At 55.8% G+C, this 278,173-nt stretch overlaps 6 protein-coding genes across 22 annotated transcripts in view; 4 read left to right on the forward strand and 2 right to left on the reverse strand.

The window, feature by feature from the left end:
- The first annotated feature begins 16,691 nt into the window (after positions 1-16,691).
- COL27A1 (collagen type XXVII alpha 1 chain) lies at positions 16,692-161,234 on the forward strand. Of its 9 annotated transcripts, none has more exons than XR_006890724.1 (62): positions 18,086-18,613; positions 24,976-25,046; positions 28,311-30,025; positions 37,372-37,425; positions 41,470-41,523; positions 50,841-50,894; positions 52,378-52,431; positions 61,501-61,545; positions 62,150-62,203; positions 62,647-62,691; positions 65,480-65,533; positions 66,435-66,479; positions 75,632-75,685; positions 77,977-78,021; positions 84,563-84,616; positions 85,331-85,375; positions 88,648-88,701; positions 89,923-89,976; positions 90,615-90,668; positions 93,453-93,506; positions 93,675-93,728; positions 95,393-95,437; positions 96,672-96,725; positions 98,292-98,336; positions 103,038-103,091; positions 105,035-105,088; positions 105,315-105,368; positions 109,455-109,508; positions 114,815-114,868; positions 115,445-115,489; positions 115,571-115,615; positions 115,899-115,952; positions 117,057-117,110; positions 117,983-118,036; positions 118,829-118,882; positions 120,673-120,726; positions 124,576-124,683; positions 128,700-128,753; positions 128,860-128,967; positions 130,088-130,141; positions 131,007-131,060; positions 134,585-134,641; positions 134,779-134,832; positions 135,409-135,462; positions 135,740-135,793; positions 136,598-136,651; positions 136,734-136,841; positions 137,308-137,415; positions 138,283-138,390; positions 141,849-141,902; positions 142,381-142,443; positions 142,813-142,866; positions 143,029-143,064; positions 143,177-143,194; positions 143,402-143,437; positions 143,724-143,750; positions 146,002-146,067; positions 147,072-147,240; positions 148,338-148,447; positions 158,218-158,436; positions 159,255-159,480; positions 160,676-161,234. XR_006890724.1 is itself a non-coding variant. In XM_046676692.1 (61 exons), the coding sequence occupies exons 1-61, from the start codon at positions 16,821-16,823 to the stop codon at positions 159,399-159,401; spliced, it is 5,517 nt and encodes a 1,838-aa protein (XP_046532648.1). In that variant the 5' UTR covers positions 16,692-16,820; the 3' UTR covers positions 159,402-161,234. The 9 variants fall into 9 exon arrangements, 6 of the variants coding, with proteins under 6 accessions (XP_046532648.1, XP_046532664.1, XP_046532676.1 ...); XR_006890723.1 differs by having other exon boundaries at positions 18,087-18,613; positions 159,255-160,809; positions 160,907-161,234; XM_046676692.1 differs by lacking the exon at positions 18,086-18,613 and adding an exon at positions 16,692-16,876 and having other exon boundaries at positions 159,255-161,234.
- A 9,770-nt stretch (positions 161,235-171,004) lies between these two features.
- On the forward strand, positions 171,005-173,857 carry LOC124250071 (alpha-1-acid glycoprotein 2-like). The gene is made up of 6 exons (XM_046681815.1): positions 171,005-171,166; positions 171,541-171,683; positions 171,910-171,980; positions 172,778-172,885; positions 173,032-173,135; positions 173,676-173,857. Exons 1-6 carry the CDS (start codon positions 171,053-171,055, stop codon positions 173,739-173,741), a joined length of 606 nt encoding a protein of 201 aa, XP_046537771.1. The 5' UTR covers positions 171,005-171,052; the 3' UTR covers positions 173,742-173,857.
- Positions 173,858-187,477: 13,620 nt separating this feature from the next.
- LOC124251005 (alpha-1-acid glycoprotein 2-like) lies at positions 187,478-190,336 on the forward strand. 2 transcript variants are annotated; one of them, XM_046683404.1, is made up of 6 exons: positions 187,478-187,612; positions 188,005-188,147; positions 188,377-188,447; positions 189,257-189,364; positions 189,508-189,611; positions 190,157-190,336. In XM_046683404.1, the coding sequence occupies exons 1-6, from the start codon at positions 187,499-187,501 to the stop codon at positions 190,220-190,222; spliced, it is 606 nt and encodes a 201-aa protein (XP_046539360.1). In that variant the 5' UTR covers positions 187,478-187,498; the 3' UTR covers positions 190,223-190,336. The 2 variants fall into 2 exon arrangements, with proteins under 2 accessions (XP_046539360.1, XP_046539350.1); XM_046683394.1 differs by lacking the exon at positions 187,478-187,612 and having other exon boundaries at positions 187,624-188,147.
- A 3,292-nt stretch (positions 190,337-193,628) lies between these two features.
- On the forward strand, positions 193,629-203,615 carry LOC124226026 (alpha-1-acid glycoprotein 2-like). The gene is made up of 7 exons (XM_046638810.1): positions 193,629-193,654; positions 200,659-200,841; positions 201,236-201,378; positions 201,611-201,681; positions 202,467-202,574; positions 202,791-202,894; positions 203,447-203,615. The coding sequence occupies exons 2-7, from the start codon at positions 200,728-200,730 to the stop codon at positions 203,510-203,512; spliced, it is 606 nt and encodes a 201-aa protein (XP_046494766.1). The 5' UTR covers positions 193,629-193,654; positions 200,659-200,727; the 3' UTR covers positions 203,513-203,615.
- Positions 203,616-204,536: 921 nt separating this feature from the next.
- On the reverse strand, positions 204,537-252,475 carry AKNA (AT-hook transcription factor). 4 transcript variants are annotated; one of them, XM_046685883.1, is made up of 22 exons: positions 251,770-252,475; positions 243,826-244,212; positions 239,624-240,690; positions 237,573-237,647; positions 232,022-232,178; positions 231,138-231,292; positions 228,264-228,323; positions 226,176-226,303; positions 225,467-225,674; positions 223,766-223,920; positions 223,485-223,673; positions 222,155-222,401; positions 221,050-221,156; positions 220,094-220,305; positions 218,407-218,569; positions 212,427-212,603; positions 211,647-211,762; positions 210,895-211,041; positions 209,869-209,964; positions 209,124-209,240; positions 208,675-208,867; positions 204,537-205,676 (listed from the first exon to the last, which is right to left on the reverse strand). In XM_046685883.1, the coding sequence occupies exons 2-22, from the start codon at positions 244,097-244,099 to the stop codon at positions 205,424-205,426; spliced, it is 4,296 nt and encodes a 1,431-aa protein (XP_046541839.1). In that variant the 5' UTR covers positions 244,100-244,212; positions 251,770-252,475; the 3' UTR covers positions 204,537-205,423. The 4 variants fall into 4 exon arrangements, with proteins under 4 accessions (XP_046541839.1, XP_046541829.1, XP_046541849.1 ...); XM_046685873.1 differs by lacking the exon at positions 251,770-252,475 and adding an exon at positions 248,991-249,146; XM_046685893.1 differs by lacking the exon at positions 251,770-252,475 and adding an exon at positions 245,689-245,981.
- A 10,316-nt stretch (positions 252,476-262,791) lies between these two features.
- Positions 262,792-278,173, reverse strand: part of WHRN (whirlin) — an 85,439-nt gene continuing 70,057 nt past the window's right edge. For 3 of the 5 annotated variants that reach the window (XM_046646103.1, XM_046646084.1, XM_046646066.1), the window contains 5 exons: positions 268,379-268,450; positions 266,571-267,111; positions 264,561-264,742; positions 263,932-264,054; positions 262,792-263,651 (listed from right to left, as the gene is read on the reverse strand). In XM_046646103.1, the coding sequence (XP_046502059.1) occupies positions 263,469-263,651; positions 263,932-264,054; positions 264,561-264,742; positions 266,571-267,111; positions 268,379-268,450 (1,101 nt within the window). In that variant the 3' untranslated portion in view covers positions 262,792-263,468. The remainder of the gene's footprint in view (positions 263,652-263,931; positions 264,055-264,560; positions 264,743-266,570; positions 267,112-268,378; positions 268,451-278,173) is intronic. The other 2 variants (XM_046646094.1, XM_046646075.1) reach the window with 1 other exon arrangement.

Below are 278,173 nucleotides of genomic sequence, written 5' to 3' on the forward strand. Positions count from 1 at the left end.
TGTGACTATATGTGTGTGACTGTGTGTGAGTGTGTCTGACTGTGTGTGTTATTGTGTCTGACTGTGTGTATGATTGTGTGTGACTGTGTCTGACTGTGTGTGACTGTGTCTGACTATATGTGTACGACTGTGTGTGTGAGTGTGTATGACTGTGCGTGTGAGTGACTGTGTGTGTGTGACTGTGTGTATTTCCTCCTCCCATCTCTCTCCATCTCTCCTTCCGTCTCTGTCCCGGCATCGCCGTGTCTCAGTCCCTCTCTCGCTCTCTGCCTGGGACCCCTCTCTTCCCTGTGAAACACGTCTTTCTCTCGGAGCCATCGGGCTCGCTCTTTTTCTCTCTTCCTCTTTGGGGCCCTTCTGTGCGGCTCTGGCACCTCTTTCTATTCCCGGTTTCCTTTCTGTCTCTGTCCCTCTCGGATTCTGTCTCTCTGTCTTTTTCTCCCTCCATCTCCACTCCCTGCCTCTCTCTCTCCTTTCTCTCACTTACTGCCCACAGCTGGGCCGGGCCTGTATGGCTGGACCCCTGGGGATGCGGGCAGGGGCTCATAGTAGGGCTGCAAGGGTGTGGTAGGCAGGTCTGCTGCCTGCGGGGGAGCAGGATGCCTGGCAGCGGTCTTCAAGGCTCTGAAGCATTCTCTCCTTGGCCGACATGGGCCAGAGGGCCAAGCCATGTGCGAGTGTGTGTGGGAGTGTGTGTGTGTGCGCATGTGGTCGGGGACAGGTGTCAGCCTGGCCCCTGCAGCTGGGAAAAAAGGAGCCAGGAGATGCAGCCACTTCCCCCTCCCCCAGCTTTATTGAGATATAATAGAGGTATAACATTGTACAAGTCTAAAGGTGTAGAACATAATGATTTTGCTATACGTATATGTTGCAGAACGATGACCACAGTTGGTGTAGTTAACACAGGCATCACCTCACATAGTTACAATATTTTTTTTGTGTGTGATGAGAACTTTTAAGGTTCACTCTCTCTGCAACGTTCAAATATGGAATAAGTATCGGTAACTCTAGTCCCCCTGCTGCTCTTTACCTCCCGGCGCTTGTCTTATAACTGGAAGATTGGACCTTTCGACCACCTTCACCCATTTTCCCCACCCCCACCTCTGGCAACCACCCATCTGTTCTTTATTCCTATGAGTTTGGTTGTTAAGATCCCACATATAAGGGAGATCGTACAGCATTTGTCTTACTGTGTCTGGCTCATTGCACTTAGCATAATGCCCTCAATGTTCAACTGTATCATCTCAAATGGCAGGATTTCCCTCTTTTTCATGGCTGAATAATATTCCCTCATCTCTAGAGAGCTGCAGCCCCTGCTGATGGGCTTGTGCTCCACCCCACCCCCAGCCACCCTTGAGCTGTGAATCCAGAGCAGATTCCACTGAGGCAGCAGTCCTTGACCAACTCTGTTCAAGATGGCAGGAGGGGCTCGATGCAGACCCAGGACAAGGCTGATGCTAGACCCCAGCTGGAGATACGCAGCATCAGCACCGGGTGATCAGGACTCGGCCCTACAGGAGGGGAAGCCCAACGCTCATATTTTCAGATGGAGAACCGAGGCCTGGGGTTGGGGGCGGGGGAAGTTGGTGGGGGGTGTGGACAGACTTGTTCAAGGTGTCACAGTGAGTTGTGGTGGATCCACCGCCAGAAATCAGGGCTCTGGACTTCAAACCCAGTGCTTTTTGCGCGGCTGCCAGCTGCCTCCTCATAAGGCATGGCTGTTCTCTCTCCCCGGCAGTTCTCAGGACCCTCCCAGGGGCTGCAGGCAGGCCTCCCCAAACGCTCCCCCGCTTTCCAAACCGCTTCTCCTAGCGTTGCACACTCAGCTTCCATTTCCCAGAGGAAGCCAGTGCTCAGACCTCACTTCCTTGCACCCCCACATATCACACCCACGCCATGCTCCTTTCCTCCTGGCTTCTACTCTTGTCTTTAGCAAGGACCCAGCCAGCTGCTCCAATAAATCTTCCGAGATCATTTGCAAATAAACGTCTGTGGGAGGGTGAGCCTGTGAGGTGCTCGTTTGCACTAAGGGCTGTGTGCTTCCCGCTCCATCCTTGTTCAAGCAGGTGGTCAACCCTCGAGATGATCCGGTCACTGGAGTTTTGGAAGCGCGGAAAACCAGGGCTCTTTGATGTTAAGTCTCTGTGAGCTCAGAGAGGAGATGAGGCTCAGGGTCCCCGAGGGGAAAGGTAGGGGACGGTGCCTCCCAAGGCAAGGAGGAGGTGAAAGTTGGTGTCGGTAGGAAACAGATAAAGCCCTAAAGGGGATGCTGTGTGATGTCCCTAGGGAGGCTGGACCCAACACACTGGCATCCTAGATTCTCATGTCTAAAGCGTGCCACCAGGTCACTGGATGTAAAGGGATGTCTGACACAATGAGCACCTCAGTGGCCACGGATGGGAGCAGAAGGACAGAGAGGCCTCCCAGAATGTGTTATTTTGCATAAGACCCCAGGACATTTGCATGACCAGAACCAGCATAGAAGAATGTAAGGGAGTCTCAGGAATGACCTGCACTGAATTTCCTGCCAGCAAGGTGATCCATGGACTGAAAGTTGGATTTTAGTTTATTCAAAGAAATTAAAGACGGTCATATTTCTTGTGCTCTGAGTTGTGGACTGAGATTTTACCTTCGTGCATGTTGAGTAAATGAGTAAGACAATGAAAGAGATTGAAGGGATTTCCAATGTGTGTAAGCCATGGAAGGACATATTTTGAGGTTGATGGACTTGTGAATCATCCAGATAGGGCCATTCTGGTGCTGGGACCTACTATGGAATGGATGCTGACGGGGTCGGGGGCAGAGCGTGGGTGAGGCTGCTGTAGCATCCTTGCCCGCACCTAGTGACGTGGGCTGGGAGGGCCCGAGCAGGGTGGGACAGGGGCCCAGTGAGGATATGGCCAGGAGCAGGTCAGAAGGCAAGCTGGCCTCCGGGAGTCTCTGAGCATGAATCACTGCCCATCACAGCCGGAAGAGCGGTCAGCTGGACCCACGGGGCTCCTCCGCGTGTAATCCCTGCTGGGAGTGAATGCCCCCTTGTGCGAGGTCCTTGTCTGCCCTGAAGTAGGTCACAGAGTTGAAGGATCACAGAAATCTTAGCTTCAGAAGCGTGGAATCATAGAAGCCAGAAGTCATGCCAGGTGGGGTTCCAGGATTCCAGAGCCTCAGAGCCCTGGCATCAAAAGGCATTACAAGTCTAGCGCTTTGGGCATAAAATTTCGCGGCTTGGGTGATCTAGGAACCACAGAATCACAGACCCTTGCACCTGGAGGACCCTTAAGGTTCTCAGGTCTGATATACTCCCCGATGCAGCATTCCCTTCCAGAAAGTTCCAGGAGGTAGCAGGCTTCTTCAGATAGCGTGGAGGTTAGGACACGGGAGATTTCTGCTTGGGATGACTTTAGGAGTTCTGGGATGGGATTCCTGACCGTCAATGCCTTCGTCAGTGGCTATCACAGAGCCTGAAATTCTACCCTTAGCCATTCTTTCTTTGGATCATGAAAGCCCATGGACCTCCAAGGATCTACTTTGCTACAATGCGCTTCCCGTACCAGTGATGCTGTGAGCACCTCCTCTACTCGGGCCCTGATGAGCAAGGGAACTCCAGATGCAGGTGGCGACCTTGGGCCTCCCCCTGCCCCTCTGCCTAGGATCCTCTCCCCACCCCCAGCGCCATCTCTGGGTCCTCCCTTCCTATGCCTTCGCCACCCAGCTCCTGGCAGGAAACCAGTTGGCTGGCAGAGGCAATTCCAACAGCCCTGAGGCTGGCCACGGTGTACAGTGTGGTCCTGCCTCTAATCCCACCGCCTCCTGGGGCTGGCGGTGTGAGCAGCAGCCTGTAATTTGGGGATGGGAGATGGGACACCCAGCTCAGCTTTGACCGCGGGGTCCCCAGGGGAAGGGAGTGGTCCAAGGCAATGGAGAATCAAAGCTTTCCTCTCAGCTCCCTTGGTGACCATGAAGATAAAAATATTTATGGACAATTTTCCTCACTCTGGGGACGGCCGGGCCCACAGAACAGGGCTGTTTTTTTCCTTCGCTATGACTGACCTCTCAGGATGGAGGGAGCTGGAACAAACGCAGGTTGTTTACGAGGTCCACAGCAGCCCCAGAGAGACACGGCCGCATAGTTCCCCCTTTTCCATCAGGGACGTGAGCTTCTGGAAACTTGCCCGGAGGAACAAGGGTGGGTTTCTGTCCTCTGTTAGCTTACTTCTTGGTGGGGTCCGACGGATTTTTTTTTTCCCCTGAGAGATGGGGCGAGTGTGTTATGGTGAATAACATGTTTCCCATAATTTGCTTTTTGAAAACACGAGGAAATTTGCGTATGTGGTTGAAACAGCCTGGGCAGAGCGCCTTCTCGAGAAGCTGGGCCTTCATTTCCCCACCGTGTCAGCCTACTCGGGCTCAATAAACACTTGTGGACCGAATGAATGGGTCATAGAAACGGCAAGCCGGAGCTGGAAGGAAGGCCCCACGGAGATCCTCTGTGTCAAACCACTCAGGTTTCAGGCAGGGAAACTGAGGACCAAAGAGGGGGAAGGGATGGAAGCTGCGTACAGTCATGGATTTCACAGCTGACGACGACGATGATGATGATGATGATGATGATGATGATAAATCTTTTCTGGGCATTTCTGGGTGCTTTCCAATTTACTAAAATCTTCCCATTGGCCAGATTCCCAGCAAGCCCATGGAGGATGCCAGAAAAAAATTAGAGTTCCCTGAATCATGGACCAGGGAAGAGAAGCTCAAAGATGGCGAGCAGCTTCCCTATTTATCCAGAAAGGGGTGAGGTGGGCTTCAGCAACAAATTCGAGCTGCCTTTCCATCACTTAGTAGGTACCCTTCACGAGGAATCCGCCCCCAGCTCAGAAAGGAGGGACCCGTCTCAGGCTGGGTTTGAATCCCCGCTCCCCTATGTATGAGCCATTGAAACAGCTCACTGCACCCATCCGAGCCTCAGTTTCCCCATCTGTAATTTGCAGCTCGCCGCCCCCCCCCCCCCATTTATTGTGCTGGCCTCTCCAACTGGTACGAGGACGGCTTCAGAGAATGGATACGAACCCACTTGGAAATTGTCAAGCAAGAGGGCGCTCCTGATGCTAGAATTATGACGTGTCAGCGGAGCTCTCCATCCTTCCAAGGGAGACAGCATTCCGATTCCAGCTCTTGAGATAAAAATAGCTTTAAGGAGAGGGGGGTGGCTCCCCGGGATATCTGGGCAGGATAAAAATAACTCTCAGGAACATTCTGGCTCTTCTTCTCTACTTTGCTATTCACCCACAGTCTTCAGATCTCTTATTTGGATTCCCAAGTCGACCTACCATCCCAGGCAAACAATCCTCCTTGTTCTGGGGCCAGGCGGTGGCAAATATATTCCAGGCTCGGGGAGTAGAGGCTTTGGAAGCGAGAAGGATGGGTCTCATCCCAGTTCTGTTTACAACTCACTGTGTGGCTCCAGGCAAGTCCTTCTCAGAGTCCCCGTTCTGGCTCGCTACAGCGCTGTGCGTTAGAACTTTCTTCGAGGGTGGAAATGTTCTATAGCCACACTGTCCAACACAGTAGCCGCTAGCTGCATATGGCTCCTGAACACTTGAAATGTGGCTAGTGTGGCGGAGAAATTTAATTTTTAATCATTTTTAATTTTAAGGAATTTAAATTTAAATAGCCACATGTGGCTAGGGGCTACTGTATTGGACAACGCAGGCCTTTAAAATGGAGATGGGAAAAGCGCCTGCCCCTGGTCCTGGGGTGAGGAGGATGGATAGCGTGTATGTCGAGCCTGGCACATGAGAGATGCTCGCTGCTTGTTCCCTTCCTCTCTCTCTCCTGCCCCCTTGAGATATGGAGTTACACGTGTCTCTGAGCTGAAGATGTGGCTCCCCTTTGGAGACTGGTGGAGAGGGGGATGAGAGGCTGGCTGGTGACGGGTGGGCTGGGAGAGTGGGGAGCATGTGCCAAGCAGATTTCAGGGCCAGGTCAGAAGAAGGACAAAAATGGCTACATCTGCTCATTGCCACCCCCATTTTTGACTTTCATAGACACCAGTGCTCAAATTTCTACCTTAGAAATTCCTTTACTTTGCATAGATGGGGTTCAGATCACAGACTCTAGAATCAGACGGTTCTAGGTTCGAATTTCAGTTCCATCAGTTACCAACTGTGTGACGTTGGCCAAGTTGTCAACCTCTCTGTTTCCCTTCTGTAAAATGGTTAGAATAAGGCCTGCCTCTGGGAGCTTTGTGAGTAATCAAGAGCTAATGCGTCTGAAGCTCTTCGCCGTGGGATCAGCATATGCCAAGTGCTTAAAAAAATGGAAGCCGTGGCCAATCTTCTAGAAATAGAATCCTTTAACCCCCACCCCCACCCCGACTGGAGTCCCGTGAGATGTCTGAGATGCCAATGATGGGGCATCTCCAGAAGACCTCTTTTTTGGTGGTCCCCAGGGTGAGGAAGGGACCAGGCACAGGAACAAGTCCTGGTGCCCTCAGACGGCAGAAGACCCGTCAAATTGCAGAGCTGGAAGTCGTCCCGAAGCCTCCAATGCTTGGATCGCCTCCCATTGACCCTGCCAAATGGCAGTGCCTGGGACCCATCCAGGGACAGGAGCTCTGCGACTTCTTGAGGAAGCTGACACAAACAGAAGCTCTTCCCTGGGATCTAAGGGGTGGCTGCCTCTCTGTGACTTCCCACCCCTGGTCTTAAGACAGCCTCCAATTTCCCGATTCACTTTCCTTCCATTACTGCCCCAGGCTGGAGGTGTCTGCGGACAGGCGCTGGTGAAAATACCCAGCACAGGGCTGGCTCACCAGGGTCAAGGGCAAGGTTAATCTTGGTTGAGCTGGAAGAGCCGAAACTCAAACACTCAAAACCTGCCCCTGGTTAAGAGCAGAGGATGTCTTTCATCAGCATCTCATTTTGTGGGCAAGGAAACTGACGAGTTGGTTCATCCATCTATTCATCCACTCTCTCGCTGGATGATAATGATTGAGTGCCTACTGTATGGCAAGTCCTACACACACAGAAATGAATTCCTGTCTCAAGGTTCAGAGACTGGGAGGGGAGACAGTTACATCATAGGTAATTATAACAATGTGACATGGGCTATGACGTCAGGGCCAAGATGAGGGTGAGGGGAGGGGAGGCACTGGTCTCAGGAAGCAAATTTTAGTGCTAAAAAACTCAGCAATCAAAATAAATAATAATTTACTACACTATTTTTAAAAAATCAAAATTAATGCAAAAAGATCAAGAGTGAACAAAAGATAAAACTTTTAAATGAAAACAGGATCTGTATTACTGACTTTTCCTTTTGTCCCAGCCTCCAAAGTGGCTTGGCATGGCGCTGTCTTACTGGGGACTGCTGTGGGACAGGAAAAGGCGGCGTCTGATCTAGCCCGTGGTGTGTTGGAGCTCATTCATATCAGCTTGCACGGCCCTCCCCAGCTTCACACGCGGGGTAGCGCGTTCGTAGCTTGAAACTGGTCACGATGGGAATATTTACACCATGGAAACTGGCAGACGCTAAAAATCAGGGCTTTCCCCTCCCTTTCTGGAGAGTTGGTTGCTAAATATTTACCAGCACACCACTATACCCAGCCTGCACTGGGGTGGCGGTGGGGTCTGCTTCCCAGAGAAGGAGATACCTGCTGAATTTTGCAGGATAAGAATCTAGAAAAGGAGAGAAAGAACATCCCTCTGAACGAGGAACTCAATGTACAAAGCACCAGAGGAATGGAAAAAAGTGTAGTGTTTCTAGGGCGCTGTAAGGAGCCGAGTGTGGCCGGAATGTGTGATGCTGCAGAAGCAAGTTTCGAGAAGGCAGAGAAGGTCACAGCACCAAGTGATGCCCCGAGATCAAGCAAGATCTGGGTCTATGCAATTTCAAGCTACCTTTGTGATGTCACTGAGTGCTAAGTTGAGAAGAGGTGCCCAGTAGCACATCACAATATAGTATTTCCACGGTCCACTTACAATACATACAAACAACCTCAAGAGCGTAGATAATAGTAAAATGCAGAAAGATAACTAGAAAGAGATGAGTTTTCAGTGTTTATTACCTATGTTTGTTTCTTTTGAGGATGATCAGCCCTGAGCTAACATCTGCCGCCAATCCTCCTCTTTTTGCTCAGGAAGATTGGCTCTGGGCTAACATCCATGCCCATCTCCCCCTTCTTTATCTGTGGGACACCTACCACAGCATGGCTTGACAAGTGCTGTCCTGTCCGTACCCAGGATCTGAACCAGTGAACCCCAGGCCGCTGAAGGGGCGGGGCGCAAACTTAACCACTACGCCACTGGCTGGCCCCTATTACTTTTGTTTTTAACATAATTTATTTAATTATAAGTTTATGTAGTTTAATTCTTAATAATGACTTGGCAGGTCACAAAATTCCTGAAAATTTAGCCATCTGCTCTCATGAGCCAGGCAGAGCAGGTACGAGCTGGCTCCAGCATCACCGGGAGAAGAGATTTTGGTCCTGACTGCCAGCCTGTCCACTGGGGCCATGGGGCTCCCTGGCTCCCTGGGCGTCATTTTCCCAACTTGAGACCCTGGACCAGGTTCATCAGGAAGTGCTCTTTGCCCTGACCCTCTGTGCACAGGGACACGGATCCGTGCCCCTGGGCGGCTTCCTGGGGTGAGGCAGTATCCGGGGGCATCAGAGAGTCAAAAGCAAACAAGATGCTCAGGAAGATTTCCAGCCAGGAACAAAGAACAGCCTGAGGCCAGTTTTGCCTGAGGTCCCACACCCTCATCCCTTCAAGAATGCCGTTTGATTCTGAAGCATTGGAACCTAAACCATCTAAGGATAAATACAACCAATATTTATGGTCCTTTTGCCACGTGCCTGACACTGTTCCAAGTGCTTCGTGTCTATTAACTCATTTATTCCTCAGAGCAGAGGCACAAGGTACGTAACAGTATGATACCAACTTAAAAGATGAGGATGCTACTGTTACCATGATTCAAAAGATGGAGAAACGTGGGCACAAGGAGGTTTAATGACATGATCAAGACCACACAACTAAGAGTTGAACTGGAATTTGCTGCTAGTCGCTCCTGTTCAACAAGAACAGCAAGACAGACAGAGCGTGCTCTTGTTTCCCGACGTAACTAGAGGAGACCCCATTAGCTGGGGGGGACATCGAGCCAAGACCAGCTGGATTTGACCAGACAGCTTGCCTCCCAGGGACCAATGAAGCTGGGAGAAAGGAAGAGTCACCATGGAGGTGCGTGTTAATTACCCCAAGTTCACAGACAAGGAAACAGGCTCCAAGGGAAAAGACAGCCCACAAGGTGCCACAGTGGAGCCGTGATGTGCACCCAGGGGTGTCACCTTGGCCACACCCTGCAGCCAGCCTCAGGTGCTGGGTAAGTGTGGGGTTCATATAAATCACAACCATTCCCAGATATCTAGATAGGTGAGACCCCAATTAAGAATCTGGTTGGAAAACTGCAGAAAATAAGGAAAAAATACCCCTCAGTGAATAAATGGCCCATCCCCGGGAGAGGGGAGTGGTGACCGCCCGTCTCTGATGGCCTATCAGAGCTGCGATCGCCATGTCCCTTTACCTCTGCCAATGCCTGTGCCTGCAGGAGGGTCCTGCGCTAGTGACAGCAGTTCGAGAGGGTTCAACTGCTAATCACAGGGCTCATAATGACAATGCATCACATCCATAGTTCTTTGCAGGAAAACAGTGCAATATAGGAACCTAGCTAAAGGAAGACAATTCTTCTCAGCCAAGGGCTGCCTCAAAGCGAGCGATCTGGGGAGGCCAGGCGCAAACTCCAATTGTCCTCGCTGTGAAGGGCCATCCCAGGTGCATTCTCTCTCTCAGATCAGGGACCTCCGGCTTGTGCATGGAACACCTTAAAACCAAGGCAACCCCAAGTGGAGTGTCAACTGGGATTTCTTATCCCTGGCTGGTCACATAGACATAGTCTCACTAGGAAACCAGCCCCCATGGCAGAGCTTTCTGGAGTCTCACCAAGACCGGGTACAAAGCATTAGTCTCGCTGTTATCAATCAACGATGCTGACCAGCTGGTATTATCCATCTGAAATGCCTCAGACCCATGGGTTCAAAGCAAGACTATTTATCAGTACGGCCATCAGTGCCCCCAGTGGTCAGTGTCCTACAGTCACAGCTCCTTAAGCAAAGATGACAGAAGTGTATTTAACAAGCCACGATTCAGTGAGCTGAAAGGATGAACCATATTTAACAAGGGCTCCACTCAGGGGGACAAAACTTCCCTGCCTCAGAGGAGGCACATGAGAAAAATCTTGGGGGTTCTTGATGGTCATCAGCTTAGTGTGAATGTTGTAGTGTAGTTGCCAAGAAAAGCTAATGTGCACTCAGGTTGCACTAACAGGAGCATAGAACATATGTGGTGGGAGGTGATAGTCCTGCACATCTCTGCTAGTCAGATGCCAGCCAAACTCTTGAGCTTTGCTGTGGTCACTTGGCAGCAGTTGGGGACTGGAAAGCCACACAATGCCTTTGGAGGGGACAATGCCGGAAGATATGAAACAGGTGCCAGATGGGTAGTGGTTAGAGCAAATGAGAATGCTGAGCCTGGAGAAAGGATGCCTTGCAGAGGTGGGGTGGTTATTGGTTTCAGAATGATGTCAGCCACAGTCAGACTTGAGCTGGTTTCAGTGCTGCTGTTCTCAACAGCCATCGTAAAAGGGGCTGTGGCGGGATGACACTCTGAAGAGCCCTTTGCAGAACTGGTGTTTGATTTTTTGGACGGGGACGCAGAGGGTGTGTGTGTGGCCCCTCCTTCCTCACTTTCTGACAAGGAGAAGCATCCAAAAGCACCGACCTTGGCTGGTTTCTCCCGGAGCTACCTGCTGGCAAGAACGTATCACGGCGTCTGGTCTGGGCATGGGGTGACGAGGCGGCCAAGATCTCAGAGTGTAGATTTCAGCTGGTGGCCGAGGAATGATGACCCCCCAACCTGGCTGTCTCTCCAAGGTGCCTGCCAGCTGTCTGCCACCCAGGAGTTTGCTGAGGACGTCGTGGAACTGGGCATCGGGCTGGACGAACCTTCAACTCTGAAACGCACGTGCGGGTCCCCTCAGTAGCTGGCTCTGACCGACCGCTCCTTGGGCAGCGACGGGAACTCCCCCCGACCTCACCACACCCACGGCGCTTGGGGTAGCATAATGAGCACTTGGGCCCACAGTTCCAGCCCTGGCTCGGTCACCTTGCTGCTGGGTGAACTTGGGCAAGACCCTTCTCCCGGGGATGTGGCTCTTCGTCTCTAAACCAGAAATGCAGTTATCTGTCTTGTCGACCTCAGGAGTCTGTGGGGTGGAAACTTGAGATGCTGGACATGAAGTTGTTTTGGGCCATCTGGGAGGAGAGAGTTATTACTGTCGTTGTCATTGCAATTTCCTAGTGTGTCTGGTACAGACCAAAGTTCCTCTTCCTCTGTCACACCAGCTAGGATGCTTGCAGCTGCCAGTGAGAGAAAATTCAGCTAAAAGTGGCTTCCACAATGAGGGATACAATTGTTTTAAGAAAGGGCAGTCCAGGCATGCCGGATTCAGCATCTCGACAACGCCTCGAAGGAGCCAGTTTCTTCCTGCCTTTCCTCTCTACCATCCCCAGTCTGTTGGGCATGGACCTAGGGCTTGTCACCTCATTGTGGCAAGATGGCTACAGCCTCTCCGAACAGCACGTCCTCCCCCAACGACGTTCAAAGAAGAAAGGGGTCTGTTGCTTGTCTGTGTTCACTTATAAAAGCGAGGAAAACCTTCTCAGAAGGCCCCAGCATATGTAACTCATCTCACATCTTAATGGCTGGGCTGTGTCTTATGTCCACACCCGAACCACTCACTGGCCAGGGGAAGGAGACCACCTCGGTGGGCTTAGTCTAAGCAGGATTCAGCTCTTGAGGTTTGGGAGGGACACGATCTCTGCTGAAGGATGAGGCTGCTTAGAAGAGGATGGATGAAGATGGAATTCTGTTCGGAAGGATGAAACGACAGTGTCTGCCCCCGTCATGCGGATGTCCTAGGATGACGGTCAGCCAGCCCCCAGCTCTGCTTCGGTTGCCTCCCTCCTTCTCTCCTTCCCTTACCCCTCTCTCCATGCCTGCCTGGCCCACCCAACGCTTACTATGGGCCCATCTAGGCTACCGCTGCGCAGGCGCCAGGGAGTCTGTGAAGACAAGACACAGCCACGGCCTCGAGGAGCCCCAGCTGAGCAGGTGCCTGAGACCAATACGTACCCTGATGGAAATGGTGTCCTGAAACCCAGCAGGGTGGGGCAGCACAGGGGCAGCTGTGGGAGTCCGAGGGGGCTCCAGGGAAGAAGGACAGGCCAGGCAGAGGTGGTCCCATGAGCAAAGGCCCGAAAACTCTCTCAGCTCGTCAACTGCCCTGTCTCCACTGTCAGCTGTGGGGGTGGCCCAGAACTCACCACTGACTCCCCGTTTGGTACAGCCAATGGTTCCAGACACATCATCCGAGAGAGTCCAGACACAGCAAGTTGCACAGCTCTCAAATCTGGAAAATGGGTTGAACGCTTCCGAGGTTGACTGAAGACAGGTTGGCTCTCTATGGTTAGACATCACATGGGAGGCCGGACTTCTCGCACCCGCCCTGTCATCGACTCTGCGCCACCTTGAGAAAATCATGCCCCCTGTCTCTGAGCCTCAGTTTATACACCTGTAACATGAGGAGTTGGGCTAGCTGGCTGTAGGGGCTCCTTCATGCCTGAATCTCTCTTGGGACCCCCACCGTTGGGTCAATCTCAGCCTCTGCAAAGTGGTCTTCGGGGGTCTCACAGCCTTCTGCTACCCACCCAGCCCCGAAGAAATGAAGTCAGGCTGGGGCGGGGGGAGAAGGCCGTGGAGAGATGGTCTGGGGTGCCCAGACAATAGGATCTCCGTCCCAGAGGATGTGCCCTCCTGGAGGCTGGCCGGGGCGCATCCCTGGCCTCAGCCTTCATTCCTCTTGGTGGAAGGATTGCTTCTGGGGTCTTGGCAGCGGCCAGGCCAGAGTGACACAGCCCCACAGGCAGAACCCACACCCTAGGAGCCAGGTAGGTCATGGTGACAGCCAGCACTGGCTCCAAGCGCCTCCCCTGGGGAGAGAGACTGGACTGGCATCGCCTGGAGGGGGCAGAGGGAGGGGCCCCTATGGGAGGCTGTCTCTGTCCAGCGTGCAGCTCAGTTCAATTCACTTTACTGACACGCTTTATCCCAGGTGCTGGGGAGACAACAAGGAGCACCATTCACGTCTCTGCAGCTCCTACAATCGGGCCTGCCACATGGCGCGTGCCCACGAAACTGGTAAGGAGTGAGGGTCATCGAGAGAGAGCGGAACTTCTCTGATCTGGGGAACATCTCTCTCATTCATGTATTCTTCCCTTCGTCCCATGATTCATTCAGCATTTACGGGGTCCTTCCTATGTGCCAGGTGCTGTGCTGCACGCACATGGCAGAAAGTCAACACGGCTACTGCTCACAGCACGGACCACAATTGGGATCCGCCTGTGACCAGTGCCCAGCTCAGGGCCTCGTGCCCGGCAGCATCTCCCAATTGGCCGCGTCACCAGGGAAGGACAGACTCTGTTATTGGATGTTGTGTTGTGCGCACACATCCTATGCTGCCTGCTGTGGGGGACCCAAGTATGAAAGAAAGACCATAGCAGTGTGCCCAGCAGTGCAGGGCAGAGGACAATCGGGGGCTCGTAGACGGGACCCGAGTTTCCCTCCCAGGTCTGCAGTACCAGTTCAACAAGCGTGATTTGAGGCAGGATTTTCTGACCCGTGTGTCTGTCTGCCTGTCTCCTTGCTGGCCTCCTCCAGTGGATCGCTGGAGAGCAGGAAGCACAGCCTACACACAGTGGGTCCTCAGAAAAAGCTTGGTGGATAAATGGATGGCTAGTGATACCCAGGCAGTGTGCAACTCTCTGTTCTGCAGGCTGACTTCTAGCAGTGATTGGTTCATCGTCACTTAGGGAGCACTCTCTAAGCGCCCAGCATGAAGGACGTTGAGAGCAACAGTTTCTCTCAAGGGAGATGTGCCTCAGAGCAACGGGTCGGTGGCTGATCTGCTGGGGCAGGCACTAGACTAGTTAGCCCATGAAAGGCCCCACCAGGCCACGAATTCCCATCCTCCTGCCTCGTTCCTGAAACGTCTACACTGGCCAGGCAGTCACTGTCCACCCAGTTCCTAGTCTCGTCGCCTTCTGCCCGACAGAGATGGCCCGTTTGGGCTGGCCGGTGAGCACCCCATCCCTTTCACATGGTGGGTAATGGCTCAGTGTCTTCTGGACCCAACTTCCATCCAAAGGGTGCCCAGTCACTGGTGCTGCGCCAGGAACCCACACGGCAGAAAGATGGGGCAGGAAGAGGCAGCAGATTAAGAAGGTCCCTTCCCACGAATTTTTATCCATGTCCATCTCTCCTCTTTCCAGCTGGCCAGGAGCTCCTGCAAGGCCATGAGACCATTTTCCTCCCAACCTAGGAAAACGCAGTCAGCCCTCAATAACTACTTACTGAATCAGGTTTATTGTTCACCAATAAGCTCAAAGGGTCCACGCAGATCATCACGTTCGAGGCACCCACTTTACAGATGGAGAGAGTGAGGCTCCAGAAGAGGACACCCTCCATCCTCACGGGCTCTGAACCGTTTCCCATGGGCCTTTTGGGCTGCCCTCAGTGGAACAGGGTCCCTGGGGCTCCCCACTGCATATACAGGTTTGGGAGTGGTATGTGGACAGAGCTTGGAGCGTGGCCATGGCCTGCTGCCTGACCCTTGAGGAAATGCGTTCTCCTGCCGGGAAATGTCTCTGTGGCCAGTGAGTCGCGCAGCATCCCCCACACGGGGTGCTGGGGAGAACCGGCTGGCTGCTCTATGGGGCTCCCCTCAGCCCTCCTGCAAAACCTGCCTGAAATCTACTCCCCCCCATGGCCTTTTTGTGGCTCTTCCACTTGAGCTGCCTTCCCCCAGGGCTGCATGTTTATCCAACACAATCTTCAGGATCCAAAGGCCACCTCCTCCTGGGAGCCGGCCCTCGTTCCTCTCCCTTCCTTCGTCTGCCTGACAATTCAGTTCATCTGTATCTCTCTGATGGCATCTCTCCCATTCTCCTTGTGTTATTTCTACGTGATCGCAGGGGCTCCTCTGTGACACGGTGGTGTCCAAGGTCTCCCACCCAGCCTCTCTTCCCTGCCCCAAGTTGCTGTACATGTCTCCTGTCCACATTACAAATGTGCGTGTGACCAGAGAGCAGGACCGTGTGCAAATTGCTTTGTTGTCACTCCCATAGTGGCAGACCTCTCTCCCCCCCAGCTTTGCACAGGGGTTTGCACACTGTAGGAGTTAAAGAAATTCATTTAAATTATTAATGGTTTGAGCATCTATTGTGTCCCTGGCTCCATGCTGGGTGTGCTGGCTCTGTGGGGACACAGAGGGGACACAGAGATGGATCTGACAATGACAGCACCGTGTGGTGTGTGCTACATACAATGTGGGTGTGGGCAGACCTTTGTGCTGCACCTAGAAGGACAAAGAGTCTGTGAACAGGCAAGGGGCGGGGGTGAGGTGGCGGGAGAACCTGGAGGAGACAGCATGGACAAGGCCATCAACCCGGCTGGCTTGTCCAGAGCCTAGGTCCAGGCATCAGAGAGAGTGGAGCTCACAGACAGGACGTGAAGGATCTGCTCAGAACCTCTTAAAAGCCAGATTTGAATATCACACTCAGCTGTGGAAGACAGGAATCGGACTACTTGGGTTCTCTGGAAAGTTCCTTAACCTTGCAGAATCTCAGCCTTCCCATCTGCGGATGGAGCTAACAGGCCTCCCATAAATGGTGGCAGTTAGCATAGCGCCGGAGGAGAGCCAGGATGCAAAACTACTAGGGGACGCCAACAAAACTCAGGAAAGGAGTTTTACATCTAAGGGGGTGCCCCAAATCCCCCCAAGTAATCAAGATACATATTTTAATACAATACTTTAAAAACGTCAAAATTAATGCAAAAAAAAAATCCGTGACGAACAAAATGCCAGAAATGTAAATAAAGACGGGATCTGCCTAGCACCAAGTATGCAGCTCGTAAAGCGTCACCTGAGATTGCACAGGGAGTTCTCAACCTGCGAGAGCCGTGGCCTTCGGAAACCTGAGGAACCCCTGGCCCCTCTCCCCGAGAAGAATGCACGAACGTGCACGATTTGTACAGAGTTTGGGTGTTCCTGCCTTCCCCGGGGCTCGTCCACGCGGAGGTTAAGAACTCGGCTTCAACGTGGGCGTGCGGGGGTGGGGAGCGGTTCCACTCGCCGTCCAGCCGCCCGCGGGTTCCCCAGCGCCACGCCGGGCCTCCCTGCCGGCAGCCATGGGTGCTCTGCCCCCTGCAGGAAGCTGCGCACAGCCAGGCGGCAGCATTTTCTTTCTCGCTTGGCTGCCCGTTCCCCCCACCCCACCCCTTTGGCTTGGGACTTTTCCTCAAGTTTGCTGAAACCAGACACCTTGCTCCACCGAGCCCGCGTGCGGCCACGGTTTAAAACGCCGCCTTCAGCGCCCCCTCCCCGCCCCCAGCGGAGACTTCAAAAGGCCCGGCGGGCGCCGCGGCCCCAGCACCTATGAGCCGCCCCCCGCGCGCGGAGCCCGCGTCGGAGTCCGAGGACGCAGAGCGGCCGAAGTTCGAGCGCAGGCGGACCGGGCCGGCGTCGCAGCACCGCGCGCCCATGCCCCTCCCGGTGCCCCTGCGCTCCGAGCGCCCGCGCCCAGTTTAGGGAAGGGGACCCCGCCCCCCCGCGCCCGCGCCCGCGCCCGGGGCTGCGGGGACCCATGAATACAAATGCCGTTAGGCGCCCGAGGAAGGACCGACCGTCCAGCCTCGCACCTAGGGACCCAGTAAGTGCCCCGGGGCTCCTGGAGCGCAGGGGGTACCGGTGTGTGTGTGCGTAAAGGTGCGCGCGTGTGGGGAGGACAGTCCATGTGCTGGGAGTGAGTGCGTTTGTGCACGCGCGGGGTGGGCACTAGCGGGGAGCTGTGTGCAAGTGTGTGTGTGGGGGGGTGCGCGCGTGAGTGTGCGCACTTGGGGTGTGTACGTGGGGTTTGTGCGCGCGTGAGGGTGTGTATGAGAGGTGTGCGCGCGGGTGCGTACGTTGGGGGAGATGTGGCTAGGCCAGGCTAGGCTAGTGTGCATTTGTGCGCGTGTAAGCACTAGTGTGCATGCGTCTGCGTATGTGGAATCCGGGCGTGCGCCGGAGTCCAGACACCCCAGGGTGTGTTTGTGTGAGCCCAGAAGGAGTGCGTGGCTGTGCTTGCATGTGAATGACTGTGAGCGTGTGTCTGAGCTTGGGGTGAGTGTGGATGTGTGTGAGAGTGTGTATGCGCCAGTGAGCAAGCCGTGGAGGTGGAGGCGGAGGGGGCTCTGCTGCCCGGGCTCGGAATGGGGTTGTGGGTGTGCGAATTTGCCTGGTGTTTGCGGCGGCGTCAAGGTGTGCAGTTCTGCGCTCCAGCGTAGGATCCGAGGGAGTCTGTGGTCGACTCTGGGGGCTTGGGGGCTGGGGTGGAGGGTAGGGTGAAGCTCTCATTTCTTACCAAACCGAGAGGGAAGAGAGAGGAGGGTGACGAACGTTTAACAAGCCCACCCACTACGTGCCAGGAAAGTCTGTTTTCCAGGGAGCTCCGAATCTGGGAGGGAAATGGGGTGTGTGTGTGTGTGTGTGTGTGTGGTAGGACAGTGGCTGTCGTTGTCCTGGGAGTCTGGACACTGCGTCCCGGTCCCAGATGTCTCCTTGGAACTCCGGGTTCCTTTCAGCAGTAGTCTGTCCCTTTTCTCCCTCTGTCTCTGCCCCCCAACTCGGGGACTCGCCATCTCCCAAGCCAGGAGTCCCGAATCTCCGGACTGTGATCGTCCGGCTGTGCAGCCTTGGCCATCGCTTGTCTCTCTGTGACTCTCAGTTTCCCCGTCTTTACAGGGGGTAGGGTTGGGGGCGGGGGGGGCGGTCTCCGCGGGGCTGCAGAGGGCCGGCGGGGGCTGCGTCCCCGGCTGCGTCCGGCAGGGGGCAGCAAGGGGCAGCAGAGGGCGGCCCGGCGCAGGGAGGAGGGAAGGTGGAGAGCCGCCGCGGGCCGAGACTTTAAATCGCCTTCATTTCCCCCAAATCCTTCCTTTTCCTCTCCTCCCCCAGGCCGGCGGGGAGGCAGCTTCCACCGCCCTCCGCGCGCCCTCGCCCGGCCTTGCTCTGTCTCCGGGGACCGCCAGCTGCCCGCCTCCCAAAGTTTGCTCATCTCTCTTTTCCCCCTGCTTCTTCTTCCTTTTCGGTGGAAGCAGGAACAGAGCGAGGCAGGGGCGAGCGCGGCGGCGCCGGGACTCCTGGGACCATGGGCCTGGCGCGGGCGCCCGCGGGGCCCCGGCCGCGCTGCCTGCCTGCTCGGGCGCCCCAGGGCGCGGGGCTGCGCGGGGGGCGCGGGGGCCGCGCGCTCTGAGCCGGCCTGGCGCGGCGGGGCGGGGGGCTGGCGGCCCCATGGGGCGCGCCCACACTTGCCCCCGGGGCTCGGGAGCATGAAGTAGGGGCCCGCCATGGGAGCGGGATCGGCGCGGGGGGCCCGAGGCACAGCGGCGGCAGCGGCGGCGCGCGGGGGGTGAGTACGAGCTCGGGGATCCCCCTCCCCAGCTTCCTGCTGCTCCAGCCTCCGGGGAGGGCTGGGGTTCCCCGCCGCGCGGGACGCTTCCAGGGGAACGTCAGCTTCCTGCCCCTTGCTCTGCGCCCCTGCGTGGCGGGCCGCCAAGGGTTAACGCGGGCAGCGCCCCCCGGCCCGGCGAGGTTGGCTGCGCGCCGCCCGCCCTGCCCCGCCTGGCCCGGCGGCCCGATCGCGGTGGGGCGGGGGGCCAAGGCGGGGAGGGTCGGTGCCGAGCGAGCCCCGGGGTCGATATGCGGGGTGGGGGGTGGCGCCTGGAGCGGCCGGCGGGGGGCGGAGGAGGGCTCTTTGGATGCTGGCGGTAGGAGGGATCTCCGTTTCTGGCCGTCTCGGTGTGTTCCGGTGTCGGTGTCTCCAGGTCCCCAGCCTGGAAGTCTCAGTTTCTGTCTGTTCTTGGGAAACTGTCCACAAGTTTCTGGGACTCCGGGTCTCGGCTTCTGCTCCTGTCTCAGTGTCTGTGTGTTTTTGCACGTCCCCTGTTTCTGGAAATCTCCGCGTGTGTGTCAGTCTGTTTGGGTCTGTGTGTCTCAGTGTTTCCCCGCTTCTCTGGGGAAGAGGGGGGGTCTCCGTTCCTGTCGGTTTCCGCGTGTGAGAGAGAAAAAGAGAGAGTCAGCAAGCATGTCAGAGCAGAAAGGGCCCGGGAGATCTCCAAGTGGAGCCCCTCTTGTACAGATGCCCGGACCGAGGGCCAGAGCCGGGCGGGAATCCCCAAGGTGGGGCTGCGGCTGAGCTGGGACCCAGCGGCTCTGACTCCCAGCCCGTGGAGTAGGAGTTGTGAGACAGTGAGCATGTGCAAGAGCCGGTCGGAGTGTGGGTGTGTGTGGGAGCCAGCGAGGATGGGAGCAGCCCCTTAGGGACCGGGGACTGTGGCTCCTGCTTACTGTCCAGAGAAACCCAGACCTTGCTGCCTTTCTGTTCTGCCCCCAGGACCAGGGGACATTCCCAAGAGGCTGGTCAGGGCTGTAGCCCCACCCTACGGCCCCATGCCCTGCCCCCTCTGAGCTGGAACCAGGGGGATGACCCCCCCCCCTTCTTTTCCCCGTCTTGGAAAAAGACGGGTGGGGTAGAATTCCCCCCCCCCCCCCCCCCCACCGCAACACACACACACACACACACACACACACACACAGCACCAGTAAGCACACTGCTGACTCATTTTCTCCAGAAGACCCTGTGCCAGGGCAGAGGCCAGCGGTTGGGTAGAAAATTGGTGCCAGGCAAGCACCCCACAGTGGGGCTCAAGCTTTGGGCAGGTGGGCAGTCGAGCTGTTTTGAGGCCCGGCCTCTGCCTTCTCCTGCCTCCCTGCCTCCCTCGTTGCCACAGTGGCCCCCATCCTGTGCCCTCTGGCCCCGGCGTGCCTTCCAGCTTTGTGCCTCAGACCAGGCTCCGTGACATTGCCTACGGGGCACATCCCAGATCTGTCTTTCCTTTCCTTTCCTCTCTGGACTCATGGATGCTTCCATGGGCCCTGCTGTCTTTCAAGGCTCAGCTTAACAGCTGTCAGCTCCCCTGGTGGTGCACTGGGGGGCCCATCCGCTCTGTCCCTCTCTGAGCACATTCCTCCTGTGATGTCCTTGGCATAGTCTCTTCCCCCATTCCTGTGTCCAGGGATCCTCTTGATACCCCACAATCTGGCGTGGCACACGGAAATGTCCTATCGGTTGGCGGGGGACGGCTGAAGCCAGGTCCTTGTAGACTCGCGCCCCTGAGAGGCAGGTTGCAGGGCAGAAAGAGCCTGGCGATCAGACACTTGCAGTCCTGGCTCTGCCCTGTGAGCCAGGACCAGCCTCTCTCTGCTTCTCATTTTTCTCATCCACGAAACGGGCCTCTGAGTTCTCAGTGAGCAGGCTCTTGGGAAGATGAATGGGACCGTGCTTGCCCAGGGCTTAGAATAGTCCCTGGGATGTAGTAAGTGCTCAATAAACGGCAGCTGTTATTTGTATTATTATTCACTTCATCTTGAATGGATGTGTGAGTCAACTGGAAAATCCTGGGCTGCATCCTGTCCAGACGGATGAGCCGTCTGTGTTCCCGTGGAAGAGGTTGGAAGAGATCTAAGGTGTGATGAAAGGAGGTTGGGCGTGGCTGTCTGGGCGCACGGGGCCTGCCCGTCCCTGGAGGCAGGTGGAACAGGTCCATCCTCCTTTGTTGTCCTGTGGTCCTCCGGCCAGCATCCTTCCCAGCTTACCCGGGGGAGCCCGGCCAAGCCCGCAGTCCCCAGGGCTGGTTTCCTTGTGTGTTTCAGTCTCCTGGATCTCAGCTCCGAGCTCTCAGTGGATGTTAAAGCTGGTCTGGGTCTCCGAGATCCTGTGTGTTCCCAGGTAACAGGGATGGAGGAAGACACAAGGAAACCAGCTGCAGGCTCTGGCAACCTCGTGGTCCAGGAATGACCATATTTGGTGTCCTGGCAGGGGGCTTTTCGCAGGGGAAGGGAACACCTGCTTTTCCTCTGGGAGGGCTGTGTGGCCAGGCTGTGACTGCAAGTTCAGGCTCCCTGAGCGCGGCTCCCGTTTCGGCTGCCTCTTGCCCTCTCTGGCCCCTGTGCTCTGGTCTTCCCGGCATTCTGGAGCCCTGGGTTTGCCGAGCCAAGGCCCACAAGTCAGCGGTGAAAACAGAAGTCTGGAAGCACAGAGCTGAGCCAGCGCAGGCACTGAATGTTATTAGCAGGAGCCTAAACAGGGCTGGAACGGGAGCACAAGGATCGGCAGGGCCTCCCTCTGGGAGCCAACTTTCCATGCCTGGCGCTTGGATCTCCAGGCCACATCTCCGTTCTGGTTGGTGAAGGCTGGGACTCTGGTCTCTGGCAAGGAGGAAGCCCCTGGAAGTCTCCAATTTCTTCTCCATGGGAGACTAGTCAAGCGAAAAGGACTGTCTGCTAAGTAGTGGAGTCAGAGGATGTGTGTCACTGACGTGCTGTGTGGCTCTGGGCAAGTAGCATCCCCTCTCTGGGCCTCAGTTGCCTGTGTCCACGAGGAGGGGATGAGACTAGAATCCGGCCTTTAGATGACCTTGAAGGACCTTCTCCCATTCTATACCCCTGCGGTATCCTTTGGCAGTCTGTGGTCAAGTGCACACAGAATCTGGCTAGGAGAGGGTCAGCTGTGTTTGTCGAGGTGAATGAATGGGGGGACAAATACTTTTGTCACAGGCCTCGGGGGCTGAAATTCTCAAGTTAGAAACCACAGTGTTAGGCAGCTCAATGGAAGAGAAGATTCCGGTCCCCTCTCTCAAAGCTTCGAGTCTTCTCTCTCCTGACCTTTAGGGATTAAAATTATTTCCCCCTAAGTTCCCCTCTTACTCTCTACAGAGTGCTTTCCTTGGTGTTACCCCAGCAGGAAAAGTCGACTGAGAAGGACATGGGTGCTTCTTGCGTCTTCTCCTCTCCACTTGGCCTCTCGTTATTAGCTTGGGGAGCATCCTATGAAGGGGGGATGTGACGTAACATAGAGAGAGAGTTCAGGAGGGCTGGTGTCTGGAAAGAACTAGGGAGGGAGGGTGGAAAGAAATGGAACTGAAACTGGTGAGATTGTGGGAACCCCGGAAAGTGAGAGGCAGTGTCTTCTGAGAAGGCCTTTCAGGAAAAATGAGTCTTCCCCAGTCCTCTAAGTTCAGGGACTGCTGAGTGACAGAAAGTGCAGTCAGGTCCTTTATTGCAGGACTTGTCAGAGCCTTTGGTGCGCAGTTGTGCTTTGGGAACTGCCAAGCCTGGGATGTAGGAGATAGCTCATCCCCGATAAATCTGACCATGGTTTTCTGGAGTGTCTACCTGGTGGGTGTGAAGTTCTGAAGAATGATGACCCCAGAGCCTGCCCAGGGTGACCTTGAGGAAGTTCCTGACCTCTTGGAGCCTCAGTTTTTGTCAGTTCGAACAAAGCTACCTATTATTTCTTTTCAGGGCTGATGAGGCTGCCGTTGGCTTCAAGCGAGCAGGTCATGCTGGAAGGGTCGGCCTCTGCTCTTGTCCCCAGGCAACGCCAGGGCCGCTAGGCACCCTGACGTTTAGTCATTGCTGGTGGGGAGGTGGCAGCAAGGCTTGTAGTGGCGGGAAGAACTGGCCACGTGAAAAAGGCACGATCACAGCAGCAGCAGCAGCAGCAGCTTGGAGAGGATGAGGAGGGACCGAGGGTTAGCCAGGAGCATCCTGGGAAAAAGTCAGAGGTGGGAGGGCCTGCTGGAGTGGAGGTGATGGGAAGGCACTTTTTAAAGGGCAGTGTCCCGTGAGACCATGTAATGGTCATTCCTTCTACAGACGTACACGGAGGACTTCCCACACGCCCGCCGGGCGCTAGGAATACAGGAGTCAACTAGACAGGTGTGGTCCCTGCCCTTCAGAGACTTAGGACTGGAAGAGGAAACAGGAAGAGAGATAATGAGACTCCTGCTGTGGCGGGTACATGAAGTGGACTGGGGGAGCTCACACCCAAGCTGGAATCTAACGCATGTGGGAACCGACCAGGCCAAAGAGTGGTGTCTAGATAACAAGAGCAGCACGTGCAAAGGCCCAGAGGCTGGAGAAGGCTTTCGAGGGAACACCATCAGCATCTGAGTGCTGTTTCAGCTAGTTTGACTTATGCTGCAAGGAATTGACCCCATTCAATATGGCTTAAACAATAAGGAGAGTTATTACGTCCCCTATCAAGAGGTCCAAAGGAAAAGCAGTAGTAGGGTTGGCTAATTCAGCATCTCAAGTGTCATCAAACACCCACTATTTTTGCATTCTGCCATCCTCACGTGCTGGTGGGGCTTGTTACCTCATGTGCACAAAATGGCTGCAGCAGCAGCACATCCTCACTCAACAACGTACAAAGGCTAGAAGAAAACCTCTCTGTCCCTTTGAAATACTTCCCCAGAGGCCCTGGCAGGCATCCCTCCCATCTCATTGGCCACATTTGGGTCACATGCATGCCTAAACCAGTCATTGGCGTGGCAGATGAAATTCCCAGGATCGACTTAGACTTACCTAGATTCATCCTGGATCCTCTGAAGGTCAGGTGTCCCTCAACAAACAGGGAGGGGGGCGTGGCTGTGGGCAGGTGACCACCAGCGTCTTCCTAGTGTCTGGTCAGCGTTACCATTGATCCTCATTGCAATGAAATCGGAGTATTGCTGTTAAATCAGAGGGCGTGAGCTTGTTTTCCAAGGCCCCCAGGGAGCTGGGAAGGGCCCAGACATCACCCCCAGCTGACGGGTTTCCTGGATCGCACGATTCCCCAGAAGCACACCGTCCTCTTGGAAGTGGATCCTGGGCCTCTGTGTCTCGGCCTCAGCCCTCACTACCCGCCGGTCGAGGCTCTCTGCCCGCCTCCCTGCCGGCCGGCTCCGGCCACGTGCCGCCCTCTCCTCTGGCCGCTCGGGGATCCGATGCCCCGGGTGGCTGGCTTCGGGTGTCTCTGTGCCTGCTCCCACAGGAAGGGGAAATCGGATCGCTACCTCTGCCCATCTTGGCAGGAGCCGCTGAGTGCGGGGGCCACAGGGATGGTGTGAGGGGCACTTCTGGGCCTGGTGCCAGGCTGAGGCCTTGACATGCGTGAGCTCATTTAATCCTCATGCCTGGTCTGCAGGATAGGGGGTGTCAGCAGAGGAGGAGACAGGCTCAGAGAGGCTGTGTGATTCACCCAGGGTCGCACAGCTGGTAAGTGAGGGGGCCAGGTTTGCACCTGGGTCTGCCTGACTCCCCAGGGTCTTCTCTCTTCCTTCCTCGCATTTTCCATCAGCATAAAGCCAGGGAAGCAGCTCCTTAGCAAGCGCTGGTCCCGGTTGGGGGGTCTTCTTGCGCTGCCTGCCTTGGGTGGGGAGAGTGAGTGCTCGTCTCCCCTGCTCTTTGAGGATGTCGGTCAGCCAAGCGGCCCAGCCTGGTCTTCCTACTGACCTTTCAGCCCTGGCTCTGCTGCCCACTGGGCCTCAAGAGCATGAGGCCGGAGTACAGATGGGGAGACTGACGTCCAGTGGGAGAGAGGAGCTGGCCCCTTCCTGCCCAGTGAGTCGGCTGCCACTTCCGAGCTGACCCCTGGGTCTCCTGACGCCCAGGGCAGAGCTTCCTGCGCAGCGTTTCCTGCCCCAGATTTGGTGTGTTGATCTGTCAAAGGCTAGGCTGTGTTCGTACTGTGTAAGCAGGTCCCGACCCTGGAGACCTGGAGCGTGGGCTGCACGGATGGGGTCCTAGAGCTGGCGCCTTGCCTCCCAGCCGCCACGGGTGCAGCCAGGATGGGACCCGGGCTGGGCGATCCCCTCTCAACGCCCCCACCGGATCCGGGCCAGAGGGCGGAAGCTGATGCTGCGTCTGCTTGTGTCTCCCCGTCTCTAGGGGGTTTCTCTTCACTTGGATCTTAGTCTCGTTTGCCTGTCGCCTGGCCTCCACCCAAGGACCTCCTGAAGGTAATTCTCTTTTTTTTGTCCAGGGGGAGACAAGGGAGGACAGAGGGACCCGAGAAAGCGGCGGTGGGAGGCATCCGTGCCGCTAACTGGAACTCAGTGCCTCGGTTTTCTCATCAATAGAATGGAGCCAGTCACTGGCAAATTCTCTCTGGGCTTGAAAGAATCATGGCTGGTGTTTCATAAGGGGCAGGCAGGGCTCAGGGTAGAAATGGGGACGGCTGAGCCTTCTGCTCCCATCGGGGTGCAATTTGAAGAAGTCACTTGGGCTGTCAGCCTCTGTTGTCCCTATTTGTCCAATGGGTACTCCAGGAAAAGCTGAGAGGAGGCACCGAGGCCACCTGGCATTGCCCACGCCTGTGACCCACCCTCTCCTTCCCATGCCATCCCGCTCCTGCTCTCCCAGAGGAGCTGTCCAGGGGGCCGGAGTGGCGGCGGGCAGGCCACACGGCTGCCCGTGGAAACTGAAACCTCTCCCACATCTGTTTGTTAAGCAGCCACAATGCCTCTCAAAATAGCGGCCCTTACCCCTTCTCCATGCCCTGCCCATGCGCCAGGGCGGGCAGCCGGGCCCTCCCAGAGCCCCTGTGGCCTGACCTGGCCGCAGGGCGGGCACTGAGTACCAGGGAGGGGAGGGCCGTGCCCGGAAGAGACTCTTGCTGCCCGGCAACATTTTGTGCAAATGTCATATTTTCCGAGCTTGCTGTTTCCCCACAAAGTAGGTGAACAGCTGTCCAGAGTCCTGAGTCAGGCGGTGGGGGGGTGGGGGGTGGAGCTGCGTGGAGCCAGGTTTATGTAATAAAGGGATCTGGCCAGCTGGCTGCATCCTCCTTTCTTGGCGATGGGCTGCATTCATTCCTCTGTCCCCTCGCTCCTCGCCCCTGATGGGACTCTGGCTGTGTCTCCGCCCTTCCAGCCGGTCTGGGGGGCTCTAGTGTGGGAGAGCATAGTGGCTAAGAGCGCAGACCCTGGAGCCGGGCAGCCTGGGTTCAAACCCCAGCTGTGGGCTTTGTTACAAGCTGTGTGACCGTGGGCACGTTATTCTAGTCAACTTTTCTAACCCTCGTCTATAGGGTGGGGATGATAAACAGCACTTGCTTCATAGATGGTTCGGAGAACCAGCGAGATAATACATGTAAGGCCCTGGATACATAGTAAGTGCTCAATAAATAGGAGTTTTTATTATTGTTGTTAGTTATTTTATGTATCCGAAAAGTCTGGGCGAGAACAGCCCTGCCCTGTGTCCTGTGGAGCTCACAGTGGTCAGAAGCTTCTGGAAGCTCAGCGATGGCCGGCTCTGTGCATTTGGGGCTTTGCCCTGAGCTGTGGGGGAGGCCTGGAGACTGGCTAGGGTCAGCTTTGAAACCCCCTGGAGAGGACGATGAGGGAAAGCTCGTCGATGCCACCTGGCCTGGCCAATTGTCACTGTCCCTGGGCAGTGCAGGTGTCTGTCAGCTGCGGTGTGCAGGGAGAGGAGTGTGCAGGCCTGGGGGCCTCCAGGGGACGGAGGAGGTTGGGCGCGGGAGGGGTGGCTTTCTTTCCCCTCCCTCATCCCCAACAAATGGCGTCTCCCTTTTAAGTTGTTTATAGTGAGTTGCATTCCATGATAGTAAGTGGTTTTCCGTGATGAAAACATATAAAATACACTGCTACTGGGAGGATCCTGACACCGTGGGTTATTTTAGCTCAGGACCTGGGGACAGACAGAGGTGGGAGAAAGGAGGAATTTGAAGTGAAATGAGGGCCCGTGGGTCTGAGGGAGGAATAAGGGTCTTCAAGCCAGGCCAACCCAAAATAGCAGCCTGCAGGCAGGGAAACTGAGGCCCGGGGCTCAGGAGGAGATCTACTCAGAGGTCCCGGGAGGAGGGGGTGGGGCAGGATGGTGAGGAAGACCGCCATTTCGCCTCCCTACAGCCCTATGGTGTGGGCGTTCTTCATAGCCCCCATTACAGCGGGGGGAACTGAGGCTCAGAGTCCAGACTCACGGGTGCTCTCGTCCGGCTCTGTGGTCCGGCCTTCTGACTCCAGAGCTGCTATGGAACCATTATGCTGCCAGGTTTCCAGCACCCAGGTTCTCAGTTTCTCACAGCCCATTTTTCCGTCCATCCATCTGTCCATCCATCTCACAGTTGTCGACCGAGGGCCTACTAAGTGCTAAGGGCCGCCTTCAGCCCAGTGCATACCCCTGGCACCGGGCGGCGAGGGAGAGAGCACTCTGCACTCGGGCTGGGTTGCTGAGGGTCTCAGGGGAAGGGCCTGAGGACCTAACCCAGACCCCCATTCCGGAGGCAGCCTCTCCTTGCCTGCCGGGGAGCTCGGAGCCAGCTTCTGTAGACCCTGGCAGCTCAGCTGGTGGAGGAGGTCAGCTGACCTGCGAGGGGCGAGGTCAGGAAGCCATTCGATGAACTTCCTGGAAGCCGTCCTTTTGCTCTGTAGACCCCCACCAACGTAGTCCTGGGCGGGCGTGGCCTGGCCAGACCATGGTCGGACGTCCACATGCTGCGCCGGGGGACACAGGATGCAGGGCTGACTCGATGACTTCCTGTGCTCTCTCCGAAGCCACCCCGGGAGGAGGGGAGTCGTGGCAACGTCCTCTCCCTTCTGTGCAGCGAGCAGCTCCCCTTGCCTGCTCCGGCCAGAGAGAGACCCCTGGAGGTGGGAAGGGGCCGGGGTCGGTTCCCAAAGGTGGTGACCAGGCAGTCAGGCCCCCTGGACATCCTTCCCAAGCTCCAGTGACACGTCCGTTCCTGTCACCCTGCTCCCTCACTTATGGGACTGCTTCCTGGAGGAGGTGGCTTTTGAGTCAGAGAGAAGGGGAAACGAGCCACGTCAGGCAGCCTCAAATATGCCTCGTGTGAGCATTGGGTGATGATCATTCATTTTAGTATTAGTGGCTGTCATTTCAAAGTGCTTATTTTGTGCCAGGCACTTTTTTCCAACTGCATCAGAACCTCCTTGTGGGGTTGGTAGTACCATGATCCCACTTAATAGATGGGAAAACCGAGGCACGGAAGTCAGGGGGCTGGTGGTGGTGGTGGAGCTAGGGTTTGAACTTGGGAAGTCTGGCTCCAGAGCTGGTGTTTTCAGCCACTATATGCAAGATCGTGCAGCTGGGTGAGACTGGTCCTGACTCTGGACTCTCAGCCACAACCGTGGAGCCGTGGGTGGCAGTGGGGGGGCCCATCCTCACCGGCTGTGCACCCGGAGGGGCCCCGGGCTGGTGCGGGCCCTGACCGTGCCCCCTCCCCCTCTGCCCTCCCTCTGCAGATGTGGACGTCCTTCAGCGCCTGGGCCTCGGCTGGACGAAGGCAGCAGGCGGCCGGAGCCCCCCGCCCCCGGGGGTCATTCCGTTCCAGTCCGGCTTCATCTTCACGCAGCGGGCCCGGTTGCAGGCCCCCACGGCCACCGTCATTCCTGCCACCCTGGGCGCGGAGCTGGCGCTGGTGCTGAGTCTCTGCTCCCACCGGGTGAACCATGCCTTCCTCTTCGCCGTCCGCAGCCGCAAGCACAAGCTGCAGCTGGGCCTACAGTTCGTCCCCGGCAAGACGGTGGTCCACCTGGGACCCCGGCGCTCCGTGGCCTTTGACCTCGACATGCACGACGGGCGCTGGCACCACCTGGCCCTCGAGCTCCGTGGCCGCACGGTCACCCTGGTGACGGCCTGCGGGCAGCGCCGGGTGCCTGTCCCACTGCCTTTCCACAGGGACCCGGCGCTCGACCCCGAGGGCTCGTTCCTCTTCGGGAAGATGAACCCCCACGCGGTCCAGTTTGAAGGCGCCCTGTGCCAGTTCAGCATCCACCCTGTGGCGCGGGTCGCTCACAATTACTGTGCCCACTTGAGAAAGCAGTGTGGACAGGCTGACATGTACCGGCCCCGGCTGGGACCCCTCCTCCCGCAAGATGCTGGCTCACCCTTCGCCTTCCAGACCGACCTTGCTCTGCTGGGCCTCGAGAACCTGACCACTGCTGCTCCAGCCCTGGGGTCGCGGCCTGCAGGCAGCGGGCCCTGGGTGACTGTGGTGCCCCCCACGCCCTCCAAGCCCCAAAGAACTAGCACCATAGACCCCCAGCAGCGTATCACAGTGGGAAGCCCAGCCTGGACCCCACTACCACCTGCCAAGCTGTCAGCCAGTGAATTGCTTCCTCTCACGTCCCCAGCCTCGCCTGCCAGCAGCTCCAGATCTGTCCAGACATTGCGGAAGAGCACAGCCACCAAAATGCCCAAAAGTCCCCCGACCGAGCCTACAGCCCCTTCTTCAGTTGCCCCCGTCCAAAGCCCGGGATCCCCCCAGAAGGCAGCTCCGCCTTCCTTTACAAAGTCAGCCCGTCCCACGAAGAAGCCAGCGCTGCCCACTCCCCACCCAGCTCCAGCCAGGGTCTCCCGTCCCACCGTGAAGCCCATCCAGAGGAACCCCGGCACGCCCAGACCTCTGCCACCCAGCGGCCGGCCCCCACCTCCCGCCACTGGCTCCTCCAAAAAGCCCGTCCCCTCCGTGGTCCAGACTGAGACCAAGATGAGCAGTCGGGCCAGTGAGCCGGGCCCTGCCCACACCGGCACACACAGACCTCCCCAACCCACTGTTTTGCACCCATCACCTGCCCCCAGTCCTGGCTCTATCAGGACCACTCGGCCACCAGCCACCCTGGCTCTTGGTTCAGCCCCCACTGGAAGCAAGAAATCCACTGGATCAGAAGCCACGAGGAAAGCCAGACCCAAGAGCGGCCCCCGGAAGCCCGTCCCCCTCAGACCTGGGAAGGCAGCCAGGGATGTCCCGTCGAACCCTCCGACAGCCGGGCCGAGCCCCAGACCACCCCAGCCCAGCCCGCAGACCACCCCAGCTCCGGCGTTGGCCCCCGTGCGATTCCCGTACTCCAGCCCCCAGCCCATGAGCAGTGGCTATTCCTTCTTCCACCTGGCGGGACCCACGCCTTTCCCTCTGCTGGTGGGACCTCCGGGGCCCAAGGGAGACTGTGGTTTGCCGGTAAGACTGGGTGGGGTCTGCATGTTGCATGGAGCTCAATGGGAGATGGGGGCAGTTGGGTGAAGTGGTTGCTTCTGGTGAGGGAAGAGCTGGTTATGGGCAAAGTCCTGACTGGAACCCGTGTCCGCCGCTAGCCAGCTCTGCTGCATTCAGGGTTGCACATCCCGTTCCGGATTTGTGAGCTGCTGGGGCACACTCAGGTCTGGGGGCTGCCCCCAGGTGAAAAGCTTCCTGGGCTTTGCTGGGCCCCGGTCCCAGGTCATTCTTTGCTATCCCGACTGTCAAGGTCGAGTGGCTTAAGGAAAACCATTAACCAACTGGCCCCAGGTCCCACAGCCTCCAAACCCAGCTCTCCGATTCCTGGAGCAAAGCCTCTGGGCCCCTCAGCTTGTCTGGGAGCTTCGGACAAAGGTCGCGCATGGGTAGTCCTGGGTTTGTTTTGTTTGGCACACGTAGCATTGTTTTAAAATGTTTAAGCTGCTAATATTTAAAAAAAAATTGGGAGCTTCCATATAAAAGACCTGGTGACCAGCTTCTCTTGGAAACTGGAGAAACGCAGTGGCCCGTGGGCTGTGGCTGGGTCAGGGCTGCCCTGTTAGGACAAGCCTGCTTCTGTCTGCCGCACTCCCCATGTCTCCCAGTTGGGTCTTCCAACCCGGTCCTTTCACCCGTTTGTGTCGCCTGCCTGGCTCCTGCAGACATTTGATTGGTGGCCCCTGGTAGAGGAGTTTGGGGCGAGGAGAGCAGTCAGGGACGGGAGACGGAACATTCCACGTGCAGGAGACGGCCTCAGGGTCGGTGCCTCCAGGGTGCCTGGGACTGTCTCCAGGGGCAACGACCTTTCTGCAGCTGGAGGCCAATTCCTCCGGGTGGGGAATGGTGGGAGAGAGTTTCCAGAACGCTCGGGCCTCTGTGCTCCTGCCTCGGACCTGACCACCGTGGGGTCTTCTCCTTCCTGGGGCCCCGTTTTCCACCGGGCTCTGTGTTTGAGGGGAGACTCCTTACAGTGGGGAGACAGTGGCAGATCCTGGGAATTCCTGGGCCTTACAAACACACTTAATGAGTTTTAATAGCCATTAGAAATAATATTTATTCAGCCTGTCTCCAAGGGGACTGAGAGCTCGTTTTTATTATAACCATATTGTGGAACTTATGGAAATCGTATGCATTGCTGTGCAATTATGTCAGCGTGCTGCTCGAGTCCCCGTGTTCTGAAATTGGCAGGGGAGAGAGCTGGGAGCTGAGTGAAGGAGGAGAAACCGTGTTCACCCTCCAAGCTACCCAACCCCACTCAGGCACCAGGTGCCTTGGGCCCTAACAACCCAGGTTCCCGAGCTGCATGGGCGCCAGCTCACTGGCTGCGACGCCAAAGCGGGGTGAATTGCCCCCCTCTGACAGAGCCTCGCGAGGTTCGGGGTCTCCACCCCGCCAAGGAGAGGAGGCCAACCCTGCCCCCCCAGGGGTGTGTGGTGTGGAGACAGGACGGCCGTGTCCGGGCCAGCAGAACTGGAGCAGGAGCGTTTTTTTCCGATGTAGAATTTGCCTTTTGAGCCTGTTGGATGCCTGAGCCATATCCTTTCCTCCGAGATTTGGTGCTGTGGGTCAACTGAAGGTGAGGCCTCTGGCCACATCTCCTCCTTGAGCTTCCCCAGGATTGAAGAAGCTCCTGGAATCGTCCTGTTCAAACAACAGATGCTTAGGGCTCATTCAGCTCAACCCTCTTCACTGGCCATGTGAGGAGCCTGGAGACTGTGCCCAGAGAGGGCCAGGACTTGCCCCAAAGCCACACAGCACAGAGGAGTCAGAGTTAAAGTTTACACCCCAGCTCTAGACTCCAGCACATTCCATTCCACCCCAGAGTGTCCACTCTGAGAGCCTAGGACTCAGGACTGAGAGCTGGTGGCCTCAGAGATGTGTTAGAGCCTGTCGTTGTCCTCAGAGGAAGAGCTTACATCTAAAGAATCTTCTTTTCTATACCCGTCACATTTATGAGCTACGTCCATGTGTGCGGCGTCTCCCTGTAGGACCTCGTGACCGCTGGTTCAGGAGGGCGGGATGTGTGCTAATCCGTGCTCTGGAGGTGAGGGCACAGGGTTGGGGGGACCACAGACTTGGCCAAGGGCACCCAGCACATTCTTATAGGAGTTGGGATGCAACTCTGGGTCCCCGACTTCCGGCGAGGACTGGGGCCCTTCCTGTTTCTCCAACCCTGAACAGACAAGGACAAGAGGGAGGACGTCTGTGTGCTCGGGTGGCAGCCTGCCTCCGTGACCCACACTGTGCCCTCATCCCACCCTTCCTCAGCTTGGAACCTAGCTTCACTCCAACAGGAGCCAAGAAGCTTCTAGAAGCTTTGTCCAGTCTGCTGGGTGGCAGGTGGCAAACTGGTCATTTATGTTTCACCAGATACCAGACATTATATAATCGCAGTGGCATCTCTGAGTGGCAGTGACAAGAGCTCGTGTTCCTTCTGTCGTCTCTCATCTGCCCCCAACCCCCGTACACGTTCAGGATCTCAGGCAGCAGAGAAGAAGCTGTGCTGCCTGTGACAAGGGGCTTAATTGTCCCCAGTCTGGGGACATGCAGACCTGGGTTAAAATCCTGACTCTGTTCCTTGCTGGCTCTGTGGCCCTCACTCCCTTGAAGCCTCGGTTTCTGCAGAATATGGGATGACACTAGCTCCCACCTCCTGCCAGGAGGCAAGCTGGGCGATGGCCAGGGCTGCCTCGGAGCTCTATTTTTGCCGGGTGACTTTGGGGAATTTCCTTGCTCCCCCTTGGGGCTGTCTCCCCTCGGTGACAAGAACTCCCTCCTTAGAACTGACGGTGGGACCTTTCAGAGCCGAGAAGGGTGCCGTGGCTGTGTGGGACCCGTTCCCCACGGCTCTCGAGGGGCACGAGACGCTCTGGCAGAGGCCGAGGCAGAGGGCTGGGCCCAGGCCTGCCAGGAGTTGTAGCCACTGAGCGAGGGAGCTCCGTGGGAGCCCCCGGCGCGGGGGGAGCATGGAAAAGCTGAGCTTGGCCCCGGGCGAGCAGGGCGGGGAGGCTGTGGTTCACAGAGGCTGCACAGAAGCTGCACAGAAGCCCCACGCCTGGGAGGAGGCGAGTCAAGGCCTCATTCATTCACGTCGGGCTGCTGGCATTTGCACGAGCTTGCTCTTTCTGCGAGCGTCACCCCGGGGAGACCCAGCTGAGGGCCTGGCCCCCAGCAGATGCTCCGTGACTATCTGGGAAATGAATGAAGGCGTTTGATCCATACAAGAACCAGGTTGTCCTGACTCTCAGGCCAGGCCCCTTGAGGTTACCCAGATCTCTGCTGCTGCTGGCGCGAGGAGGCTGCCTGGAGTGCACAGAGCACACAGACTTTGGGTTTGGAATGACCTGGGTTCGAACACTTCCCTTGTCCAGCCATCCTTTCAGCAAACATTGATTGAGTGCCTTCTAGGTGCCAGGTGCTGTGTGACCTTTGGCAAATCGCTTAACCTGTCTGAGCCTCAGTTTCTTTTTTGATAAAGTGGGGATAAGGTACAACCTACCTTTCCCAGGTTGTTGTGTGGACTGAGTGAGATGAGCGCCATAAAGCAACCAGCACTAGAGCCTGGGTCCCAGTGGATTGTCGTGGCTGATGACTCATGTGCTGATGGTCGGCAGGGGGGCGGGCATTGTTGCACTAAGACAACCAGGGGGGTCTGGACATGGGAGAGCCTTTGTACTGTGGGCGGTTAGGAATTGGGGCTAGATCTTGAGAAACTCACGCCTTATACCCATGTCCTCTAGAGCCCCGGAGAATGGATGGGGTTTGCTTTGTCTGGAGACTATGGGTTTGGAGCCTGGGAGCTGGCCCAGGAGAGCGAGAGAGCCTAGGGTGCGGCCTCAGCGTCCCTGGGCACAGCAGGCATCTGGGGAGCGAATGGAGAAAAACCAGCACCCGCACGTAGTCTTGGAAGATGGGTGTTGTGTCCCCATTTTACAGCTGGACAGACTGAGGCCCAGAGGCACAGGGAGATGCAGTAACTTGCTCCAGGCCACACTGAGAAGCCCTGGCCCAGCTGGCTCTTCTCTAGGACAGAGACGGGATGTCTCGGCACCCTGTGGGCTCTGCTTGGGAACAGCCGTGAGCTCAGGTGGTCAGAGATGGGAGGGCCCCGTGAGCCAGGGCCCTGGCCGCCCCCATCAGGCTACAGCCACTGAGCAGAGGCCCAGCGACTGCAGGTCGTGGCTCAGGGTCACCCCGTAGTTAGTGGCACACACAGGACGGGACACAGATCCCAGGCCTGTGAAACCTCTGCTTCTTGCTGCCAGGGGCTTTGCCAGACGGAGTCCTTCCTGCAAGGCTTGGCAGGCGGGCCCTCGCAGCTGGACACAAGGGTGGGCTTGTTCCGAGGGATGGGGTTCCCCTGGGTCTGGCTGTCAGAGGTTGGGACCCTTGGGGGATCCCAGGGCGGGGGCTGCTTGGCTGTTTCCATGGCTCTGTTCGCCGGAACCCGGGCCTCGTCGGCCGCCCCCAGGCGGTCCTGCACCCCTGCTCCCCTCCCCCTCGGGCCCGGGCCCTCTCAGAGGCCCTGTTGTTTGCAGCGTGGAGTGGAAAATCCCACCGCGGCTCCGTGAATCATCCCCGAATCACCCGCTCAGGCTTCGGGCCCTGGAAAGAAATGGCAGCATTTTTCCACTGCATGGGGACCAGGCAGGGTCTGGGAGCAGGGGACAGGGGGCAGGGGGCGCTGACACGGAGAGCGCCCAGTGGGGGAGGGTCAGGCCCCTGGCTGCAGCCTGGTGCTCCCACGTTGGTGGACGCCCCGGGCTGACCTCACAGGCTGGGCCCTGGGTCCTGACTGGTGCTCGGAGTCTGCTCAGCAGATGTTGTGGGTGAGGTCAGTCTCCAGCCGGGATGCCCCCATTTCTGGGGCCAAAGAAATGCCAAGAGGGAGTGTCCATCCTCCCTTGAGGCAGCCCTGCCAAGCCCTTCACCCCTCTGGGCCTGGGCCTTCGTCCCTGTGAGTTGGGCATGAGCTCACCTTTCCTCGTTCGCCGATCACCCAGAGGAGGAAAGCATTCAGGAAATGCCATTGTTGGAAAGGTTCCGGGATGTTCATTTCACAGATGCCCGCACAAGGGAAGGGACTTACCCAAGCTTGCACACTTAGTCAGAACACACCTGGCCAGGATGGTCTGTGTGGGAGCTGCCCGGGATAAGCGAATGAGTCAAATGCTCCTGGGTTGAATCCACGCTCTGCCTGTTGGCTGTGTGGCCTTGGGCAAATCACTTTGCCTCTCTGAGCCTCTCTTCGGCTTCTCATCTGTTACAAGGGCTGGATGACGATAACGATGCCCACAGTGGTGATTACCCTTAGCCCCTGCATTTCCGTTTAATTCCGGGTCACCTGGACGAATAGGGCCAACGAGGGCCTTCTAGGAAGGGAGATCTTGGCTCTCCCCAAAACACAGATGCTGAAGAACGTGGCTTACAATTTTGAGTTGGGGAGCTGCCAGCAGCTTACTGATCAGAAACAGCTAACTTCTGGGCATTAACTGTGTGCCAGGCACCAGGATTAATGCCTTCTACAGGTTATCTGTCAGCTAGATGCTGTTATATCCTCATTTCACAGTCAAAGAAGGAAGCCTGGAGACCGGAAGTAGCTTGCCTGGGGGTGCGCAGGGGGAACCCAGGCCCCCAGGCTTACACTGGACTCTGTGGCTCCCGGGGAGACTAGAAACCGTCTCCTGAGCCCCCAGGCTCTGGATGGAGGCAAGACTGCTGCCAACTTGGCCAGAGGTCCCCGGAGGCTCAGAGGTGGCCGGGGCCGGCCCAAAGTCACACAGCAGCCCCCCTCCCTCCACCTGGGCTCTTTGCAGTGACCCGGGGCCTCCGGCCCCCTATCTGCCCATCTGCATCTTTCTCCGGAGTTGTCTTCACGGCTGAGCAGGCACGGGGTGTGCACAGGCCAGAACTGTGGACCGAGGCGCCCAGCGTGAGATCTGGATTAATTACCAGCCAAGCCGGACTGGGTTTTCAACACCGATTTTAACTCTGGGCAGGAAACCTGGAATCTCGTTGATGGTTATTTGAAACAAATGAATTCCCCAGGCCTCACACATCCTCGAAATCCTGGCTGCCTTCGAAGGCTCCGTGTTGGGCTCGTCCCGTCAGGCACACTCTCTTCATCCTCCTTGACTCCTTTGGGGGGGATGGGATGGGACTGAAGCCACCGCAAAGCCGGGCAGCACAGACTCGGGCTGACGGGCCCACGCAGTCTCCAGCTGTTTAGGGGCAAACCCGGGATCTGAACAAAGGTCAGCCCACGATTTAGCAGGTCTGCCCGGCTGCCTCCTTTCCTGCGTGAGGAGAAGAGCGGGAGGTCAGACGGTGCTTCTTGGAGACTGTGCTGTAGGTTTAGGCCTCTCTCTTGTGGGAAATGGGGAGCCATTGACTGTCGTTGAGCAGGAGGGTGCCCTGGGCGCACGGAGCTATGTGGAAGCGGACTGGAGATGGGAGAGGGTGGAGGTGGGGTGGAGGACAGATGAGGTGGCTGTTGCGGGTTCTTGGGGAGTGATGAAGGCTGGACCAGGCTGTGGCCGCTGGAATAGATGGAATGTTTGAGTGACGGTCGCATCCCAGGCAGTGTGTTGGGCATTTACCTTCTCTCATTGCCTCCTCACAATTTTCCTGGGAGGAGGCTGTTATTGCCCCATTTTATGGGCATGGGCTGGTTGAGGAACTCACCCAAAGCACGCTTGTAAGTGGCAGCCCTGGCATTTGAACCCAGGCCCGTCAGATGCAAAAGCCTGTGGCTATGCCCCGTCTGTCGCACTGCCTCCCCGTGGTGCAAAGATGCTCCATGCGGCCTTGGACAAGTGCCTTCCCCGCTCTGGCTCTGCCGAGAACTTGACTGAGCCCTGAGGTCTCCTGCTGTTGCATTTTATCAAATTTTTGGTGGAGCCCTGGGGAGAGATGACTCATATTCCTTTAGTTCCTTTGAGGAGAATGTGCTAGGAGAGGAGACCGGCTTCTAAGCAGACAATTCCCCAAACGATAGGGTGGCCTTTAAAGTAGAGGGAAAGACAGGACTTGGCTCAACCTGGGGGAGGGATCAGAGAAGGCTTCCTGGAGGAGGTGACACTCTGAGTAAATTCACCGGGTAATCGAAGATGAGAGCTTCAAAGACTGAGAAACAGCAGCTGCAAAGCCCTGAGAGCCCCAAAGAGCGGGGGTTCCTCAGGTACGGACCTCTGAAGACCCCTCTTCTGGGTTTCTGTGCCCAGAGCTCTAGACAGGTTTGTTGAATGACTGCTTGAAGCCATTCTTTATTGCCACTTGGCACTAACGCTGTCTTCTTATTTTCTCTTCAGGGTCCCCCTGGGCTGCCTGGGCTCCCTGGACCCCCCGGGGCACGGGGGCCACGAGTAAGTGATCACACGGAACTTTGATTGGCTCTCGGGCCTGCGTCCTGCTGCCCCTGAAGTCCCAGCTTTGCTGTGTGTCCTCAAGCTGTTCCCTGCCCCTCTCTGGCACCGATGTTCCCCTTTGTCCCTTGGAGTGGACTTAGGGCTCTTAGGGGCGCTGTGTGGACAGACACGGCACGGGATGGCGATGACCTCTTGCAGGGTCTCTGTTGTCCACTGTAGGCATCGCCCTTGGCAGCCTCCTTGGCAGTGGAGAAGGGGTTTCTGAAGACCACCTCCACTGAGCTGATGGCCTTTGGTGTTTCTCCAGGAGAGAAGCTGACCTGGGAGGACGTGACCCTTGCATCCATCTTCCCCTCCCTGCAGGGCCATCCTGGGGGCGGGGATGCTGACATAGGCGCTGGCTGGGCTGTGCCGGCTTGGGGATGAGCTCTCTGTGCTGAGAGCTTCACCCGGGCGCTGGAGGAGTGCTTGGCAGAGCTGCGGTGGCTGATAGGAGCCAGCCCGAGCCTGGGAGGGAAAAGCAGCTCGTGTGTGTCATGCCTGGCGCGTTGCTTACGCTGCTTTATTTGCTCCCCCTCTCCAGAGCGCCCACGGGCGAGGATGATCACTGTCATTTCAGAGATGAGGGAGCGGAGCATCTAGGAAATAGCAGAGCCGGGGCTGGGACCCAGGCTCTTCACCATATGCTGGGACCCTTGGGGGGTCCTCTTGGAGGGGAGTCTGACCCTTCCCAAGAGGGCTGGGACCCACGGCGCCTGGCATCTGTGCCCAGGCTGAATCAGCCTTTCCCACGCTGGGTGCCTGGCGAGGCCCTGGCAGAGAGAGCTGCCTGGGGCATATTTTTAGCTCGGAGCCCAGCGGATGGTTCTGGTTATGCAATTACTTGAGCCCTAGTTCCCTGCAGACCTGGCCCTGTGCTGCCTGGGCCCAGGGCTCTGGAATCTGCTGTCTGAAGCGGCATTTCCTCCTGGCTTCAGAGGCTCCGTGGAGCACATGCCCAGAGCTGGGGACCACCGAGGTGTCACGGACCCTGCCGGCCCCGGGAGCTTGCAGCCTGGGACCAGGATGAGGCCCTTTGACCTGGCGTTCCGGGCTCAAGCGTTCTGCCCGGGGCCCCCAGACCCCTCCCGAGGCCTCCGGCCTCCGCACTTGAGCTCCGGCGGTCCTCTCGACCCAGCGTGCCCTCCTTTGCTAACTCTCCCTCCATCCCTGGCTCAGATCAAGCGCCGCCTCCTTTTCTGAGGACCACCCCCTCCTCGGAGCTCCTGCAGCAGTTGACTGTCCCTCTGGATGGCACAGGTCACTTTCTAAAAGCTCCCTTTGACCTCTGAACTCTGTTGGCTGAGCTGCCTCTGAGGGATCTCATCTTGTCTTCCCAGCCAGCCTGAGAAATTGGTTCCAATATTATCCCCATTTCACAGGTGGGGAAACTGAGGCTCAGAAAGGTTCAGTGACTTTGGATAAGGTCAGACAGGGTCATTGCAAGAGCCAGGATTGAACCAGACAGTCTGACTCCGGAGCCTATGATCTTAAACCACCTATTATGCTGATTTTTCCATCTGCTGACCTGAGCCCCTCTGGGCAGAGACGGACTCTGTTTCTGTCTCTTTCTTACACGATGCCTAGCAGAGTGCCCCACAAATGGTTGCGGACAAGTTCTAGTCCGAGAGCCAAGAACATTTCCACCAAGAAGCTGTGTGATCTTAGGCAAGTCCCTTCCCCTCTCTGGGCCTCAGTTTCTGCATCTATAAAACGTGGGATCGTGGTAAGGCATTCGCAAGGTCCCTCCCAGCTCTGAAATTCCACGAGTGAGGGAATGACTCTCCTGACATCCTTCTCAGGCTCTCTGTGTGCCCCCACCCCCGTCATATTGTTTCTAGACTGGAAATTCCATAGATCATAAAATTCCAAAGATAATAGCATGCTAGGATTAAACTGTCCCAGCTCCCTTCTGCACAGATGGCGGCTCTGGAGCACAGAGAGGGGCAGGGCCTTACCTGAGGTCACCCACAGCTCTGTGGCATGCCCTATCCCACCACCACATACTCCCCCGGCCCAGGGAGGGACGGTGGGGAATCCCTGGGCCCTCCCCCACCCTGCTTTCTGGGCTGCAGCATTTATAGAATTGGTCTGCTTGGCTCCCAGTCAACTATGTGCTTCGTTTCTCTGCAAGGCTGTGGCTGGAGCGGGGTGGGAGGTGGGGGCAGGGCAGTGGGGAGCCCCCACCCTCACAGGCTGCAGATGGGTGGTAGAGTGCTCCAGCCCCCCATCTTTGGGGCAGCACCAATGGCGAGAGGGGCTTGCTCTTGACCTCGCCTGGCACAGCCCACGCCTGGTTCTGGGGTGCTGGAGGGGAGGGGCCCCTCCTCCAACACCCCCCCGTCCCCCCAACCTTGGCCCAATTCAGGCTGAGCTGTGAAGTTCGTCCCGGGGAGGCTGGGTTGGGGTGAAGATCTGGGGTCTTCCAGTTTCCCTGAGACCACCGAGTCCCAGCCACTCATAGGACAGATGGGGAGACTGAGGCTGGGCGGGAAGGCTCAGAACTGGGGCCACGTTCGCATCTGGGTTACTTCCATGTGCCAGGAGGTGGTGTGTGCTGGAACATCGGGAGGGGCCCAGAGGGGTGATTATTTAGAGGGAGGGTCACCTGGGACCCTGTTATGAATCCCCCAGGCTGAGTGAACTGCTGGATGCTGCTCCGTCTCCACACGGTCGGAGAAGGGGCGGGTCTGGGTTCAGGCATCGAGGAAGGGGGAGGTGCCTGGGTCGGAATGTGACAGGCTGCAGCTGGGAAGTTGGCCTTGGAGAAGGAGGAAGGAAGCGAGTTCATACACAGTTAGCCAGATGAGTCAAGAGGGGCCGGGGATGAGGGCAGTGTGTCTGGAAGCTGGGGTGGTGGGGGGCACCCGTTGAGGTGGCTCTCCCCACCCCCAATACCCCAGATGATTCTGTCTGGACAAAGACCCTTAGGATGCACCCGAGTCTGAGGGCTCCGTTTATGTTACTAGCTGCAAGATGCTGGTCCAGGCCCCTTGCTGGAGAAAGTGGACATAACAGGCCCCAGCTGTGGTAAAGGGGATTTGGATATGGCCTGGAAAAATCCAGGGCCATAAATAAGCCCTGGACTTGAAGCCAGCAGGCTGGGGTCCTGACCCCCGCTTGGCCACCACTCTGCTGCGTGACCTTGGCCAAGACTCTCTGACTCTCTGGGCCCGGTCTTCCCAGCTGCTTCGTGGTCCCTGGAGGACCCTGCAAGCTTGGAGCTTGTCAGCATCTAAGAGAGAGCTCTGACCACGTGTCGTGGCCAGAAGAGGGATGTGCCTTTGTTGAGAAGGGGCCAAGTGCCCCCTCCACTGAACTCTCAACTCCAAAGGCTCAGACAACAGCCCCGTCAGAGTCGAAAGAGTGGAGAGGCTCCGTTAAGCAGGAGGAGTCCTGGAAGGCTCCTTGGAGGAGGTAGCATTTTAGCCAGGCCTTGAAGGATGGCTTGGGTTTCTGCTGAAGGGGATGGATGGGAAAGGCACGCCAGATGATGGGAACAGCGTGGCAGAGGGGATGAGGGAAGAAAGTTCCAGGCGTGGTCCGGGGCAGCCAAGAGCTCAGAGTGCTGTGAGCCCAAGGAAGCCAGCCTGGGAAGGGCTGACGGGGGCCGGCGGAGAGAGTGCGGACGGGCTTGGGGAGCTTGTGCTCTGGAATCACACGTCTGAGCTTAAGTGTTCTCCGTGCCCCTTAGTGGCTGGGTGACCTAAGAAAATGATAAACCTCTCTGAGTACCGGCTTCCTTGTCTTCAAAATAGGAATCATGGTAGCGCCTCCCTCCTGGGTTAATAGGCTAGAATGAGGTGATTCATGAAAGGTGCTCAGCAGGGGGCCTGGCGTTCAGGGAGTCCTCCCACAAAGCAGGCCACAGTTGCCTTACTGCTAGGACTTGGCTGGGAACGCGGGGAGGCCCAGCGGACAGAAGGAACGTGCCAGACGCCGCGGTGGGAAGTGGAGTGACTCCTGTTTTCCCCTCACCTCCTTTTCTCTTTTCCCTTTCAGGGTCCTCCTGGGCCTTATGGAAACCCAGGCCTCCCTGGGCCCCCGGGAGCCAAAGTGAGTACTTGCTGTGGGGTCTGGAGATAGGGCCGTGAGTGGGTGCTGGGGTTAAGGCCACGTTTGGGGCGCTTCCTGGGGGCTCCTGGTGGGAGGGCCTCGGGGTTGTGGTGGGGGATCCACATCCTGGCCACAGGCAGTCTGTGAGCGCCTCCCAAGTCGCAGGCCCCGGGCCAGACGAGAGACCCAGTGAGGAGTTGGGAGTTTAGCTTCTGATTCGGAGGGACTCGGGGAGAAGGGCAGCTGGAACCGAGAGCCCTCGAAGGCAGTAAAGAAAGGTCATTTACTGCTAAGGGGAAGGGCCTTGAAGGTCTGATGAGGGAGGTAAGTTTTCCTGGGTCGTAAGACGCACCATGGGGAGAAATGTCAGGTTTTGAGATGGGGCGAGACTTGCAAAGATCCTGTTTGAGAAAGAGCACTGGATGCCGTGTGGAGGATGGACTTGGCGTGGGGACCCGAGCAGAGGCGGGGAGACGGGGGAGGGGTGGTGACACGGGAGAGAGGAGGCCAGCCTGGCAGCTTAGGGGTGTGGGAGGAGGGGAAGTGGGTGCGTCCACAATGTGGAGGTGACATGGAGAGGCCTCAGTGATGGACAAGAGGAGACAGACGGTGACTCTCTGGTGTTAGCCTAGGTGACCGAACCCAGGAACCTGGGAGGAGGAATAAGATGACGTTGCCTTTGGGAACCCGTAGCCCAGCCAGGTGGAGATGCTTCGTGGACAGACCTTCTGAAACTCGGGAGAGCTCTGAGCTGGGGGTGGAGCCTTAGGGGGTGGCCAGCCCAGAGATGCCACTCGCCTTGGGGAACCTGCTTGGAATGCTCCAGTTAACTTTCAGATGAGACCGGGGTGACTGGTGCTCTGATGAACGCGGGGAACACTAGCCCTGGAGCTCCTCGGTGCATTCCTGGAACAGCTCCTCTGGCGCACCAGCTTGTCTGGGAGTTTGGGACAAAAGTCATACGCAGGCAGCCTTGGATATAGGACGATCTGGCACAGATTGCTGGCGCAGGGCCCTTGCACAGAGCTGCAGGAGCACCAGCCTCAGCACCTGTAGATGTGTGACTCTCCGGCCAGGGCTGGGCTGGGCTCCTTCCCCGGAAGGCAGCACAGAGGCCTCAGGGGGCCAGCAGCTGCCTGGAGCTGCTCTGGGTTTTCTCGGGTCAAATGTCGATGATGGTGCCCACCGTGTGTTGGATCGTGACTCTGCACTAGGCGCTATGCGTGCACTTTATGTAGCTTGTCTCATTTGACCCCTGCAAAGACCTACAGAGATAGATGTGGATACTGTACCCATTTCCAGATAGGGAAACTGAGGCTCAGGCAGATTAAGAGATGCTCTAGGAGACGACAGTGAGACCTGCCCCCACAAGTCAGGCAGAGAGAGGGGAGCTCTTTCGGGGATTTCTGACTCGCAGAGGCCTTGGGTCTCCCAGGCCGTGGGGCACGTCAAAATCCCGAGGACCAGCAGCAGTTCGGAAGTGGCGGGTCTGTTCAGGAACGTGCCTCTCTTGGCCTGCTCTGGGACTGTCCGGTCTTTCCTGTTCTCTTTTGCTCCCAGACTGACCCCTGTTTCTGTGGCAGCCGGTTCCTCCCGTTCCTGCTGGCCCGCCGCTGTGGGGCCTCTGCCCCAGGCCCGTGGCAGCCCCAGCCTGACCTGCAGCCCTCTCCCATCCTGCCAACAGATACGTAGAGGCAGGAGGAGGGCCCACCAGCTGCTTCTCCTGCCATTTGGAGGAGCAGCTCTAGGTGCGACGAGTGAGGCTCGTAGCTAGCAAGTGGGTCCTCCTGGACTGGGGACTTATGGCTTCAGGGCCTCCTGGACAGGACTCCAGCTTGCTTCTGTATATAACAGATAAGGGGGTGGATTCCAGAAAATACACTGGAGTGGGGGTCTGCTTCTCCCCTTAGCGCTTGCATGAAATGTCAAGGGAGAAAGTCGTGCTCTCTGCCTGGACACTTGGCTGGGAGCCTAAGGGGTGAGCAGAGGTGGACGCAGGACGGGCCATGTGGGTGGCAGGCCGGGGTCTGCCAGGCGTGGGCCCTGGGCTGCCCTTGACCTGTGGCAGGGCCAGGACAGGGTTAAAGAAGGGCTCTCCCAGGATGGAATTCCTGACTTAGCCGAGATAGGAAGAGAATGTTGTGTGTCTGCAGGAATGGCTGAGATTCTAGGGCGAGGGTCCTCACAGTTTATCAGATCCCCTTTGGGCCTGGGAGGTGACCTGGTGGGACTGTGGGGCTGGCCTGCTCTGGGATTCTCTGGCTCCTCCTCTCTCACATGGTGTCGACTTCCAGAGCCACCTCTGGGGCCACCCATCCATTCATCTCCCGTCAGTCCACAAAGCTTTATGGAGCATCTACTATGCGCTGTTGATGGAGAAGTCAGCCAAACGGGCAGGACCTGCCGTGAGTCTGGATGGGTCACTGTGCAGTCACTCCTTCAGCTCATTTACTGAGCCCTTGGGAGCCTATGGCCTGTGGGATAAAGATCCCGCTGCCAGACTGAAGGATGGGAGAGACCAGTGGGTGGAAGAAGCTCCAGAAACAGAGACAGCAAAGACGAGGGACTTCATCCCTCTTGAGGTCGCAGAGGAGTGATACCCAAAGGGCCCAGGTGACTTGCCCGGCTCACTCGCAGTGACCAGCCATGGCAGGGCTTTATTTTGGATCCTTGGGTTTGTCTCCCGGAAGACACTTGTCAGGGCTCCATAGCTGGTACAGGCTGGAGCCAGACTTCAACCCCGCTGCCTCCTCCAGAGCCCAGGTCTTCCCATGTACTGGTGACTCATACATCCCACGCTCAGATCCATCAAGAGGGTGTCCCCCTCCCATGGGGAGTCAAGATCAAGGACTTTGAGAAGCCAGAACCCTCGGGAGGCTGGCATTAGCTGACCTTGGTGGCCCAGGATGGAGTCATCGGGTTGATTCCTGTATCCAGTGACTCATGGTTCTTGCTGCGGGAAAGCACCGCGGTTAAGAGCAGAGCCTCTGCAGCCAGAGGGCCAGAGTTCACATCCCGGCCCTGTCACCTCCTAGTTCTGTGACTGTGGGCACATTACTTGGACTTTCTGTGCCTCCGTTTTCTCATCTGGAAAATGGGGAATGAGAGTAGCTGTCCCCTTGGGTTGTCATGAGGAGTCACGGAGTCACTTAGAGCAGTGCTGGCCTGAGGCAAGTGCCAGGGATGGGTCAGCTATGAGCACGTGCAAGACGCCGGGCCAGCAACGCGGCACAGACACGATGTCCCCATACTTTTGAACACAAGCCAATTACACCCATAAACGTAGAATTACACCATGATAAGGGCTCCCTGTGAGAGGCACTGGATGCTGGGAAACCCCATGAAATGGGAATTCCCAGAGGGTGGGAAGGCTGAACTGAGAGCTGAGGTGCAGTGGACCAGGCAGAGGGGCAGGAGGAGGCTAGGGGGCGTGGGAGGCCTGGCAGGTGGTGGTAAGACTTTTGGACTTTATGCAAAGAGTGGCAGAAAGACATGAAAAGGTTCTCAGCAGACGTGACATGATCAGAAGAGGTTTGCGAAGGCCACTTAGGCTGCTGGAGAGGCAGAGCCTGTCGGTACCCAGCAGGGTGAAGGGGGCCCATCGGGGAGGCCTGGAGCTGCCCTGGTGAGGATGCTGAGGCTGGACCGTGGTGAAGTCGGGCAGGATGCAGGGCTGCGGTGCAGGTGAGGAGCTCTGGGCCAGAGGCAGGTGGGGCTCCAGCTGTGCGGAAAAGCAGCGCTGCCTTGCCAGCGAGGAGGCCCCTGGCCCTACTCCCCTTGGCAGCCGGCCGTCCCGTCCCTGATCTGGCCTGCTTGTTTGAGGTGCATTACCCGGGATTGCTATGGGCCCTTGGGCACCAGGGAGGCCACGCAGGCGAGAAGGGGCATGCTCGGTGACCCAGGGGACTGCTGGCAAAGCTGGTGGGAGCGGAGATGGAGACAGCCTCAGCCTCAGCCTACCTTTCCCCCTCCTCTGATGACTGAGGTAGGGCATGTTCCTTAGGGAAAATGGGGAAGAGTCTAGAAAGCATCAAGAAGAATGCATGCATCCTGCAGGGGCCCTGCCAGTGATAAACACTGAGCGCACTTTGAGCAGCCTGGGGACCCGGGACCAGCCAAGAGCTTTACGCACTCTGCAGGAAAGATCTTGTTACCTTCGTTTTACAGATGAGAAAAACGAGGTCCAAAGTGGCTAAGTAACTTGCCCAGGGTGACATTTCTAATAAGTGGCAAAGACAAGATTCGAACCCTCTGCCCGACTCCAATTCGTACTTTTAGCCACAAGGCTGTTCAGCTCCACAGCTCTCTGGCCGTCCGTCTTCTGTAGATTAAACAATATACGTTAATCAAGATGTGTATATATATATATGAATATACACATAAATGCATACATACAGTTATATGAATAACTTAAAATCTGCCTTGCACATAAGTGCAGTGTAAGTGTTTAGCTGTTATTTTGTGAACTGCGTCCTAGAAAGACTGAACCAATTCATGCTGCCGCTAGCATTAGAGATCTTAAAAAGATAATTCGTTATTGTTTTCACGTCATTTCACTGATGATCGATGAGAAGAATGTTTTTCTTACATCTGTTTTCCATTTGTACTTCACCATTTATGAATTTGTTAATTTTTTGGGTTGGAATGTTGTCTTTTGTTATTGATTTGTAGAAGTTATTTATGTTTAGATATTAAGGTTATTTAGGCTTCATCTGCCTTACAAATATTTTCCAGTTTGTTGTTTGCCTATTAAGAGTATTCTTGATGATTTTCACAAATGGAAGTGTTATCCTTTTTTCTTTTTTGACAAACAGTAATAGCTAATACTTATTAGGAACTCAGGATGTCACGTGGTTGGGAGAGCACGCTACCATATGTAAAATTTATGGTTCTTTAATTTTACACTTCGACATTTCATTCCCATCCTAAGACCAGATAGATATTCACTATATTCCTGGTCATTTCATAATATCATTTGTACTCTTAAAAACTTAAACCATCTGGAATTAATCTTCATGGAGGTGCATATGAGGAGGGCCTCGGACTTAATTTTCTCCCCGAAACTTAACCATTTATTAAATAACTTTTCCTCCACTGATTATTATATGATAGACCAGGATCTATTTCAGGCCATTCAAATATGTTTCATTTCTCTGTTTTTATATTTTTATGCTAGTAAAATACTATTTTTTATTATGACATTTACTGTCTTTATACTGTGTTTCTTCCTCTTCCCCCTTTTCAAAACTATTTCTGGCTATTTAATCTGTCAGATGAACTTTATAAAGCCCATCTTAATAATTTCCTTTAAAAAAACTCTCTTGGGGTTTTTACTGGAATTGTATTAAATGTGTATATTAATTTGTGAAGAATTAACATCTTTAACATATTAAGTTTTCCTATCTAAAACTCTGGCATGTCTTCCCATTTGGCTGAACTTTTAAAACATCTCTTAGTAAACTTTTATAGTTTTTATTACATAAACCCTGCACATTTCTTAGTATTTATACTCAGAAATTTTATATCTCTGTCGCTGTTATGAATGGGCTTTTTTCCCCATTATGTTTTCGAGCTGGCTCTCAGCTATTGAAGAGAACTATTGACTTTTGTGTATTTGTATGCTTTGTGTTTATTTTATCACCATGCTCTTTACTGAATTATCTTATTGGTTCTTACAGTATTTCAGTTCGTTCTGGATTTTCTAGACAGGCACTTATATGGTTTGCAAAAAGGGTGTATTTTTGTCTCCTTTTCCTCAGCAGTTAGTAGTCTATTTGTTTTTCCTGCCTTGTTGCATTGGCTAGAAATTCTAAACACGTGAAATAGCAGTGGTGATAGTGAGAGTCCCAATGAATCGTCAGAGGATGTTCCTGGAACGGGACCAGGTCTGACCTGGTCCCAGCCCTACAATTCTCTTTTGAGACTCCATTCATTCATTTGTTCATTTGTGAAATATTTTGTGATGCCTCCTCTGGGCCAGGCCCTGTGCTGGGTGCTCAGGATCAGAGACTATTTGCACAGGGGACCCTGGCCAGAATTTCCCTGTCCTTCATGGCTTGTTCCTCCTCTGTCTCAGTCCCTCTGTAGCCTTCATCCATCCTCCCAACCCAACCTGCAGGAAAGGAGCTCATAGTTCCCATTCCCACTGTATTTGTAGCATTTATGGTGGAGGCCATACCTTCCCATCCATCTTCTAGTTCTGCAAGGCTCTGTTAGCTGGTCCAGGGGGAGTCTGCTGTTCCCTACACAGAGAGGGAAACAGGCTTGTCCAAGGTCACACAGCTTCGCTGGCTGGAGAGCAGGTCTGGCGACCAGGTTCTCGTCCTCACCAAGGTGTAAACGACTAGTTAGACTTTATATACTCCTTTTGTCTTTTGCTGGGGAATTTGCAGGAGCCTGGCTGTGAAGACTACAGTCTTCTCCACCCCAGAAGTCACACCTTCACCTGCCCCCGGGTGCCTCAGGCATCCCGGGGGCCGACACTTCCTCTGGCTTCCTCCTGGTCTTCCTCCAGCCGAAGCTTAGCTGAAACCCCCTTCAGGGCTTTCCCTGCCTTCTGGGTCAAGTTCTCCCCGACTTCCTTCTGTACCCCGCTGGACCGTAGTTTTTCATCTGCAGTGTATTGAAATGTGAAGAGTTTGGGCTCTGGAACTGGACTGCCTGAATCTACATCTCGTACCATCTTGGACAACTTATCTCCTCTCTGGGCCTTGGTTTCCTCATCTGTGAAGGGAGGGGCGTGGTCGTTGCTACCTCACGGGTTTGCGCGTCCAGGGTTCGAAGGGCGCTCAGGAAATGCAGGTGTTTGTCTTCCTCGCTGGTCTCTCTGGTTCTCCCGCGAGAGTTCTCCGCAGGCACGCGCTGTCCTGCGGCCTGCTGTGGTGTTCCCTGTACGCATGGCAAGCCTTGGCTTGTAGTAGATGTTCAGTAAATGTCTGTCCTTGTGGGTGTTGCTGTCAAGCAGGGATTACCCCTCCAGCACTGTGCTGGCTGCTGCGAATGCAGAGAGAAACCCACAAACAACTGAAATGCCCCAGATGCGGACTCTGGGCAAGGAGCAAGTCCATCATCTCTTTGGATCTCAGTTTCCCCTTTTGTAAAATGACAGGACAGGATACACGAAGGCCCACCTCCGAAAGCTTTTTAAGCCCAGCTCCTCTACCGGCTGCAGACCGAGGTGGGCAGGGGCGGGTAGGGAGAAGCTGCTGTCCTTTCTTGGCCATTGGAATCCTTGGTAGCCCTGGGCCTGGCCGTGTTCCATGGACATAAAAGGCCCTGGAGCTGGGCTGGTGGTCTGCTGAGGGTGGGAGAGGGTCGGAGGGGTGGCTGCAGGGGGCGGCAGAGGGTCCCAGAGGGGGGTTCTGCAGAAGTGACCTGGAGGGGCCCAGGTGGCCAGGGAGTTGGGGTCCTAGCAAGGAGGGGCTGGCCTTCAGCTCAGGGCAGCTGGAGGGAGTGTCGGAGATGCATCTGGCCTTCCCATTGGTAAACGAGGGCTTTGAGGCCAGAGAGACCTAGTCAGACCTTGCCTCTTAGCTGTGTTTCACCCCAGGCTGTGACTCAGCCTCTCTGAACTCCGGTTTTGGTGCTGAGTGACAACAAGTGGGTGTTAAGAGGACTAATGGAGTTGCTGCATAGAGCGGACCCAGCAGAGTATCGGGCACGGTGCGAGTGGGCAGTGAAAGACCCACCTATCCTCTTTAGGGCTCTGTCCAGTTTGGGATGCAATGATTTCTTGTGGGGAGTGACTGAGTCAGGATTTGAAAGGTCTGGGTTCTGATGAAGAAAAGAACCGAGCGGGAATTTAAGTTGGGCAAACCGCTGGTCCCATGTGTCACGTCCGTTATCTCACTGGCTCCTCGCCAAGAAGCCTGGGAAGCTGGCAGGTGCGCGTGCATGTGCCTGTGTGCGTGTGTGTAGGTATGTGCGTGCCCCCGTGTGCATGTGGGTGCACGCCCGTGTGTGCCTGTGTGCATTCTGTGGCCCCCATTTTAAAGGAAACAAAAACTCAGGGAAGTGACGTGACTTGTCTGAGGTCCCAGTGTGAGTTCGTGGCTTCACCCCAGAACTTCGAATTCAGGGTCCAGCTCGGGGAGGGAGCAGGGGAGTGAGGGCGAGGAACGGGGCTCAGGGGCCCTTGCAAGGTGGCGTCAGGGTGGCCCGACTCTCCAAAGGACCGTTCCCTGAGCAATTCGTCCAGGTTGGGCCAAAGGAGCGAGCTGCGGCCAGGGCCCTCTTCAGCCCCATCAGAGACACAGCTGAGAACTCTGTGGGCCCTTTCCCGGAGCCCCGTGCTCTCAGGACCCAGGAGCCCTATGATGGGGACACTCCCATAGGCTGGGCACAAAGGATGCTTGTCTCTGAGGGACCCACCGCGTATTGGTTTCTCCTCTGTTGCCTGCCTATTCTAACTCATCGGGTGCCAGCACATCCGAGAACACAGATCTGGGAGTCACATCTTCAGGGTCCTAGTCTTAGCTCCGCCACTGCCTCGTCTTGGGGCCTCAGAGAGTCCCTTTCCTTCTCCCAGCCTCAGTTTCCCCGAATGTGCTACGGGGATCATAGCACTTCCCTTGCCCGTCTCATCGGGCTGTTCTGAGAATCTGGTGAGGTGGGGGATGTTGCAGACTGGGAAGCGCTGTACACAGATGCGAGCAGGTGTCGCTGCACCGACCCTCGGTAACTAGAGTGGTGAGGTGATCCTGCTGGAAAATAGGGAAGCATTGGGCCTTCCTCTTGCGCGGGTCTCTCGGAAGCTCTCTGAGAGCCCCAGGGAAGCAGCCCAGGGGCAGTCCCAGCACCGCTCACCTGCAGGGACCCGTCACCCATGTGCCTGGCCCAGAGATCTGCAGGTTGGTTGGGGAGGGTCCATTCCAGCTGTAGCTTGAAGAAGATTTATGGTCTGGCTTGTGATGATTAGGGTGTTGGGGGGTGACTGCCTGAGCAGACGCCTGGCAGCAGGAAAGCACAAGGCGTGGCTGAGGAACGGGCTGTGGCCTGGGCAAGGGGCAGAGGGACCCCATCTGTGGGTTTGGCTGGTGGAACGAGAGCAGTCTCGACGGGATGGCTGGGACGAGATGACGGACGACTTGGGATGCCCCAGGAGGTGTTGGGACTCTGTCGTCATGCAATCAGTAGGGAGCTATGGAAGGTGTTAGAGCAGAGGAGTAATGGGATTGGGGAAGACCGCTCGGGAGCTGTGTGAGTGAGGGATAGAGGGGCGGGCGTTTAAGCAGGGGACAGGGCTGAGAGCCGTGTTGTGGGGGGAGATGTCCTCTCTAGACGACTCCGCAGCCAAAGTGGAACTGTTTCTGTTACAGGGACAGAAAGGGGACCCCGGGCTCTCACCAGGAAAGGCCCACGATGGGGCGAAGGTAGGTTTCCAGGGACCCCAGTGCTCAGGGAAGCGGGGGAGTGGAGAGTAGGGAACCCGTTGTGCTCTGGGACGAGCCCTCCTGGCAGAGGCCACTGCATGACCGAGGCAGGGCGGAGGGAAAGTCTGGAAAGGTCGGAGTGTGGTTGGCTGTGTCCTCAAAGGCCTTCCGCTTTCCCACCAAATGCAAAGCCCGGCTGCTGCCTTCTTCCAGGGTTGCAACCGATAAAAGATTTTGCCTGTGGACACACCTTTGGTGAATGGTCTTTTGCCTGACGCTCTGCGTAGCTTTCTGCAGGGCCCGCTAGGTGACCCCCGGCATCCAGAAGCTTCTTGGTAGCACGTGCTCAGGAAGCTTCCAATAGACAGTCAAAGTCCCCTCTGAGGTTGTTGATTCGAGCAGATGGGTCTGTGGATTTCCGGGAGGTGGGGAGGGAATGAGCTGGAGCTTCAGGGCCTCCGGACTCTGAAGGGCTCTGAGACCAGAAGGTTCTCCTATGGAAGAGAGAATACTCCGGCCAAAGGACTTCATCCGTCTCTGAAGCATCCACCCCAGAAACTAAGCAAGGGGCCTGGAGGGAGTGCAGGTCATGTGGGAACAGGGGAACCCAGAACTCCAAATAAGGTCCCCCAGCGTTCCCAACATCTGTATCCTGGAAGGAATGCTCCAGTCCGTTTGGCTTCCTTCTGGACACAATGGAAGAGCCCTCCTGACAGGCCCAATGCTGCCTCTCAACCCAGCCTCCTGTGCTTGGGCACACAGAAGTGTCAGCTCCCTTGATTTCCCCTAGATACGGGTGGCTCATTCCTTCACATCCTCCCTGATAGGTTTTCTCATTCAGCAAACAATTCTGCCACCTACACTCCCATGTACTCCTTATCAGAACCTTATAAGCCAGGGCAGAGGGGCCCAGTTTGCAGATGAGAAAACAGAGGCCCCAGAGGGGCGTGGCTTGCTGGAGGCCACACAGCTGGTCAGGTGCACAGCAGGATTTGTGCTCAGGTCTAACCGAGTCCAGGGGCCCTAGCTTCTCTCTTGCTCCTGGGTTGTCTAATCATGGGTCCCATGGTGGTGGCAGAAATCCCCCCTCCTGGGTGACCGCCATGCCCAGCAAGGCTGAGGAGTGGGCAGAAGGGACGATGTCTCAGGAATGCAGAGAGGGAGCTGGTGGGAGTGGGACCAAGGAGTCGCATGTCCCCTGAGGCAGTGGTTTTCAAACCTGGTTTTAGGAAGAGAATCCATTCCCCGCATGGTACCTCCTGCGGAAGTCCCACCTATCAAATACGTCAAATAGAGTGACTAGCTTGAGAGGGGGGATGTTGGGTCCCCCACCCGCTCAGCTGCCCCCCTGGGAGACCCCTGAGCCTCCTCTGAGGTCTCTGTGAATCCTCTTTGTAAACAACTGGCCGTGCGAGGTCACACTTTCAGCTGAATGAGTCTCTGTCCCCTGCCCCCACCTCACCACCTTGTCTGTGTTTTTTAGGGCGACATGGGCTTACCTGGGCTCTCGGGGAATCCAGGACCTCTTGGACGAAAGGTACGCCTCGGTTGCAATGCTTTGCCCTGCCCAGTGGGCTTCTAGCCAACGGCGTCTTCGGGCAGGAGCTGTGTGCTGCCCACCTGCCCGCCCGCCTCTCCCCGGCCCCCCCAGCTCCCTCGGGGCGTGGGGATCATGGAGGGGAGGGGAGAGAGGTTTCTGAGTGTCTGTGCTGGCCTGGGGGCAGGAGTCACCTTGGCTTGGAGTAGGTCCCCCCCCCCCCCCCGCCCCCCCCCCCCCCCTTAATGAGGCATGACAAGAAGTGGCACTGGTTTGCTGTCCTTCCTCTGGGGCCCGGCTCCTCCCGGGCAGGCCCTCCTGGGGAATCTGTATGGTGGTGGAAGGAGCATTGTCAGAGCAAGGAGGGCCCCGAATTGGTTCGGCTCCACCTCCCACCAGCTGAGCGGCCTTGGGTCTGCGCGTTCCCTCTCTGAGCCTCAGGCTCCTCCTACCTGGGATGGAGACATAACCTCCCTCCCTCCCTGATCCTGCACAGCCTGGGGCTGTAAGCCTGGAGCAAGGCCTGGAGCAGAGAAGCTGAGACACGGGTCCTACCGTGCTCCACCACTTCTTAGCTGCGTGGCCTTGGGCAAGACAGCAACTTCTCTGAGTCTGATATTCGCCCCTTCCTGGTATGCTGCAGGGGAAGGGGCGTGCTCCATCAAGTGATGAGTTCTCTGCACATCCGGTGCTGTCGTCCTGCCACCCTGCTCCCACCCCTGCTTCACTATGCTCATGGAGTGATGTCTCTGAAGGCCTTTGGGGGAAAGTCTGCCGTTTGCCTAGATGCTGGCTCTCTGGCTCACACCGCCCTGGGATCCCTCTCCAGCTTCCCAGCCAAGGGTCTCCCATCCTTCAGACTCAACTCTAGTTGTGCCAACTCTAGGAAGCCCTCCAGAACCCCAGCCTTCAGGCCGGGAGCCTCCGCCCTGCCAAGGACCCTTAGCCCTTCTTAGCATAGTTATTTTTGGCCCCAAGACCAGCCTCACCGACCAGGGTGTGCAAACCTGTCGCTCTCCCTCCTGAGCCTAGCACAGGGCCTGGGCGTAGGAGGTGTTCAGGACACAGAGGAGGACAGCGCAGGCCAAGGGGCAACCACGTTTTGCAGGAAAATCGCCCATTGCTGATGGGTTTTCCAGTAGATCCTTCGGCCTAGGGCCATCTCTTAAGCTTCCACCCTGGCTCCCAGCTGTGACCACAGCTGCCCTCTCTCTGGGCCATCTGGTTTCCATCTGGACGGCTGTGGGGTCTCCTGGCTCCATCCTGTCCTTGCTCTGAGGGTCTCTGTGGCTCGGAAGGACTTGGAGCATCCCGTCCCCCTCTCCCCTTCTCCTCCACCCTGCACGGTCAGAACCGGCCACGCCATGAATCTGAAGCCGTCCGGCCCAGACGGGGGAGCGTGGCTGTCCGCGAGCTGGGGAAACGGTGATTTTTGGCTCCGAGAACACAGGGGGACTCCCTCTCCCCACTCACTTCCCCTCTGGGCTCCAGCACTTTCTGACGGATGAGGTGTGAGTGGAAAAGTCTCCTTCCAGGGCCCGGCTCGTAAAGCCGCTGGGGGTGGTCTCACTCTGCTTGGGGGTGGGAGTCTAGCGGGGGTGGCGGGAGACGGAAAAACAGCCTGGCCTGGCTCCCGCCTGGGGCTGCAGGGCTTGCTGCTCTCGGCAGATGTCCAGGGAGGCCGAGAGCGCCCAGCCGAGAGGAGCCAGCTCACCTGAGCGGGAGAGGCATCCTTTCTAAGTCCAAGAAGAATCTCTGTGCGGTAGGAGAGCGATTTGGCAAAGCCATTTACACCGAGTCCCTCAGGCCCCAGCCGAGGCGAACATGGAGGAGTTGGTCTGTGGCTGGCCCGTGTCACCTGCTCCCAGAGGGTGGGGGATGGCACATGGGGGAGCTCAGGTCCCAAGGCAGGGCCCCCTGACCAGTTGTGGGGGGTCAGGGAGGAGGACAAATGCGGTGGGCAGCCAGGGCTGAGATCGTCACTGCTTGTAAGCGGTCTCTCCTCCCACAAGCATCTTTGGTGACAACAGTGGCCACTTTGCGCTGGGTCCTGTTGAGTGGCTTTTTGCATCATCTCATATAGGGGGCCTGAGGGGAGAAGGAACATCAGTGGGTGAGAGGTGAGGCCAGCATCCTCTGTCCTCTGCACCAACACGTTGAATTTTGGTGTCACCTCAGAGCGACACCAATAATCCTGTCCATTCATTTATTTGACAGAATTGACTGCATGCCTGTGGCGTGCCAGCCACTGTGCAAGCCAGTGAGTCGAATAAATAGACGAAAGTCCCTACCCCTTAGAGCGTGCGTTCTTGTTGGGGGAGAGACAGTAAAGGCAGGACAGATCTAACGTGTGTGAGAAGACGAGAGGGCAGTGGGGAAAATTAGGCAGCTAAAGGGGGTTTGGTTGGAAGGCTCCCATATTGCCTAGTGTGGCAAATTAGAGGTGGCAGAAAGGGTTACTGTCGCTCGTCACGTGGTTTGCTCACAATAGCCTCCAAGAGTTAGGCAGTATTGTGCCCATTTTACAGCTGAGCAAACTGAGGTCCGGTAAGTCTCTTTCATTCACTCATTCATTCGTTCATTCTTCCAGTCATTCTGCAAGTATGTCCCTATATACCAGGCCCTGTGCCGACGCTGGTGTTAATGCAAACGAGATGGCCTGGGGCCTCGTGGAGAGTGCAGTCTATGGCACTGGTTCCCAGCCCCACCGGGCGTTAGCACCAGCTGGAGAGCTCGGGCCGCGCCACAAGGCTTCTGATTCGGTTGGTCTGAATGGGACCCAGGCACAAGATTCTCACGTGCAGCCAAGACTGGGAGCCACTGGCTTCGTGGAAATGCCTTCTGGGGTCACTAAGTGGATTTGAACCCAGTCTCTGACCCTCGGGCCTCGTCTATCTCCACAACGCTGATTAAAACAGCTTCTTAAATAAGAGCGGGCCCATAGTCAAAGGAGGCTCCGCCCACGAGAGGGTTTGTTTCTCTGCCTCCCGGGCTCTCTAAGGGGCTTTGCTGAGAAACTTCCCCAGGGCTGGGCAGGCACACACACCGGGTGGGACAGACCTGGATGGAATCCCGCTCTGTCCCTCTCCTGCTGTGTGAGCTCAGGCAAGTGGCCCCACCTCACTGAGCCTCAGTGGCTTCATGGAGCCGTGGAAGCATTAAATGAAGGATTGCATCCTCAGCACCCAGCATGAGGCTGGCACGCGGTAGGCACTGCATACATGTTTGTTGAGTGAATGAATGATTATGATGATCATGGAGAAGGCCCATCAGTCATCTTGCTTAATTACCAGTTAACTGCCCTCCACTAGCCAAAAAGGCTACCAGAACCCTATTTGCGCCTTGGAGGGCAGAGTCCAATGCTGTCCCTGGTCTGACCTTCTTGCCTTCTCTCTTCTAGAGCAGGGCTTCTCAACTGGCTGTGATTTTGCCCCCCAGGAACCATTTAGCAATGTCTGGAGACATTTTTGCTCATCAGACTGGGAGGGGCTTGCTAATAGCTTCTAACAGTAGAAGCCAGAGATGCTGGTAAATAGCTACGATGCACAGGACAACCGCGCTGCCACAGCAGAGACTTATCCGGCCCCCAGGGTCAGCGGTGCTGAGGCTGAGAAACTCTGCAGTGTGGAAACCCTCCCTCCGACCATCCCTGTCTGCCCCGGGCGTTGCTGCCTCCCTGTGCTGGCCGATCCCCCGACATGCTCGCTCCTCCCCATGCATCTTCACCTAGCTGTCTCTTGATTCTGTTCTCAAATGCCATCTCCTCTGAGAGCGCCTCCCCAGCGCCTCCGAGCAGAAGTCACACCTCTCTTCTTCTCACGCCAGCCCATCTTCTCAGTCTCTTTGGGACTCTGCGGTTTCTGGCTGGCAGGCAACTCTGCTGATGTCCTTGGCACGTTTGTCAGAATGGAGCGAGCGCACGGAGGACCTGTCCATCTTTGTTTCCTCAAGCGGGGCTTAGCACAGTCCTGGACGCGTGCATCTGCTCTGTTCCACATCCCCCTCCCCGGCCTGTGGTAGACATCTCTAAGGGATCTTTCTTGCCAAGCCTCTGAATGGCCTCTGAATCTTTCTTAACACGTTGCCCCAGGTAAACAGGACTAATGGAATGAAATTGGTACCCAAGTTGAAACTTCCTCCTGGCTCCCTCCTGCAGCCCTCACCCTACCCACCAGCCCTCCCTAAGCCGCCTGAGTTGGCTGCTGTCTGTGGGAAGTGTGGGAGGCTGTACCACAATGGGAAAGGGGAGGGGATCACCTGGGAATGTCCTGGGGGAGCATCAGTACTTCTCCTTTGTTCCGCTTCATAAGCGTTTAATGCCCACGTCCCCTTCTAGAAGATGGGGACTGAGTTCGCTTTGTTCTCTGGGGTATTCTCAGTGCCGGACACAGAGGCTGGCTCCTCTCTGAGGCTCAGGAAGCCATTGTTGAATGAATGAACAACTGGATGAATGAAGGAGCCATAGAGAAATTGTCCCTTCCTGCCCGACTCGTCTCCAGTACCCACTGAGCAGAGCTGGACATCAGATGCCCGGCTGGGGCGTGATGGACTGTACTTTTGAATAAGCCACACAAGAAATTTCAGCATCCTTTACTTTCTGAGCCAGCAGGATGCTCTGAGAGGTCAGCTGGGGAAACCGACGTCCAGAGACGAGCAGGGACTCTGCCAGTATCATGCAAGGAGCCATTCTGTTGGTGTGTGTTCCTTCCTCGTGGATCCTGTCTGTTAAATGGGGCTCTCGGTCCTGCCGACTGCCTGGTGTGGCCTGCAGGCAGCCAGGGTGGCAGGAAGTTGAGTGGGAAGCCGTCTAGAGCGCTCAGCAAGGATGGCGAGTTCCATTTTACTGCAAGAGGAGCCGGGGCCTCATACAGGCTGGGGTGGAGCCAGGGTTGAACAGCTGAGGTCCAGGCACGCGTCGGGTCCCCAGGACCCCCGGGCAGAGACAGGACCCCCCCGCCCCCACCTCGCCCCCTTTACCCAAAGCCCAAATAGCGTCCCCGCCGACGGGAGACTGTCTACAGCCCCAGTGAGGTGATGTCTGGTTTCTCCTTGAGCATTGTAAGCAATGATTAATCTGGCTCCCAAACCAAAATATAGACGGAGTTCTATTATAAACACCGTCCTGTGGAGACCCGCCTGCTGGGCAGCCAGAGGTCCCTTGCGGATTCTGTGGTCCCCGGGGCTCCCCAAAGCATCTGCTCTCCCCTCGTACTAGTCAGGCACTGCTCACACGGAGAAATTGCTGACCGCGGGTCCACCTTGCGGTCAGTGCCCGCCCCGTAATTGCTGGGGCCCTGGGGAAGATGATGGTTTAGATGCTTCTGGGTCCTGGGGCTCTGTCATTTGAAGCTATTTGGCTGGCCCTGGCTTGGTAAACACTCTTAGGGTACTTCCAGGGAGCACACAAACCTGACCCCACGCCCCCCCCCCCCCCGCCCCCGCCCCATGCTTGGCTGTCCTTAGTCTGTGCTGCTCATGGCCAGCCAGGAGAAACAAGTGCTCGTGGCAGTGTTCAAGGCCCTTCAGGGGCCGCGGATTGGGAAAGACCTAGGAATCGTGGCCTTCTGGACAGTGCACAGCCCAGCGTGTCCAGAGTCCTGGGGAACAGTCTGGGCTTGGCCAGAACTTGCTAAGTAACTCTGGGCACGTGCCTTCCTGTCTCTGAGGCTGAGTTTCTTAGTCTGTCCAGTGAGAAAGGAGGTTGTTGAACTGATGGCTTCAGCCCCTTCCAGCTCAGGTCCTGCAAAATCCTGTGACTGTCCGCTGCCCCCGTAATGCCGCAGTGATCTGGGAAGGTGGGTCCGTAAGGGGGTCATTCCCTGGCTGGCCCTGTGGCTCTTCTAGACTCGCCTTGGGCCACAGTAAGTATGTCTCATTCCATGATTTGGTGGCTAAGGATACAGGGATTGGAGTCACAACTGGGCACTGCCCCTGGGCAGCTGTGTGCCCTCAGGGAAGTCTCTTTACCTCTCAGAGCCTCAGTTTCCTCATCTGGCAAGTGTGCATGGTAATTCCTCCCTCCAAGGGGCGATGGCAAGGATTTGATGAACTGATATATTTAGGGCTGTAGTGCCAGGCTGGGCACAGGGCAGGCCACTGTCTGTGTCCCTGATGATCATTCGTTTCCTTTTGGCTGCATCCTGAGTAAAGGGTGAATTTGAAACCTCCTCCTGGGACTTCCCTGGCAACACTTCTCTGCTGAAGCTTTCATTTCCAGCAGGTTCCTTTGTGGCTGCAGAGGAAGCCACAGGCGCAGGTGATGCTCAGGGCCTCCCTGGTGCCCATTCACTGTTCTCTTGGCATCCTTGCCCCGTTATCACATTGGCTCTTTCACCAACCCCTTGAGGCAGGCAGAGGATGGCAGAGTGAGGCTCAGAGAGGGCAATCTCCTGGGCTGAGTCACACAGCCTAGAGCTCAAGGCTTGATTCAGCTCTTCATGGGAAAAACCTAGACTTGTTCTCCCTCATCTGCCTCTCCAAGCAGAGAAAGGTTAATAACAGTGATTATACACGTCATATTGTGGCCCGTCCCTGCTCGAAGCCCTCCTGTGGTTCCCATCCCTCTATCTGACCACCCCACCCCTCTACCCTCACCCCTCACTCCTTCTGCTCCAATCGCATGGGCTTTGTTCCCCCTTGAACACCCCCTCCCCCACCCAGAGCATGCTTGCCTCAGGGCCTTTGCACCTGCTGTTCTCTCTGCTCCGAATGCCTTTCCCCAGAGAGCCAGCCCTCCGTCCAGCTCCCTCACCTCATTCCTCTCCGCAGAGTGGCCTCTCTGCCTGTTCCCCTGCGGTCGCCACCCCTCCCAACACTGCCATTCCCTGTCCTCAAACGCTGCTTGCTTTTCTTCATAGCGCTGGTCACTACCACACACTCTCTCCTTCTTAAAAATTTTATCTCTAATTATGGTAAGAAAACCCACATAACATAAAATTTACCATCTTAACCACATTGAAGGGCATGGTTCTCCAGAACTTTTTCATCTTGTAAAACTGAAACTCTACAACCGTGAAAAGAGCACCTCTCCATTTCTGCGTCCCCCAGACATGATCTTTTATATTTATTTGTTTTCATAGCTCCTTAATGGGACTGGGAACTCCATTAAGGCAAAGATGTTGTCTGCTCCTTCATCTCATGCCTACACGGTGCTGGCACATACAAGTTCGGTAAATGTTTGTTGAATGAATGAGTGAAATATGAAGATCGAAATGATAAGAGCAGCTGGTCTTTACAGGGCCCTTGAAGTCAACTGTGCTAGATGCTTTACACGCATTATGACATGCTATCCACTCACCAAACCTTATATCCCCACTTTACAAAAGAGGAAACCGAGGTTCAGAGAGGTGACGTCAGAGGCCTCAGGTCACACAGCCAGCTGGCAGTGAAGCAGGCTAGGAATCCAGATCAATCTGAAATCAGAGCTCTTAACCACCCTGCATGCTGGCTGCTGGCGGTGGCCTGTGCCTCAGTTTGCCCGCTGGGGAACAGAGCACATGCCTCAGCTAGAAGGATCCCACCAGCCGTGTTCCCTCCGTCCCGTGGGTACTGGCCTGAGATGCGGCTCTATCACTGAGCAGCCTGGAGGCAGGCATGAGCTGGTGCAGGGGAAATGCTTGTAAACTCCCCGACCTCTTGGATCCAGCCGCCTCTGCTGTTTGTGACTCAGAGTCCCGCTTCCGGGCGTGTGCGGGGTGCCGAGTGTGCACACCTGTGTGTGTTCGTGTCTGTGCCTGAGCCGTGCGTGCCCGGGACGCCTGCAGGGCTCCGGATGTGGCCTCAGGTGTCGCAAGGACCGGCGGTGAGTGTCAGCCTCCTGCTCCTTAGCAAGGGGACATGGGGCACGTGGCTTCAGACTCAGTTTTCTCCTCTGTAAAATGGAAATAATAACCCCTGCTCCCGGCCTCCCCACCTCGTCTGGCTGTTGTAAGGACCAGAGGAGGTCATGTGGGGTAAGCGGCAGTGCGTACAAGGGGTCTACAGGCACTCTGTGTGTGTGTGTGTGTGTGTGTGTGTGTGTGTGTGTGTGAGATACAGAGTCTTGTTTATCACCCTCTGGGGGAGACTTTGCACTCGAGTTCTCAGACCCCACAGCTGAAGGGGACTCAGAGTTCCAACCCCTTCATCTGAGGTCCAGAGAAGGGCAGTAACCCAGCCAGAGTCGCACAGCAAGTCCGAGACTGTCTGAACCAAGCCCAGGGCTCCCTGTCTGCAGGGTCTAGTGGAAATCGGTGCGGCCGCCTTTCTGAAGTGGAAAGCCCCTGCTCGACCCGATTTCACAACAGCCCCAAGCTGGCAGAAGCTTCAAGTCTGGGCTTTCCCTTCCGAGAGCTCCTAACTCATGAAGCGGCTCAGGTGGTCGTCCCCAGCGCCACCGAAAAGCGAGTATCATTTTGGTTCTCTTGACCTGGAGACCTCGCCTTGGACCATGGGAGTCGGGCCAGGGGCCGGAGGGTCAAGGCTGGTGCTGGGATGCTGCCGGAGTGCTGCTCAGTCAGGCATTCGCATGACCTCTTCCCCCTGGCATAGTTACTGGGACCAGTGGGAGGAAGGGCGACCGCTGTTTGGCTAATATCCTTGGTCAGTATTGGGGAGATCTTTTCCGAGGGGGGCTTTATGAGAAGGGGCAGGTCCTGGCAGAAGATCCGAGCATCACATGGTGGTTGAGCGCATCCCACACCGTAAGGTCCCGATCGCTCCACCCATCCACTGAGGAATCCCTCTACCCTTGCTTCTGAGGGTGTCCCCCTTGCTCTGGGTTTGGAAGGAACGGTTGGGACACAGTGTCGCTCTGTCACAGTTGCTGTATCCTAATTCAGCTCACAAACCTGCCCGCGGAGTCAACAACCCCCTGAGGTCTTCTGCTCTCTGCTGCTGGCAGAGGAGAGCCCAGAGGAGCTTGCTAACTGTGCTGTACTCATCTCCCTTGGGCGAGCATCTGCCAAACCAGCCTTGCATCCGTGCCGCGGTACAGGCAGCGCTCAAAAGGCGGCCAGGGAGCCTGGGCCTCTGCCAGCCGCACGCCCAGATGCGTCTTCCCAGCCTGATGCGGTGTCTTCCCCCCCACAGGGACACAAGGGCTATCCTGGACCGGCGGGGCACCCCGGAGAACAGGTGAGGGCCGCCGCCTCAGCCCTGCCCTGCTCGCCTTCCCTCGCTGCAGCCCCTGCCCGGCCCCGGCCTCCTCCCCGGGCCCCACTCCATGAGCCAGCCCCAGAGCCAGGCCGTGCTGCCTCCCATCCTGCTGGCCCCCCCTCCTCCCCCAGCCACATCTGTCCGAGAGAGCTGGAGTCCACGCCGGCCTGGCGTTGGCATGAGCCGCTCCCCTCCGGTTCGAGGCATGAATAGCTGGCCTGTTCCGGGCGATGTTAGGGGATATTATACACGCCGCCACGAGGTTTGCAGGAATTTTGGCTGCCCCAGCCCAAGTCAAACAGCAGCCACTGCCAGCGTGGGAGAGCCAGCCAGCCTGCTCAGTGCGGTCTTATTCCTGGGCTGTGAGCATGGCGGGTTTTGTCCCTCCGAGCTGGTCTTACCGGTTTCACAGAGGGGCGGGCTGGGGGGCCCAGCGGGCCCGGTGGCTTCCCCTTCCTCCCGTGGCATCTCACATTCCTGCCCTGCTCTTTGTCCATTGTGAGCCCTGGTCCCCCAGCACCCCCCAGACTGGAGCTGAGCTGGCCCTCTCCCTTCCTCATGTTTTTTTCCAATTCCTTTGCAGGGGCAGCCGGGACCTGAGGGCAGCCCAGGGGCCAAAGGTTACCCTGGCAGGCAGGTGCAGTATATGGCTTCTGGAAGCTCTGTGGCCATGGTGGTGCGGAGATGGCCACGGGTGACCCCCGGGTAGAGTGAGGCAGTGGGCTGGGGCCAAGGAGCTGCGCCCGCCGATGGGGGGAGCCCTGAAGAAAGGGCTGTTCAGGGGGCGGGACCAAGGAACCCTCTCTTTGAAGCCAGTGGGGCGAGGATGCTCAGTAAGAGCAGAAGAAAGAGGACTGCCCATACTGTGGGGGTGGGGCTCCAGAGGCTCCTCCCACTGGGGGTTCCTCTCTGGGCCATCTTCTTGGGACCCTGGGGTACCTGGGGGCTCAGTTTGAAAACCCCACTCCTATTCTGCAAAGGGGGAAACTGAGGCCCAAAGGAGCCAGGACTTGCCCTGGGTTGTTGGCAGCAGGTAGAACGCCTCCATATGTCCTCGCCCCTCTGTCTTGTATGTTTCAGGGGTTACCTGGACCTGTAGGAGACCCCGGCCCCAAAGGCAGCCGGGTAAGTGGGCCTTGGCAAGTGCCACACAGGTGGGGCCCTAGATGGGCATTGCCTGTCCCTCCAGTGGGCCTGATGGGAGGTCAGGGCTGGAAGGCCTCCCCCTGTGGTCTCTCGGGGGGGCTAGAGTCGAGGCGCTCCCACCGGCATGCTCCCAGGAGAGCAGAGGGCCCGGTGATGGGGGACCCTGAGCCAGGTAAGCCATCTTGGTCCCCACGGCTGGGCAGACTGGGCCACAGAGGTTCTGTGGGGGCTTGGCCACGGTCTGGCTGCTACAGTCAGGCATTTTCTTGCTGTGCCCCCAGCACATCCCAAGGGCTGGGAACCAAAGCTGGGGCCACTTTGTCTGTCCTTGGAATCTTCGGAGGCCTCTCTCCTGCTCCCGACTGAGGGCTGAGGGACCACCCTTTGTGGAGGGCTTCGGCACCCGGTGGGTGGTGCTGCCCAGGCCTGGAGGCTGCTGGAGCGTCTGATCTCCCCTCCTTCAAGGTCCCCGGAGCAAACCCTGCATAGCCAGCAGGCTCAGTTTGCCCATCTTTGCAATGAGAGTGATGTCCCTCCCTAAGGCTAGTGTGTCACGGGGGTACCAGGAAGTCGGAAACAAGTACTGCTGAGGGGGACCACCGGGTGGGCTCCCAGGCAGGCTGTCGGCAGTGGAGAAGGTTCTGGGTGAATTGAATGGGAGCAAATGGAGTTCAGAAGACAAAGAGGTGATCTGGTGGAACCCTCTCTTCTACCTACAAGGGGACTGGGATCCTGGTGGGGACCCGAGGGCCCCAGTTCACACTGCATGCCCAAAGTGGAGCTGGGATGAGGACCCGCTTTCCTGAGGCCTGGGCTCACTGCTTCTCGAAGAATGCTCAGCAAGTGGGTCACACTGTCCTCGGTCAGGCCAGGTCCGGTGTGACATGTTCTCTGCTCCTGAGCCAAAGCTATTTATGGCCACAGTCTCAGCCCTAATCCCTGGGACTGACTGGCAGCTGTTAGGAGAGTGTCTGGGAGGTGGGTGAGGGGGTGGGTGGGCAAGCTCCCAAGGACCTGATGATGGTGATGATGATGGTGATGATGATGGTGGTGATGATGATGATGGTGATGGTGATGGTGATGATGGTGATGATGATGATAATGGTGGTGATGGTGATGATGATGGTGGTGATGATGATGATGGTGATGGTGATGATGATGATGGTAATGATGGTGATGATGTTGATGATGGTGGTGATGATGATGATGATGGTGGTGATGATGATGATGGTGGTTATGGTGATGATGATGATGGTGGTGATGGTGATGATGATGGTGATGGTGATGATGATGATGATGGTGATGGTGATGGTGGTGATATGCAGGGACTGAAGAGGCTCCTGTCCTAGGATGCTGAGCCTCCCTCCCTCTCTGTTCCCACGAGCTGTGGCCCAGAGAGGCTTTCTGAGCCCAGAGAGAAAGTCTTCTCAGTTCCCCGATCTGCCAGGAGGACTGGAGAAGCGACACAGGCTAATGACGTCTGGGGCTGCTGCATGCTTGTCATGCTAGCGGCATCTTGAGGCCACAGGTGGAGAGAGAGCTGGTCTGGCCCCAGCACAGCCCTCTCCAGGGTCACAGGGCCCTGAGCAGCATGGCTGAGCCGGGGCCGCTCACGCTGCCCTCCCAACCCTGTCCCACCACCGGCTTCATGTTTATCAAGTAGGGAGAGCGCAGGCTTTGGGGTCGTGGCAACTGGCTTTGAGACCTGCTCTGCCGTTAACCAGCTGTGGGATCTTGGGCAAGTTGCTGAACTTCTCTGAGCCCATTTTTTCACCTGTACATCTGGGATATAAGCCTTGGTTGGAAGGATCAGTAAATGTCGCTTAAGATAATGGATATCGATCACGCTGGATGCCAAGAAGGAGGCTCCATGACCTCTTGACCTTAGAGGGAAGGAGAGACGGTTGTGAGTCTGTGAGTCTGTGATGGTTGCATGTCTGTGGGAGGCAGTGTAGCAAAGTGGTTAGGAGCCCAACCCTGGGCTCAGGGGAGAAAGTGGTACATCCCTTTAAGGGATGGTGCAAGAGAGTGCTGGGGGGGCACGGAGGAGATTGCTTCTGGCTCAGTGTGTCGGGGATGCTCGCAGAGGAGAGGGCATTAGAGCTGGGCTGGAAGGATTTGCCCTGCAGGCCTGGGGGTGGGAAGGGCATGCTGGCGGAGGGCACAGCACAAGTAAAGGCTGGGAGATGGAACGTCAGGAGCATTCGAGGGGAGGGTGCATTCCCTTGTGTGTCCAGTGAGGGGGACAGCTGCCATCTGCAGGGTGCTTGGGAGGGCTGGACACGTGGCACACACACCCACGCCAGGGCGGCAACTGCTGTTCCTGCGGTGCTTGGCGGCCGGTGCCGGGGGGATGAGAGCCCACGTCCAGGGCCTTCGAGGCCCTGGAAGAAGGCGTTACAGAAGCCACGGGCGCCCGCCGGCCTCCCGGGCATGGGTGGGACCTGGTGCCAGGCTAGCATCTAACCCGGGGGACAGCTTCCTTCCCGCAGGTCCCGGAGCCCCCGGCGCGGGGCGGGCCTCCTCCCGCGAGCGAGCGCCCGTGCCCTTCCCTGGCGTGAGGGTATGTGCCTTTGGACTACATCGTGGAAGCCAGCACCATGCAGTCCATGGGCATATACACTTGCCTCAAGGCCTATGTCATCGAGGAGCCGCCGGAGCACTGCTACAGCGAGGAAGAGGAGCCGGGCGAGGGAGGGCGGCGAGGGGGCGGGCCAGCCAGACCACCCCGTGCAGCCCCCCTGACCCGCCCCCTGCTCTTTCGTAGGGTTACATTGGACTCCCAGGGCTCTTCGGCCTGCCAGGGTCCGACGGAGAGCGAGTGAGTATGCTTCTCTTTCCCACCCACCCCCTCTGCCAGGTGCAAGCCTGGAGAAGTCAGGGAGTCCCTCCTGGAGGAGGTGCCCTTGAGTTGAATAGGAGTCCACTGTGGGGACCAGTCAAAGCACAGGCCTTCCAGACGCGGGCAGCACGCGCAAAGGGAAGAGCGTGTGCAAAGTCAGGGCATAGAAAAACTCTGCGAGTTTGACAGTCGACACGGTCAAAGCGCTGAGTGTGAGGTGGGAAGAGGGGAGACGAGGCTAGAGGGAGTGCTGGGCCGAGTTACACGGCCCCCAGGCTGAGGTCAGAAAGGGGCTCTATTCTGAGAGCACGAGGGGCTGCCCATGGGCTTTCAGCAAATGAGAAATGGGCCTGTTTTGGACATCTCAGATCCAGGGTCTGCAAACTGTGGCCCGTGGGTTCTGTAAAGTTTTATTGAACACGCCTGTGCTCAGTTGACGCGTTGTCTGAGGCCGCTTTCGCTCTCGGTACAGATTTGAGTAATCATCACAGAGACGGGATGGCCCACGGGCCTATCCTCTCCATCCCCTCCCAGCATGAGCCCGTGTTTGGGAACTGAACTGTAACCTCATCGACAAGCTGGGTATAGAGAATCTAAGGAAAGCAGAAGGAGCACTTATTGAACACCTACTGAATACCAGGAGCCCTGGGCGCTTTCCTTGGGCAGTTCCCCAGCTCAGGTCCATGCAGACCCCAGCTCTCTAGAGGGCAAGGACCATCCATCCGATGTGCACGTAACTGGCGCCCGCTGTGTCTGTGGCCCGTCCCCTAGGTCCTCTGTGACTTCCTCTTGCGGGTGGCTCTGGGGCTGGTTTGGGGCGATGCTGGTTGTCCCGTGCCCGAACTGCATCCTGACCTCTTCCCTGTCTCTCCCCCTGCAGGGTCTGCCTGGCGTTCCTGGCAAGAGGGGCAAGATGGGTAGGCCGGTAAAGATTTTCCGTGTCTATGATGCAGACTCTATGGGTGAACTGGGCCTCCCGCTGGCCGCGCTGCTGTGTCCACCCGCGGCCTGCGTGTTCTCCGCTTCTCTCTGCTTGGTCGTTGCTCTGCTTTGAGTGTGTGGGGCTGTCGGGCCTGGTGTCCTGCTGCCGGAACACGGCGTGGCTGCTGCCTGGCTGGGGCTGCGGCTGCGTGGGCGCCGGCCCCCGGGGGGCTCCTCTCGCTGTGTGTGCCGCAGGTGCTCTGCCGTGCCCTTCTGTGTCTGGGTCCTTAGTGTCCACGGGCCTGCTCGGACTGGGGGATCTCGGCCGGACAGGTGACAGTGCTCCTGTCTCAGAAAACACGCAGTCTCCACATGGTCTTGGTGTCACCAGTTCCACTGGTGCACACACAAGGCCGGAGGGCAGTGGGGTGTGGGCAGGCCCGCAGCAGGGGTGCCCCCAGGAGGGGCTCAGCAGGAACCCCCAACATGCCAGCTTTGCCCGTGACTCTCCATCATGGGAGGAAATCGTGTTTCCCCTTGTCTGGGTGTCTGCGGGGCAGGAAGAGACAGCCAGGGCCCAGAGAAATTAGGTAACTGGCCCACGGTTTCACAACGAGTGACTAACGGAGCCAGGATTCTAACTCGGTTTGTCTCCACGGCTTCTGATCTCGGTGGTGCATCAAGGTGGCCTCTCGGGTTCACTGGTCGGCGATAATGTAAACATGGATTCCTAGAATCTTTCCTGGGGGGAATGTCATTCATTCCAATGACCTCATATTTACAAGGGGAAACTGAGGCTCCGAAGGATGGGGTGGTGTGTCCAGGGCCCCGCAGCCAGGCAGAGAGACCCAGGACTGTGACTGAGCCATCCTTCTTTCAGACGCAGCCCCTGGGTGGCTTAATGGTCTCTGCCGCTGCCCTACAGGGGGACCCCTGGACCTGGAAGCACCATCGGCTCCGGGTCTGGGCCCCCCTTTGCTTGTGGTTGATGGAGATGGGACTGTGGGGAGGTTAGAACTGGAGAGGTGGCTGGAAGGGGGCCAGCAGCACTCAGGGGTCCCCGGAAAGGAGGCCATCTGTGATTTGGGGGTTGGCATGCGTGTTCGCGGGCACCTTACCTGTTGCAGTGTAGGGATCTAAGCCCTCTGGGGCCGAGTGGGGGTACAAAGAAGAGCAAGATCCAGGTTCTGGCTTCAAGGAGCCGAGCGAGGGGCGCCTCCCGCTCAGACGTGGGTCTCCCTGTGGCCGAAAGCCCCTCCGGGCCTGAGGTCTGACGCTTAAGATCTGGACAAGGAGTGGCACCTGAGGCTTCTGGCTTCACGGTGAGGACCTGGAGTCTGCAAGGGCTGGGCTGGCCTCTGGATCTGCTCCTCAGGCCAGGTGGCCTTGGGCAAGGAGACTCATTCATTCGTTCATTCATTCATTCATTCAGTGAATATGGAGTGTGTGCTATGGTGTGCTTGGTGCTGAGCAGTGAACACACAGTTCCCATTCTCATGGGTACACAGACCATGATTGAATGCTGGGGGGGGGGGGTGAAGAATGAATGATTGCATGTCAGACGGTGCTCAGTGTTAAGATGAAGCAGAGTAGGGGGACTGAGTTTTTGGAGTATGGGCTGTTGAAGAAGTTGGCCCAGGAAGTCCTCCTCACTTCTTGAAAAACCTGAATGAGGTGAGAATGGGAGCCATGTGGCTCTCTGGGGAAGAGCATTCCAGTTTGAGGGGACAGCAGGTGCAAAGGCCCTGGGGCAGGAGCATTATTGGCTGAAATTCTCTGAACTGTGGTTCTCCCAGCTGAGAAACAGGGATAATAGCTTCTAGCCCGTGGGGTCCTTGTGCTTGTCACATAATAAGTGCTCGACAAGTAGTAGCAGTCATTGTTCCTATGTGTGGATTCATGGATGGCTGAGGCTTTCTGTGTGCTGTGTGACTTCGAGCCAACAGCTTCACCTCTCTGGGCCTGTTTTCCCAAAGTTTCAGTCGCAGAAGGGGGCCAGTTGACTGAATTAGATGATCTCATCTGGGCCCTGTCCCATCACTCAGGTCCGCCTCCAGTGCCACCCGTGGGAGATCAGCCCAGACTCCATCCTGGGAGTCTCACAGAGGCCCAGGCCTTGTCAGCGTACAGATGAGATGGAGGCTCAGAGGGCAAATGACCTGGCCAAGGTCTGTGGCTTCCCAAAGTCGGAGCTGGGTCAGAATGCAGCAGCCAGAGGGGCACCTCTTGCCCCAGATGTGGGTGTGGGTTCCAGAGTCTTCTGAGCATGGAGGAAGCCAGACCTGGGAAACGCTGGGTGTGCATGACTTCTTCCCCACCTGCTGCGACAAGGGACGTCCCCAAGGCCGTGCCTCGGCTGTCCTCTTCCAGCCTCCGTCTCCCCTTTCCTGCTCCCGTGGCCCCGCCATCGCCTCCTTCCTGCCTTCCTTGTTTTCTTCTTGGAGCTGAAAGAGCCGGGCAGGCAGCCCCGGGTCTGAGATGCTCAGCACCGTTGTCCCATCTGCACGTGAGACGAGGCCACTCACTCATTTCTTGTGCCATAGAAATTTCTGGAGCACCTCCTACATGTGGGGCCCTGGGGATAACCTGTAGTCAAAACAGAGCCCCCGAAGCGAGATGGATGGAGGCGCCTCTGTCTGCGTGCTGTTCGAACTGCATGGGATTCCCCCACTGATTCTTTGAGGTCAGATTGCTTCTACCTATTTTCCGGATGCTTAGACCGTGGCTGCGACAGTCAAAGCCTTTTACCCAGAGACTTCCCACGGTCTTGTCAGCCGTCAACCTGCGACAGCTCAGCTCTGCTTCCTGGCTCTGTGCCTTTGACCTCCTGAGATGCCACCGTCTCCTCCGTGATGGGGTGTCCCCGGCACTGGGGGGTCAGGTGTGGGTGGGAGGAACTGTCCTCCCTCCAGGCTGACAGCCCTGTGGCCTCACCGTCCCCTGAGGGCTCTGAAAGTCCCCTGGACTCTGGTCCAACCGCCGTGGCCAGCAGTGGGCCAGCTCTGTGTGGGGTGGAATTGAACGTGTCCGGAATACGACTTCGTGTCCCCGAGTGCCTGGGGCTTCATCTCTTCCTCTGCCGGGCCTCCGAGTCCGCCGTGCCCTCAGCCCGCACGCTCCCTGAGCCGTCCCCCTGCCACCAGCGTTCCCGAACCCTCCGCCTGCCTGATGGGCTGGGGGCTCCTTCTGTGACGGCTTTTCTCTTGTCCAAGTCCAGGGCCGGGCGGTTTCTGGGCGCTTATTAACGAGAGGAAATGTCGGGAGAATGAGCTGAAGTGCTCGTCCCGGATCGCAGCCGGCCTCGTTTCTGGCGGGGCCGCTGCTGATTCTGCTGTGGTCCGTCTGCCTCCAGCAAGCAGGACCTCAGGCCCATGCACACGGCCTCCTTGCTGCCAGGTTGGAAGGAGGGTGCGTTGGAGTCTTCTGCTGATGGGAGCCGAGAAAGAGACAGGAGAGGTCAGAGTGCATCAGAGCTGCAGGAATGGGAGGGATGAGCTGGCCCAACCTCCATGTCGGATGAGCAGACATAGCTCAGAGAGGTTAGCAACGTGCCCAAGGTCACACAGCAAGTCGGTGTCGGAGTCAAGACTCGAAGCCAGGACCCTTGCTTGCTAGTACGGGGTGCTCTCCACATCACCCTTCTCCTCTCTGTGCTCACATCCTCAGCCTTCAAAGGAAAGCTGAGTCTACGGCTCTCTTCTCCTCTTCACGTCACCTGCCAGAAAGAGAAATGTGCTGTGGTTCCCTGAGGACGGGTCCAAATGGAGGATGCTGCAAACTTGCTGGAGCTGGAGGGATTTCTCCTGGGCTGTCCTGGCTTGTTTGGGGCACGGCACAGTGGCACTCAGAGCTGGGGACCAGGCCCTGCCTCCCAGACAAGGCTCTCTCACGGGGGCTGGGAAGATGCTGCCGTGAATTCTGTCGGGCGCTCTGTGAAGTTGCTGTCAGCCTGCTGGAATGCGTAGCAGGGCCAGCCGTTGCTCACGGCTCCTCTCGTGGCCTCCGGCCAGGCCTGCCAACGCTGTTCTTACGTAGTGACTCAGGCAGGCAGACCCTAAAGCTTAGAGGCCCAGCCCTGGCCCCAGCTCCCTCTGTGTGTGGCTCAGGGACAATTGGGACTTGCCCAAGGCCACACGCCCGCCCAGCGCGCAACGGGGCTTCTGCCTTTTGACTTCAAGTTCAGAGCTCTTTGCATTTCTCAGACTGAGGGGAGCAGGGAGCAAAGTGGGCTCCACGCAGGGGAACTGAGGCCAGACAGATGAAGGTCTTAGCTGTGTGATGCTGGGAGCTGGGGCTGTGGTCCCCAGGGTCCCAGACTCGAGCTAGGGCTGTCCCAGGGCTGTTGGTGACCCTGGAATCCCGGTGGGGACTCTGCCTGCCTCTCTCCTCCTTGTTCCCTGAGGTGACTCTTCTTGATGGATTCCCTGTGGATTTCAAAAGGGCAGGGTAAAAATATGCGCTGCATCGTGAGAAACAGGTACTGGGGACCTCGGGGGCCTCTCCGTGTCAGCACGCATCTTCTGGAAAAGAGTACGGGCTGGTTCAAGCGCAGCAGCAAGGATGCAGGTTAGACGTGTGGAGGAACTTCCCGACTTTGGAGAATTTAAACATCGTCAAGAGGTCTCTGAGATCCTTCTGGCGGCTCTTCCCAGAAGTTATTAAGTATTCCCACTGTTGGTACAAACCCTAACTAGCGGGTGATGGCACGTTAGGCTTTACCAGGGGCTGGATTCCAGCATCGCACCTCTTCTTTGGCCCAGCTCTGCCAGGTGAGTTGGGCAGGACTGACCATTCTGCAGGCCAGGTTGCTGAGCCTTCCGGACATCAGCAGGACTTCTGATCTGGGAGGCTGTGGTGTGCCCTGTGCCTGCATCCCACCTTCTGGAGCAGACCATCGGGGCAGACACTGCCTGGGGGCCAGGCAGCGGACGAGCTACCCCTCCGAGGCCTCCTCAGCCCTTGCGTCCTGCCGTGGGTGTGTGACAAGGACTGCCCCTGTCTTCATGTCTCATCTTCGGAATTGCTGTAGCCGAGAGGGAATGTGGAGCCGGGTCTCCTCCTGGGCCTTGTTCTGCCCAAAGCCCCGGGCGTCCCATTCCCCAGGGAGGCCTGACCTCGGGGAAGCGGGGAGACCACGTGGCTGGGGCCCCGGCAGGGCGCCCAGCTCATTCCTCGGGCTTCGGGCCAGCCTGCAGCCGCCAGGAGCTCAGGCCTGCGGGGAAAGGTCCCGCTGCTGGCCAGGCTGGGAACGCATGTCATGCACGGGCGGGTGTGGCCAGACAGAGGGAAGCTGCCAGGGTGGAGGTGGGGCCGCGTGCCCAGCTCGGTGACCCCCTCTCTGAGACCCAGCCGGGCCGAGCGTCAGGGTCAGAAATGGGCTATGTTGCTCAGGATGAAGGGGTGAGGCAGGCCAGCGGGGTGATGGGGACTTGGGCCTGTTTGGGGCCTCAGTCTCCCCACTGGGGCAGTGAGGTGTTGAATGTCAGGACCAGCTAGGGTCTTTCCATCTTGGCCCACCTATGGTTGTTCCAGTCAAAGCTTTGTTCCCACATTTTTAAAGCTCCTGTCTTTTTTTCCAGTCATTGCACTTTTAATTACAAATCCTAGATTCCCAGAAGTCCTCTGCTGGACTCCTGAAGGGAGGGAGACTGCGGATGGAGACAGGGGTGGGTCCGTGAGGCGACCACGCACATACAAGCAGACGGGTCCTCAGCGTCAGGAACGCCTTTCCCTCTGGCGCACGAGCCCGGGGCTCGAAGGAGCCCGCTGAGAGACCACAGGCTCTAGTCCATTCTGCGCGTTCACTGTCCAGTCATAGCTAAAAGAACAGGTTCTGGAGTCAGACTGCCTGGGTTCAAATCGCGCCTCTGCTAGTCCATTAGCTGTGTGACTTTGGACGAGTGATCTAACATCTCTGGACCTCTGTTTCCTCGTCTTTAAAATGGGGCCACATCTCACTGGACTATTGGAGTTTGCTGTTACGGTCACTCTTATCATCCCACTATGGTCACCCGTGGGCGATACGTGGGCTGCATTTTGTCTACACAAGTGCCTCCCTTCGGGATTTTGACCCTTCTGATGGTCTCTCCCTCGCTTATACCTCAGGGACGTGCCTGCACATGGCTGCTGCCTCCACGGGCTGGCAAGGGCTCGCCCTCCATGTGACATCTCGGCTCCTCCTCTTACTGCTCCGCAATGCCCAGCAGAGGACACTGAGGCTCAGAGAGGCCCGTGGGTGGTGGAGCCAGGACTGGCATCGGGTTGCTCTGGTCCGCAAGCCTAGTGGGGGAAGCGAGCCCAGCAGTTGGGTCTGAGAGGAGTTCTCGAGCCAGCCTGGCGTGGCCTCCGAATGCAGAGCCACACGCTCTAGAGCTGCCCGGGGGCTGCTGGCTGTGAGTGGACGGGCGCGGCAGCCAGGCTCGGTGCCTGGGGGATGCTGTCAGGGTCAGCATCTTGCTCCGGCTGGGAGGCAGTCCTGTGCCTACCCCAAGGGGCCCCTTCCTCCCAGGCCTCGTCTAGGGCTTGGGCCAAGCTGAAAGGGGTCTTAGACGTTACAGCCCCCAGCCTGAGCTCGACGCAGGGTCAGGCCAGGGTCTGCCCGGGTGACACAGCCAGGCTGGAGGCGAGCTGGGGTGAGTGGCCAGGCTGTCTCCAGACGCTGGACTTGGAGCACGGGACTCCCAAGTCCTGCCCCTCGTGGGCCATGTGGAGTCAGCCAGATGCCCAGCTGGACAGCATCCCCCTCGTGCCCCGAGAGGGGTTGTCCTCCTCTCCTGCCAGGCCCCCTGCCCCAACCTCAGTGCCTTTAGAAGTTTCCCCTGACCACAGCCCACCCGGCTGGTGTCGCCTGTCCCAGGAGGAGAGGGATCCACCGTACGGCATGACGAAGAGGGGCTGGATTGGGGTGAGGCTGGAATTTGCCAGGAGAGACCCCAAGGATGTGGGGAGAGGAATCTTAGATGGGGTCAGGAGTACCCCACAGAGATTTGATCTGGACGTGGGCCTGTGCACACGCACACACATACACACACACCCCTCTGCCACCCTCTGAAACCAGTCGGGCACACATTCGAGCAGCTTCTGCATGCCGGGATCTGCCCGTGCACAGCTCACACAGACACGGCAGAGTCCAGAGAGGTGGGATCTGGGCCCAGCTCTGCCACAAACTTGCTTTTTGGCTTTGACCAAGGGACATTTCCTCTCTGAGCCTCAGTTTCCCCATCTGTCACATGGCACTGATAACCTTGCCCTCAAGGATGGACGTCAAAGGCAAGTGAAGTTGTGCCTAAGAAGTGACCGGCTTGGTCCAGATCTCCTTACAGTCGGGCACCACGTGATGACAGTCTGGTCAAGGACAGACCCGTACATGACGGTGGTCCCGTAAGGTCAGTCCCACGCAGCCTGGGTGTGTAGCAGGCTGTACCATCTGGGCTGGATGGGTACACTCTAGGATGATCGCGTAACGACGAAATTGCCTAACGACGCATTTCTCAGAGGACGTCCCCGTCGCTGATGGACGCATGGTTGGAAGACGTCCTCGTCTCCTCCGTTCAGTGTCTGAATGAGCCACACCTCCCATAGGGTCCATGTCATCTCCCACCTTTCTCATCCAAGAGGGCTTCCTGACAGAGGAGGGATGTGAGGGGAGTAGGATTGCCCTGGTGGTCCAGGGGTTAAGATTCGGCGCTCTCACCACTGCGGCTGGGGTTCATTTCCCAGTCAGGGAACCACACCCCCCATCTGGCTGTCGTACTATGGAGGCTGCCTGTAGCTGTGATGCTGAAAGCTATGCCACCAGATCTCAAACCCCAGCAGGGTCACCATGGTGGACAGGTTTCAGTGGAGCTTCCAGACTGAGACAGACTAGGAAGAAGGACCTGGCCACCCTCTTCCGAAAAAATTGCCCATGCAAGCCCTGTGAACGGCAGTGGGGCACCGTCTGACATAGTGCTGGAGGGCAAGAGGATGGCGCCAAAAAAACCGGGCAGGGTTCCGCTCTCTTGTCCGCAGGGTCATTAGGAGTGGGAATCCACGCGATGGCACTAACAACCACAAGGTTTGCAGGCTGAGGCAAAGCTCCAGGCCTGGATGCACACACGTCTCGAGGTCTCTTTGCTCAGCCAGGATAGACGGCGTAATTGGTTTGGGTTTAGTTTTTAGGGCTGATCTCCTCGCTGGATTCCCCAGGTCGCTTTAGAAACCAGAAACACAGCCATCCTCCTTGAGGAATTGTTACTGTTTGAACAGCTCGGGCATCCACTTGGTCGGAAAAACATGTGCTTGTTTTTCATTCAATTTCCCTGGAAAAACAACGATTTGAATTCAGGAGGGGAGGAGAGCAGGTTTCCCTGAATTCCGAGCGCGAGGACTGTCTTTTCCTTTTGAAGTCCGGTGGCGTGCTCTCCCTCTCCCCCGGCCCCCGGAGGCATCCCCACAGCCGATGTTTTTCCAGCTGCCCGTCTCCCCAGAGAGTCTGGAATGGGGTCAAGAAGAGGTGAGGGGGCCAGTTCGGTGGCCTGGCCTCAGAGCTGCCGAGACACTTACCTGTGGCCGCCGGGCTGATGTTCGCTGGTGGTGTGACCTTGTGCGATCTTGACACTTACCCTTTTGGAGCCTCACTTTCTGTATCTGTAAAATGGGGATTGTGATTCCAAGGGGTGGTTTTGGAAGACCCCGTCACAACCATAGAAGGTCTGAGCTGGAAGATGCCTCAGAGGGCTTCCCTTCTTTGACCAGTGGGGAAACTGAGGCCCATGGGGGAAAAGGAGACTCTTAAGACTCTCAGCGAGTCAGCGACCTCTCCAGGCCTAGAGCAGCTTCCTGACTCTGCTCTCCATTTGGACTAGGGCTTGCACTGCGGGGTTGGCGTTTCCACTGGAGAGCAGGGGACAAGGTTCTTTCCAGAGCTTCTGAGCAGAGAAGAAGAGGGTTCTCTGGCCAGGGGCCCCCCGCCGTAGCCAGTCCTTGAGAAGCTCTTTACATGGGGTGTTTGTTGAGGGCACAGGGGTGACGTGGGACCCCACTGCCTGCCCAGATCCCGGAGCCAAGGAGCGAAACAGCATGGACGTGTCCTTGTGTCCCCTGGGGGTTGGATCAAAGCCGCCCCACAGGCCCAGACACTCATGTGCAGATGTTTTCTCTCTCTCATGCCCTCAGGGGTTTCCTGGAGACTTTGGGGAGAGAGGCCCTCCTGGACTGGACGGAAACCCTGTAAGTATTTCACGTTTTTAAAGAGATTCAGAGCCAGCCCTGCGGGTTTCAGGAACCCAAGCTTTGGGCTCAGAAAATGGGGGTTCAATCCCAGCCCCGCCACCTAGCTGTGTGCCCTTGGACAAAGAGCATGACTTCTCTTGACCCCAGGCTCCTGGCTGCTACGGATGCCCTGTGGCCCCCCAGCAGAGCCCCCCAGCCCACTGAACCCACTGAACCCACTGATCCCAAAGCCCCGGGCTGTGCCCCATCCCTGAGGACTTCAGAAGACCCAGGGGTCCGTCCCCACTGGGGCAGCCAGGGCTACTGCCATCTTAAGAAGCATCAGAAATGTTTACGGGACGACAGCAGCCTGGGAAGCAGATGGTTTGCAGGCCTGTGTGGAGAGAAGAGCCGAGGCGGACAGAAATCTCCAGCACAGGCGTGTTTATAGAGTTTGTAAATAATTGGAGGCCCATCGAGGAGCCAGGTCAGCCCGCCCCCGAGGAGCTGAGCCCGCCTTTCCCTTCCTGTCCTGGGCTCAGGCTGTGGTGGGACAGGAAGCTCATTCTCTGCCTGGGGGTGCAGGCCACGTCCAGAGCTCTTCGGAACACTTGCCATGTCCCCCATCTCTCCTGGGGGCTTCCCACCTGAGCAGCTGTGCCCAGCTGTGCCCTCTAGGGAGGTGGCCGCTGGGTCCATCATCAGCCCCTGATGATGTGCTAATTTCAATTTCACGAATGCTCCCTGACACGGATCCCACTGGGGCTGAGCCCCCGCCTCGCTTGGGGGCCTAAGCCCTGAGTTTTAATCTTGCTGCACCGCTTGCCAGGCGTGGAAGCTTGGACAAATCAGCTCGCCTCTTTGAATGGCCTTATCTGTAAATCAGGGGGCGGGACCAGAATGCTCGCTCCAAGGGCGGCTGTGTGGATGGAGTGAGGGGGTGGGGGCAGGGAAGGGGTTTGGTCCATGACAAGTGTGCGCTGGACGGAGCTGTCATACACAGGAGGGAGTAACCCGGCATGTGTCCTGCCCTCGAGGAGCTCATGGCTGTCTCCCCGGCCCATCGCACAGGGTGGAGTGAGGTGGCTGGAACTGAAGAGGTCCCAGGGGCTGTAGAAGAGGGAGAGAGGCACAGGGAAGATTCCTGGGGACGATGACATTGGAATTGGGATGAGGAGAGAGGCGAGGGGACATTCCAGGTGGAGGAAAGAGCCGGCAAAGGCACAGAGGGGAGAAATCAGGGCCTTCCCTTCCGCAGGTCGGTTACTGATTAACCCTTGTAATACATGATGTCACCCTGGAAGTCCCCTTGGGGAGGGACGGGGGTGTCTGTGTACTCATGGCCTAGAGGAGCAGAAAGTGGACCTCACGTGTGGCCCCAGCTCTGCCACAATGTTGCTGAGTGACCTTGGACAAGTCACTTGCCCTCCCTGAGCCTCAGCTCCCTGGTTGTAAAGCCAAGGCTGTTTCTCGCCTCTGCCCCTTCTTGATGGCTGTAGTAATGACAGCCCCCTGTCTGAGCAGCCCTGGGATTGCACAGAGGGAGGAAGACAAACCGCTTGGAGGATGTGGGCAGTTCTCATGGATATTCACCCTTGCTAGGCCCCCTGTTTTTATTCCTGCCTTTGCATTTTGAGCTTGACCCAAACCCCTCTCCCCTCTTTTCTGGAGCAAGCAGTTGAAGGTCCATTTTTAGAGATGAGGATAAAGGGAAGCGCCCACTGCAGCACACACTGCCTCGTCTCCTGACTCCCAGACGAGAGCCCTCTCCAGCATCTCAGAGGCCCTGGGAGGCCGAAACCCTGGAGCTGCCTTCTGGTGGTGGGGGGCTTCTGGAAGGGTCCCCAGCGTCTCCTGGCTGAGAGAGGGAGGGAGGGAGGCCTGCCCGGTGACTCTCAGCTGGGAGTCCCCGCCGCTGTGTCATTTCCTTGCACTTGACCTTGGGCCCGTCGCTTGAGCCCCGCAGCGTCAGTGTTTCCCTCTATCCCTGGAGATTGACGTCTCCTGGGTGGAGCATCCTGCACATCTTTCTTACCCACATCAGGATGCCACCCATCTTTTCACGCTGACAGTGGGCAGGTACTGGATGTGGGAAATCCAGCCTTCCCCTTTTACAAATGTGGAAAACTGATGGCGGAGTGGGGACAAGGTCTCGTCCCAACTCCAGCCAGGCTCAGGAGAGCCACTGGCCAGGGACAAGGAGTGGTCAGCTCCGAAGGATTCCGCCAGGTGCCCGCTTGAAGGACAGTGTGGAGGGAGAGGCCCTGGAGGGAGACAGGGCCAGTAACCGCTTTGATCTCTGTCTGCAGGGAGAGCTGGGCCTGCCAGGACCCCCGGGAGTCCCCGGCCTCATGGTAAGTACCCCGATGACTGGGGAGGGGAGGGGAAATGCCAGGAGGCAGGGTGTGGGGAGCAGGGGACGAGTCTTGCTGAAAAGGCCCGTGTCTCATCAAACCTCAGGAGGAGCTGAGGGAGCAGGACAGACCAATCTGGGCAGGGAGCTGAGGGAGGCAGGCCCTGCTGTGTGGCCTCAGGTGGATCCCCTAGCTTGTCTGAGCCCCTTTCTTCATTGGTTAAATGGCGGTGGGTGCTTGGAGCATGGGACTGCCCATGTACTTTCACACCTGCTGCCTGTCCGCTCTGCAGGGAGGTCTAGGCAGGTGATGGCACGCCCATTCGACAGGTGAGGCGCTTCAGGTCCAGAGGAAGGAAGTGACTGGCAGAGTCGCTGAGGCTCCGGGCCACGTTGGGCTGTCTTCTCCATCTTTTTCTTCAAAGCACTGACTTTAGAGCCAGGCCACCTGAGTTCAAGTCACAACTCTGCCACATCCTGGCTGTGTGACCTGGGCCAAGTCACTTAGCCTCTCTGAGCCTTAGTTCCTCAGCTATAAAACAGGGATGATATTAGAATCCTCCTGGGGAGATTGTGAGGATTAAATGAGGTGTCACGTGTACAGTCCCTGGCAGAGTCTAGCACTGTGGAAAATATTGTTATATTAACTATTGTTATTACTTCCTGGCGTGCCTGGGACTCAGAGAGGCTTGTACACAGGGAGGTGGGAGGCAGTCTGACCTCTGACTCCATCTAGGATGGGGTAGGCCTGGTGGAGCGGTTCTATTAGCCAAAACCAGGACCCCCCACTGGGCCTTCCAAGGGTGAGCCTTGACCTTGGGGCAGCCCCGAGGGCTGGTGAGAGGCCCTAGCCTGGGAAATGACTCCAGGAGCTTTCCCGAGGGTCTGATGCCCTCTCTGCTCCGTCCTCTGGATCATTCCTCATGGGGCTTGAGTCTGGGGGCCGTGGAGGGACACAAAGAGACTATTCCATAGTTTGACAAATGGGCTGCCAGCTTTGGCCACTCCAGCAACTGTGCCAAGAAATTCTGCTCAGAGGGAGACTGGAGGAAACCCTAGGGGAGCAGGAGGGCCCATTGTTCAGGGGATGCCAGGCCTGGGAGGAGGGCCCGGAGGCCCCCAGTGACAGTCTGCTCCAGCTCAGGTGGACGGGAGCAGAACCTGGGTGGAGTCGGGTCGGAGGGTCAGATGACCTGTGTCTGAATCCTGGCCTCGCCGCCTTCTGGCTCTGTGGTCCTCAGTTATGGCCTCACTTCCCTGAGCCTCAGGACCCCGCTGTAAAATGGGATCATTGTGCCCACTCTTATCAGGCCATGATACACAGTCCAGTCCAGTCCCGTGGGCAAGAGGGCAGCTCCTGGAATCAGATGCCTGGGACCACAGTTCTGAGCAGATTTCTAAACGCCCCCGGCCTCAATTTCTTCATCTGTAAATGGGGATAGTATTGGTACCTAAGTTGGAGGATGGTTGTGAAAGTTTAAAGGAACAAGTATATATAAAGTATCTAGTATATAGCAAGCACCCGGAAGTGCTAGTTATAATAATAGTAGTTGATGATGATGATGATGACGATGATAATGATTTCACACACACACACAAGCTATTTGGTGCCTGGTAGCGGCTGTCAGGATCGCCACATTGAGAAAGATTTCAAAGTCACATTGGAATTCAGTGGGAAAGGGTGCTGCGATTGATTACTGATGTCTGCCTTGGCTCGGGATGAGCAAGTGTCAACACGCAAGTCACACATTTGTCATCACTGATGTCCTTTGCTGAGCACCTTTTTGGACACCAGGCGCTGACCTAGATGTTTTGGAAGAAGAAGTATCTGCAATGAGAGTTAGAGAAGCTGAGTTCCTGGGGACCTCTGAAGTCTCCCAGCCCAGCCTTCTCTGGGCTCAGCAGGAGTCCCTTCTGGAGCGTCTTGGTCATAAGGTCGTTCAATTCCAACTTGAGCGCCCTGGTTTCGGAAGCTCCCTCCCGTTTTCACAGTGCTCCCATTGTGTAAGATTTTCTTGTGGCTTTAGCCCGAGTCATCTCCCGGCCCCTGGGAAAGGCTGTGGAGATGGAAAGATGGTCATTGTCTCTTCTCCCCAAGCTCCTTCTTCAGGCGAAACGCCAAATCTTTTCTGAAGGGATGTTTACATATCCTGGCTGTCATCCTTGGCACGTGTTCTCATTTGTCATTGTCTCGGCGTCCACTAGGTTGGGTCGTGAGAGAGGCAAGAATATTGCTTGGCCAAAGACGTGCAGATTCTGGAGACTGACTCCATCACAGCCCTTGGCCCTCCTGACTCTTTGCAAAGCTTCTTCCCACCTAGGCTCCTCTTTCCTCTCCACACTTAGGGTTGCCAGATAAAATACAAGGCACCCAGTGAAATTTGAGTGTCGGATGCAACATTTAGAACACACTTATACTAAAATATCATCCATTGTTGATCTGACATTCAAATTTTAACCGAGCATCCTGTATTTTTATTTGCTCGCTCTGACCACTCTTCGCCGTATCTCTTAGGAGAGTCCCATTTGGCAGATGGGAAACCCGAGGCCCTTGGTCAAGGTCACACACAAAGCAGGAGAGGCTGGAGGCTCGATGGGAGCCCAGTCTCCCACCTCCTGGTCCGGGGCCTCCTCTCCCCGCTCCCCTTCCGAGGGCTCTGAGCTGGAGGTGCGCGCTGGGCATGCCTCCCTCAGTTTGGGGAACAGCTACTTCTGTGCCTCCCCCAAAGCTGGAAAGGGAAGGAATTTTCTAACGAGGAGTTAAAGGGGATAAGGGATTGCGAGTCACCTATGGTCTTCCAGAGGATGTGGGTTTTTTGCTGAGCAAATGGGAAGTCCACATATTGATTATCGTTTTAGTGGCGAGTCAGATTTATTCAATACCTTCTGCCTAGTCAGCTGCAGCAATTTGCATGCAGACAGGAGCCGAAGCTTCCCCTGTCCCCCGGGGTCCTTGCAGCCGGGAGGAAGGGCGCGAGAGGACAGACTAACATTGACGGAGCATCTGTCTGCCCTGCGTGTGCCTGACATGCATCAGGCTGGGGGAGCCCGGTCACCCAGACGGGGAGGCTGGGGCCCGAGGTCACCAGCTAGGGACTTGCAACCCAGGTCCATGTGCTCTCCTGCAGCCTCTGAGGGGAACTGCCTTGAAACAGCCCCCTTTGAGTACTTGAAACCCTTTGTCCGGCCCTCAAGAAATGTGTGCCTGATTCCAGAATCTGCTCAACAGAGAAAATTTCTGCCTTTTTCTTTGTGAGTGACACAGAAGGAATTTTGGCTCCTCCATTTAATGAGGCCCAAAGAATATGTGATCTGGCCAAAACCCAGCATGTGGGGTATAGTGGACAAGTCCGCCATGTTGTGTCACTTAACGATGGTCTGGCTTTGTTTCCTTGACTATAAAGCAAGGTCAAGAACCCCCCTAACTGACATTTACTGGGCCCCATGCTAAGTATTTAATTATCACAGCAAACCTTCGAGGGTAGGAAGTGGGATTGCCATTGCACAGTGAAGGAAACCAAGGCTCAGAGAGGCTGAAGCACCTGCCCAAGGTCACACAGCCAGTAAGCTGGACTTGGGCCTGTGTGCGCAGCTCCCACTCTTCACCGCTGCGCCACACCACCCGGCCAGCTCTAGAGGCACGACTGCTGTGCTGAACGGAGGCGGCAGATGCGCGAGAATGTGGACTGGGCAGCGCCAGGGGCTGTTCTGGGTGAAAGATGGTGGTTAGCAAGACCACCCAGGCATTGAGCCACTTTTCATGAGCTCCTCCTCTGGGCCACGGGGCAGGCAGTGGCCACATCGACACACACATAAGTGGTCGTGACAGCAGGGGCCTGACCTGGCCGCGAGGTCTGGGCAGTGAGGCTGATGCTGCGGGTGGCGGAAGGACGAATGGGCATTAACAGCATGAGCACAGGGCAGAACACTGGGTGTAGGAAACGGTGGCCACATTGTCACAACTGGAGGAACTGCAGGGCAGGAAGGTAAGATGTGTGAGAGAAGGAGTGGGGCCCTGCCAGCAAGTCTGCCCTGAAGGGTGGGCACCGGCACCACCCAGGTTTTCTTTGGGGGCCCCTGGAGAAGCCCCCTGGCATAGGTCAGAGCGGAACTCACGCCCGTTTCTGAATCTGAAGCTGACCTCACGCACTGTCACTTGTGAGTGACTTCAATGAGGAAAGGGTCGTTTATTGGCATAAACAGAGTCAGTCAGGGCCAGCGTGCGTGGACTGTGGGGCCAGACAGACAGACAGACAGACAGACCTGGGTTCTGGTCCTGCCTCTGCCCCCTCCTCGTTGCTTGCTTCACCTCCCTCCCTCTGAGCCTCAGTTTTCTCATCTGTAAGATGGAACGGGACTAGGAATGGTGCTGACCTCCCGGGGCAACCCTGAGCAGCTGGTGAGCCCCCGAGCCTCCAACGAGGGTTTAACGGGACGTCAGAGTGTGGCGTGTGGTGTCTGGCATGCAGTAGGAGCTCTTTAAATGGTTGCAGATGTGGTTGGTCGTGTTCTCGGGGGGAGTCAGCGAGATGAAGGGCGAAGTGTATAGCGCGCTGTCGGGGAGTTGAGGTGGAAGGGGGAGCAGGATCCACACAAAGGGCATTACTCATTGTTCTTTCTTGTGGGGACATGATTTTATGTGTGTTGCTTGGCCAAGCCGCCCGCGGGGGCGTCTAGCGCAGAGCAGACTGCTGCCCTGTGGGCCGTCCTGGGGTGAAAGTGGCCTGGCGTTTTCTCCGTTCCTCCCCCAAATGCTTTTATAGCCCGGCAAGGGGGTCCCGCTGACATGGGGGTGACCTGCTCTAAATGAGCCGCCACCTTTTCCTCGGGTGTCCTGCAGCCACAGTCCCTTTTCCACGGATCCCTTGCCCCTTGGGGCGGGATGCCTCCACTGGCCCCTGCCCCTCATCCCACCCAGACCCCCTTGGGGAGGCCTGCAGAGGTGGGAGTGCGTGCAGGGGAGCATGGTGCTGCTGTGGCTCCCGGGGCCTGCACTGGATTTGGTCCCCACACCACCAGCCGTCCGCAGGCCTGGAGCGGGGACGAAGGCGCCTGAGTTCCTGGAGCTGCTGGCTGGTCCCCTGCCTACGCCCGGGCCCCAGTTGGAGCGGCTGCTGCGGCAGAGCCTGCTCTGTTTATTTGTGCTCCACGGGGAGCTCTGGGCGGGCCACCCCTCTCTCCCTTCCTCCAGCAAAAGAGAAGGGGAGAGGAGGCCGGCCCGGGGGCAGTTCTCCGCAAGGCTGGCTTTTCCTCTGACTCCAGCCTCTCCCCGGCCAGCGATCCTGGCTCCTTCACTCCCTTCTCTCCTTTCCCTCCAAAGATTACTTCACAATGGCCTGGAAGCTCTGGACACGGGCTGCCTGGTGGGAATCCCAGATCTGCCCAGATTTGCTCCAGCCCTAACCTCTCAGAGCCTCAGTTTCCTCCTCTGTAAAATGGGGATAGTCGTAGACCCATCTCTAAGGGCTGCGGGGAGGAGCCGTCGGTCTGACGCACGGCAAGCGCTCAGCGCAGTGTTCATGTGCCTGTGATTACCTGCTAGGCCGAGGCCGCCTTTGCTCAGTGGGAACATGACTTGCTGGGAACTGAAAGCAGCCATTCTTAGCAAAGGCTCCCTAGAAGGTTTGCTTTGACCCAATCAGATGGGGATCCTGAGGTTCAGAGACGGGAAGGGTTTGGCCCAAGACCACACAGCCAGTCCACGGCAGGGCCCCCGGCCAGACTCCAGCGTCCGCCTCAGCTGATTGAAGTCATTCGGGGTGGAGGTTGGGGGTAGTGGCAGGGTGCCACGCTGCCCACTGTGACTTTGGACTGTGAACTCTGCCTTTCCTCGTCTATCTCCTGGGGGGCGTTCCGCTGCACAGCCCCTCGGCCCTTCTGCAGGAGTAAGGCAGGAATGTGATTGCTCATTGTCTGCCCGCCTCCCTCCCAGGCATCTGCAGGCAGCTCAGACGGGAACCCCTTCTCCACCTCGGCCACCTGGGGCAGACTTTGTTCCTCCAATGCTTCAGGGCCCTTGCCCGGGGCCTCCATGGAGCCTGACTCAAGGACGTGGGAAACTGAGGCCCAGAGAGGTCAAGCACATCGATTGAGTTCACACAGCAGCCAGACACTTAGATCCATCACAGAGGAGAGATGAGCCCAAGGGGTCTGGTTTTGCTATAAGCTGAGGCGCTGGGAGGCATCACTGACCCCCATTTCATGGTTGGGGAGATTGAAGTCCAAAGAAATCATGGGAAATGCCCTGAGGCCCTTAGCTGGTGCAAGATGTAAAGAATCTAATGTGCCATAGAAAGATCTAATTTCTGGTATGAGATGCAGAGAAGTGGTGAGGGAGCAACAGCAACCAAGAAATGAACTTGAGAAAGGAAGTCTGTGAAATTTATTCCAGCTCTTCAGTGGAGGTAAACAGAATGAGGAGCATTCCTGATTCCAGGAGCAGCCCGGTGGGGATGCACCCTCAGAAGCCCAGCCCCAGGGACCCAGGAACCATCCCTCCCAGGCCGGCCTCTCACAGCATCCTCTTCTCTTTCTCTTCCCAGGGTGACATGGGAGTTTTGGGCCCGATTGGCTACCCAGGACCCAAGGGCATGAAGGTAAACAGGACCCACACCCCATTTGGCCTATTCTGGGCCTTGTCCCAACTGGGCACCCCCTGACCCATTTCAGGCCAGAAGGAAGGGTGCCCTGAGACAAGATTGGGGGAGGGGAGGGGCGGGGGACACTCAGGGAGGTGCTGGAGTGGAAGCTGGCAGGCAGGTCAGGAGCTGAGAGCCAGTCATACCTGTGTGTCCTTGATCCAGGCATCTTTATTTACAGCAGTCCTGGAGCTGAGCATGTCTGATGTGGTTCTGGAGCTCAGGGCACTGAAAGTCCAGCGGGGCCGTCACCAGGGGCATAGAAGCCATAATGGCAAACCACAAACTCAGTACATCCCTGAGTGGGATGGGTGTGCAGGAGAAAGATGGGCTAAAACTGCCAGGACCACGTTCCGGGATGACCCTGTTTGGCCAACACACATATGACACTGCTCATTAGGCCCATTGCCCCGTCAACACCCTTTGCCCCTAGATTTGTCCAGAGTGCTGTGGTTCTCGAGTCAGCAGCCCCTTCCCCTGCCCCTTCAGTCCACATCATCGCCCTTGGAGCTGGGGGTCATTGCCCCCTTGTGCAGATGAGAAACCTGAGCCCTGGGCTGGGGCATCCAGCACGGGGTCTCACAGCGAGTGAGTCGGTGGGTTTAAGCCGGGGGTCCTGGCTAGGGGGCTTCGAGCCTCCCTCACAGCTGGACCGCGGCCTCTGTCTTGCAGGGGCTGATGGGCAGCATGGGAGAACCCGGACTGAAAGGTGATAAGGTGATCTGAATACTCCCTTATTGCACTGTGTTTATCTGCATGCGACCCCTTCCGCCTCGACGCTGCTGCTGATTGCTCGCCAGGTCCACTCTCCTGCGCCCTCCCTGCCTCCCCGCGGGCCCCCCTAAATCTGTGCTCCCCAGCTGCTTCCTCGTAACTCTGGGCGGGGCTCAGACAGACGGTTCTGGGGGCACGCGGCCCTTGGCAGATAGAGCGTGGGGGACCACTGAGGCCAAGGTGGGGGTGAGGTGGAGCTGGCATCTGAATTTGGGGAGCAGAGCTGAGGCCAATGTCCCGGCTTTGACACCGAAGCCACGACGGAAGCAGAGGCTGGGGGTGGGGGGCAGAAGAGGGAGTATTGCTGAGATGATGGGCCCCCGGGGCCAGGATGGTGTGGGGTCCAGAGACCTCTGCCAGGCACAGGAGGAAACATCCATGTAAACCGCCCGCATTGGAATTGGGGGCCCAACCCCAGGGAGCACCTGGGCCGAAGATGCAACAGGAAAGCCAGAGGCTGGCTCCTGAGCTCCTGACCCGCTTTCCTCCCAGCTGCCATGGGGAGGCCACCCTTGCTATGTGTCCTCTGCACAGCCCTGCCACTGAACTCGTACTGTCTCACGCTGTGCCAAAGCAGAGCTGGGGGTGGGTCGGTGGGCCCTGGGGGCCCAGAGTGGGGCAGCACGTGGCCTGGGTCACACAGCACCTGAGTGACAGACATGGGTGGAGGGGCAATGCTTCTAGTGCTCTGCCCTGTGGCCACCCTCCTGCCCTCGCCCCTCAGTCTCTTGATAAACCAGGCACCCCAAAGGGTCTGTGGGAGGGCATTCGGGCAGCACCCCAGTTTCCACAAGCCTGCGAGGACCAGAGCCGCTCAGCTGCTCCCGTGGCCAGGCTCCTTGTGCACCTGTCTTCACATGCTCGGCTCCTCCTAAACCTGAGAGTCAGGAACAGGCACCAGTGCTGGGCCCCGTCGGAGTGCTCTGCTGGGATTAACCCCCCATCCTCCAACCCCCTGTGAGACGGGAAGCTTGCCCAAGCCCACGGCGCTGGTAAGTAGCGTCAGGATTTGAACCCAGGCATCTGGCTCCAGAGACCTCGACCACGAGGCAGAACTGAGGTCAGAAAGGCAGAGCTGATGAGACCCTCGGGGGCCACCTCCTCCGGTGCCTGTATCTCATAGCTGGCGAAACAGAGCCAACGAGGAGAAGAGATGCGTCAAATGACGTTCAATGATCTGTGGGGCCCTCTTAGAAAATTAGAGCTGCTGGACCGAAGTGGGCATCCTCAGATTGTCTTCCCCACCCCAACCTGTCGGCAGCTGAGGGTACAAGGCTAACACAACTCTCCATCTGCATCCACCTCTTCCGTCTCCTCTGTTCCCGGAGCCCCATGCTCCTCCCCCACTCAGCTCTGCCCTCTGGCACTGCCCTGCTGGCCACTAAGGGCGTGACCTCTCCTCCACCGTCCTCTCGTGCTGGATGCGGGGGTTCCCCACCGCTACCCGTTTACCCTGAGGTCTGAGACATCAGCACGCTGGAAATGTTGAAGTCATGGACAAGGGAGGAAGGGAGGCGGGGAAATGGGAGTGCAGGCAGTGAGCTTTTTATAGGCTCTTTGCAGAGCTGGCCTCCAGCTCCCTGTTTCTTCAGGAACATGGAAATAAATGTGTTACAGAGAACTCGCTGGCTCGCTGACTGGTGGTGCCTGGGACATTGAGAGATGTGAAAGCTCTGGAAAAAAAAAAAAAAGAGGAGGAGGAAGTTATTTTCCTGCCCATAGTTTTCAGGAAAATCAAATAAGCCTTTGGAGTTTAAAAGAAAAGAAGAAGAAGAAGAAGAAGAAAAAGAAAAAGAAATCTCTTTTCTGCCCCTTTGGCTGGAGCAGAGTTCTGATCAGTGGCCCCCCCAACTCCCCCGGCCCTCCCCTGGGATGACGGAACCATCGTTCATGTTCTGTGGTCATCTTGCCTAGAATCCTAGATTTTCCATGACCAGCCTGGCCTCGGGCCCACTTACAACCACTTGGCTCGCTTTGCCTGCATGGAGGCGCTTTCTGGAACGGAGCTCCTATTCCAAGCCCAGCTTTCTCCAAATCCATTGTCCTGATTTCTTAGGTGCCTTTTAATCTTTTTTTCTTCTTTTTTTCACTCCCTCACTCCTCCTTTGGACATTGAAAAAAAAAAAAAGTTTTCCTTGGTTCCTAAAACTCTGGGATGTTATACAGGATTTTCCAAATCGGAAAAACCAAAGGAAGCTTAAAACAATTTTTCTTTTTTTTCGTTCTGGCTTTTATTCTACCAAGGAAGTTCTTCTGCTGGGTCATGACCTCAGCTGCACGCGGTGGGTTCTCGCAGATTCTCTATTCTTCCTGGGTTTTTCTCCCCATTCTTCCAACTGCTCCAAGGGCTGTGAATGTCTGGAGGTTCTGGGGCCAATGGGCTGTTGGTAACGTCCGCCCTGGAGAGCTGGAAATGATGAGGGCTGTGCCTGGGGGTTCCGGCTCTAAGGAGAAACATCCCCGATCTGGTTCTGTGACAGCTTGTTTACCAGGACGTGGCTGAGAACAGGGAGGGAGCAGACGAGAACTCTGACAGCCAGAATCAGTGTCACCAAGCCTGTGCGATACGTCATCCTGGAAAAGAAACACTCAGACCTAACTCGAGACCGGTTTACTCGCTGTTTACACATGGTCTTAACAAGCCAGGCGATCTGGTTTCTCACGCTATCGCTGATTAAAAGCAGCTAATTAGAAGAAGACCGAAGCACATTGCTGGCATAGCAACTCCCACAGAAGGAAGAAGTGACAGCTCACAGACTGGTGGTGAAAAATATCAAGTGACAGATGCAAGCACTTGGAAACCATAGTGATGTGGGGTCATTGTACAGGCTGTGCTCGCCCCGGGGGACATCAGTTGATGATGAAGAGGTTGAAGGATCAAGACACAGTTCCTTCCACCTGCAAGTGTCGGTCCTCCTGGACGGGCCGGGTGACATTGGGTGGGTTAGCACTGTTAGTGGTGTTTTCGGGCATCTGAGCAACTCCAGGCAGATCTGCAGATGGGCCAGCTCGGTCCCCCCTCCAAGGGCCTGCCTTCCCCAGCCAGGCTCCCCCAGGGAGGGGCTGCCCTTTTCTCTAACAAGGCTGCTGCTGGTCAGGTCGACTTTGGGAACAGCCTCAGCAAAGCTGTCCCTTGCCAGTGGGTCTGGATGTGGGGAGGCTTCTGGAAGCCACTGTGGTCTCCGTTGTAACCTTCTTTGCTGGTGTGTATTTAGGGTGAACAAGGGGTTCCAGGTGTGTCAGGAGATACCGGATTCCAAGGAGACAAGGTAATTGCATCAGATTCACCCCAGCCCCTCTCTTCTCTGGCTCTGGCTTCCTCCCCAGGGCCCATCATGGACCAGGACCCACCTGCCAGATGGCTTCCTTTCAAACAATCCTGTCCTCTCCCTCCTCGCTTTACCCTCTCATCCTCTCTTCTTGGACTTGACAACGGCCTCCTGACTTATTCCCAGGTCCCCAGCCTCTTCCCTCCCAGTCTGTCTTCCTCACTGCCACAAATGGTTCTGAGGGCACGGCTCTGCTCTGTGCTCACAAACCATCCATGGCTCCCCACTGCTCCCAGAGTGAAGGCCTGACTCCTCCCCAGGACCCCAGAGAGCAGGCCCCTCTGACCCTCTCCTGCCCCTTGCCCTGACTGCCCACTGAACTGCCCACTGCTCCTCCAGCTTCACACACGCCGCTGCTTCCCTGGCCCGGTCTCCGCCCAGCCTCTGCTTGGCCCAGCCCTGCCCCGTCTTTCAAACCCTGTTCAGATGCCATTTCCTCCACCTGCTCGGGAAGTGGCTGTTTTCCTTTCCGAGTGGCTTGAGCAGCCTGTCTGTCCCTCACCTGTGACGGCACCTTTCTCCCCTGGTGGATGAGGACTTGTGCCAGGTGGTGGGTTCCATAGGGCTATGGCCCCAGGCTGCCCTGGTGCGACTCAGCTCTGCATCCTACACAGGACCGTGAGCATTTAGGACCCATTTGAGTGAGCGAGTGAGTAACTGGCCTGAGTGACTGACTGATGAGTCGAGGCGGCCTGCCGAGGCCGGCTCCTCTGTGCCTGTGTCCGGCACCATGTGGCCACATCTGGACCTCACCCAGCCAGTCAATGAGGCCCAGATGTTGGCAGCTCTCCCCTTCCTCTTCCCTCCCTCCTGGCTGGCCTGTCCTGACCCAGCCTGGGTGTCTCTGGGTTGCGAGCCACGCAGGCCTCGCTGCTCCTCCTGGTGGGCCCCAGTCTCCCGTCGTCTCCAGGGGGCTCAGTGCCTGCTTGGAGCCCCAACATCCTGGGTTCCAGGATGACCTGCTGCGGACCGGGGATGCTGTCTCGCCTTTGCATCCTTGGGGCCGAGCTGGAGGTTGCGAGCAGGCCAGGTGAAGGGGGAGCTCATGCCCCCTGCCCCTCAGGGGGTGTTCTCCAGGGCTCAGGCCGGCAAAGGTGAGCCACTGTTCATCTGACCGTGTCTGTTCCTCACTAACCCCAGCCTGCTCTGGGTCTTTTCCAGGGAAGCCAGGGACTGCCAGGGTTCCCGGGTGCACGGGGGAAACCAGGGCCTCTGGTAAGTGCCTCAGCTCTGGGACCCCCAAACCTCGCACTCTCTGAACGGTCGTGGAACGTGGCCGGGGGCGCCTTCACATCCGGGACCTCATTTCCTCCTGCAGCAGCCCCGGGAGGCGAGCAGAGCAGGCAGGAATGGGGATTCGCCCATTGTACAGATGAGGACCCTGAGGCCCAGAGGGGCAGGCACGCACTCAGCGTCCTGGATGGGCCTCTGTCACCGACACCGGCAGAGCTCTAGCAACAATCCAGGGCTTTCAATGCCTTGTAAACTGTAGTAACATTGTTATTAACGGCAGCGGGTGTCACTGATTCATTGAACGTTACTGTGTATCCGGTCCCTCCCATACTGTATCTGTTTGAAGTCTGCCAACAACCCCAGGGTTAGAGAATTATCGCTGCTCCCATTTTGCAGATGGGGAAGCTGAGGTTCCGCACAGTGGAGTGACTTGCCGAGGATCCCATGGCTGGGAAGTGTAGGTGGCGTTTGAGAGGAGCCCCTTTAGTCATCTAGGCAGATGGCATTCACGTACTCCTGAGCTTTTCCAACCACCCACCGCCAGGGGGATCAGACAAGGGGTCAGTGGAAGGTGGACCCTCGCTCACCCTCGCCTCCCTGCCCTCTCTTCCCCTCCACAGGGCAGAGTTGGAGACAAAGGATCCCTCGGGTTTCCTGGGCCCCCTGGCCCCGAGGTATGTAATGCCCTATTTCTCTGTGTCTGGCTGCTGTCCTTGGAAAACCAGGGCCCAGAGATGGGGAGATACTGATCAGAGGTCACACAGCAAAGAGAGATGGGACTGAGAATAGAAATTCCAAGACCAGCCATCTTTCCTTTTCTGCTCCTGTGCCCCTGCTTCCTCAGGGCCTCCCCATGGCAGCGGCCTCAGAGATGCTTCACAGCTTTGTGGCCACCTTTCCAGCTTCCAGAAAAAAACATTAGGGAGCCCTTTGAGCTCTACTGCCTGGGTGCTTCACAGGAGCTCCCCATGTCCAAGCACCCGGGAAGAGTTTGGGGCTCAGAGCTCCTGGATGTGAGAAGCAAGAAGCAGATGTGAAATTCTGGTGTTTGAATGGAGGATGAAAAGTAGTGAAGGACGGCTGTAGCAATGAGTGTCGTCATGCTGGTTGAGTAGGTGGGACCCTGGGAGTCTCAGATGCACGTGATCATGAGCCTCGGTTTGCTGAATGTCCACCAACTGGCCCTCACGTGCAGCGGAGTGAGGCGGCTGGCGGAGCATCTCGCCCTCCTCTGTCTCCTGCGGGGACCAGCTCGGCAGCACGGGGCATGCAGCGCCTGGGCCAGGACTGCAGGGGGGTCTCAGCCAACCCCGCCCGCCCCCAGCTCCCTAGCCTGGGGCCCTGCTCCCGCGCCAGGTCTCAGAGACAAAAGTCTGGCTCTGCCCTTCTCCAGACCCTTCCAAAGATGACTCCTGGTATCGCCTGGATAGAGGGACGAGGGAGCGTTTCCTGAAAGTTACAAGCGCTGACTTTCCGCTGTGTTGACTTTGGCCGGGACACGGTCCTATCTTTAGACAACTGCAGTTGGCCTCTCCTCACGGTCCTCATCCCTTCCCCTGGTCACTGCGGAACCAGACTCTTCTGAGAGTCCGGCTTTCCCAGCCGTCTGGCCGGTGAGAGTGGAGGGCATGTGCGCTCCCACACGCTTATTAGACACCCGCTCGTGCCAGGAGGCTGTGTCGTGTCTTCGGGATGAGGGCTTGTTGAATCACTCCACAACTGTGGGAGGGAGCTAGGACCACCCCCATTTTACAGAGGAGGAAAACGGGTCACAGAGCAGGAAGGGACTTCCTCAGGGTCGCTCTGCGACTTGTAGCAAAGACTTTCCCCTTCAGCTTTCTCCTGGGTCCCTGGACAGATCGGGGTCTGCCCCTCCTGGCTTTGTGTTCTGTTTGGATGGGCTGGTTCAGGCTCCAGAAGATGGCTCTGCTTAGTGGAAGATAGATGCTAATGAGCGTGTCAGCGGCTTCCGGGTCCTCCCCTCCTTTCCCGGGACCGGGGACGGGAGCGCCAGCTCTCCAGCCCCGCGTGGATGATCTTTCATTCCTCCGCGGCCTGATCTGTGGGAGCAGCAGATTCTGCTCAGCATCCCGACCCCCAAGATCTCCCTGGACTTGGGCCCACCCGAGGCACACTTGTTTTCCCAGGACGTGCGACCCAGGCTCATTCTGGATGCAGATTTTTATTGAGCACTTACCAGGTGCCGGGCACTGACTAAGTGTGTCGCTCACATTATTCCCTTCAAGCCCTAGAACAGCCCTGTGAGGTGGATATTAGGGTCCCCATTTTACAAATGGGGAAGCTGAGGCCCAGAGAGGCCCAGGAACTTGCTGGGGGTCACACAGTAAGTCAGGGGCAGAACGGGATTTTGAACCTCTCATTTTGGAGAAAAAGACACGGGTCTTTGGTTTCCTGTGTTAGCTCCAAATTCAGGACCATTCCTGCCTTTACCAGGGGGAAAGGTGAGAGGATGTTTGAGCTGGAATTTAATGGGAGTTACCAAAAGGTCAAAAGAGGAAGGAAAAAAAAAATGCAACTTACAAAGGCACGATGGGAGGGGGCATTTTTGTCTTAGGGATTCATGTAAAAAGGCTCTGGTTTCTAGCTGGCAGGAAAATGAGGGAGCAGTGGGGATGCCCCGAAAATGAATGGAATTCTAGGCTGAATTAACAGAGGTATTACACCTAAAACAAGGAAGAGGATGTTCCCATCCTGGCCTGTGCTGGTCAGTTTACACCCAGAGAAGCATGCCCTGGCTGCCTGACTAGAAGCTGCTGAAGGGACAGAGAAGGGCAGGCCTCTGGGAATGGGGTAACTCATCTCCAAATTGTGACCACTGTGGAAAGAGGGACCCCCTGTGCGGTGTGGGTCCCAGAGGGGCAGCACGAGGTTGTTGAGGGGGAAGGGAGGGGATCTGCTCCGTGTCAGGAAGAAGGTTGCACTGCATGGTCATCCGCTGGCACCCGGCCTGGGCTGGGAGCAGGGAGCCCTTCTTGGCAGGGTGGGGCAGAGTCCGCCTGGCCAGGATCGGGGGGTGGGGAGGTTCAGCTCCGGATTGGAGGCACTGAGATTAATTGGATCAGCACTTTTCAGCCCTTTCAAAGTCACAGCAAACCCAGAACAGAATCCTCCCTGCGGCCAAAGGACGAGATTCCCTGGGCGGGGGATGGTGGCCCCGGGCCCGGGCCCAGACCTGTGAGTGCTTGCTCCCATACTTAGTACTTTCCCGAATCATCTCCTCCTATTTTCTCAGCAGTTCTCTGAGGTGTAGGGCTGGTACCAAGGTCCCTGTTCTAGAACCGAGGATCGCAGGGTCACAGGGGCTGACTGACCTGCCCTGGGTCACATCCCACGCAGGGTGACATGGAAACCCGGGTCGGTCCCCCTCCGAGACCTCTGCTTTTAGGACTTCCCTTCACGGTCCCCGTGGGTGACCCCTGCTCTCTGCTTCCCCTCAGGGATTCCCCGGAGACATTGGCCCCCCTGGGGACAATGGCCCAGAAGGCATGAAGGTGAGTCCCTGCCCCCCCGGGTAGCTCCAGCTGAAGAAGCCGACAGTCCTGCGGAAAACACAGGCCTCTGGGCTGGCTGCCTGGCTTGGACGGAAAGGGGGAATCCTGCCGGCCCGTGATGGAGATTCAGTGCCTCCTCTGAGATCCTTTTTGTTCCCTTGTCACCAGGGTAAGCCTGGAGCTCGAGGCCTGCCGGGACCCCGTGGGCATCTGGGGCCCGAGGTGAGACCGTCTGGCCCTGCCCCTGCCCGTCTCCCCACAGCCCCCTGCCTGCATTGTCTTGGGGCCTGGAGGCCTGAGCTGGGAGCCAGGGTCCCTCAGCCAGGACACAGCCAGGGCCGCCTCAGGCTCACCCTCCAGTTCGTCCCCTCCAGCCCCTCCTGTGACCCTTCCAGGGGCCCTCTCTGTCCTGGCCTGGCTGGCGGGTCACTCCGTCCCTCCACTGCACCCCCGTTGCCTTGGGGTTTTCTCTCTCAGAGCGGCTGCCCCCACTCCTGCTCACAGTGGCGCCGTTTGTCGGGGTATTGATATGGGGGGCGTGGTGGGAACTGTCAGCTGCGTTTTACAATGAGGATCCAAGACTCCGAGGAGGCTGTGTCAGGTCCCGTGGTTAGTGGCAGGCAGGGGCAGGATTCGAACCCAGCTCTGCTTGAGCCCAAAGCCCATGACACAGACCCTGTGCGATTCACTTCTGTGCCCCTGGGAGCTGCCTGGTGGCATCCCCAGAGATACATGATTTGCACAGCTAGTAAGTGAGGAGCAGAGGGGTGATCTGCTTCTTTACTCACACATGAGGAAGGGCAGTGACGAGGTCTCTACGGGGCTGTTAGAGCAGCAGCTAGAGGGCTGTGGGGCACCCCACAGGCTGGCCCCGGAGTTTGCCTGTGCATGAGGCCCTCCACCCCTCCCCTTGGCTCGGGCCCCCGTGACATGCAGCCCCGGCTGAGGGGTTGGGAGGCCCAGACCCGCCGTGACCACAGGCCCGCATCCGGCTGACGCAGATGCCTTCTCAGGCTGGTGCTGGGTCTGGCGGGGTCCCAGTGCTGGCTCGGGGAACTGCCATGTGGGGCAGCTTTCCTGGAAGCTGGGGGGGCAGCTCTGGAGGGGGCCCCTCGGTTAGGCCTGGCGTGCTACAGGGGCACAGAGACTGCCTGTGCCTGTGGGAGGGTCTGAAGAGTCTCCATGGGCCAGAAGTGGTAAGGGAGGGGAGAAGGGAAAGAGCCCCAGCCATGTGCTCGGTCTACATGCGCTCGCTACCACTCAAGAAAACCCTCAGCATGCCTGCTACTTGCTCATGTCTTGCTCACATTGATCCATTCATTCTCCATTTACTCCCTCTCTCCAGCCCTCCTCCCTCTCTTCGCTCACCGGGTGTCCATGGGACCCTGTGCACGCCCCTCCTGAGTGATCACTCGCTGTCCTCCAGGAGCTTGCTAGTCACCCTACTTTAGGACGATCCTCTCCGCTCTGCACCATTTTACAGATAGGGAAACTGAGGCACAGTGAGGCTAAGGTCCGCCATTGGGTAAATGGCAGAGCTCAGAACGGAGCCCGTAGCTTTGAGCTGCACTCTGGGGCTCTATTCCCACAGCATACGATGGCATTTGACTTCCCTGCCCAACACGGCCACAAACACGGGCGGGTCACATTCAGACGACACTGGGAACCCCATTCACATGGAAGTCCCCATTTGGGCCGGCCTCTGGGCCATGACTGGTGATGCCTCTGCCCCGGGTGGGGCCTGGTGGGGTTCCAGGTGCACCATTTCTCTCGTGCAGGCTGGCTGTCTTCTGTCCACCCCTTTCCCTCCTTACAGGAGAATTCTCTGAGACTCCCACTAGATTAACTTTCTCCCTTTTTTCCTCTCTCGTGCCTCCCAACTCTAGGGAGATGAGGGACCCATGGGGCCACCAGGGGCCCCTGGCTTGGAGGTGAGTGTTGCCGGCCTGGGGGAGGTGGGGTTTGCGGGCGCTGAGCCAGCTATGCGCAGGCAGGCAGCATCTGGGTGGTGCTCCAGAGAGCTGTCATCAGTGAGGGCCATGGGCCAGCCAGAGAGGGGACCAGGACAGACCCCAAGGGGGAGACACACGAGGCAGGAAACTGACCGGCTGTCCTTGCTCACCTACTATGTGCTGGTGCTTTGTATCCATTTTCATTCATTTGATTCTCCCGTGAGAAAGGCACCAGTTTTCTTAGTTTCATTCGAGGCATCGAGGCTCAAAGAACGAGAGGTTTAGCCTAGTATCTCACAGCCGGGAACTGAGGATGCCCTGCCGGGAGCCTAATCCTGCGTTCCCCCCTGCTCCAAGCCGCCTTCCAGAAGGTGCTTCTCCCACCCCAACCTCCATCCTCCCGGGCCATCGCGTAAACCTGCAGTTCATGAATCTTTTCCTCTCGGGACCTCTTTACCCTCTTCAAAATGTTGGAGACCCCCAAATGCTTTTCTTTGTGTGGGTTACATTTATTGAGCTTATTAATTAAAATTGAGACATTTTAAATGTATTTATATCTTCATTTAAAATGAATCATAAACCCATTTCATGTTAACAAAAATAGTTTTATGAAAAATAGCTCTATTTTCCAAAGCTAAATCATCTAAGGAAAAGGGTTTTACTATTTTTGCAAATCCCTTTAATGTCTCACTTAATAGAAGTCAGCTGGGTTCTCCAGTCTGCTTCTGTATTCAATCTGTTGATGAACCCACAAGTCATGCAGCCTCTGGAAAATTCCACTTACATTCATGAGAGTGAGCATGACACAGGCAAGTGACATCTTAATATTATTATGAGAATAGTTTTGTCTTCGTGCATCTCCTGAAAGGGTCTCAGGAACCCCCAGGGGTTCCCCAGGCCTCGCTTTGAGAACCACGGGCATAAACGCTGCGTTCCCCTGTGCCATTTATCTTCTGTCAAACCCTTTCTGTTTCCTCACTCCTTGGAAACAGACTGGATCATCCCCATTGACAAACGAGGCCAGCGGGGAGGGGAGACTTGCCCGAACTGGCACGGCTGCAGACTCTCCCTGGCAGGCCTGAGGACATCAGGGCTCTGCGTTCCCACCCCCTGGGGCATTGTGGCCCTCCTTGGCCCCCAGGGCGTGGGGCCCTATCTGGCTCCTCTCACTCTCCTTCCTTCCTCTCTCTCTCTCTATCTCTCTCTCTCGCAGGGTCAACCCGGCAGGAAGGGGTTTCCTGGGAGGCCCGGCCCGGATGGCTTGAAGGTGAGGGGACCTGGCAGTGACTGGACTGGGGAGGCTGAGGGAGGAACGGGGGAATGAGGAGCCAATGTATGAGGGCCCAGCACAAACCCTGAGCCCCATGGCCAGCTGTGAACAGCAGGGAGAGGGTCCCCATGTATCACAAAGTGTTGGTAACAGACAGAAAAAGACAGACATAACCAAGGTGCTCAGCAGTGGGGCAGCATTCAAGTCACGGATGCAACGTGGCCACCAGAGATGGTGCGGTGCAAGATTTGACACAACGGCACAGGCCAGGGTGTGCAGTGGTGGTGGTGGTGTTCGTAGAAAGCAGGTTATAAGATGGAACATTCTAGTAGGAGTCTGTTCCGGGGGCTGGTTGCACCATGGTCCTATACACTCAGAGCAGAGGCTGGACTGTGGACAAGGGTTATCTCTGGGTGGTGGGGTTGTAGGAGAGTTCCATTTTCTTCTCTGAGTCTCTATACTTTCCCTATTTGTACAATAGATATGTATTACATTAGTAACAGGTTTTTTAGAGTTTCCAAAAAAGACCTTGCCCTGGGCAGGCGAGTGATGCTCCTCAGCACCTGGGTAGCCTTGCTTCATGGCTTCCCAAGGACTCCCCGCTGGGGCTGGCTTTTCCCAGCCGTCCCGGGCAGGGCTTGTCGGGCCAACTTTCCAGCGGGGCAGACCTGCAGAGGGTCAGGGCAGAGCCGGGGGCCCAGGTTGTCCACGTCCCAGTGGAGACAGGGGAGATGTCTCACGTGTCTGCTGGCCCCTCTCATTGGCAAGAGCATGTGGGCTGGGGGAGGAGCTGGAGGGGAGGGTGAGGCTTGAGCTGGGATTGCAGTGAGCCACATTCATTTGTGAGCCAAACTCCTGGCTCGTCCGAGCCCACGTCCTGCCCTGTGAGGTCTCGGCCTTTCTCCCTAAGATGCCCTTTGGGTTTCTGTGGCAGGAGTGGTGACACGGCCCGGTGGGACTTATCCTGTGGGTCTGCTGCCTCTCTCCAGCTCACGCCATGGGGCGACCAGGGCGGCTGCGGCTGCCTAAGGAGCGGGAGCCACGCCAGCAGGGAATAAAGCAGACAGACGAGACCAAGTGCGAGAGCTGGAAATAGCCTGGGAGACGACGGAGTCTGACTTTATAGCCGAGGAGGCTGAGCCCAGAGCAGACCAGACTCTGCTGAGCTCTGGGGGCTCAGGGTCTGGGACCAAATTCCAATTCTAGCCCTACCTCTAGCTCGCTGTGTGGCCTCCAGGAGGCCACTTCACCTCTCTGAGCTTCAGTTTCCACCTCCACCAAATGCAATGGGTTGATGAAGGGCCCAAATGAGAGATAGACATCGGGATGCCAAGTAATCTGCGAAGCGTCGCTCAAAACGAATGGGTGATTAGGGTCATCTCCAGGGCCAGAGGTTCTGTCCAAGAGTCCCTGCCATTTGTTCCAAATCTCCAAGGCCAGACTCTGGAGTTGAGGTTCCTGGTCCATCCCCACCGGTGGGGACTAAGGCCAGTTGGCTGGGTGTCCCCGGGAGGCTTGGACTCCCATCGCGCATGCCAAGTGACCCTCTGTGTCCCTCTGCAGGGGGAGCCGGGCAGTCCTGGACGGCCGGGGCCCGTGGGCGAGCAGGTGAGTCAGTGCCGGCCTCGGAGCAGAACGGCTCTCTTTACTGAGCGCTTGCTCTGTGCCAAGCCCTTCGGGAAGCACTCCACGCGCCCCTCCACGTTTCATTCCCGTCCCAGCCCCAGAGGTAGGTCTGCTTGTCTCCCCTTTCATTGCACGGACAGTGACTCTCGGGCGGTGAAGCCACTGAATGAGGAGTGACACGTGAATCATGGTCACCACGGCCAATCCCCGAGGCCTGACTCTGCGGATGTTTCTGGGGCATTTTCCCAAAGCGCTGATGTGACTTTGCTCCCACAATGTTCATACGGGAAGAGCCTTAACAATTGCCATCCATGCTCCCTTTACAGATGGGGAAGCTGATAGCCAGGGACGCATAGCTACTTCTGGGGACTCTTGGTCCAGGAACCCCTAAATTATAAAGAAAATGAAATTCGAACCAGTGGCTCTGGCTCGTTCAGAAGCCGGGCCAAGGACAGAGGAGGAAAGGAGGTTGCAAGTAGTCATTAAAAAGGAGGTTTGAGGACCGTGACCTTCTATTGAGGTCCAGGACCCTCGGCCTGGAGACAAGCAGCTCTGAGAGCCGGGGGCAGCGACAGCCATGGTCCCTCCTCCGCACGCCGCACCTCCGGAGAGCTTAACCTCTAGGCTCAGAGGTCAGGTTGGAGGGAAGCGGTCTCCTCCCCTCCTTTAAAGAGGGGACCCCACTCCCTGAAACCCTGCAAGGGGCTGCCTCCGGCTCGAGGGAAGCCTGTTGCTGGGGACCCAGAAGAATTTGTTTCCGCGGAGAAACACCCTCCGTGGCGTGAGAGTCACGCACGCTGGGCTTCCTCGCCAGGCCTGCAACATCTGTTGGGGGAAGAAAGGAATTAAGCAGGGGAGGACTAGATGTTTGAAACCTTGCCAGCGTCATTTGAGCACATTCTGTGGGAAGCCCCGGAGTTTGGACGGGCTGCCGCGGCTGCATGTATTTCCTGATTGGAAAAAAAAGGCAATATGATCAGCAAATTTAATTTCATAGTTATGCTGATGGTAGGGCCCTGGGGAAATAGAGACTCAGAATCCTTGGATGTCAGGACGCCAGGGTCCTGGGCAATCACCCTGTCCCCAGGTCCTAAGCTTGTTTGTGCCTTGGACCCCGTGGCAGGCTGGTGAAGTCCAGGGACTCCTTCTCAGAATAGAGTTTTTCAGTGCATAGAATACAAAACAAAGGATTGCAAAGAAAATCAATTATACTGAAATGCAATTATGAAAATCTGTTAAAATGTGATCTACTCCTAGATATGCTGCTTTCTCAATGCACTAAATAATGACGTCTAGCAGCAGGTCCACTAACGACCTCAATTTTGAAGTGGGGACAAGCCTTAATGATACATTTTGAAATCTCTGCAAATGACTGTAATGTGACATGTAAATATCAGTGGCAGTTCCAGGTCCTATGCATTTGTTACCTACCCTCATAGTTGGGGGAAATGCTAAATTTCAATTAGAGGGTAATGAAAATAAAAGTTGTGATTTTTCCCATACAAGTCCAGGGACCACCTGAATCCATCCGGGGAGCCTTACGGGGACCCCGGGTTCAGAACCCCTGGGTCCTAGTTCACATTGGCAATCTGGAATTGATGGAGAAGAATGGACTTGACTAAGATGATCAAACGAGGTGGTGGCAAAGCTGAGGCCAAGAGGAGTGGGGACCCCACCTGGGGCAGCCCCCGGCCCACTTGGTTGGCAGAGCCCCAGCTCACTGCCCAGCCAGCTTAGCAGGCATGAGACCTGTCTGAGCTGCAAGGGCAGAGCTGGAGCCCTGTGGCTGCCACCAGGCACGCTGGGGTGCCACACCAGCCATTCCCTTGGCCCCCTCCCAATGTGGGAAGAAGCAGGCATTTCCTGTTCCTGGCAGAATCAGGAAAGAGTGGAAGGACCTCCTTATAGCCACAGTATCAGCTACATTTATTGGGCACCTGTTCGGTACCAGTTCCTGTGCCAAACGCTGTCTATGCTGTCGCCTGCAATTCCCCTGGCCACTGTATGACGGTGGGCATTAATTATCCCCATTTTGCAAATGGGGAAACCAAGGCTCTGAGAAGTTGTCACTTGTCCAAGATCTCCCAGGCTGTCACATGACTGTCAGAGCCAAGGTTGACACTCAGGTCTGCTGCCCCGGAGGGATTGGAAAAACTCTTGGCCTCTTGAGCCCCTGCAGTTTCTAACAGCTGGTTAGAGTGCAGCCGGCTAGCCAGGCCCTGTCCTGGGTGCTGGTGACCCAAAGATGACACAAGGCATGGCTTGGCCTTCAAGAACTTCTGTCCAGGGGGAAGCTGGTCTTGTAAATACCTAAGCTTGAGATGTCTAGTCCAGCAGAGGAGCCGCACCTGTCTTGTCCCCAGTTGCATTCCCAGTGCCTAGCAGAATGCCCGATGAGAGGAGGGAGGGAGGGAGGGAGGGAGGGAGAAAAACTCCCAGAGCAGACAACGGCCCTTTATCTGTAGACAGCGTAAGGACCAGGCCAGCCTCCTCCCCCAGATCAGAGATTCAGATCCCACCTGGGCAGTACCCACTGTAGGTGACAATGCTGCCTCCTCCCCCGTGCCATCTTGCCAGCTCAAGAGGAGCCAGCTGTGCCTGCAGCTTTCAGAGCTGCTTCTCCACCCGGCCAGCCAGGTGGAAGCCCTGGGCCTCTGGGGCACGCTTCCCTGGACCAGCCTCAGCTCCACCCGCAGGAAAGGCCTGCCAGGATGTTCCGGGATGGTGCCCCGGGGGTGCCCTGGGCAGGGGGGCAGCGGAATGGGGCACTTGCTGTATGGCCGTTATTCATTAGGATCCTGTTTGGCTTCTTGTTTGAGGTTTATGACCCGCCTGCCTTCCAGGACCCAACAACTCATAAATTTAAAGTAGCTATGAAATTTCTGTTTCTCTGGGCCAGTCCGGCAGGGGCCTCTTAACAGAGCAGTTTTTATTCCCTTCACCGGCATCCTCTAAAAGTCTGCCTCCTCCATGTGGGGAGCTCGGGCCTCTGTCTGAACCCCCTGCCCTTTTGAAATAAATTAGAGTGGGATGGGGCGGGGGGGGGGGGCACTGACGTGTATTGCGTGCTTACGTGTGCCATGTGTTATCTCCCATCCTCAGAACAACCCTGGGAGGTAGGGACAGCCTTTATCTAAAGATCCCCCTTCTGCAGCTGAGGCTCAGAGGGGCTCTGCGATTTGGCCAAGGGTCCACAAACCTGAGGGCTGAAGGACGATGACGTAGATAAAGTGCCAGGTACAGGACTTGGCGCATCGTAAATGCCAACTGTTGTTATTAATATTGCCATCACTTTGAAAATGCTCTTAACTTTTTTAAAGTAAGTTGTTGCAAGAGTCACGCTTGGCTATTTTCTGTGACTTATTAGCCATGACCTCACACCCCTCACCTCATACTTCAACCCTGAAGGGTCTCAGAGTCCAGGGAAGCAAGACGCCCCACCTTGTGGCAATGATGGGGGGAGACAGGGAAGCTGTGCTCATGGCCACACACTTGGGAGACCCCCAGGGTGGAGGGCCAGGTGCGTGGACTTGGAGCCACACAGACCCGAGTTGAATCCCAGGCTGCACCAGCAAGGCATCCATGGTCTTGGCTTGAGTTCCACTTTACAGCTGTCTCTGAGACCCACAGAGCTGACAGCACTGGGTACCATTCTCTCTGTCTAGTTGATTGACAGGTTCGCAGCATCACTTTCTGAGTGTCCGACTTCTGATCTGTTTCCGGTCAGGTTCAAGGTCTCATTCCTTTCTGGATAGTTTGGGGACAGGGAACAGATGTTATGGGACAAACCCGTACATCCCTCAGTCTTTCCTAATTCTCCCAGAAACTCTTGGCTACAAACCTGTGCTGTTCCTAAGCTGCTTTCACACCCCTGAACCGCACGAGACCCCCCCTCTACTTGAATTTTCCTCGGCAGAGAAGTGTGTGGGGTATGGACGAGGAATCGCCTGCTTTCCTGGGTGATTTCTTGAGACTGTTCGCCTCGCTGTGCCCGTGTGTGTTCTCTCGCTCGGGACCACTGCGAGGTCTGCAGACACGGAAGAGCCCCTGGAACACAGAGGCGGATTGTCACCCAGTAGAGTTAAAAAGAGCAACAGGAACCATGGCGTGTGTGTGTGTGTGTGTGTGTGCCCTTTTAGAAAGGAGAGGAAGCCTTTCACAAGACAGTAAAAAGGACTCCACTTACCAGATTTCAATCAGGACTTTTGGCAGTGGCTGTTATATTTCTAACCTGGCCAGCGGGTTTGTTTCTCACTTTGAAACAGACCCAGAGCCCCGAAAGATGGGGACAGATTTCTCACAGGCAGGTCTCTTCCCAGGACAGCTTAGGGGCCGACCCCTCCCCCAATTCCAAACCACCCCCCAAGCGTGGCCGCCTCCCAGCCTGTGCCTGGCACGGGAGCAATGTGTGGCTCTCCCAGGGAGGCTGGCAGTGGCCCCACCGCTTGGCTCCGAAATCGGAACCATCTGGTGGAGTGAGGGAAGTCAGGACAGTGCCCAGAGAGAGGCAGCCCTCTCCTCGGTGGCAGCCCCATGCCAGCAGGGTTGCCAGGCACGGGGCAGGGGGCGGGGGAGACAGCTCCATGGAGAGGAAGATGCAGGCAAGCTGCCTTTGAAACTCAGCACATCCCTGAATTCACGTGGCTTCCTCCTTTCTCTTGCTTTCGTATGTGTTTCTTGTAGGGACTTCTGGGATTCATCGGTCTGGTCGGGGAGCCAGGAATCATGGGAGAAAAGGTAAGTTGTGTTGGGGGAAAGAGATCAACCAGTTGAGCTTGTGCTTTGAAATTTTAAAAAGATGAGGGGGTCCTTTGACCTGAGGATTTCAGACCTCTTTCCCCCAGCCTCTCCTCGCTTCCCTGGTGTTCTCATCCTCAAGGATCCATTGTCTCCTTTCCCAGCATCCTCTAGGGCTTCTGCCCGGCCCTCTGTGTGCAGCCCGCAGTGCGGTTAGGCGTCTGCATGAGAACCAGCCGATGCTCGTGGTCTGCCACTGCACAGGGTGGGCAGCAGAAGCGGGGGAAGGATTCATCTTTTTAAAAAAGGAGCACATTCCTTAGGCTGGCTTGTTAATCCCCGGCAGCTCTGTTCTATGGACCAGACAGCCGAAGCTCAAACTGGGGAGGGGGCTTGCTCAAAGTCATCCAGAGAGGAGGTGGCAGAGCTGGGATCTGAATTGGGTTCACTCCCCAAGCCCACCTTTGCCTCTCAGCCACTCTGCCTCAGGCTGGCTCCCAGCCCCCAGACAGCCTGTGGCTTCCCGTTTCCCGCCTGGCCCCGAGGGTCCCTGCGTTCCTTCCTTTGGGTTTATCTCATCCCCATCAGGCCCTCTGGGGGACCTGATATTCTTCCCATTGGAACGATGGAGAAGCTGAGGCCAGAGAGAGGGAGCATCTCCCCTAATCCAGCTTTCCGGGGTCCTCCTGGGCCTCTCTCCTCATGCCTCCCTGGGTCCCACACCCTCTGGCCACCCCCACCTTCTTCTCCTCCTCCTTCCACTCCTCCTCCTTCGTTACCTCTTCTTTTTGTAATTTATCTGTTCATTTCGAAGTAACTATAGAGTCACAAGAAGTTGCAAAAAATAGTACACAAAGGTTCCGTGTGCCTCTCCCCCTGATGCCCCAGGGGTGACACCTTCCACAACCACAGTGCGATAGCAGAGCCAACTGTGCCTTCCCTGGTTCCTCAAACGTCCGTGTCCCTCCTCACCTAGAAACTGTTGTCCACGCTGTTCCCTCGGCCAGGCACACTCTTCCCGCTCCCGCCCCCTCCACCCTCTTCGCATAGATGCCTCTCGATTATCCTTCAGCTCTCAGTCAAGCAAGACTTCCCTGCTGCACCCCTGCACCTGGGAGGTCAAATCCCCTGCTGAAAATGCCATAGCCCCGAGACCCCTCCCTCACTGCCCTCACCCCAGGGTGCGTCTGTTGTGCTCATTTGTCTCCATCTCCCACCACAGTCTGAGGGGCTTGCTCCGTGTGAGCAGGGTCTGCCTGTGTCTGCTCACCACTGTATCTTTAGGCTCTAGCATACCGTGCCCAGCACACAGCAGATCCTCAATTTATGTTTGCTGGCCGGGTGGATGCCAGAAACAGGGCCTCCCCAAAACAGAGCCAGGATTCAAAACCCAGGGCCCCTGCCTTCCGGCCGTAGCTCTGTCCGCTACACCTGCCGTCTCTGCTCAGTCTGTCTGGGCTGCTCAAGAGGGAATGAATGACACCTCTGATTCTCCAGCATCTTATCTAGGTTTGGGCAGGGGGTGGGGGGAATGAAAGAAATGGCTTCTATGGCTATCTCTGCCTCAGCAAGCCCTGCTCAGGGGATGCCAGGCCTAACGAGGACCACGTGACGTGGGCAGGGATCAAAGGGGACAATGTAATGAGCGCATCCTCAATCAGGACCATCCTTGCCCTAGAGAAGCCCACGGCATGGCATGCTGCAGTGGATGCTGAGGCCTCCCAGAACTTGCCAGGGGTCTTGGCGTGTGCTGGGTGGAATCCCAGACCTCCACCCTTCCCCTGTATCCGCCCTGGGTGATGTGGCCGTGAGCCGGGAGGGACTCTGTAGACCTTGGCCAAGTCCCTGCCCCTCTTTGGCCTCTGGAAGGCCTCTGCACCTGCCCCCAACAGAGCCAGTGCACCGCCCGCCGTGACCTCCCTGAATTGCTGTCTCCATCACAGGGTGACCGGGGCATGGTGGGACCCCCAGGCGTGCCCGGACCCAAGGGGTCAATGGTAAGGAGCAAGTCTGCCTCCCCTTGCCCTCTCCTGTCACAGCGCAGTGACAGCCCTGCTCTCCTGCCTCTGTATACCCCAGGCGTTCAGGATGACTTGTTCCTTCTCCCTCTGGGAGGCCTGGCTGCCGCCCTCGTGTCCCTGGGCTGGGGCTGAGCCAGCGAGGAGGGCCTGAAGGAGGAAGGCACCCCTCCCACAGCTGATTCCTTCTTTTTCTTCTGAGTAGGGTCATCCCGGAATGCCAGGTGGTGTTGGGACCCCCGGAGAGCCTGGACCCCCGGTAAGCATAGCTCTCATGTTCCCCGAGCTCAAAGCCACCATCGAGTATGGATGAGGGGTCCATGCCGCAGAGTCAGACAGACCTGGGTTTGAATCCTAGCTCGCCCACTCCCTGGCTCCATTGCCAGGGCAGAGCACTGAACTCTGAGCCTGAATTTTGCTCACCTGGAAAAGTGAGAAATAATTGTTGTCGTGATAGTGTGATTGCTCAGGTTAAGTGAAACCGTGCGGCTAATGTTCATTATCGAGTGATGTTCCTGCCACAGGGGCCCCTTCGTCTTCAGCACTATTATTTATTATTGCTTTGCTCATTCACTCGGGAATTACTGTGGGATGCGTGCCCAGGGCTGCTCTGGGAGCTTGGGAGGCAACCATCAGAAAGGCAGAAAGTCGTCCCTGCCCTGAGGAGCTTACATTCTGCATGGCGGGGGGAGAGAAGCCAATGAGTAAGTGGTGTCTGCTATGGGGAAAGCAGGGGAGAAGAAGAGAAATGCTGGGGACCAATGGGCTGAGGGTCAGAGCCGAGGATGCAGCGGTCCAGGGTTTCCTGTGATGACTGAGGATTCAGGGATATTCCTGAGCATCCCAGGGCAGGGAGCGATGGGGGAGGCAGGAGGGCCAGGGGAGGGGTGTGGCGGGGAGCACTCAGACTCAGGGGCCCCTTCCACTCCCCGAGGGTGACGTGGGGTCTGGAGCACGAGGGGCTTCTGCTGATGGAGAATATGGAGACGGGTAAGGGCACTCGCTTCAGCCGAGGCCGGGGCTCAGGGCCGGGAGCCCACTCGGGGGAGGCTGGGGGATGGGCTTCAGGCAGGTGAGAAGGGCGTAGGGGGAGGGGGACCAGCCCAGGCAGCGTCCCGGGGCGATGATGAGTTCAGGCTGCCCAGGTCCCTCCAGAGGCCAGACTGAGGGGCTCTCCGGGGTCCGATGAAGGAGGGAACGGGAGCTTTGATGGTCTGAACCCAAGGGACGCTCACACACACCAGCTCTCTGTGCCAACTAGGGAAGCAAGGCCAACCCGGTTCCCGAACTTTTCCTGCACCTACTGTGTGCAGGGCCTATGCTCCACCCTGGAGGTGCAAAAAGGATGAGATTGATCTGATCTTAGGAGTCTCGCTGTCTAGTGGGGTGCTGAGGTTAAACATCCTCTTGCTCATTAACAGACCTTCACTGAGTACCTACTACGTGCCAGGCAGTGGTAGGTGCTGAGGAGGGGTACCCAGGGCCAGCCCAGGGGTGAGAAGCCCGGACACAAGGAACCATCCTCCAAAGACAGAGGTGCCAGGTGCCAGGTGGCTCTGTCTGCCCCCCGCAATCCTTCTGATGCGGTGGAAAACTCCCAGAGCTCAGAGTCGGCATCAGAAGCCAGCACTCTGGGCTCCCCATGGTGTGTTTTTACCCCTGTCCATGAGGAGGAGGAAAAACCACATCTAGCCCGGGGCTGGAGGGGCTGGTTGGCTGGCTGAAGTGTCCAAGTGGAATCCGAGGGTCCCCGCCCACCCAGCCCGAAGGCCACCACCCTCCCCAGTGTCCCCAGGACCTGAGTCCTAGGGACCTGCAGCTGCTCCTGGAGTGATTTGAGCCCTCTAGAATCTTCCCAGCAATTCTAAGAGGCAGGGACTCTTCTTGTCCTCATTTTATAGACGATGAAACTGAGGCCCAAGAGTTTAAGTTGCTTGCCAGAGGGTGGGAGGCGCCCACAGGAGGGCCGAAGCCCAAGCGTGAGGATGCTAGGGTCTGTCATCAAATTCCTGCTCCCACGCCCCTGGACCTCGGCCTCCCTGGCCTCCGTCTGCCTCTCTGTCCAATGGGAGTAGAAAAGCCTGGAAAGGAGATCCTGGGACAAATTGGAAGGCCAGGGGGAGATGGGGAAACAGTGGGGACATCCAGGCCAGCCCATAGGAGGAAGGTGCTGGCTTCCTCTGATCCCCTTGCCTCTGTGGCCCCATTGACCTCCCGGCCCCATTCCCTCAGTGCTTCCATCTCTTCGGTGAGGTGGCTCAGACTGAGTGAAATATGACAGTCATTGAGGCTTTCACATCTCAAGTTTGCCGTGGACCCCCCATGGCTGCAATGTGGCCTGTCCCTCGGGTCTCTGGGGGACCCTTCCAGCCGCCAGCTGCCCCCAGCGCCCAGGATAGCACGGAGGTCCAGGAAACTACAGACTCAGACACACGTGAGACAAATCCTGGCTCTGCCACTTGCCAGCTGTGTGATGGTTGGCAACGTTCATAGCTTCTCTGAGCCTCAGTTTCCCCATCGGCAAGTCAGCATAATACTACCTGTATTAAGAGACGGTTGTGAGAAATAAATGAGACAGTGCATGATGTAACGCTCAGCAAACGCCCTGCGTAGACTAAGGGCTTAACGAATGGTCAGGATACTGTTTACTATTACTACTTGTTGGATACAATGACCTCTATTGTTAGTAAGACCATTACTATTAAAATGACGTTTCTGATGATGCTGTTCGCATCTGACGGGCATTCTCCCACCTTTCCAATCACTTTAACATCCATGTTCTGCTACATTCCTTGGCAGTCAGCCAAGATGACCGTCTCCATTATTTGGGGGAGGGGGCCCATCAGGTTCTGGGACCTCCAGTTTCCAACCGCCTTCCCCTCTGAGAGAGCTGACAGCTACCCTTTATGGAGGACCTTCTGGATCATTTCATCTTCCCAGCAACTCTGGGAGACAGGAACTCTTCTCGTGCCCATTTTATAGGTGTTGCAACTGAGGCCCAAAGAGGTTAAGTGGCTCACTGAAGGTCACAGAGTCGGGAAGCGGCAGAGGCATGATTTGAAGCTGGTTCCCTGGCGGCAGTCTGCTCTTTTAAGCACCTGCCCTGCTGCCTCTCGGTTGAGTCTGGGGCACGTGAAATTTCCCGTGCCATGTCGTGTGCCTTCTGCCGTCTGAGCGCCCTCTGTAAAATGGTCCGTTCTCACCCAATCTTTGTGTTCTCCCCCATCCTGGAGTCAGATCTGCCTTTTGATGGGGCCCAGCCCGGGTCCACACCCTGCTTGCTCTGCTGTCAAGGGGGCGGGTTGGGACCTGGCCACCCCACCCCCATCAGCCCTCCAGCAGTGCAACACCCCTCGAGGCTCCCGGGAGAGAGAAATGGGAGGAGCACACGGAGCCGGGCCTCTCCCTGCTCTTTGGGGAGGGGCTGAGGCTGCCTCCTCCTTGTCAGAGGAGCACGTGCCATCGGATGCTGGCCACTGAGTGGAGAGCCGTCCGAGTGTCCCGCCGCCATGGGGAAGGTGCTGCCTGCTGTGTGTGGCTGGGCTGGCATGGGGAGAGAAATCAGGCAGGCAGGCACCCCTTCCTCTCCTCAGCTTCTTTCTCTCCCTTTCCACCTTTCTGTCCTCTTCCATTGTCGTGTGTTCATGTTCTATCGTCGCATCCCTAAGTCCTTGTCCTGGGCGAGGGCTGAGGATTTGAGAACCAAGCCAGCCCTGGGATTTCTTTCCCTACCTCTCTGGCTCTCCCTGTGCCTCTCCTTTTCACTCCTTCATCACACAGAGTGGACTGCGCATCTTCCCTGGGCCAGGTCTGTCCTCTTCTCTTCGCCTCCCCCCGACCCCACTGCCTGTCCTGTCATCCGCTCCCCCTCCTTGACCCTCCCCCTACCTCCGGCTATGGTCTGGTCCTTTCCCCTCTTGCCTCTGGGCTCTTTCTGCCCTGGTCCGAGCCTTCTGGACAGCATGCAGGTGGGATTTGGGGTCAGGGTGGGGGACCGAACTTGGGTGGCCAGACTCTCCTTGCTGATGGAGGGGAAAAGGGGAAATGGGGCTTTGAGGAGGGTTTTGGCAGAACGTCATGGAGCTTCTCGTCGTTGATCTTGACATAAGGGGGGAAATGGCTCATCCATCCAGGGGAGCTTCTCCCCACTGCTGGGGCCCCAGACAAGGCTGAGGCCCATTCTCCTGGGACCCAGGGCGTGGACTCAAGGTTGTAGCTCGGCCAGCCCACTGGGCTCCGTCCTTCCATATGGGGGCTGCTGGGCTCGGGTGGGCTGTCCTGGCCCTCGGTGTTGCACTTGCCCTCTGAAAAGGGGGCTTCTCCAGACGCTTTCTCCTCCCCACAGGGTCCTCCAGGATCTCGAGGCCCTCCGGGAATGAGGGGAGCCAAGGGACGCCGGGTAAGTGGGGCCCAGCTCCCTGGGGGGCTGATGCTGGCAGGGGCCACCTGCCATAGAGACCACCTCCCGGTTGTTGTTCCGCCCGGCCCTGAGATCTGTCTCTCCTGCTACCAGGCAGGGTTCCCGGCTCATCCCAGACCTGCCCCTCAGTGTGGGACCATCTTTTCTAGCCCATTTCTGAGCACCAGGCCTTGCCACCCAGTGGGCACAGACGGACTCTGTGGTACCCGTGGTTGGTCCATTCATTTGTTGCTCCATTCATTCATTCAGCCACCATTTATTAGCACCCACTGGGTGCCAGCCACTGTCGGAGGCTCTGATGGGCATGCTCCCTGCCTGCCTCACGGCTCAGGCTAGAATGTCTGAGGGGCAGTGCGGGGCATTAGCATGATGATGGTGGAAGCACTGGCACCTCACCTGGACAGGGTACCAGGGAAGGCCTCAGGGAGAGGGTGATGTTGGAGCTGGTGACAGGGTCCAGGCAGAGGGAAAGCCAGAAGGTGAGAGATGATGTGGCACATATAGGGGTCCCCAGTTGTCCAACAGAGGGCCAGGGGAGAGGGATGAGACCAAAAATTAGTGAGTACCAAGCCAAACAGGGCCTCAAACACCACAGCTAAGTTGTGGGCCGTGCTCTGAGGGTAGTAGGGAGCTATAGAGGGTTTTAAGCCAGCGCTGTCCTGAGCTCAGTAGCCAGAGGTCATCACTAGTACTTACTATGTGCTGGGCACTGTCTGTCACATCCATTAACTCATTTAGTCTTCAACACAACCCTATAAAGTAGGTGCTGTTCTTATTTCCATTTTACAGACAAGGCACAGAGAGGTTACATTGCTTGCCTCAGGTTGCACAGCTAGAAAGCGGCAGAGCTGGGATTTGAACCCAGGGAATTCGGCTCTTTGGCACACTGAATGCAGCCTTATTTTCCATCACGCAGGGAGGGCTGCTGGAGTGGTTTCCTGCCCCCAGCTGGTGTACAGGTGCCGGGCTGTGCAGCCTTGTAAAAAAAGAAACAGGATGGCACCGGTGGAGCAGGCGGCCCAGGCCTGCTCTCCAAGCTGCACAGAGGGGATGTGTGATGGTTGTTCTCCCTTGGCTGAGTGTCAAGTGGTTTTACATTTTCCTCCGAACCAGATGTCCTGCGCCGTCGGCCTGGGAGCTGGGAGATTAAGAGGCATTCCTCTGGCTCATCGGGGCCCCTCCCGGGGCCGCGTCCTGGGCTGAGTGGGCCGAGCCCCATTGGCAGCCGGGTTCCACCGTGACCCTGGGCATGTTCCCTCCTGCCCCAGGAAACCAGAGTAGCTGGAGGGGGAGCACGTTGGCCCAGGCCCTGGCCCCCACCCCCCAGGTGGGAGCTCGGGCTCCCCTCGGCTCAGGGAGCTCCCCGCAGCCTCTCCACCACCCCTTCCCAGCCGCGACTCCAAGAATGTATCTCCTGCTTGAGGAAACCCAGGCTCCCGACCACATCAAAGTCTGGGGGCTGGGAGGGGAGCTTCGGGAACATGAGCCCCTCCCCCCTGCTGGGTTTGGCAGGAATACAAGACCTGTGGGATCTGCCCCCTGGGTCCCCTGCCTAACAGGCCACCCTTGGCCCCACTTCACAGATGGGGTGGCACCCACTGTGCCTGCGAAAGAGCTGAGTTCTGGGCAGGGCTCCTGTGCAGCTCCCAGCTGGCCCTGTGACCTTACCAAGGCCTTGCTGCTCTCTGGGCCTCAGTTTCCCCATATGTGCCATGAGGAATGGGCTTGGAGGTCTGCAAGGCCCTGCCAGCTTCTCTGCCTGTGTGCCGGGTGGGCCCCGCTGCTCCCCTCCCCCACCCTCTGCCCTGGGAAGAATGAGCACTAAGGGGTCAAAGCCAGGGACTGGATGGGGCCCCAGACCCTCGGCTCTTGGTAGAGCTGCTGACCAGGCTCTTGGTCCACGGGCCCCAGTTGAAAGAGTGGGGCTCTGGGGTCGGACAGGGAGCAAGTCTCAGCCTTCCCAGTTACCAGCTCTGCAACCTCAGGCCGGTTTCTTAACCTCTCTGAGGCTTGGTGGATGACATCAGGAGGAAGTCCTAAGGAGCCAGAATTTGAAGCCTAGTCGGCTGGATGCCCATTTTCTTCACGACTACCAGTCACTGTTTATCAGTGTGGGAGTGAGCTCCCCATCACAGGGGTATGCAGGTCAGGGCCTGGGGATCCTGCCAGGAAGGCTGCGTGCTGGGCCAGGGGTTGGAGAAGACGATGTCTAAATCCCTATCACGGAGCCTCCGCCGTCTCCCTCTGCCATCCACCTTGAGGGGGTTGTGACGATGGTGAGTCAAGCGTAACGGTGGACTCGGCTCCCGTGAGTGGGGCTCAGATCCCAGCAGACCCAGCCTCGGATTCCGGCCCCTCCTCTTTGACCTCGGGCAACTGACTTCCCCTCTCTGAGCCTCCAGTTTTTCTCTGTAAAATGGGTCAGCCATGGAACTGACCTCTTCGGATGGCCCTGGGGAGTCTATCTTCCTGCCACCTCCTCGCCCATGGGAAGCGGCTGCTAGGGCGGCCCGCAGGGTGCACGCAGCTCGTGTTCATTCCCCCTCATTCATCCATCCCTTTGTCACGAGAGCTGTGATTGGCTGGATTTTCTGTCCTGGGCCCCCTCCTGCCAAGCCCCAGCAGGCGGGGGCTGCAGACATCTTGCTGGGGAGTGGCTCCCAGGGCACAGACGTGCAGCTCTGATGGAAACCCAGGCCTGCCGCCGGGGTCGGGGTGGGGGGGCAGCCGTGTTCATTTGGAGAAGAAAGAGTCCGTACTGGGGGACCCACAGGACACAGGATGAGCTGCAGAGCGGCCCAGAGCAGGGGTGAGGGCGTGTGCACGGCCCTTAGCGGCCCTGGCTGCTCTCCCTGCACAGCGGAGCCGGGGAGGGAGGATGGCTGCGGCCCCATTCCCTCCTTCTCCCTCCAGACAGGAGAGCTTGATCTCGTCTCCCCCAAGCCAGCCCCAGCCTCTCCCTGAGCTCTGCGGTGCTCCCGGGGGATAACGGAGGCTCGCAGGTTAACAGGCATTTGGACGTTGTCTTCTCCCACACCCTGCCCCAGGGCCGAGCCTTCAGGGCAGGCTCCTGTAGGCCCTGATTTGCACACTCCCTATGATGGGGAGCTCACTCTCACACTGATTAACTGTAACAGGTAGTGCTGGGGAAAAAAATGGGCATCTGGCTGACTTGGGTTCAAATTCTGACTCCTCCGCTTGCTAGAGTGTGACCGTAGGCTGTCTCCTTATTTGTAAGATGAGGATAATAGCTTTCGCTATTATTGCTGCTGCTGCTGCTGTTACTATTTTTGTAGATCCCATGACCTTTCTCCCAGAAAGGCCTTGCTTCTAAGGAGAAACAGGGCACTGTGTGATTCAGGCCAAGCCCTCAACCCCTCTGGGCCTCCACTCCACTCCCCGAGCTGGCCCTTTCCAGGGAGGTTGATGCCTCAGCTGGAGACAGAGCCCAGGGGCCTGAAGCCATCCCTCAGGAGGGCCCAGAGGCCCACCGGTCAGCTCAGCCTCTGTCCTGGCTCCCATGACTCTGGATGACCCCTCCCCCCAATTGGGTTCCATCTCCACCAGGCCCCTGTCCATGAAGCAGAGGTGGTAAGTCTAACACATGGTCTGACAGGGCCCACCTGAGGCTGAGGCCCAGAGAGGGGAAGGGGCTTTCCTGGGGTCACACAGCAAGCTGGCAGCAGAACCGAGTCTTGCCCCCACGCCCTCTTATCCAACCTCATCTTGAGCCTGCAAACACTCTCTCCAGTTCTATGCCACATGCTGTATCCAAGCTGCCTATTCAGAGGAAGGGACTGAATCCAGACTGGCCAAGGGAGCCTGCAGACTGCTCTGGCAAACCCGGGCGTCACAGCGTGCTTCCTCCATGCCAGGCGCGGAGCTGCCACGTGCATCATCTCCTGCCTTGAGAGAGAGATTTCTTGTCCCCATTTGAGAGACGAGATAACTGAGGCTCAGTGAGGAGCAGTCATTGTCCCTGAGACACAGCATTTCCCGAGCGCCACTGTGCCCGGTGCTGGACCCCCCAGTGGGTCCTGGGCCCAGAGACACTGGGAACTACGACCCCCAGCTGAACCGCCCCCTGCAGCCCGTGGTCTCCTGTCCTGGGTTTATTTAATCAACAAGGCGCTATTTAAGGCTGCCGTGCAGAGTCGAAGCCCCGGGAGCCCCGGGTGACTGATCAGAGGAATTGTCACTTTTTCTGGCTCAGTTATTAATGGAAAGTTTCCTTGTTCAATTGTAAATGATTTCCCCATGTTCCGTTTTCTCATCCCTTTACCCCCTCCCCGCCAGGCGCTTCTCCAGCCCCCTTTTGCGGCTGGTCCCGGTGCTCCCTGGCTCAGTGGACCAACCTCCTTCATAGGACCCTCCGTCTCCCCAGCATGGCCTCTCCGATCCCATATAGAACAGAGACCACACTGTTCCCCACAGGGGCCTCTTCCAGGGGGCCCCTCCATCTGTGTCCCTGTGGGAGGCCCCATGGAGGGGACATATGGTGCAGTGGGTGGAACCCTGGGGGGGGATGCAGCTGCTAATGTGCTAAGCACTTAGACAAGTCGCTTTCCTGGGCTGGGCCTCAGTGTTCCCGTCTGTGGAGTGGCGGCAGGGAGTGCACTCCACCCGCCTCAGGGCCCTCCCAGCTCTCAAAGGAACACCGCTCCTGACTGGGGGGGGGGGGGGGGGGTCATCCCTGAGCCCAGAGCTCCAGGGAACAGCCGTCTCACCCCTGCCCCCTCCTCAGCTCAACTCTTCTGTGAGCTGGGCCAGATTACCTCCACACATCTGGCCGCACGCAGACCCCCCCAGGGCCTTCTGTCAGTTTCCCCCAAGGGCTGTGGTCCTTACCCCTGTTTCTGCCCCACGTGCTCTGGGAAGAGCATGTGACCGCAGAATCTGAAGGCCTGGCTCTGGGGACTTGGCCACACGTCTCTTGGCTCTGGCCCTCAGTTTCCACGTGTGTGAAATGGTTTGGCTGGCTGACCCCCCGCCAAGGTCACTTTAAACAGGCTTTCAATGCACCAGCAGCCCCATTCCGAATGGTAGGGCCTCCAGCTGAGTCCTCCATGCCGAGCCCCCGCAGAGCCATCTCAGCAGGCACGCTGCACGTGGGTGACCCACTCAGGGCGGGAGTGTGCAGAGGAGAGGGACACAGAGTCGGGGAGGAGAGAGCCCCAGGCTTGTGCAGGGGAAGGCCCAAGGCTCCAGGCAGCCCCGCCTTCCTGGTTCCCAGCCCAAGGGAGACCCCTGCTGTCCACTGCACTAGTCCCTTTTTCCTATTCCAGGGCCCCCGAGGACCAGATGGACCAGCTGGGGAGCAGGGGTCCAGGGGCCTGAAGGTACTGCCCCCACCTCCGGCCTGCCCTTCCTCTCGCCTCCCATGCTAGCTTGGGATCCCGCACCAGAAGTCACACCCTCGTCAGCAGCAGGCCCCTTGGGGACAGCAGGGTGTCCCGAGAGGCTGCAGGGCACTTCCTGAGAGCTCATCAGCGCTCCTCCTGGCCGAGCATGCAGACGGGAGGGGAGAGGGAGTCCTGAGACTGAAAGTGAGGGAGAGAGAGCTCGAGATGGAGAGAGAGCAGGAGGAAGCAAGAAAGAGAGGGGAGAGGGCGGAGGAATCACACCCAGCCTCTGGCCCCTTCCCTGGGACCCTCAGCCCCCTCCAGGGCCCCTGAGAGCTGAGCCGGCTCCTACCTCTATCGGAAACAAGGGATCCTTGGTTCCTGACCCTGAGCACCTGCTGACTGTGGGGAGCCACTCCCCCACTGCCCTAAGTCTTCCCACCTGCGCCCTGGGGAGAGGGGTGGGTGCCATGCTCCCGCTCCTGGTTCCCTGGATCTCCCGTGGGAGTGTGAGACCCCCGAAGGGTCCTCCCAAGTGCCCTCTGCCACCTCCCTGTGTCTTGCCTCCTGCAGGGCCCTCCAGGACCGCAGGGCAGACCGGGCCAGCCCGGGCAGCAGGTACGTCAGGCACGGCCACCAACCCCACCTCCGCCCCCTGCCTGGTGACATGGGCCCCTAACGAACCCCCTGTGCTTCCAGGGTACGGCTGGCGAGCGAGGGCACTCAGGCCCGCGAGGCTTTCCCGTGAGTAGCGGCGGTTCCTGAAATTCCCTGGGGCTTTTGGGGGAGCTGATACCCACTTTAGCCATCCTGCTGTGGAAACCCCGAAGTTCTGGGTGCCCACTCCCTGCACTGAAGACCCTCCAGCACATGTCTTCCCCCCTGGGACTCAGTTTCCCCATCCCTCACACGGCAGAGAGTGGGAGTGGGACGTTCCTACGCTGCAACCGCTTGACTGAGGCCCAGGGGACAGGCAGGGTGCAGAAGGCCATGGAGGGCCTCAGGTTGCCTTTGTTTGTCTCTGCAGGGCATCCCTGGTCCCTCGGGACCCCCAGGCACCAAGGGCCTCCCAGGAGAACCGGTAGGTGCCCTTTCCCTCCCTTGCTCACATCTTTGCCCCGGGCAGGGTCTCAGATGCGCCACCTTCCTGGGCGTGTGGGCCGTGTTGTCAGACAAGGAGAGAGGATGGAGGGAGACGGTGCTGAGGCTCCCCCGCCGTGACGGGACAGGCCTCTGGTGGTGGAGAGAGCACTGGACGGGGAGCTCAGCAGCTCTGCCTTTGAGTCTAAGCTCACCTGCCCTCCAGCCTCAGTTTTCTTGCCAGTAAAGTGGGAATAACTGTTCCTACCTTGCCCTCCTGCTGTGCAGAGGAAATGAGAAAATGCTTATAGAGTGCTTAGCACTGTGAAAAACAGAGGGAACCGCGTATTCAGGGAGGGGAGATAAGAATAAATGGACAAGCGGACCGGGAACTGCAGAGTCTAGCATGGCTGGAGGGGACAGAGCTGCAGGGGGAGGTCACAGGGGTCAGTCCCCCAGAGCCCTGGAGACAATTTGCTCTTTATCCCAAGGGCAATGGGAGCCATGGATGGGTTTGAAACAGAGGGGACTCCACAGAAGACCTCCCTGGAAGGATGGGTTTGGGGGACAGTCCCAGCGTCGGGGACCCCATGAAGAGGCTGTGGAGTGGTGCTGCTGGAGAGGAGAGGGCAGCAGCTCAGGGGGCTCAGAGGAGGAAGCCCGGATGGGGCAGGGGGAGGACAGGAGGTGCCTGCACCCCAGGACCCCGCCGCACTCCCACATCTTGGCGCCCAAAGGGATGCCCTCTTGAGCAATGGATTGACCAGGGGCAGGGCTGGGGGTTTCCAGAGGTAGATCTGAGCTGGAAGAGCATCCAAGCAGAGGGAACAGAGTGAGCGAGGCTCGAGAGCTGGCAGGTTTCTGAGCAGGGCAGGGCCCCACCGGGGTTTAGGGAAATGAAGAGAAGAGTGTGCAGATGGATTGGAGAGGATACGGGGTCGGAGGAGGACCCTCAGTGTGGCAGGGGGTGGGTGGGCTGCAGACTCCAGGATTTTGTGGGTCCTCACCCTCGCCCACCCCTCCAGATTGCATTATCGAGCCTCAGACCCCAAAGAGAGCCCAGGCTGGCTTCTCCCAACAGTCTGTGTGTCTGTCTGTCTTCCAGGGCCCTCAGGGACCCCAGGGGCTAATTGGCCCTCCAGGAGAGATGGGACCCAAGGTGAGTGCCGAGGGACCCTCGTTCGTCCCATGATGCTGCTGAGGATGCATCAGCGCCTCCCAGCCCTCCTCCTCCTGGGGGGTCCCTGTCCTGGTCCCAGGGAGGTGGTCACATTCTGTGAGCTACAGACTGGAGGCAGACACCCTGGCAGAGAGGGCAGGTCCACCCTAATGGCATAGGGTGAGGAGCTGGCTCCCAGATCCAGGGGCAGGGATGGGCTGCAGGGTGCCGGGACCCTCCTGGGGGTTGGCGCTGCCTCTTTTTCAGCACCAGGGAAAGCGGCAATCCCCCCACCCTCGCTGGGGCCTCCCCCCTGCACCAGGTTTGAGTACAGAGCCAGCCCTCCTGAGGTCGTGCAGCGAGGAGCTTGGCAGGGGCCTCAGACAACCGGGCCTTCTCCAGAGGAGAAAGCTGAGCCCCAGGGTTTATGCAAGGGCCGCAGCCATGCCAGCAGGGATAACTCAGCACCCCTCCCGCCCTTGTCATCCTGGCCCGGCTACAGAGAGAAGGGCTGGAACCCCTCAGCCCCGAACACAGCATCCGTTGGCTTCCTCCCCTGTTCTGATGTGAATCATGAAATTTTCCTCCCCGTGCTCGCCAAGGGACTCCTAATGTGGTGAACCACACTCATGGGGCGGGGACGGGCTCCGGCAGCCTCTGAGTAGCCCCGAGGCTCAGCAGCCTGGGCCCAACCACTCCCCTCCCAGCTCCCAGCTCCGAAAAGGCTGCAGCCTGCTCCCAGCTGGGTCTCTCCTGCTGTTTGACCTCAGGCATGTCCCTTGCCCTCTCTGAACCTGCCTCAGTTATCTCCTCCCTTAGAACCACGGGGGCCAGCCCCTGCTCCAGGAGGGACCAATGGCATTTTCTTGCAGGGGCCACCAGGTGCAGTGGGAGAACCGGGCCTTCCTGGGGAAGCTGGGATGAAGGTAAGGCGGGATGAAAGAAGAGAAAAATGACTTGTTGAAACCAGCTCCCAGCTGGCGGCCACGTCCTCCCCACGGAAGAGAAACGGGCCTTTCTTGTGCCCTGGATAATGGGTCCTCTGTGCTCCTGGCTGGGGAGCAGGGCTTGTCCATGGCCACATCGGAGGGCCCAGCCGATCCGAAGCCCCCGCCCCTGCCCCCTGCCCGGCAATGTTTTCTCTGGCACCCGCCCATCCTGGGGCGGTCCCACCTCCCGGCCTCCAGCGATACCATCGGCATTTCAGCCCCAGTGCCCCTCATTACCTGCTGGGAACAGGCACCCATTGATACCTGGGCTCTGAGAGCCCCTCCCTGCTCTGCTGTTGGCAGAGGACGCAGCTCCTGGAGCTGGGGAGCCATGCTGGTGGCCTGAGGGCTTCACTGAGGCAGGGGCCTGGGGGAGCCTTGGTGGGGCTTCAGGATTGAAGCCCACCACCCCCATCTCTGCCTGAGCCTCCCAGCATCCAGAGGGAGTTGGACCAGCCCTGGGACTCAGTCTCTGCTCAGTTCCAGCATCCTTTGCTCGAACAGTGCAGAAAATCACCCTGTATATGAGATGGAGAGAAGTGGGGTTGTCCCATTGGGGCGGGTCTGGGGGCTCCGAGCTCCACCTCCTCTTTGTGCCCCACCCCCCAGACACCAGCAATGGGGGAGGAAAGCTTGGAAATCCCTGTAGGAGAAAGACACATCCGAGCTGGTGGTGAGGGCCGGGCTGGCCCTACCCACCCCCATGCACTTGTGTTTGGCTTCTCCTAGGGGGACCTTGGGCCTCTGGGCACCCCTGGGGAGCAGGGCCTCATTGGGCAGCGGGTAAGTTGATGCAAATTCATTCTCCCTGGAAAAGCGTCCCCTGGGGTGTTCGGGTGGCGGCAGGGCTTTACTCAGCCTATCTGAGCCTCAGTTTCCCCAACTGCAGAAATGGACCATGAGTCTCTACAGCCTCGTCCAGCCTCTCCTGGGAGGCCAGCATCTCCACAGTGTAGGGAGCTCTTCAAAGAAGAGCATGCTGTGTCAAAGCGTTTGGGACTCACTGCGTGCCCAGTCTTCCCTCTTCCACGTTAGCAGTAGCTTTTTCAAGGCTCTGAGAAGGCCTGCAACCGAAGAAATCGGTTCCTTTTGGATTCATCCGGGGTCTCCAAACTTATTTGACCTCCGAGTGCTTTTATTGAAAAAATGCCTGTTATCATCCTTGAAACTGTTCTATGGAAGGTTATCTTCCTTTTGTCCAAAAGAAACCCTCACATCTTGTCTTCCTCTGAGAAGCTCTGGGAAGCCTGTGTCCACCTCTCTGTGCTCCGTGCCCGGTTTATACGGTCCCTGCTTGGACGTGGCTCCCTGAGTACAGGAACAGATGCTGAGCACCTCACAGATGGGGCCGAGAGTGAGGGGGCGTTTGTGTGGGGCTCAGTTCACAGGGCACTGGGCCCCCAACCCAAGTCCCCTCATTTCTCCTCTTTCCTTATTTCTGATGCCTCCTGCTACCCGCTTCCCAAAGCTAACAGAGACCCCACAGCTGAGCTCAGATATAGAATGAGGGGGAGGCCACAGGGCAGGAGAGGACGGCGTGGAGCCAGCAAGTCTTATGTGTCCATGAAGATGGATCAGTACTGTCTTCGTGGAGAGCCATGTTAAGAAGGATCCTGAGGCCCTATCAGGCACCGTAGGAAAGAGAATGACAGGCATTCGCTTGATGCCCTCTGTGTGCCAGGCACTTCTCTCAAGTCACTGGCAGCACAGCAGCGAGTACCAGAAGGCCTTGGCTTCATGGACCCGCATCCTAGTGGATCGATTAGTGATGTCTGCCATGGGCATGAGAGGGGCGGGATCTACACACGCCCGTCACGTCTTTGCCATCCCTGCATCTGATGACTTCTGAGGCCCCTTCCAGCTCAGATGCAGAACAGCTATGAATTCCAAAAGCAGAGAGAGACCCAGCCTTACATTGACGGCTGTTTGGAGAACCAAGGATTCCGGGGGCATCTCTGGAGCTGGAAGGGCGAGGAGAGAACCTGGCTGGGCTCAGATGGGGATTCAGGGTCTTGGTATTGCCCCTAAACTTACTGGCAAGAAGGTCTGAGGGCTCGCCCCGTGTCCAGGAATAGTATATCCTACGGCTGCCATTTGGGGGTGCTTCCACCATGCCCTCTGGGAACCCTTAAAGGAAGTGGGATCAGCCCCATTGTCAGATGAGAAAACAGACGCCCGCGAGGGCTCAGTGGTTTGCTTGTGGTCAACCCGCCAGTGAAGGCGAAGCCCAGTGGGGCTGTTGAGGTCTGTCTGATGGCAGAGCTGTTCTCAACCCCAGGCTGCACTGCTCCCCCCCGTCCTATCAGCCAACCTGGATGGCTCTGCGACCAGCACTTTTCACTTGTGACCTCATGTAGACCCTGCAGACAGAGCAGGCTGTGGCTTGGGGGTCTGCTCACCTCTCCTGCTCATTCATTAATTCAGCCCCTGTTTACTGGGCGCCCGCTGTGTGCCAGGTGCCCCGGGGCCCCACTGTCTGGAGATTGGGGTTTGGGGTCGTGCTCCAGGGAGGGGAGGAGGTCAAAGTGTGCTGGGACTCTCCCTGGTAATGTCTCCTTGTCCCCCCTTTCCAGGGAGAGCCAGGCCTCGAGGGTGACAGTGGCTCTGCGGGGCCCGACGGGCTGAAGGTGAGTGTCCCGTGCAGGGTCTGGGGAGGAGCGCTGTTCGCGAGCTGCCTTCTCCCTCTGTCCCCACTGCCCTCCCATCAGGACCTAAGTTTTATCCCAGAAACAGCGTGCTCCCATGAAGCTCTGCGAGCAGACCCCCGGCTCCCACTGAGAGCAGGGTGGGTGTGGTGAGCCCTGTCCAGTGCCCGCCCCCCACCCTGCTCACTGCTCCCGACCCTACTCAGGCGGGACCGGGGACCATCCCCCCCTGCCACGCCTCACTGCTGCCCTGTTCCTCGACACTGCGGCTTCTCCTGGCTAAGGTGGCACCTGACCACCCACTCTTTACCAGGCCGAGAGCCAGTGGCTTTGATAACTGTTATCTTCCAAACATCCTAAGAGATCAGGAAAATGATCATGACCACCCATGACCTATAAGCTGCTATTTATGGAGGACTAGTCACACACGTATAAGCCCTTTATATGGATCACGTCAATCAATGCTACAGGGTAATTTCTGTCTTTAGATGAGGAAATTGAGACTCAGAGAGGTTAAGCAACTTGCCCAGGGACACACAGCTAGTAATTGGCACAGCCGAGACCCGAGCCTTGGCTTGTTCTCTGCACCATGAGCCTATTCTAAAGGGAGAGAGACTGGGCTCAGAAGGAGGCAGAGGTGTGTTCATCCAGAGTCTATAGCTGTGAGCGGAGAATCCAAAACCCAAACGCAGGGCTCCCTGGCACCAAAGCATGTGGGCTGAACTCAGCCCTGCTGTGTCCCTTAGATGCATCTGTCGGCCACAGATGCTGGGAACTTAAGGGGGCACCAGGGCCCCCTTACCACGGGGCAGGTCGGCATCGCTTTTTGACTCACTAGCCCTGCCTTCAGCTCAGGCCTGTCCCTGGCCTCCATCCCTGGCCCAGCCCTGGACCTGTCCGTGGGCTTTCCCCAGGGCTGGCCTGTCACACATGTGAGTCGGCTCCCCGTCCCTTTGTCACCCGTTGACTCATGTGGCCTCAGAGAAGCACCCCTCTTCTCCAGGCCTCGATTCCCCATCCCCAGACCTCCAGCCCACTGCCCCGTCCCCACGGTTGCCCTGGGTCTGGGGATGCCTCTGTGACAGACCCCCCCACTGGCTCCCCGTCTGCCCCGTGGTTTCCTTGCAAGGGCGAGAGCGCCCCCTGTCTGCCATCGTCTGCCCTCTCGCCCCTCCACCCCTGCTGCATCCTGGGGTACAACCCCATCCTTTGCCGAGTGCCGGCCCGGATTGTGGCGACACTGGAGCACATTGTGGCTAGAATACCTCGTGTACTCGCCATGTACTTGCACCACCCGCCTTAAGAGCATTCCTTGAATTACCCCATTTAATCCTCCCAGAAACCCTATAAGCTAGATTCATCACCATCCCCACTGACAGGTGAGGAAACTGAGGCACCCTACGCAGCCACCCTTCTTCTCCTTGGAATCTTTGCTGATGGGGGACGGGAGGGGGTCTCCCAGGCTCGGGGGCATCCACAGTCCCTCCTGCTCCCTCGTCCCGGCCCCTCGGCCCTGGCTTCCTCCTCTTTCACCCCCTCTGAGGCCAGTGCCACCCGAGACCTTGGGCCGGAGGAGGGCGCAGGTGTGCAGCGTCTGCCCCAGTCCTCACAGGAATCCCAGGACAGAATCTGCTTTCTTTGTGGTGTGTGTCCAAGAATCACCTTCATGGTAAAAAACAACCTCTTGGACGTGCACAGCACTTTATAGTTTGGAGGGTGCTTCTGTGTCGATTATCGTTTTTGAGTTGGCTGACAACCCACTGAGGGTGACAAGGGTGGCCATGGCTCCTGGTGATAGCGCATCTTTCTCCAGGGCCCGGGGGGCCAGACGCTGCGCTGAGCTGTTTATGTGGATTCTGTCTTTCCATCCTCGCAGTGACCCTTTGTGCTATTTTACCAAGGAGGACACTTGCCCGGGGCCGCACAGCCATGGCGAGGGGGCAGCAAGACTTGAATTTAGGCGACGTGGCCCCTGGGGTGAGGGAGGTCTTGTCCTCTCAGCAAAAAACTGTGGAATTCAGAGAAACCAGAACCCCGGGGGCTTAGCCATGCTCTGCCGTTGACTTCTATGTGGTGTTGGGAAGTCTCCACCTCTCCGGGCCTCAGTTTCCCCATCTGTAGATTGAGAAGGGGGAGTTTGGCAATGTGTAAGGTGCTTCTGAGCGTTGGCAGTTGTCCTCGGATTCTGGGATTCTCTAGGACCGCCCCCCAACCCCGAGCCCATTCTGCAAGGGACCCATGAGGTTGCCCACCTACCGCGGCTGTGCAGGAGCCCAGGCTGTGGGGGGCTGGGCAGTCCCTGGAGCTGGAGCCCCTGCAGGGCCCAGGCTGGGACCCCTCGCTGAAACCCCAGCACAGCTGCCTGGAACAGATTGCCTGCCTCTGAGAGCTAGGAGCGCCAGAAGGGGAATCTTGGAGCCGGAGACCTCTGCAAGAGGGTCCTCAGGGCCAGCTCCCCGTCTCCAGGCCAGGCTACGCTTGGAATCTGAGAATCTCAGTGGGAAGGGACCCCAGAAACCAAGCTGTCTGACCCTTTCCTCGGGCACACATCTGCCCCATGCCTCAGCGGGGAGCCTCCTCCCTCATCTGTGTCATCCCCGGACCCCTCTCCACTGGGAAGTCCACCCGGGCTGAGCGGTCTCTGGCACCAGCCTCCCACCCCCAGAGCCCAGGCCCCAGCAGGACCGGCCTGCAGGATGTGCCCCCAGAGGTCCTGTCCCCAGACCCCGGCTGCACACCCTCTGCACCGTGCTGCCTCTCCTGGACGCACACCACTTTATCAGTGCCCTCGTAGGGCATGGTGCTGGGAAACAAAACTGGCAAAGATGTGCTCTGCTTTTCCAAGCCCGATCCCCCGCCCACCCTTCCTCCTACCTGTAACTTCATACCCTCTCCATGGGCCTCCCTGGACAGTCACAGCCCAGCCACCTGCAGACTGGCCACAGGGCCCACCAGGCCTGCCAGCCCTCACAGAGGCGGCCCTCTGATGGGCGCTGCCCTACTCCTCAGCGGCCCATGCTGCACCCCTCAACCTGCTCTGCCCAGGGGGCCAAGGGCGACAGCCTGTGCCCCCTCCTGGCACAGCCTACCGTGCCAGAGCATGGACGTGGCAAGTGCTGTGTAAGTGTCAGCTGCCATCGCTGGACAGGGAGTGTTCCGCAGTCAGTGGGAGTGAGAACCAGCCAGAGCAGACAGCAATGGGAGAACGTGCTCACAGTAGAGAAAGACATTTCAAAAAAAAGATGGGAGAGTGCCGTCCTATTGGGTGACGGCTTTAAAACTGTTTCCCGCTAACCAGCATCATTGATTTGCAACAGTTGTTTCACACTCTGAGCCTGGACACAGCAATTGAAACCAACGCCTGTTACTTACTATCATTGTTGCCAACTGTTTTTGTGTAAGCAAACATTGAAGATGCAACTCAGAAAAATGCAAAGAGTTCTCAGAGGCAGAAGTGGGTGAATTTTTTCCTTTATAAAAATGTCCTTCAGCTTCTTAAGACTCCTGTCCTCGCAATGTGTCTTTGTCGGGGAGAAATAGCCTGGTCCCCCAAACCTGCCCCCTTCCTGAGAGCTCCATGGGTGGGCGTGGTTGGGTCCTCTCTGCCCACTGAGCCACTCCCTCCCCGGCGCAGGCAGGGACACTAGAAACCGCCACGTGGGGGATGTTGCCTGTGCCAGCCCACCCTCTGGGCAGCTCGGAACCGACAGGAGAATCAGGAACTCGTCGGCTGTGGACATCCAAATGGAGCCCGAGGTTTGGGGCCTTGGAGGGACTTGGTGACTAATTTATTCTCTCTCTCTCTCCCCTTCTCATGCCCTTCCAACCCAGGGCGACAGGGGTGACCCCGGGCCTGATGGTGAACGTGGCGAGAAGGGCCAGGAGGGGCTGAAGGGTGAGGATGGGCCCCCCGGGCCCCCTGGCATCACTGGTATCCGGGTGAGTGTGCATGGCTGCGTGCCAGCGCTGGGGCTCTTGGGTGTGAATAATACTCAGGCTTCTTTAGGCCGTTAGATGGGAGGGTCTTCTACTGTGGTCCTTCCTCCACCCGGGAGTTTCCCAGAGAACCGAGCGGACCATGTCCCTCCCCGGCCCAGCCCTCCTGTGGCTCCCGAGCGCCCGCAGAATAACAGGACTGTCCTTAGCCCGGCTGCCGTGCTCTGCACACACCCGGCCCCTGCTTACCTCGCCCTCCGCAACCCTCACGGTCAGCCACACTGAGTGTACAGAAGGGGCGCTGGCTGATTCTCCGCCAGTAACTTGCTGTGTGACCTTTCCCCTGCCCTTGCCCTGTCTGGGTCGCGCCCTGGGCGTGCTGAAGGATTTAGAAGGAATGCGTGCTGAGATCACTTGAGTTCCAGCATTCCAGGAGCCTTTTCCTAGCGAGCTTTTAAGTGTCATGACTGTGAGATGGGCAGCACCATGTGGCAGACATGGCTCTGGACCCAGAGTCCAAAGGTTGAGTTCTGGCTCAAGCACCCGCTCTCAGTGTGACCTTGGTCAAATCCGTGCCTCTCTCTGAGCCTTGGTTTTCTCGTCTATAAAGAGTTGATGAAACATTGGATAGGGAAGCACTTTATAAAATGCACCAAAAATATAAAAGATGGTCTTTATGAATGTGGAGGAGGAAATGATTGGAGGCTGCTGGTGGTGGTGATGGTGCTGATGGTGGTGTTGGTGGTGGTGATGGTAGTGGTGATGGTGGTGGTGGTGATGGTGGAGATGGTGGTGATGGTGCTGGAGATGGTGGTGATGATGGTAATGATGATGATGGTGGAGATGGTGATGGTGATGGTGGTGATGGTAGTGATGATGCTGGTGGTGATGTTGACAATGGTGGTAATGGTGGAGATGGTGATGGTGATGATGGTAGAGATGGTGGTGATGATGATGGTGGAGATGGTCGTGGTGGTGGTGACAGTGATGGTGATGGTGATGATGGTGAGATGGTGGTGTTGATGATGGTGGTGGTGTTGGTGCTGGTGGTGGCAGTGGTGGTGACAGTGGCCATGGTGATGGGAATGATGTTGTTGGTAGCAGTGTTACTGTCCGTAGTTTGCGGTCACTCCCAATTCTCATATACTGGAACTAGAAGGAGGTTCCCTGGGGTTAGACTGAGTGTGTGTTGGGTGACGGAGGCCTGGATTTGAGTCTCTTTGTCATCAGGGCTGCAGAACAGTATCTCCCACTCTGTGGCCTGGAAACAGTGGAGTATTTAAAAATGGAATTTTACGAGCCATCAGGGCCTTTCCAGAAATACATCTATGTGGATGGGGGCCCAGCAAAATTCTTCATTCTGGCCCCACAGCCTCACCCCACTGGATTCTCCAGCCCTTACTCAGGGTTTCCCACACCATGGGAGCTGCGCCCCGCTACAGACGGCCTGTCAGAGCAAGTGGCCAGCCGCCTGCCCTGTCCTGGGGGAGACGCCCGTCTCCCTGGCCTTGTGCTGAATACTTCGCGCTGACTCATTTCTTCTTCTGACAAGGGATCAGCCATTGCAATCACCTCAGTCCACCGGCAAATTCCACCAGCCCCTGTATCATGATTTCACAATTGCCTGTACAGGACCAGCCTGGGACAAGGGGTGCCCCAGAAACTAAGGATCCCTATTTCTCTCCTTTTTTTTAGATTGGCACCTGAGATAACATCTGTTGCCAATCTTCTTCTTTTCTTTTTCTTCTCTCCAAAGCCCCCCAGTACATAGTTGCATATTCTAGTTGTAGGTCCTTGTAGTTGTGGCGTGTGGGACACCGCCTCAGCATGGCCTAATGAGTGGTGCCATGTCCACACCCAGGATCCGAACTGGCGAAACCCTGGGCCACTGAAGCAGAGCGTGCAAACCCAACCACTCGGCCACGGGCCGGTCCTACTAAGGATCCATTTCCTTCTAACTTGACCGGGTGACCCGTGGCCAGCACCTTCATCTCTCTGAGGCTGTTTCTTTAGCTCTAAAATGGGATAAATGATTTCTTCCTCCCGCCCGTGGCCCCAGTTGGATGAGATATGACATAGAGTGTGGACACAGTCCCCCGCCCGTGGTTGAGGCTGTGACAATTGTTAGTATTTTATTACTGGAGGAGCAAGAGATCTTGAGATTTTTTTAGTTTGGTGGAAACAGAATATGAGCTAAATGCAGAATTTAAAAATTTTCTAAAAAGCTAAAAAGAAAGGGGTGAAATTAATTTTACTAATATATTTTACTTAGCCCAATACATCCAAAATACTAACATTTCAACACGTGGTCAATGTAAAAAGCCATTCGTAAGCTATTTTGCATGCTTTTGGTCATACTGAGTCTTTGAAATCTGGTGTGTAACACTTACGGCACATCTCAAGTCAGATGCTAAATTTCCATTGGAAATACTTGATCTGTATTTAGTTTTCATAAAATATACAGTTGAAAATGTAGATTTATATCCCCAAGTTGTTCCAAACATACTTAAAAGTTTTCCAATAACTGAATTCTCAGTTTTAAACTTTAATTTTAGGTTAATTAAAATTAAATCAAATAAAGAACTCAGTTCCTCAGCCACGGGAGCCACATTTTAAGTGCTTGGCAGCCCTGTGTGGCTAGGGGCCACCACATTGGATGGTACAAGGATAGTTCAAACACTTCATTTTAGAGGTGGGGAAACTGAGGCACAGAGAAGGGGAGGGACCTGTCCAGGGTCACATGAGGACTCAAGCACCCGGATGCAGGAATTAAGTCCCTCTGGGTTAGCCCAGATGTTTCCTTGTTCCTCTAGGATCCCCTCTTCCTGCCCCTCCTCCATCACAATTAGTCAGTGCCTCATTGTGCAGTGCCTTCGAGTGCAATACCTATTCCAAGATGGGACAATCACCTCCCTCATCCTACAGCATGTGCCTCTGTTAATGCAGCCAAAGGAATTGAATCAAACCCGCTCTTTCATGCTTGCCAAGAATATAGATGTTCTTCCCAGCTCCCTTTGAGGTTTGGGCCTTGAGGGGACTGTCCTCTGGGGCAGCTGGGATGTCCTGAAATGCTGCCTGCCCTACCCCCTGCATCCCAACACAGTGTGGTCCAGGGTCGGGACTCTCTCTTCTCTCTTACACTCATGCATGCACACTCACACACACTCACTTCCCCCCATTGAACTGAGTTTCTCTGACAACTTGGAGACAAAGCCAGACGGCCTCCCTAGGGCAGGATTTAGGATGCCCTGGGGGGGGAGGGGGTGGAGCGGCCTGTTAGAGGAAGTGGCCTGGGTGCCCCAGTGGGAGAGAGTAGGGGAGGGTGGCTGACCTTCCAGCGTGATGCCCCCCCATGAGGAGGCCCCTCCAGCCCCAAGCCCTGAGGGAGGGGCACCCTGTCAGTGGGATGTGGCCTCAGGGATGGTCAGAAGTGACGCGCAGCATCTCAGAGATGAAGGAGAACCTAGAACACTGCCCCTGCCTCACTCTTGTCATCAGGGGGCACCCTGAGCCCTGGACAGACACATCTGCAATGGAATCGGGGCCCTGCCACGGACCCACAGAGCAAGTCACATCACCTTTGGGCACTCTGCTGTCACCATCTATGGGAGGGATCCGAATCAGGCCTGAGGCTCGGGGTGACTAGGAGGGTGGGACAGTGTGTGGCATGAGGAGAGCTCCGTGCAGAGTGGCTTCCCCCGGGCAGCCCTGGGTGGGACAGTCACCATGACAATGCAGTTTATGGACCATTTCCGTGGGCCAGGCCCCTGGCAGATGTGATGCCCCAACACCAGGTTGAATCCTCAGCCCTGTAAGGCAGAGGCGACTACTGTCCCGCTTCCCAGACGAGACCCAGCACCGGCGGTGGGGTCGCGCTCCGGGTCACACAGGCACCGAGTGCAGGATCAGCTGTGACCCCAGGTGGTCTGCCTCCGGGGCTGGCTCCATGCTCCACGCGTCTGCCACCATCTTGTCTCATTTCTCCACTTTCTCTCTCTTTTCCGTCCTTCTCCCTTCAGGGTCCTGAAGGAAAACCAGGGAAACAAGGCGAGAAGGGCAGGACCGGAGCCAAGGTGGGACCTTTCTCCTCCCGCTGTGGCCCGCCCCCCCCCCCCCCCCCACGCCCCCTCCCCTCCTCTCTGCTGGGCCGGTGACAGCCTCTCTCTCCTCCCGCTGCAGGGTGCCAAGGGCTACCAAGGACAGCTGGGTGAGATGGGCGTCCCTGGAGACCCCGGACCCCCTGGCACCCCAGGCCCTAAAGGGTCCCGGGGCAGTCTGGGACCAACGGTGAGAACTCTCTGGGTGGGGTGGGGTGGGGATCAGGCGCAGAGCAGAGGGCGCCAAGGATGGAAAGGGAGGCGTCGCCCACCCCAGCTCTCCTCTAAACCGCTGGGGTTCGGTGGCCCAGCCACTTCTTTTGAATCGTGGGTCCATTTGGGAAGCTACAGACGTGGCAGGCCCCTCCCCGGAAAAGTGCTCCCAAGGCAAAGTCTTTCTTGTGATCTGTAGGGGTCTGTGGGTCTTCTGAAGCCCTTTCTAGACAGACGGGCACCCCTGCTGCGGGGATGGGGAGAGGGCACCAGACCCCCCAGCGGGAGTGTTTGTGTTGAGCACGGAGTTTTCCCGTTGGAAATAGATGCAGGAGGAGTAGCATGAAGCTGCTGCAGGTCCCGGGTGATGCCGAGGGTGTCCCAGCCCATCACTGGCCTGCCCCGAAGGAAGGGCCCCTGAGGGGTGTGACAGCTGTAGGAAGAGGTGGACCCCAACAGGGAGCCAGGGAGGGGCAGAGGAGGGTGCTGCCGCATCTTGGACCTGCCAGCTGTGCTGGTCAACAGCTGTGCTGGTTGGTGGCACTTGCCGATTGCCGTGGTGTAAATGCCCCATCACGCCGAGGCCAGGCTCCCGACATCATGTCACGGGATGCAGACTTGGGAAGCAATGTGCGGGAGTGCTCCCTCGTGTGGTATTCCCACCACGCAGACTCAGCAGGCAGACGTGACCTCAGGAGCATGGCTAGTAGTAAAATAAATAGGACGGGATGAGTTTTGAATATTTATGTTCTTTGTCTTTAATAGAATTGATTTAATCGTAAGTTCATATAGTTTAATTTTTCGTAACGATTCTGTTTAACGATTGGCTCACAAAATTGGGGGAAATTTAGCGATCGGCTCTCATGAACCACTGGAGCTGGGAGAAGGAAGGGCTGACGCGAGGAGGGGAGCTCCCCCGAGGAGGGGATAGATGGCACCTCCTCTCCACCTCTCTCTCCCTCCGGCCGGGGTTCCGGGCGGAGTGGACGAGCCTGGCAGCTGGGATGAACTGGGCTGGGGCCTGGGGGAGAGGCCCAGCCTGAGTCCCTGCTGTGAGAGCCACACGCCGTACCAACGCCGGTCCCCTCCTCTCCTAGGGTGCTCCGGGACGGATGGGGGCCCAAGGAGAACCGGGACTGGCTGGTTACGAAGTAAGGAGATCTTGCCTCCCTCTTTCTCTGGAACTCTGCACCCAGGCCTGCCTCGGCCGCTGCCCCCACCTCCTCCCAGCTGAGGGCTGGTCCTGGGGCCCCTGAAGATTCGTGGTCTCTCCTGTCCCGGGGAGCACCTGGGCCCACAGGCCAGGGTGGGGGGTCAGGGACCATCGGTGGGCTCGGGGGGCGGTGGGACGGACAGATAGCCCTCCTCTTCCCAGCACCCTTGCTGAGTCCTTCCTCCCCAGGCGGGCACCCCGAATACCTGGTGTCTGAGCTTCACAGCTGCTTTCAGGAAGGGAAGAGCCTGAGCCCGTTTTGCATCCAAGTTGGCACCCTCCAAGGCGGCTGAGCCAAACCCACGTTATACTTCTGGGAGATCAGGCCACAGAGAGGCGTGGGGCTTGCTCAGAAATGGAGCCTGAGGTTCAGGGGGGCTAAACAACCTGGCCTGAGAGCTTGTTAAGTTTTAAGGTGGGATCCAGTGTCTGAAAGAGATACAGCAGGGAGAGGAGGAGACGGGGGGAGGAGAGCAGAGGGAGAGGGCCCGGCCCCAGAGGACAGAGCTGGCTCTCCCAGTAACGAGCCCCAGGTCTGCTCCAGGGTGGGGTGAGCAGAGCCCCCGACCATCCATGTTGGCACACCCTTTAAAGGTGTGGCTGGGACCCACATGGCGTGTCTGGGAGGCCAGGGCTCAGAGAGGCACAGGGCCTACTCAGAGTCACACAGCAAGTGGGGGCAGAGCCAAGACCCAAGCACACAGCCCAGTGTCTCCATCTCCGAGTTCCCGTCCTTCCCCATGCGTCCCCACTGAGTCCTCCCTTGCCCATGCTCTCACTTCCCGCCATCTTGTCTCCTGCAGGGACACAAAGGTGTCATAGGACCCCTCGGACCTCCTGGACCAAAGGGCGAGAAGGTGGGTGTTTGGTCCTGGGAAGCAGTTGCCGCCTCTTATCCGGGCGGCAGGCGCAGGCCCCTGGGGACACTGAGGCTGCAGTGGCGTGGGACATGCATGGCAGGCTCACCCCGCTCACACCACGGTTGGCCGGCCAGGAGGCCAGGGTCGCCACGGCCGTGTGGGGCAGCAGGAGCCACAAGACCCACATTCAGCACAGCTGGATTGGATGTGGTCTCTGTGCCGGACACAGTTTCTGCCCTCCTGGGGCTTCCAGTCGAGCGGGAGAAATGGACATCAGTCTTGGATGATGTAATTCTGTCCTGTTAAAACTGTAACTCCATCCTCTCCGGGAGCGTGGCAATCAAAGCCTTGCTCGTGAGGGGATCACCCAGCGAGAGCCGGGACAGGGCTTAGATTGGAGAGCGATGGACAGCAACATTTCATGGCCAGGGAGGAACCACCAAGGTGGCGGGGGGTGGGGGGGTGGGGGGGCGTGTCCATTCCCCACCCCTTGGCTCCAGATTCTGGAGAGGACAGAGATTGCTGCAAGGAACCTTGCTGACCACTGCGCCTGCCCCACTGTGCAGGTGGGACGTGGGGGACCAGAGGTCCAAGGCATTGGCCCTGGGTCACGTTCCAAGGCAGCCCCGAGCCTGCCCCGGGCCCCAAGGCTCTGAGTCCCACATCAGCGGCCCCGAGTCCCTCCTGCCTTTCTTCCCTCCTCCCCTGATGGCTCTGCTGGACGGCCTCCAGCAGGCGGCCCGCCGCTGTCTCCTTGCCCCCCTTTCTTTTGCCGAGTCAGCTCCCAGTTAACTACATCCGGCTGGTGGGTGAATCACCCTGCGCTGCTGGCGCTCCAGCTGGCCCCTTCCTCCTGCCTGGAGGAGGACAGATCTGCAATCGGAGCGGGCCGCGGGCTCCGACACAGCCCACAGGAAGCTGCAGAGAGCGCCGCTCGGCCCTCCAGTCCTTCCCTGGCCCTCCTTACTGTCTGGCAGGGCTGGCCCAGGAGGGGTTAACGCGGACCCTGACACGAGGCTGCCATCCACAGCCCCAGAAGCAGTCCCCAAGGCTGCTGAGAATGGAACCCTAACCCCAAATCTGCCCTAAGTCTGCCTTGGGTGGGGCCCCAGATTGCCTGAGCCTTGATTGCCTCATCTGTTAAGTGGGTGGATACCTCGAGAATGTGAGGACATTGAGCAGGGCAGCGTGTATATGTCAGCCAGATGCATTTTCTGACCTAGAAGGTATTATTATATTAATTCAGTCATTCCTCCGGCTATCCAACAGGTATTTATGGATTTACAATGATTTATTCAGTGTGTTCGTGGCCCTGAGCTAGGGCCTGTGGAAGGATGCTCTAAAGAACTCAAACATAAAAATGTCACATCAATAAATAGCCAGCCATGAGCCGGATGGTGCCGGGAGGGGAGACAGCAGGTCCGTGGGGGAGACCCCGCCTCTGAAGCACACGGCCATGTGCAGAGCTCTTCCCCCAGGATTTCCCCATAATCCTCACCACCACCCCAGCACGGAGGTATCCGTGTGTCACATGACAGGTGGGGAAACTGAGTCTCCGCGATGCTCAAGGACTAGCTGAGGAGCAGTGGGAGGGTGGCAGGACCAGGGTTCAGACTGTCTGATGCCAGGCTCTGCTTCCCTAACCGGAAGCAGACGCTTAGATGAGTCAAGATGCTGTTTAGCTTGAAAATTCCCTGTGGAGGCGTGTGTCTACCAAGGCGGTGGCCAGAGGGATGGGGAGACGGGATAAGACTCCGGGGACAGGGTCGGGGGCTCCACCAAATCCTCCCCAAATTACAGCCACAGTGTAGGGGGAGAGGCAGGCTGCACAGCTGGCTTTGGGCCCAGACCGCCCCTGTGTGGCCTTGGCTAACACCGTTCCATCCCTGAGCCTCAGTTTCTCCATCTGTAAAATGGAGCCAATAGCTGCAGCAGCATGGGGGTGCTGTATGGATTCTGTGAAACATGCTGCATGAAGTGCCTGGCACGTAGAACATTCTAGGTAAACACTGCCCCCTTTCCCAGAGCCCCCAGTCCAGCTAGCTCCCTCCACAGCAGGACCGAGCCCCGGGACAAAGAGCCATAGAGAGTGGCAGGGAGAAGAGGGAATCCTCACTCCCTGGGCCACCCCCCGGGGACACCTCGGTCCCTCCCACCTTCAGTCTGCCCGCAGGAGCCACAGAGGCCCTGGGCCCACATGCTACACCGTCAGCCCTCTGGACTAATCGGGGCCTGGGACAGGCTCCACCCCAGGGTTGCTCCCGTCTGTCCTGCCTCTCAGGCCTCCCCTTCCATCCCTGCTGACAGCGGGGGGCTCAGGGGTGCCCTGACTTGAGCCCCTACCCAGAATGCACCTCCACAGGGGGTGACACCGGTTGTCTGGGCTGGAACATCCTGAGCCCTGAGGTTCTGCCACTTGCTATTCTGCTTACACCTTCCTTGCAGCTGGCACATGATGCCCAGCCACCTGCCCCGTGGGTGGACCAGGGCCCAGGGTGGCCTGACACGGCGGAAGGACCTCCGTTCCAAGCTCCGCTCCTCCCCCGATCTCTCTGACCACACCCCTGCCACACATCGTCCCTGCTGTTATTATGATCAATAACAGCCAGTTTCACAGCCCTTGTCTGAGCTCCCACGACGTGTGCAGTTGCGAGCTGAGAGCTCACTGTGCCTTTCCTCCCTGGGTCTTCAGAGCAACGCTGTGCGACCTTGCAGTCCCGTTTGCAGATAGGAAACTGTCTGTGGATGAGACCCGCAAGTTGGCCCGCTGCTGAGTGCAAGCTGGGGCAGCCCAGGGCCTTCTCGGGGCTTCCATTGAGGTCCTGAAGCTGGTTCTCGGCCCACTTTCTCCCAGCGAGAGTTGGAGAAAGGGACTCTAATTGAGGGCTGAACAACGGAGCAGCTCCCATCGCCTCACTGAGCCTCAGTCTCCCCATCTGTAAAATGGGGAGACTAACCTCGCCTGCTAGGGTTGTGGGCAGATTCGGCGGGTGCCTGTGTCTGGCCCGGGCAGGGCGCTGCGTGCCAGCTGTTGGCATTATTGTCACGCGCTGCTGGCTGCCATGCAGGGGCTTCTGCATCCTTCCATGGACACCCCACCAGTCCCCTGTGGGCGTCACCACCGTCCCTTCGCCCCACCTCACCCTCATTCTGTAGCTGAGAGAAAGAACTCTGAGACGGAAGGGACCTGTTGAAGGTCCCAGCAGCTGGTCCTGTGCAAAGCTGGGCGTGACCAGGTCTCTGCTCTGAGCCACCTGGGTCACCCAGCCTGAGGGCGTCAGCCAGGCGTGCCCACGGGTTGGAGGGTAAACAGCATGGTTCTCTGTCCACAGTCCTGGTTCCGGGCTTTGACCCCACTCCTGTCCCTGCCCTTTCTAGCCTCAGTCTCCCCATCTGTAACCCTAAGTAGGCTGGACTTCGTCTCTGATGAAATCCCCTTCGGCCTCAGGGTGGAGGGTCTGGAATTCCCAGAATTCACGAGGAGCAGGAGCTTTGTCCTAAAGCTGGTTGTGTGTCCACAGGGGGAGCAGGGCGAGGACGGCAAGGCCGAGGGGCCCCCCGGGCCACCTGGAGATCGGGTAAGCCCCCTCCTTCCATCCCGTGGACCATGGCCAAGGGGGATCCCCGGCCTTCCTGCTATGTGGGGAGGGGAGGCCAGGCAAGGAGGAGGATCTGCAGCAAGTGGCCCATATGTTCTGTTGTGCTTGTCATTCAGGGCCCCGTGGGTGATCAAGGAGACCGCGGGGAACCAGGGGACCCCGGATACCCTGTAAGTGTCAGAGCTCCTACCTGCCAGGAGCACGGGGGGTGTGTGTGTGTGTGTGTGCGCGCGTGTGTGTTACAGGAGGACATTCCTCAGCCCCATCCGTGCCCCCTGGAGTCAGAACAGACTTCACCAGGAGACAAACCCTTCCTCCCACCATCCGTGCCCAGGCTTGAAGCACAACCCCCTGAAAGGGCTCCTGGTGTAATGCACGCGGCAAGGGGTAGGGTCCTGAAGGAGGGAAAGGAGGGGGAGGAGAGAGATCCCTCCCGTCTGAGGCCTCAGCCTCCCCATCGCTGGCTGAGAACAGCTCTGGCGGCAGAAGCTGTGGACAGAAGCAGGAGACAAGCCACCAAATGAGCACCAGGCTCCCACCGGGCTCTTCGCCTCCCCTCCTTCATCCTCCTCGCTCGCAGGGTCGTTATTTCACCCATTTTGCAGATGAGGAAGCTGAGATTCAGGGGGACAGTGACGCATGGCTGGGAAGAACACGGGCTTCCTGGGCTCCTCCACGTTGGAAGTTGCCCCGCCCCCAGCCCCCTCCAAGATAAGCCCCCTCACCTGTCTCTGCTTGACTTGCAGGGACAGGAGGGTGTCCAAGGCCTCCGTGGAAATCCAGGCCAGCAGGGCCTACCCGTGAGTGGTGTTTCCAGTCCCATCCCCCCTCCCCTGAGGCGGGTGGAGCAGCAGTGGGGGAGTTAAAGAACTGGGCCCTTTAAAGCTTAAAGGGGATCCTCCCTGCAGGACAGCCTGGGGCAGCCCGTTCTGGTCTCTCCTGCTCTGACCCTGGGGGCACCCCCAGAGCCTGCACCCCCAAACCCCTCCCCACCCCTCCCCCTCCAGGCGGAGACTGGCCACCCTCCCCGGGAGAGAATCCTGGGGCTGCCTTGCGTCATCTCACCTTGGTTTGCAGGGGCATCCAGGACCCCGGGGGCGACCGGGACCTAAAGGATCGAAAGGAGAAGAGGTAAGAGGCCTGGATGTCCACAGGGAAGACTGAGCCCGGGGAGGGGAAGAGACCGGCCCATGCACACAGCGGGTGGGGGGCAGGGCTGGAAAGCAATGGGATCAGGGAGGGGGATTACCAGCCCCACTTATGGAGCCTCCATGTGGGGGACTGCCTGTCGAGGTCAGCCAGTGGGATTTGAATCCAGGACAGTCAAGATCCCAAGTCGGCCTCTTTCCACCATAGCACACTGTAGAAAGAGAGGCAACTGGGAGAAGTGAAGTGAGGGGGTCTGGAGGAAGAGAGAGGGACAGTGATGCTTGTGAAGGAATTGAGAGCCCTTGGAGGAGCGATCTCCTGCCTTGTCCCCGGGGCCCCTGCATCTGCCTGCCTGAGGTTGGGCCAGCACTGCCTTAATGACCCCAAGCTCCCCCCAGGCATGTCCCCTCTGCCGGCACACCCACCCCATCCCTCAGGGATCGCCACACTCTTGATCTTGAGGGTCACAGGGACCAGCCAGCTGTGGACTCAGGCTCCCACCTGGAAACGCAATGCTCAGAGCCTCTGCAGCAGGGAGCCTGTGAGGGCCCAGGGCCAGAGCAGGGTCAGCGACCACTCGGGCAGGTCACAAGGCCAGCCCTGCTCTGGGCTTCAGGCCAGGATGCTTGGGCCCATTTGCAGATTCAGGTGCAGAGGCCCAAGAGGCCGAAGGGCAGGGCTCAGCCACACAGGGGCCCATGATCCCCTCAACGCCTCCTTCCAGAGCTCCTAGGGTTCCATGCCTCCTCCAGGCAGCCCCCCGTCATGTGCCCCTTGGTTTTTCAGGGACCAAAGGGAAAACAAGGCAAGGCCGGGGCACCAGGACGGAGGGGGATCCAGGTGAGTGACTGGCAGCTACTCCTCCCCCACCTGCTCCCCTGCCCGCCCCAGAAGCCCTCACCAGCTTCTCATGTACCCCCAGGGCCTGCAGGGGCTGCCGGGGCCTCGGGGCGTGGTGGGGAGACAGGGCCCCGAGGGCATCGCTGGACCAGATGGGCTTCCTGGCAGAGACGGTCCAGTGGGACAGCAGGTGAGCAGGGCCCGAGGTGAACAGATGGTGTCTCCACTGGAGACAGGGGGGTGGGGGGTGCTGCCATAGGCCCTGGGCCAGGGGGAGCAGGTTTGGAAACCTGGGTGAGGCAGACCCAACATACCCAGACGTTTCCTGCGTGGGCGAATTGCCTCATCGCTTGGGACCTGGGAGTGTGGCCCTTCTGACTGTCTCTCCTCCAGGCCAGCACGCAAAGGTCATCCCGGTCCAAGGAAGAGAGCTTCTGGTTTTTAAGATCCCTCTCCTTCCCCACTTGCACATCCTCATCTCCTCTTGTCCCCCTGGTCCAGCCCTCCTCGCACACGGGCCGGATGACCTCCATCCTGGAGTTTGACCTCCCTCCCTTCAGCCCCCGGAGACCACCCAGACTTCGAGCCATCCTGCCTCCTTGGCTGCCTGTGTCCTGGAACATGAGAGCTCCTCCTTTGCCCTCTTTTCTTTCCAGGGGGAGCAGGGAGACGATGGGGACCCTGGCCCCATGGGCCCTGCTGGGAAGAGAGGAAATCCAGGGGTGGCCGGCTTGCCTGGAGCCCAGGGGCCCCCAGGATTCAAGGTCAGACACTCGTTAATCCACTCCCCCACCCTCCGTCCTTCCCGCCTTGGCGCTACCTATAATGACGCTGACTGTAATGCTCACACGGGCACCCGGGTCCCAGGGCCTGTGTGAAATGGAGTCCACGTTGCTGACCTTTCTCAGGGGTCCCTGCCCCAAGCTTGAACCTGACTTAAAGGATCATTGATCCCGATAGCTATCAATACTGCCCCCTGCCAGGCCCTTGAAACGGGCAGCTGGTCATTGAGTTGTCCTTGGGCGCCCTCTTGTGGACTTTTTTTGGAAGGAGATGTTGCTTGTGGCTGGGACCCTCCTCCGAGGCATCTTTTTAGAAACCTTCCTTGGGTGGGGGAGGCTGCTGTGAGTCTGTCTGAGCTCAGGGCTAGCCACTGAAGGGGAGATGGAGGGGAATGAATCCACACGGCTCTCACCCTCCCTGAGCTCGAGGTTGGGATGGGGAGAGGTGGAACCCTTGGTGAGGAGAGCAGGTGGAGGAGGGAGAGGCGGCCTCGGCCCAGGGAGGATGTAAGTGAGGAAAGAAGAGGAGGCCACCTTCTGGGCAAGAGGAACAGAGTGGGTGGCGGTGCGGAGGTGGGAACTTCATGGTCTGATGGGAAAAAACAAAAAAGAGGAGAGGCAGTGTGGGAGAGGGGAGGGGGTGGGCCCTGGAATGCCAGAGGAAGGGAAGACTTTCCTTCTGAAGAGGCTGAAGTTCTGAGGCCTCGCCACGTCTACGTCTGAGCCCAGCATCCTGAGATCTCGGCTCGGCTGACCCCGTGGAACCACTGCTCTGTGTCTCCTGTACCTCCCTTCCCTCCCCTAGGACCATTTCCCCCCTTTGATTGCTCATTTTGGTGTTTCTTTAAGGGTGAAAGTGGGTTACCCGGGCAGCTGGGTCCTCCTGGCAAGCGAGGGACAGAGGGCGGAACAGGGCTTCCCGGGACCCAGGGGGAGCCCGGATCCAAAGGCCAGCCGGTGAGTGAGCCCCAGGGGAAGCATGTGTTCACACGCTCACATGCACACAAATACTCACCTTCACACGTGCACACACACAGACCCAGAAGCCACCGGCCTGCTCTGTGATGAGGGCAGAGCAAGATCCTCTCTGGGCACCAGATGCCGTGCTGCATCCGCAGAGCGGGGTGGGTGGGAGGAGGCTGAGAAATGAGATTGGAGTGGTCCCTTCAGAATGAGGAGAGGAGAATCACACCCACAACCCTAAATAGCCTTATATCTATTAAAGAAATTGAATCTATAGTTTAAAAAGCTTTCCTCAAAGAATACTCTGGGCTCAGATGACCTCACTGGTGAATTCTAGTGAATGTTTATGGAAGAAATAATACCAATTCTTCATAAACTTCCAGAAAATTGAAGAGGAAGGAATACTTCCCAACACGTTCCTTGAAACTAGCATTGCCCTGATGTCAAAGCCAGATAAAGACATTACAAGAAAATGAAACTACAGGGGCAGGCCCAGTGTATAGTGGTTAAGTTCACATGCTCTGCTTTGGTGGCCTGGGGTTCATGGGTTTGGATCCTGGGTGTGGACCTACACACCGCTTATCAAGCCATGCTGTGGCAGCATCCCACATACAAAATAGAGGAAGATTGGCACAGATGTTAGCTCAGCGACAATCTTCCTCAGGCAAAAAAAAAAGAGGAAGATTGGCAACAAATGTTAGCTCAGGGCCAATCTTCCTCACCAAAAAGAGAAAAAAAGAAAACTACAGACGAATATACCTCATAAATGTGCATACAGACATTCTCAATGCTATTTTAGAAAAATGAATCTAAGAATATATAAAAAGGATAGTACATAAACATCAAATGAGGTTTATCCCAGGAATGCAAGGAAGGTTTAACATTTGAAAATAAATCAGTATAATTAACCATATTAACAAACTAAAAAAAGAAAACCCATTTGATCCTCTCAGTTGGTGCAGGAAAAGCATTTGACAAAATCCAACTCTGTTTCTGATAATTCTCAACAAAGTTGGTATAGAAAAGAAATTCTTCAATTCAGTAAAGGGCATCCATGAAAGACCTATAATTGACCTCATACTTAATAGTGAATGACAGTTTTCTCCCCAAGAGCAGAAACAAGTCAAAGACATCTGTTCTCACCACTTCTATTCAGTATCGTACTGGCAATTCTAGCCAATGCAGTAAGGCAAGAAAAATGAATAAAAGGCACTCATATCAAAAAGGAAGAAGTGAAACTTTCCATTTGTAGATGAAATGATTGTCTATGTAGAAAATCCAATGGAACCTACATTGAAGCTGCTAGAATAAGTGAGTTTGGCAAGAAGGCAGGACACCAGCTCAAGAGGCACAAATGAATCGTATTTCTTTGCACCAGCAACAAGCAGTGGGAATTTGAACTCTGAAAAGCAGTGCTGTTTACAATAGCATAAAAATATGAAATACTCAGAGATACGTGTGACAATAGGTGTGCAAGACGTGCACTGAGAAGGTACAAAGCATTGCTGGGAGCAAGTGAGGGGGACCTAAAAATGGAGGTTTTCGCTGTACTCGTGGGTCAGAAGACTCAATATGGTTACGACGTCAGTTTTCCTCACATTGGTCTATGGATTCAACACAATCCCAGTCAAAATCCCATCAAACTTTTCTTGTAGAAAATAATAAGCTGATTCTAAAATTCATTTGGAAATTCGAAAGACTTAGAATAATCAAAACGACTTGGAAAGAGAAGAGCCCAATTGAACGACTCACAATAGTAGATTTCAAGACTTCATTTGAAGCTACAGCAATCGAGAAAGTATGGTAGTTCCATAAACATACGAATCGATCAAAGCAACAGAACAAAGAATCCGGAAACATATTCACACATATATGGACAGCCGATTTTTGACAAAGGTGCAACAGCATTTTAATGGATACGGAATAGTCTTTTTTAGCAAATGGCGCCAGAACAATTAGATACCTCATTAATGTACAAAAATGAACACAACATGAACTATACATCTAAATGTAAAACCTAAGACGCTAAAACTTCTAGAAGAAAGCATAGAAGAAAATCTGTGAGACTTGGGTTATCCAAAGATTTCTTAGGTAGGACACCAAAAGCATGATCCACAAAGACAATTTGAAAAATTGGACTTCATCAAAATTTAAGACTTTTGCTCCTCACAGGACACTGTTGAGAGAATGAAAAGATAAGCAATATACTAGGAGAAAGCACAGATCATATTTCTTGTAAAGGATTTATATGTAGAATATACAGAAAGCTCTCAAAACTCAATAAGAAAATAAGCAGCCCAGTAAACAAATTGGGCAAAAGATTTGAATAGACACTTCAAAGAAGATATGCAGATGGCAAATAAGCACATGAAAAGGAGATCAATGTCATTAGGTAAATGCTCATTAAAACCACAATGAGATGCTACTACACACCTGTTAGAATGGTGAAAATTTTCTTTTCTTTTTCTTTTCTTTTTTTTTTTTTTGGTGAGGAAGATTGGCCCTGATCTTAACATCTATTTCCAATCTTCCTCTTTTTGCTTGAGGAAGATTATTGCCAAGCTAACATCTGTGTCAATCTTCCTCTATGTCGTATGTGGGATGCTGGCTCAGCATGGCTTGATGAGCAGTGTGTAGGTCCACAACCTGGGATCCAAACCTGCAAACCCTGAGTCACTGAAGCAGAGGGTGTGAACTTAACCCACTATGCCACTGGGCTGGTCCCTAGAATGCTGAAAATGTTAAAAGACTGCCTATACCAAGTGTTGGCAAGGATGTGGAGCCACTGGAGCTCTCATACTCTGCTAATAGGAATGTAAAACGGTACAACTTTGGCAAACACTTGGGCGGCATCTTTAAAAGTTAAACATACACCTACCACATGGTCCAGACCTCTAGAATTGTTCGCACCTGATGTGAATCTACGCACTCCACAACACGGCCTCTGTGTGACTTTGAGCAAGTTCTTGCCCTCTCTGAGCCTCCGTTTCTTCCTCTGTGAAGAGGGTGTGTGCACCTCCCTGGGCTGATGGAGGAACTTGCACACCTGGTGGTTCACACAGAGCACCTGGCACGTGGCTCGCCCTCAGGAATGGGGTGACTGTTACGGGGTCCTTCCTTCATAGAGCCTTTGGGGTCTGCGGGTTGGGAAGAGTCTGCAGATCCTTCCATTCTCTTCCTGGAACACCTAGGACAGGAGATCCCGAGTGTTCTAGAACGTTCCTCATGGAATCCCTGGGCTGGCCTCCGCTTTCTCATCTGGCAGACGGCACAGGCTCCTGCCCCCTCAGCCAGGCTGAGCTGGTGTCTAGTCTAAGCTGTTCCCGTCATCTGATCGCCCGCGGTGGGTGGCCAATGTCCCCGGGAGGCAGCAGGGCTGGGGGTCCTGGGCGACCAGCTAGGCACCCTTGTCCCAGCCCCACTCACCCCCTCTCATCCCTTTCTCCCCTCAGGGTGACTCCGGCGAGATGGGCTTCCCAGGAATGGCCGGCCTCTTCGGACCCAAGGTACCGATTCCCACTCCACCCAGTTCCTGTTGGGGTCCCGTCCACCCACCTACGTGGTCATTTATTCATTCAACAAAGATTTCTGGAGCATTTACAATGTGGGCTGGAACACAGGCAGAGTCAAGCTTGAGCATCCTGCCCCGGGTGCTCACAGCCCCGCAGACCTGGGGTCTAAGCCCAGCTCCACAGTTTACCTGCTCTGTGCCGCAGGCAGGTCACTTGGTCTCCAAACCTCAGGTTCCTCACCTGTGAAATGGGCTTGACAACGGTAGAGGGTTGCTGTAAGACCAGAGGCATATACACCGCGCGGCACCGGGCCTGCGCACTGGTGCTGCTTAATAGCGGTAGACATTTGTTACTCTCCCTGGGGTGTCTCTGGGCAGGGAGGGCAAGTTGGCCAGACCCCAGGGGTGGTGGAACTGCTGGCGCCTTTACCAGCGGCCACCCACTCACAGACAGCGCTCCTCTGCCTCCCCAGGGCCCCCCTGGAGACATCGGCTTCAAAGGCATCCAGGGCCCTCGGGGGCCCCCTGGCCTGATGGTGAGTCCCCTCCCTCTCTGTCCCGGCCCAAGGCTGGCCAGCCACCGGCTGGGTGGGGGTGTGTGCTCCTCTTCCTGCTCCTTCAGCCTGGCGGCCCCTCCGCCCACAGTCCCCACTTCCTTGTCTATGCCATGCCTGCCGGCTGGCCACCATCTTACCCCATTGCCTGCTCTCCTGTCTCCACTCTTGGACACCCCCCACCCCCCAAAGCACAGAGGGGGCTCAGGAGACGCATGGCCTGGTGCCTGCTTGAGGAGGTCTCCGTTCTGTTCCCTTGGGACACTCAGGCTGCCCTCGACCCTCCCGCCCCTGTGACTCTATTCCCTGGGCCCTGGGACGAGGACACAGAAGCCCTTCTCTCTCCCTTAGGGAAAGGAGGGCATCATCGGGCCCCTTGGAATCCTGGGACCTTCAGGACGCCCGGTACGTGTGCAGGGGGTTGGCCAGACAGACTGCTGGGTTCCCTTTTCTGCCTGGCTCCAGATTGTCTCTGTGACCCAGGGCCGGTCTGAGCCTCAGTTTCCCCATCTGGGAAATGGGCCTTCCTCTCTGAGCCCTTGCTCACTGGGCTGTGGTTTATTGCAGGGTCCGAAGGGCAACAAAGGCAGCCAAGGGGACTTGGTGAGTGGATGGGGGGACAGTGCTGCTGGGGCTGGGGGAGGGGTGGACTCTAGGAGTGGGGGGCTTAGCCCGGGTCCCCTAACTCTCTCTCCCCGCTTCTGTCTCCCTCCAGGGATTGCAAGGTCCGAGGGTGAGTGGGCTGGGGTGTGCGGGCTGGGTGGGGGGGGGGGGGGGGGAGGGGGTGGGGGCCCTCTGGATTCCTGGACCTGTCGTCCCACCGGCACCTGTCTCTGCTGGGGGCCCAGTGTCCCAGGGTCTGAAGTTGGCTGGAGAAGGCCTGGGGTTGGGGAGATGGAACAATTTGGACCAGGGCCTCACTATTTTTGTCTCCCTCCAGGGTCCTCCCGGCCCCCGAGGGCGGCCCGGCCCACCGGTAGGTGACTGTGTGTTTGGCGCCCCTGGGACTGCAGGGCAGGAGGCGGGGTCCTGTGAGGGAGCCCAGGGCTTTGCCAGCAGCTGCTTTTCTTGACCCTGACCTTATAGGACTTGAAAGCTTCTTAGAGCCCATAGACTTCTAGGAGAGTGGAGACCAGCCCCGGTGGGGCCAGGCCTCCGGGAGAGTGCAGACCAGCTTGGGGGGTCCTCTCTAGTCTCCTGGTGGCCCCGGGCCTCCAGCCCCCAGTCCCCATCACATCCTGAGCCAGCCTCTTCTTTTGCAGGGTCCTCCAGGAAGCCCCCTCCACTTTGTAAGTTGGAGAACATTCTCTTTTGCCTCCTTGGGGTAAGGCCTTGCGGGAAGGGGGCGGGTGTTTGGCAGCTGACCTCTCTGGCCATGGTAGCTAGAACCCTAAGCTGGGCCCAGGGATGCACATGTCCTTTGTCACTCCTTACGGGAGCCCTGGACCCAGGAGGACTCTCCAGCTGCTGGGCTCCCGGGTCGTGCCGGTGCACTCTTACAGACCAGCTGCTTGCTGAGGCTCTGAATAGGATCTGGTACCAATTCCGGGGGCAGTGGGGTCCCCACACCAACAATCAAGTCTCAGGACATCAGCTGGGTGTCCTACAGTTTACAGTTCAACTCAACTCTGACACCACCCGGAGAGGAGAGAGCATCTGAGGGCACGATCGTTAAATCGCTGGCCTTTGGCGATGGATTCAGCCTCCAGCCTCTGTCCCCTCCCTGGCGGGAAGTGGGGATGGGTCTGAAAGTTCCAACCCACTAATAACGTCATTGGCTCCCCAGGCTGCCAGCCCCCACCCCAAGGGCTTTCCAAAAATTGCCTCATTAGCATAACAAAAGACACTTCTGTCACTCTCATCACGGGAAATTCCAAGGGTTTACAGGGCTCTGTGCCAGGATCAGGTTCAAAGACCGAATATGTATTTCTTACTATAAATCGCACCATCACGGGGGCCCTCCAGCTCAGATTCTGAGTCCAGTGGGGGTCGGGTGAGAGAGCAGATCAGGTCCCTGCGTCCCTGCCTGGTGGGTACCCGGCCCAAGCCCTCTGACGCATCAGTCCCCATTCACCCCTGTGCCCCCGGCTGGCTGGGAGACTCAGGCCCACTGCATTCCAGGGAGTGACCAAGGGGACAGAGTGAATGGAGAGGGGCCGTAGGAATCTCTGCTCTTCTTGTCTCAGATTCTTGCCGTCCCTGTCTGTCTGCGTCGCCCACACAAACGTTCCGACAGCCCTGGCCCTCTCTCAGCTCCCTTCCCGGGTCCTTGTCAGTAAGAAAGCCGGCTACGGAATGTGAAGAGAGCCAGGAAAAAGCCTTGCCCTCTAAACGACGGAACATTAGAGGATTCTGAATAGTTTGAATGATAATTAATATATCGAGCGCTTGTAATATGCCAGACACCATTAGAAGTGCTTTCCGTGTATTAACTCCCTTCTTCCGACCGCTCTGAGAGAGGTTTATAATCGTGCCCATTGTCAAGATGGGGAAACTGAGGAAAAGGGGAGATTAAGCAGCTTGCCCAGTCAGCAAGATGCAGTCAGGAAGCAGCAAGGCTGAGATTTGAACTTGGGAAGTACCCCTGAACCCCAGCCCTGAAACCCCGTCCTGAGCTCCGCCTGCTGTCACCTTCTCTTCACTGTTTTTGTGGCAAGACTGCAGCTGTGCTTCTGGAAAGCCTGGAGCTAGGGCCCGAGGTGGAAGTGTACGTTAGACAATTGCAGTGCAAGCCGAAGGAGAGACGTGGGGACTGTGGGGGCGTAGAGAGAGGGGGCCGCACCCAGCTTGGGGGCAGAAGCATCAGGACAGAGCCCCCATCACAGCTGACTGCTATAGGATGAGGGCAGGGCAGGGTTTCTCAGTTGTGGCACTACCGACATTTGGGACCAGATGATTCTTTGCTGGGAGTGACAGTCCTGGGCATTGCAGGATGTTTAGCAGCATCCCTGGCCTCTACTCACTAGAAGCCAGTACCACCCCTTCCTCCAGTTGTGACAGCCAAGAATGTCTCCAGATATTGCCAAAGGTCCCCTAGGGGGCAACATCGCCCCTGGTTGGGAACCACTGGAAAAGAAGAGCCGGATGGAGCATTGGAGGGAAGGAAGAGTGCTCCAGGCAAAACGGGTGCAGCATGTGCAAAGGCCCCGTGGCTAGTTAGAGCTTGGTGCTTGGGAATGTTGAAGTGTGATAGTGTGTCAGGTGCACAGAGCATCTGTGGGAGAGAAGAGAGGCAGGGTCAATGACCACAGCACTCAGGCTGGGTCTCGTAAAAACATTGAGGAATTTGGACTTAATCTGAAGGGCGATGGAGAGCTATGGAAGTGCCTGGAGAAAGGGATTGAAGGGTCAGCTCTGACTCCCTGCAAGAGGAGGAAGGACTGGGAACTCCAGAGGACATGTGACTTGGCCACACTCTCACCAGGGAAGGGGGGATGGGACAGCTCATGCTCAGACCCTGGGGCTCCTGCCTCGTGCATCTAGGGGGCCCTGGGGGGCCCTGAGGGACCAGGATACATGCCCTGTCTTCTCCCTGCACAGCAACAAGATGACCTTGGGGCAGCTTTCCAGACGTGGATGGACACGAATGGAGCACTGAGAGCAGAGGTACCACCAGGAGCCCTGCCCGCGTGGGATCTTTCCCAGGGAAACGGAAATAATGGCCCGCGTGTGGTCAGCGCCCTCCACGTGGCCCACACGGGGCGTTTCATAGCCGTTGGTGGCATCCCCCAACCACAGGCGCTCGGCATGGAGAGCGGCCAGTCCACCGCCACACGGCCGGTGCGAGCCAGCACGGGGCCAGAAACGGGCCCAGAGCCCTTTTGCTTTCCCGCCAGCCCTCTCAGGGGCTCAGAGCTCTTGCTGGCCTGAGTCAGGAGAGATGCTCATCCAGGCCCAGAGCCCACAGCAGCTTCCCGTGGTTCAGTCCCGCCAGCCTCCAGGAGCAGGAAGCTCACGGTCAGCCCGCACGGCTCTGCTCAGACCCCGGCCTGGGGCCAGCTCAGCTCCAAGACTCCAGGCTGAGAAAGCCCTTGAGTGTCCTCTGGCTGAGCTCCTGTCCAGAGTGCCTTCGCTGCCTGATTCCTTCCTGTGACGGGGAACTCACCACCCCCTCCCCGAGCTCAGACCTCCTATAGGCATTTCTATCTGTTCCCTGAGCTGCATGCTAGGGATCATTGATGCCGAGTCGCTTCTCTAGGGCTCACAATCCAGGAAAGACGGCAGCAGGCAAAGGCCCGTTATCTTCCTTCCATCCAGGGAGATCAGAGGAAAGACCTCCACCGACCCCTTCCGGAGGGATTTGGCCCCTCCCCAGGGTCCTGCACACCCTGTCTACCTCACTCATGGGGGCCTGCCCGTCCGGCACTGGGGACCAGGCTGAGCCTTGCTCCTCAAGCCTCTAGACCCTCGTGGCAGGGCACCACCCCCCTCCATCCCTGGTCCCTACTTCTTTATCCATTACATGGAGGCGGACTCACCCCTGTCCCACCCATGCCCCTGGGGATGCAGAGATGTCTCCCAAGTAGGGAGAACTTGGGGCTGTGGCAGCTTGGACCTCGGGCCGGGCCGGGACCTCAAGGGGCCGCTGGTCACCTCTCTCCTCACGACAGGGTTACAGCCATCCGGACCGGCTGGTGCTGGACCAGGGCGGGGAGATCTTTAAAACCTTACACTACCTCAGCAACCTCATCCAGAGCATTAAGACGCCCCTGGGCACCAAAGAGAACCCCGCCCGGGTGTGCCGGGACCTCATGGACTGCGAGCAGAAGATGGTGGATGGTATGAGGGCCTGTGGGGTCTGAAGAGAGGGCTTCCTGCCCTGGGGGTGGGGCGGGGACCAGACGGGGGAGCTCCGGAAGGAGGTGGGGGAGATGGAGCATTCGAATCTCAGCTCATCTGGGCCAAGTTTCTGTCCTTGAGGAGATAGGCACATGGGCAGTCATTTATTCACTCAACAAACAGTCCCTGAGCCTCACAATATGCCAGGCCTTGCACTTGGGGTTATGGGGATATAGTGGGAAACATAGAAGGAGTGGTTCCACCCTTCCAGAACCCACAGATCCATGAGCTGGGCACGACCATTTCAGTGCAACAAGACTAGAGTTTTGGCAGAAAAAACCCCTGAGGGACAGGAGGGGACCCGGGGGTGGGGGGGGGACCCCGTCATGGCTTCCCTGGCAAGCCAGGATTCCACCCTTCTTGTCTGCACCTCGTCTAGCTCTCTCTGTGAGCTCATGTGGTGCCGTGGAAGGACCACAAGCTTTGCAGGCAAGCAGACCTGAGTCCAGTGTCAGCCCTGCCTCCGACCAGCTCTGTGAGCGGGGTCAAACCACGGCCACCCCCCGAGCCACTCTTCCCTCCGCTGCACAGGATGGTGGACTAGTGGCCGGTTGTCCCACCCTTTCAGCTGTGGGGCCTTTGGCTCCTTTGGAAGCCCAGTGGGGAAATCAGATGCCAGAAGAGGGGCCAGGCTGATGGGGTGGGAGCCCAGACTCCACCCTCCCCCCGCCAGCCCTAGGAGGATCATTGGCCTTGTGGAGAAACCCTTCAACTAGATGATCCCTAAGACCCTTGGGCAGGCGGCTCAGCCTCTCTCAACCTCAGCTGTTCCCTTTATGAAATGGACACTTCCCAGTAGCAACCTGGGCAAGTACGCAGCCACGTGGCCCCTGTGGGGGCTCTGCCAGTTGTGAGCTCTGCCCAAAGGGTTTCCTGCCATCTCTGTGGCCCGTGGAGTCTCTTTATGCTTCCCCTTCTCCAACCTTGCATCCAGCTGGGGCTCAGCGGGTCACAATGTGCGGGGTCCACCTGCAGAACCAAGCCCTGGGCTCCTCCCTACATACACACCCCTCCCCCACATCCCACGTTGCCTGCAGGTACCTACTGGGTGGATCCAAACCTTGGCTGCTCATCCGACACCATCGAAGTCTCCTGCAACTTCACACATGGTGGACAGACGTGTCTCAAACCCATCACGGCCTCCAAGGTACGTATCTGCTCCCCACCCCCCACCGGCTGGCCGGCTCTACCCCGACCTTGCCCTGGGCCACAGCCCACCCAAGTTTGGAGCCTTGACTGTCTTGCTGCATGGCCTTGGGGAAGTCATCTCCTCTTTTGGAACCTCAGTTTCCTCATCTGTAAATTTAGGATAAATTGTTATAAATCTGTGGTTTCCAACCCCTTTCGAGTTGTACAATGCTAATATTTCTTTCTTCAAATAGAACTTTCTGCCTAATATCTAAAACAGCCTAGTTGGCCAAGCTGGCCTGGCTTGGAGAACCATGAACCATCAGCACAAAATAAATCCGTGTGATGGTCACCTGGGACAGGCTGGCAGAGCTGTGTGTGCAAATATTTAATGTTCGAAGCCTGCCTACCCTGTGCCTGTCTCTGGGCTGAGAATTTTAGGTAGCTCAGGGCAACTCAACAGTAAACCAAGGCAGGTGGCGGCAAGGGGGTGTAACCACCCCACCCAAGATACCCCCCCAGGGACTGTGGGTCTGCAGGTGCATGAAGTCCTCCGTGTGGGACGATTCACGCTCCAGGGAGAAGAGCAGCTGTGGCTGCAGGGGTGGTGCGGACCCAGAGTCCCTTTGCATCCCATCCTATCAGCCCCGCTGGGGAGGCTCGAGGAGGTGCCTTGTGATGACCGTGTCTGACCCAGGGTTTGAGAATCTCTAGTCAAGCCAGCAGGGCAACCAGTCTTTGTTGAGTTCCTACCATGTGCCGGGCACCGAGCCAGGTCCTGGGATTCAGCAGGAAACATGGGTCACGGTCCAGCAGGCCCTTTCTCCTCTGTTTCTGAGGTTTGGGGGCCACGTGGCAAACCCGCCCGGCAGAAGAGTGAGGTCACCATTGGCGCCTGGGTTGGCAGCGTGACTGCCCAGCCGGGTGGCCATCCCCATCAGGAACAATGAACCACTGTTGTGTGCCAGTCTCAGCCTATCAATAACCAATGTTGTGGTTGGACTGGCCCTTGTGGTTCTCACTATGATTGCAAGATGCCTTTCAGCAGTAACCATCAGGAAACTTTGAAAAAAATAAAGGTTTCTTATTCATAGGACCTGGGAATTACACAGCACACCTGGGGTCACAAAGTGAGGTCACAGGTAGAGAGAGAGAAAGAGCACAGGCCCGGGGTTCTGCTTTTATTGGGGTTGAGGGCGGGGGCCTAGGGTTTTGCAGGCTCGCTCTTTACTGGTGAATTTAAAACGTAAGAGTGGAAATTTAAAGTGCAGGAAGAGAAAAAACAAGTGGCCCAGATGGTGAGTTATTGAAATCAACCAAGATCTCTAAAACAAAGGAGCCTCAGGGTGGGAAGGTGCCTGGCTCTTTTCTAGTCTGTGGCTGGCCATGTGTTTATTCCAGATAGCTCATCTTGAAGTGGACGCCTCTTTGAAATGGACTCCTCAGCAATCAAAGCTTAAATCAAGCACTTACATTACAAAAAAGAGAAAACTCAACTGTCGGGGCTCACGCTACAGTCCACCCTGCGGGGTCGAGGCATCGGAGTCAATGATGAGACACTAACTGCCTGGGTAGCTGACATGCTGAAAGTCAGGGGTAGGGCATGTTGTAACCCAGGAAGTGCACATCTAAATAGGATTATAGTGGCAAATCCTGTAAAAATTATACAGGCAATAGTCTGAAATCTAGTCCATAGCCATAGTCCCAAATTTGAAGAGTCCGACAATGAAACTAAGTCAGTGATCTCAGGGGCCCTAGGAATCTGGTCAAAGTTGTGGGTAATATTGGGAAGTATTTTAACATCTTGGGTCCTCTGGTGTTGGTAAGTTTGAACCCATCCCGAGTCGGTAGATTGCTCCATGTCTCATTGAGCCAGTCTCTTAGCCCTGAGAATGGGTCACTTCAGTTAAAGGGCTGTGTCTCATTTCAGGAGGCAGTGATGTAAGTGGGTTCTCCAAGTTAAGCCTACATGGTGCAGGTAATCAAGTATTTAATAAGAGGCATTTCTATGGAAACAAAAGGAAACAAGCCCCAAAGATTAATGATGGGAGCAGATTATAGTCCCAGTTTCTGAGTTCTGAAGGCAGCCATTTGAGAAGATTTCTAGATGTTGGGCTCAAAGCATCTTCGGATGGAGTGAGGGCAGTCAGTGGCAATTGATAGATTTTCCTGGTCTACAGTTCGAATGTCTCTGGTGATCTTTCTGAGCGGCCCACCTGGCAACAGGCATGAAGATTATCATGTGTGAGCTGTTGTGGTGATTTCTCTGATGTTTCTATCAAGTTGTCCCACTTTAGCTTGCACAGCTTAGGGAAAAGGGCAATTTTAGTTCTCAATGATTCCAGGTCAGAAGGGTGGGAGAAAAATTGGAAACATTAATTCTTAGAGCTGTAACCAATATTGGAGGAAATGAGAATTCAGCATCCAGTTCAGTTTACGGGTAGAAAACAAAACAAAGATAACTAACAGAACTAGAATCTAATATCCACAAGGGTGTATTATAGTTTCCATTGAAATACAATTTTTCTCTCTACAATCACCCCCATTTCTTTGAAGATAACCACAGTAAGACGAATTTGCTTGCAAATTACGTTTAGTTTCAATAAACTTGGCCTGATTATTACGTAAGGACAGCAGGAATAGCGATTGACGATGCAAGCTCTTTTAAGTCTGCTTTGCTGGAACCTTTCTTAAGGAATCTCAGATTCACTTTGAAAAGCCTCTTTGAGGCTAGGAAGCCTGGCCAAGAACTCATCATCAGACTTTGCCTGGAATACCTATAGATTTGAGAGAATTCTTCTCTTCTCGAGGTCCCCAAAATTTCCTGGGGTTCCTGGGCCTGCCAGGAAGTGACCTTCCTTACTCACCTGGAAAGGCTGCTGGGAACCCTGTAAAAGAGGTATAAGGCTGATTTTTTCCAAGAGGGCTTTATTGGCTCCATATAGTCAACCTTCATTCCTTAAAGCTGTCCAGTCATAGCTGAGTCTATGTATGTCTCTCTCAAATATGACTTTCTGGTCAAAGCTTTGGTAATATAACCAATGTTTCCAATAGCATCCTGTTACAAGGAGAACACAGATTCTTATTGAATTTATGCAAATAACTAAATTGCCATGAGAATAAGAATACTCACTGAGAGCTTCCAAATCCTGGAGGGATAAGGTAGGGAGAAAGAGTAATTGTTTCATCTTTGTCCACAAAGGTATTCTTTACCAAATTGCTGTAAGTCATAGCCAGCTTAAGAAAAATGTTTCCTTAAGTCTGGAAAACAAAAGATTAAAGAATCAGCAATGTTTCAAACAGAAGTATATAAAAAAATTATAATCATCCTCATCGGTTCATTCAGTTCCTGTGTAACGAATTCTTGATCTTTTTTTTCCAGCAGTTTTTTTAATCCAATTTGTCCTTAGAATTCTGTAAATTCTTACCAGTTTCAGTATGATCTAAAAGTGATCAGAAACCTGTACTTGTCAGAGTCCTTTCCATGAACCTCCTTGAAGAGATGGCTGCAAAAGTGTCCGAGTAAAACAATAACTGTCTGTAAATGACAAAAGACTTAAAAACGCCCATGGTTAAGATCTGATGAGAGTTCATTAGGATGCAATTGACAAGGAAGTTTGGGCTATTTCTGTGACACACATTTTAATATAATAACTGGAATTATGATGGATAACATTACATATCAGACTTTTAGGAATTTCATATAATTTCTGGAACACTTATATTAATAATGTATATTCATACAAGGATATCCATAAAGAAGGTCTAGCATTATTTATTTCTTATTATCAAATAAGCCTAATTGGTTTAATGCCTCCCTTTTTACAAGGGAGAGAACAAATCTTTTGAGATGTTCCAGGGCCCCTCTGGAAGATCCTGAAGTTACTTCCAGGTCAAGAAGACTTCACTTAGAATTTGGTTTGGGGAAGTTTGTCAAAAATATCAAAGATTTTGAACACTTGACTGAATAAGATCACAGATCATTATGAAACTGTACTTAATTATCTACTTAACCAAAATGACAAAAGATTTTAAAGATGAATAGAGAAGGTTACATATTTGTGAGCAAAACTTAGCTCTTTTAATGTTGAGAAAACTCAGTTTTCTTCATAAAGACCTGATTAAGATAACATGAAGCATAGGAAATTATTTTGATAAAACACAAAGTCTTTGCTTTCTAGCCAGATTACTCAAAAGGCAAAGAAAAGCCTTAAAGCCTTTCATAATCTCTTATCAGGAGCAGACCAATATGCCAAGAAAACATTGTCCTTTTATGAGATGAAAGAAAGTTATGTAAGCATATTATTGAATTAAAACTTATTAAAAAAATTCAGTTATAATAATAATCCAATTCTAGCAAACTGGACCAGACAAAGTAATATTCTCTCTCTTTTTCATTCTCTCTTTTCCTAACTTTCTATACCATTTTTTCCTTTATTTTCCACTTTCCCATTCTGAAATAACCAGTTTTACTTTAGGACAAATTTATTTTCTTTTCCCTTAACAAAAATGCATCTCCATACCTCATACTTTTTCTTTTGCCCCAAAACACATCCTACCTTCCTTGCATACAGAGACGTGTGCCTTATTATTTCTAGTAGTTTTAATTACATACATTAATTAGAATTCTTAACCCTTAGAAACTTTCATTTCTAGTGAAAACTAAGAAGCAGTCACGAACTGTCGGTTACACCAGCGTTCTTTAAATTGTCAAATTTATGAATACATTTCATAATTTCTAGAAACATACATTTTCTCATAGCATAATTGTTCAGTGTGGCACAAGATGTGTTTACTAACAGACCCAAATTTCTTTAGTTACACTGTAATAAGAGGTCAAAAGTAGGTAAACTTAGACTTGTTTAGCAATTAATGTTTCAGTATTTTATCTTATTTGGAAATGATCTAGACATTCAATTCCTTATAAATCCCATCATTTAATTTAACTTAGGAAAATTCTAAGGGTGGAAGCTACCAAAGATTTTGGAAACTATTTTTAAGTAAACATAACACATAATTCTTGCTGTAAAATTCACCTAAACTCTTATTCCACTTACATCTGTCTAAATCACTTTCTCCCAAAAATTATGGTAAGATTACCCACAAAACTTCATTGGACAGTAGACAAAGTCAGCCATCATCCCAAGCCACTTTTTTCACTGAAAAATTTTGTAATCGAGACAGTATGAATTTGTTTGGCTAGTAAACCCAGGTAGAATAAAAACCATTTATCTGCATTATATTTAACAATGATAACTCTGAAGGCATACCTGTTTTAAAGAAACTGAACTTAAACTAGCTTTTATTTACCAACGATTATCCCAGATCCTGTGAATTTGAAAAATATTTGAATTAGTTTCTATATTTCTGAGTTTTAGGAATACTTCATTCATAAACACTTATTTGTAAGCCAATTAAATAGAGCTCTCCTACAAATTAATTTTGGCAAAGCATCTGGTGGTAGAGAGACAGAGAAAAAATCACACATACGTAACATACATCCAGAGACATACATATACTCACAGCCGAACACAGAGACCCTGTAGCTTCTGTTGCAAAATTTTAGCTGTGAATCAGGTACAGCAACATAAAACTCACTAGTTTATGAGTAATATTGGGCTCCAAATTGTGTCTGGCGGATGGAAGAAGTTATGGTTACCCACTCCGATAACTAAATCTTCTTAATATTTGTGGAGAAAACTTTTTTCTTTTTCTTTTTTGAGGAAGATTAGCCCGGAGCTAGCATTTGCTGCCAATCCTCCTCTTTTTGCTGAGGAAGACTGGCCCTGAGCTAACATCCATGCCCAACTTCCTCTACTTTATGTGTGGGACGCCTACCACAGCATGGCTTTTGCCGAGCGGTGCCATGTCCACACCCGAGATCCAAACCAGCCAACCCCAGGCCACGGAGAAGCAGAACATGTGAACTTATCCACTGTGCCACCGGGCCAGCCCCTAGAGAAGACTTTGAAGATTTGTATTTGTCCTTGACAAGTTATCTTAAGGAGACTGTGAGCGAGATTGGGGGCAAGAGAGCTTTTATAGCCGTTTGTGTTTCAAGAGGCTTCTTCCCGCCCTTTTTTTCCTTCAGTCCCAGGTGGTTGTGGGCAGAGTTTTTGTTACCTCCTGGGGTGTTTGCATTTCAAAGACATGGCCAGATTTACATCTTCACGGGAGAGGGAAAGGATGTAAGTTTTCTGCGAGGACTTTTAGCCCAGGTTGTATGGTTTTGGCAGCCCCAATAAAATGTAGTGGTGCAGCCCCGTGATTGGGGGGAGCGCCCTGTAAAAACAATTCTTTGGACTCAGGCTCACATGGGGCCTCTTTGGAGCTGGAAATGAAGAGCGGGCCGTTTGGGTCATTATGGTCGTGGAAATGATAAACTCCTTGGGTTGTGCCAATTCTGTGCAACTGGAGATAGTCCTCATCTTGATGTTTTCTTTCACTGTGAGCCTTAGCCATCTTCACTGTGATGGAAGGGTGGACATGGCGCCAGGCAGTAAACATCCAAGTCAGAAGAGGAGGGGCCAGGCTGGCCGGGTGGTGCAGCAGTTAAGTGCGCATGTTCCGCTTCGGCGGCCCGGGGTTCGCCAGTTGGGATCCTGGGTGCAGACATGGCACTGCTTCTCAAGCCATGCTGTGGTAGGCGTCCCACATATAAAAGTGGAGGAAGATGGGCAGAGATGTTAGCTCAGGGCCAGTCTTCCTCAGCAAAAAAGAGGAGGATTGGCAGCAGATGTTAGCTCAGGGCTAATCTTCCTCAAAAAAAAAAAAAAAAAGAAGAGGAGGAAGGGCCCTGGTACAAATATCGGGGCTCTAGGGACCTTTGCCTCCCCTTTTCTATCTTCCTCCTCCCTGGAGGCCTCGATAACCCTGTCAGCTTTCCCCTTGGTGGCACGGACACCTTGTGGGGCACATTTCTTAGTCCCGCCCTATTCAGGAGAAAGCCGAGGGGCCTCAGGGTCTGTGGTGTCTCGGAGGAAGCCAGCATATAGCCAGGATGGATCTTTCAGAAAGCTGTGGACTTCAGGGTCTTCAGAGACAAATTGGCCAGTTGACATTTCGGCAGCCCTGAGTAACAATTCAGTGCCCATTCCAAAAAAAACCAACGAATAAACAAAAAAACCCAAAATAGCCAGTTAGCCCCCCTCTCTCCTTCCTGCTGCGTAAAATCTTTAAGAAAGGTTTGAATTTTAGTTGAGGTATAGTTTTTAAATCTCAGTTTCTACTTCTTGCTTTTTTTCTTTTTCTTTCTTTTTTTTTTGGAGGAAGATTAGCCCTCAGCTAACTACTGCCAGTCCTCCTCTTTTTGCTGAGGAAGCCTGGCTCTGAGCTAACATCCGTGCCCATCTTCCTCTAGTTTATACGTGGGATGCCTACCACAGCATGGCTGCCAAGCAGTGCCGTGTCCGCACCCGGGATCCGAACCAGCGAACCCCGGGCCACCGAGAAGCGGAACATACGAACTTAACCGCTGCGCCACCGGGCCGGCCCCAACTTCTTGCTTTTTTTCTTGTTACCTTAATCTTGTGTGTTGTGACTGGAAGTTTTTAGATGACATCGCTGTGAGCCCTCTTCCTGGGTGGCTGCTTTCCTTTCAGGATTTTCTCAAGAGATCTCTCTAAGCTTGGTCTGCTTCCACTAGCATGATGTGTGCAGAGTCTTTGGGAAAAGCCCTCAGGCCTCCGGAGCGTCACTCCAGAGTCTCGGCATGGTGGTTATGCCATGGCACTGAGCAAGCCTAGGGAGCTTCCTCGGGGTTTTGCATTTGTCAAGGAGCTGGTTTGCCTCCTCAGGGTTCTTAGGAGGCACTGGCACCAGATGCTCACGACATTTATATTTGCCCATTAATTTATTTTTTTATTTTTTTTAAAGATTTTATTTTTTTCCTTTTTCTCCCCAAAGCCCCCCGGTACGTAGTTGTATATTCTTCGTTGTGGGTTCTTCTAGTTGTGGCATGTGGGACGCTGCCTCAGCGTGGTCTGATGAGCAGTGCCATGTCCACGCCCAGGATTCGAACCAACGAAACACTGGGCCGCCTGCAGCGGAGCGCGCGAACTTAACCACTCGGCCATGGGGCCAGCCCCGTCCATTAATTTTTTTAGTGACATCACACCCGGGATTAGACCCATAATATCCCACTAGGTCAGGGGGTGAACAGCGAAGCAGTGGGTGAAGTGGTGGCTCAGAGACCACAGGCTTCTGTTATATCTTCCTCTGCTGGTGCCATTGGTTTCTGGTTGCAAGGCTATTTCACTCTTCTGCGTTAGGACACATAGTCCTGGCACGACCTGCTGACTCAGTGGTCGCAGGCATAGGTCTGCCATCCTCCTCACCTATGGGAATCTCTTTGTCATGCCTTTAGCTCAGAGCCTCTCCTTGGATGACAATAATAGCCTTGTGATCCAGTCCACCCTCCTTAGCTCTCCTTGGCCTTGAGGCATGGAGGAACCTTACATACATTAAGGCCTTTGTAATTAGTGGTCTAATCGTCTTGCTAGACGATATGGCCTTGATCAGGCTGCTCTCACGAGATCACTGGGTTATTACGGCAGCTGTGACCTTTTGGGTTGGATCCCCACAGGAAACACATGACAGAGGTAATACGTGAAAGCATGCAGTGGTGTGACAGACCTCAGGAAGTGGCTCTCCCTTCCCAGATGGTGTTACCCACCTGAGTTAGGTGGTTAGGAAGCAAGCTGCAGGCAAAGGGCATTCCCCTTGGTTCATTGCAAGGGCAGTCACGCGGTCCTGCCGACTACGCCAGTTGTTCTGTGCTGGTCTCAGCCTATCCACATCCTACGGCTGGACTCTTGCTTGTGGTTCTTACCAGGATTTCAAGATGCTCTTCAGCAGTTACCATCAGGAAACTTTGAAAAACTAAAGGTTTCTTACTTACAGGACCTACAAATTACACAGCACACCTGGGGACACACAGTGAGGTCTCAGGTAGAGAGAGAAAGGGCACATGGGCCTGGGGTTCTGCTTTTATTAGGGTCAAGGGTGGTGGCCTAGGGTTTCATGGGCTCGTGAATTTAAAAACTTAAGAGCGGGAATTTAAAGCACGAGCAGAGAAAAAAACAAGTGGCCTAAATGGTTAGTTATCGAAATCAACCAAGACCTAAAGCAAAGGAGGCTTGGTGGTGAGAGGTGGCCTGGCTCTTTATCTGGTCATGTGGCCGGCCGTGTGTTTATTCCAGATCACCGTCTTTGAAGTGAATGCCTCAGCAATCAAAACTTAAGTCAGGCACCTGTATTACAAAAAAGAGAAAACCCAACTGTCAGGGCTCCCATGACAACCCCTGAAGCCACCATGCCATCCTATTTGTTGTCAGGTCTGCCATTTCCAGCAGCACCCACCCCACCCCACCCCACCCCACTCCACTGGAATATTGGGACTTAGGAGGGACAGAAAGTCACTTCTCATTTCCTCTGCACTCCAACGGCCTCTCAATCTTGGGCAAGACTCTCATCTTCTCTGGGCCTCTGGAAACCAGCTCAGCTCAAAAGACCCCTCCATACACTAGGGAGGATCAGATGACACCAGGACCCTTGCAGCCCTGGCCCCAGGGTCACACAGATCTCGGTCCTTTCCCTTCCTTGTTACCCTTTGGCTGTGAGACTGGCTCACGCAGACCTCAATTTCCATATCTTTCAAGTGGGCACCCATCTGGGAGCATGCTTGGGAAATGCCTGCCAGGAGACCACTCATCCCCACGCTATCCAGAGAAAGGCGAGGAAGGTAGGCAGCCAAGCCTGACCCGGTCTTGTGGCTTGTTTCTTCCCCAGGTCGAGTTTGCCGTCAGCCGGGTCCAGATGAATTTTCTGCACCTCCTTAGCTCTGAGGTGACGCAGCATATCACCATCCACTGCCTTAACATGACCGTGTGGCAGGAGAGCACCGGACAGACCCCAGCCAAGCAGGCCGTGCGCTTCCGGGCCTGGAATGGGCAAATCTTTGAAGCCGGGGGTCAGTTCAGGCCGGAGGTGTCCGTGGATGGCTGCAAGGTAACTCTGGGAGCCCCTCACAGACCCCTCATGCAGAACAAGTGGAAAAATTTATTTTTATTATAAAGTTATATATGACAATTTTATACTATGTTAGTATGATCTGTATAATTTTTATCTTTATGCGGTAATTTTATCATGACAGCCTCATAAGATTGTTTTTATTCACTTTCCTCTCTGGGAACCTTCTGAGGGAAGATCTGGGCTCGTAAAAGCCAACCAGCTGGTAAATGCTATACTTATTTGCAAGGCTGCCTATAGGCGGTTGTATTTCTACTATTCTCTCTATCCCCGCTCTGATCAGGCTAATTTCGTCTCTTAAGATTTTCGGTCATTTTCAGATATCTAAAACAGGTGGGTTGTTGGGGGAGAGGGAGACAGAAAGTTGCCCCCAAAAACGGGTTCACAAAATTAAACAAAACTGGTAATACGCAATGTTAGTGAGGATGTGGGGAAACTGACACTCTCACACAAAGCTATTTAGAAAAAAGAAATAGGCAGAGACATTGGGACAGCAGCTCGATATATATCCAGAGCCTTGGAAATGTACCTATCTTTTGATCCCGCAATTCTTCTAGAATTTGATCTCGGGAAGTAACTAAGAACGTGCACAAAGGTTTAGCTACAATGATGTTCATTACAGCATCAGTTACAAGAAAAAAAATTGGAAGCAATCTAAATGGACAAAGACAAGTCGTCACGATAGTGAAATACCCCATGACGATTAAAAATTGTGAGGACAGGTGATGGGGAAATGCACATGATACAGGATGAGGACCCTGATGGATACATGCGTCCTCTTTTCCATCGACCCTCAGGTCCAGGATGGCCGCTGGCATCAGACGCTCTTCACCTTCCGGACCCAGGACCCCCAGCAGCTGCCCATTGTCGGCGTGGACAACCTCCCTCCTGCCTCATCCGGGAAGCAGTACCGCCTCGAAGTTGGACCTGCCTGCTTCCTCTGACCTCTGACCTCCTGGCTCCTCTAGGCCTCGTGGGGGAGGGAAGAGGAAGAGGCTGCAAAGGGAGGGTACCTAGGGGCAGGTGAGCCCAGGAGAGGTAGCTCCCCCGCCCCGGCATCCTTGGGCAGGCCCCAGCTGTTGTCTGCCCAGTAGAAGTGGCCTGGGCAGGGGGAGGGGTGGGTGGGTAGCAGGGCCCCGGGTGATGTTGGGAACAATGGATCCCAGCTCAACCCCAAAGACCAACCAAAGAGCCAGCCAGAGCAAGCTGGGCCTGCAACCCGCCTGAGCCCCGCGGCCTGTCTCCCAGCTCTGCGGCCACCCCCTTCTCTCCCAGCTTCCTGCCCAAAGAGCCCCACATTCCAGCTCGAGGGAAGGGGGCGTCTCGTCCGCTGGTCCCTGTGGGGGTGCTTTGATGTGCAATATTAGAGAGGAGACATGAAAAAGGAGAAAAGGAAAGAAAGAAGTATATATATTTTATTTAAACAAACACAAAGGAGGTGCGTTCCTATTTTTTTCACCAGAGAAACAGGTGAGAGAGAGAATGAACAGCCAGAGGGCGGGAAGCGGCGGGGGCGAGGCGAGATCCTCGGGGCTGGGGGGCCACGCGTGCTACCTCCCACTGTGAAACCCCTGGTGCTCGGAATTGTCTCGTAGCGTTTGTGATTTTTTTAAGGAAAAAAAAAAACCTATTTAAGATTCTGAAGGTGCTAGCATTTTTGCCACAGACTTTGAAGCAACACGTTGATGTGGGGTTATCAGCCACATTTTTCTCTCTCCTCCAAATGACCAAGTTTGGGGACGTTTTCGATTTTCCTGCCATCACCCTTGTGCTCATCAGGTAATCTGCTAAGGAGGGGAAAAAAAAAAAAAAAGAAAAAAAAAAAAAAAAAAGCAAAGCAAAAAAATACCAAAAAAAACTATCAGAAACAGAAGTAGAAGGATTTTACCTTTTAACTTATAGACGTTGAAACGTTTGTCGTCTTGAAGGCAGGGGGTGGTCTGAGCTTGAAGCATTGTGACTTGGCCTTTCACGGCCCTGCAAGGAAGTCAGGCTTGTCTTGGAGGGAGCGATCGAGACTGGAGAATCCTGGGAGAAGTCTTGACCTTGAGGAAACCAGTGAGCAGAGTTGGGTCAGGGCTGGCCTTGGAGGTGGAATAGAAATATGGAACCGTCTCCCGGAGCCGCATACCATCCCCCAAGGTCCTCCCATCCAGGAGCTCGTCCTTCCAAGATGCAATCATCACTCTTGCTTTTTCGTTGTCATTAAATTCTGTAGAAACCCAGCGTCATTAGCTGCCAATGTAAACGTGGGCTGAGAAACAGTAATTATGGGAATCTTGGAGTTCAGCATCATAGCGGTCCTCAGTGTCGTCTGAATTGTCCTGTCTCAGCGAACCAGTCAACATCCAGGTTGATTTTGAGATGATTTTAACTATGGAATTATTTTTATAGAAGGGGAAATTTTATGTGAAAGCCTATTTGTGTCTTTTTTTTTTTTTTTCTAAAGTTGTGTCTTTGGGAATTGGATTTGATTTTCATTATTTAATACCTCACTCTGGCCCACCCTCCCCACTGGACACTTCCTGTCTCCTCGTCCTCCTGCCCCAGCCCGGATGCTCCCCGTGGAAGTGCGTTTTGGTAGCAGCTCGGGCCTCATCTCAGTGCTCGGTGTCCGCACGCCGCCAGTCTCAACCTGGCCTCTGTCTCGTTCTTGGGTTTTTCTGCTGTCCTCGTTGATGTCTCTGTCCACGTCAGTGTGTTAAAACCCCAGTGGGTTCCATTTCTCCTTTTCCCTTCTGGATTTTAAATAAATATTTAAAACTGAGGCAATGGAATGATGCATCTGTGGCCGTGTGCTTCTTTGAAAAGCCAGGAGGGAGGTTTCTGGCAGGGCTGGGGGCCCGGGAGACGATGCTCAGAGGATGCCCTGCTTAGGCGGCTTCTCCCAAAGGAGCAAAAGACAGGGAGAGATATGGTGCCTGGGGGGGGGGGGGGGCTAAAAGAGGGGGGGTCCAGGACCCATAGTGTATTGGTTTTTTAGGGATGCTGTAACTATACCACCAACCTCGTGGCTTAAAACAACAGAAATGCATTGACTTTTTTTTTTCTTTTGAGGAAGATTAGCCCTGAGCTAACATCTGCCGCCAATTCTCCTCTTTTTTGCTGAGGAAGACTGGTCCTGAGCTAACAGCCATGTCCATCTCCCTCTACTTTATATGTGGGACACCTGCCTCAGCATGGCTTGCCAAGTGGTGTGTAGGTCCACGCCTGGGATCCAAACCGGTAAACCCTGGGCTGATGAAGTAGAATGAGCGAACTTAACTGCTGCTCCACCAGGCCGGCCCCAGACATGCATTCTTTCCTGGCCCTGGAGGCTGGAAGTCTGAAATCAAAGTGCTGGCAGGGCCATGATCCATCTGACGCCTCTGGGGAGGTTCCTTACTTGGTCCAGCTCCTGGTGGCCCCAGGCCTTCCTTGGCTTGTGGCTGCAGCCCCTCCGTCTCTGCCTTTGTAGTCTCATGACCTTCTCCCTGTGTGTCTCTGTTTGGCATCCTTCTAGAAGGACACCAGTCATACTGGAGGAGGGCCCACCCTCAAGACCCCATCTTAACTTGATTACATCTGCAAAGACCCCCTTTCCAACTAAAGCCACACTCACAGGTCACCAGGCTAGGACTTCAGCATATCTTTCTGGGGGACACAATTCAACCCCTAACACACAGGGAGGAGGGTATGGAGGTTCTCATGAGCAACTCCTTTTTTTTTTTATCATGGCAAAATACACCTCACATAAAACTTACCTTCACAATGTTGTCCCACCGTCACGACTATCTAGTTTCAGAACATATTCATCACCCCTAAAGGTGGCTCCACACCCATGAAGCGGTCCCCCCAGCCCCCCTTTAAAAACCACAAATCTGCTCCCATCTGTGGCTCTGCCTACGGTGGATATTTCATATAAATGGAATCCTACAATATAAGACATTTTGTGATGGATTTCTTTCATTTAGCATCATGTTTTCAAGGCTCATCCCTTTGGGGCATGTGTCAGTGCTTCATCCCTTTTTATGGCTGAGTAATATTCCACTGCAGTGGCTAGACCACATTGCTTTATCCATTCGTCCATTGATGGACATTTGGGTTGTCTCCATCTTTTGGCAATTGTGAATTGTGCTTCAGGTTGAGCAATTCTTAACCTGTGAGATTCTTGAGAGAGGCCACACCATCACTTGCCTTAGAAGACGTGAGGGAGAGTCTGGGAAACAGCCAGATTTATCAAATAAAATTACAGGACACCCAGATAAATTTGGATTTCGGATAAATAGTATGTACTTTTTTTTAGCATAAGTATATCCCATTCAATATTGGGGACGTACTTATACCTATTGGGCCTGGAACCCCTATTTTCTGAACCTGGGTTCAGAGTTCTTTCTTTCTTAGCTTCTTCCTCCTTCCCTGGGACCTTAGATGAATCAGAACTTTTCTGCTCTTCTCATTTAGGAAAAAAACAAATCACAAGTAGTTGAGCTTGTATCCATGATTTTATGTTTTAAAAATTTTCTCTAGGTTTCCAGATCATCAGTCTACTTACAGCTCGGTCTTCTCTGCCCTCCCATCCCACAACTACCCCCGGACCATGAGCACCAGGAGCTGCTGTCCTGGCCTGGCCCCCAGAGTCCTGTCCACACAGCCCAGGATTTATGGTCCAGAAGGACCTGGTGATTCCCAGGTCCCAAGTATGCCCTCTCACTTCACTCAGAGGGCAGCTGAAGCCCAGGGATGTGCCTGAGGTCCCTGGGTGAGACCGAGCTGCCATTCAAACCCCAGACTGCAGAGGGCACTGTTACATGCATTAGACCAGCGGCTCGTTGTGGTCCCTGGAATTTGCAGAAGCCACACACCTGGGAGATGGCTACAGAGGCACATTTTTTGGCCCCATCCCAAACCTACTGCATCACAAACCCCGAGGTGGGGCCCAGCAATCTATGTTTTAAGAAGCCTTCCTGGAGATTCCATGCAAGCTCACGTCCCAAGAATCATGGCCCTGCACTGTTTCCTAAATCTGGAAAACCGATTTCCAGCACTGGAGGAAAAAAACCTTGGAAATGAGATAAGAACGGTCTTTTCGTTTCTTTGACTGCCAAGTAAAAGAAATTGAGACAGAGTGGCCTATTTCCTGAGATCTGCCATATATGGTCACCCCCTGAGCGTGCCCAGCTGTTCCATCACACTTCCCATTTTGCAGATGGGAAAGCTCAGTCACTTTACTGTCTGTTTTCCCCGTAGAAAGCTCCGTGAGGGCAGGGGATGGACCCTGTTCTCTGCTGTAGCACAGAGCTCAGCATGTCGTAGGCACTCCGACTTTTTAAGCCACTGCTCACAGGAAGTGTCATCTTCATTGCCTCGACATGCATTTACCAGCAGCGCCTTCCCTGCATAAAGCTGCGGGTGGGCGCTGGAGTCACAGAGACAGGTCTGACAGCGTGTCTGAGGGGCTCTGAGTCTGGTGGAGGCAGCTGGAGGAGCCGGACCTTGTGTGGTCAAGGGTTAGGAAGGCGGGGAGCAGGAGGCCAGGTGTACGGGGGCAGGGGAGCAAAAAGTGGCACAGCTGATGCAATCTTGGCACAGGGAGGATAGTCACGAGGTGACACGGATGGATCAGGATCTCCAGAGAAACAGAACAAATAGGATGTGTGTGCATGCGTGTGGGTGTGCATGTGAGCTTGTGTGGGTGTGTGTGCGTGTACAAAGAGATTTATTACAAGGAATTGGCTCACATGATCATGATGGCTGGTGAGTCCCAAGATCTGCAGAGTGACTTGACAAGCTGGAGACCCTGGAGAGCTGACAATGTCGTTCTAGTCTGTAGGCTGGCAGGCTTGAGACCCAGCAAGAACAGATGTTTCAGTTCATGACCGAAGGCAGGAAAAGACTGATGTGCATCTCAAGCAATCAGGCAGGAGGGGTTCTCCTACCCAGCCTTTCCATTCCATTCAGGCCTTCAACAGATTAAACGAGGCCCACCCACAGCTGGGAGGGCAATCTGTTCTACTCACTCAACCCATTCAAATGTTAATCTCATCCAAAAACACCGTCACAGACACACCCAGAATGTTTAATCGGCCATCTGGGTACCCGTGGCCCAGTTAAGTCGACACATAAAATTAACCATCACAAGCTGAGGCTGAGAGAGAATGAATACAGGTTAGCCAGATGGGGAAGGGCATTAGGGGGAGACAGAACAGCACCTGCCAAGGCCCATAAGTAGTGCTGTGCATTTGAGGAACAGTAAGCATCTCAAAGTGGTGCCACAGGGTACTGCGTGGGGACACCCAGGGTACTTGGCTTGGAATAGGACGAGCCTCAGGTTTGCACAGGGTGTGGGTTGGCCAAGCTGGGTTTGAGCCACAGTTGGGGCGCTGGAGCTGAGCTGTCCAGGAGGCAGCTGGCTGAGCTGGGAGCACAGGAGAGGTGTCTGTGCCACCCGCAGTCGGAGCTCCAGAGCCACCAGCCGCAGCTGCATGGCTTTGAAGACGTGGCAGGACACGAGAGGGACAGGAAGAAAGGCCAGAGGGAAAAGGGAAGGGGGCCTACGTTCAAATGAGACCCATGCAACTCTCGGCCCCGTCCACGCTCCAGGAGGGCCTCTGCGACCTGACGAGTGAGGCACTGAACCTGGGACAGCTTGTTTTCAGCAGGAACAGATAGGAGGTCATTGGGGACAGGAGGTGGCTCTTCCCGAGCTGGCAACACCTGCCTTTCCCAATCTCCCATTGCACAACTAAGCATCGGGAAACAGCCAGGGTGGCCCTCCCAGGCCCAGCCAACTCCACAAAGCCCAGGCCGGCCTGTGTTTGCTCTGTCCACAGTGAATCAAGCCCCAGTGGGGACAGTGACACCCCACCGTGACCAGCAGCCCGGCGCCTGGACAGTGAGGGCAGTGCAGGCAAGAAGGGGAGGGGCTGGCAGGTGCATTGCTGTCCCTGGTGGGTCAGTCCCTCTCTCTGAGCCTCAGTTTCTCCCTCTGCAAAATGGGGATGCTCTGCCCTTCCTGGCTTGCCAACCAGAGACAGGGCCATTGTTTGATAATAGTGGGGTGAACCGTATGAAACTGAATGATATTTAACTGCGTTTGACCCATCGAATCATCAAATCCACAGTTTCGTATGTTTCCACCCAATAATAGCACCATTCAAAATAAGAGTGGCCACCATGTCTGTGCACCAACCGTGCACCGGGAGCCGTGTTGAGTGTGGCGTGTTTTCCTCTTAGACACAACCCCTGCGTCACGTGTTAGTCCCCCGGCCCGTCAGATGATGGAACCAAGGTCCAAAGACGTTACATAAGCTGCCCAAAATCACGAAAACAGGATTTGAACTTCAGCGGATCTTCTTTTGGGGGACTTCCTCAGCCCCCACCCAAAGCTCCTAATGAGGATCAGTCGCTCTGCCCATGTATTCTTCACGGCTGCTCATCCAGGAAATCACAAATTAGTCATCAGACGCAGCTCAGCCCGGGCTTTGAGGAAGACACACGTATTAAGTGGCTTTCTCAGGAAATGAATCATTTCAAATGGATGCATTTCCCTGAGTATCTAAACCTCCTTGTTTTCACTATGTCACCTTACCTCTCGGGGCCATTGTCGCCTCATCTGTCTAATGGGGAAAATATCCTTTGTCTCTGAAGCTTCTATAGACACATTTTTGCTTTTTGATGTCTTTAGAAGTGGGATGGAACCTGCAGTCCCTGAAATATTTATGTAACGCAGAAGTCTTTCTTTCTCCCCCACCCCGGCTTGTCCTGAAACTGATGGAGACGGTTATCACCATTGGCGGACCCTTAGAAGCAAGTTGGTTTCCTTTAGCAAGCATTTGGCAAATGTGAACTGATTTAATCCTCCTGACAACCAAAGAACTAGGTACCATTTTTATCCCCATTTTATAGGAAGAGAAATCGAGGCACAGAGAAGTTAAGTAACTTGTCCAAGGTCACACAGCTAGGAAGGGATAGAGCCGGACAACACTTCACCACCATCCTACACTGCCTTGATTGCTTTTCTGTCTCTTTCTTTCCTGCCAAACTCCTCTTGACATTGTGCCAGGGCCAGATGGAGTGGCGGGCTCAGAGGGCTGCCCAGAACCTCAATCCGTAGAGAGAGTAAAGCGTCTTTGAAACATAAGAAGATGGAGAAAATTGTACTGTCAGGGTGAGCGCAGGGTGCACCTGGGGGAGCTACTTGGATAGCCTCCTAGAAGGAGAGTGAGACCCCCGAGGGGCAGCCTGAGCGACAGTGAGGGTGTTGAGGACCACCCGCCCCTCCAAGGACAGCCACTCCATTGCTCACTCTAAGGGAAACTTTTGGCAACTGACAAAAACAGAAACCAGTTTAAGAGAAAAGCGTTTATTTGGGGTCAAAGAATTGCAATTGGGGGAGCACAGATCTGGTAGAAACCCAAATAGTGTCCCGGTTACAGGGCAGGGGCTTGGGGTTTTTACGGGGAGAGGAGGACGAGGTGAGTCGTATGAAAGGAGAGGTCAGTGGTACCAGATGAGGTGAGGCTAGGCTTGCACTTCAGAGATTGGCTGAGGCTCCATCATCAGGCAGAGGCTCGACTTGTGCTTCATCGATGGGTTAGCGATTCGACCACAAGCAAAGTCCTGTTCCATCAGCCCTGACAGACAGGATTCTCTTGTCCTTGCTGACTTCCCTGGATTGTTGATGGCTTGGTCCAGTTTGGAAGATGAAGAAAACAAGGCGTGCCAGGCAGTTCCTCTGCAAAGCCCGCTCCGGTCTACTTTACGATGGCGCCGCTCACGCCATCTTTCACACTTTCCCTTCTCTCTGCTCTACTCACATACTCCTGCTCACCAAATATGTGCATTTTTCTCCCACACCAAGCACTTCCCGGATTCTCCAGACACCAGTGGGGTATCCTGCAATTCAATCCAGCTGGGACACAAACCGGAGGTAGCATCAGATCCCACAGGTTAAGGGCTCAGTCCTACAAGACTGTCCTCACCTCAGACAGCAATCACAAGTCCGGGTTGTCACCTGGGCCGCTGACCGACCGGCCATAAATCAGAGGCTCCCACAGCCCTCTCCTCAGGGTGTGGCAATTTGCTAGAACAGCTCACAGGACTCAGGAAAATAGTTTACTTACGAGATTCTCAGTTTATTATAAAAGGATGCAACTCAGAAACAGTCAGAGGGGGCCGGCCCTGTGGCTGAGTAGTTAAGTTTGCGTGCTCCACCTCGGCAGCCCAGGGTTTCACCAGTTTGGATCCTGGGTGCGGGCCTAGCACTGCTCATCAGGCCATGCTGTGGTGGCATCCCACATAGAAGAACTAGAGTGACTTATGGCTAGGATATACAACTATGTACTGGGGCTTTGGGGAGAAGAAAAAGGAAGATTGGCAACAGATGTTAGCTCAGAGCCAATCTTCCTCACCAAAAAAAAAAAAATTTAAAGGCTTATAAATAACTCAAAAAAACAAAGAAAGAAAGAAACAGTCAGAAGAGGTGCCTGGGGCAAAGTAGGTGGAAAGGGGCGCTAAGCTTCCACGCCTCTTCTGTAGGGGCCACCTGTCCAGCTCCACATGTTTCCCACTCCGAACCCTGAAATTTAGGATTTTTGTGAAAGCTTCATTACATAGGCACAATTGATTAAATCATTGGTCATTCATTAGTGATCGAGTCAGTCTTGACAAAATAGAAATGGCAAGCAATAGGATATATTGGAATATATGGGGAAGCCATTTGGTTTAAACCTCACTCGGCCTGACTTTGTTTTTTTTCCAAAAGGGCCTGACATGGTCATTGAGCAGGCATTGTATATCTGCTTTAAACATTTCCTATGGCAAGAACAAACGACCTTAAGATAAAGGTGCAACTTCCCCCCACATTGGCATTTCCTTAAGGATAAGCATCTTTCCTTAGGCTAGGAACTGATTACTGTGATCACCTTTGACCACCCAGCTCACCTGTGACCACCCAGCTCAAGACAACAGACCTGCCACCCTGCTGTGTTCACTGAGACAGCAGACCTACCTGCTGTGTCCATCAATCGCTATGCCGACAGAGCAGTCTCGCAACTGTTGTAAAAGGGACATTTCAATCCTATGTGAAACATCCTGTTTGGGGGTATATAACACTCTGAACACCCCACTTCTTTGGTGCTCTTTCTTCCTTTGGGAAAAAAGGCCCTGGGCCATGGTCCTCAGATTTTAGCTCAGAATAAACTCTCCCAAATTTTCATTATAGATTGGTTATGGATTATTTTCGTCGACAGTCTCCAGCCTCAGTTCCTTCTGGGAGGTCAGGGGGTAGGGCTAAAAATTCCAACCCTCTAATTCTGTGGTCACCAGAACCCCATCGTCAGGCTGTCCAGGAGCCTCCAGCCACTGGCCATCTCCTTAGCATTCAAAAAGACTCCACTTTGGAGATTCCAAGGGTTGTGTGCCAGGAAACAGAGGGAGAGACCAAATAGATGCTGTGTATTGTATCTCGTGCACTGTCTGTGGTTTTGCTTCAGGAGGCATGTGGGTTGGGACAGAGCGGAATTGCTTTTGACAAAAGAAAAATCAAACCCTGCTCTTTGCTTGGCTTTCCCTGTTCAAATCTGCCTATTCACACCCCCCCCATTAAAATCTTTCCATTTCTCCCAATTCCCCAGAGTCTACTGCCAACTCCTCAGCCTGGCTCTATGCCCTGCAGGCTCGGATCCCCGCAACCTCTCAGCATCTGCCCTGGTCCCTCTGTCGACATCACAGACTCCAGCCACACAGCCCTGCCAGGTCCATCATGCCCCACGCTCTCTCACCTACGCTCTTCTCTCCCGAAGAACTCCAACCATTGTTTCAAGACTCAGATTAGACCAACGCAAATTCAAAACACGAACTGAGCTGCCCAAAAAGAAAGAGAAAAAGGGAAATTCCAATTCTGGCCAGGATGAGGAGAAAGAGACTCATTTGTTCATCACCAAATTGGCACAGTGTTAAAAATCGTCAGTATTCTTTCATTTCTCCTGGGTTTTTTTCTCTGTTTCAGGGGAGAGTTTTTTTAATCATCTTAGCTGAGGTGTAACCGGCATAGAATGAAATGCACAGGTTGTCGGTTCCGGCTCGATGGGTTCTCACAGGTGCACAGTACATTATCCTCACCAGCACAATGCACATGCAGCACTTCGCCGTCCACTCCACACAATTCTCCCGGGCCTTTTGGTCGTCAAGCTGTCCTCCTTGCCCTGGGCAACCACTGATCTGATTTCAACCACCACTGATTAATGATTAATTTTGGTGCTTCTAGAATATTACATGAATGGAATCATACAGTAGGAGCTCTACTGTGTCTGGCATCTCTTGCTCAATGTCACGTTTCTGAGGCTCATTCACGTTGTTATCCGGATCCAAAGTTCATTCCTTTTTCTTGCCGAGTAACATCCCATTGTATGAAAACGTCCCAATTTGTTTTTCCATTTTCCTATCGATGGACATTTGAATTGTCTCCCAGTTTTGTCTATTCTGAATGACGCTTATAGTCTTACACAATGACACACGCTTTTCTCTCTCTTGATGGTGCAGTGAATGGAGAAAGGAATTTGGTCTCTGACACTTACCATCAGAGGGAAAAAAATCAAATATAAAACTCTACAGACAACTCTGTCTCAATAAAGCTGGAAAACATCAGACAAAATCCTATAAAGAGAGGACATGATTCGGTAACTTAGAACCTAGGAAGCGAATGAAGCTTATGGATCCATTGCAATCGCAACTACCAACTACACCAAAACGTGAAATATTCCAAATATATGAAATGAGTAAGAATACAAAATTGTACGCACACCGTAATCCATACTTGTTGAAAGTATTTAGTCATATGGATGAAGATTGGACCCCATGAGGTAGAAAGGCACATGGGCAGTGGAATTATTCATCCCACAGTTCTTACAGAGGCCACCCCGTGCTGGGCGCTGTCCCAGGACAACATCTCCTGGTGAAGAGACAGGCAGCTCCTTGTGCACATGGCAGGGGGTAGAGACCTCACAGGGATGACTTGCTATTTTGGACGTTGGGAGATGGTTCAAGTAACACTTTTCCTGGAGTTAGACATTCAGCATAGATGGCCCCTCCTTTGGGAAGTGTCCCTGCCTGCGGGAATGGGTCAGGCCCTCTGGACTTTTGCTCTGTCACAGTTGAACTCAACTCAGTTGAACTGAACCCCTGTTTGCCATCACCCGCACCCCTAACCCTCCCCCGCCCATCGCCCCTACTCCTCACACAAGCCTGGGGGAGTCTTAGTTGCCTTCAACCTCTAATCTATGGCTGGATCCCCCTCAAGTCAGTGGGGCAGGTATTGGATGAAGATGAGAGAGATTGCTGGGAGGCCCGACTATTGAAATCCACATGTTGACAAATCTCTGTGCAGCCCACACCCACCTTGGCCTGGAACAGCCAGACCTCTAGGTCAGGGACCCAAGTTAGACCTGGGCTTAGAGGCTTTACCAACAGCTGGCATGTTGGGAAGAGGGAAGCTTGCATGCAAGGCATTTCCCCATCACTGGACTGTGTCACATGTGCCCTTAGCTCCCTATAAAGGTCACTGCACCCTGCAGCCACCAGTTGTACTTGGCTCCAGGTGCCTCCCCATTTCGCCATGGCGCTGCCCTGGGCCCTCGCCGTCCTGAGCCTCCTTCCTCTGCTGGAAGCCAGGAGCCTGGGGTGTGCCAACTTCACAGCAGCGCCTATGACCAATGCCACCCTGGATCGTGTGAGTGCTGGGCCCCAGGGGCAGCTGCCTCTCTCTCTGGGCTTCCCTCTCCCCTGCTGGCTTGTGGTCAACCCCCTCCCCTGACTCGGCCCTTTCCTCTCATGGCTCTGGGGGTGAAATTCTGACCAACCTCGCAACTCAGAAGCCTCGTTGTCAGGTCCCCAGTAGGGGACAATTCTGTCCTGGGCAAAGAGGGGTGACTGGGGTGGGAGGATGCCTGACCCTCAGCGTGAGCTTCTGCATGTCCTCTCCTCACCTGGGCCCCCATCCCCCTGTTTGCAAACTGGAGGGAGAGGTGTGCCAGAGTCTTGTCCCAGGGGACCATCGAGACTCCGGCTCCCAGCATCCTTCACCTGCTCCTGGCTTCTCCCCAGATCTCTGGCAAGTGGTTTTACATTGCGGGAGCCTCCCACAACCCTGAGTACCTTGAGTTTATGAAGACATATCAGGCATCCTACTTTTACTGTGACGCCAACCATACAGAGGACACGATACAGCTCAGGGAGTACTCGACCATGTGAGACCCCCACACGCCCAGCCCAGCCCCAGCTTCTGGCTTCTACCCTGAGCCGCCGGAGGACCTGGAGCAAGTCCTGTCCCCTTCCTGGCCTCGGCCTTCCCCTCCATGGAATGGGGAGGGCTGACCCAATTGCCAGCAGACTCCTGACCCCAGGTGGCTGTGATGGGTGATTGTCTCTCCTTGACCGACCTACTATTTTTCTGCCCCTTTTGTCTGGCTTTAGTGGGAACAAGTGTGTCTATAACTTCAGCATCTTGACTGTCCAGCGGGAGAATGGGACCATAACCACAAACGGTGAGGCCAGCCCTCGGGCACAGGGCTGCTGTGTGGAATGGGGAGGACGTGGGTCCCAGCCTACAGGAGGGGATGAGGCTAAAGCCCCGGGGGCCTTGGGAAGAGAGGATATGGGTCAGGCCCACTTCTTCTTCTATCCGTGCTGCCAGCGCCTGCACACTGCAATAATCACCAGTTTCGAGTTCTGACTTTGTGCCTGGCACCTTGAAGCCCTTGACATGACTTAATCCACTTAATTCTCACAGACAGCCCTAGGAGGACATTCCAGGGATTGGATGAGGACACAGAAACACAGAGATGTCAGGTAGTTTCCCAAGGTCACACACTTGCCGTGAGAACTCGGATCAAACCCCAGGCTGGGTCCATCCCGCCTCTCTCTCACTGCTCTCTATCCTCTGGGAGCTCAGGTGGCAGCCTGCACGTTGGGCTGACAGTGACTTCACCCCTGTCCCCAACATCACCGCAGAGAGGGCACACAGTAGGAGCACACGGTGGCGTTGGACGTGGACCCACAGGACGTAGCAGCCTGGGGGCTCCTCCCTGGGCATCATTTTCTCTGTCTGCAAAATGGGCAGAAAGTTGCTGACGGCCACAGTCTGCGTGCAGCTCCTGGGCTTCCACACGAGGACCGGGCTCCCTCAGGGCCTGGTGCACAGTAGGAGCCAGGGACATGGGGCCCATGTGAGCCCCTGGCTGTCACCCATGGGCCTTGTGGCCCTGGGCACACAAATGTCCTCGCCTGTGAGATGGGAACTGCAGTGCCACCCCACGGTCTCACCAGAGGCTTCCTCCTCCAGAGATGGGCAGAGAACACATTGGCCATGTTTGGTTCACCAAGGACCCCAGTATCATCCTGTTTGTCTACTTCCCGGATGATAAGCAGAAAATAGCACTGTTCTTCTGCGGTACGTGCCCCTCCAACACCCGGTCCACCCAGGCCTGACCCTGGGACCACCTGATGCTGGGGCTGGGCCCCCAGAACCCCAAGCTTCCCTGGCCTCCCACCCAGGGCTCCCAGCATCCTCACCATGTCCCATGCTCCCTCCTGCAGCGGACAAGGCGAACGTGACCGAGGAGCAGATGAGTGAGTTCCATGAAGCCATCGTGTGCGTGGGCATGGACAAGTCGGAAATCATGTACACCGACGAGAAACAGGTGAGTGCCAGGAGGGCTGGGCAGTGGGCACCCTGAGGGTGGTCCCGCCTGGGGCAGCCCCTGGGGCTCAGGGAGGCAAAGCGGCTGGCCAAGATGAGACACCTGTGACACAAGTCGCACAAATACCTCCGCCATTGCTCCCGGGAACCATGGGAAAGGGCTAATGAACACAGGTGCTGGAAGTGGTCCCCTGGCCTGCAGCCTGCCGCTCCATCTCCTGGCTGGGGGACCTCGGAGGCCACACAGCCTCCAGGAGCCTCAGTTGGAACATCTGCACTATGGTGCTGAGGATTCAGGAGGTCAGTGTGAGGGATGGGCAGGACATAAGTACTCAGTAAACGCCAGCCTTTCCCAAGGGTTTGAGGTCCCATTTTAGAGGTGAATAAGCTGAAGCTCAGAGAGGGAAAGTGACTCGCCCAAGGTCACCCAGCTCGGAAGTAGCAGAGCCAGGTGGGCTGGACTGCAGTCCACAGGTCATTGCATCTTCCCCCAGGGACCCCTGCCGGCCCCGTCACTGTGCTCTCTCTCCCCATCTTCTAGGATCAGTGTGGGCCTCTGGAGAAGCAGCACGAGGAGGAAAGGAAGAAGAAACAGGAGGAGGCCTAGGAGGACGCAGGCCTGGGTTGGGGCCTCGGGGACTTGGGGGCGTCCTCAGCCCCCGTCCACCCTTTGTACCTCCATCCCTTCCCTCAGTGGCAACAATAAAGTTTCTGTCTTTGGGACGGGCAGTTGTCATTCAGTCATTCCGTCATTCGCTCCTTCGTTCATTCATTCCCGTTGAAGCCTGCCCTGAGTTGAGTGCTGGCCGAGCACTGGACAAGGCCCTGCCCCTGGTTGGAAGGGCCCCCGCTGGAAGCCCCAGCACACGTGCCAGGACAGATGACCACATGCCTGAGCGCTGTGGGAGCCCAGTTCGGAGACGGTTCTCCCCGTGTAGGGAAGTCTGGGTGGGCTGCCTGGAAGGGGCGTCTGAACCAGTGTGGAAAGATAGGAACTGGACACCACGTCTGTTCCTGCTGCGGCCCAAGGATCTGGGAGGGCGCGTTTGAGGAAATTGAGGCAGAGTACCCCACGTAGGGGTTCAGGTGGATGAGGGGCAGGGAGGACTCGGGTGTGTGGTCCGAGCAAGAGGGACATTACTGAGGACATCCCCTTGGCCCTGAGGGGAGACGAGGGGGCAGGGGCCGGACAGGAGGCAGGAAGGCGGACTGTGAGGAGCATCCTGGCAAGGGCAGGGGACTTGGCCAGCCTGGGGGAGACTCGGAGATGTGGGGGCTTGGGGCCTCGGCTAGAGGGGCCGTGTGTCTCCATGACACGTCCTGAGACACCCGCCTGACACCAGAAGGAGGACGCGACACCTATGGGTGAGGTCATCCCCTGGGAGCCAGGGCCCCTCCTCCCAGGCCCCCCCAGTCGAAAGGTTTATGGCTCTGAGACACGCCAATGGGGAAAGTAGGAGACACAGAAGCCACCAGAGGGAGGCAGGCGGAGTCAGGAAAGTGCACCCAGCAGGCCCCCTGGGGGGGGAGGGGCCTTAGCGTCCAACCTCCCCCCTACAATTGACTTCAGGGACCACAAATTGAGGACACACACCACAGACCTGGGTGCCTTTGGCAATGTTGGCCGACTTCTTTTCTTTTTGAGATTGATTTTCATTCTCTTCATTTGCCATCGTAACGAAAATAGATTTTTAAATGCCTCAAATATACAGATATCACTGATGCACACACATTCCAGAAGAGCTGAGGTACGCGCTGCTACAGGGTGGGGGCAGGACACGGCCTGGCAGGAGCTGCCCACTGGCCAGAGTCCCAGGGACCCCGGAGTAGAGCGGGGTCTCAGAGGAGGTGTGGGAGGGACCGTGGCGGCCGGCTTCCTGGGCCCTCCGTGGGCGTGTCTGTCCCTGGAGCCCCTGGGAAAGGCCTTGCCACCCAAGGGGAGGCTGGGCGCACGTCACCCTCAGCTGTGCCATCCTACAATGGCCCAGTGGTCTCAAGGTGCCCCATGGGCCACCAGTCACCAGGGGAGGGTTCCCAGCCACGTCCGTCCCAGAGACGGCTGCTCCGGAGAGGCTGGTGACAGTTGGTGGCAGGTGTGCCCCAGAGCCCCTGGCCTCTCCCTTCTTCTCCGGCCTCCTACAGAGGATGCAAGACAGGACCCCTCCTCAGTTTACAACATCTGTCCATCGTCTATAAGTCCATATTATTGGCTGGAGGAGGACAAGTGCAGGACGAGGAGGCCCCACGGTGGCGCCTGGACGGAGGGTGGCCTCAGTCCCAGCAGATGCTCCAGGGCTGGTCCCCTGGGCAGCCACTTCTCTTCATGACCAGCCTGTTGCCCCTTCTGGTCTGAGAACACTGAGGCTGAGCAGGCAGGGCCTGTGCTGGGGGGCCTCCTCCTGAGGGTCCCCGGGACCTTCAGAAGGGGCTTCAGCTGACTCCTCGCCCAGAGACAGTGGCGGCCTGCACCCTGCCCCGTGGGTCCCTGGCCCCGAGTGGGGTCAGAGGGGACAGGAGCCCCGCAGGCTGGAGGCCTGGCGCAGCTCAGCCTCCAGGGCGCGGCTCAGCTGCCGGCTGCGGGAGAGCACGTGCATGGCCGCCCCGACGGCGCGGCTCAGGGCCTGGTGCAGGGCCTCCAGGTCCTCCAGGTCCAGCTGGACAGAGTGCCGGGGGCCCCGGGCCGGCCAGGCGGAGGAAGAGGAGTGCCACTCGGAGGCTGGTCGGGCTGAGGTAGGTCCTGGGGACGCGAAGAACCTGAAGAGAGATGGCAGAGAGAGCGTCAGCCACAGAGAGGGCAGGGGCGCCAAGGAGCCGGGGTTTGGAGCCAACCGTCCTAAGGCCCTACTGGACCTCTGATCCTGATGCTCTGGGCCTCAGTTTCTCCACCTCTAAATAGGAAGAGTAAAGGCCTACTTGGAGGGATGTGCTAGAAAGATGAGGGAAGAAAACGGGCGTGTCTGACCCTGAACAGGGGCTCAGGAAGGAGTAGTTCAATCTGCCCATTCATTCAATATTTCCTCACCACAGAGCACGTGCCAGCCCATGTGCTCGGCCCTGGGGTTCAATGTGGAAGGAACAACACGGACCCCGAGGCCTCCTTGGACCTTCTAATCCCAGAGCCAGATCTCAGGGAGACCAGGATCATCCCAGGCTCTGCAGCAAACCCCCTTCCTGGCAGAGGTCACATATGGGAGTCCCGCGTCCCAGTGGGGGCACTGGAACAACGTGGTAAGAACAGTTAGGGGCCTGCAGGAGGCGGCGGGTCTGGTCCACTCACCCAGGCCAGCAGGTAGAGAGGTCCCTGCCCAGCCTGGCCCTGCAGGACTTGGGGTGATGTGTTAAAGTGCTGAGGACCACGGGCCGACCTCATGAGATGCAGCACCCATTTTCTAGGGAGTGACTCCTGCATTCACTGGAGGCCACCCAGTGTAGGGTTCCTAGAAAGTGGTGCTGGGCAAGAAGAGGGTGTGGCCCTGTGTCTGGAATAAAGTGTGGCAGGGAGACAGAGGGAAAAGAAGCAGCTTGCCCAAATAAAGCAGGAAGGAGGAGGGAGGACCCGGCTGGAGTCTTTCCCTGGCGTCTTGCCCGGCAGATGTGAACTCTGCTCTCATTGCTGACCCCCCACTCTCTAAGCTCCATTATGGACAGAGTGAGAAAGGGGCTTTGCTGGGATCTGAACATCGTCTCTCCTAAGAAGACACACAGATGGCCAGCAAGCACATGAACCGATGCTCCCCTCCAGCAGTAGGACCCTGGCGCAGCCTCTCCTCCTGCAAGGGCTCCGGTTCCCCACCGGAAACAGCCATATGGAGCTGCGTCCCCGGGCCGGTCCCACAGGATCATCCAGCTAACAGCTCTGTCCGTGGCCTGGCCACGGAAACGCTCTGTAAGTGCAGCCACTGAGGCCCAGGGCCGGAGGGCTGGGCGGGCAGGGCTGGGTCCACACCCGGAGCCACTGAGCTCCCAGGAGATGCTGATCCGAATCAGCTGAACCCAATGAACAGGCTTCTGAATCCCCCTCCCTCCTTCAGGGACTATGCGGGGTGACTGCTGGGCTCCCACACTCCTCGACCTTCTGAGAATTCGAGGACCAGCTCGGCCTGAAAGTTACCCAAAACTCTCCACGGGCAGAGCTAAAAAAAAACCAAGAACGAAAACACAAACAGCCAAACAGAAAACCAACAAAAAGCCATCCAGGCCTGAAAGCCTCCGACGCAGGCGCTGTGCGGCGGCCGACCAGCAGGGGGCAGCGCAGGCCCGGTCGGCTTCCTGAAGCGCAGGGCCGCGGCCACTGAGCATGCGCAGTCTGCTGATTGACAGCTGGAGACTCTCCTGGGCGCAATCAGGGCCAATTTCAGCAGCCTCAGACGCGCTGTGGGTACCGGCCGCCCTCCGTGTACGATGCGTCCTCCAGACACTAGTTCACTTGATCCTCACTACAGCCCATTTCACAGAGGGGAAACTGAGGCCCAGAGGAGCAGTGTGACCCGTCCAAGGTGACAAGGCTCCTACTGGCGGTCTGTCAGGCACTAAGGACCAGGGCCTTTCCCCTCCCCGTGTCCGTCCAGGCCTGGGGACAGAAGACTGACTAGTTGTGTCCACAGACCTGAGACTCGAAGGACATGGAACGAAGGGCCTCAAGTGGACAGACCCCTGGCTCCCACAGGCGCTCAGAGCTGCATCCTGGTCCCCAAATTCCAGCGAGACCGTCCTGCCCGATGAGCGGGTCACAGCGGGTATCTCCACCAGCTCCGCGCAGACCTGCGCATGCGCCTTGGCCTCACACAGAGGATGGAACCGGGGTTCCCTAAAGACCCGTCCCCAGTGGGCTGCAGGGCAGGGACCACCTTGGGGGCGGGAGTCCTCGTGGGGACTGAGCTTGTATGGGGCCATAGCCTCTGTTCCCACCCAGCAACCTCCGTCACAGGGACGCTGGCCCCTCGCTGTCCTCAGACACAGGCCTCTGAGGACAGGCCATTGAAGAGGATGCCCCACGGATGCATTGATGCTGGACGCTCCTTGTGTGTCCACTTTTCTGGCTCCATCTGGTGACACCTCTCTGTCCACGTTCCTGCACGTTCGGTGAGCAGAGCCGAATCTGAGGTTCACACACTCACACGCAGGGCCTCTGAGAAGCTGTTCGGAAACCCCAGCGACAATTTCTCAAGAGAGACGAGGGTGCAGAGTAAGGAGGGCGTTGGCTCACGTTCCACTTGACGCTTGGAGTTCGGCCGCCTCGGCCCCTGGGCTGCCCTCCCTCCGCTCTCTGTCTGCGGAAACCCTAACTCCCCGTCCAGGCCCGGGTCCTTCCTGCCCTGACTCAGCCCCTCGCTCCTGGGTCCCCCAAAACTGTTTCATCTTGTTCAAGCTCATGTCTCCACTTCCAAAAGAAGATGCTCATCCCTCTGTCTCCCCACCAGATAGTGAGCCAGGGCTTCCTGATCTCACACCGCGGGACCCTCGAGCTCAGAGATGCTCAGGGAATGCCACTGAAGGGACCCCAGGCTCCAGAGGAGCAGAGTGCAGGCCGTGCACGGGGAGAGGATGCGGAGACGCCACGGGACTTCCCTCCACCACCGGAACGGGACCAGGCTGGGATATGCTGGGGTTCCCTCTGCAAGGCTGCTGTCATCCCGGTGGAGCCCCCAAAGCAGCCCAGCCTGAGATGGGACCTCATGAGCTGCCAGCATCTGGCAGGAAATCCTGTCTGCATTTCTCTCCATCCCTCCCTGAAGCTCCAGAGTCTCCTTCTGAGGGCGTGGTGGGCATGGCGGCAGAGGATCCCCCTAAACCCCCCCATAAACGCCCTCCTCAGAGAGTGTCAGGGTGTGGGCCCGGCCTGGCTGTCCTCAGGCTGCGACAGGCTCTCCATCCACTCCTGGGCCAGCTGCTGGGCGAGGAGCCCCTCAGGGTGACTTCTTGCCTGGTGGCCCCTGGACTGAGGGGTGAATGTGTGTTGGCGCCACCTCCAGCTCTCGGATGAGTGCACAGAAGGAGCGGGGACCCCTTTCTGGCTCTGCCCCAGCACAGTGTCCAGGGTGGTGCTTCCCTGGGACCTCCCCAGGGGTGCACGTGTTGGGGTTTCCCAGGTGAACTGTCGGGGCGCTGGCTCTGGGGAGCCCCGTCCCCAGGTGACCCCTGGGAGGCAGGGCCGAGACTGCATGCTGCGTGCAGACCCGGAGGGCGGCTCTGGTCCCTGTCTCAGGCCCAAGGCTGCTGAATGGGGCGGGCACTCGGAATCCCACTCGGGGGTCCCCTGCCGTCTCTGGGTTGTTTGTGTCAGAGTCTCAGTCTCTCTGACTTAATTCCTCAGTGCTTGAGTGCCAGCTGGCCCTTCAAATGCTTCTTCCCCGCAAACTCACTCCCCTCCTGAGTTCCCATCTCTGGATCGGTGCCAACTGTTTGGTCAGCCAGAAATCTGAGTCATTCTAGACCCTTCTCCTTCCCTGAGCACCCCCGAGAGTTAGCCAGCTCCCAAGTCCTGTGGGTCCAACGTCTAACATCTCTTCTGAGATGCACCCTCTCCCCACTGGTCCCGCATCCCTCCCGGGGTGAGGCAGCCTTCTCAGCAGTCTCTCGGCCTCTTTCCTCACCCTCCTGGTGGCCTGAGAGCTGGCTCTACAACGTACCCCGACCACACCCCTGCCTGCTGGGCACCCATCACTGTCCTCGGATGGGGCTGCAGGCGTCCACGAACATTCCGTGAGCACCTTCTCTGAGCCCAGCCACCCTCGGGAGGCCTCCTCGACCACATGGTGCAAGAAATGGACTCACCGTGTTGTTGGGAAACAAGCGTGGATATTGCAAGAGTTTATTGGCTTATGCTGAATGGGAGAAACTGGGAAGTTAGTCACTTGTCCTTTCTCTGAGCCCTAAGTCTCCTCCGATGCTCCCTGAGCTCTGAAGCAGGTCCGTCTCCTGTGTCAGTAGCAGCATCCTCCACAAAGGCTCAGCACAGCCGGGGACAGCAGCCCGATGGTTCAGGGACCGAGTGCCAAATGCGAGGAACTGTTCCCCAGGGTGTGAACAGTGTTGGTTGTGATAGAGGATGTTGAGGGCTGTGGGTCACTCTGTGTTGGTAGCAGACCCAGAACCCAAGCGACACAGGTGCTCACGTGTTCTTCAGTAAACTCTGCGTGTGTGTGTGTGTGTGTGTCTGTGTCTGTGTCTGTGTGTCTGTGTGTGATATGTGGGACCCTCTAAATTCTGGGCTCTGGGCAGGAGCCCGAATGGCCTAGGTCTCATACAGGTGCTGTCCCACCCATCACGCAGCCTCTCCTTGAAATAAAGTGTCTCGTGTGTGTCCCCCTCCCGTCATCTCACACCTGGACCACTCCCGTAGCCTCCCGCTGCTCTCCGAGACCCTCTCCTGTCCTCTGTCCTCCCACCCTCCCCACTGCACACACAGTGATCCATCTACAGAACAAGCTGACTGTTCACCCCACACAGTCTTTCAATTTCTCCTGAATTCCCCAGAGTGCACTGCGAACTCCTCAGCCTGGCTCCATGCCCCGCAGGCTCGGATCCCAGCAACCTCTCAGCATCTGTCCTGGTCCCTCCGACACCATCGCAGGCTCCAGCCACAGAGCCGTGCCAGGTCCTTCCTCCCCACATTCTCTCATCTGCATTCTGCCCTCCTGAAGAACTGCAACCATTTCTTCAAGACTCAGATTAGAGCAACGCAAATTCAAAACACGACCTGAGCTGGCCAAAAAGAAAGTGAAAAAGGGAAGTTCCATCTCTGGCCATCATGTGGAGAAAGAGACTCATTTATTCCTTGCGTAATTAACACAGCATTAAAAATCATCAGTGTTTTTTCATCCTTTATTCGTCCTTTTTTGTTTTCTCTGTTTTGGGGGAGAGCTTTTTTTTTTTAAAGATCTTTTTTCATTTTTTCCTTTTTCTCCCCAAAGCCCCCCGCTACATAGTTGTATATTCTTCGTTGTGGGTCCTTCTAGTTGTGGTATGTGGGACGCTGCCGCACCATGGTTTGATGAGCAGTGCCATGTCCGCACACAGGATTCAAAGAAACGAAACACTGGGCCGCCTGCAGTGGAGCGCGCGAACTTAACCTCTCGGCCATGGGGTCAGCCCCTCGGGGAGAGATTTTTGAATCGTCTTAGCTGAGGTGTAACTGGCATACAGTGAAATGCACAGGTTGTCGGTCCCGGTTCCATGGGTTCTCACAGGTGCACAGCACGTGTGTCCTCACCAGCACATGCAGAACATCGCCGTCCACTGCACACACTTCTCCAGGGCCTTTTGACAATCGCGCTGTCTCCTCGCCCTGGGCAGCCACCGACCTGATTTCCGTCATTATAGATTAGCATTGGCGCGTCTAGAACTTGAGATGAACGGAATCTGACGGTAGGAGCTCTGCTGAGTCTGGCTTCCTTTGCTCAGTGCCACGTTTCTGAGATTCATTCACGTTGTCTGGATCTGCTTTCACTCCTTTTCATTGCTGAGTGACATCCCATGGTATGAAAACGCCCCAGTTGGTTTTTCTATTTTCATATCCATGGACATTCGAATTGTTTCCAGTTTCTGGCTATTTTGAATAACGCTACAGTCTTCCACACGACACACACTTCTCTCTCTCGTGATGGTGCAGCGAGTAGAGACAGGAATTCGATCTCTCACATTTCACATGAGAGGAAAACATCACAATAAAAAACGGTACAGACATGTGTCTCAATAAAGCTGGAAAACCTCAAACAAAATACTATGGAAATAAAGAGAGGACACGGCCCGGTAAGTCATGTCGACAGAAATCATCCATGATCAAGCTATAAATCAAAACTGGGGTGAATTTATTATGAGCCAGATCTGAGGACCAGCCCGGGGCCTTCCTTCCCCAAGGAGGGAGGGGCACCAAAGACGTGGGGTGTGCAGAGTGAGTTATGGACTGTCTTGGAACCAAGATGTATGCCTCACATAGGAGAGGAATGTCCTTTTACAAATGTCGTGAGACCTTAGGTGGCACAGCAGGTCAGTGGTGACAAGGTGAGTGGTCACAAGGTGATCACAGCAGGTCGGGAACTAATCCTTCGTTTAGGGAGAGACACTTAACCTTAAAGAAATCCCATTGTGGGGCTGTTCCATCCGTATCTAAGGGCATCAGCTTGTCTTTGGGACATCATAAATACATGAAGCAGACGTACAAAGCACACTCAACAGGCCACGTCAGGCCCTTTTGGAAAGAGAAGATCAGGCCGAACTAGTTTTAAAGCAAATGGCTTCATCATAAGTTCCGATCTATACTGTTGCTTTTCATTTATTGATCAGTTAGAATCTGGGAAGCAAATGAAAGCTTATGTATCCATTCAACTCACAACTACTGACTACACCAAAACATGAAAAATTGTTGAAAATATATGAAATGAAGAAGAATACAAAATGGTCGGCACACAGTAATAGTATTTTTTAATATTTCATAACATTGGCAATTTCACTTGTACATTATTGTCTGTCGGTCACCATCTAAATGTGCCCCTTTACCCCTTATGCCCACCCCCAACCCCCTTTCCCTCTGGTAACCACTCATCTGTTCTCTTTGTCCAGGTGTCTGTTTATCCTCCACATAGGAGTGAAATCATGTGCTGTTTGTCTTTCTCCATCTGGCTTCTTTCGCTTAACGTCATACCCTCAAGGGCCATCCATGTTCTGGAGAATGGCACAGTTTTGTCTTTTTTATAGCTGCATAGTATTCTGTTGTGTCTATACACCACCTCTTCTTTGCCCATTCATCAGTCGATGGGCACTTGGGTTGCTCCCACATGTTGGCCATTGTGAATAATCCTGCAATGGACATAGGGGTACATAAGTCTCTTTGAATTGTTGATTTCAAGGTCTTTGGATAAATACCCAGCTATCTAGCTGGGCCCTATTGTATTTTTATTTTTAAGTTTTTGAGAAATCCCTGTAGTGTTTTCCATAGCGGCTGCAGCAGTTTGCATTCCCACCAGCAGTGTACGAGGCTTCCCTTTTCTCCACATCCTCTCCAACAATTGTTATTTTTTGTCTTGGTGATTATAGCTATTCTAACCATGGTGAGGATGTCTTAGTGAGTTTTATTTGCGTTTCCCTGATGATTAGTGATATTGAAGGTGTCTTCGTGTGCCTGTTGGCCCTCTGTGTGTCTTCTTTAGAAAAGTGTTGGTTCCTATCCTCTGATCAGTTTTTGATCAGGTTGTTTGGGTCTTTTTTGTTCGGTTGTGTGGGTTCTTTATATGTTATGCAGATTAAACCCTTGTAAGCTATAGGATTTGCCAATGTTTTCTCCCAGTTGGTGGGTGGCCCTTTCGTTTTGTTACTGGTTTCTGTGGTAATTTATCCTCTGTCATTTCTAATTTTATTTATATGAGCCTTCTCTCTTTTTTTCTTCGGTAGTCTAGCTAAGGGTTTGTCCACTTTGCTTATCTTCTCAAAGAACCAGCTCCTTGTTTCATTGATCCTTTCTACTGACTTTCTTGTTTCAAATGCAATTACTCCTGCTCTGATTTTTATTATTTCCACTTTCTGATGACTTTGGGGTTGTGTGTCCTTCTTTTTCTATTTTGTTAGGTGTAAGTTAAGATTGCTTATAGGAAATTTTTCTTCATTCTTCAGGTGAACCTGTATCGCTATGAGTTTGCCTCTTAGGACCAGTGTTGCTGCATCCCAAATGAGTTGATATGGTCTATTTTCCTTTCCCTTTCTCTCCAGATATTTTTTATTTCTCCTTTAATTTCTTCAATGATCCATTGGTTGTTCAGTAGCATGGTGTTTAGTCTCCACATGATTTCCCTTTCCAAGCTTTTTTTATTGTCATTTTTCTCTAGTTTCATAGCATCATGGTCTGAAAAGGATCCTTAATATAATTTCAATCTTCTTGAAAGCTTTGAGGTGTACCTTGTTTCCTAACAGATGGTCTATCTTTGAGAATGTCCATGTGTCCTTGAGAAGAATGTGGATTCTGCTGATTTGAGATGGACTGTTCTATTATATTTATAAAGTCCATCTGGTCTAGTTTTTCATTTGAATCCACTATTTCCTTGTTGACTTTCTCTCTGGAGATCTAGCCATTCTCTAAGCAGTGTAAGTGGGGGTGAAGGTGCGCTAATATTATTGTGTCTTGTTAATATCTCCTTTTAAGTTTGCAATATTGCCTTATGTACTTTGGTGCTCCTGTGTGTGGTTCACATATAATTATCAGTGTTAGGTCTTCTTGGTGGAGAATCTCTTTGATCATTGTGTACTGCTCCTCTTCGTCTCTTATTACCTGTTTTATCTTGAAGTCTACTTTCATAGAGTTATGGCAATACTTGTTTCTTTTGTCTCCATTATCTTGGAGGATCATCTTCCATCCCTTTTCTCTGAGTCTACCTTTGTCTTTGGAGCTGAGATATGTATCCTGGAGACGGTATATTGTTGGGACTTGTTTTTTAACCCATCTCACCACTCTGTCTTTTGATAGGAGAATTCAATCAGTTTACATTTAGAGTGATTATTGATATATGAGGGCTCAATGCTGCCATTTTATCACTTGTTTTCTGGTTCTTCTGCATTTCCTTTGTTTCCTGTCCCACGTATTTCAGACTACTAATTCAATTAGGTAGTTTTCAATGATGGTTTTCTCAGTTTTGTCTGTATTTATCATTAGTGTCTGAGTTCTAATTATTTGTTTAGTGGTTACCATGAGGTTTGTGTAAAAAATCTCATAGACGAGATAGTCTTTTTTCTGATAGCCTCTAATTTCCTTAAACTAATCTCATTCCATTCCTTTTCTAAGTTGTTATTGTCACAACTTATTCCATGTTGTGTTTTGAGTGTGGTCAAAATGAGGATATTATATTTATTTTCAGTGTTTTCCTTCCTTTAGCTTTAATGTTATAATTCAGTGTTTTCGGGCCTGTTCTGATAGAGAGCTGCAATTGTCTGATTTTGCCTACCTATTTCTCTCCTTGCTCAAGGCTGTGTAACCCCTTTCTTTTCAATTTCAGGTATGAGGGCTTTCTTGTGCATTTATTCTTGGGGGAAAGGGGGGGTCTTGTGGCCATGAACTCCCTTAGCTTTTGTCTATCTGGGAACGTTTTTATTTATCCATGATATGTGAAGGATATTTTTACTGGATAGAGTATTCTTGGCTCCAAGTTTTTGTCTTTCACAATTTTGAATATATCATTCCACTCTCTCCTACACTCTAAGTTTCCCACTGAGAAATCTGCAGACAGCCTGATAGGGGTTCCTTTGTAAGTTATTTTCTTCTGCCTTGCTGCCCTGAAATCCTTTTCTTTATCATTGACTTGTGCCAGCTTTACTACCATATGCCTTGGAGAAGGTCTTTTTGCATTGATAGAGTTAGGAGATCTACTGGCTTCTTTCACTTGCATTTCCAGCTCCCTCCTCAAGTTTTGGAAGGTCTCAGCTCTTATTTCTTTGAAGAAGTTTTCTGGTGCATCCTCCTTTCTCTTCACTGCACTGGAACAATGCGTATAATCTCTCTGTTGCACTTCCATTGGAGTCGGATATTTCTCGGAGAATTTCTTCATTTCTTTGTAGTCTTACTTCTCTCCTCCTCCACTGGAAGCATTTCTATATTTCTGTCCTCCAGACTGCTGATTCTCTCCTCCATAATATCAACTCTATTTTTCAAGGAGTCTAGAATTTTCTGAATACCACCCATTGTGTTTCTCATCTCCAACATTTCTGATTTCTTCTTCTTTATAGTTTCAATCTCTTTGTTGTTGAAGTTCCTTTTGTCATTGAATTGTCTATCTGTATTTTCTTGTAGCCGTTTGAGTTTTTTATGATAGCTGCTTGTAGTCTCTCTCATTTAGATTATAAATTTCAGTGCCTTCAAGACTAATTTCTGGGTACTTGTCATTTTCCTCCAGGTCTGGAGAGGTCATCCACTTTTTCATACTGTTTGATGGCATGGATTCGTGCCTGTGCACAGTGATAGTGTCTGATCCCAGCTTCCCCCTGCTGCCCCTGGGTAGGAGTCAAGTGCTGTGTATTCTGAGCTCACAGCCGCATTCTGCAGCTTGTTCGCTCACAGCTGCTAGCGACATTTGCAACTGTGTGGGTGCTCTGGCCGACCCGCTGACCTGCAGTGCTTGGCGGGGAAAGGGGGCTTTCTGTTGGCTGCTGTATCCTAGGGGTGTTCTTGCCCTGTCTTTGCTGTCTGCTCTCCTCAGGTGGTAGCTTGGTGAAGACACCCTTGAAATAGCTTGATCACCTCTGTATGGGATGTTCCCTTGGGCAGTGAGAGATGTCAGAGAGTCAAGGTATTCTCACGGAAGGCCACCACTCTCCCTTCCGTCTTATAGCCATGCTGTCCCAGGCCCTGTGTTGCTGCCATGGGGCAGGGAGAGTAGATCCCCTTACCTCCTGCCCCTTGCTCCAGGGGGGCCAGCACCACCACCTTCAGACATAAGGCTGTGTGAGTCTCTCAGACATCTTTTGCGTTCTGTGAAGGTCGTCTGTTGGCGTGTGAACGTCTTTTACATTGTATCTAGGGGCCAAGTCTACAGGGAGAGTTCTCTCTGCCATGATGCTTATGTCTCCCCTTATATAATACTTCTGGAAAGTATTTATTCATATGGATGAAGATTGGACCCCATGAGGTAGAATTGGAAATGGGCAGTGGAATTATTCATCCCACAGTTCTTACTGAAGCCTCCCTGTGCTGGGCACTGTCCCAGGACTCGACGTCCTGGTGAAGAGACAGACAGGCTCTCTGTTTGCATAGCAGGGGCTGGAGACCACATGGGGATGATTTCCTGTTTTGGACGATGGGAGGTAGTTCAAGTAACACATTTCCTGAAAATAGACATTCAGCGTTTGTGCCCCCTTCTTTGGGAAGTGTCCCTGCCTCTGGGAATGCGTCAGCCACTCTGGACATTTGCACTGTCACAGTTGTCACCACACTCAGTTGAATTCACTTCCTGTTTGCTGTCACGTCCACCCCCAAAGCTCCTCCCCCACCCCATTACTCCTGCTCCCCACACAAGCCTGGGAACTCTTAGTTGCTTTCAGCATGCGATCTACGGCTGGGCCCGTCTGAAGTCAGTGGGGCAGTAATTGGATGAAAATGTGAGAGGTTGCTGAGAGGCAAGACTATTGATATCCACATGTTGACAAATCTCCATGCAGCCCACACCCACCTTGGCCTGGAATAGCCAGACCTCCAGGTCAGGGACCCAAGTTAGACCTGGGCTTAGAGGCTTTGCCTACATCTGGCTTTTGGGGAAGGAGGGCAGGTTTTGTGCAAGGCATTTCCCCATCACCGGATGATGTCACATCAGCCTACAGCTCCTTATAAAGGTCACTGCACCCTTCAGCCTCCACTTCCGTTGTCTCCAGGTGCCTCCCAATCTCGGCATGGCGCTGCCCTGGGTTCTCACTGTCCTGAGCCTCCTTCCTCTGCTGGATGCCCAGAGCCTAGGATGTGCCAAATTCAGGGCATTGCCTATCACCGATGCCACCCTAGACCGGGTGAGTGCTGGGCACCATGGGCAGCTTCCTCCCTCTCTGGGCTTCCCTCTCCTCTGCTGGCTTGTGGTCAGTCCCCTCTCCTGATTCTGCCTTTTCTCTCCTGGGTCCGGGGGTGAAATTCTGACCAGCCTCCAGTGGCCTTCCTCTGCCTCCCAACATAGAAGCCTGATTGCCAGGTCCCCCAGCAGGGGATAATTCTGTACTTAACAAGGAGAGTCCACTGGGTTGGTGGGATGCTTGACCTGCAGTGTGAGCTCCTACATGTCCACTCTTCACCTGGTGCCTCTGTCCCCCTGTTTGCAAACTGGAGAGAGGTGTGCTGGAGTCTTGTCCCTTGGACCATTGAGACCCCAGCTCCCAGCCTCCCTCACCTGCTCCTGGCTTCTCCCCAGCTCTCTGGCAAGTGGTTTTATATCGCGTCGGCCTCCCGCAATGCTGGGTACAAGCACTCAGCGAAGACGTATCAGGCAGCCTTCTTTTACTTTGATCCCAGCCACAAGGAGGACACTATACAGCTCAGAGCTTATTCAACCATGTGAGACCCCCACACACACACCCCAGCCCCAGCTTCTGGCTTCTACCCCTCATTGCCCAGGGACTTTGAACAAGTCCTGCCCCCTTCCTGCCCTCGGCCTTCCTATCCATGGAATGGGGAGGGCTGACTCCAGTCGCCAGCTGACTCTTGTCCAGGATGACTGCGATGGGTGATGGTCCACTTCTCCTTGACCCACTTATTGTTTTTCTCCCCTTCGGTCTGGCTTCAGTGGGAACCAGTGTGTCTACAAATCAGCCCTCTTGAATGTCCACCGGAAGGAAGGGACCTTATCCATACACGGTGAGGCCAGTCCTTGGGCACAGGGCTGCTGTGTGGAACGGGGAGGATGTGGGTGGCCAGCCTACAGGAGGGGATGAGGCTAAAGCCCCGGGGGCCTTGGGCAGACAGAATATGGGACAGGCCCACTTCTTCTTCTATCCGTGCTGCCAGCCCCTGCGCACTGCAATAATCAGTAATGACAGCCACCAGTTTCGAGTTCTGACTTTGTGCCCAGCACCTCGAAGCATCTGACATGAATTAACCCACTTCACACTCACAGACAACCCTAGGAGGACATTACAGGGATCGGATGAGGACACAGAAACACAGAGATGTCAGGTAGTTTCCCGAGGTCACACACTTGCGATGAGAACTCGGATCAAACCCCAGGCTGGCTCCGTCCCACCTCTCTCTCACTGCTCTCTATCCTCTGGGAGCTCAAGTGGCAGCCTGTGCGTTGGGCAGGAAGTGACTTCACTCGATCCCACCATCACAGAAGAGAGGGTACAGAGTATGAGCACATGATGCTGATGGACTTGAACCCACAGTACGTAGCAGCCTCAGGGCCCCTCCCTAGGTCTCATTTTCCTCATCTGCAAAATGGGGAGGAAGTTGCTGACAGCCACAGTCTGTGTGCAGCTCCTGGGGTTCCACACGAGGAACTGGCGCAGGCAGGGCGTGGCGCACAGTAGGAGCCAGGGACATGGGGCCCAATTGAGCCCTGGCTTTCTCCCATTGGCTATGTGGCCCGGGGCACACAAGTCTCCTCGCTTGTGAGATGGGAGCCATGGTGCCGTCCTCGTGGTCTCACCAGAGGCTTCCTCCTCCAGAAAATGGCAGAGAACAGTTTGCCTACGTGTGGCTCACCAAGGACCCCAGAACCTTCATGTTTGCCTACTTCCTGGATGATAAGCAGAATATGGGGCTGTCCTTCTATGGTAGGTTCTCCTCCAACCCCTGTCCTCCAGGCCTGACCCAGGGAACCCCCGATCCGGGGGCTGAGCCCCCAGAACCCCGGCCCCCCCTGGCCTCCCACCCAGGCTCCCAGCATCCTCACTCAGCCCCTTGCTCCTTCCTGCAGGGGACAGGCCTGAGGTGACCCCGGAGCAGATGAGTGAGTTCCATGAAGCCATTGGGTGCATCGACATTGACAAGTCGGAAATCATGTACACTGATGAGAAAAAGGTGAGTGCAAGGAGGGCTGGGCAGCGGGCACCCAAGTGTGTCCTCCCTGGGGCAGCCCCAGAGTCCCAGGGAGGGAAAGCTGCCCACCAAGACGCCACACCCATGACACAGGTGGCACCATCACCCCAATTTCTGGGAACCCTGGGAAAGGGCTGATGGACACAGGCACTGGAGGTGGCCCCCTGGCCTGCGGCCTGCCACCCCATCGCCTGACTCGGGGAGTTCGGGGGCCACACGGCTGCCCAGAGCCTCAGTGGCAGCATCTGCACTATGGTGGTGAGGATGCAGGAGGTCAGCATGAGGGATGGGCGGGACATAAGGGCTGGGCAACTGCCGGCTATTCCTAAGGGTTTGAGGCCCCATTGTAGAGGTGAATAAGCTGAGGCTCAGAGAGGGAAAGTGACTCACCCAAGGTCACCCAGCTCGGAAGTGGCAGAGCCGGGCCGGAGCCCTGGGTGGCCTTGACCACAGTCCACAGGTCATTCCGGCTTCCCCCAGGGACCCCTGCTGACCCCGTCACTGTGCTCTCTCTCCCCATCTTCTAGGATCAGTGTGGGCTGCTGGAGAAGCAGCACGAGGAGGAAAGGAAGGAGAAACAGGAGGAGGCCTAGGAGGACGCAGCCCTGGGTTGGGGCCTCGGGGACTTGGGGGCGTCCTCAGCCCCGACCCACCCTTTGTACCTCCATTCCTTCCCTCAGTGGCAACAATAAAGCTTCTGCCTTTGAGACGGGCACTCTTCATTCACTCATTCCGTCATTCGCTCCTTCATTCATTCATTCCCGTTGAGACCCACCCTGAGTTGAGCGCTGGCCGAGCACTGGACAAGGCCCTGCCCCTGGTTCACAGGGCCCCCGCTAGAAGCCCCAGCACCCGTGCCAGGACAGACGACCATGTGCCTGAGCCCAGTGGGAGCCCAGCACGGGGATGGTTCCCTCTGTATGGGGAAGTCCGGGTGGGCTGCCTGGAAGGGGCGTCTGTACTGGTGTAGAAAGATAGGAACTGGATACCACGTCTGTTTCCGCTGCAGCCCAAGGATCTGGGAGGACGCCTTGGAGGAAGTTGAGGCAGTGGACCCCACGTAGGGGTTCAGCTGGATTCGGGGCAGGGAGGACTCAGGCGTGTGGTCCAAGCACGAGGGACATTACTGAGGACATCCCTCTGGCCCTGAGGGGAGGAGAGGGGGCAGGAGCCAGACTGGAGGCACGAAGACCTGAGGTGGGCCGTGAGAAGCATCCTGGCAAAGGCGGGGGTCTGGACCACAGCCAGGAGCACAGGCGAGGGACGTGTGGGCTTGGCACCTTGGACCAAGGGCCGTGTGTCACTGTGACACGTCCTGAGACACCCGCCTGACCCCAACAAGAGGACACGACACCCAGCGGGATGTGGCTCCTGGGAGCCAACCACCCTGCAATATGTTTGCATCCTCCGGACAGGGTCCCGTCCGGGGCAGCCCACGCCGTGGCAGGAAGAGGCTGATGAGCACCTGAACAGGGGCCAGCGAGGAAGGCCGCCTCCTCCCAGCCTGAGGGCTCCGGGTCTGTGGTCACGGGAGGGCAGAGGCTCCACTCAGGGGGCGGGAATGGCGGGGCTGAATTTTCCAGGCAAAGCCTCGTGTGAGCGGCCTCAGCCTTCAGAGAGACAGGCCCCAACCCCACGCCTGATGCCCAGTCCTGCGCTCACACACCACCACCCACCAAAGAGCCAGCTGCACACACCCAAGACTCAGCTCAGGGGTCGGCGTCTGGTAGGCGCTCAGCGAACGGCAGCTGTGGCTGCTGTTTGCTACTTAATGGAGCACTGCAGAGAGAGTCCAGGCTCCAGCTTTTGCACACATTGATCTACTGTGTGTCTTGTAGCATCTCTGGCCTCCGTACGAAGGGCTTGATCAGACGGCCTCTCCTTGCAGAAGCTCCAGTAGAAAGACTTATGGTTCTGAGAGAGGCAGAGGGGGAAAGTGGGAGACACAGAAGCCACCAGAGGGAGGCAGGTGGAGGGAGGTGTGGGAGGGGCCGTGGCTGCCAGCTTCCCAGGCCGTCTGTGGGCGTGTCCATCCCTGGAGGCTCCGGGAAAGGCCTCTCCAGCCATAGCAAGGCTGGGCGCACGTCACCCTCAGTGCTGCCATGCTACGATGGTCCAGTGGTGTCAAGGTGCCACACGGGCCACCAGTCACTAGAGGAAGGTCCCCAGCCACATCCATCCCAGGGATCGCTGCTCCAGAGCAGCTGGTGACAGGCGGGTGGCCAGGTGTGCACCAGAGCCCCTGGCCTCTCCCTTCTTCTCCAGCCTCCTACGGAGGATGCAAGACAGGAACACTCCTCAGTTTAAAACATCTGTCCATCTGTCTATAAATTATTGGCTGGAGGGGTGTATATATATATATGTATATATATGTGTGTGTGTGGATATATGCATATGTCCACAAAGACACATGTCCATAAAAACATGTTTATTTCTCTATTTGTTGAAAGCTCGCTCAGACTCCTGCTTCATCCCACATCCTACCTGGGTACCAGCTGCCTGGTTCGTGACCCACAGAAGCAGTCAACAAACCCAAGCTCGGTCAGGATGGGAAAGCAGCCCAGGAAGCCGGGCTCAGCAAGGGCAGAGGGAAACTCCCCATGGACCCCCATCTGCTGGCTGTGATGGGAAGACTCAGCCTGGGGGCAGCGGGGTTTCCTCCCTGTGCTCCAGGGGCTGTAAGATGGGGACAGTCATGGTGTGCATGTCACAGGCTTGTTGGGGGAACCGGATGGGGCCGGATCCATGAGGCACTCCCCTCAGCCCTGGCAGATGTGAAACGCTCAATGTTCTTAGAAAGTTGGACAGACTCTGGGTCCTCATGCAGCCCCGTCCGTCACCCCTGCCTCGACATCCCTGGGTCTCAGTCAGACCTTCAGCATGGCCCGGTTCCGGCTCTTCGTTCCCTCCTGGGCCGTGAGGGTCCCACTCTGTGTGATGTTCCGGGACCCTGTCACTCCCAGCTCCTCGGCCTCTGTCCGCTCACCCGGGACAGATATGTTTCCTGTTGCTGCCTTGTCCCCAGCCCCCAGCAAGTGGCTCTGGGGTTACCCACCCCTCCCAGTGAGCCACGGGGGATGGCCACGTCTATAACTCACTTACTAATGTGATAACCTGCACCGTTACCATAACCGCTTACTCGTTATTGTCTGCTCTGCTCTGCAGTCAGATCCATGGAAGTAGGAGCCATCTCTCTGCATGTTGTAACATTAAGCACTTTGAAATCCTACTGTGTTTCATCTGGAGCCTGACTCTGCGCCGGGTGCCTGGTTCATGACCCAGGGTCCCTGGGGACCCAGCCCTGGCTCTCGGATGGGAGTAGATGATTCTGTCTTCGCATGCAGCCCAGGTCCTGCCACAGCAGGTGCTTCCTGACCCTCCTTATGACTGACAGCTGCATGGGCTCCCAGAACCACGCATGGGCCCTGGGGCACGGAGGCGTCGGAAACTGTTTGCTGAATGACTGATGGACAAAGAGCCCGAGATTGACAGAGGCAGCCCTCCCGGATGATTTCATATCACGGACGCAGAGAAAGTGGTAACATGTGAATGGCTCGTGGGTCTCAGAAAGGGCTGCTCAGGACAGAGGAGACCACCCTGGGGACCGTGCCACCCGCCCTCCCTTCCCCAGCCGTGTATTGTATTGTGTGTCACATCTATGTAGACACAATTGGATCATATGAATGACTTAATATTGCCAAATGTTTCTCAGCTCCACGTGCAACTCTTGCAAATACCACCTGTTTCCAATTCAGGCGACCAAGCCCAGCCACACAGCGCAGTGATGGACTCGCCGTCTCATTGGGAAACAAACATTGATGTTGCAAGAATTTACTGCCTTTGCGCTGAGAGGGAGGAATCAGAAGTTAGTCACTTGTCCTTTCTCTGAGCCCTAAGTCTCCTCTGATGCTCCCTGAGCTCTGAAGCAGGTCCGTCTCCTGTGTTGGCAGCAGCATCCTCCACAAAGGCTCAGCACAGCCGGGGACAGCAGCCCGATGGTCCAGGGACCGAGTGCAAAATGCGAGGTCTGCACGGTGTTGGTTGTGAAAAAGCATGTTTAGGGCTGTGGGTCACTCTGTGCCAGTTGCAGGACCAGATCCCAAGTGACAGAGGGGCTCACGTATTCTTCAATAAACTCTGCATGTGTGTGTGATATGAGGGACCCTCTAAAGCTCTTGACTCTGGACAGGAGCTTAGAATCTGGGAAGGGAATGAAAGCTTATGTATCCATTCGAATCACAACTACCAACTACATCGAAATATGAAAAATTATTGAAAATATATGAAATGAATAGGAATACATAATTGTAAACACACAGTAATGATACTTTTTAAAAATAGTTTATAACGTTGTGTAATTTCAGCTGTGCATTATTGTTGGTCCCCACGCATATGTGCTCCTTACCCCTCACGCCCACCGCCAACCCCTTCCCCCTCTGGCATCCACTAATCTGTTCTCTTTGTCCACGTTTCCTTTGTCTTTCACATATGAGTGAAATCACACAGTGTTTGTCTCTGTTTGTCTGGCTTATTTCACTTAACATCATACCCTGAATGTCCATCCCTGGTGTTCTGAATGGGACGATTTTGTCTTTTTTCTGGCTCAGTGGTATTGCATTGTATACATACACCACCTCTTCTCTATCCACTCATCAGTCCATGGGCACTTGAGTTGCTTCCACATCTTGGCTATTGTGAATAATGCTGCGATGAACACAGGGGTGCACACCTCTACTTGAATTGTTGATTTTAAGGTCTTTGGATAAATACCCAGTAGCGGGAAGGCAGGGTCATGTGGTTTTTCTATTTTTAATTTTTTGAGAAATCTCCATACTATTTTCCATAGTGGCTGCACCAGTTTGCATTCCCCATTGTATGAGGGTTCCTTTTTCTCCACAGCCTCTCCAACATTTGTTATTTTTTGTCTTGGTGATTATAGCCATTCTAACGGATGTAAGGCTATGTTAGTGCAGACCTGATTTGCATCTCCCTGATGATTTGTGTTGCTGAACATCTTTTCACAGGCCTGTTGGCCATCTGTTCTTCTTCTTTGGAAAAATGTTCATATCCTCTGCCCATTTTTGGATCAGGTTGTTTGGTTTTTGGTTGTTCAGTTGTGTGAGCTCTTTATATATTATGGAGATTAACCCTTTGTCAGATACATGATTTGCAAATATTTTCCCCGAGTTCATGGGTTGCCTTTTTGTTTTGATCTTGGTTTCCTTTTCTTTGCAGAAGCTCTTTAGTTTGCTGAAGTCCCACTCGTTTATTTTTTCTTTTGTTTCCCTTCCCGAGTAGACATGACATTTGCAAAGGTGCTGCTAAGACCAGTGTCAAAGAGCATACTGCCTGTACTTTCTTCTAGGAGTTTTACACTTTCAGGTCTTACCTTCAAGTCTTAATCCATTTTGAGTTAATTTTTGCATATGGCAAAATAGAATGGTGTAATTTCCTTCTCTTGCATGTGGCTGTCAAGTCTTGCCAACACCACTTATTGAAGAGACTTTGCTTTCTCCATTGTAGATTATTGGTTCCATTGTCGAAGATCAGCTGTCCATAGGTGTGTGGTTATATTTCTGGGCTTTCAGTTCTGTTCCATTGATCTCTGCGTCAGTTTTTCTGCTGGTACCATGCTGTTTTCATTACTCTACATTTGTAGTATATTTTGAAGTCAGGCGTTGTGAAACCTCCATATTTGTTCTTTTTTCTCAGGATTGCTTTAGCTATTCATGGTGTTTTCTTGCCCCACATGAATTTTAGGATTCTTTGTTCTATTTCTGTGAAGAATGTCACTGGCATTCTGATGGGGATTGCATTGAATGTGTCAATTGCTTTAGGTAATATGGACATCTTAACTATGTTTGTTCTTCCAATCCGTGTGCATGGAATATCTTTCCCTTTCTTTGTTAGCATCATTTTAGTTCAGTAATGACATGTTGTTTTGTTTGTATAAGTCTTTTACCTTCTTAATTAAATTTATTCCTAGATATTTAATTCTTCTTGATGGGATTGTAAATAGGATTGTATGCTTGAGTTCTCTTTCTGTTAGCTCATTAATAGCGTATAGAAATGCAACTGATTTTTGTAAGTTGATTTGTACCCTGAAACTTTGCTGTAGCTGTTGATTATTTCTAATAGTTTTCTGATGGATTTTTTAGGGTTTTCTATGTATAAAATCCTATGGTCTGCAAACAGCAAGTGCTGTGCGTCTTCATTGCCTATTTGGATTCGTTTTATTTCTTTTTCTTGCTTAATTGCTCTGGCCCAGAGCTCCAGTACTATGTTGAATAAGAGTGGCAAGCGTGGGCACACTTGTCTTGTTCCTTTTCTCAGAGGAATGGCTTTCCGTTTTTTCCCCTTGATGTTGGCTATGGGTTTGTCATATATGGCCTTCATTATGTTGCGGTAGTTTCCTTCTATACCCATTTTATTGAGAGTTTTTGTCATAAACAGATGTTGGATCTTGTCAAAAGTTTTCTCTGTGTCTATTGAGATGATCATGTGATTTTTATTCTTCATTTTGTTAATGTGGCTTATCACAGTGATTGATTTTCAGATGTTGAACCATCCCTGTGTCCCTGGTATAAATCCCACCTGATCATGGTGTATGATCTTTTTAATGTCTTGCTGTACTCAGTTTGCCAATATTTTGCTAATGATTTTTGCTTCTATGTTCATCAGTGACATTAGCCTGTAATTTAACTCCTTCTCTTGTCCTTCTCTTGCTTTGGTCCCAGGGTGATGTTGGCCTCATAAGATGGGCTCGGAAGTGTTCCATCTCCCTCACTTTTTTGGAATACATTGATAAAGATAGGTGTTAAATCTTTTTTGAATGTTTGTTAGAATTCTCCAGAAAAGCCATCTGGTCCTAGACTTTTATTTTTTGGGAGGTATTTGATGACTGTTTCAATCGCCCTACTTGTGATTGGTCTATTCAGATTCCCTATTTCTTCTTGGTTCAGTTTTGGGAGGTTGGATGAGTCTAAGAATTTATGCATTTCTTCTAGATTGTCCAATTAGTACGCAGATAGTCCTTTCTAGTATTCTCTTAGATTCCTTTGTATTTCTGTGGTATCCATTGTCATTTCTCCTCTTTCGTCTATAATTTTATTTATTTGAGCCTTCTCTCTTATTCTCTTAGTGGGTCTCTCTAAGGGTTTGTCAATTTTGTTTATCTTCTCAATGAAGCAGTTCGTTGTTTCATTGATCCTTTCTACTGTGTTTTTTGTTTCAATTTATTTTACTTCTGCTCCAATTTTTGTTATTTCTCTCCTTCTGTTGACTTTGGGCTTTGTTTGTTCTTCTGCTCTATTTCTGATAGGTGTCGTTTAAGATTGCTTATTTGAGATTTTTCTTGTTTGTTAAGATCGGCCTGTATTGCTATGAATTTCCTCATAGGATCACTTTTGCTGCATCCCATATAAGTTGGTATGGTGTATTTTCATCCATCTCCAGATATTTTTTGATAGCTTTTAAAATTTCTTCACTGATCCAGTGGTTGTTGAGTAGCATGCTATTTAGTCTCCACATCTTTGTCCCTTTCCTAGTTTTTTCTTGTAATTATCTGTTTTCATAGCATTATGGTGAAGAAAGTTGTTTGATGTGATTCCAATCTTCTTATTCATTGAGGTTTGCTATGTTTCCCAATATATGGTGTATCTTGAGAACGTTCACAGTGCGCTTGAGAAGAATGTGTACTCTGTGCTTTTTGGATGGAGTGTTTTATAAATATCTATAACGTCCATCTGGCCTAGTTTTTCATTTAAATCCACCATTTCCTCATCGAATCTCTCTCTGGATTATCTTTCCATTCAGATAGGTGATCTAAGTGGGGTGTTATGGTCCCCCATTTCTATTGTGTTGTTTGTAAATATCTCCTTTGAGGTTTGTTAATAGTTGCTTTATGTACTTCGGTGGTCCTGTGTTGGGTGCATACATATTTATCAGTATTCCATTTTCTTGGTGGAGCATCTCTTTTATCATTATATACTGCCCTTCATTGTCACTCATTCCCTGTTTTAACTTGAAGTCTCCTTTGTCTGACATAAGTATGGCAACACCTGCTTCCTTTTGTCGGCCATTAGTCTGGAGTGTCATCTTCCATCCCTTCCCTCTGAGCCTGTGTTTCTCTTTGAAGCTGAGACGTATTTCCTGGAGGCAGCAGACTGTTGGGTCTCGTATCTTAATCCATCCCACCACTCTGTGTCTTTTGATTGGAGAATTCAATCCATTCACATTTAGAGTGATGATTGACCTAGGAGGGCTTAATGCTGCCATTTTATAGCTCATGTTCCGCTTCTTCTGCATTTCCTTTGTTTCTCGTCCTGTGTATTTCAGACTACTAATTCAATTAGGTAGTTTTCTATGATGGTTTTCTTAGTTTTCTCTTTCTTTATCATTTGTGTCTCTTTTCCGATCATTGGTTTAGTGGTTACCATCTGGTTTGTATTAAAAATCTCATAGATGAGATAATCCATTTTCCAATAGCCTCTTATTTCCTTAGACTAAGCTAATTCTATCCCTTTCTGCTTCCCCTTCTAAATAGTTATTGCCACAACTTATCCCATCTTTTGTTTTGAGTTTGTGGTCAAAATGACAAGATCAGATTTATTTTTGGTGTTTTTCCTGCCCTTTATCTTTACTGTAATAGTTAAGTGTTTGTGAGCCTGTTCTGAGAGAGAACTGCCATTTTCTCGTTTTCTCTACTTATTTATCTCATTACTCAAGGATGGTAACCTTTTTCCTCCTTTTGTTTCCAGGTATAAGGTCCTTCTGGAGCATTTCTTCTGGGGGTGGGGGTTTTATGGCATGAACGACCTCAGCTTCTGTGTATCGGGGAAGGTTTTTATTTCTCCATCACGTCTGATGCATATTTTCACTGGATAGAGTATTCTTGGCTGAAAGTTTTCGTCTCTCAGAATGTTGAATATATCAATCCACTCTCTCCCAGCATGGAAGGTATCTGCTGAGCAATCTGCTGACAGCCTCATAGGGGTTCCTTTGTAAGTTATTTTCTTCTGCCTTGCTACCCTTAATATTTTTTCTTTATCATTGACTTTTGCCAGCTTTCCTATTATACACCATGGATTAGGTCTCTTTACATCGATACAGTTAGGAGGTCTATTGTGTTCTTTCCTTGTCTTTCCAGTCCTTTCCCAGGTTTGGGAAGTTCTCAGCTGTTATTACTTTGAACAAGTTTTCTGCTCCATTCTTCTTCCCTTCTCCCTCTCGCACACCTATAGTCCTTCTGTTGCATTTCCCAGTTGAGTCAGATATTTCTTGGAGAATTTCTTCATTTCCCTTCCTTCTTAGTTCTCGCTCCTCCCCCATTCGAAGTATTTCTATTTCTGTCATCCAGATTCGTCTCTCCTCCACAATTTCAACCCTGTTATTCAAGGATTCTAGATTTTTCTTGATCTCTTCCATTGTGTTTTTCATCTCCAAGGTTTCTAACTGCTTCTTCTTTATAGTTTCTATCTCTTTTGTGAAGAAGGACCTGGTTTCATTGAACTATCTATCTGTATGTTCTTGTATCCTTTTGAGTTTTTTAGGATAGCTATCTTGAATAGTCTGTCATTTAGATTATAAATTTCAGTGCTTTCAGGATTGATTTCTGGGTGTCTGTCATTTTCCTTCTGGTCTGGAGATTTAATATAGTTTTTTCATACTGTTTAATGGCATGGATTTGTGCCTCCACATAGTGATAGTATCTGGTTGTAGCTTCCACCTGCTGCTAGTGGGTAGATGTCAACAGCTTTGTATTCTGAACTCGCTCATAGCCGCTGGCTGCATTTCTACCTGTGCTGGTGCTCTGGCTGCCTGGCTGAGCAGGAGCACTGGGTGGGGGGAAGGGTGCTTTCTTTCACCTGCTCTATCTGGGGGTTGTTCTCACTCTGCCCACAGTATCTGCTCTCCTAGGGTGCTGGCTTGGTGAAGACACCCCTGCAATAACTTAGTCACCTCTGTGAAGTGCTTTCCCCCAGGCAGTGAGAGAACGAGGACATGGATGGTGATCCTGCAGATCACCACCCCTCCCCACTTCCCTCTCGTACCCACCCTCTCCCAAGCCCTGCATTGAGCCATGGGGGAGGGAGAGGAGACCCCCTTACCTCCTGCCACTTGCCCCAGGGGGTCCTGCACCTCCACCTTCAGACATATGGCTGCAAGGGTCTCTCTGACGTCTTTCGTGTTGTGCAAATGTCCTCTGTTGGTATTTAAATGTCCTTTATTTAATATCTTGGAGGAGAGTCCCAGGCGAGAGTTCTGTGTGCTGTGATGCTGACGTCACTCCCCATATTAATATGTTTCAAAATTCTTGATTCCTATGGATGGAGATTGGACCCCCTCAGGTAGAAATGCAAATGGGCAGTGGATTTTTCATCCCACAGATTTAGGGAGGCCCACCACGTGCTGGGCCCTGTGCCAGGACTGGGGATGGACTGTTGAGGACACAGACAGGCTCTCTGCAGGCATGGCAGGGGTGGAGCCAAGATGGGGACGATTTCCTGTTTTTGATCTTGGCAGATGATTCAAGTAACACTTGTCCTAGAAATAGACACTTAGCATAGATGCCCCCTCCTTCGGAAGCATCCCTGCCTTGGAGGTGGGTCAGACCCTCAGGACTTTTCCTATTTCACAGTTGTCACCCCACTCAGTTGAATTCCATCTGTGTTTCCCATCACCCCCACCCCCAAAGCCCTCCCTCAGCCTTCACCCCTGCACGCCACTCAAGCCTGGGAAGTCTTACTTGCCTTCAACATTTGATGTACGGCTGGATCCCTCCCAAGTCAGTGCGTAAGAATTAGATGACATGACAGTTTGCTGAGAGGCCCGACTCTTGAAATCCACATGTTGACAAATATCCGTCCAGCGCACAACCACCTTGGCCTTGAAAAGCCTGGCATTCAGTTCAAGGACCCAAATTAGACCAGGGCTTAGAGGCTTTGCCTCAAGCTTGCTTTTAGGGAAGGAGGGCAGGTTTTGTGCAAGGCATTTCCCCACCACCGGATGGTGTCACATCTGCCCACAGCTCCTGATAAAGGTCACTGCACCCTTCAGCCACCACTTCCGTTGTCTCCAGGTGCCTCGCCATCTCAGCATGGCGCTGCCCTGGGTTCTCACGGTCCTTAGCCTCCTTCCTCTGCTGGATGCCCAGAGCCCAGTGTGTGCCAACTTCAGGGCATCGCCTATCACCGACGCCACCCTGGACCGGGTGAGTGCTGGGCCCTCTGGAAAGCTTCCTCCCTCTCTGGGCTTCCCTCTGCCCTGCTGGCTTGTGGTCAGCCCCCTCCTCTGACTCTGCCCTTTCCTCTCGTGGCTCTGGGGGTGAAATTCTGACCAGCCTCCAGTGGCCTTCCTCTGCCTTCCAACTCAGAAGCCTCGTTGTCAGGTCCACAGCAGGGGACAGTTGTGTACTGGACAAGGGTGGGCCACTGGCTTAGGGGGATGCTTGACCCTCAGCCTGAGCTCCTGCACGTCCAAACTTCTCCTGGGGCTCCAGTCCTGCTGTTTGCAAACTGGAGGGAGAGGTGTGCTGGAGTCTTGTCCCGTGGACCATCGAGACTCTGGCTCCCAGCCTCCCTCACCTGCTCCTGGCTTCTCCCCAGCTCTCTGGCAAGTGGTTCTATATTGCGTCGGCCTTCCGCAACCCTGAGTACCTTGAGATGACTAAGAAGCTCCAGGCGGCTTTCTTCTACTTAGCCCCCAACAAGAGGGAGGACACGATACAGCTCAGGGAGTACTCGACCATGTGAGACCCCCACACGCCCAGCCCAGCCCCAGCTTCTGGCTTCTACCCTGAGCCGCCGGAGGACCTGGAGCAAGTCCTGTCCCCTTCCTGGCCTCGGCCTTCCCCTCCATGGAATGGGGAGGGCTGACCCCAACTGCCAGCAGACTCCTGACCCCAGGTGTCTGTGATGGGTGATTGTCCACTTCTCCTTGACTGACTAACTGTTTTTCTTGCCCCTTCACTCTGGCCCTAGTGGCAACCAGTGCATCTATGACTCTGGCATCTTGAATGTCCAGCGCGACAAAGGGACCTTATCCAAACAAGGTGAGAGCAGCCCTCGGGCACAGAGCGGCTGTGTGGAATGGGGAGGACGTGGGCGGGCCAGTCGACAGGAGGGGATGAGGCCAAAGCCCTTGGGGCTGTGGACACAGAGAGAATACGAGACAGGCCTGCTTCTTCTGTCTCCGTGGTCCTGGCACCTGCACACTGTAATAGTCACCAGTTTCGAGCTATGACTTTGTGCCCAGCACCCTGAAGCCCCTGGCATGCTTTATCCCACTTAATTCTCACAGACAACCCTAGGAGGACATTAGGCAATCAGATGAGCAAACAGGAAAACAGAGATGTCAAGTAGTTTCCCGAGGTCACACACTTGCAATGAGACCTCGGATGAAACCCCAGGGTGGCTCCGTGCCGCCTCTCAATCATCCGTCTCTATCCCCCGGTAACTAAGGGGGCAGCCTGCGCGTTGGGCTTCACCCCCGTCGCACCATCACTGCAGAGAGGGCACATAGTAGGAGCACAGGATGGCGATGGACGTGGACCCACAGCACGTAGCAGCCCCGGGTCCCTCCCCGGGCCTCGTTTTCATCTGCAAAACAGGGAGGAAGTTGCTGACTGCCACAGTCTGCGTGCAGCTCCTGGGCTTCCACACGAGGAACGGGCTCCTGCAGGGCCTGGCACACAGTAGGAGCCAGGGACATGGGGCCCAAGTGAGCCCCTGGCAGTCACCCCTTGGCTGTGTGGCCCTGGGCACACAAGTGTCCTCACAGGTGTGATGGGAACTGTGATGCTGTCCCTGTGGTCTCACCAGAGGCTTCCTCCTCCAGCGCTGGGCAGAGAACATGTTGGCTACTTGTGGCTCACCAAGGACCCCAGAACCTTCATGATTCTCTACTTCCCGGATGACAAGCAGAATGTGGGGCTGGCCTTCTACGGTAGGGGCCCCTCCACCCCCCGCCCACCCAGGCCTCAAGCTGGGACCCTCTGCTGCTGGGGCTGGACCCTCAGGAACACATCCTGCCCTTGCCTCCTAGCCAGGCCTGACCCAGGGACCACCTGGTCCTGGGGCTGGGCCCCCCGAACCCCAGGCTTCCCTGGCCTCCCACCCAGGCTCCCAGCATCCTCACCCAGCCCCTTGCTCCCTCCTGCAGTGGACAGGCCTGAGGTGACCCAGGAGCAAATGAGTGAGTTCTATGAATCCATTGCGTGTGTGGGCATGGACAAGTCGGAAATCATATACGCTGATGAGAAACAGGTGAGTGCAAGGAGGGCTGGGCAGTGGGCACCCTGAGGGTGGTCCCACCTGGGGCAGCCCCTGAGGTTCAGGGAGGCAAAGCTGCCAGCCAAGACGAGACACCTGTGACACCAGTGGCACAAATCCCCCCCGCCATTGCTCCCGGGAACCCTGGGAAAGGGCTGATGGACACAGATGCTGGAAGTGGTGCCCTGGCCTGTGGCCTGCCGCCCCATCTTCTGGCTAGGGGACAACGGAGGCCACACGGCCTCCTGGAGCCTCAGTCCCATTATCTGTACAATGGTGGTGAGGATCCAGGAGGCCAGCATGAGGGATGGGCAGGCATAAGTACTCAGTAAATGCCAGCTTTTCCCAAGGGTTTGAGGCCCCATTTTAGAGGTGAATAACCTGAGGCTCAGAGAGGGAAAGTGACTCGCCCAAGGTCACCCAGCTCAGAAGTGGCAGAGCCAGGCTGGAGCCCTGGGTGGGCTGGACCACTGTCACAGGTCATTCCATCTTCCCCCAGAGACCCCCGCTCTCCCTGTCACCATGCCCTCTCTCCCCATCTTCTAGGATCAGTGTGGGCCGCTGGGTAAGGAGCACGAGGAGGAAAGGAAGAAGAAACAGGAGGAGGCCTAGGAGGACGCAGCCCTGGGTTGGGGCCTCAGGGACTTGGAGGTGCCCTCAGCCCCTGCCCACGCTTTGTACCTCCATTCCTTCCCTCAGTGACAACAATAAAGCTTCTTCCTTTGAGACGGGCACTTGTCATTCACTCATTCTGTAATTCGCTCCTTCATTCATTCATTCCCGTTGAAGTCCGCCCTGAGTGAGCCCTGGCCAAGCACTGGACAAGGCCCTGCCCCTGGTTCACAGGGCTCCCTGGGACCCCAGCACCCGTGCCAGGACAGATGACCACGTGCCTGAGCACAGTGGGAGCCCAGCTCGGAGACAGTTCTCCCTGTGTGGGGAAATCTGGGTGGGCTGCCTGGAAGGGGCGTCTGAACTGGTCTGGAAAGATAGGAACTGGATACCACGTCTGCTTCCGCTGCAGCCCAAGGATCTGGGAGGACGCGTTTGAGGAAGTTGAGGCGGAGGACACCACGTAGGGGTTCAGGTGGACGAGGGGCTGGGAGGACTCGGGCATGTGGTCTGAGCAGGCGGACCTTACTGAGGACATGCCCCTGGCCATGAGGGGAGGGGAGGCGAGGCGGGAGGGGCCAGAGCGGAGGCAGGAAGACTCGAGGGGGGCTGCGAGGAGCATCGTGGCAAAGGCACGGGCCTGGGGCAGCCCGGGGCAGACCTGGGGTACGCGGGTGCTTGGGGCCTGGGCTAGAAGGGCCATATGTCTCCATGACACATCCTGAGACACTTGCCTGATCCCAGGAGGAGGACACCACACCTATGGGTGAGGTCATCCCCTGGGAGCCAGGGCCCCTCCTCACAGGCCCCTCCAGTCAAAAGGTTTATGGCTCTGACAGGCAGATGGGGAAAGTAGGAGACACAGAAGCCACCAGAGGGAGGCAGGCGGAGTCTGGGAATGTGCACCCAGCAGGCCCCCTGGCGGGGGCCTCAGCATCCAACCGCCCCCCACACACTTGACTTCAGGGACCACAAGTCGAGGACACACACCACAGACCTGGGCGCCTTTGGGAATGTTTTTGGGTTTGTTGGCCCACTTCTTTTCTTTTTGAGACTGATTTTCATTCTCTTCATTTGCCATCATAACAAAAATAGATTTTTAAATGCCTCAAATATACAGATATCACTGATGCACACACATTCCAGAAGAGCTGAGGTATGCGCTGCTACAGGGTTGGGCAGGACACGGCCTGGCAGGAGCTGCCCACTGGCCAGAGTCCCTGGGATCCCGGGGGAGAGCGGGGTCTCAGAGGAGGTGTGGGAGGGACCGTGGCGGCCGGCTTCCTGGGGCCCTAGTGGGCGTGTCTGTCCCTGGAGCCCGTGGGAAAGGCCTCGCCACCCACAGGGAGGCTGGGCACACGTCACCCTCAGCGCTGCCATCCTACAGCGGCCCAGTGGTCTCAAGGTGCCCCATGGGCCACCAGTCACCAGGGGAAGGTCCCCAGCCACGTCTGTCCCAGAGACGGCTGCTCTGGAGAGGCTGGTGACAGTTGGTGGCAGGTGTGCCCCAGAGCCCCTGGCCTCTCCCTTCTTCTCCGGCCTCCTACAGAGGATGCAAGACAGGACCCCTCCTCAGTTTACAACATCTGTCCATCCGTCTATAAGTCCATATTATTGGCTGGAGGTGGTTGACAAGTGCAGGACGAGGAGCCTCAGAGTGGCGCCTGGACGGAGGGTGGCCTCGGTCCCAGCAGATGCTCCAGGGCTGGTTCCCTGGGCAGCCACTTCTCTTGATGACCAGCCTGTTGCCCCTTCTGGTCTGAGAACACTGAGGCTGAGCAGGCAGGGCCTGTGCTGGGGGGCCTCCTCCTGAGGGTCCCCGGGGCCTTCAGAAGGGGCTTCAGCTGACTCCTCGCCCAGAGACAGTGGCGGCCGGCACCCTGCCCCATGGGTCCCTGGCCCCGAGTGGGGTCAGAGGGGACAGGAGCCCCGCAGGCTGGAGGCCTGGCGCAGCTCAGCCTCCAGGGCGCGGCTCAGCTGCCGGCTGCGGGAGCGCACGCGCTCGGCCGCCCCGACGGCGCGGCTCAGGGCCTGGTGCAGGGCCTCCAGGTCCTCCAGGTCCAGCTGGACAGAGTGCCGGGGGCCCCGGGCCGGCCGGGCGGAGGAAGAGGAGTGCCACTCGGAGGCTGGTCGGGCTGAGGTAGGTCCTGGGGACGCGAAGAACCTGAGGAGAGAGGGCAGAGAGAGCGTCGGCCACAGAGAGGGCAGGGGCGCTGAGGAGCTGGGGTTTGGAGCCAACCGTCCTAAGGCCCCACTGGGCCTCTGATCCTGATGCTCTGGGCCTGTTTCTCCACGTCTAAATGGGAAGAGTAAAGGCCTAGTTGGAGGGATGTGTTAGAAAGATGAAGGAAGAAAACGGGCGTGTCTGACCCCGAACAGGGGCTCAGGAAGGAGTAGTTCAATCTGCCCATTCATTTAATATTTCCTCACCATAGAGCACGTGCCAGCCCATGTGCTCGGCCCTGGGGTTCAATGTGGAAGGAACAACATGGACCCCAAGGCCTCCTTGGACCTTCTAATCCCAGAGCCAGATCTCAGGGAGACCAGGATCATCCCAGGCTCTGCAGCAAACCCCCTTCCTGGCAGAGGTCACATACGGGAGTCCCGCGTCCCAGTGGGGGCACTGGAACAACGTGGTAAGAACAGTTAGGGGCCTGCAGGAGGCGGCGGGTCTGGTCCACTCACCCAGGCCAGCAGGTAGAGAGGTCCCTGCCCAGCCTGGCCCTGCAGGACTTGGGGTGATGTGTTAAAGTGCTGAGGACCATGGGCCGACCCCATGAGATGCAGCACCCATTTTCTAGGGAGTGACTCCTGCATTCACTGGAGGCCACCCAGTGTAGGGTTCCTAGAAAGTGGTGCTGGGCAAGAAGAGGGTGTGGCCCTGTGTCTGGAATAAAGTGTGGCAGGGAGACAGAGGGAAAAGAAGCAGCTTGCCCAAATAAAGCAGGAAGGAGGAGGGAGGACCCGGCTGGAGTCTTTCCCTGGCGTCTTGCCCGGCAGATGTGAACTCTGCTCTCATTGCTGACTCCCCACTCTCTAAGCTCCATTATGGACAGAGTGAGAAAGGGGCTTTGCTGGGATCTGAACATCGTCTCTCCTAAGAAGACACACAGATGGCCAGCAAGCACATGAACCGATGCTCCCCTCCAGCAGCAGGATCCTGGCGCAGCCTCTCCTCCTGCAAGGGCTCCGGTTCCCCACCGGAAACAGCCATATGGAGCTGCGTCCCCGGGCCGGTCCCACAGGATCATCCAGCTAACAGCTCTGTCCGTGGCCTGGCCACGGAAACGCTCTGTAAGTGCAGCCACTGAGGCCCAGGGCCGGAGGGCTGGGCGGGCAGGGCTGGGTCCACACCCGGAGCCACTGAGCTCCCAGGAGATGCTGATCCGAATCAGCTGAACCCAATGAACAGGCTTCTGAATCCTCCTCCCTCCTTTGGGGACTATGCGGGGTGACTGCTGGGCTCCCACACTCCTCGACCTTCTGAGAATTCGAGGACCAGCTCGGCCTGAAAGTTACCCAAAACTCCCCACGGGCAGAGCTAAAAAAAAGGCAAGAACGAAAACACAAACAGCCAAACAGAAAACCAACAAAAAGCCATCCAGGCCTGAAAGCCTCCGACGCAGGCGCTGTGCGGCGGCCGACCAGCAGGGGGCAGCGCAGGCCCGGTCGGCTTCCTGAAGCGCAGGGCCGTGGCCACTGAGCATGCGCAGTCTGCTGATTGACAGCTGGAGACTCTCCTGGGCACAATCAGGGCCAATTTCAGCAGCGTCAGACGCGCTGTGGGTACCGGCCGCCCTCCGTGTACGATGCGTCCTCCAGACACTAGTTCACTTGATCCTCACTACAGCCCATTTCACAGAGGGGAAACTGAGGCCCAGAGGAGCAGTGTGATCCGCCCAAGGTGACAAGGCTCCTACTGGCGGTCTGTCAGGCACTAAGGACCAGGGCCTTTCCCCTCCCCGCGTCCGTCCAGGCCTGGGGAGCGCAGCCTGGATAGTTTTGTCCACAGGCCTGAGACTCGAAGGACATGGAACGAAGGGCCTCGGAAGTGGAGAGACCCCTGGCTCCCACGGGCGCTCAGAGCTGCATCCTGGTTCCCAAATCCCAGGGAGACCGTCCTGCCCGATGAGCGGGTCACAGGGGGCATCTCCACCAGCTCCGCGCAGGCCTGCGCATGCGCCGTGGCCTCTCGCAGTGGATGGAGCGGGCTTCCCTAAGGACCCGCCCCAACTGGCCTGCAGGGCAGGGACCACATTGGGGTCGGGAGACCTGCGGGGGTATCCAGCGGTGAGCAGGTGCGGGCACTGCGCTATCAGCTCCACAGTCACGGCCGTGGTCCTTGTCACAGCCTCACGTCACCGTCACACCACTGTGGTGATGGAGGCTATCCCTCCCTTCACAGATGGGGAAACTGAGGCTCCTCGAGGAGGCAGCCTGACCGAGGCCACCGCACTAAGAGGTGGCCGACGGGACCCCAGGGAGCACTGACTCTTGGGCCTGACCCCCTTCCGTCTCCCCCGCTGCGTCTTTTTGTCCTGATGAGGTTCCATCAAATCCTCGAGCCTGACGGTCAGTCCTCCAGATTGTCAGGTCATGAGGGACAAGGGATGACTGAGCACCTGTCACAGCCAGAGGAGCCCCAGGAGCCGTGAGGAGTGAGTGTGTGGGGTCCCGGTGGAGCCTGGGGCAGAGATGGGGCTTCAGGGACAACTGCGGGAACCTGAATACCCTGTGGGCTTCAGTTACTAACAGTGTTTACATGGCTCACCAACTGTGCCAATGCCCCATATTAGCGTCCGATGTCAATATGGGGGACACTGCATGTGTGGGGGCACATGGGAACTCTGTACCACTGCTCGATTTCTCTATAAACCTAAACTGTTCTACAAGATAAAGCCGTTTAAAAAAAACATGAGCACACTTTTCTTGCTCGCTGAGAAGACCCATGAGGAAATGGAGGATGGTTAGGGTTCTAGACCCCCGAGGCTGTCAGCTCCTAGATGCCAGGGCCCTCTGCCAGGCGCCTTCACCGCTGGGTCCCAGCGCCTGGTACACAGGGTGCATTCAGGGTTTGTTGAGTGACTACACGAGTGTCTGGCTTGTTCTGCACATTAGACACAGAGAGAGAGGCTGGGAGGGTGGGAATGGAAGGTGCTTACACAGTGGCTGATGGATAAGGCAGGACGGGAACCGGGGAAACGTAGGCCAACGCGGGAGTGGGTGGTGCTGAGGGCGCGGCGGCCAGATACCACAGTCCGGGGGGTGGCCGGGACGGCGAGCCCACCCGCTGGCTCCTCTGCTTGGGGCTGGAAGTCGCAGGTGCGCATCCCCTCGTGGAGGCCTTTTCTGCCCCTGTCGGGAGGGACAGCACAGGGACTCAGTCTGACTCCTGGGGAAGGTCAGGCAGAGAGCAGAAGGTCGCCTGGCCCCTGCTCAGTAGACGGGACACGGGGCGGCTCCTGGGAGGCCTCGATTTGGGAAGCAGCCCTCTGCCCCGTTCGCTCCGTCCCAAACTGGGGAAGCACGCCCCGTCTAAACCCGCTAGGGCCCCGACCCCCATCCAGGAGAGCTGGGGGCTACTGGGAGAGGAGACTGAGCCCCATCCTACCAGAGGTGGGAGGATCTGAAGCGTCCCCCTCTGGGCGGGACCCAGCTCCACCACACAGGGGACAGCGCAGGACGTCTGTGGGAGACGGTCCCGGTGGGTCCCTGGGGGCAGCACCGCCTAGAAGAGAAGGAAGCGACATCAGGAGAAGGTGTATCTGAACCCTCAGGCCTGAACCCCAAGACAGGCCTCCCACAGCCCCAGGCTGCCCTCAGGGACCTCTGCCTGGAGACGCGTTGCCCCCACCGGGGACAACAGTATCCATGGCAACCAGGACAGTGAGAGTCAGCCTCGCATGAGCCTGGCCCTCTGCTCAGGGTCTTCCTGCATTGTTTTATCAGATGCAACAAGCCCCTGGGCTGGCTCCTCTCATCACTGCCCCGTTTACAGACGGGGAAACTGAGGCTCCAAGAGGCTGACTGATTGGCCAAGATAAAATGGGGGCATGATGAGAGCAGCCAGCCACCACCCACTCTGGGAAGCCCTCCCAGCCCCAGGCTGAGTCACGTGCTCCCTGCCCCACCCTGTGCTCCCCATCCCAGAAGGGCAGCTTCAGGTGGCGGCCCCCGGAGCCATAGGGGTGAGGGCGGGATGCCCTGCAGGGCCCGGAAGCCCAGAACAGTCCGGTTTCTTGGTCTGTGCCTGACCCCCACTGAGCTAGGGCGCCCCCAGCGGCCAGTGCTCCCTCCCGGAGAGAGGAAGCTACAGCCTCAGTACCCTGGCCACCTCTCCAGGGACCGTCCCTCACCTGCATCCTGGGTCCTGACAGGCTGGCAGTGGGGACAGGAGGCTGTGCCACTGCCTCTGGGGACAGTCTTGGGGGTCAGCACCTGGTACTCCTGGCCTGGGGAGGAAACCAGAACAGTGGGCATGACTCTGGGAGGGTGTGGAGCTGGAGCAGGTGGCGCAATGCTCTCTCCTCTCCCTCCAGGTCGTTTGCACACTCTCTCTTTGTGTGCGCACACACACACGTAATATATGTGCATAAAAACATATTTATGTGTCTGTTTATTGTAAGCTCTCCCAGACTCCTGCTGCATCCCACATCCTACTTGGGTACCAGCTGCCTGGTTCGTGACCCACAGAAGCAGTCAACAAACCCAAGCTCGGTCAGGATGTGAAAGCAGCCCAGGAAGCCGGGCTCAGCAAGGGCAGAGGGAAGCTCCCGCGGGACCCCAACCAGCTGGCTGGGATGGGAAGGGCTCGGGCCTGGGGGCAGCAGGGTTTGCTCCCTGTGCTCCAGGGGCTGTAAGATGGAGACAGTCATGGTGCGCGTGTCACAGGCTTGTTGGGGGAACTGGATGGGGCTGGATCCACGAGGCACTCTGCCCAGCACTGGCAGGTTTCATTGTTAAGCACTTTGAAATCCTACTGTGTGTCATCTGGAGCCTGACTCTGCGCCGGGTGCCTGGTTCATGACCCAGGGTCCCCGGGGACCCAGCCCTGGAGCTGGGACGGGAGTAGATGATTCTGTGTTCACCTGCAGCCCAGGTCCTGCCACAGCAGGTGCTTCCTGACCCTCCTTATGATTGACAGCTGCATGGGCTCCCAGAACCACGCATGGGCCCTGGGGCACGGAGGCGTTGGAAACTGTTTGCTGAATGACTGATGGACAAATGCCCTGAGATTCTCAGAGGCAGCCCTCCCAGATGACTTCATATCACGGATGCAGAGAAAGTGGTAACATGTGAATGGCCCCTGGGTCTCAGAAAGGGCTGCTCAAGACAGAGGAGACCACCCTGGGGACCATGCCACCCCGCCCTCCCTTCCTGACCTGTGTACTGGCCCCGGAAGGTGACCCGATCTGGCCGTCTGGCGCTGCCCACTCCTCTCATTCCGTCCCCAGCTGTGGGTGGGCTGTCCGTGGTGGTCCTGCTCTTCTCAGAGAATAGCCGGAGGGAGGCTGGCTCAGATTCCGAACCTGGGGTGGACAGAGAGGAGCATCAGAGGGGCCGGGGTGGGTCCACCGGCTTGGACATGGGTGTAGCTAGTCCAGACCTGCCCCTTAGTAATGAGAGCAGACACATTCCCAACCCTGACCTCGTTCTCAGCGCTGGTCTGGACACCGGGCAGGCGCCGTGCGGTGCACTCTCAGCCATCCCAGGAGGGGGATGCTGTTGGTACCGCACTGTTAGCTGTGCCTGTAACTGCACGGAGCAGGGCAGCACCCGGGCCAAGGTCACAGGGCCAGGAAGGAGGGAGCTGGGGCTGGGCCCCAGGCACTGAGTGCGGAGCTGAGCTTCCTCAGGCAGGTTCTCTGCGCTGTCAGGCTTGGGTCCTCAACTGCACAATGTGGACAGTGCAGCCCATCTTGCAGTGAAGACTCAGCAAGAGGAGACATATGCAAGGCCCTTGAAGGACAGTGGCTCTTGCTGGAGGAGCACTGTGCTCCAGACACTACAATCGCCAGACACACAAAAACCTTCTCCAACTCTCCTCCAAGGCTGCTGCTGTGGGCCCTGACCACTGAGCAGACGCGCCCAGACTGTGGCGACCTGAAATGAGCCCTGGCAGGCGGTCACTTACTCAGGGACAGTCGGGGCACCTCCCGAGGCACCGAGGAGGACCTGGCCCGCCGCCTTCCTGCCGGGACAGCTGGCTCGGCACCTCCAGGCTCACCAGACAGTCTCTCTGTGGATTTACTAGCAAAAGGGAGAGAGAGAGGATGTCACTGGAGGAGGTTTATGAAGCCTTCAAAAGCGAGCAGGAGAGAGCCTTATAACGTATGCTTATAACATAATGGGAGGAGAGGGCACAGGGTCCCAACCAAACACCCTGGAGTCAGAATCCCAGAAAATGGCTCTGAGCCTCTCTGACCCTCAGTTTCCTCATCTGTCAAATGGGGATAAGGAAAGCAATTGCCTCAGAGGTTGTTAGAACGATTCATGAGACAATGTCCGTAAACCCCTTCAGGGAGTGTCCTCTCATAGAAACAGAAGAAGTTAGCTGATTTTATGTCATCGTAAGTGAATGATGACAGAGTGGGTGGGTGAGACGCTGAGAGTCCTGGAGATCGGCCGGCTCAGAGTTGGCTGGTGAGTTCAGGGATGTTCACTGTATTTTGCTTTATTATTAACACGTATGTTCAATATATTCTTTTATGCATCAAATATTACACAGTAAAACCATGTCAGAGTGAGTGAATGAGTGAACGATGGAGTGAATGAGTGAATGATGGAGTGAATGAGTGAGACAGGGGTGTGGCTGTGCCTGAGGCCACATGTCTGGGGAGATCCCCCGAGGCTGGCCAAGTCTAGCTTCTGCGCCTTCACGAGGGCACAGGGGTGGGCATTTGGGGTCACCCACCTGCCACAGTGGGGGCCCCAGGGGGCTGAGGCCTCGGCTGGACGGGCGCGGGCCCGGGCAGGGCGGTTGAAGGCAGACGCAGGGCGCGTGGGGCTGCCTGGGGCCGGCGGGTGCAGACTGTCCTCCAGCCGCAGACGGAGCCGTGCCACCTCCTCCTGCAACTCCCGGATGGCCTGGCTGTAGGGACAGAGGGACAGTGAGAAAGAGGAGATGCGGATGAACTAGCTGCCCCACAGTGCTGCCTGGATGTCCCGTCTGTGTCATTTCTAGCAGCACAGGGTCCTCCTCTGCTGTCATGGACTCCAGACCCTCCTTGTGTGTCCGCTTTTCTGGCTCCATCTGGTGACACCTCTCTGAGTCCAGGTTCCTGCACGTTCGGTGAGCAGAGCCGAACTCTGAGGGTCACACACTCACACGCAGGGCCTCTGAGAAGCTGTTCGGAAACCCCAGCGACAATTTCTCCAGAGAGACGAGGGTGCAGAGTAAGGAGGGCGTTGGCTCACGTTCCACTTGATGCTTGGAGTTCGGCCGCCTCGGCCCCTGGGCTGCCCTCCCTCCGCTCTCTGTCTGCGGAAACCCTAACTCCCCGTCCAGGCCCGGGTCCTTCCTGCCCTGACTCAGCCCCTCGCTCCTGGGTCCCCCAAAACTTTCCCATCTTGGTCAAGCTCATGTCTCCACTCCCAGCAGAAGATGCTCGTCCCTCTGTCTCCCCACCAGATAGTGAGCCAGGGCTTCCCCATCTCACACCCCGGGACCCTACAGCTCTGAGATGCTCAGGGAACGCCACTGAAGGGACCCCAGGCTCCAGAGGAGCAGAGTGCAGGCCGTGCATGGGGAGAGGACGCGAAGATGCCACGGGACTTCCCTCCATGACCGGAATGTGAGCAGGCTGGGAAATGCTGGGGCACCCTCTGCAAGGCTGCTGTCATCCCGGTGGAGCCCCCTAACCAGCCCAGCCTGAGATGGGACCTCATGAGCTGCCAGCATCTGGCAGGAAATCCTGTCTACATTTCTCTCCATCCCTCCCTGAAGCTCCAGAGTCTCCTTCTGAGGGCGTGGCGTGCATGGTGGCAGAGGATCCCCCCAGACTCCCACACACACCCCCTCCTCAGAGAGTATCAGGGTGTGGGCCTGGCCTGGCCGTCCTCAGGCTGCGACAGGCTCTCCATCCACTCCTGGGCCAGCTGCTGGGCGAGGAGCCCCTCAGGGTGACTTCTTGCCTGGTGGCCCCTGGCCCGAGGGGTGAGTGTGTGTTGGCGCCACCTCCAGCTCCCGGATGAGTGCACAGAAGGAGCGGGGACCCCTTTCTGGCTCTGCCCCAGCACAGTGTCCAGGGTGGTGGTTCCCTGGGAACTCCCCAAGGGGGCACGTGTTGGGTTTTCCCAGGTGAACTGTGGGGGTGGTGGCTCAGGAGAGCTGCGTCTCCAGGTGACCCCTGGGAGGCAGGGCCGAGGCTGTGTGCTGCGTGCAGACCTGGAGGGCGGCTCTGGTCCCTGTCTCAGGCCCAAGGCTGCTGAATGGGGCGGGGACTCGGAATCCCACTCGGGGGTCCCCTGCCGTCTCTGGGTTGTTTGTGTCAGAGTCTCAGTCTCTCTGACTTAATTCCTCAGTGCTTGAGTGCCAGCTGGCCCTTCAAATGCTTCTTCCCTGCAAACTCACTCCCCTCCTGAGTTCCCATCTCTGGATCGGTGCCAACTGTTTGGTCAGCCAGAAATCTGAGTCGTTCTAGACCCTTCTCCTTCCCTGAGCACCCCCGAGAGTTAGCCAGCTCCCAAGTCCTGTGGGTCCAACGTCTAACATCTCTTCTGAGATGCACCCTCTCCCCACTGGTCCCTCATCCCTCCCGGGTGAGGCAGGCTTCTCAGCAGTCTCTCGGCCTCTTTCCTCACCCTCCTGGTGGCCTGAGAGCTGGCTCTACAACGTACCCCGACCACACCCCTGCCTGCTGGGCACCCATCACTGTCCTCGGATGGGTCTGTACACGTCCACGAACATTCAGGGAGCACCTTCTCTGAGCCCAGCCACTGTCCAAACCTTTAGTCACAGTGTTCAAGGCCCTCCAAGACCTCCCCCAGGTCTCCCCGTCTGCCTCTCTGCCTTTGTTGCTCAACACCCACCACCTCGCACCCGAGGATCAGGCTGGAATGAACATTTGGCTCCTCAAACGTAATGGGCACTCTCTCACCTCTAGGCCTTTGCACATGCTGTTCCTTCTGCTGGGGATACTCTTCCACCTCTCTTCTTTCTGGTCTCAGCTGAGATGCCACTTCCTCCAGGAAGCCCTCTCTGCAGCCCCTGCCTGGGCTAGAGGCCCCCTCCCTGTGCTCCCACAGTCCTTTGAGGCTCTGCCACCACTGGACTTACACTGGTGGTGCGACTGCCTGTTTCTTTGTCCATCCTTCAAGATGTGACCCTTATGAGGCCAAGGGCTGTCTCATCCACTATTGTATTTCCAGGGGCTGGTAGGTCTTAGGCAAATAGGCCTCTAATTCCTATGCTGAGGTCAGAGGAGACTGCCGGAGTGTACTTATTAAACTCAGGCCAGGAAGCCAGATGGCACCAACCGGACCCGACTTCACAGACAGGGACCAGGACAGCCCCACGATCGCACAGGCCCAAGGACTGATGACTGCAAAGCGGTCTTCCCAGTGCATTCTGGGACGGACACCCCCATCCAGCAGTGGCACGTGATGGATGATGGGCCAAAAGCAACTCAGAGGAGAGGCAAGAGGACTGAGCAACCCATTTTCCCATTTCTGTTTAACCAAGCCAGGAGCAACTTTCTTGGTAGGAGAACTGTGCTGGTACCACGGATACCAAAGAAATACAAAGGGTTGTAAGAGAATACTATAAAACACTGTATGCCAAAGAATAGACAACCTGGAGGAAATGGATAAATTCTCAGACTCACACCCCTCCCAAAACTCAATCAAGAAGAAACAGAGAATCTGAATAGACCCATCCCAATTAAGGAGATCGACACAGTAATAAAAAATTTCCCCAAAAATAAAAGTCCAGGACCAGATGGTAGAATTCTACCAAACATTCAAAGAAGATTTAGTGCCTATCCTTCTCAAAGTATTCCAAAAAATTGAAGAAGATGGAACCCTTCCTAACTCATTCTACGAGGCCAACATCACCCTGATCCCAAAGCCAGTGAAGGACAACAGAAAGAAGGGAAATTACAGGCAAATATCACTGATGAACACAGATGCAAAAATTCTCAACAAAATATTGCAAACTCAATACAAGAATACATTAAAATGGTCATACACCATGATCAAGTGGGATTCATTCCAGGGATGCAGGGATGGCTCAACATCCGCAAATCAATCAATGTGATACACCACATTAACAAAATGAGGAACAAAAACCACATGACCATCTCAATAGATGTAGAGAAAGCATATGACAAGATCCAACAGCCATTTATGACAAAAACTCTAAATAAAATGGGGATAGAAGGAAAATACCTCAACATAATATGGGCCATATATGACAAACCCACACCCAACATCATACTCAATGGGCAAAAACTGAGCACCATCCCTCTGAGAACAGGAACAAGACAAGGGTGTCCACTCTCACCACTCTTATTCAACATAGTACTGGAGGTTTGGGCCACAGCAGTCAGTCAAGAAAAAGAAATTAAAGGTATCCAAATGGGAAAGGAAGAAGAGAAACTTTCACTGTTTGCAGACATGATTCTACATATAGAAAACCCTAAAGAATCCATCAGAAAACTAATAGAAATAATCAACAACTACAGCAAAGTTGCAGGGGAGAAAAATCAACTTAGAAAAATCAGTTGCATTTCTATACTCTCATAACGAACTGACAGAAAGAGAACTCAAGAATACAAACCCATTGACCATCGCAACAAAAATAATAAAATGTCTAGGAATAAATTTAACCAAGGAGGTGAAAGACCTACACAATGAAAACTCTAAGACATTATTGAAAGAAATCGATGATGACATAAAGAAAAGGAAAGATATTCCATGCACAGGGAATGAAAGAATAAACATAGTTAAAATGTCCATACTATCCAAAGCAATCTACAGATTCAGTGCAATCCCAATCAGAATCCCAATGACGTTCTTCACAAAAATAGAACAATAAATCCTAAAATTCATATCGGGGCAACAAAAGACCCTGAATTGCTAAAGCAACACTGAGAAAAAGAACAAAGCTGGAGGCATCACAATCCCTGACTTCAAAACATACTACAAAGCCACAGTAATCAAAACAGCATGGTACTGGGACAAAAACAGACGCATACATCAATGGAACAGAATTGAAAGCCCATAAATAAAACCATACATCTCCAGACAGCTAGTCTTTGACAAAGGTGCCAAGAACATACAATGGAGAATGGAAAGCCTCCTCAAGAAATGGTGTTGGGAAAAGTAGACACCCACATGTAAACGAATGAAAGTAGACCATTATATTTCGCCATACACAAAGATTAACTCAAAATGGATCAAAGACTTGAAAGTAAGACCAGAAACTATAAAACTCCTAGAAGAAAATATAGACAGTACGCTCTTTGACATCAGTCTTAGTAGCATCTTTTCAAATACCATGTCTACTCAGGCAAGGGAAACAAAAGAAAAAATAAACAACTGGGACTACATCAGACTAAAAAGCTTCTGCAAGGCAAAGGAAACCATGAACAAAACAAAAAGACAACCCACCAACTGAGAGAAAGTATCTGCAAATCATATATCTGACAGGGGGTTAATCTCCATAATATATAAAGAACTCACTCAACTAAACAACAAAAAAAACAAACAGCAGGATCAACAAATGGGCAGAGGATATGAACAGACATTTTTCCAAAGAAGATATTCAGATGGCCAACAGGCACAGGAAATGATGTTCAACATCACTAAGTATTACTGAAATGCCAATCAAAACTACAATGAGATATCACCTTACACCTGTTGGAATGGCTATAATCACCAAAAGAAAAAGTAACAAATGCTGGAGAGGGTGCAAAGAAAAGGGAACCCTCATACACTGCTGGTGAGAATGCAAACTGGTGCAGCCGCTGTGGAAAACAGTATGGAGATTTCTCAAAAATCAAAAATAGAAATACCATACGACCCAGCTATCCCACTTCTGGGTATCTATCCAAAGAACTTGAAATCAGCAATTCGAAGAGACTTATGCACCCCTAAGTTCATTGCAGCATTATTCACAATAGCAAAGATGTGGGAGCAACTCAAGTGCCCATCGACAGATGATGGGATAAAGATCTGGTATATACACACAATGGAATACTACTCAGCCACAAAAAACACAAAATTGTGCCATTTTCAACTATATGGATGGACCTTAAGGGTATGATGTTAAGCAAAATAAGCCAGACAGAGAGAGAAAAAGACCAGATGATTTCACTTATATGTGAAAGACAAACACAGGGACAAAGAGAACAGATTAGTAGTTACCGGAGGGGAAGGGGGTTGGGGGGTGGGCATAAGGGGTAAAGGGGCACATTTAGATGGTGGGCACAATGCAGTCTATACAGAAACTGATAAATAATAATGTACACCTGAAACTACACAATGTTATAAACCATTAAGACCTCAATAAAATAATAAAAAAGAAAAGAAAAGAAAAACTGTGCTAGGATTAAAAAGAAGAGAAGTCTCTTTTCAGGTCTTAGACTGAATGCATGAACTGCAGGAAACACACTGTGGGAAGCGCAGACCTGCCTGGAAGGGAGCTGTGGAGGGCAGAGAGTGAGGTCTCAAAACCAGGAAGGCAAACCTCTAGGTCATCGCCCACGGCTGGAGGAGCTTCCTCAAAGGCTAGGTCATTGAGGTCCCAGGAGAACAGCCCTGAGCTGGGAGGCGGGACACCCGGGTCTGTGTGGCCCAGCACAGCCACCACGGGCCGAGCCCCTGCCTCCCGGGCATCACTCTCCCAGCCCTATGATGAGCTTGAATCGCCAGTGCCCACGTCCCCAGCTTACTCTCGCCCTGTCCTGGTGAGCAGCAGGGTGGAGGTGGTCTCTGTCAGTCCACAGGGCAGAACGGCAGGTGCAGGGGCCGGGGTGCTGGGCGGGCTGACGGTCGTGCTGCGGGGCCGCTGTTCAGAAACCCGCTTTCGCCCCTCCAGCTCGGAGCCTGGGAGCGCTGGGGAGGCAGAAAGAGACCCAAGTGAGTTCACGCAGGGACGCCCATCGAAGCGGGATCGTGTGTGGGTGGAAGGATTGGGGGGCAAGAGAAGGTGCCCAGCTGAGGTCACAAATGAAGTTCCTGATGAGGTCAATGACCCACTGACCTCAAACCAGAAGATGCGGTTTGTGCGGGGAGCTTGGGGTGCAGAGCGTGGCCTGCAGAGCTGCTGCTGGTGAGAGCGCCCCCTCCAGCCCGCCATCTCCGCATCAGAGCCAAGTCTTCGGGACCTTCCCCGAATAGCAAAGAGCTCGTGGCTCCTCCACGTGGGACCCCCAGCTCTGTGGTGCATCACCACGTGGTTCTGGGACTGGCTTCACAGCCTCCCCCTCCCTCTGAAAATGCAGTCACACCCTTGCCTGTGTGCGTGTTTCTGGGGAGAGGTTCAAAACTGCAGCCTCTCAAAGGGATGGGCGGCTGGAGGTCCGAACCACTAGTCTGGCCCGTGCATTAAAAACAACCAGCAATCGGTAAAGCGACAAACTATGGAGACGTGGAACAATCCAGATGAATCTCCAGAGAATTATGCTGAGTGAAAAAGCCAATCCTACAAGGTCATATGGTATATGATTCCATTTATGTAACATTCTTGAAATGGCAAAATTAGAGAAATGGAGAGCAGATTAGCGGTCACCAGGAGCTGAGGAGGGGGTGGGGCAGGGGGAAGCGGGTGTGTCTATAAAAGGGCAACACGAGGGAGCCGGTGGTGGCCTGTTCTGTATCTGGACCAAATCCATGTCAACACCTGGTGGTGACATCGCACAGTAGTTTTGCAAGATATCATTGGGAGACACTAAGTGAAGGACACGTGGGATCTCTGGGAACCAGTAATTAATTAAATTTTTAATTAAAGTTTAATTAAAAAAAATTTTAAACACTGAACTTTCAAAAGAGGCAAAGCAAATGTGGGGTGTTAGAAGCGAGGACAGGGGTTCCCTCGGGGAGGGGTGGGAGTGGCTGGAGGGGGCCTGGGCGGGCAGGTTCTGGGGTTCTGACCATGTTGACTTTCCTGGCCTGTGTTCACCTCGTGAAAATTCACCCACTTATGTTCTTTCCTGTCTATTTGTTTTATTTCTTTTTAAGGAAATAAATGCATTTCTTAAATGTAAAAACTAAATCATAGATTTTATAGACATGGAAAGTGTGCATGACACAATGTTTAGAGAAAAAAAGGTTATCAGACATTCGTGTATAATATGGTCCCATGTTCGTTTTAAGTGCGTGTCAATCAACACACACACGCTAGCATAGAGAACAACCCGCAGGTTCCACACCAAAATGTCAGCAGCAATGGTTTCCAGCGTATCTTTTCCTTTCCTTCCCTTTTGCCCACTCTGTCTGTAATTTCAAATTTTCCTACAATGAACCTTTATGATGTTTTGTATCCTAAAGGGGAAGGTAAGCCCTTTGTTGGTTTTATTTTTTAATCCATGCAATCTGGCCACCCCCCAGGGGCTGCCCATCTCAGCTGCATCTACTCACCCATCTCGGCCGCCAGTGCCCGCTCCAGGCGGAAGCTGGGTGCCCTCTGCCGGCGGGGACTGTCCCGGCCGAAGGGGCGCCTCTGGGCTCGGCTCCTGGGTGTGCTGGGCTCAGAGACTCTTCTGGGGACCGGAGGACCCCTGGTCTGGGGGTGGGAGGCTGCATTCCGGGGCGCAGACGCAGTGAAGGGCTGGGTTAGTGGCCCTGGGGCGCTGAGGGACCATGGAGGGAGAGACACGTTGAGGTCACCCTGAGAAAGGCCGCGGCCTCCGAGCCCCTCCACACGCTACCCCCGTGAGCTCCTGACCTTTGGGACTTCGCATCCCGGCAGGACAGAATTTCTGAGGATGCACCCCTGTTATACATGCATTTCTTTATAAACGGCACAGCTGTACTGCCCACCCATGTATGCAAAATTATAAAGCTCAATTTCGTTTTTAGAAAATATTCAGAGAAATAGAATTTCTAATCCATTCTTCCCGTCACCAGGTGGGCCTCCTGAGGGGCCTGCACCCAGCTCTGGAGGCTGTCACTCTACATGGTGGCTCCGTCACCCCACCCTTCACCCACATCACCTCCCTTCCCTTTGAGTTCCAGCCCATCTCTTCCAGGCAGCCACCCTGATTGCCCTTGATCCTTGTGTCTGCTCACCTCACGCCACTCTCCCTGTAGACGTCCTTCATTCACTGTTCACTCATTCATTTGCTCAACAAATATTTATTTCCCAGTCTGTCGCTAATCGGCTGAGTGACACTTGGCAAGTCACTCTCCCTCTCTGAACCTCAGTTCCTGTCTATCAATAAGATGGGGGTAGGGAGCCCTCACTGGGGGATGAAACAAGGGATCTGAGAATGCCCGCTCTGTCCGCCCCTGTTCTGGGCTCACAGGCACGTTGGTTCGCAGGCCATCCCTGGTGTGTGACACTGATGGGACAATGGTGGGGGTCCCCAGGATACCTGATGTGGGACAGCCGGTGCTCCGGGGTCTGGGCGAGGGGCGACACTCTGCTGGTTTCTGAGCCCACGAAGCCACTGTCTGTCTCGGGGGATGCCATCCAGGGCTCCTGAAGGAGGCAGGATCCCTTTAAGTCTGAGGAATGTGCCCGAGACACACTGGGAATCGCTCCAGCCCTGGCCTGGGCCTCCCATTCCGAGGCTCACAGACGGGGGCTGGCCCGTCGCCCAACACCCAGGCCCAGGTGGGAGGGTCCTCGGGCTCAGGACCCAGCCTGAGCCCGGGGTCAGCAGCAGCGACTGCACGCCCGAGAGGACCCCGCAGAAGTCCCACTTCCCTGAAGAGGGGAAGCCAGCGCACTGGGGAGAAGCCCTGGAGCCGATTTCCTGAGCTGAGGAAGAGAAAGAGGGGCAGGAGGGAGAGGTCCCAGTGCAGGGACGGGACTCGCATCTCCACACGCCTCCTGGCTGGGCCTGGAACGCCGTGGTCCTGATGCAGAAACCCAGGCCCGAAAAACCGGGAAGACAAAACCCATCAACCATGACGCCTCCTACACACGGGGCCTAACGCAAGGCACACAGAACACAGAGTGACACCGGTGCTGTCCTCAGGGCGTTCACGGTCTGGTGCAGGTTCCTCACCAGGGGGTCACAGCACCACAGGTGCGCATGCGTGGGCAGGCGCGTGCGTGTGTGTCCACATGGAGACATACGCGTTATCCTCGGGGAGGATCCATAGCGTAAGTCACATTTCCATGTGATCTGTGACCCCTGCAACAGTTTCAAAATCGCTGCGCTAGTGGCACAAACAGGGCACGGAGTCAAGGACGGCCCATGCCCCCCCCCCAGCTCAGAGCGGGCTCAGAGAAAACAGGAAATGGGCTCCGAGCTCTCAGAGGAGAAACAAGACCTCCTGGCAGAGGGATGGGGTGCGAGGAGCTCCGGCGGAGAGGTGGCACTGGGCACAAGCCCTGAATACTGGGCAGCATTCTGAATGGCAGGGATTCTGAGAAGGAATGGCATGAGCCAAGGCTCTGAGGCAGAAAGTGCCAGGCGATCCAGGGAATGGCCTCGAGGCTCAGAGCCCATGCCTCCTGTGGACGCTCACCTCCACGTGGGGCCTGCCCGCTTGGTGACGAGACTTCTGTGGAAGGCGCTCAGAGATGCCACTTCCCTCTAGGCTGGTCAGACTGCTCTGGTGGGATGCAGCGGACTTGGTGTCCCGAGTGGGGGGTGGTCTTCTAGGGCCTGGAGAGGCCGCCTCAGCTTTGCCCAGGCCCTGTGGGTGCCCATCTCTAGCCATGGATGTGAGCGAGCCTGCTGGCTTCCCAGACACCATCTGTTCCAGGGTCTCCCTGGCAGGAAAGGAGAGGCACACCCACCCTGAGCCCTGGCACGACCGGGCAGCCCTGTCCCGGGAGCCAGGGAGTGCAGGACACAAGCTCTGGGGGCAGACACCCCTGCGGGCCCACCCTGGTTCTGCCACCTTCTAGCTGTGTGACCTTGGGCAAGGCGCCGCCCCTCTCTGAACCTCACATTTCTCAACTGAAAAATGAGGATGCCAACAAAACCCACCCAACATGCCACAGGAGAAACAGTGTGGAAACAAATGAGCTGGAACGCTGCTTCCCAGGTTCCAGGAACGCGCATACCACCTTCCCTACATCAGCCATTTCTATAAACTTCAATCTACTCAAGACGACTTCAGGTCACTATTATAAACAGAAGACCAGTATCTCCTACTACAAATAGAAACTAACTTTGGAAATAAATACAGAAAACACGAAAACAATATTACTATATTCTAGATAGATCCTGTTGCCTGTTAAGCCTCTGGGCCTGAGTCCGCTCGCTTATTCTCTCTCTCTTTTTTTTTTTTTGAGGAAGATTAGCCCTGAGCTAACATCTGCCACCAATTCTCCTCTTTTTGCTGAGGAAGACTGGCCCTGAGCTAACATCCGTGCCCATCTTCCTCTACTTTATATGTGGGATGCCTACCACAGCATGGCTTGCCACGTCCGCACCTGGGATCCGAACCGGCGAACCCTAGGCCACGGAAGTGGAACATGCAAACTTAACCGCTTCACCCCCAGGCCAGCCCCTCTCTCTCTCTCTTTTTAAAGGAAGATCAAGAGAGGTCTTGAAGACATACTAGCCCTAACTGAGACCTTCTCCTTGACGGAGTTGGAAGGTCTGAGACGGAAAAGGAGAATAATGTTATTTAATGCCACGTCTGTCATATCGAAGGTCTCATGTCACCCAAATCATGTCAAGGGCTATCAGTGGCATAAGTTCCACATTTTGGGGAGACACTGAGCTACGGGTCAGGAAAGCCCTTTCTAAACGGTAAAGGGGTGGCTGGCGCACTATGACAGTCGCCATCCGTGCCCTGCGGTCGCCGGGTTGGTGTGGGATAAGTTGGGAGGCTGCCGACATACTCGAGCGGGGCCCCGTGACTTCTCTCGGCCTGCGCCAGGAGCGGCCTTGTGGGGAGCCTGGTGGCCTCTGCCTTCCCCGGAGGGGGAGCCAGGCCGTCAACTTCCTGGGTGTGGCCCTGACCCTCCGCCTCCACCTCCTCCTCCTCCTCAGTCCTCAGGGCCTCTGGGAGGGACTTCACGCTGAGGTACCTGCAGAAGAACGCACAGAGGAGTGTGACTTCTGCGCAGCAGGCCCAGCCCCCGGGCCAGACGCCCCGGCCTCCCTCCTGGCGGGCACTCACCGCTCCAGGAGGCCGTGGAAATCCTGCTCCATCAGCAGCTCCGTGGGCCTGAGTGGGGCCGGGAGGCCCAGTGGCGTGTCCCCCACCTCACTGCTGGCCGCGCTCAGCTCCACGTTCACGTGCAACGGGCAGGGACCGACGCTGGGGGCGTCAGGCTGGGGCCAGAGACACGGAGGAGCAGAGATTCAGCAGACACCTAAATGCCACTTTCTAAGGACCTACCTCAGGCCAGGCTCACGCCGGTGCTGAAGTGGAAGAAACCGGTTAGACCCACCAACCCCATCGCCCTTATGTGTGTGCAGAACATGGGGACCGGACCACGTGACCTTCAACACTGGCTGCTGTGAACTGAGCACCGACTCTGTGCCCAGGACTGCCAGACACCACTCAGCACAACCCCGCCGGTATAGACGGTTACTGCAACCCATTTTACAGACAGGCCACTGAGGCTCCGATGATTCACCCAAAGTCACAAAGCAAGAGGCAGGGCTGAGACGTGGACCCTGAGTTCCTGCCAGAAGCACCTCTCCTGACCCGGCTCCATTCCAGTAGGGACACCCCGCCCCCCAAAACGCCTTCACGGCGGGAGCATGGAGCCCCTCAGGACGATGTGCGTGGGTTTTCACCCGTTAGTGCCTGAGACAGCGCCTGGTCGTTTTCCTACCCTCTGGTGCAGAGTGCAGCGAGAGAATTTCCCCCACATCCCGGGCACCAAGACCTCAGCATCGTGGACATGCGACCAGCACCCAGCCTCCAGCAGCCCCCCGCCTCTCTCCTGCTCCATCCCCAGCTGACAAGTCTTGGCAGCAGAGGCAGCAAGGAGCACCAGCAACGAGGCAGCCTCCCCCTCTACACTCAGGTTGCTCAACTGCAACACAGTGATCGCCTCTCACGGGTTGTGACGGGGGCTGAAAGGACTCCACAAGGCCCCTTCCAGGCACGGCCCTGTCACCTTTGTGAACAGTCCCCAGATCCACCCAGTACCACAAGCCCCAAGCCTGGAGGTCAGCCTGGGCTCCCTCCCACGTCACCACCACTCCAAGTCCAGTCAAATGTGCCTTCTAAACCTCCCCCAAGTCCACGTGCATCTCTCTACCTGCCCGCCACCTCCCCACCTCTGATGGGCCCACCTGCAAATCTTCTCACCTTGTCCTCTGCACAAAAACCCAGTAGCGTTTAAGACCAAGCCCTTGATGTGACCCACAAGCCCCTACCTCATGGAGCCCCTACCTGCTTCTCCAGCCGCATCTCTCAGACAACTGCCCCCTCACTTTCCATACTCCAACCACAGGGCCTTTGCACAGGCTGTTTTCTATGCTGAATGACTTCCTCTTCTGCACCTACTAATTCCTACTCACCCTCAGATCTCCTTTCAACATTACTTCCTTAAGGAAAGTTTCTCTGACCCCCTAAACTCAGTTATGTTACCCTATTACCTCCTCTCACAGAACCCCACGATTCTCCCTCAGAGCACTAATCAAAATTACAGTTAAATAACGGTGTGGAACTAGTTCAACTAGACAGAAAACCCCAAGAGGGTAGAGGCCACCTATTTTGTTTGTTTGTTTCCCACTGAGATCCCACCATGTGTCATGGGTCCTGGCATATGGCTCATACTTCATAAAGAGGTAGGGAAGAAGCCAATTCACGAAGAAAAGAAGGAACGAAGAAACAGTCCAATATGGTTGGGCAAAGAGGTACCTCAGGGCAGAGGATCTGGGTGGCCAGCTCGGGGGCTTGTCCGGAAGGAGAGGGCAGGCCGGTCGGCTGGTGGGGGGAGGGCGTGGCTGGGGGGCTGTCCAGAGCCGAGTCCGACCCGGTTTGCTCCGGCTCCTGCTGGTTCTGCTCCACATGGTCTTTCAGCTCTTCCAGGCGAATCCCCAGCTGGAATATCTCTGCCTCCAGCTCCCTGGAAGGGGGAGACATCAGCAGTGGGAGGCTGGACAGCAGCCCCATCGGGCAGGTCTGGGGGCCTTCAGAGCAGAGGTCCCAGAGGATGCCCACGGAGGGTCCACTTAACGTGATCATTTCAGAGTCTGCGGAGAACTCGAAATAAACAAGATGAAAGTGGACTCACTAGGAATGAGGGGGCCTCAGCCTGAGCCCCCCTCTGCCACCAACAGGCTGTGGGACCTTGAGTAAATCCCTCCCCCTTCTGGCCTCAGTTTCCCCATTCTCTAATGAGAGGTTTCAGCTCTTATCTCCCAGGTCACTTCTCATTGCAGTGAGTCCAAAAGGTGACAAATCTCAGCTTTCCAGCATCCCCCGATTTGGATATGTTGCTAACTGGGATAGGATTTCTTCCTGTTGCCCCAGTGTCTGAATTATGAGGATGGGATGTGCCTCTGGTGACCGAGGGAACCCGGGCCCGCCCCATCTGGCCTCCCGGGCCTCCCTCCCCAGCACGCACCTGCCAGGGTCGAACTTCCCAGGCGTCCCCTCGGAGCCGGTGGGCTGCTGGGCCAGGGGCTGCCCCCTGCAGGCCCTCAGGTACTCCTCCTCCAGGGCTGCGTGGGCAGCCTTCAGCCGCTGGAAGCCCTGAAACCGGACCAGACCAGGCAGAGCTGAGTGCCCGGCCCCGTGGGCTCGGTCCCTGCAGACGCAGCACACGGGACAGCTCATGGGGGGCCACGGGGCTCACCCTGGGTCTGTGGCGGCCTCCTGGCCACCGAGTCCCTGGCAGGCTGGGGTCAGGACCCTCTGGAGCCTGGCGGCCCTGGGCAAGCTCTCCGCCATCAGACTAGCATGGCAGGGGCACGGCTTAGAGTCTTGGCCCCGGCTCCAGAGGGGACCCGTTTTTCCTGGGTAGACCTCCAAGAACCCTGATGTCCCATGATGGTCGTAATGTCAAATATGCTATCACCATGTCCCCATAAGGACCAAGTACTGGAGAGACCATGGATCCTCACTCTCGATTCTCAGAACTGTGGATTTTGGAACATTAGTCACTCTTTCCCCCAATCCTTATAGACTACCACGATCCGTGACGTCATTATCACCATTGAGCCTGGAGGCTCTGCGCTAACGCACTTTGCATTATTCATTCAATCTTCAACATAATCTTAATGAGAGCAGTAGTTTATCATCTTCATTTAAGGAGGAAGAAACTGAGGCACAGAGAGGTTATTTAAGTTGGTGAAGGTCACACAGTAAGTTGTAGAGCCAGGACTGGAACCCAGGTCCTCTGGCTCCAGAGCTCATGGTCCTAACAATTACACCAGGTCCTCAGAGTAAACGTAAGGACAGCTAATACACAGCTTAAACTACCAGAGGCAGGACCGTTATCCTTGGCTTAAAACCATCCCCAGCTCACTCATCTGATGCTGACGACAGGCTGAGGCCAAGGATAACTAGAGTCTGGTCCCCAGTCAAGCTTGCTCTTCCAAGAGCTCCCAACCTCCCTGGATGTGGGGGAACCAGGATAAAGGGGACGGAGAAGGATGGCTTTGATTTTCAAGGCCCTTGATCACCCGCTCGATGAGATAACATAATACAGAGCACACATTTTGTACTAGAAGATGTAGGTGACATCTGTATAATAAGATAGTAAAAAAATCATAATATATTTTACAAACCAAGAGCGATGCCCTGGCCCCTCCGAGCCCTCCCTCAGCTCCTGTCCCCACCCTGCTCTGTGCCTCCAGCATCACTGGGCTCTCGACCCACCGGCTTCCCGTGGGGTCTGTGCAGCGGGAAGCATCCATAAGAGGTCCGGGGTGGGAGGAGAGACACCTGGGAGGGACAGCTCAGGCAGGTGCGAGTCCCCGGGCTTCCCTGGTCCTGTCGGGCCCCCTCATGCTGCCCACAGCCCTGCTCACAGCCCCTCAATGACCCCCACTCTCAGCTTCGAGAGCATCGTGTGTTCCCTCCTGGGACCCCGGCTGATGCACTAGAAACCTGAATTTTACATCTGATCATAGTTATCCAGAAATACGAAAGTCCAAAAGGAAACAGGTCAATAATAGATTAGGGGTCTCCTCTTCCCTTTTCCTTCTGGTTTTCAAATTTTGGGCAATTACTTTTATAATACAAAAATCTTAAAAAAAGAAAAGGCCTTTTTCTGGTCACTGAGAGGCAGGATACTCAGGGGGACACTGTGCAGGGCAGCGAGGACGCCCCTGGACTTTGGATTCAGACGGACCTGGGTCTGAGCTCTGCCGCCTACCAGCCCTGTGGCCTCTGAGTCACCTCTCTGGGCTTCAGGTCCATCCCAGTTAAATGGGGGCAATGATTGTAACTGCCCCCCGGGTTTTGATGCTGGTAAAAGGCAATAATGTACTGAGGTGCCTGGCCCGCCACCACATGCTTCACAAGTGGGAACGACTAGTCGACAACGATCACCATCATGGAAAGCTCAGCGGGGCTGTTTGTTCTAGAAGGAGACACTGTGTCTGGGATTCCCTGGCCAGCCTTGTGACAAACGAGGCTCCAGAGACTCCGCCATGGGAGACGGAGCAGCTGTCTGCGGCTCCCAGGGCGTCTCCTGAAGTGGCCATACCTTGAGCTGGTCCCGGGGCGTCAGCCCTCCTGTCTGCATCAGGGCCATGAAGGACTCCACCTGGACATGGGGACGGGGGGAAACACGCTCCATGAATCCAGACCCTGGAAGAGGAGCCCCGCCGACTCCCGCATGCAGCCACATTCACACTTTGGCGTGAGGAGCTGGGTCCCGCCTCAGGAGGTGGGTCCACCACTGACAGTGACTCCACAACTCCACGATGGGCCTCGGGCACGGCCGCCTTAGGAAAAACGGAAGTGGAACCTCCAGGAATTTATCGACAGCAAAGCACGCTCACTCATGTGCAGGAAGGAAGACCTCGGAGGCAGGAAATTTACGGCGGCACGGTCAGCGGGCGACAGGAAAGACTCGAAATGCCTCTCGGTGGAATAGTACGCAGCCATCAAGAAGAGGAGGGCACATGGGGATGTCCTGATGTATCAATGCCTCTGAGACCTACTTTTCAGCATTGAATCAGGGTACGGGACAGCATTTACAGTTCACTACCGTCTGTATGAAATCTACAGACACATGTAAATATACTTGCTTATGTACCAGAAATCGTCTCTAGAAGAAGGCAAGAAAGTGAAACATTAATTGCTTCTGGGGAGGAGAACTGGGTGGTGGGGGGACAGCAGTGGGAGGGAGGTTTTCTACTCCATGAATCCTTTGAACTTTGAACGAAGTGAATTCACTGCCTACTCAGAAACAAACATTCAAATTTGGGACATTAAAAAAGTCAAGGTACAGGATAATACATATACTTATGTGGCCATTTCGATAAAAGCATGTGTGTGCATGGAACATTTTTGCACGGAACAGAAGGGCAGTGGAGGGAGAAAACATTTTCACTGAATATCCCCTTTGTACCGTGTGAGGGCCTTTACTGTGTGCATCCATTACCCTTACAAAGAAGAATTTCCTGGCTTTTGTTTTTTTTTTTTAGGGAGATTTGCCCCGAGCTAAAATCTGCCGCCAATCCTCCTCTTTTTGCTGAGGAAGACTGGCCCTGAGCTAACATCCATGCCCATCTTCCTCTACGTTATACGTGAGATGGCTACCACAGCATGGCTTGACAAGCGGTGCGTAGGTTTGTGCCTGGGATCCAAACTGGCAAACCCGGGGACAGTGAAACACAGTGCTCGAACTTAATGGCTATGCCACCAGGCCAGGGTCCCCCAAAATTTTTAATTAGGAAAAATAGTCAAAGGATGACTTGAGAATCATTTCTAGGAAAGCTGTAGATGAGTGCTGAAATATAATATAAAAATGTATATAATATATTATAATATACTATATAATTTATATAACATAAAATAGAAATGTAATGTCAGCTACATATGTAATTTAAAATTTTCTAGTAGCCATATTAAAAATGAAGAAAGAAATAGGTAAATTAATTTTAATAATAATTTTATAAACCTAAAATATTATTTCAACATGTAATCAATAGAAAAACTCATTAAGGAGCTCTTACACTCTTTTTGTTGCACTAAGGCTGAAATCCGGTGTGCGTGTGTGTGACTGACAGCACATCTCAATTTGCACTGGCCACACGTCCGGGACTCAGGAGCCATGTGTGACCAGCGACTCCTGTAGTGGACAGTGTGGCTCTGGATCATTAGGGGTCAAGTGGGGCCCCAGCTCCTGCTCATCGCAATGACCTTGGCTTTGCTTTACTCTACAACACACAGGACACGGGAGAAACGTCTGTCCAGTTACAGGACACAGAATGGTGGTGGTAAAAAGGAATAAAGTGCTTGCTCATTCTGCTACAACAGGGATGAGCCTTGAAAACATTATGCTAAGTGAAAGAAGCCAGACACAAAAGGCCACATGTTCTATGAATCCATTTATATGAAATGTCCAGAACAGGCAAACTGTAGAGGCAGAGCGTAGCGAAGCAGCTGCCAGGGGCTGGGGAAAGGGATGGAGAGCGACTGCTTATCGGATGTGGCGTTTCTATCTGCATGATGGAAATGTTCTTAAACTGATTGTGGTGATGGCTGCACGACTCTGAATAAACGCAAACCCACCGAAGTATCCACTTTAAATGAGTGCACTGTACAGGATGTAAATTATATCTCAACAAAGCTGTTACCAAAAGAAAAAAAGAAAAGAATGGCTGCGTTTCCCTGAAGGAATTGGTTCAATGGACACAGCGATGTCTGTAACTATGGCATTTCCCTTTTTGCCTTGCCAACTGGGAAGTTCAAAGCCAAATGTGAATCTAGGAAAGTGCTCAGGGTCCAATGGAACATTCTGTTTACTCGCTTCGCCCTACATTCATTTTATTTTTTTTCTACTTTTACTTCCCCTTTGCCCCAGTTCCTCACTTCCGTTTTCAGAATGTGGTTATAATGCGCGTATTTTCTAAGCTGCTTTAAGGCACTTTTGGAATAAGGCCAAGGGTATAGTTATAAACAGACCCGCAAACCATTCAGTTGTTTGGACGGTTTGATGAAAATATATAGGCCCCTTGAGAGGTGGCTGAGAACTGATTTCTGTAATGAAATGAACTAAGAAGCGGGCAATTTATTCTGAAGGGGAAAAGGCAGCATGGAGCTTCTATCATCCTTGTAGAACCCTGACAGCACTAAGGGTCCCCCCGGGGGCAAAGCAGACACACTTTCAAGCACAACCGGAGAGAGTAGATGAGAGACATGCCAAAGAAAGGAGTTCAGCCCAGCACTGGGGGAGGAGGAGGAGGCTGGACTCGTGTGGTCCCAAAACGCAGGAGGAATGGTCACGTTCTCGAGATGCCAGGTTAACCCTGGCTGGGGAGTGACAAGTGGGCCCCTCCACCACCCCGCAGAGGCTCTGCTTTCTCCCGTGAGCTATGTCTCAGCCGGGCAAAGCTGGGGCTCCGCTCACCTTGGCCAGGAACCACCTGGCCTGAGAAGCCAGTGCCTCGGTCGGCTCCGCGGAGGGCTGGTCTTGGGCGATGCCCAGGTTTTCCAGAAGACAGCCTGGGGTGCTCGAGCTGGTGGCAGAGGGGCGGCTCAGGTCTCCTTGAGCTGATGGCCACTCTGGAATACACAACCACTGACAGTTGGGGCCAAGAAGAGTCCCTCCTGGGCTGAGAGATGGATGCTCCACCTCAAACCGCCACCCCCTCCATCATCAAGTGACAGCTCGGTCATCTCGCGATCACGCCATCTTCACATAGGCGCAAGGAAGTGGCTGGGCAGTACTGTCTCCATTTACAGGAGAGAACAAGGGCCGCATCTGCCCTGATCATGCAGCTGGAGCTAAGCCAGGCCTCCGGGCTCCAGGTCAACGGTGTGGGCTCTAACTCAGAAAGGTGCGGGCTCAAATCCCGCCCTGCCCCCTTGTAGCAATGTGACCTGCAGGATGTCCTCCCCTCTCCGAGCGTTGGTCTCAGCCGTCAGTGGGGTGACACCAGTGCGCACTCCCCCAGGTTGAGGCAGGGAGTAACGGGGATGGCACGTGGCAAAGGTGGGAGCAGGGCCCTAATGTGGCTCCACAGTGACAATGCTCCATGTTATGCAACTTGCTCAAGATCACCCAGCGGCTAAGTGACAGAGTGTGGGCTTCACCCGGCTGTTCTGGCTCAAAGCGGGACACTGCCCACACCTCCCTTTGGCCTCTTCAAGTCAAACGGCCCAGAGTGGGGCCTCGCCTCCCTCCCTCCCCTGGCATGAAGCCAGTCCCATCCCCAAGGTGAACCAGGTGCCCGCAGAGCAGAATCACAGGCAGAAGACACCCTCCAGCCACGTCTCATCCCCCAGACTCACCTGAGGCCTCAGCGGCTGGCAGGGCCTCGGTGGGGCCCAGCCTCCGCTCCACAGAGTGCGGCTGTGGGATGGTGAAGGCCAAGACCTTGGTCCCCTGGGGCATTGTCCCCATGTGCATGCTGTGGCTGGGCTGGGGCGGGTCCGAGTACAGGTTCACCTGGCAGGGAGGGGAGGTACAGGCAGGGCCAAGTCAGGGTTGGGGCAAACCCACCCAAAAGGCCCTACCTTCATTCACACCATCACTCAGGCACTCAACAAACATGTTTCGTAACAATAAATGCTACCTTTTAGTGGAGCCCTTTGGTGGGGGCCAAACATTGCATGAAGAGCTTACATGGCCTTTCATTCTCTTTATGGCAGGCCCGAAAGGGAGGCAGGGCAGGGACCATCATCCCCACCTTACAGAAGAGAGAACTGAGACTCAGAGAGGTTAAACCACTGACTTAAAATCTCCAGCTGATAAATCTCTGTGCTGGGATTGTAACCCCGCTTTGACCCCAAAGTCTATGGCGTTCTATATTAATAATTTTATTAATAATATTTGTATGGTACAGGGCTGGCCCCGTGGCTGAGTGTTTAAGTTCACGCACTCCACTTCAGCGGCCCAGGGTTTCACTCGTTTGGATCCTGGGCGCGGACATGGCACCGCTCATCAGGCCATGCTGAGGTGGGGTCCCACAGAGCACAACCAGAAGCACTCGCAGCTAGAATATACAACTATGTACTGGGGGGCTTTGGAGAGAAGAAGAAGGGGAAAAAAAAAAAAAGAACATTTCCAGTAATCATTATTATAGTGATAACGACAGCAATGAATGGCTGGATTGGATGAGTAAACCAACCAGTGAATGAACTAATCTCTCAGTTGGAGCAGGTCTCCATCACTTGAGAATGGGTTTCACGTGGTAAACAGCCCAGTGTGTGAGAGAGAAGTCTGGAAGCAGGCAGACGGCCAAGGAAGACCATCTGAAGCTCAGGACTGGAGAAGCCCCAGATGCGGGACGGCGGTTTAGAGCAGGAGCCGGCAGCCTGCGGTCTGTTTGGGTGAGTAAGGGTTAACGGACACAGCCATGCTCGTCGTTCACGTATCGTCCAGGGCTGCTGACATGCAGAGGTGAGTTGTTACCCCAGAGACTGTGTGGCCCACAAGGCTGACAATATTCACTATCTGGTCCTCTGCAGAGAAAGTTCACTGATCCCTGGCTTAGTGTGTGAGCTCTGCGGAGCCTGGCTTCACGTCCCGGCTCTTCCACTGCCCAGCTTCGAGTCCTAGAGCAGCTGACTTACCTAACGTCCCTGGACCCCAAGTGAGTGCTCAGTAAACAGCAGCCACCACCCTCATATTCATCAACACCATCACCATCACCGGTACCATCATCACCATCATTATCACCATCATCACCATCTCCAACATTAACACCACCATTACCATCCCCATCATCATCATCATCGCCAACATCACCATCACCATCCTATCATCATCACCACCACCATCATTACCACCACCATCATCACCATCCGCATCATCATCACCATCCCCATCATCATCATCATCACCATCATCACCATCACCATCCTATCGTCACCACCACCATCATCACCGTCACCATCATCACCATCACCACCATCACCACCATCGTCATTTATGCGGTGATCACAGAGGCAGGTCCCTGGAAAATCTAGCCCCTGTGGTGCCTCAGTGCCCCCCGCTCCTCATGATGTCAGGTAGCTTATCTTGCTGCCCCGGCTGCCCCAAGGTCAGGCGTGGGCTGTGGAGGGTGGGCCTGGTGGGGGCAGCTCCCTAACGCCCGGGCAGGCAGCCTCACCCTGCTTAAGCTGCTCTTCACGTCCCGGCTATGGCAGAAAAACCTACTCCAAAGAAAGAGACAATGGCCCACGTGGCTTGGCCCCCACTGCCTCCCCCTCTTTCTGGCCCAGCCTCTGATGAGAACAAAGCTGGATTTTAATAATCCCCTTGGCCATCTGCTCAGACTTGCTTGTGGGGGCTTGCCCACCAGCACTCCTCTCCTCCTGAGGTGACCCAAATCCCAGGGGGAGGCCCAGCCCTCCTGTGCACTTCCCACTACCTCACTCTGCCCCTCCCCCACCTCAGGCCCAGCCCCCCAAGGCCCCACCTGGCCAGCCACAGAACAAGTAGCTCCCAGCACAGGCCCTGTTGTGTCAGGGATGGGAGGAGCTTGAAGCCGAGGGGCCCTCGCCTGTGCAGAGGCCCAGGAAGCCGGGGTCTGGGGGTGGGCAACGCTGAGCCATCTCCCAGGACACAGCCAGGACCCAGCCCAGGGCTCCAGGGCGCCCCTTGCAAGCCACGTGTCCCCCCAGTGCTCCCTGAGCCTGGAGTAGCTCCCTCAGGGGTTAATCAGGACCCTGGGTTGGGGGTGGGCCAGCGAGTGTGGGAAACATTGGGTTAAGTGACTATTCTCTGCACAGATGGGTTTCTCTCTGCCTTTAAAATGCTAATGGCTTTATGAATGGGGCGGGGAGGGGAGGGAGGGGGAGAACAGGAAGTGCTTCCCCACCTCCTCTGAACGTTCGGATGCCCCCGCCCCCGCCCCCACCCCCACCCCACCGCTCCACCCCGGCTTCTGGACCAACCAGCAACCGGCAGAATGCTCGCTTTAGGAAAGGCAGCGTGGTGTCATCCCCCATTCTTTCTGGGGTAATTTCTGGTCTCCTCAGCCCCTCCAGGCCCCCTGCAGCTGAGATGGGGGACGGGGGCAGCAGGGAGGTGGCAGCGCACAGCTGACGCTCAAAACCACCATAAACTCTGGTGAGACACCCGCCTGCTTTAGAGAACGGAGCCCGGCAGGGACCCTCGAACCAACCCAGGCTTCTGCCCGCAGCCTTCCAGCCCCACGGCCAGGCTCCGGATCCAGGGGTGCTCCCCAGCCAGGCCCCGGGATGCCCTGGTCAGCCTCTCCAGCTGTAGACCCCGAAATTATCTAGTCTGGCTCTGCCGGAGAGTGTGGTGGCAATAGTGGGCTTTTGGGCCACACCGCTGGGCTCTGGGACCTACTTGTTGAGTGATCTTGGGCAAATTACTGAACCTCTCTGTGCCTCAGTTTCCCCAACGGTAAATCACTTAGGACAGCAGTCAGTAACCATCACGTATTATTATTGTTATCACTGTAACACCCTCATTCCTCCTGTCCCTGTGCCTCTACCACAGGCCCAGAGCCAGGGCCCGCCGGCTCACCCAGGCATGGGGCAAAGAGCACCCCCTCCGGAATCAGACAGACACGGGTTTAACCCCCAACTCTCAACCCCTTACCAGCTGGGGGTGTTGAGCAAACCCCGCCACCGGCCTGACGGGGCTCCAGTGAGGTGGCCCTGGCAGTGCACTTGGCCAGTCACCCTTCACTGCTCTGCCAAGGCCAGTCTCCTGCCCCAGGGCCCCACTGGGCCTGGCCTGGGTGTCTGGGGCAACGTCCCCAGCCTGGCTCCCTCGCACGAGGTCCAGCCCTGCCCCTGGGGGCTCCGAGTAGAGTTACCAGGGAGCCGTCCAGAAGCAGTAACCCTTCCGTGAATAGGGACCCTGGCACAGGCTGGGAGCAGGAAGCCACTTGGTGTCTCCCAACCTCTGGGGTGTAGCGTCTACAGAACCCTGGACAGAGTGGGAAGACTGGCTCCCCCAGGCCCCATGGGACCCAGCGAATCCCCTCCCCACTCAGGCTCCATCCCCCTCAGCACGTTGGAACAGTGGGCTCTGACTGTATTGCTGCCCCAGGGCGGCTGTGAGACAGGGGTGCCACAGAGCATTGTCCTGCCTCCAGCAGAGGCCAGCTGACCTGTGCTCACCCATCAATGGAGGAGAATCTACGGGCCGAGGAATCTTCTTCCAGAAAGCGGAAGTGGGCGAGCTGACGCGGGACCAATCCCAGCCTCGCCCATCTTCCCTCCTGTGCACCCCTCACACACACACAGGGGTCTGGGTCACCAGCCAGGCCTGGGGGACTGCATATGGGGTGGCCCTGAGTCCCAACCACTGGGTCAGGGAGTGCCCATGAGAGGAGGCAGCACACTGTCCACCCCTGCCAGGGCCCACACAGTGCCTGGCACATACGGGCACGCAACAGACACCTTCATGTTAATACTGTTAGTAATAATAATATTGCCCCTCTCGTAGGAGGCACTTGCCAGGTGCCAGCTCCATGCTTTCCATATACTGACTCACCCCCTTAAATAAGTAAAGGAGGAAGGAAGGGAAGGAGGGAGGAGATGCTCCGAGCCTCTGCCCCTGACCATGACCTTCAGCAGCCTCGGCCCCTCCTGGGGACCCGGTTCCCCATCTGTAAGATGAGATGCGGGAGCTGAAGGTTTGGACCTGATGACCAGTTCCTTTCCCCTCGGACCTTCTAGAAGTCTGCCGCCATGAGAATGTGGTTTCCCCGGGGAAGATGCCTCACCAAGTCCCCTCTTCTGTCCTCGCCCAGCACCCCATCCCTTCTGCCCCTGAACCGCGCTCAGCATTGCAGAGAGCTGGAAGGAGCCTCAGGACATCAGGCAGAGCCGCTGGCTCCCAGGAGGACGGCCTGACTAACCCCTATCACAGAGGTGCCAGGGTGGCCAGGATGGGAAGGGACCTGCCTGGGTCAAGAGGCAAGTATGGGGACAAAGTGGGACTCATGCTCCTAGAACAGGGCCCCTTCCATTTTCTCATCTTCTCAACAAGGCTGCCTCCGCCCACACTTCGCAGAACCCTCCAGATGGTTGAGAGCCGCCCCCCCACCCACGCTGTGATAGGGGAGGGGGCCTGGAGCTCGACAGGGGCAGGCCAGCGTGGGGACGCTGGGGAGGGGGCTGAGCCTGACGGAGGGTCCACATCTCTGCACCTCAGCTCCCATCCCCCCCTGCTCCCTGTTGTCTGATGGGGCAAGAGCGGGGTGGAGGAAGCAGGAAGCCACAAGGGGCTGCAGGGGCCCCACTTCCTGTCTCACCCCAGAAAAGGGGAAGGTCCCAAGTGCAGAACTCACAGCCTCCTCTCAAGTCGAGGTGGGGGCTGGGTGGGATGGAGGCAGATCGATTTCCCATCCATACTCCCCCTGCCCGCACACGGGGCATCCAGGCTGGGGGTGAGACAGCCGGGAAGGAGAAAAGCAAAGGTGTGACCCAGGGAGGATCAGGCCCAGGAAACAAGTACCAGGAGCTGAGCAGAAATTCTGTGCTACTCTCTTAAGGCTCAGAGGGCCCCAGCAACTTCCTCAAGGTCACACAGCAAGTCAGTAATTGAGCCAGGAGTTGAGCCCAGGTGGTCTCATGCCAGAGCTCATCTAGAAGGTGAGAGCTTCTGGTGAAATTCCTGGCTACCCCGGATTCTAGGGTTCAAGGACTTCAAAGATCCTCAACCGTAAAGGACACTGAGCCCAGAGAGGGCAAGGTCGCTGCCCAAGGTCACAGAGGGACCTTGTGGTAGAATGAGGACTGGGTTCCACTGTCCCCAGGGTCTCAGGAGGCAGTGGCCCCTCTTGAAGACGATGGGAAAGTGTCATCTTGGGGGGACCCCGGGCCTACACACCCACCCCACCCCAGCCTGTACCTTGGCCCCGAGGCGCAGCTGGTCGATGGTGTTCTCGGCCTCAGCGTACTTGGTGAGGAGCTTGTGGTAGTCCTCCTGCAGGAAGGGACAGCAACGCAGTCACCCGCCCAGGCTCCTTGCTGTGGGACCCCCGGCAGGGAACCCACCCCACCAAAGGCAGCTTCTGCGTTCCTCAAAGTGGAAGAGCTCAATGGTGGGTGCTGAGCAGACCCCTTCAGACTCACGTGCAGTACAGACCCCGCTGCCCACATTCCGGAGTGTCAGAGACAGGAGGTCAACTCATCCACTGTCCCCAACAACGAGTCTGGGACGCGAGGCTCTGGCTGGTTTACCTTGATGCATGACCCCCATTCCAGAGGACCACAGTTTCTTGCTTATTTGTCCCAACTGCCGGCCCGTCTGTCAGCTCTGAGCGCTCAGGCCCATTCTGCCTTCCCCACGGCCCTATTCCCGGTAATTAAGCAGCATGTGCTTCCTAAGTGTTGTGTTTTTTTTGTTGTTGTTGAGGAAGATTAGCCCTGAGCTAACTGCTGCCAATCCTCTTTTTGCTGAGGAAGACTGGCCCTGAGCTAACATCCGTGACCATCTTCCTCTACTTTATATGTGGCACGTCTATCACAGAATGGCTTGCCAAGCGGTGCCATGTCCGCACCCGGGATCCGAACCAGCGAACCCTGGGCCGCTGAAGCGGAACGTGCGAACTTAACCACTGAGCCACCGGGCCGGCCCCTCATAAGTGTTTTTTAATGGCTGAGTGAATCATTCAAGGATCCCTTGGTGGGAAAACATAAGACTTGCACATCACAGTTGCATGGGCTCAGAATCACGACTTCCCTCACACAAAACGGAGGAGCTTCATTCAAGCATGTCATGTCCGTCACTGGTCACCTCTGAAGGATGCTAGGGAACTGGCGCATGGTTCTGAAAACTGGTCATGAGAACAACAGGATCAAGCATTTTCCCCGTCTTTTGCATGAGAGTGAGACCTTGGTAACCAAATAGATGATGAAAGTTTGACTTTATAAAAGATTTCCGGCAAATCAATGCAGACAGAATGACGGTGTTACAATACTGCCACTCTGTCGCCCCAGTGGCCTGGAGGGACTGGATCAAGGCAATGACCACCAGTGGCCGCCAGCATCACGAATGAGGGACCAGCAGGCATCCCATCCTTCCTGAAGGGACCGCCTATGACGTGCTCTTGCCCAAACACCCCTGCCTGCACGGGGCTCCCGGTCTAAAGGGGAAATAAACAGATTCTAGCCCAGCCCAACAACATACAGGACAAAGAGAGGGCAAGATGAAGAGACGTCAGAGGATGCATCAGCAAGATCCAGAATGTGGGAAATGCTACACGACAGAACTGCATCCTCAACACATAAACAACAAGGAAGAAAGAGATTTGAAAAGAAATGCACAAAAAAGATGGTGGGGGTGGGACTTGAAAGACACACTGGGGAATGCAACACAACTGAGCAGTGTTTGGACCCTGATTTGAACAAACTGAAACCAAGAAGCCATTTGCGAGACACATAGGAGATCTGAACACTGACTGGCTATTGGACACTATTAAGGAACAGGCGTTAACTTTTAGGTATGATAATGGTATTGTGGTTATATTTAAAGTAAAATCCTTATTTTTAGATGTATGTGCTAAAATATTTTTGGGTAAAGTGATTAGATGCCTGAAATTTGCTTCAAAATACTCCAGTAAGGCGAGTCGGGTAAGGGGTGAGGCCATAGATGAAAAGGGTTGCCAGGAGCTGGGTGATGGGGACATGGGTGGAAGCCAGGTGACGGGTACAGGGGGTTCATTATATGACTTTTCGCCTTGTATAACTTTTGCATTTTTTTCCCAGCAGAAGTTAAAAATAAACAAACAGGACGACCCTTGCAGCGTGAATGCTGAGCAAAGGGCTTGGGGTACAACCCTCCCTCCACCAGGAAGGGGCTCCTGGGCCAGCCCCAAGGCCCCCCACCCACCCACTCAGCCTCCAACCCAGGCCAGCAGGTGCCTTGGTGACACGTCTACAGAAATGAGTGCGGCTCACCTGGAGTTGATGGACCAGCTTGGTGGCTTGTTCAGGTGTCTGAAATTCTTGCGGTACCCTGGTGATGGGGTGGGCAGGTGGTGGGTCCTTCCCCAGGCAGGCTTCTCCACTGCTCAACAGCACCTCCTGCACGATCTCGGCAGGTGACTTGAAGATCAGCGGCCTGGCAGGGCCCTGAGGCTCCCTGCTGTGGCTCCTGGCCTTGGGGGGCCGGTAGCTCTCATCTTTGGGGAACCTCACCCGGGGTCCCACCTTGGAGAAATCGGGCAGCGGGTAGTTCAGCCGCCCCCGGCCGTACTTGGGGGTATCAGAAGATGACTGGCCAGCCAGAGTGGCTCCCTGCCTGGGTGGCGGCCTGTCCTGCCGGGTGGGCCTTGGCGGAGAATTCAGGGGGCTGATGGTACAGGTGAATCGGGAAGGGAGCGGCTTCGGTGATGGCCGGGTCCGCTTCCAGGCTCCGTCCCCGGGCTGAGGGCAGGAGAGGCTGGTGGCTTCTCTCCTCCATGCACCTGCAGGACACCGGAGGCTGTGGGCCGGGGATGCTGAAGAGTCCTGGAACTCCAAGGGGGTTGCCACAGCAACGCTTCCCCCAGTTCTGTCGTCCGGGTCTAGGCGGTGGTGGCTGGGGCTCTGTGATAAAGTTTCTGCCAGGGCGGTGGGCTGGGGGACACTGGTGTCTCCGTCCCAGGTGGAATCAAGGCTGTCACTGGGGTGGTCAAGGCTCACAGTCCCACTGCTCCAGGACCTAACAGAGCTGAGATCAACAGTTGGGTTGACCTCAGAATGTTCTGGAAGTTTGTCTCCACTGGCTTGTTTACCAGAAGCCACCCAGCCTGTGGCCTGACCCCACCCCTGAGCCACGGGGCTGGCGTTTCCATCGCCCCCCGAGCTGAGATCAGTCTCACGCTCCAACCTCGGGGAGCTCTCTCCAGCTGGCTCGACCTCGGGACCTCCGAGCACCTCATCTGGCTCCTCCTCAGTCACGTCTGCTTGAGGATGCTGCTGGGGGAGCCAGTTGAGAGGCAAGTTGGAACTTTCTGGGCCGTCCACATCCTCTGCTTCGAATTCTGAAATGACAGGTCATCGCTTAGCAGGTCCCGGGTCTGGACTCTGTGTGACGTTGCCCAAGTCATCTCACCCCTCTGGGCTTTCACTTCCTCATCACACAGTGATGGCAAGAACCCCAGTGAGCCCCCCATATGGCCAAGTCCTTACCTAACTCCTCCTCTAGTTGTCTCAAAGGTCCTCCAAACTCAAACCTCAAACCTGGTTGTCCCCCCAGTGTGTCCCGTCTCAGCAAATGGCGACACCATCCCATCCAGTTGCACCAGCCAGAAACCTGGGAGGCATCTTTGCCATCTCTCTCCCCCTGACCCCCATAATCCAATCTGTCACCGGGTCCTGTCACGATCACCTCCTAGAGAGCTCTCAAACTCATCCACTGCTCGAAAGTCCAGCACCACCACCTCTGCCCAAGCCAACATCCTCTCTCGCCTGGACCACTGCAGTAGCCGCCTAATCATCTCAATCCTCCCCCTCATCTCCCACCTGAAACTCACCAATACCTTCCTGTTGTTCCCAGGTAGAGCTGAACCTTTAATCTGGTCCTCAGGTCCCTGCCTCTGGCCCCCACTGGCTCTCCTGATCCATCTCCCTCCATGGTCCCCCTCAGTCTCTCCCTGCTCTAGTCATGCCACATTTTCTCCCACCACAGGGCCTTTGAACACGCTGATCCCCCTGCCAGGGTCTTCTCTCCCTCCCTTTGCCTAGTTAACTCCTATTTGTCCTTCAGGCATTAGCTCAACCTTGACCTCATCAAGGAAGTCATCTCGGATCTCCCTAACTAGCTCCAATTCTCCATCTGAAAGGCTTTAAACAGGACTGAATACTTCTCCTTTGAAATACAGCTGCAGTTTTCCATTTATGCATGTGATTGTTTCATTAATATTTTTCCTTCCCCACTACACTGTAAGCTCCACGAGGGCAAGGATGCCTTCTGTTTTTGTTTACTATTGTATTTGCAGAGTAGGTGCTCAATATTTGTTGACTGAGTGGAAAGAATGAAAGAAGGGAGGGAGGGACGGAGGACAACAAGGTATGCAAAGTTCCCAGAAAATAGATAGTTGTTGTAATTATTACATGGTAGGTGCTCAAGAAATACTCATCCATCCACCCACCCATCCATCCACCTATCCACCCGCCCACTCACCACTGATCCACCCATCCATTCTTTCAATCATCCATCCATCCACCTATCCACCCACCCACTCACCCATCCACCACCCACCCACCCATGTATCCATCGACTTATCCACTGACCCACTCACCCATCCATCACCCACCCACATATTCATCCATCTACCTATCCATCACCCCCCGCAGCCATCTATTTATCCATCTATTTATCCACCCACCCACTCACCCATCCATCATCTGCCCATCCATCTATCCATCTACTTATCCACTGACCCACTCACCTATCCATCACCACTCACCCATCCATCCACTCACTCACCCATCCATCCATTTACCTATCCATCACTCGCCCACCCATCTATGCATCATCCATGCAGCCAACGTTTATTGAGCATCCACTCTGTCTTAGACCCTGTGTCAGCCTCTGGGATAGAGCTCAAGTTTCGTGAGACACGATCTGGATACCGCCAAGCACAGCCTCTGCTCTGGCCACACGCACCTCTGTCATAACCCTTGTATCGCTCCCTGCTCCCCCATGCTCTTTCCCCTACCCTTGGCACCTCCATGTCCTCCTGCTCCTTAAAATCCCCTTCAGCCAGCCACTGTTGTTTACAGCAGCACATTTGAAGCCCAGAGAGGTTAAGTAACTTGCCAAAGATCACACAGTGGTTCAGAGCAGTCCCAGACCTAGAACCCAGGTCCCAGCCACGCAGGCCAGTTAGTCTCTGCCGCTGGGGGTCATGCGATGGGGTGAAGACAGTGGGCTTTGGAGCCAGGGAGCCCTGGTCCCATCCTGGCTCCTCGGATCCCTCCCTGGGAGCCAGGGGCAAGGAGCTGACCTCTCTGGGAGTCCATACTCCAGCTGGAGGCTAGTCCATCCGAGGGTGGTGAGGGCAAAAGGAGACGTGGCCTATGCCCTGGTACCCAGTAAGGGCACAGGCCAGGCAGCATCTGTTACATCACAGCAGGGGTTACCACGTGCCCTCAGGAAGAGGTGCCCCTGCCCTGTCATCCCAGTGTATCCCGGCCACCGTGCCCTGAGGGAGAGCTCGGAAATGGCTCCCGAGCAGGGAGCTGTGGGCCAACCCCACCTTAAGCAGACCAGGCATGAGGACCTTTTGGGTAACGACATCAGCCACCATCAGCCTAATGGCTTCTCTGCCATCCACGTGGCGCCTGCCTGATTCACAGACTCCTGAGACGGGGCGATTCACCCCCGTTCCCAGTGCAACAGGCACCACGTACAAGCTCTTCCTATTCTCAGCGGTATTACCGCTCCCATTTCACAGACAGGGACTCTAAAACTCAGAGAGGAGCAGGGACTCGCCCAGCCAGACTAGGAATTCAGTCTAAGTTGGTCTTGACGCAAAGGGAACAGTTATTTCAGAAAGCAAGAGGCGCCAGCCTTCCCGGCGGCTAATTGGGAATTGTAAAAATTTTAAAATGGGCATAAAGCTTGGACAGAGCAATTTAAATTAGCAAGCATCTTATCAAATCAAGTGCACAGAGAGGTATTAATAACATTCATCTCTGCATTATTTACAATAGCAAAAACCGGAAACTACCTAAATGCCCAGCGGTAAGAGATTGGCCAACAAATTACAGATCATCCACACCACAGACTTCCCACACAGGCAACAGGAATGCCCTGTGGAAGACGATTTGAGGAGCTGGGAAAATGTTCCTATTAGGTTATGAAAAGCAGGTTACAAGATAGTTTAGAAGATTCTTCCATATTCATATTACATTTGTATAGATATGCATATGGAAAAGAGTAGTTATTTGGATAATAAGTAATTTTTAATTTTTCCTGTTTTTGCTCCTATTTTCTGATTTTTCTGCAATGGACAGCATCACTTGCGGAATTTAAATCTTTTAAAGTTTTTAATCACGGACTCCATAGATTGTAATTTAAAAAATTTCTAGAACTCCCTCCCGCTCCCCTCCTCCTGCTAGGAGGTGGGACATTTGGGGGTCACCGACGTGGGTCTGGGGGCCAGTCTCACCCTCTCCTGCAGACTCTCCGGATCCGGAATCCTGGCGCCCGTCGGGCCGCGGCTCCGCATCCCACTCCAGCGGCTGCAGGCGCTGCTGGGCCAGGCGGAAGTCGTCTAGGAGCTCGGGGCTGGTGGCCTTGGCAAATGGGCCCTCCTCTCCCCAGCTGTGTGGGCCGCGCCCATCCGCCTCCTGCTGCTCCTCGGCCCAGGCCCAGCGCCGCCGCCGGGACCCCTCCCCCAGGCCCGGCCCGGCCCAGCGGACCTGCGTCCCCGAGCTGGCCATGGGGCCCGGCCTCTACTTCACCTGGGCTGCTTCATCCTTGGGAGACAGGGCTGCCACCATGGGCACCAGAGTCACCGCCGGCTCCTCTCAGCACCAACCATCCTGCCTGCAGCCTGGCGGGGACACAATCAAGGGACAGCATTACTCGTCCAGTCCCCTCCTCTTTTCAGAACAAGAAGTCACCAGCAGGAACTCTGGAATCAGAGACGCTGGCTCAGCCCCTTGAGGCTGTGTGACCTTGGGCAAGTCACTGTGCCCTCACTTCCTTCACCAGCAAAACTGGGATGGTAATTCTCTCCTGAGAGAGTTTGGAAAAGCACCTGAGACAGAGGGTGAGGGGTCCAGCGGCCGGCACACCGGCAGGTGTTCAAGGCGTGCTAGCAGTGGGCACTGTGTGCAGCCTCCAGGCGTGGGGCACAGGCCACATTCACGTGGGAATGGAGAACCGACTGCAAACCGAGGTGAGAAATGATGCGGGGCATGGGAGGGATCCAGTGCAGGCCTAGGAAGTCGGGGAATGTCCTGTTGTGAAGCCACTTCCTCTGGAAGGTCCCCTAACCCCCCATGGGGTAACAATTCAGATTGGGAGTGGGGGAACAGTGAAAAGAACATTCCAGTAGCCAAAAGAATTGAAAACAGAGGTTCAAACAAATATATGTCCCCACATGTTCACAGCAGCACTATTCACAAGAGCCAAAAGCTGGAAACAGCCCAAATGTTCCTCCATGTTTGACTGGATAAACAATTTGTGGTATACACACATGTGGAATATTACTCGGCCATGAAAAAGGAATGGAGGGCCGACCCCCGCCCCTGACAAGGGTGAATCTCAAAAACATTATGGTAAGTGAAAGATGCCAGTCACAAAAGGTCACAAACAGTTTGATTCCTTTTATATGAAATAACCCAAATAGGTAAATCCACAGAGAGAAAGCAGACTGGCGGTTCCCAGGAGCTGAGGGAGGCGGGAATGGGGAGTGACTGCTGAGCGGGCACAGGTTTCTCTCTGGGGTGATGAAAATGTTTCGGAACTAGACAGAGGTGGTGGATACACAACATTCTAAACAGACGAAATGCCGCTGAGCTCTGTTCACTCTAAAATGGTTAATTTTATGTTAAGTGAAGTTCATATCAATAAAAAAAAAGAGCATATTCCAGCAGGGGGACCAGCGAGCACAAAGGCCTGGGGGGGGGGGTGCACCCTAGAAGTGGTTTATGGATGGCGATGGTACAGGGCAGGGGCTGGGCACCTTGGCAGAGACAGTGCGGGCAAGGGGAGGTGGTGGCCCGACCCGGGTGCCCCCCCGGGTTCTGTTCAGGTGTTGGAAGCGCATCCCAGGCCGGAGAGAGCACGTCGAGGTCCAGCTTAGACGTGTCTCTCCGGTTGCTCAGGAGAGTGAACCAGACGCGGCGAGCCTGGGCACAGAGGGACCTGTGGCAGCGGAAGGGCCCTCCTCTCCCTCGAATCTCCTCCCGCCTCCTCCTGTCCCCCCCTCCCGCTGTGGCCCACCCCCCCCCCCCCCCAAGAGCCTCCCCTGTGGCAGGCACGAAGCCCCACGGGGGTCAGGACAAGCTGGGTGGAAAGTCACCTGGCGGCCCAGGTCGCGGCTCTTTCCTCCAGGGGCCAGAGACAAGGGAGGGTAACCCCAGGCCTCGGGAACAGATGCATCTGTGTGCATCCCTGTGGCCTCGTGAGCACTTGCGTCAGGGTCAAAGCCTCGATTTGCACATTGAGAAAAGTCAGCAGGCAACTATTTCTGGACAGAAGGTTCCCCAGGGAACTCGCAGCCAGGGAAGCGCTGAGTGCCCCAGGGTGGGGGACAGACAGGGAAACAGTCCCCCCATCTCCTTGGACAGGGCCTCTGTCCTCTCCCCCGGCACCCAGAATTTCCTCCAGGTCCCCCTGGGAGCCCCCCACGACCCCCACCTGTGGGCTGTGTCTGGAGGCCGTACCCACTTATTCTCCCTCTGCCCTCACCCCGAACAGGTGAGCAGGTCGCCAGAGGACTGTTTCTCAGATGAGGACCCTGAAGGTCAGGGTGGCAGAGTGACCGGGCCGAGATCACCCTTTGGTGACGGAGCATGACTCGGAACTGTCAACTTTGGCCTGGTGCTCTCCAAAAAAAAATTTTTTTAAATCACACAACTCGTTAGCCAAAATATATTTGCTGGCACACCCAATATACGTTTCTTTTAACTTTATATACACGTATTCGCATAACACATTATGTGCATTAGAAAAAATATATCCAAAAATGGGTTTTTTAAAAGATGTGATAGAAAATAAATATTTTAAAGAGAAATTCTAATCCTTGTTTCCTACACTCTCTAGGGGGCCTGTGCCCGTCTTGGGAGTCCCTGCTGGTGGGCCTTAAGCTCCAGTGTTCTTATGAATCCTCTGAGAATGCAGATGCTTAGGCTGACCCAAAGTGGCCCTGGGGGAGGGCTCAGGAGTCTGCATTTTCCATCATAGCCCCAGGCAAGGCCCGCCCTTTGCCCGTGAGGCCTCTCTGCTCCTGCCACCACGGCAGGTACGAGAGGCGCTAAGACCCGTTGCTTTTCTCGTTCCGAAACTTCCGCCAAACAAGGGGCCGGGGGAGTTGTGTGGTTTTTTGACTTTTTCAAGGGCTTTTTTCTAGCCAAGCCACAGAGCAGCCTGCCCAATCACAGAGGCCTCCGGGCGCACAAAGAGGAACATCCTGTCTCCTGGGATGACTCAGTCGTCACAGAAATCTCACTGTGACCAGGGGAAGCCTGATGTCAGAGGCAGTTGTGGTCCCTAGCTGGACTTTTACACATGCTCCCCAGGCCCCAAAACCTGTGAGCCTCTCCTGAGTGAGGACTCTGTCTTCCATGCAAGACACGGCCCTCGATGCCACGGAGCCTGGGGCCGGTCAGTCAGCTAGTCAGTCAACAAACACACATGAGTGCCAACCACATGGCAACCTCAGGCTGGGACGAGGACAGGCACTCAGTTGGCTGCTGTGAAAGAGAAGCAGGCCGGGCGACCGGAGACCAGGTTCTGGGCCTGGTGCTGCTACTCCACAGTGAACTGCTGTGCTTACGTTTTCGTCACTGTGAAACGGAGAAATGCCACCTGCTCTTGTGACCGCAAGGCGATATCGCCCTGTTCGGGTGGGCTGGGGGCTAGGGGACGGGCTAAACGAACTTTGAGATTCCTGCTGACTCATCGGCTCCCGGGGGGAACAGCCTCAGATCCGTGAACCCCCTTCCTCCTCCCTGAGGTCCCATTTCAGAGTAACAAAGATAGTATTGAGCACCCGGTGGGCGCAAATTAACTTTAAGAACCTCGGACTGTGCGCCAGCACCACACGAGATACAAGGAATACAGAAAAGAGGAAAAGTGTTCCAAAACTTCAAATGGGGGGTCCCTTCCAGCAGAGGCATTAAAGAAGGAAGCATTAAGTCGGGGTTGAGAGACAAAGGGGATTTGGGGGAGAAGAATGGAGTTGGGCATTCCCGGCAGAGGGAACAGCATAGGCAAAGGCACAGAGGTCTGAGAGCATGAACAGAACTTGACAGCTCCGGGTAGGGGTCCTCGAATGGCAGGCAAAGGCAGGGTTGCTCCAGCCAGCCTTCCTTAGGGCAGTGGGTTGGCTCCAGCCTCCAGCTGCGTGAACTGGGGGCTGAGCCCAGGAGAGTCCCGTTAGCACTGAGTCCCCTCAAAGGCTGGGCTGTGGGGGTCCGGGTCCCCTGCCAGCCGTGGAGCGACCGGCGCCACAAGGAGGCATCAACCACTCCCCTCTCCTTTTGTAGTCTCCCCCCTCCAACGGCGCCAGCCCTGCCCCGGCTCTCTCTTGGGGTCTGTGAGACCCCTGTGGTCTCTCTCTCCAGTTCCCGAGCGGGTCGGCCACCCCCACAGGGCTTCTCTGCCCCCTCGGCGGCTCCAAGCCTGAGGACCCTTCCCTTTATGGCTCTATCTCCTGGTTTCTCCTCTGCCAACTGCCGCCATGCAGCCCGGCGCTGCCTCCCCATGCCTTCTGAAGCCCCTTCCCATCCAGCGAGGGCTGTCCAGGCACCCCCGCTGCTCCCACCCGGACCCTGACATCTCCCAGATGCAGAAACTGAGCCACAGAGGAGCGGTCGGCTCTCATAGGACCTCGAGCCAGGAAGTGTGGCCCCAGGGTGCTGTGCTTCTGAAACCAAGTCCATCAGACTTGGGGGTGGGGCAAGAGGAAGGGGAAGGAAGACAGCCCCCATATCAAGTGGCCCGGCTCCTCCGAACTCGGCTGCCCTCCCTGGACAGCTGCTGAGCACAGACCTGTGTTCTCAGGGGTCCCCGCCAGCTGTGCAGAAACGAGTCCTCCAGCCACCGCCCCCCTGCACGTACCCCCGCCTGCCCCCAGCTCCCTCCAGCAGCAGAGGCCGAGGAGAGAGAGGAAAGATGCCCGGGCTACTGCGGACTCCAGTCCCGCCAGCCGGAAGAGCTGGGCTGCATCTGCCGGACCCTCCCTGGCTCCGCTCCTTGCCCTTAGTGGCAGAGGGGGCCATTCTCTAGTGGGGGGACCCCTTGCTGCCTGCTCCTCATCGGGCATCACATCTGGGGCCCCTTAGCAGCTGTGGGACGAACTCCGCATGTGCAGCTGAGGACGCCCCAGGCACAGAGAGGGACCACCGCTCAACCAAGTTCACACAGAATCAGAATCAGAGCTCGGAGCGGAACCCAGCATCCCGAGACTTGACAAAACCCCCCCAAAATGCCCCCGGCCCCGGGCGCCGGGTGCCCCTCCTCTGGGAGAGAAGTAACGCAGCTGTCGCTGTCGTAGCTGCAACTTCCTGGCTGGGCTGGTCCAGCCGCCCCGGACTGTCCCAAAGTCTGTGACTGGCCCGTCCAGAGGGAATGGCCTACCCGCCCTCCTCAGCTCCCTACCTCTCTCGGGCTCCACCACCATCCCGCGGCCCCAGCTCAGGGGACCCACGTGTGAGGTCTTTGTTCCAAACCTGGGGAGCCCCCTGCCTCCATGGCGCGCTGGCCCGCCTCCAGGCTGCTCTGCCAGCCGGAGCAGCAGCTCACAGCCGAGCATCGCTCCCTGCCTCCGCCCCCCACCCCAGCTGCGGCTGCGGCCGCCTCGCCTGGCAGGAAGCGCCCAGCCTGATTTCCTACAAGTGTTTGTCAGAAGGAGGGGGTTTGTCTGCGCAGAGTGCGAGCGAGCGGGAGGAGCTTTACCCCTTGCAGGGCTTCGGGGAGGCCCAGGAAGGACTTGTGGAAACTTCGCAGGATGGGGACCATCTCAGCCAAAATACAGCTTGGGCGGACTGAAGCCCAGAGAAGGTCAGAGGCGAGGCCAAGGTCACACAGCATGCTGAGCCTGAAAAGAGGCCTCTAGCAGTTTCAACCCTCTGGGAGTTTTTTCTACAACCCTTGTCCTGTAGGGTGTGAGCTTGGCCAAGATTCCCTTCCTCACGAGGCCTCCAAGCTCAGACTGGATGCTTGTTTGGCAACCTTCCAGCCCTGACGCTCTGTCCCATGTGTGACCCAACATCTCAGGGAGGCTGCAATGACTCCTGCCATCCCACCCACTGTCCTCGCCCCAAGCTGGGCCTGCAGCTACTGTGGGATTTCCCCGGCAGCATGGAGTGTGGAACTGGCTGATCAGGCAAATGTTCCCTGTTGTTCCCAGGACTCATCAGAGGGTAAGCTGCCTTTTCCCAAGCCCCCCTCGTCCTGTTTCTCATTCGACGGGTACTTACTGAGCTCCTACTGTGTGCCGGGTGCTTTTCAAGGTGCTGGGAATATGGCACAAGACAGACTAAGCCCTGGCTCCACTCTAGCAGAGACACAGACAACAAACAGACACAGAGAGAGCTGTGAACAAGATGGGGAGGGGGCGACGGCGTCGGGATCCACAGCCGGCTGCTCTTGGTAATCCTGATGCCCGGGGTTCACCCAGGCCCACAGAATCAGTCTCTGGTCATCGGCGAATTTAAAGTGTCCAAGGGGACTGGGACAGGAGGCCCTGGTGGAGAACCCCCAGGTCAGAGAGTAACGGGGTGGGGAGGAGGGTGTGGGGACAGCCAAGAAGGTCTCTGTAGGAAGGTGACATTTGAGCAACGGACCCGAAGGACGAGAGGGGCAGGAGCGGGCCACAAGAAGGGCTGGCGGCAGAGTATTCTGGAAGGGCTTTCCAGCTGGGGAACAGCGAAGCTGTGTGCCCAGAGCCAGCGAGCCAAGCCGGAGATGGGGGGCGTGGGGCGGGGGGAGCAGCTTGGGCTCCAGGCCCCGTAAGTGGCTCCCCACTCTGGCCCCGCCCAGGAGCCAGGGATTCCGGTTCAGGAAACAAAAAGAAAAAGGAAAAAACTGTGGCCTCTGTGTCACCCCCAAAGCCCTCCAGGTGATCCACCTGCACAGCCAGGTCTGGGAACCACCAGCGTGGAGAGAAAAGGGGATCTGAGAGTCAGTGCAGAGCTGGGCTCCAATCCCGCCCCGCCTCCTGCTGCTTCTGTGACCTTTCAGGCTCCACCTTTCTGAGCCTCAGTTTCTCCATCTGGGAAATGGGGATCAGGAGAGTAGCCAGCCCACAGGGCTGCTGCCCGGATTCAAGCAGCCCAACCCTGCAGAGGGCAGAGCAGGGGCCTGGGATATGAATGAATGAAGGGATGAATGAATGGACTTCCCCGAGGTCCACCCGTGACGACCTGGCAGAGCCAGGGCCAGAACCAGGCACCCTCCTCCAACAGTCACCCCCCCACCCCCTTCCCTGCCTTGTACCCACAGCCCCCAGCCCCACGTGGAGCAGAGCCAAATCCTAATGAGGCCCCTCCCTGCCAGCTCCGGCAACCCTGTGGGCCATTGTGCGAAGGGCGGGCTCCCCTGACACCCGTCACTCACTTGCCCTCCCTCCCTGGCCAATAACCCAGGCAGGACTGCCATCAACACCAGGTGGCTGCCAGGCACGCCCCCTGGCCCCTGGATAACCCCAAACTCATCTCAGGGCGGCTCCGAACCCCCCGGAAAACAGCCTTCTGTGCGGCACACTCTGTTCCATCTCCTCGCCACCGCCGAGCCTCAAGCCCCTCCTCCCTGCCTTTGCCCGTGCGGTGCCTCCTCCAGGTACCATCTCCACCCACAGGCCGAATTCTACTTAACTGAAGCTACACGTCCGAAACGGGGCCCTCCACGCCCATCTCTCCCCGGACGCTCCCAGGTGCACAAGCCAGACCGACTGTCATCCTGGACACTTGCCTCTCCCTGACAGCCCCTCACCAGACATCGGCAACTCCGACTGAGTTTATTTCCTCAAGCTCAGCAGGGTCTGCCCATCTCCGCGCCCCTACGAGCCCTCCTGCAAGTGCCCTTCCCGGACAGCTCTTGCATTCCTCCATCTGTTCCTCTCACTCACCAAAGGCGTCTTCCCGAGACAACAGCGTCCAGACCCAGCCGCTCCGTGCCTGCAACACTCGGAGAGCTGCCCATCGCGGAGAAAGACGCAGGGACTCCGTCCCCTGGCAGCCACCCTGCCTCCTCTCCCTCCACCGGTCCCCCTCCACCCTCCCTTGGCCACACGGGCTCCGTGCCATTCCTGGGACAAACGCACGGTGCTCTCCTCATCGCCCAACCCCACTCTTCTTCTCCCTGTTAACTCCAGGCGACCTGTAGCTCTCAGCCCTGGGCGCTGGGGGGGGGGGGGGGGCCCTCCCCGGGGACTCACCATGTGGAGGTAGCGGCAGGTCTGGCTCCCTGACGACGGGGTTCTGGGAAGCGCTGGTGATGGCAGTGCCCATGCAGCACAAGTCCTGACCTGCAGTCAGGGCACTGCAAACAAACGCTGTGTGATCTACGGAATCCAGCCCGAGCCTAGCCCGGCTTCGGCCCTCACAACTACCCAGTGTGGCCGGTGTGACGTCCCCGTTTTACAGGCCGGTAAACTGAGTCCCCGAGAGGCCAAGCAACTCGCCCACGGTCACGGAGCCAGCGAGTGCCGGCAGACATTCAAATCCACAAAGACTGACTCTGAAGGACCACGCTCGGGTGCTCGCACTGTCACAGCCCGCGGGAGAGCGCTGCTACCCTGGCGGGATGAGACCCGGGTTCTAACTTGATAAGAGGCTCTGGCCCCACACAGAGCCTGCTGGTTTTCTAAAGCACTCTCTCATCCTTCAAGCCCTCAGTGCTTAAGACCAGCCTTGGGAAGCAGGCAGGACAGGTGGGGGAGGCCATCGTAGAGGTGGGGAAACTGAGACTCAGAGATGGGGAAGCGATTGTGCCCGGTCACCCAGGAAAAACAAACAAACAAAACACCTTGGGCCCCATTAGGAGGCCTGAGTACTTTTTGACCAGAATCTTGCCCACGTCCGGCTGTGTGTTCATCATCCTGCCGTGCTGACCACAGGAGCCCATCGAGCCTTTGGCCATTTGTCCCCTCTGGCCCCTGGGTCACAATGCTCTAACGCCACCCGCTGTCCCACTGCCCCCCGCCCCGCCACCCCTCCGTCCTCCCTCCCTCCACAGTCACTCCTGAGCCGCGCTAGGTGCCGGCACGGCGACCACACTGCAGGTGAGTCTGTCTGTCTTGAAGCCTCCAGTGCCGCCCCGGACATGGCCCAGGACCGGAAGGCCATCACTGGTTGACGTGACGAGCCCTGGACAGTCAGTCACTCCTGCACACAAGGTCCTGAGATGCCCAGGGGTACTGTGGGGCCATCAGTCTTCTCAGCCACCCTGGGGGGCACCAGGGGCGGGTAACTTCAGGATCCTGGGGGCCGAAGGTGAGGTTATTCCGTCCTCGGCCCTCCTTGAGCTCCCAACACCTCCTGGCCCTGGGAGAGAGACGAAACCCCACCCCGAAGTCACCCACTCCCTGCTGCCCAGGTGGCTGCATTTACCCCCGCAGTTAAAATCCAGAGGGGCGGAGGAGATGGTGAGGGTCTCAGAGGGGACCGAGACGAAGCAGCGGAAGCCTGGCTTGGGAAGTGGAGACCCGTGTTCCAGCCTGAGTGACACTGGACAAGCATCTTCCCCTCTCAGCTTTGTAACCTTGGGGCTTAATGAGATTCTCTCTGGGGGTCTCAGAAATGACCTTCCAGCACTCAGTCTCCCGGGTTCATTTGATTCCACTTGCCCACGGAAGCAGAAACGCGTGCACATGGGAGGCTGCAGGCCGCAGGGATTGAAGGCACATGGGCTTTATGGGCAGAGACCTCCAGGTTCTCTCTTGAAAGCTGTGTGGCCTTGGGTAAGTTGCTTAACCTCTCTGAACCCAAGATTCCTTATCTGTAAAATGAGGGGTAATACTGACTTTACAGTTTCCTTGGGATGAGAAAGGAGACTGCATGCCTATGTCCTGGCCCAGTGCCCAGCTGGCACAGAGCTCACCCACAAATGACTCTGGCCACATCCGTGAAACGCCCATATGGCCTGCTCCCTGCAGGACCAAGTTTAATCTTCAAGGCTCTGGAGCTTCCTCAGTATCAGCCACAGATCCAGCTTTGGGTCCTGGACCCAAAAGGGACAGCCAGCCTCCCCAAGTGGAGAAAAATGTGCCATCACACTGGGACCCTCTTCCCTGGGGCCCCCAACTACCTGCAGGGGTCATTGGCCCAGCTAGAGACTGTGTCCCTGCCCTGAACAGTTAAGGGGGGGAGGAAACGGGCCTTCCTCAGCCAACTGAATCGTGGGTTACGAGGAAGGTGTGGCCACCGGGAGCAAAACACACCCAAGTATGCACACACCCACCTCACACCCACATACACACTGAAATTCACGCCCCTTGAAAAGCAGCAGACAAAAAACTGTGCATGTGCCAGGGAGGCATTGCTGACAGCATTACGATGTCACAGCCTTTCCGCGGCTGAGGACGCAATTATTTAACCTCATGCCACCCCAAGGAGGGGAGAACGGTTACGCCCGCTTCACAGGAGGGGAGGCTGGGTTTGAACCGAGCTGTCTGAATCCAGACAGTACGATCTTAACCACTTTGCGACTGAACCTCGAAGTGGGTTAAAAGGCTGGAAACAACCTCGCTGTCCAGTAACAGGGGATCGTTGAAATAAATTATAACTCCACTCAAAGGAAGATCAGGCAGCTATTAAAAGTCAAACGGTAGAAGAATATGAAGTGATGTAAAAAATTGTGATACGTTATGTGAACAAGCCGGTTATAATATAATATAGATCTAGTTTGAGTCCATTAAAGAAAAAAACAGTGAAATATGGAGGAAGGGAAGGAAAGGAGGGAGGGAGGGAGGGAGGAAGGGAAAAAGAGAGACAAAGGTGCTCCAAACTATTTACAATAATCACCACTCACTGGTAGAACTATAGGCAAGTTTATTCTTTATCCTTACGTGTATTTGCTAAAACTAAGAGTTGCTTTAAAAATAAGAGTAAAACAAATATTTACTATTCTTTTTTTTTGAGGAAGATTAGCCCTGAGCTAACACCTGTCACCAATCCTCCTCTTTTTGCTGAGGAAGACTGGCCCTGAGCTAACATCCGTGCCCATCTTACTCTACTTTATATGTGGGACGCCTGCCCCAGCATGGCTTGCCAAGCGGTGCCATGTCCACACCCGGGATCCAAACCAGTGAACCCCAGGCCACCGAAGCAGAATGTGCGCACTTAACCTCTGCGCCAACGGGCCAGCCCCAATATTTACTATTCTTAAAAAAACAAAACAGGGGCTGGCCCCATGGCCGAGTGGTTAAGTTCGCGCGCTCCGCTGCAGGCGGCCCAGTGTTTCATTGGTTCGAATCCTGGGTGCGGACATGGCACTGCTCATCAAACCACGCTGAGGAGAGTCCCACATGCCACAACTAGAAGGACCCACAACGAAGAATATACAACTATGTACTGGGGGGCTTTGGGGAGAAAAAGGAAAAAAATAAAATCTTAAAAAAAAAAACAAAAAAACCCCAAACAAACGTAAGCCATCACTGAGCACATCTGTGAAGTGCTCCATTCTTCTGAGGCCTGGGGCACACCCCTTGTCAGTCTCCCGCCCATGAAAGTTGGGAATGGTGGCCTGGCTCTGTGAAACTCTTTGCAGCTCTGACATCTGGTGACATTCGGTGACATTCTGTGACAACTCCCATCCCACGTCTTTCTCTTTTTAAACTCTGATACTGTGCATTCTTTCTTGCACATATAGCCACGATGCGCCATGTAGGAATGTGTGAAAATCACAAAAAGGAAAGAAGCAATCAGCCCCCCGCCTCAGCCATTTAACACTTCAGGGCACAGTGTGTGCTGTCTGATGGGAGCCTTGTCATCAGGCGTTTAACAGACAAGGAAAGGCCCAGAGAGGTTACACAACTCGCTCAAAGTCACAGAGCACATGAGGGGCACAGTTAAAGTCTGCACCCACAAGTAAAGCATTACCCTCCAAAGGAATCCCTGACTTAGGGGGGCTGAGTGCAGCCTCCTGGACCCCAAGGCCCCTCCTGGTCCTTGGTCCTTGGCTGTGGTCCCATGACTCGGAGAAGACTGACAGCTGAGCATCCCACTCTGGCTTTGATTGCCGGCTCTTCCCCCACAAGAGGCTCAGCAGGAGGGGCGAAGGGGAGAATGCTGACCAGGCTCTCGGGGCCGGTGTGGGCCGCCCTGGGAGCAGTGGGTCTCTCAGCACCCGAGCTGGAGTTCGGCTGACGCCTGGCAAGGAAGATCAGAGCCAAGAAGGGACTGTGGGCTGGGGTGGAGGAGGCACCGAGGAAGTAACACTTCGAGGGTTTGGGGGCAGAAAGGCCTGGGTCCAACTCCTGCAGCTCTGACCGTAGACGTGTTTCCACGCATCTCTGATACCCTCCTCTCAGAGTGAAGTCACGGGACAAGGCGTTCGCCCAGTTGAGCACGGGGGGGGGGGGGGGGGGGGGCGGCGCTGTCAGCCTCCTCGGGGCTCCTCCGGCCAAGCAGCGCCTCTTCTCTCGGCCCACCCCCGACTCAGCCTCCAATCCCTCGGCACATGCTGCCCGGTAAATCTTCTTAGAGCATCATTCTGCTTAAAGACCGTCCACGGCTGTCACCCTCAGGTTAGAGGCCACACGTTTTGACCTGAAATTCAGGTCTCTGCTAACCTGTCCCCAAGTCACAGAGATGTGCTGCTGGCATCACAGACGAGCAGCCACCTCTCATAAAGGCTTCCTTCCCAAATCCCACACTTCAGGGAGCTGCCACGGGGCGTGGGCCTCGTGGCCTGGCTCTCTTGGGGCTTCCCGCACCACCAGGAACCCTCAACTCCTAGCTGCCATGCAGAGCAAGGCCCGCCTTCCATCCCCCAACACCCTTCACATGCAACTCTCTTAAAAAAAGAAAAGAAAAGAAAAGAAAAAGTCCTGATGTGGCATTTACTGATTTCCATAGTATAAACACCCTTACTATGGCCAATTTCAAGCCACCAACATGGTACCACTGAGCAAGCAGGGGGAAGAGAGGCACATAGTCAGCTCTCATTAGATGACACACTCCTGTAACATCCCCCAGTAAGGACCAACAAAACCCAAAGAGCTGTGTGACCGCAGATGAATGACTTAACCTCTCTGAGCCTCAGGCTTCTCATTTGTAAAAGGAGGACAACAGCACCCATCCATGGCAACAATGTGAACACTAAGTGATATAACTGAGGCAATCCACAACAGTGTATGGGACACCATGTGTAGGGCTGGGGGCCGGGGATAAAACAGACAACAGCTCCTGCCCTCTCAGCCCTCACTCCTTGCAGTAAACTCCTGGGGCCTCAGCCTCCTCATCTCCAAACTTAGAATGTGGGTGGAGCAAAGCTTTCCAGGATGCCACCTCCCTTGAGCCTTACGGTGGCACTGAGGCGGGCATTCCCACTCCCATTTTACGGAGGGGGAAACTGAGGCGCTCAGAGCCCAAGCCGGGCTGGGGATTTGAACCACAGACTCTGACTCCCGACCTCAGATCTGCCCCACGTCAAGGGCCTGGGGAAACAGAAGAGGACCTGGGACCGTGCTGGGGACGCAGCTGGCTGCCTTAGAAAGATGCTCTTTCCTCGCTCACGGGGTAAACGGCTCCGTCCGTGCGCGCTGTCCCCAAACCACCCGCTCAGCATGACGGCCGCGGGGCCGGGCGGCTCCGGTCTCTCTGGAAACCCCAACCCCGTCGCCCGGCAGCCCTGCAGGCCGGTGGGAGCTGATGAAATCCCCTTGCAACAATCAGCCCAAATCACATGTTTCCAACGCTAACCGCTGGCCTCCGGGAGGCAGGGGCCCCACAAGGGACCTTCTCCCTCCTGCGGAAAAGCCAGGATCGCTGCTGGGAAGAAACCCAAATCGTCCCCAAAACACCATGGGCTCCATCCCCCAAGCCACACTTAGACCGTTCAGAAGGCTGGGCAGAAATCCTGTTTGCTTGACAAAAACGAAACCAACAGCCAAAAAAATAAAACGCACCAACTAAAGAGGAGGCTCTTGGGAAGTCCCTGTACGTATCTAACCTCAGTCCTTCGTGCTTCAGTTTGGGCCATTTCTTCTCGTTCTGTTCTAGAGTACAGGGACAATGTCTCTTTTCACGCAGCCTGTCTCAGTTTCTCTCCTCAGCACCCAAATAGCTCCGCTTTGTTATCAGCAACCTTCCTCTCCAACTTTCTCACCCAGAAGCAGAAGGTTTTGAAACTAGGTAATGATCTGCTCCAACCTGTCATGACTTTCAACAAAAACCAGGGAAAGGAGCAGGGAAAAGTCCCGTCCAGGGTCGCACGGCAACAGGCTCTGGCTCTGCCGCCGCCAGCCCCATCACCCTGGGGAGAAGCCAGCTCTGCGCCTGGCCTGCTGTGCGCCCTTGGGCAAGCCGCGCCCCCTCTCTGGGCCTCAGTCTCTCCAGCTGTGTACCAAGAGAGGCTGGCCCGATTTCTGCAGTCCGTTCCAGTTCCTCCCGCTGTCGGGCTGCCCACCCTCCCGCTGGGCCTCGCTCTCCCTCCCTCCCCCTGCAAAAAAGAGGAAAAGAAACTTGCGTTAGGCGTCCCGGGAGGGCGCGCGGCTCGAGTTGTCAGACTGCGCGGGTTGTTGCCGGGTGAGCAAGCCTCACGCAAATCGCAGGACCGAGAAGTCCCACCTCCCGGGTAACCACAGCTACCCGGGCCACACCTCCGCCCAAACACAGCCCGAGGCCCCGCCAAGGACCACCCCCGGATTCCCTGGGGACCCCTCCCCTCCCTGCGCCCTCCCTGCGACCAGCCCCAGCCGGAGAGACGCAGCCAACGCCCCCATCGTGCGGAGGCGGAGACTGAGGTCGGAGGGTGGAGACTGCGGCTCCCCCGCGGTCGGCAGGGTCGGACTCGGACCCGGATCGCCCGTCCGGGGCCCCCTCCCATTCCCGGAGCGGCCATCCGTCTCCTTCCCGCGCGCGTGGGGTGCCCACGTGGGAGAGCCCGACAGCGGCGCCGTGGCCGCGGATCGGAGCCCGCCGGCGCCGTCCACGCTCCCTCCCCATTCCCCCGACGGAGAAACTGAGACCCCGCCCGGGGCCGGCGCCCGCCCGGGCCCCGCCGGACCCCTCCCGCCGCTCACCTGCCGGCCGGCCGCCCGCCGCGCGCCGCTGGTTCCTGGAGTTGAGCGGCAAACAAAGGCCGCCAATCGGGGCGCGGGGCGGGGCGGCGACGTTTTGCATAATCCCCGAGGCCGGCCTATGACGGGCGGGGCGCGGCCCCCCTGGAGGCGTGGCCTCGGGAGGATCCACCAATCGTAGAGAGACGGCTGCCTGGGGCCCGCCCCCAAGGACTGGGCTGTGGCTCCGGGACTGGAAATCGCCCAGATCCGGGAGGGTGCGTGCCCCGCCCGGGACCCGCCCGGCTGCAGACGGGACACCGAGGCCCGGAGCGAGCGAAGACCTTGTGCAAGGTCGCACGGAGCCGCAGCGAGCCACGAATCACAAACTTTCGTGGCTGAAACGGACCGCTTCGAGACGGTAGTAATAATCAACTTTTCTTGCACACTTATGCGAGCTCTTCGCTATGCTCAGTCCTCTCCTAGGGGGCGGGTGGGTATTGTCATTTCCCCCACCCCAGGTGTATTTTAGTCCAAACCACCATTAGACATGCGGGGAAACCCAGGCCCAGAGACACGAGAACTGGCCCAACGTGCCTCCGTGAAGGCAGGACAGAAATCACCCATTGTCCCCGGAAAGCGCACCTTCCAGGTGGCGGTGTCAGCTGTCACACTGGCCTAGGCTCTCGTCCCAGTTCTCCCACTGGCGGCCACTGAACGTCAAACTCCTGACTCCTGCCTCACAGGGTAGCTGATGGGAATAATTAAAAACAGAGACCCAGGCCTATCAAAAATCAATCAATGGCGCTAATCTAGAGAGCTCCTCCACCAATCCTCTTTCACAGCGAGGGTATGGTAATAGGCCCCCGGGACAGGAGTGACTTGCCTGAGGTCCCACGTGCAACTGTGCTGCAGCCCTGTTCTCTTTCCTCTTAGAAAAGCTCTTCTCAGTTCCCCAGGTTGTCCGTGACCATGTACACACATATCTCATGGAAACCATCCTAGCAGCTTCTGTTCACTAAAGGCCTACTGTGTGCCGGGGCCAAACATTTTAGCTAATCCTGACAACGATTTTCAAGTTAGGTAAGCATTATGCTCCCCATTTAAAGATGAGGAAATCGAGGCTCAGAGTGGTTAAATGACTTTCCCAAGATCACACAGCCAGGAAGTAGTGGAGGTGGAATTGATCCCAGGTGTCACACTCTGTGGTGGGGACTCTTTGAGCTGTGCCTTCTCTGTCCTTGTGCTCCCCACATCGGGCTACTCTGGGCAAGCAGAGAGGGCTTCAGGTGACTTGAAGGCCAACTGGGCCCCTGCTTGGGCAGACCCCGGCTCAAGGCAAAAACTCACTCTCCCCTCGCCTCGTCCTTCATCTAGCAGCTGACCCTGGGACTCTAGCCTTACCTCTCCCCCAAGTTCTGGCAACATGAGTAAAGATGTCAGGGCCACAGGTTCTCGTGGCCAGGTGGACCTCGGGTACGCCTCCCTCCCCCAATATTCAAAGCTGCCTTAGCCCATAGCATCGGGTCCTTTCACAAGACAACAGGACACGTGCTTGTCCCTGGCTGCATGTTGTGGACCTCAGGCAGCCGTGGGTCCAAATTCGTCCTCTACCACTCGCTAACGATGCAACTTTGGCCAAGCCACTTGACCTTTCTAAGCCCCCTTGCAAAGGAATTTTTTTAGGTCTAAAATCCCACTGGGAGGGGGGCCCTCGCACCCAATGGGCCCCGGCCCTGGAGGCGGCCCCAGGAATTTCAGAGGCAACAGTTTCAGAAACTCTTACTTTTTTCAGAGTACAAACCTGGGACCGTGGGCAGCAGCTGTGGGGGGCTCTCTGTCCCCTGGGGTTGGACCGGGTGGGGAAACAGCCGGTTCAAGGCACAGGCCATCCCGACCTACCCAGAGTTCACAGAGCAGGGCAGTCACTGGCCTGAAATTCACAGTGAGCCAGTGATAGATGAAAACCTCTCGGTTCAGAACCGAGGCACAAGGACTCGGGCCTGGAAAAGGGGTGGCATTTCTTTGTTCACCCTCGTCCCGAATGCCGTCATCCCCTGGGGCTGACTCTGAGCTGGTGCGTGGCCCACACACAGCATCCCAACCTCCATCAGGGGCAGCTTCCCCGTGGTATTCGCTTCTCGTGGCTGCTGTCACAAATTGCCGCCAGTTCACAGCTTAAAACAACGCTAATTCGTTCTCTTACAAAAAGAGGTCAGAGGTCCAAAGTCAGGGACAACAGACTAAAATCAAGGTGCCAGCAGGCTAGGTTCCCGCTGCGGGCTCTGAAGGAGCATCCATTTCCTAGCCGTTTCCAGCTTTTTTAGTGGCTGGCTGTATTCCTGGGCTTGTGGTCCCTTCCTCCGTCTTCAGACTCGGCTCCCAGCATCACGGCACCTTCTCCTCTTCTGTGTCAGATCTCCCTCTGGCCCCCTCTTCCCAGGGCCCTTATGATTGCATGGGGCCCACTCAGACAATGCAGGATAAGCTCCCCGCCTAACTGCCTTAATCATTTCTGTGAAGTCCCTTTGCCGTATAAGGTAACATTCACACCTTCCAGGAATCTGGCTATCTTTGGGGGCCATTACTCAGCCTACCACACCCATTTTCCAGATGGGGAACTGGGCTCAGGATGAAATCACCTGCCTATGACCACACAGGATTTGGGGTCTGATGCTGGGAGAGCTGGGGCTCCTGTGGCCAGGTCACGGTTAGTCCCTGCAGGGCTATTAGGACTGGGAAGGGGCATATGGAGTCCCCTGGGAGGGGTGGAGCCCTCAGGGATACCGGCTGCTTTGGAGGTCAAGTGGAATCCAGGGCTCCGGCCTCAGGTGGTCTCCTTGGGCTGGGGAGGGGACAGGGGCAGCTGAGAGCAAGATCTGGGGCAAGGCTGTGGAATCAACTGCCCCCAGCCCACTTCTGGCAGACCCCTGGGCACAGGGCTGGACAGAGCAGGACTTCTCAAACTCTCTTGCCCCACAGAAACCCTGGGGATGGAGGAAACGGGCCCCGGGCTGGTGCTGGGGCTGTGTGGCAGAGCCCTGCTTGCCCTTCTCCCTGCTTGCCCCTCTCCCTCCTTGCCCCTTTCTCTGTGTTTTTGCTTCTACCACCCACCGCCCTGGCTCCTGGAACAGCTCGGCCTGCACGGGTAGAGGGTGGGAAGTGAGTGGCATTTACTGCCTCTCCGCCGTCCCCCAGGCCTCATCCACAGACTGACAGCATGGAAGCCTTGGCCCCTGCACCTGAGTCCCCCCTCTAGGCCCAAGTCACACTCCCGCGTCCCCCGTGGGATGGGGCTGCAGCTGCCCTGCCCTCCCAGGATTTTGCCTGAAGTCCCACCCTGCCTGGCTTCCCTCCTGATCCCCTGCTCCTTTCCTGGCCTCCCCGCTGCCCGTTCCTTAGTGGATCAGTTGCATACAGATCCTCATCTTGATGCTGGCCCTGATACCAGTTCCCCTGCATCAAACCCAGCTCATATGGGGTTAAAACCAAAAGCACCCATCCACTTTCCCTGCCTACTCCTCAGCTTCCTGGCACCAGAATCCAACATCCACCATGGAGGCAGACAACCAAGGATATCCACCCACAGATTCCCTTATCTTGCCATCCCCCGCTCCTGCAAGCAGCCTCACAAGGCCAAACGCAGGCCAGTAGGAAAGCACCAACCAGCAAGGCCACAGGCTCCCCACCCCTACAAGAAGCCGCAATCCTCACAACCTTTAAAACCCTTGCCTCCCATGCTTTGGGGAGACGAGAGGAATTTGAGGGCTCAGTCCCGTCTCCCGGCTGATGTCACCTAAAATAAAACCCTTTCCTTGCCGTAGGCCTGGCGTTCCTGTTTTATTTGGCGCCTCTTGTGTGGCAGGTAAAGAATCTGTGTTTGTGTCCAGTAACAATCTCAGAGTCAGACCCTGGGACCTGCCCTAAGATGGGCCACCTGTCCGTGTTGAAACATCCTCGCACACGATGCATTCGGCCCCATAACACGCCTGTGCATCTTAATCTACAGGTATTCTCTGTCCACCGCCTTCAAGTAAGGTGCTCCAAGATGCTCAGGTGCCCCGCCACCCGCTGTGGGTCCAGATTGAGCCGTGCATGGGGGCAAGGGGAAAGCGTGGCGGTGTGGGGCTCTGTGCCTCCTCCCTGTCCTACCCACTCCCTCTCCACGTGGAGCGATCAAAACCCCAGCCACACAGGCAGGCCACACAGCACGTTGGACCCTAAACTTGTTTGGATCTCTTTATTGAAAAATTAAAGTCATAAGCTCTGTATATAAATACACTGACGCCGCCGGTCACCTGCAAGGCCTCTGGGGTAGGCTGGGGGTGCAGTGGGAAGCTGGGGTCCCCAGGGGGGTGGAGAGGGAAATAAATAATAAATACCACGGGGGATGAGGAGCTGGGAGGAGTAGGGGTGTGAACGGGGGGTGCTCGGTGCTTATTTGTGGCACTAACGGTCCTGCAAGATGCCCCCCGCTGGGGGCTGTGTGCACGAATTCTCGCGTGACTCCCTCCAGACAAAGGCTCCAGCATCTGGGATGGACCGGGTCCTGGCTGGCCGGGGGGCAGCAGCCCCACATCCAACCCGGAGTAACAGGCCCTGGCACGCCTCCGGTGGACGTGTCAGGACACAGGTGCCCCACCTGTCCCCACCCTTCTCCCCGTCTGGAACCCCACGCTTGTATGGAGCACCTGCTGTGTACCGGGCACGGCCCCAGTGCCCGACCTGACCTCATCTGCCTGCCCCGCTCTCGTCTCCCGGTTCTCCTGGTCCAGCGGGCCCAGAAGGAGTTGGGGGGATGTCTTCCTGCCACCCTGGCCATGCAGCCCCGGGCCCTCATGGAGCTTGATGTGCCGGGAGGAGGGACCGGGGCCAGGGGCCGGGCTGCCGTGGGAGCCCGCGGGCCTCGGGCCCTAGAGCATCACATTGAACTCGGTGACCAGAAAGTCGATGTAGTCACGGTCCTTGGTCTTGAAGGCCTCCGCAATGAGGCGCGCGGCCTCCCGGTGCTCCTTGCCCCGAAGCGTCACCCCATTCACTTCCAGGATCACGTGGCCCACCTTCAGCTGCCCACAGTTGTGGGCCGAGCCACCTCGCTGCAGGGGCGAGAGACAGGGAAGGGGGCACAGGGGGCGCCTGAGGGCTAGGCTGGCCTGGCTCTGCCTCCCCCGGGGTCAGGCCCAACGGGGCCACCGAGACAGCTACAGTCCGGGTGTCCACTGCCCTGACTGGGGAAACTGAGGCTCAGTGAGAGCAGAGGTAGGATGAGCCTGGGTCTGCCCTGGGTCACCTCTGGGGGTGGCAAAAGCCTGGGGACGCTGAGAGAGGGGCCTCCCAGGGTAAGGGGAGGTGGCCAGGTGGGCCCTGAGGATGTACCTGAATGGTGACGATCCTCGGCAGGGGCTGGCGGGTGTTGGCGCCACCCTCGATGGCGATGCCCAGGGTGGCGGCGCTTTTCTTCACACGGACCAGGGTGGACGTCGGCTCCAGGAGTCCAGGCTGCACGTGTGAGGAAGGAGACCAGTGACCGAGGCCTTCTTGGTGGACAGGCCAGGCCAGGCCCTCCGGGTCGAGAGAGCTCAGCATCCGCCAGGGCTGGGACCCTCGGGGATGCCAGAGTGTAGCTCAGCACTTAGTATTCTCAGCAATGTGAATGCTACAGAAGGCCCTGAGGCTCGGGACGTGGAGCGCTGGCCCAAGGCTGCCTGGCAGTGGCGCTGGAACTTGAATCCAGGCCTGACCCTCAGCCACCAGGCACGTCAGAGCTAAGCTTCAAGATCCTGGAGACCGACCTTCAGCGCCTGGCTTGTCAGCATCAAGCCCGGCTTGTCAGCATCAGGGGTCAGGGAGGACTTACCCTGGGCCTCCAGACTCCTAACCTAGCATCTCATCCGGGTACGCTCATCCCTCCAGGGATGGGGCTCCCACCCTCCCCTGTGCCCCTTGTCAGGCTGCCCCTGCTGGGGACCTCCTGTTCTTCACCCGGGGCCCTCCTCCACACTCACCGGTTTGGTGGCCCCCTCTGTGGTCCTCTCGCTCCCAGGTGGCTCCTTGCCACTCCTGCTCTTGGTGGATGCCATCTGCCTGCCTCGGCCTGGGCCGCTGGCCTCTGCCTCGCCGGCATCCACACCACTGTCCTCGCTAAGGGTCTGCCCACTGTCCGAGAGCTGGGAGAGCGTGGAGGCTGCTGGGAGCGGGGAACAGGGACGAGGGCAGTGGTTACATGGCTGGGGGCAGGGAGGGCTTCCTGGAGGAGGTGATGGAGCTGCAGGCGGGAAGGCTGGGGGGACTCCCCAGGGCAGAGACGGGGGGGTAGAGGGCAGGGGACTCCCCATAACCATTCCACCTATGGAGATCTGCTCTTCTAACTGGGCCTGGCCCCAAGGCCGCCACTTCCAGGCTGTCTGCCTTGACTGCACCTGGTGTAATGATTAAAACAGAGGCCAGGAAGCAAACCCAACCCACAGAGATGGGCTGCTTGTTTTTAAACTCAATATTCTCGATTTTTAATGATGAGCCAACCTGTTCAAATTAGGAGATTTCACATAAAACTTAAATGTCAAGCTTCTTGAGGAAAAAAAAATGGAAGGTCTGCCACGCCCAGTCTGTACCCCTTCGAGACCCCAACTGGGGGCTCAGGGCCTCTGGTTCACCCGGCAAACCTGAGCTGCTTTGCTGTGGGTTAGGGCTCGGCCCCAGAGTTTGAGACACTCTAGAGTCTGGCAAGTGGGATTTGAATCCCCGCTGACCAGCTGTGCAATCCTAGGCGAGTTACACAGTGTCTCTGAGCCTCTGTGTTCTTGTTCTAACACAGGAGCAGTGATGCCTACCACCGGGGTTATCAAAAAGACTAAAAGACACAACGTACAGCACGAAGCAGTCAAGAGAACAGACTTGTGCTAGACGGCCTGGCTCCAGTTACTTTCTCTGCCTCAGTTTCTTCCTCTGTAAGATGGGGATGATAACAGCACCAGCCTCCCGGGTGCTGCTGGGAGCACCAGACGGGCTAGTCCACAGGCAAGGCAGACGGAGGGCAGGCCACTGGGTGGCTTTTAGTGTCCTGTGCCGGCCCAGTGCCAGGCCGAGGGGCAGGAGCGATGCCTCTGCCACGGCTCGGGTTTCTCGCCCACATCCTGCCTGCTCTCCCCTCAGCTGCCTTCCCTCGCTCCCGAGCAGGCAGCCTGCCTTCTGCATCCTAGTCTGTCCACCGCTCGACACCCAGCGGGCGCTCAGGAAACGTCCTCTGGCCTGGCCGGCCACCTTCCCTGGCCGTGGCGGCCCATGCCCCCCTGCAGCCACAAGATGGCAGCAGAACCCAAGAAAATGTCCCTGTCTGGCTAACAGGAGGGAGATGGGAGCCTGCGGAGGGAGGGGCGGAAACCCAGCTGGACCCTTCCCTGGCCCCCCGCAGCCGGATGACCTCTGGCAACTCAGGGGCCGCAGCCTCCACTGGCCTCCTGGGCATCTGGAAGGTCCAGCCTGCACTCTGACCCTGACGCCCCGAGACCCCAGGGGTCCAGAGACGGCAACGTCAGCCCCCACCTTGCCCCCGCACCCGCTCCGTGCCAGGCCCGGGGGACACAGATCACAGAAGCCACCGCTGCCCCCAGCGAGCTCAGACTTAGTGGGGAGACGGGTAGGTGAAAGCAGGGGGCCCAGGTCTGGGGGCGCTGGAGGAGGAGCCCGACTCGCAGAGGGACCCGGCGGGCCATTCTGTCATCTCCGTTTCCCGATGGGAAAGCACAGCAGCTTGTCACGGTCACACAGCTGGGAGACGGCAGAATCAGACTTACACTCGCATCTCCGACCCCAAAACCCCTCAATCCGGGCGGGTGCAAGACGCTGTCCCCAGGCCACCGACCCTGGGCAGGGCAGGCCGGGGCTGGAAGGCCCTCACTGGGGGAGCAGCTGGTCCCACCTTCACCGTGTCGACAGGCAGATCAACCCTGAGGGGACGTGGAGCCCCCCAGATCGCATGCGGCACCCCGAGCCAGCCCGGGCCTGCGGGCACTCACCGCGCGTCTGGGGCAGCGCCCTGACTTCGTTCACGTCGGGCTCGCTGTCCGGCCGGTGCACCTCCACCAGGACAAAGTGCTGGTTGGTGCCCGTCGGGTCGGGCCGGCCGGAGGGTGAGGTTGGCGGAAGGCAGGCCCCCGCCAGCACGGCCTCTGTGGGGGCGCCTTTCAGGTGTGGGGGGGACTGGACTCTCGGGAAGGGGCCGATGGGGTGCTGGTTGACCAGGGCCAGGTGGGCGTCCAGTGGCCCCCTGGAGCCGGGCTTGGCAGGGGACACGGAGGCGTAGATGGGGGAGGAGGGCGAGTCCTGTGCTGGGGAGGCCTCTGAGGCCAGCGCGGTGCCCGCTGGCGGGCTGTGGGTCCGCGGAGCTGAGAAGACGATGCCCGAGTGGGAGGACGCAGAGGAAAGCGGCTGCAGGTCCTCTCTCCCCGGTGTCCTCGGCTGGGCCGGCGGGCGGTGGTCGTGGCCTCGGCCCAGAGGGGGCGGGGGAGGCGGCGGCCTGCAGCCAGGCAGCCCCTCGGAGGTGGACCGGACATCATCCTGCCAAAAGACCCAACAGGAGTAGAAGGAGTCGGAGCCCATGGCGGCTGGAAGAGGCGAGGCGGGCAAGTGGGCCCGGCCCGGCTGGAATTCTGTCCCCGCTCTCCTCTCCTCGGCTCTGGGCCACGCTGCTCTGAATAATGCAACACCCGAGTGGAAAACTTCTCCCGGTGTCTCGGCAGCTGATAAGCACCGGCGTCTCGGGGGATGGCATCGTCTCCTTAGGGAATTGAAGTTCCCGGCATCGGCCAGGGCTCGTCACAGGGGACTAAACTTAATCAGACGCAGGATGCAAAGGATGGAAAAACCAAAAAGGCACTTCTTTGGCTTTTCTTTTTCTTTTCTTTTTAGGGGATTATCGTGGCTACTAGAGACAGGCGGTGTGATGACAGGACTGGAGGGGGAGAGAATGGATAGAAGATGGACGGACACATGGGCTGGGGTGCTGTGTGGCCCTGGGCAAGGCGCTGTACCTCTCTGAGTGGGCCTCTGGGCAATGGGCGAAAACGTGCCTGCCCAGCAGGGTTGTGCGGATGTGAGGGGCCAAGTATATAACGTGCTAGCAAGATGCCTGCGACCCAGCAGGCGCTTGGTGAGCGGCAGCTATGGACCCATCCTTACTATTTCCTCTCTGCCCGTGCCAACACCCAACACTTGCACAGCTCGGATGGCTGCGTGGGCACTGCCCCAAATGCCTTCCTTCAATTAACTAATTTACTCCCTTGCCACAAACGTTTGGGGTAGGGACACCATCATTATCCACATTTTACAGATGGGAAAATCAAGGCACAGAGAGGTTAAGAAACTTGCCCAAAGCCACACAGTCTGCAGCAGAGGTGGGATTTGAACCTAGGCCATCTAGCTCCAGAGCCCAGGCCACTGAAGAGTTATTTGGGTCAGAATCACAGAGGAACACTGCCCAGGCTGCTGAGGTGTGTGAGCCGCCCGGGTGTGAAGAGGTCACGTTTAACTTCGATCTCCAGCGCGGACGTGCGGCCCCTCGGGGGGAGTTCTCTGCACACCCTCCTTGCTGCGGTACTTGCTACCAGAACGTTCAGACAGCAAATCAAAAGTCACAGCAACGCAGCCAAGAGCCCAGCAGCCCGCAGATCTGCCTAAGATCCCATGAACCAGCGGAGAGCCACCCCGGGCCCTGCTGGAGATGGCCGAGGGACACACGTGGGCGCAGGCGGAGGGCCTCTGTCCCAGGGGCCAGCCCCCAGGGCCGGGGGGGCCAAACACAGTGAAATCCCAGAGAGGGTCTTACCAGGGAGACGTCCGGGAGGGCGTTCCTATGGCCCTGGACGGCCTCGCCAGTTTCCTCCAGGTCCAGAGTGTTCTAGAAACGGGGAAGAAAGCCACGTGAGCAGGTACAAACCGAGAGGGAAAAGCCAGTTTGCTCTCTAGGACACCAAAATCCACGGCCCCCGGGACACCTTCGCGAGGCCTGTTTCTCCCGACGCGCCCACTCCATCGGAACAGACGCTGCTCGCTAAAGTTAATGTCAACCTTCCTGCCCGGCGTTTGGAAATCGACTTTTCTTTGAGACCTTCCAGGCGTCCGCTGAGCGACCTGGAGATGCTGGGGTGGCTCCGGCCGTGTCCGGGGATTCCTGAAGCTCGGCCGGAACCCCGAGTGGGACACGCTCACGGCCTCCAGGACCCAGGGGTCCTCCCTCTGCCGCTCAGACAGGAGCCCAGGGAGTGTGGAGATGGCGAGATGCCCACGAGAGGATGGGAAAGTGCCTCCTCCTTTTAATGTCAATGGTTTGAATGGGGGAGGGGGTGGTTAGGGTTTAAATGGACCCTATTTTGCAAAAACCCCCATTTCTTCCCTTCTGCCCTAAGGCACCAGGAGCAGCCCAGTGCTCCCTCAAGGGATGCTGACCTGCCCTAAGGCTACCTCCAGGCCGTCCCCCAGAGGCTGAGCAGCGCTCCTCTCTACCCGGGCTCTTGGGGCCTCAGGGCAGCCATTTCTCTCCACCCCACAAAGCCCAGGATGGCAATGAACCCCTGTGACCAACACCTGCTTAAGTTCAGGTGTGGCGATGCTCCTGGGGACACAGGGGAGGTGAACCGCCACCCCCACCTATAGTAGCTTAGAGACAGCGGGGTCCACACACACAAGCAAGGAGGCGGCTGTGCACGGGGTAAGGAAACACAGGCCTAGAATGCAGCCGGGGAGCAGTGATGAAGGAGGGCTTCCCGGAGGAGGGGGGCACAGCTTCAAGCTGAGTCTTGTGGGTGAACAATGGGCGTTTCAGAGGGGCAGGCGTGCTCAAAGCAGGAAGGACAGAGGATTGGCTGGCTGAGAATCTTCCAGCGTGGAGCTGCTCAGCTCTGAGCCTGAGGGCAGTGGGTTGCCATGGAGACGTGGTCAGCCTGCCTTCCATGAAGATGCTCCGGCTCACTCCCTCTGCAGCCACACCAGGACAACATGGGCACGTCAGGGCCTCCACACTGGCTGTTCCCTGTCTGGAACAGTCTTCCCCTGGGCTAGCCACCAGGCACGGTCGCTTCGCTCACCTCTTTCAAGACCTTACTCAAATATCACCTCCTCCAAGAGGTCCACCCTGATAGCCCAACCCCAAATCACCACCCCCTCCCCCACCCTGCTTTATTTTTCTCCTTTGCCCTGATCACTATGCTTCACCCAGAGGCCAGGATGTAATCCTTGAAATATAAGTCGCATAACGTCTCTCTCCAGCTCATAACCCTCCAAGGCCTTTCCACTCTACTTGGAGGAAATTCCAGACTCTGCCCTCATCCGCGCCCTTTCCTGCCACTCCTCTGACAGGATGAGACTGTTCCTGCCCCAGGGCCTTTGCACTCACTGCTCTCTCTGCGCACACAGGATTCCTGGCACACCCCCCCACTTCACATGGTTCTGACTCCAGCAAGGCCTTTCCGGCCCAGCCCTACAACAGCACCCCTCCCTGCCCCCACCCCCCTCTGTCTAAGCCCTGACGCTGCTTCATTTTTCAGTCCAAGGTTGATCACCAGCTGATGTTACTATTGATTGGTTTGTTGTCTGTCTCTCCCTCTGGGATACAAACTCACAGGCAAAACCTGTGACTAAAGGGTCCCCACCTTACCCTCAGTGTACAGGCGAGTGGCTGCTGGATAAATATTTACTAAGCAAACTAATGAATCGGGGACGAATCGATGGGCGGAGGAATTAATCGAGCCCTCCGGCCATCACGGGGAGGAGGCCCGAGCAGGGAGAGAATGGAGGAAGACGGCTCCCACGGGTCATCCTGGAGCCGAAATGGGGGTCTGAGGGAGGACGAAGGCGCGGGTGGGGATGGAAGGACCCCCAACTCCACATCCCGAGGGCAGAGGCCACCAGCCCCTCCACACTGACCCCATCCAGAATGATCCTCCTGCAGCCTCGAGCATTCTGGCCAGCAAAGGGCACGTGATCCTGAAGGCCAGTCACGGGGACCCACCAACCCATGAGATGCTCGGCCCTCCGGCTCTGCGCCTGTCACACGCAGGCTCCTCCTCTGGTCCCGTGACGCCTCTGCGGCAACGTCAGGCCGCAACAGCTGCCCCATTTTACCAGCAAAGCTGAGGCTGACATGCAGACCGCAGCCTCCTGCCCGCTGCCCGCCTCCTGCCTCCCAGGAAGATACTGCGGATGGCCTCCGGGAGGCAAGGACAGCGGGGGGTCCCGGGGCGGGGTGATGGGGTTGCTCTCGCATCCACTGATTCATGGCGCCAGTTCAGGCTTCTCTGAACTCACACCCAGCTCTACCACTTACAGCTCAGGGACAGTGGGCAGAACCCGGAACCCTCTGTGCTTCCATTTCCTCTTCTGTAAAATGGGGTGACAGCAGTCCCTCCCTCACGCGCTTCATGTATTAACACCTAAAAAGTGCTCGGAACAGAGCCTGGCACGACGGATGAGGGGAGGTGACTGCCACACACATTGGAAGCCTGGGACTTTGCGAACACCCCCAGCAACCAAACAGCCAGCAAAACATGCACTGGCCGGTGTGGACACTTCAGCCGAAAGAAAGGGCACAGCTCCCATACGACCCGTCCTCCAAGACCACAATGAGTCAGTGCTCCCTGCAAACGGGCCAGCGGGGCAGCACGGACCATCCTGAGCAAAGGCGAGGGGCGAGGCAGGGCTGGGGACCTGCAATGGCTTCCAGGACGCGGCAACCACGGCTCTGGCCTCAGTGGGAGGCACTGAGGGGGGGTCGCAGGCCTGGGGAGTGTCTGCAGCGAAGACAACGGGGCTGCCACCACCCTCCAACGGAGCCACTGCCACCGGCCGCAGGAACTCAGCCTGCAGGCACCTGGGGTCCACAGTGGGGCCAGACATGGGATTCTGTCCTGTTCTAGAACGTCAGGAGCTTTGAGCATTCCCTTAGTCGCTCAACAAGCATTTATCAGGCAGCCTTGACTGATGAGGCAAGCTCATGGGGACGCAGAGATGAGCAGGTCACCATGTCCCCAACACCCAGCAGAGGGCCACGCACACAGTAGCTGCCTGCAAACTCTTGTTCAGGATCGTTGATGGGGCCAGCAGTTGTCGCAGGGCCGTAGGGAGGCGAAAGGAAGGATCTAGAACCCGACAATATGAGCACGACCTTCTAGGAAGAAGGATGTCGGAGAATTACAGCCCGCGGAGGACCTACCGTGCGCCAACCACCCCCCCCCCCCCCCGGGCGTTGTACTTACACGATCTCCTTTGATTCTCCCAACAACCCTGGGAGGCAGGCACTACGATTCTCCCTGGCTCCCATCTTTTACATTTAAGCTCAGAGACGGAAGGGAGCTGTCCAAGGCCACACAGCTATCCTACAGCAGATCGGGTTTCTCTCCAGCCCGGTGACCCCAAAGCCCATGCAGTCTTACCCCAACCCCAGAATTAGACACAGCCCTGATACTGTAGGGCCCAGAGGGCCCTGGGAGTGACACTCTCTGAAACAAGAGAGAGCAGAGCCATCGCTGGCCCTTGGCCGCAGCCATTCTCTATTAGTGGCTCCTGGAGCCGGGAGTGGAGGCAGAGATGGGAGGAGGGGAGGGGAGGGGAGGGTGGAGCGGGACAGACACCCAGCCCTGCGAGGGAGGCCTGAAGTGGAGCAAATGGCAGGCGGGTCGGAGCCCAGCGCCACCAGACTCCATCTGCTGAATCCAGACGCTCGGAGATGAGTCCCCGAGCCGTGCTCCTTCTGCCTCTGAAATAGCGGCAGACAGCAGGCTAAGAACCTGGGGCATGTGTCAGCACAAACGCCCGCCGAACAGGCTTCCAGAAGAGGATCAAGGTCAGAGCTCGCGCGGGAGCCTCCCCAACACGCAAGCTAGCTGCTTGGGGCTCCCTCCTCCTGCACCCACAGGGGAGGCCAGGGCCCAGATCCAGCGGTTCAGTGATTCCTGCCAGGTGGGACCCTTCATCCCTCCTACAGCTGAGGTCACTGAGGCTCAGAGACGGAAGGCCACCTGCCCGAGGTCACACAGCAAGGACGGGCCAGGAAGCTGAATCCTATCCAAGGTCTGACTCTTATCCAGACTGCCCACCCCGAGAGCCAGGACCTGCTCCCCCACCTCTCTCCTCCTCCGATCTGTGGTGCTTCACAAAACCCCAGCCTTTCCAGAAAAGAGCTCCCTTCTGTCTGAGTCGGCCCAATCAGGGCCCGGGTATCCCAGGGGTCTGGTCTGAGGGAACGGTGGGGCTGCAACGAAATGATGAGGGGCAATGGCCTGTGCCGACCTCTGCCAGCTGGACTCGTGATCCTGGCGACAGAGGCCGCTATGGCCCAGGTGCCACCTCAGCCAAATGAGGAGCCCCCCTCCCCCCGCAGCCCAGCACCTGGTTCTCTGCCTCCCTGGTCCCCTCATTACCACGGGAGAGCTCTTACGTAAAGGGCTATTTTCGGCTCTTTGTTCTTCTTGCTTCTTTACTCTGATGTCAGGACAATAAGCTGCCCAACCCCCCTCCCCACCTCTCCCCCACCCACTGGGCCAAAATGCACCAGAGGCCTGAGGCCAGGGCGTGAGGGGCCTCCCCCGTCTGTATTTGGGGAAACTGAGGCACAGAGTCACAAAGCCTTCTGGATGGTCACCAGTGGGGGCTGAGATTTCTGCCGCAGGGGCTGCTGAGAGAAGGCAAGAGGGGGACACACAGAGAGAGAAGGAGAGAACCTGCGAGGGAGGAGGGAGAAAAGAGGGAAGGGACAGGATTTGGGGAAAAGACAGAGGAGGGGAGAGGGAGGGAGAGAGGAACGAATGACACAGTAAAAACTAGGCAAGGTGGCACGGCAGGTTGGGGAGGGGACCCCGTCACCCCAGGAAGGACGGGGTGGTGGGAACCAGCTAGAGGCAGACAGTCCTGGCGTTCCTGGGGGCCGCGGGGCTGTCCAGAGGGAAGGGGACAGGTCTGGGGCCCAAAAGGATCATGGGGGCAGACCCCGGGGTGATGGCCCTGCTCCCACCTCTCCAGCATGGGGTGGGCGTGGGAGTCTGGAGCCGCAGGGGAGGGTCAGAGGAGTGGACTGGGAGAGAAAGGACCCCAATCAGAGGACGGGAGGCCACACTGGCTGGCTTGGCTGAGACCGCGGGGAACGGCCCCAACGCCAGGCAGGGACCAGGCCTCTTACCAGCGTGTCCACAGGACCACCAAACCACAGAAGCCGAAAAGTCCCGGGGAGCCCCTGCATGATGCCCACCCAGGACGAGGGTCACTGCCTCGTCCCAAGGAAGCCAGGCCACTATTCCTTCTGCCCCTCGCACCCTCCTCCCAACGCTCTTAGAAAAAAGGAAAGCATTCAGCTGACAGAGTGTGACCCCAAATCAGCAGGGCTGGAGGAGCCCTCAGGACAGGCGCTGGACCCCAGGGCTCCAGGAGGGAACGCAGGCACCATGAACCCGGCTGGGGGCAACACCGCATCTCTATTTTCCTTTCCTCCAACCAAAATGGAGCATCTCCTTCCATTATGAATGGAGGCAACACAGCCCAGCCGAGCCAGCAGCGCCTGTGACGCTGTCACCCACCGACATCCCAGATCCATCCTGTCACATTCCTTTTGTTGCAGATGCTGCAGAACCCCCTTCATGCTCCTCCCGATCACGGCCGCCATGGACCGCCACCAGACCCCGTTCCTGGGCGTGCTCAGAAAGGAGCACACGCTTTGCAATTGGTTCCGCTATTTTGAAAATGGCATTTCATTATATAATTTGTCTCCTTTCGGATCCTATGTATTTTACTTTTAAACATTTCAAACTGTTATTCTGAGAAGGAGTCCCAGGGCTTTGCCAGCCTGCCAGTGGGGCCCAGGGCACAGAAAAGGGGAAGAATCCCAGTCGTGTGTCAATGCTGAGTCCAACGAGCCCATTTTATAGCTGGGAAAATCAGGGCTGCGGGACGAGCAGGGCTGGCCACGTCCCAACAGGCTCTGTGCCCTGGGGTCTGGGCTCTGCTTGGTGAAAACAGCTTCCCGCAGCCCGAGTCCTCGCCCAGGGAGGCAGAGGCTCCATAAAAGGCGGGCTGAGGACCAGTCCTCGTTTCTGCAGGAGCAGAGCTGCAGCCACCCTAGGGTCGCTTCCTGGGTGGGGGCTATGGAGCTAGTCTACCTGACAAGGTACCTGCGTACCTGGACCAGGTGACCCCCACCCGCCTGCCCCTCAGCTCTCTCCACACACAGGGGAGGCATCTTAAAAGATGCATGGGGCTGGCCTGGTGGCGTAGTGGTTAAATTCATGTGCTCCGCATTGGTGGCCTGGGGTTGGGCAGGTTTGGGTCCCAGGTATGGACCCACACACTGCTCATCAAGCCATGCTGTGGTGGCATTCCACATACAAAATAGAGGAAGATTGGCACAGATGTTAGCTCAGGGCCAATCTTACTCACCAACAACAACAAAAAAAAAGATGCAAACAGGATCATGTCACTTACTTAATGAAGACCCTCAATGGTGTCCCACAGTTTTAGGATTAAACCCAAGTCCCTGGAGCCTCTTGTGTCTCACCCTCACCCCTCTCTCCTTCACGTCCAGCACTCTGGCCCCACTGACTTCCTCCAGCTCCTTGAGTGTCCAAGAGCCTCACAGCACAGGGCCCTTGGATGTGCTGGTCTGGTCCCCTAAGCTACCTGGCCTCGTCCAGAGTGTGACTTGACTCGAGGCTGCCCCCCCACCAGACTTGCTGAGCTTCAGGAGGGCACGCAAGCTGTGCTCTCTTTGGTTCAGGGCCCCCCTTAGAGCCTGGCATGCAGGCGGTGCTCAACGAATGCTTGCCGCACCAACACAGAAGAGGCTGAATGAATGAGCGAGTAAATAGATGGGCTCCTTCCAATTCCCTACTGGGGGAGGACTCGCCCAGCAGAGGCCTGGAAACCATCCAGGCTGGACCAAAGGCAGATGCCGGAGCTGGGAGAAGATCCTAGGATGGTTTGCTCCCTGTTTCTGGGAAGAGCTGCCTTGACAGTCAAGGGTCGCTGCAGCCGAGGTCTGAGACAGGCCTGAGCGTCTCCCCCTCGTTCTGCCTTGATGAGGAGGATGGTGAGGCCACAGGGGATCCGGCCGAGGCAGCGAAGCGCTGCCAGCCACGCCAGGGCCCCTTCCAGCCTTACTGCAGGGGGAGAGGGCAGCGAGGGCTTTAGAGGCAGGGGCCCCATGGCCAGCATCCTTTGGCAGGTCCAGGGAGCCCCTTTCCAGGCACATGAGAAGCCAGGAGGGCAAAATCTCTCAAATCCAGGCGGAAAAGGGCTGGTTAAGGCCGGGGCAAGTCCCGCTGCCAACCCCGCCCTCGGTGGCCTCTGCTCCGTGCATACAAGGCTGGTCTTGGCCTCGACAAGCCCCGCTCCTCTGCGACCCTCTGCTGTGCCCTTTCCAGCCTTTAGAATAATGACAGAATCGGCTCCCATGTACCCCGCTGCTGAGCTCGCTCAATCGCCATGATGACCCACAGCTGGCTGAGCCTACCCCCCCCCCCCCCCCCCCATGTACAGATGCAGAAACTGAGGCTCCAAAACTTAAGTCACCTGCCCCAGGTGGCCCGGCTACTAGTTGGGAGAGCCAGCCCCCATCTGTGGGATTCCGAAGCCTGGGCACCCAAGGCCCTCCGCCTCCAGATGAAAAACTCAAGAAGCAATTCTTGAATTCGGCCGCCTCTCAGCTCTCCTGGCCTACATCTTTATGGGAGGGGAGCAATATTGTTTGGAGGCGGCAAAAAATTCCCAGGGCTGACTCTCTATTGGAAACGGACAAGAGACAAATGGAAAATGAACGCAAGCTGTCGCCCAGGGGAAGGCTGAAATCTGATTTCCTTTGATCGATTGCATCTGGTTTGCGGGAAAACGGCTGCAGCACGAGCCACGTGTAACGTGGAATTGAGACCCGCGTAGCGTGATCCGGGGAATCTGGGCTAGACGGAAAGTGGCTCCATTTGGGGCAGCCGTCTGGGGCATCTGGGTCATGACAGCCAGCCGCCTGCCAGCCTGCCCATCTGAGCGCCAGGGCCAACGACATTTTCCTACGATGTGGGAGGGGAAGGTTCAGAAGGCTGGGACGTTAGACTCAATCCTGAGTGGCTGGGGAGTGTGGTTTCCTTTCAGGTTCTGCTCCACATTTCCCCCACTCTGTTCCAGGCCTCGGGCTGGCACTGGGGACAGAGAGCAGAGAAAGATGTGGTCCCTGCCCACACCCCAGGAGCTCTCCCTGGTTACTGGAGAAGACAAGCCCAGGAAGACATCAAAACAACGTGAGAGGCGTTTTAGTGGGGACATGAAAAGCACGAAGTTCCAGGAGGGCAGGGCTTCTGGCCATGAGAAAGAAGGGTTTTTGGGTTGTTGGCCACGCAGATTTGGGGGGCTGCTTGTCACTCAGCATCATGGCAGCAGAAGCTCACTAATACATGGAATTGTTGCAGACCAGCACCTGGCACTCAGTGCTGAATCACTGAATATTATTTCGTGCCCTCTCTCTGCAGGAATGCTGCAGCCCTTGTTCAAGTGCACAGAGAAGTGGGGGGACACAGAGCTGCCATTCCTTGCCGTGCCTCCCCTGGAATATCTTCCTGACAGAGAGGACGCTCAGAGTCGGAGGAGACATGGGGCTCTGCCTTGGTTGTACAGATGGGCAGACTGAGGCCAAGGGTGGGTGAGGGGCTTTCCTGAGGGCACACTGCACGGTAGGGACAGAGCCCAGGAAGGGTGTGGGGCTCCTGACCCCCAGGGTGGGGCCTGGGGTCCTGCTCTCCCACAGGATGGGCTCCCAGGAGAAGGGTTCTGTCCTGCGGCTCCACATGCAGGCAGCCTGGGGTGTCCAGTCTGAGTGTGTGGAGGGACGGGGCCCCGAGGAGACACCAAGGCCAAGGCTGAGCAGGCAGCCGGAAGAGCTGGCGCCTGCAGAGCCCATCGTCCCATCTCGTGGCAGCTCAGCCTGCACAGCCTCCCCAGGCCCTTCCTGGGAACGAACCTGTTCTTGGTACAAACCCACTCTCATCTATTCTCAACAGTCAGCGGCATCCTGCTAAAACGAAGTCACACCATGTCGGCCCCTGCTCTAACCTGCTGATGGCTCCCATCTCACTCAGGGTCAAAGTCAAAGTCCTCAGGACAGAACCTGCCACTGCCCTTGCCCACATACACTCTGTTCCAGCCTCGTGGTCTCCTGGACTTTGTTCAGACATTCCAGGCATGCTCCCACCTCAGGGCCCTTGCGCTTGCTGTTCCCTCTGTTTGAAACGCTCTTCTCTCAGCTGTGGGCATGGCTCTCTCACCTGTTTCAGATCTTTACTCAGGTGTCACTTCCTGACCACCCCAACCCTTCCCTGCTTTGTTTTTCTCCTTAGCATTTTCACCACTTAACATACTCTGTATTTCCATAATTTATCTCATTTACTGTCTGTCATCCCTGCTCTACCCTAAGTTCTATAATGGAAAGGATTTCTTTATTGTTCACCACTGTATTCCCAGCACCCAGAACTGTATACGGCATATAGCAATCACTCAATATTTGTTAACAGAATCAAAGGAAGAGAAGGAGAGAGGAGAGAGGAGCTAGCTGGATGGATGGATGGATGGATGGATGGATGGATGGATGGATGGATGG

This window comes from Equus quagga, chromosome 1 (genome assembly GCF_021613505.1).
Source record: "Equus quagga isolate Etosha38 chromosome 1, UCLA_HA_Equagga_1.0, whole genome shotgun sequence".
Taxonomy (NCBI): Eukaryota; Metazoa; Chordata; class Mammalia; order Perissodactyla; family Equidae; genus Equus; species Equus quagga.

Bases quoted from the DNA above. Each gene is read 5' to 3' on its own strand.
- LOC124226026 (XM_046638810.1), top strand. From the start codon at position 200,728: ATGGCGCTGCCCTGGGTTCTCACGGTCCTTAGCCTCCTTCCTCTGCTG. The intron at 200,842-201,235 runs GTGAGTGCTGGG...GCTTCTCCCCAG, and splicing joins CCGACGCCACCCTGGACCGG to CTCTCTGGCAAGTGGTTCTA. The intron at 201,682-202,466 runs GTGAGAGCAGCC...TTCCTCCTCCAG, and splicing joins AGGGACCTTATCCAAACAAG to CGCTGGGCAGAGAACATGTT.
- LOC124251005 (XM_046683394.1), top strand. From the start codon at position 187,846: ATGCTTGACCTGCAGTGTGAGCTCCTACATGTCCACTCTTCACCTGGT. The intron at 188,148-188,376 runs GTGAGACCCCCA...GTCTGGCTTCAG, and splicing joins CTCAGAGCTTATTCAACCAT to TGGGAACCAGTGTGTCTACA. The intron at 189,612-190,156 runs GTGAGTGCAAGG...CCCATCTTCTAG, and splicing joins TGTACACTGATGAGAAAAAG to GATCAGTGTGGGCTGCTGGA.
- COL27A1 (XM_046676674.1), top strand. From the start codon at position 18,552: ATGGGAGCGGGATCGGCGCGGGGGGCCCGAGGCACAGCGGCGGCAGCG. The intron at 61,546-62,149 runs GTGAGGGCCGCC...ATTCCTTTGCAG, and splicing joins CGGGGCACCCCGGAGAACAG to GGGCAGCCGGGACCTGAGGG. The intron at 143,751-146,001 runs GTAAGTTGGAGA...CTCCCTGCACAG, and splicing joins CAGGAAGCCCCCTCCACTTT to CAACAAGATGACCTTGGGGC.
- LOC124250071 (XM_046681815.1), top strand. From the start codon at position 171,053: ATGGCGCTGCCCTGGGCCCTCGCCGTCCTGAGCCTCCTTCCTCTGCTG. The intron at 171,167-171,540 runs GTGAGTGCTGGG...GCTTCTCCCCAG, and splicing joins CCAATGCCACCCTGGATCGT to ATCTCTGGCAAGTGGTTTTA. The intron at 171,684-171,909 runs GTGAGACCCCCA...GTCTGGCTTTAG, and splicing joins CTCAGGGAGTACTCGACCAT to TGGGAACAAGTGTGTCTATA.
- AKNA (XM_046685883.1), bottom strand. From the start codon at position 244,099: ATGGCCAGCTCGGGGACGCAGGTCCGCTGGGCCGGGCCGGGCCTGGGG. The intron at 212,604-218,406 runs GTAAGCTGGGGA...CTGTCCCTACAG, and splicing joins CTCACCAGGACAGGGCGAGA to CCAGGCCATCCGGGAGTTGC. The intron at 205,677-208,674 runs GTAAGCACCTTC...CTCTCTCCTCAG, and splicing joins CCTTATCCATCAGCCACTGT to GTTCTTCGCGTCCCCAGGAC.